This window comes from Lemur catta, chromosome 1 (assembly GCF_020740605.2).
Source record: "Lemur catta isolate mLemCat1 chromosome 1, mLemCat1.pri, whole genome shotgun sequence".
Classification (NCBI taxonomy): Eukaryota; Metazoa; Chordata; class Mammalia; order Primates; family Lemuridae; genus Lemur; species Lemur catta.
This window is the reverse complement of record NC_059128.1, coordinates 236,957,906-237,226,616: the sequence shown is the minus strand read 5'-3', so window position 1 is coordinate 237,226,616 and position 268,711 is coordinate 236,957,906. Positions and strand designations below refer to the sequence as shown.

Below are 268,711 nucleotides of genomic sequence, written 5' to 3'. Positions count from 1 at the left end.
CAAAGTTCCTCTAAAAAGACGCTTCTTTTCATAATATGTAAAGTTAGAAAATATTAATTGACACATGAACTGGTTATACCATTGATAAAGGATTATTCCAAAATGTTTAAATCCTATAATAGATCAAAATTGCATAATTTTTCAACTGGTTTGGATTAAATGTATTAGACTGTATATATTCCATATCCCATTTTTGAACATTCATATATGCAAAAATATACTAAATGCCTATTGTGAGTACTATATTGATGTATTATTTATACCATTTCATTGAACTTCTCTCAATGTCCTAATAGCAGAGGTGCTAGTCCCAGTTTGCAGATGAAGACAAAAGAAATAACTTTGTCTGCAATCACAAATACAGGAAGTGGTTGAGCCAGGACCCACGCTCAAGATGCCAAAGTTCAGACTCTATTCATTATATTGTTTATTATCCCTGTTATAAGAATATACATCTATCCATGCTTGGGGAGACTAACAAAAAGAAAGATTAACATTAAATAAACTGTTTCTCTAGTAACTAATGGCATTCACATTCAAGATAATATGACAATAAATAAAAAATATATGAACACTGCTTTGAAACAATAAATTATTCTATAAATGTTACTTGCTTTTTTATCCTATGTCTAAGTAATCAGATGGAACTAACTTTACTACTTAAAGAGTGCAGTATATTTGGCTTTACTAGCATCATAATTTCACAATAGTAACTAGTTGAGCTAAACATAGAATATGTATTTCTTATGGAAGGTTTTTAATAAAAACTTTTTTAAAAAATTCACTGTATTTTTACATGAAGCCAAAAAATGAGGTAATTTTTTGCCAGCATTCTGTCTTCACTTATTCATCATCCTCATTCTTATCCAATTTCTTTTGTTCCTATAAATTTTGCCTCTCCCATTTTTCCTTATAAAGGCTTTTCACATGCACAAATATTCATTGGAAAAGGAATACCCAGGCACACGACTCAAAAAGCAAATCCAATTTTCAAGTTATTTTTCTTGTCCCTTTGTATTAACTATCTCTGGAAAAAATTTTACATAGTGATGACCAAGCAGCTGAATGAGAGAAAAGATCTTCAATTACATATGTAGATACCTGCACCTGCCCACGAACACACTCATAGATACATCCACATTGTGGGCTATTATACCCTATTTTACTGGAAGGAAGAATATAGGATTTGCTTATCATAAAAGGAATTCTTTGAAGAACTACAAAATATTTCTCAAACAGGAAGCATTTAAGGGGTGGAAATATTCATTATACTTTGATGGTAGGCATTCATAAGTCTAATGAACAATTCTAATAGCACATTAGACCCAAGAGTTGCAAAGAAATTTGTATGGGTAAAGCTAATTGTATAAACTCTATACTACTAAGAAACAAATGAGAACCTAAATATCACAGATGCTCAAAATGAATTATTAGATTCTTTGAGAAACCTTGTATCATCAGAGAGCAGAGGGTGTAGTCCTTAGAAAAAAGTACATTTGATGAAAAATGTACCTTTGGAAGCTCTTAGCAACTCATTTGGACTATTTGGGAGTGAAATAATCAAATAAAATCTCAGCTTTTCCCATAAATATCTTCCTTTTGATTCTACTTTCCCAGGTAGGCCAGAATAAATTGAGCTTCAATTAGCAGTTTAAATTGACGACTTGATTCACATAACATCTGAGAGGTGATTGACTTCCACAGAGATAGCAGTTGAAATTTGGACAGCCCTGTATAATTCTTTGAATTCTCATCAGTAAGTAAGCCACATTTTTAGTTAAATGAGATGTAGCTACTGCTTGAAAATTGATTCACAGCACTCTCCCTGGGATGGCTTATTAATGAAATGGAATGATTCTGTTAAGAAAAGGTTTATATGCATTAGATATAATGCATTTCTTGGATGCTAAACTGTTACTAAAAACCTAGTTCACTCTGAAATTTTGGGTTTCTACACTTTTAGTAATAATAAATAAATTACTTTTTCTTAGCTTCATTAGAACTGTCCACCAAAGGCTTTAAAATAGTCGAGAAACAAATATTAATAGTTATAACCTATTGTCGAATCTGATTCCAAGAGGAAAGACTATTATTTTAAACATTTGTAGGTTCATTGACAGTAGAATCTTCTTATAATTTTTCTTAATTTACAGAGCTTTGTTTTTTGTGTTTAATAGCTGCATGAAAGCTGTTTAAAAGATTATGGGTTTTTGGTCACATTGGTAACAACACTACATAAACACAACAAATTGATCTTCCCCCATACTCCTAACTGCTGAATTTGTTTTCAGAGAAATATGATTAAAAAGTTGCATGTAGTGGCTTTGTTACTCTTCCATTCATTTTGGTTTAATTTTTCTTGAATGTAATAAAATAATGTCATTAGAACATCAAATATCTACTTCATAGTTCTCACCACAGCACTTCACTACATTTTTTATTGGTAGTTTATTAGTGATAATAGCAGTGTATATAATCAGTGTTAAATTCAAAGGGTTGGGCTGATTTAGAAATATTATTGTTTTTACAGAAACATAGATGGAGTGAAATTTACATTGGTACCCTCAGCATCATTGCCCAGGGACTCCTGGCACTGCACCAAATACATCCCAGTGGGGAGGCAGTTTTCATTGGTTCAGCTCATTCTCTTCATTCTCATCCTCTTCTCTTACTATTAGGTATAGGGTATGGATGTGTGTATAGTTTAGGGATAAGAAACCTGCTTCTCAGTTTATCCTTTAAAATAATTTTTCCAGCTTTTGATCCAATGGGGAAATTATGTGGTTGGGAGGAAAGTCAAATGGACTTTACCAAAATAGTTTTCATTCCATTTTAAAAATTAAAGACCAGAATGAAGCAGCCAAGGTTTGGAAACTTAAATGAGTACGGGGAGCTGTTCCGTTCTGATTTGGATCTCCAAATCGGCTTAAATTTCCAGATTTAAATCACATGTATTTATAATAGCAGTTAACTGAGTTTTTGCTAAAGATGCCTTTGTGTGCTGAAACATGCAACTAAATTGTGAGCGCCAGCCCACACAGCCTTTGGTTTTGTCCCTGGCTCGCATTTTCTTTTTAGAAGAATCTACCACAGTACAAGGCCTTTCCCTCCATCCCCCTCTGTGCATGTACTAGAAGATGCCTCCCTATGTTAATGGCTTTAGCAAAAATCATCCTGTCATGTTTCTTTTATGGTTCATGTATTGCATTAGTTGCCCTAATTCCTTACCTTTAACTATATCCATATCCTTTGCCATTTGACTTTGCATTTCCTCCCACCAAAGTGCCAGAGCATAGTTTCCTACCTCTGAACTCTACATTGAGCTATATGATTTGCTTGGGCCAATAAAATCGCGTGGTAATTGTGTTAATTCTGAGTCTAGGCTTCAAGCTGCTTACCATGTTTTATCCTGCCCTCTTGTACTTCTATAATCACGATGAGAAGGTCAAATCGAGGCAATCCTGCTAATGCTAACGCCAAGAGGAGGCTGAGAGCCACGCAGAACAGATCTACATCAGGTAAGGTGCCTTAGCCAAGCCCAGACTAGAGCAGAGCTCTGTGCCAACCCGCAGCCACAGGAGCAATCCCAGCCAACATCACCTGAGGCTAGTTTGCATTAGCTGTTTCTCAATCGGTCCACAGACGCATGGGCTATAATGATAAATGACTGTTGTTTTAAGCCACTAAACTGTTAGATTATTGTTATGCAACAATAACTAACTGGTACACCTTTTCACCAGCAACCGAGTTGCTGATTGAATTATTAGGTCAGGATAATACCAAGAACAGTCATTCCACAAAAATTCAGAGATATTTTGTTAAAGCCACAGTATCAGTAATTTGTGTTTCTGAAATTCTTCCTTCTTCCCTGACCTCTCTGAGACCAACATTCACCACCAATGACCCCAACCCTTTAGCATATAGAGATATGGTATTAATATACTTGGTATCAGCAAATAAGAACCTATTGTAGTAATGCCAGGTAGCTATCTAGAGATCTTTGTTAAGTATATGAATCATATACAAGTCTCTTGGCAGATGGGGCATATGGAGTGTTTTGCCTGGCACAGGCTCCAATTTATCCTTTTTCATTGTTCCAAAAGTTCATCATTCAAGATAGGATCATACAATTGTTCTCTCTGTGTGCCCATATAATTACATGCCAATACTTTCCTCAAATTAGAAAAGGCTAGATATTCTGCTGACACCACATTCCTCACCAAATGTCAGAGTCTCTTAAAAAATATTCTCAGCTCAAAAGGCCTAATTACGTTTTCAGTAATTCATGTCATTGGTCATTAGGACAATCATACAAATCAGCAAGCACTCAGGAGTTCAGGCACTAAATGGGGACATGAATCTAAAAGATCACAGGTAATGGTCCTAAAAGAAATCAAAGAAGTTTTCTCACTGCTTTCATTAACCTTTTCCTTATGTTTTCTCATTTCAGGCACTGGTTCTCTAGACCTATAAAATTGCTTAGGAAGGTTCAGGGAAAGTAGATGGAAATAATATGGATAGCACTATGTAAATGACACACACTTGGTAAGGAGTTATTAAACATACTTACACATGCATACACCCTCACCAAGTTTTTCTGCAAGTTATGCAGATCCTGACTATTCCCCACATCCTGAACGAAGTGAAGGTGACCATGGTGTAAGGACAGAGTGGGGAACTTTGCTTTTTTTTGTCCCTAAATGGAACAGGACATTCTTAAGGGGCAGATGAACTTACTGATTTAATGGAAAGATTTAGAAAAAAATCAGACTTTGATTGGATTTCTAAATGAATAATATGGATCTATAATTTATTAGCAGTGAGACCTTGAGCACAACACCTAAACCTCTGAGCCTCAATGACCTCATCTGTAGGATGGCAGCAATACTAATTATATCAGAACTTATTGTCCCTTAACGGATAAAATGCACACATTAAACAGAAAATGACTGTGGGACCCACTGCTGAGTGCAGATTAGATTACTGCAGAGCAGAGAAACCCAATTCAACGAGAGGGTAGGTTCAAACATACACACAATATGCAAAGAAATTGTTTTTTGGGTTTTTTTTAAATATGAAAATCACAAGCGTTTCCTACATTGGGAAAGCAAACTCTCTTAGAGCTGCTGACATGCTGGTTGTATCTGGTCTAATATAATAGATTAGTTCTTATGCAAATTCTGGAAATTGTCTCCACATATACCAAGTATTTCTCATTTTAGCTGAAGTCAGGTCTGTGCTACTTTCAGTAGCAATAAATGGAAATGTTAAGGTTTGGTATCGGCAAAAAAAAAAATCACAGTACCTCCTACATGGTAGACACTCAATATATCTAAAGTCATCTTACTTTATTCTTGTCTACTGAGGTTAACAACAGTGTGGACATAGGTGATCCAGTAATTCCAGTCTTGATGGAGTGACATTTGGGTGCCACCTCTTCCAGTTCAATCAGTTTAGTTACTTGCTTCCTTTGTATCCTAGTCTATTGAAACTATATGACCTGGTATGCTATGTTGGGGAAAAAATCAATAATTAAACAAAACACCTTTAAATATCCTTGAAGGCATTAGCAAATAAGAATCTTCCTATTTCCCTACTCTGTTCCCTCATCCTTGCTCATGCTTCAAGTCCAGAAGCTCGGAACTACAGACACAAAGCAAGGATCTGGTAGGAATGGAGGAAAAAAGCTGTCATGCCTCACATCTATGTCCAAGACTTGGAGCAAAATGGAAAAAGAAAAGCCTTACAGTGAGGATTGATTGTTGATTAATGTCTTGAACTAGACACTCTTACTGAGTTGAGACTATATTTTGTGATTTTAAGTGACTATAGACCTGTTTATTATCTATGAGTCAGCCAAAAATTTAAGAGTCTTGCCAAGGTTTCCATCCAGGGACAGGGTACTTAAAAATAAGGACCTTTTTTTGCTTGGTTGTCTGGTTCTTTAAACTGAATATCTTTGAGTGGACAATACACCCACCAAAACAATTTCTAATTTTGCCACATTATTAATTTAATACTTAAGCTTAACAAAGGAAAAATGATCACCTGCAAGATGCAGCCATAAGTGACACCAGTGAGACTGTAAAAAAAAAATTTAGGTGATTGTAGATAAGAACTATGTTAGAGGTAATTTCTTTCTTACTTTTCTTCCTACTTTCTACTGTTACACAAGTCTTACACACAAACAAGTAGAGGGTGACACAAATTATCTGATCACCATTACAACTAATGAGATGAGCTTTCTATTGTACCCAATTACAAATTTGATTTTGTAAACAAATCCATCTTCTCTTGTGTCCTGATACGTAACTTAGTAAACAGCCTTATAGAATCCTTGCAATTACTGCCAGTGATAGTGGATTTAAAGTACTTGGGGTCATCCATCTAATTTAATGCATGGTCTGATTAGAAAGTTCATTATAATACAATTCATTCCTTAAAGGATCTTTTCTGAAATTAAAATAACACATGGTTAGGGTATCCTTTCCTTGAACATCGTATGCATCTCAGACAGCTTATAATTAACATCAAGAATAATCATTCCAAATGCAACTTTTAATACCACTGACAAGTGCCCCCCCTTAGAAGCTAGCAATTTTAATCCCTTTATTATTAATTTGATTAATGCAAGCTACTGTATATGGCCATGAAGGAACAGAGGCAAATCAAAGCTAGCACTGATTCATTTAAATTTAAATTGCTGAGAAATTATATGCTCTCTAGTCTGTGATATCAGACAAAGGAAAAAAATATTCCTTGTACAAAATAATAGATTTTTTTCTATATGATGAATCTAGGGAAATACTTTAAGTTCAAAATGATTGTGTGCATTCTGGAATGTTATATATATACTCTCTGTGGATTTAAGAAAGGAAAAATGAAATCTGTAGCACATTTGAATGACAGCAACTTAGTTAACCAAGATCTCATGTGCTAAATGAGAGAGTCATCTGGGCTACAAACAACACCTTAGAGAAATAGAACCAAGATAATTTTATAAAGCTCATTTATGTTTGATTTTCCATGCTATTGCCCTTTTTGCATTTCACTGATCATCATTTTAGGCAGAATTTTTTTCTTGTTCACCTTGAAGAATACATGATATTCTATAGAAGATAGCTCCATATGTATCTTGATTTTAAAGTCTACTGCACACAAACTCAATACACTATTCATGTAATATGTAAATAAAGGATTTGTAGTTCAGAAAAGTACTTTCTGAAGAGTCCAAATTGATAGTAGGGGGAAATATATTTTTATTTCAACTTTTTTGACTTACTTGTGATATTCCAATCATCTAAAATGCCTTTCTTTTTTTCTACAATTATCCAAATGCTTCTCTTTCTTTAAGACTAAAATCAAGGTGCATAAAGGGGTGATCTTTATTTTATTTTCTAATGATGTCTAAGCACCTATATTAGTGTCTCATTCATGATAAACATTCAGTACATTTAAAAAAAAAGAAGGAAGGAAGGGGAGAAGAAAGGGAAAGTTTGTCACAGGACACACAGTAATTAAAGAGAGTACATAAATTCAGGCAGTCTACTAACTACTCTAATGAATTTTCTCCACATGTTTATGATGTTAAATCAAATTTTTTAAACTACATTTCAGCAATTTGAAGACTTGCATTTTTCTTTCTCACATTTTAGCGTTTCTATAATTGAGATACAAGTTATGCCCAATAACCCCTTACTTTGCTTGCCAGCAGTCATGATACAGTTATTTTATTTTATATATATAACACATATATATGTCACATATATATAACATATATATGTCATATATATATATAGAGAGAGAGAGAGCAAGTTTCAATGTATATTGCAAAATTGAAACTTGCAAAATTAAATTTCAGAATGTTGTAGGAAAATCAGGGACATTCTATTAGTATGTAGGATACAAATGTTATGGAGAAGATAGGAAGGGCATACATTACATTGGTTGAGCAAGTTTCAAACGGAATTCAAAGGTAGAATACTTCCGTATCATTGTAAAACTGACCCAAAAGCACAGCACCAATGGACTTTAATTACATTTTGACTATTGATGGGACAAAGGAAACTGTGTGGAAGAACATAGACCTCAATGACTATGAACCAAAAAGCAATATGGAAGAGTCATACTCTGTTAAGAAATTTTAGGAATTCTTAGATAACATCACTTACTAATATTGATTTCATGTATGATAAGAGTAATATATGATTAGAAATGAGTGTCTAAATAATACTATAGGAGTTCTTTCAATAGGTAGGAAATAAAAATTCTAAGTGATAAAACAATGTGATATAGTTTGATTAATAGCCTTTTTCTTTCCTGGTACATGAAATAATTGTGAGTTACACAGTTGATGGCATTTTGAGATGATGAATTATATTGTATGATAAATAAGCCAAGAATGATTCATGTTAGATAGAAAAGTGTAAGCAATGCAGTTGACCCTTGAACAACATGAGTGTTAGGGGTATTTTGATCCCCTATGCAGTTAAAAATCCATGTATAATATTTGACTCCCTCCAAATTTAACTACTAATAGCCCACTGTTATCCAGAAGCCTTAATGATAACATAGACAGTCTACCAACGCATATTTAGTACATTATAATATGTATTATATACTAAATTCCTATAATAAATTAAGGTAGAGAAAAGAAAATGTTATTAAGAAAATTATAAGTGAAATAAAATATATTTACTATTCATTAAGTGAAAGTGGACCATCATAAAGGTCATTATCCTTATTATCTTCACACTGAGTAGGCTGAGGAGGAGGAGGAAGGGGAGAGGTTGGTCTTGCTGTCTCGGGGGTGGCAAAGATGGAAGTAAATCCATTACTGTGTAATACTAGCATAAGTGGACCTGTGCAGTTGAAACTCATGTTGTTCAAGGGTCAACTGCACCCTCTTCAATGAATTTGCTATCCTACAGTCAAGCAAGCAATGGCACTGGACTTTTGAAACCTCTTTGGGTAAGTGTTGAGTGCCCAAGGGTAAATTATTTAACTTTTCTGAGGCTTCAGGTTCTTCATTGTAAAACCATGAAAATAATGCTTCCCACAAAGGATTGTGAGAAGTAAATGAGTACAAGAAACCCAGTTCCTTGTCCCTAGAAAGCATATGTAAGTGGTTGCTATAATTTTTATTTGTTTGTGTTTACACATTCTCAGTCCTTTCAAGGACTTCCAGAATGCAGTCTCAATGCCTATTACTTGTCACAGGAACCTCCTGCTCCTCCTTTGCTCCTGTGGTTTGGTCCCTACATCTAATGCCTGCCACTCACCCCTCCCTCCTCATGTCAAACTTCAAAGTCCCACTCATCTTTCCATATTCAACTGGTTTGTGACCTGTATTCCCTATAAACTTGCAGTCATATTTGGATGCTTGAGGAGATTCAGGTTCAATTATTTATGCAAACATCCTTTAAAGGTAGTAATATATAGTACCTTTGGTATTATGTCAGTAGTCACATTAAGTCAATTATCCCACTTTTATTGATGATTGGATTTGGGGTTCCTAGTGCTGATCCTTTTATCATGAAGATTTCCATCAACCTTTTAACTAATGGTTTAGTAGCCATTGATGATTGCTGCCTAGATCCACTGATAATTTAGTGGTTGAAAAATAACAATTTTCTAATTATATTATTTTTTCTGCATGTATTAGAAAAGATTCTTTTAAAAGGAGAACATGCATACATTAATTACTTGGCTATTCTAAAGTCTCTAAAGGAAAGGCAAAATAGATGTCTGGTTCTTCTGTGAGTTTTTAGGGTAAAGAGATTGGATCTAGTGAGCTCCAAATGGTGACAAAGGAGTATTGTTTTCCTAAGACTCCTGCTGTATATATATGATACATATATTACATATTATATATACATACAGATAGATGCATAGCATACATACATAAATATGTATGTCCTTATTTCCACATGTTCTCATTTTTTACATAAAAAGTAGCATACTATAAATTCTATTCTAACAATATACCCTGGAAATCACTCCACACAAGTATTCAGAGATCAGCCTCATCTGTTTTTGCTGGTACATAATACTGCATTTTGTGATTACACCATAATTGATTAAATCAGTCCCCTATTGATGAATATTTTTGTTTTTTCCATTTTTTTCCATTTTTTTGATATTATGAATAAAGCTTCAATGAAGAGTCTTGTTCATACTTTAGATATTTTAGCAGTGTATGTTTGAGGTATATTCCTAGAAAATGGCTGAGTCAAAGGGTAAATGTGTATGCAATTTGGCTGGATATTACCAAGTATCCCACCACATGTTGGTATCATTTTCTCATTATTGTCAGTGTAGAGAAGGAAAGAGTAATTTTTCCTCTATCTTTTCTGAATTCTTGGTTGGGAAGGACACCTTTAGCAAAAGTCAGATTAACAAGAGAAAAACAAACAGAAGTTTATTAACATGCATAGCTCCTATGTCCATAGAAGATACCTGGGAAAATAAGTATATCTCAAAGAGGCAACTTTTGAATTCAGGCTTAAATATTATAATTTTCTGAAAGAAAGAAAGAGGGAGGAGTGGGGAGGCTGTTTATGGGAAGATGATGAGGAGAAGTACTACAAACAAGGACAAGGTTTGATATGCAGATTTGTTTCTGTGCCTTCCCCATTGGTAGGAGTCTCTAGTGATATAGAATCATTCTTCTCATCCTGATACAGAGAGGAAGATGCCCCTACAAATGGAGATTTCTCTTATGGATGTAAATTTCCCTCTTAAAAGGGTAACTTCTACTTTCTTTTCAGAATATCTCCCGTGTCTTCAGTTTCTTTATACAATCAGCTCAAAATAATCCCTATGCCAAAAAGGTATATTTTGGGGTTGCATATTCTCTCTTATAGCAGCAGTGTATGAGAGTCCTGTTTTCTCACAACCACTGAGGGTGACCAGGCATTTCTTTTTTTTTGCCTGTGTAACAAATAAATCTTAATTCAGTTTTAATGTGAATTCTCTTATTTTGAACAAAATTAAATATCTTTTCCATTTGTTTTTATGTCAGTTTATAACTTTTGCCCATTTTATTTTTGCATTGGCTTTTTTTTTCTTAATTTTAGATATTCTTTATATTTTATGTAGATTAGTCAGAGTTCTCCACAAAAACAGAACCAATATGATACACACATATATATCCTCAATATATATCCTCATATATACATCTTCAATAGGATATATACATATATGTATGTTTATCTGAATAGGATATATACATATATATGAATATGCATATATATGTATCTCTCTGTACATATCTATATGTACATACATGTATTTGAATCTCTCTCCGCATATATATTTGTGTGTGTGTGTGTGTGTATGTGTATAGGCTCATCTAATTGTGGTGGCTTAAGTCTAAAATCTGTAGAGTAGGCCAGTAGGTTGGAAATTCAAGGAAGAGTTGATGTTACAATCTTGAGACTAAAATTTACAGATTGGAAACTCAGGCAGGATTTCTATACTACAGTTTTGAGGTTCAGGAAATCTCAGTCTTGGCTGAGTAGTATTCCATGGTATACATATACCACATTTTGTTAATCCACTCATGAATTGATGGGCATTTAGGTTGATTACACATATTTGCAATTGTGAATTGTGCTGCAATAGATATTTGAGTGCATGTGTCACAGGTGTACAGAGGGAAAGAAATCTCAAAGGAAATCAAGCAGGGTGGATGGGGATGGAGTGGATGGGTGAAAACCTACCTAATGGATACAGTGAACACTATCTGGGCAACAGGTACACTTTTAACCCCAACTCAAGCATTACAAAAGTGATCCATGTAACCAAAAACATTTGTACCTCCATAATACTTTGGAAAAAAAAAAAACAAACCTCAGTCTTTGCCAAGACATTCAACTGATTGGATGAAGCCGGCCAACATTATGGAAGATAATCTGCCGCTTTACTCAGTTTACTGATTTAGAAGTTAATCACATCTAAAAAATACCTTCAAGGCAACTTTGAGACTTCTATTTGACCAAACAATTGGGCACTGAAGCCTAGATAAATTGACCCATAAACTTAACCATTACAAATAATAAGAATGTTTTCTTCAATTTTTCAACTATCTTTTAACGTTGTCTAGCTCATACCTTGTATAAAGTATTCAAATATTTGTTGAGTTAAATTAACATCTATTTACAGATATTAGCCATTTTTAGAGCCTAACATGCCCTATGAGAATTATTAAATCTTAGAGCTTTCTGTATAATTCAATAGAATATTAATATTTGTTTAATATTAATGATTTATTTAATGATTATGTGAAGGTTAATAAAACTACTTTGCATGAATTTTATAATCATGGGACTGAGGTAAATGAATATTTTTTTACATAATCACAGAAACATTGAGTTCCTTTAACAAATATCTGTTACAATGGAACAGAAAATATTCTTTTAATTTTCAAATCAATAAATATGTGGTCTTTCTATGATGGCACAAACATTTGAAAATCTGAGAAATAATTCCCATAAAATATATCAAGTATTTGAATTTTGTCTCCCCAGAATCCCACCCAAGTGTCTTTTTTTCTGGGAATTTTTTTTTCTGGAAATTTTTTTTTCCTTCTCTAACTGTATTGTGCAAATAGTCACCACTATTATCCTGGCCACAGTGATTGGTTCTGATCAAGACACTGTGATCAGTGTCCTTTCCTGGGACTTTCAACTTAGGAAAAGAGAAAACGAGTTTCCGTGTCTCTCTCCTAAGGGGATGTAATCATCTGAACCCATGTTCCCCACCCTGTATAAGTTGGTCAGCAGTATAAAAGTGAATAATGCCACCTAAGGAAGAAAGCAAGCCACTAGATGGAGCAGGCATCCTAGCTGTATTCCAGACCTTGGTTCCACCTGTTCCCAAGATACCTGAACTTTCCACTGTACTTTATTTGTTAAGCTCCTTTTTGGATAAGCTAGGATGCATTCAGTTTCTGTCACTTGCAACCCTGAGAGTCCTAACAAGTCCTGCACACAAGGCTTGCACATTGTTTTGAGGGACTCCTGGGCTTCCTAAAAATGCCCATCTCTGAACTGTCATCCACAGACCTCAAATATGAGCCTCTGTTTGAAGATATCATTAAATTCTGTGACCAGTAGTCTCTATATGCTATTTATCTAAGAAAAAAAATTATCATAAACTTTTACTTGGTAGTTTTTATCCACTTGATCACATCTAATCTTTATAACCACAGTTAGTCAAGTATATATCATCCTTGTTTTATACTTAAAGACACTGAGGCTGGAAGGATTAAATAATATTTTATAAAGTGGTACATCTAAACTAAACCTAGTATTTTAATCTCAAATCTGGAGTTCTTTCTCCTACACTAAAGTTGCGTCTAAGCATTATTGAATCTTTTGGTTCTCTTTAATTATTATTTTAAGTAACAACTCTGAAATTTGCCTCTAAAAGAATAAATATAATTCAACTGTAACAGGAAAGTATTTGCTGTTGGCAATATAAAAATGTAATAATGGAAACACATATAAAATGCAATTTTAAAAGAAAGTTTTAGATTGCTTATTTGCATATCACCTCACTCCAATTTTTTAAAAAATAAGCTGTGATGAATAGCAATAGCCTTCTAAAGTACTCTGAAATCTGAAAACCCTTAGAAGAGCCATAGTAATAAAAGTGTCATTATAAATAATTAGAAATGCCTGACACACGCCTACCTTCAAAGGTTTATATAAAATGACTGACATATAAGCTACCTGGATTAGTCTTCCAGCTTCAGTTTAGTTTCTACAAGAATCTAGTTATCTCAGGGAGAGTGAAACCCACAGAAGAAAACCAGGAGAACAAAGCCTAAGACTGTATGGGAGGGTCAGGTTATTCCTAAACGCAAGCATGTGAATCAATCTTTGCAAGTTTGCATTTCACAAATAACTGAGACAGCAGGGGAAATCATGCTTTGCATTATTCTGAGTAGAACAGCCTGCTATGCACAGTTCTTCCCTAGCCAGGCAGGACAAATGCACAACAGAGCTGACAAGAGCATGCGCAGCTTCCCCAGGCTGCATGCCTCCCCAGTGCATCCCCGGCCCCCTCTCTGGTGAAACAGATTTTTGTTTTGATCAGAAAAGATGCACAAATGACAGTGACAAATCAGAAAATTTTAAAAGAAAGATTGAGTAAATAAATGCAACAGGAGGACTTCCGCTGTGGCTTTATTGTAACTGCTGTCCTAGATTTTGTCCTCTCTGTGGACTGATTGTACAGCATCTACCTTCATTCTGCTTACAAAAGGCTTCTGTGCTCTTTTGTGGCTGGAATACATGCTCTCGCTGTTCTCAGCGGAGTTTCCAGGTTGTTCAGCAGCTCTGTGATTTACAAGGCCCCCTGGGTGCCTTGGATCTGGTTAATTCCCAATTCCTTTACTCCAGGAATGAATATTTTCTATGCTAACAGCATACTTGCCAGCTTAAAATTAGCTCCTCTTGAGTATAATGCATTGTGGTGTGACATCTTCCAGCTAACCATGACTCCGCTGCATCTTTCAAGCTTCTGAGTAGCTGGCGGGCAGAGCAGCCAGGCAGGCAGCCCATCTTCTCCTTCCTTTGTAATCCCTCACTGAGCCTAATCAGGTGCTTTGAGCCCAGTGGGAGCCCAGGAAATATTCTTGATTGTCATGCCACCTGTGCTCTCACAGAAGGTGGGACCAGAATTTGGCCTCCCCTTCCCAGGAAGGCTCCATTCTTCCCATGTCCCACCACTGAGCACTGAGACTTTGGAGTTACACAGCTGGAGAAGTTTCCATAGCCACTTCCTCACCACTTCGTTTCTGAAGCTGTGACAGAGCTACTTGAGGGTAGAGTCTAGTAACGAGAAAAAAATAAAAATCAGATAGCAAAAAGAGGAGGAAACTGGGCAAAATGTTCAGAGTAAGAGTTTTTACAGAAGGTGTATCTAGAAGACAGGCTGAGCAAGTCTGAGTGAGTATAAAAGAGAAATTCTGAGTACTAAAAAGTATTAGCCATCAATTATATGCTAGCCATTTTCATATATATATATATTTTATTTCAGCATATTACGGGGGTACAAATGTTTAAGTTAAATATATTTCCTTTGCCCCACCTAAGTCAGAGCTTCAAGCATGCCCATCCCCCAGACAGTGCACACTGTACCCAATAGGTGTGTATATATCCATCCTCTCCTCCCCTTCCCACCTGCCTGACACCCGATGAATGTTACTACTATATGTGCACCTGAGTATTGATCAGTTAATACCAATCTGATGGTGAGTGCATGTGGTGCTTGTTTTTCCATTCTTGTGATACTTCACTTAGTAGAATGGGCTCCAGCTCTATCCAGGATAATACAAAAGGTGCTAGATATGCTAGGCATTTTCCATTCATGCATTCACTTAAGCCTTAAGCTTCAATCATCCTTTCTTTTTTTTTTTTTCTTTGAGACAGAATCTTGCTCTGTTGCCTGGACTAGAGTGCCATGGCATCAACCTAGCTCACAGCAACCTCAAACTTCTGGGCTCAGGCAATTTTTCCGCCTCAGCCTCCCAAGTAGCAGGGACTACAGGTGGGTGCCACGTCGCCTGGCTAATTTTTTCTGTTTTTAGTAAAGACAGGGTCTCACTCTTGCTCCAGCTGGTCTCGAATTCCTGACCTCAAGGGATCCTCCCACCTTGGCCTCCCAGAGTGCTAGGATTCTGGTGTGAGCCACCATGCTGGGCCAATAATCGTTTACTGGTATGCATTACTATCTCCTTTTCACAACTGAGACAATTGAGGCTTTACTGATTTAGATCCTATGCAGATAGACAATAAGGACCATATCATCCTGTAAAACTCATGCCCCTGCCTCAAGATCACTCTGCCTCTTTGAAGGACTAGTAAAGGACTCACATTAATATTCACTTAAAATCTCATGGACGACACCTGGTGAGAGGTAGAACAGGAAAGAACTGTGGAAAGAAATGAAAAGTTATATGATAGCTTAACTCCAGAGAGTGACTGGAAATTTCCTAGAAGAAATCCTGCAAAGCAAATTTAAGAATGTAATTGGCTTTAAAAATAAACATAAAATGTAGGGCATTTGGAGTGTGCAATTATAATGAATGGGCTTTTCAGAGCCATGTAAGCCTATGAAATGGATGTGATCATGTTTGTCTCCATCCAGGACCATATTTTGAATTGGCTGGCAACATTGGTTCACCCACTGTATTTAGGTTTCCTTACTCCTCTGAAGAAATGGTCAGCTGACTGTGGGCAATAAAGCATCACTATCGGCTAACAGCACATTCCAGAAAACACTTGTGTGGCAGTCAACAGCAGCTGCTGCTTGGAAAGAGATAACAGGTTTCCATCAATCACTCAGAGCAGGAAGTGATGTCTGGGGCTACAGCCCACTTATTCAAGTATGGCATCCTCTTGTGTAGAGAGAAGACTCTCCAGGAGACTTAGGAGGAAATAGCAAAAGGCATTGACATTTGTTAATCACTCACTATTTCCCAGATACTTTATTTAGTCCCTTACAACAGTTCTATGGAGTAAATAGTACTGCCCCATTATACAGCTAAAGAAATGACAATTCAGGGAGGTTAAGTAAGTTAGCCAAACTCTCATAGTTGTCACTGAGTGGCTTTCAAAACCAGAATGATCTGAGTCCAAGATCAGCTCTTTTCATTAGACTATACCTGACTCATTATGCATGGATGTTAATACCTCTGTTAAATATTACCCAGAGCCAGACAGTGGCATTAGTAATAGAAGAGGAGGAGGAGGAGGAAAAGCAGCAGCAGCAGCAGGCATTTTTGTGAGATTTCCATGTGCTTGGCATTTTAAAAAGATTGGCTCATTTAATAATCAAAATAATCAAATGAGTAAAATATTTTTATTGTGATTCAAGACATAAATAACTTTGTCTTTCCTCCCCCTGAGGCAGGAGAGAGAGAGAGAGAGAGAGAGAGAGAGTGTGTGTGTGTGTGTGTGTGTGTTTAGGTGGGAGGGACACAGATGACTGCTTGGGGTGGTGTTGACAGAGATGGAATAGCTCTAATGAGCTCTGGGCTCCATCACTGAAACTAAACAACAGGAGGACATCTTTTGAAGCAAAAATTGGAGTATCGATGAATCGCTGGAGCTTTTCCAACTTGACGTGTCTTATCTGAGGACTTACCCACTCCATTGGGTAGAGCTGTCACATTGGACATTGATAGCCAGTTGGGTCCATCTCATGGTCTTGTTCATATTTTCCTATACCCTGGATTACATCCGTTAGCCGAAGAATCTTATTTGTTAACTATAGGTTATTTCCTCTAGTGTTATCTTAGTCCTATGCATATTCTTTAACATACATATATTCTCCAGGACCATTTTCCAAATAAACAGTACTCATTAAGGACATTTCTGCAAGTTTTTATACTTGTATGGACAAGTAACAAAGCCCAGGGTATTATGTGAGGCCATTAACTAGATTTGGAGAGGAAAGAGTTTCTCATCAATGGAAATTCTAGTCCTCAGTTCCTAGCACAGCTGGGCTCATCCCCCATGGTGGCAGCATTCAACCTGCATATGGTTAGAGCCCTGGCTTGCTTTCTTTCTCCAGGTGTGTCACACTGAGTGGGTACCACTCTCCTGAGGTTGCTGTGTATTTCTCAACTAATTTAGCATTAGATTTGCATGTAGTCATGTCAACTGTTACCGGTTTAAAACTCCCCACACAGGTCGCATACTAAACTTACACTTCTCTCTCAGTTTTGCCCTAATTTTAGCAGCTGTCTTCTGCTCAGAGATGGGAACTTTCCTGAATGAAAAGAGCCAACACCCCTCTGAGACTCATCCAGGAAATCGATTTTTACTTTCGTTCTCAACTTGCCCTCGAAACACAGATGCTGTGCTTAAAAGACTAATTGATCATTTTATTTCAATTGCACAGAAATGATGTTGAAAAAGTGAGCAGACCTTGGGCCATTAGAGCTCAATACTTGGCAGGAAGCCATCTGCTTATCAATTAACATTAGAAACTCAAATCCACACTATTTCCAATTGTCATGGTAATAAAGAAAAATGTACCCCCAAATGGCACAGTATTGACCATCAAATTCATTCTTATGAAACTGTGCCTAATGCAATGTTTACAATATTAGCATTGTCAATTGCAGTAGAAATCTGCTGCTTCTAATAGCTAATAATTTATATGTACTTTCCCTTACCACAAGCTATAAGTCAAATGTGATATTCTTTATATGTAACAGATCTGACTCCCCTTTCTAAACTATTCACTGGTATAGTTTGTGTAATTTAATAACTTTCTTTCCACACTGTTCTTTATATTTTACAAATAAAATGACATTTGGGTCATTAGCAGTCAAGGAAGACTAGAAAATCCAAACTACTTAGAAAAAAAGGCAAAAATCCAGGACTTTTGTAGTTAAATTACAACATCCCTTCTGCATTTAGTTGCTATTTCCAATCAACATTCATTCAATTCCAATTATGTGCCTTGCACTGTGCTTAGCATTATACTTGGATTAAAGAAAATTAAGCCAAGGGACTGGCTGTCAAGGAGAACAGATAGAAACAGATGTGAAACTGAGTATAATAAAAGGCCAACCAGAATAATAAGGCACTTGCAGGATGTTGTCAGAATATGGAAAAAAGGATTGTTTTAGATAAACGATGATGACAGAATCCAGGGAAAAAGTAACAGAGTCTGGTTAAGAATTGAAAAGAATTTTAATTTGCAAAATAGAGGATGTTGGAGTCTCCCAGCTAAGGGAAGAAAATACAACAGGACATAGAAATGCAGTTGGATTCAGGAAATGGGTTGAGGGTTTCTAGGTCTCTAGAACAATTGGCAAGTGGAGATGAGATAGGAGATGTCTAGAGAATAAGGTTTAGCTGATTTTAAATGGTCTTAGGTGCTGTGGTAGATAGCCAAAGTAATCACAAATTCTTCTCATCCCTTTGTGCACAAAACCTCCCTTTTCAAAATAAAATTTACTTTTTTTAAAAGCATTTTAGGGATATAGAAAAATTGTGCAGAAGGAAAAGAGATGTCCCATATACTCCCTGTCCTCCCCCCACGCCCCCATATGCAAGTTTCTCCCATTATTTTGCATAAGTGCCATACATTCGTGATAATTGATGAACCAATATTGACATATCATTATTACCTAAAGTCCATAATTTGCATAGGGTTTACTCTGTGTTGTACATCCTATGTGTTTTCATAAATGTATAATGTTATGTGCCCACCATTACAGTATCATACAAAGCAGTTTCACTGCCCTAAAAATCCTCTGTGCATCACCTATTCATCCCTCCCTCGTTCCCTAAAACCCCTGGCATTCAGTGATCTTTGTTTTATAGTTTTGTCTTTTCAAGAATTTCATATAGTTGAAATCATACATCACGTGAAGCCTTTGTCAGATTGGCTTCTTTCACTTAGCAATATGAATTTAAAAGTCCCCCATATCTTTTCATGGGTTGATAGATAATTTCTTTTTATTGCTGAATAATATTCCTTCCTCTCATTGCACTGTAGTTTGTTTATCCATTCATCTATTGAAGGACATATTGATTGTTTCAAATTTTTGGTAATTATGAATAAAGCTTCTATAAGCATCTATGCACACCCTTTTTAATGTGACTTTTTTGTTCCTCTTAGCCACTTACGATGTCTATTTCTCTACCCCTTGAAGCCAAGCTTGACCATTTGATTAGTTTTGGCTTGTGGGTCACTAGGAAGCATGATGAATGCACATTGGGCCTTGCCTGCTTGCTGCTCTTGGAACTCCGCAACCATTATGTACAGAAAGCTGGGCTAAACTGCCACATGATCAGAGATAAAGCCTACTGTTCCTGGTAGACAGCCAGTGAGGCCACTCTAAGTTATTCAGTCACAAACTGGTCTGTCAGCTAGCTTCAAACATATGAGAGACCAAAAGAGATCACCAAAGCTGGCTTAGACCAGAAGAACCAGCCAGCTGACCCAAGAGTCTCTCAGCTAAATAAATGGTGGTTATTTTAAATCACTAAGTGATGGGGTAGTTTGTTATCCAGTGAAAGCTAACATACCAACAGCATGCTAAATATTAGCTAGTTTGTATTTTATGATAAGAGAAGTTAGATTCTGGAAACAAGAAGTTTAGGAAGCTATTGTCATTAATCTATAGAACAGATAATGAGGATCAAAAATTTTGGATGATCATTAGATAAATGGCATTAAAGATATGTTAGCAAAGAAAACTATAAAGAAGAACATTTATCCATTTCTTAATAGAGATTAAAATAATGCATCATGCTTAAAATTTTTGATTTCCATCTTAATTTCAACCCAAGAATCAATTAGTAGCAGGTTGTTTAATTTACATGACTTTGTATAGATTTGAGTGCTTCTCTTGGAATTTATTTCCAGTTTTATTCCATTGTGGTGTAAGAAGATACATGGTATGATTTTGATTTTTTTGAATCTGTTTAGACATGTTTTGTGGCCTAACATATGATCATCTTGGAGAATGTTCCATGTGTTGGTGAGAAAAATATATTAATATATTCAGTAGTTTTGGGGTAGAATGTTCTGTAAATGTGTGTTAGGCCCATTTGTTCTAGAGTCCCATTTAGATCCAGTGTTTCTTTATTTATTTTTTGCTTCAATGATCTGTCCAGCTCTGTCAGTGGGGTGTTGAAGTCCCCAGCAATTTTTTAATACAACGCTGTTGCTTATCTCTTTGCTTAGATCTTGTAGAATTTGCTTTATGAATCTGGGAGTTCTTGTGTTTGCTGCATATATATTTAGGATTGTTATGTCTTCTTGTTAAATTGCTCCCTTTGTCATTATATAATGACCATCTCTGTCTTTTTTTACCATTGTTGATTTTTAGTCAATTTTACTTGATATGAGAATTAGCTACACCTGTTCTCTTTTGGTTTCCATTTGTGTGGAATATTTTTTTTCATCCCTTCACCTTGAGTCTGTATGAATCCTTATAGATTAGATGAGTTTCTCAGGGACAGCATATAACTGGACTGTATTTTTTCATCCATTCAGCCAGCCTATGACTCTTGAGTGGGACATTGACTGTTCATATTGAGCGATAGAATTGATATATGGGATGCTATTCTGTTCATCACAGTGGGAAGTACCTTATTGCTTTGTTTTACCTCTTACATTATTGTTTTATATGAATTCTGAGCTTTAGCTTTTGGGTGGTTTTACACTGGTAGGTGTCTATTGTGCTTATCTGTGTTGCAGTTGTAAGTATATCCTGCAGGGCCGATCTGGTCTTAACAAATTCCCTCAGTGTTTGCTTGTCTGGAAAAGTCTTTATTTCTCATTCATATATGAAACTTAGGTTTGCAGCACACAAAATTCTAGGCTGGAAGTTGTTCTGTTTAAAAACACTGACGATGGGGCCCTAATCCCTTCTGCCTTGTAAGGTCTCTGCTGAGAAGTCTGTGGTTAGCCTGATGGGTTTTCCTTTGTAAGTTACTTGATGTTTTCACTTCACGGCTCACAGGAGTTTCCCCTTCATGTTGACTTTGGCCATTGTGATGACCATGTGTCTCGGTGATTGCCTCTTTGCAATGAATCTTCCAGGTGTTCGTTGAGCTTCTTGTATCTGGACATCTAAATTTCTAGCAAGACCAGGGAAGTTTCCTCAATTATTCCCCCAGATAGATTTTCCAGGCCTTGTGCTTTTTCTTCTTCACCCTCAGGGATGCCTATGATTCTTATATTTAGCCGTTTTACATAATCCCTTATTTCTTGTAGGCTTTGTTCATTCTTCTTGATTCTTTGTTATTTATTTTTGACTGACTGGGTTAATTTGAAAGAGTTTTTGTCATGCCCTAAAATTCTTTCCTCTTTCCAGTCTAGTCTTAAAGCTTTCTGTTGTGTTTTGTATTTCCTTAAATTAAGTTTTAATTTCCAGAAGTTCTATTGTTTTTATTGTGTCTATCTCTTAGCAAAGTTTTCATTCATCTCCTGAATTGTTTTTCTGGTTTCTTTGAGTTGATTTTCATTTTCTCTTGGATTTCATTGAGCTCCCTTATAATCCATATTTGGATTTCTTTATCTGTCATTTCAATATTTTCATTTTGGTTGGTATCTATTGCTAGAGAGTCAGTGTGCCCCTTTGGGGAGTGTCCTTTAGCTCTGATTTTTCATGCTTCTGGGGGTCTTATGCAGAGTCCTTCTTAGCAGCAGCTGTTGCTTCTTGTTTGGAGATTTTCTTTTGTTTAGATGGGGCTTTTCCCCCCCTCACATTTAAGGGTGTGTCTGTAGCATATTGAATAAGAACCTTTGGCTTTTCCTGTAGGTGCTTTGATGGAGTCTAGGTTCTAGATGGATACCTCAGTTATAAAAATTCTTAGTGTGGAGGTTTTCTCATTTGCTAGTTGTTTGTAGGCTATAGCAATGGCCAGCTATGTGTATGGGCAGATTCCCTGTCTCATGTTGATGAGAGAAGATGGAGGTTTTTGAAATCCTTTCTCTTTCCCCAGCCCTGTGGTCATCTTAACAGTGTGAATTATATCGGGACACCCAGTTTAATCTCTTAGACAGTAGGTGGTGCTTGTGGGTAAGAATCAGCCATGTCCTATGTGATTGGGCCAGTAACTACTATAGACGGCTGAACAAGTTGTGCTTCCAGCCAGTAGGTGGTGCTTGACAGAAAGAGCTAGCTGCAGTGTTGGGTTTTTTTGAGAAATTTGATCAGCTCTAGCCCTTCGGAAGAAGCACTGGAATGCCCTGGGTGGTGGGTGGGGCCTTGGAACTTCCAGGTGAGTCTTTATTCCAGGTGAGTCTTCCCACCACAGCAGAGGCAGGTGGGAGAGTGCCTGGGTAGTGCTGGGTCGGGTGAGCTTGCCTTCAGGCTCCACAAAGGCCAGTAAGTTAGCTGTCTTGGCAGAGGTCAAGTGTTCACTCCCAGGCCACTGAAGGAAGCCACCAGGGAGGGGCCAAAACGGCCCCACCAACCCAGAAAGTCTGCTTGTGGGGGCAGGGCTCTCTGAGATTCACAGTCTTGCTGTCAAGAGTAGGCTTTGCTCTTCTCTCCACTCCTCTGCCCTTTGGTCTCCTTCAGGCATCTGGCCTTAGACAGGAGCTCGAACTAGTTGAGCTAACCAGCAATGGTGCTGTGGAGTGGGGGCATCCCTGTCAAAGATCTTGCCAGACTGAGAGTGCAGCTCTCCTAGGAGAGGAGGAATGCCCCATGAGTGTGCTGCGGCTGGGATCCAGACTGCACTCTCCTCTCAGTTCTGCCCACATGGGCTCCCTTGCCTCCTGAGATTAGTTAACAAATCTTCCTTCTGTGCCCCCAAGCAACATGATCCAGTCCTGGGGGTATGGGATCTGGCCTGCCGGCCTGTCCACAGGTCCCCCAGGTTCAATCCCTGACCATGCCAGGGAGAAGTGTGCTGGCACCAAGTTGCCCAGGGAGTGCTCTAGCAGGTTTCATGTCCCTCCGCTTCAGGGTATGCCCTGCTCTGCTGGAGCAGCCTTAAATTTACAAATTGACAAATATCAATATACTATATTTCATTTTATTCAAGAAGAAACGTAGACCTAAGATAAGAACACTTCCATGGTACTTCTGTAATCATACTGACTGTTTCTTTGAATACCCATAGATTCTTGTAATAGAGGATTTCTGCCTGGCTGGAAATAAATATTTTAAGGGAAGTATAAGGTATTATCTATGAAAGTACAGACACAAGAAACCTTGAAATGTCTATTACACTTTATTCTAGAGGCCAATCTTGGGCCAGAATCAGGACATTGGAGTTTGAAAAGTAGTATAAAGAGGTTTATAACTAGAAACTTGACAGACACTTTGGGCTGGGGCAGACTCATTGGGCACCTTCAGCCACAGGATGAGGGAGACCAAGAAGGCAGGTGGAACATGGTAGCAGGAGAGCATAGTGAAAGATATCAATTGACAATTGGTATTCCAGAAAGGTGGCTTTTGAACTAAGAAAGTCTAGTAAGGACAACTGTGGTATCTTGGCAAGTGGACTGAGCTTGGCTACAGAAAAACTTGTAGACATTTAACAGGCAGATAAACTGAATTGTGTTGGTGATAAGTTAGAACTAGTTAAAGAAAGCTCACCCACTGGGTTACTGGATCAGATCTTGGGTCTGAGAGAATAACTTAATCCCAAATCCCACACTGCCTGAAATACCTTCCTCCATGTATGCACATGGGTCACTCTTGCTTTGATTAAGCAGCCACTCAAATACCAACTATCACAGAGACTTTCTTTGACTATAGATTCTAAAATGCCCCCCGCCCCCCACTGACACTCCCCTTATTCCATACTTTGCTGTATTTTTCCTCATACTTATCATTTCTGGTAATTTTTTATATAACTTGTTTATTTGGTTTGTCACATGATCTCCACAAAAATGCAAGAGCCATAACAACAAGAGCATGATTCCTGGTGCATCCTCAGGGCCCAATATAGTTCTTGCCTTAGGCACTCAATAAATATTTTAAAATTATTGAGCAAACTGTAGGTTGGTAGGTTAATTAATAAGTCAGAGCAGGGCAGGGCATGGAGCTCTGTCCTGCCTCAGTCTGGAGTGGCTCAGAGCCTGGGGTTCCTATAAGCTTGCATGTAGGCAGCACCCACAGATTCATCTATAAAAATACTAAGGTGCATACAATCTGAGTCTGACATGATAGTTGACAGATAATGATAATCAAAATTCTACTTGGCAATTCTGTTGATTCTGTTGATAGTAGGACATATCATGTTAAAAGATGTGTGTGAAGAGGTATACCTCAAAACTGATGAAATGCAGTGTTATCAATTTCACAACAATGCACTTAGTTAATTATTACTGACTTGAGGTTAAATATGGAGAAACAGAATTCAGATTGAAATCAGGTACTCAGCTGTGGCAGAGACTGCCATTTTTCTATGCAATATCCATTTTTCTCTTCTTCCTTAATGACAAATCCCTGAGTTTTACCTGGAGTATATTGTTTCTCAGAATTAAAGACTACATTTTCCAAATGTTCCAGTGACCCTTAGAGTGAGGTGTGGTCATGTGACTAAGTTGTGACCAAAGGAGACATAGGTGGAAATACTGTTGGAAACTTTAACGAACGTTACTTAAAAAGAGCTGCCTCAGTTGGGAAGGGCTCATTTTTAGCAGTATTCTGCCATTCTTTATGTAACCCTCAACTAGGAGGTGATGGCTGGAAACCCTGAAAATCCAGCACCCCTCTTGGAACATAAAATGGTATTGAGAATGGCAGCCATGAACTAGGATGATGAGGCAGAAAGATAGAAGCCCAGTCTCTAATAACTCCATTGTGTCATCATACCAGCTCAAGGCTGCCCACCTCCAGATAAAGGCTTAGGTAAGAGACAACTTCTATTCTGTTTCTGTTGTTGTCATTGTTCTATATGCAGTTGAACCTAATGCTAACTAATGTACTTGGCTTCCAAAATTATAAAAAATAGGTTATTAATAGAAAAAAAAATATTGGGCTTATGTTCAGAGAACATGAGTTCCTGTCACAGGTTTCCCTGACAACAGTTATCACATACATCTGGGAAAATACTTTAATCTTTCTGAGGATCTGTTTTCCCCATTTTAAAATTTGAGAAAATATTACACATTTGTAAAGTCATTCGGAGAATTAAGTGTAAAACTGTGTATGAAAACTGTGTTACATACTTTAGAGTATTGATGGCAATTATAAATTCATGTGGAGGGTCTTCGTAAAAAATAATTGAGTTCCTTGCCTCTGCTGGCCTATTTAAACATTCTGAAGAATTAATCAATCAGTATCTCATCATACAATTTAGTTGATAATTAGGAACCACCTACTATGTGCATATCAGTATTGGATTCTCTGGTACAAAGAAAGAAAAAAATAAAATATGTTACCAGCCACCAATCATATCTAAACTAAATAGAAGGGAGAAACTTTTTACTTTTTAATCAACTATAAGCCAGTCATGAATTACTTCTGCTCCCCTTACAAATAGACTAAATGATGCAAATGACAAAAATTAATTTTGGTTTCTCTCCACCACAAATCAATATCTGGCTAGCTTATCATTTCTTGGAATAATTGACCGGAAGAGACTGATACTCTGCTGATTATTTTCTGACAGTTTTCATGAAGGAAAGTTTCCAAACCACATTTTAGAGTGAATTTGGAAAAATTCCCCTGTTTAATCTTGGGCTTCTCTGTAATGTAGATAAAATATTTTTTTGATAATTTGTAGAAAAAAGAAACTGGAGTTTAAGAAGAGAAAATAAAGGTCATATGGATGGCAGAGTAGAAAGAGCCATTTTTGCAATGAATGCTTACAAAAAATAAAATTAATACACAAAAGGACAAACAGTGCCAAAACCTTAGACCTGCTCCTCTGCATTGTGAGGGGAAGAAAGAGGAGGAGCGGGTTGAGAAGTTACTAACACAGTGTGGTAAATTAGTGATGTTTGTAAGTATTTCTCGCTTTCCATCTTCTGGGCACACAGAATAATGTGCTTTGGAGCCCCTTTGTGGATGGCTGATGAGGTATGAGGATAATCTATACATCACTTTTGAGCCTAAACATTGCTGCCAAATGGCCAGATTTCTTTCCTTCTGCCATTGTGACCACCAGTATTTGAAATAGTGGTTACTTCATCAGACTGGGTTCTGGAGTGTGGTAAAAAGGCACAAAACCCTAGGTGAGCAATAATAGACACATAGAAGGAGCAAGGAATACACTTTAATTTTGTTGTCACTGGGATCTTTATTACTGCAACATAATCTATATTTTCCTGCCTAATCTATACAATATTAAACAGTTCATCATATTCTGCCATGGAGAGGCCCTATGTAGAGGTAGAGCTACAAACCATATCCTGTATAATGGACATATAAAAACATATAACTGGAGGAACGTAAAGATTTACTTCACTAGTTATGTGAAGCTGTGTTAGTTAAAAATATGATAGAAAAAATTACAGTAGTAAAAAATAATAAGTTATTTACTGACTTCTCAGATAAATGGAGTACGCAGAAGTTATAATCTTTGCTGAGCAAATGCTGAGGCTGGGAATGACTGCTAAATTGCTCTGTACCTAGGGAAAAATAAAAATGGAGAAGGATAAGAAGACTTGATGGTAGGAATGGTGGGAAACACCAAATCCAAGAGAGTTGGAAAAGTTGAGTGCTAGAAGGGTTGGAGGGAAAAGATGTGATTGTAGATGAATTAGAAGTTTGGAGATAGAACTGAAATGTCTAATTGAAAATTATATTAAGTACCTTTGTGTAGCATGCCGATGCAAGCTTCACCTCCTTTCTCCTACAAAATCTTCCCTGCATCTTCCAAATCAAATCTTATTCCCACAAAGCCTTAGAAATTACCATACGTTTCATTGAAATGTTGAATCCAGCTTCAAGGTGGATGTAGGGTAAAATTATTAGGTCCCCATGAGACCCCAACACAATTGGTAAACAAACATTCCTTTTCACTATTTATTTCAAGCAATCACATTACTTGGTGCTTCTAGAATCACAATCAGAGTGCAGAAAATGAATCGAGGACTTATAACTAAAAAAGTGGTAAAAGGTATAGTAAAAGAATTTACTGCTACCATTTTTATAATTTTCAAATACATTTTTAGGAAAATTTAGATTGTCTTTTATTTGAAGTCAATAATAGTTCGAAATGCAGGAGTTATCTTGCTTTTAATAAAAACCCAGATAAACACTGATGGTTTTCAAACCAGTGGCAGCTTAAGGGTAGGACATAGACCAAGACGAGAGAGCTCTCAGCTTCCACCATCTCTTCCATTTAATCAGACTGTCTCTGCTTTTATATATTTTTAAATATTAGAATTCCAGAAAATATTTCATATTTTTAGAGAAAATATTTAAATATTCAATTCTTTTGGGAAAGTTTGAATAATTCTGTATGTATTCTCTTCTTTAGCAAAAGTATAGTCAATAATATCCAACCTAATCCAAAATTGCAAATGCTAGTCCACCTGGTCTCTTCTGAAAAATCTCCCTGTAAGTTTTTTTCATACTTTTTTTCCCAATCAGCTCTACCTCACCTGTCATGAAGCTCCCTTTATTGTACCCTGAAGACAACTGCAAATCTGCCACGCTGACCTTATGTGCTTAGAACGTCTGTGGCATTTATCTCCGCTTCTGCATCTGTCTCTATTTTCCACTAATAGTTTTGATTTCACATTTTGTTTTTAGACCTTTATTCCAAGCTTTGTATTCTCCCATGAGTCTCTGAATCCTTCAGCCTTTTTAGTGACCTGTGAATGTGCCAAAGTCAAGCAACATGACTTCAGTTACTCATCTTTAATTATAGAAACAAACGAAAATATTATCAATAAAGCAGAAATTAATGACAAGTCAGGTTATATGTGTGTTTTATGGCCCAAAGTAGAGCTCTGAGAAGGTATTCTGCTGTATTTCAAATAGAAACAATTCTCATTTTTATGACAACTATGCCAAGGAGAAATAGTGATCTGTTTCTAGAAAGGGGCAAGTCTTCCAAATTGTCTAGGAAGTCATTGGTAAAACAAGTTCCTAATTTTTATTCTTAAGTCAATCTATCAAGGGAAACTGTCTCATGGAACCAAAAGTGTGGGATGAGAGAGAGAAAGGGAAAAAGTCTGAAATACTCATGTGGAGGTTTTTTACAGGCCCTATCCAGCATCCGATATCTCACATAAAATTTAAGCACCATTAGATCAGCTGGACGTTAAGCTTCAAGTTATAGAGAGCTTGTAATGCAAACTGGACAGCTGGGGAGGCTTCTCAAGGCCATATTTTAAAGTTGTACAGGTTACTTGTACAGAGAAACACACTCAAATATGATTTATATTATATCCAAAATCAAAGCTGTCCACTATATATTTAACCTTTTTCTGTGGTTGGTAGTATAAGGTCATGCCTTGGAGACAAGCCCCAGAAATCCACATCCAGAAATTCCACCTAACTGACATGCTCTTAAATCTTCTTGGGGTTTATCTCTCATTAACTTGCATGCATTTTGCTTCCCAAGGTATTTTGTTTATTATTCTCACTATGTCCAATAAGCTTGTTGTCTTCTATATAGTGGACAAGTGTAATGTGCTGTGGAAATGTGACATGATCAAAATCCCTGGGGACTTATTTATGACAGAGAACAAGAAAATTAACATAGAGATGAGTAAGATTGTGAAAAAATACTGTTGGCTCTTCTATGTGAAAAAACAATTGATTCTGATAATCTTGGTTTATTGGTTATTTTTAAAAAATCATTTGCCATCTCAATCTCTTCATACTAGTTGCTAAAATGTTTTGTTGATTTGCTCCAGTCAAGTGTTCATATTTGGTAAAGCAGCTACAGTTGAAGTTACTATCTGATCTGTTAAGGTATTCTAGTGCCATTCATTCTCCAAGAACCATCTAACTTTTTTCAATGGTGAAAACAGGGAAGTTGAATGAAGATGTGAAAGGAATATCACCTGTATTAGTATCCTAGGTTTTATGTAACAAAGTTCCACAAACGGGGCTAAAACCAGAAATTTATCATGTTACTGTTCTGGAGACTAGAAGTCCAAAATCAAGCTGTTGGCAGGGCCATGCTTCTTTTGAACTCTGTAGAAGAGAATCTTCCTTGCTTGATTCTAGCTTCCAGGGGAGGCCCTCAGTCCTTGGCTTTCCTTAGCTTGCGGCTGCATCGCTCCAATCTCTACCTGTGTCGCCACATGGCATTCTTCCCTTGTGAGTGCCTGGGTCTTAACACAGAATTCTTCTCTCTGCATTTTGGATTAAGGGCCAACTCTACACCAGTATGACCTCATCTTAATTTAACTAACGACATCTGAATGACCTTACTTCCAAATAAGGTCACATTCTGAGATACTGGCGGTTAGGCCTTCAACACATCCTTTTGGAAGACACAACTTAAACCATAACACCACCCTCTACCTTTTCAGGACTTTGACACTGGTACTAATTTCTGTGATTCCCCCAAAGATTCAATATTGGGAAAAAGGATTGCTTTAGGGGCTTCAAATATGCCCTTTCTATTTTAATAATCTTTACTTCACTGGCCAGAAAGCCAATATTGGGATTCTGCTAGTTATAGTTTGTGTATATACCAACTATGTATTGAGAAACAAAGAGAAATAATCTTAAGGTGTATTTGCGAACTCAGGAGGCCTATTCTGACATGGACCCAGTCTGACCCATCTCACGATGACATTCTGCCTCCCCAGAGCCTGTGCCTGAGTGTTGCCTTTTCCTAGTTAACAGTAACTTTGGAAATAGCTGCAGGACAGTTTGGGAAAACTACAAAGATACTTCAGGTAACATATGTGTGGCTGGGGGACACATTATCTTTTGATTCAATTTTCTGTAGAAAAACGAGTGTGGAATTGCAACAGGTCTGTGAAGCAGGTGAGAAGCAGTGATCATGTAGTAATAGTGATTCACGTTAGCTGTACATAGGCAGACCTATAGTTTGTTTTTCTTTTTGTTTTAATTTTACACAAATCTAGAGAACAACTATCTTCTGGAAATTATTTTAATCTATTCCCAGTGACTTCTAATTATCAAAGTATTTGGATTACCACTCTGGACTTGATTTCTATAATATTATAGAAGAGAGAAAGAAGCAGAATATGAGAGAGACAGAGAGAGAGATTTCAAGGAATTGGCTTCTCTGGTTGGTGACTGTGGCGCTGGCAAGTCTGAAATCTGCAGGGCAGGTCTGCAGGCTGGGAACTCGATCAGGAGCCAACTCTACAGTCCAAAGGTGGAATTTCTTCTTCCTTAGGGACATATTAATTTTCTTTTTAAGGCTTTCAACTGATTGGATGAGGCTCACCCAGATTACCAAGGATAATCTCCTTTACTTAAAGTCAACTAATTGTAGATGTTAACCAGTCTACAAAATACCTCATGGCAACACCAAGATTAGTGTTTAATTAAATAACTGGGTACTAAATTCAAGTCAACTTGACACATACAGTGATCACAGTGCTCTTTCTGGGATCCAACAACTTGATGAAATAGATCAGACCATTTAAATGGCAGCCTTTCCTACCTTAATGCTAGCCTACAAGGAACAACCTCTGCAGAGCTTTATGATAACCTGGTGCTTCCCTCACTTAGCACTTCTCAGTGCTTTGGTGATGAGTGTGTTCTCTGAGTCTCCCCACAGATATAATTGCAGGCTGGATGAGTAAACTACAGGTAATAAATCTATTCCATCACTCTTACCTTCCTAAATCTTTGTATTCCTCTTACCACAATATACTAAGAATGTTTGCATCATCCCCTATAAAACAATCTTGAGACAGAAGCACTCCAAATGCTTGAGCCAGCACACTGAATTACCAATCTCTTAGAAATGTACACATGTTGATAAATTTCACCTAATTTAATATTTTAGTTCTTCTTCCCTAATTTAGGACCTCAGGAATCGATCCCTATACATATTCTTCAGATTGTTGCAAATCAATTAACAAAATCTTAAAAATTTTTATTGTAAAGCTCTATCATTCCATGTAAGACTTTGTTTGTTTTGGAGTCCCTGGAAATGTTAGGCTTGATTCTAAGTCAAGAAGCAATAAGGTTGGAGACAAGGTCACAAGAAAAGTAGGTCTTTGCTCGCAAGATAACTACTTCAAGTGAGGATTTATATGACCAGCAAACAGAGTAGAGTCAGTCTCTTAAGACAGGTAAGAGGGGCTGCTTCTACATGGGAGGATTAACTCAGATTCTTTTGAATCACCGTAAGTGTATTCACTTCAATTGTGAGGACCCAACTCTACCTGAAAAATTGCCCTAAATTATAAAAGATAGCTAGCTGATTTAGCTGATTCATCACCTACATGATCAGACTTTGTCTTTGATTTTGAGCTATATCATCCTGATAAGAGATCATTTTAGGGCAGTCACAAGGACTCCTGGTCCTTGACAATAATTCAAGCTAAAAATTTAAAATTTAAAAAAAAAAATATTTCAGAATATTGAGGGTTACAAACTATTTGGTTATGTAAATTGCTTTTGTACCATGCCCATCCCCCAGATAGTGTGCATTGTACCCATTAGGTGTGATTTTACTCATCCCCTCCTTTCCCCTCCCACCTGCTTGATTTCCAATGAATGTTATTTCCATATATGCACATAAATGTTGATTGATTAGTTCCAATTTAATGGTGACTACATGTGGTGTTTGTTTTTCCATTCTTGTGATACTTCAATTAGAAGAATAGTCTCCAGCTCCATCAAGGTTAATGCAAGAGGTATTAGTTCCCTATTTTTTTTATGGCGAGTAGTACTCCATGGGACACATATACCACATTTTATTAATCCACTCATGGATTGATGGGCACCTGGTGAGTTTGATTTCATCATTTTCTTCCACCTTTCCTCCCTCCATCTCTCTCTGTCTCCTTCCTTCCCTCTCTCCCCTCCTTCTTTGTGTTTCTTTTTTTCTTTTTTCTTTCACTTTATATCTTTGTTTCTCTTTATTTTTTTGTCATTCTCTCCCCTTCCTCCCTCCCTCTCTTCCTTCCTTCCTTTCTTTTTTCTCTTTCTTTCTTTTTATTTTTTTCTTTATTTCTCTCTCTCTCTCCCTCTTTCTTTCCTTCCTTCCTTGTTTTCTTCCTTTCTTTTCTGTTCCTTCCTTCTTTCCTTCCCTCTCCTCCTCCTTCTTCTATATCTAGTGTAATTAGAGCTGCCAGTCAAACTTAGATTTTGTATTCCTCTTTGTCTGTCTAAAGGCCTATTTTTGAAACTTGTTCTAATGAAGCCTAGCCTTTATTATAGGTTGGTGGTATAGCCTTTATTATAGGTTGGTATTATAGGTTTATTATAGTGGGTGGTAATTTAAGTAATTTTTTGTCATTTTATGCCATCTATTTTGTGTATCCCATTTTCCAGTGGTATTGCATCATTACTTCCTTTAATCCAAACCAGGTCAGACGATCCTAGATACTCACTCTTAAGTGTTAATTTCCTGTTCCAAATATCTTAACATGGTTGCAAACAGAAACAACTCTAGTTATATTCAGAAGAAAAAATTTAATACAGATAATTAGGTGGTAAGAAAATCATCATAAGTGCTTAAGGAGAATGCACTAGTCCTAGTATATAGGAATGATTTCCAGATATATACAGGTCAGACTCACAAGAGTCTTTTTTCACTGGAGGCCATTACTAGAGATGAGTTCAAGAACATCTCCTGGGCTTGGATTCAGGCTTTGAAAATCTGGAAATAAGCAGCTGTCATGGAAAACACTTCTTAACACCAGAAGAAAGAGATTGAACATTGGAACATTGCTTCAGGAAAATCTCACTTTTCCACAATTTCTGCTTGTCTTGAAACTGTGAAATCTTAAACTAGTCCATTAAATAAGCAGAATTTAATTAACATAATAATCTAATTTGCAAGGGATCCTTGAAAATAGAGATTTCAGTTTTCCATTCTCACCAACTGGAGGCAGGGGGTGGGGTGGATTGAGGGTTGAGTGAGCCCTTCCACAATTTTTATCAAAAGTAGAAATCAAGCCGGGTGTGGGGGCACATGACTGTGGTCCCAGCTACTCAGCAGGCTAAGGAGGGAGGATCATTTGAGCCCAGGGTTTGGAGGCCATAGTGTGCTATGATCATGCCTGTGAATAGCCATTGCACTCTAGCCTGGCAACATAGCAGGACCTTGTCTCTTAAAAAAAAAAAAAAAAAAAAGACAGAAATCCAAGTGGAGACTTGCCTTAAGAAGAAGTTGTTTTGCTAAGGACCTGTCCTGCTTGCTTTGATGCATACGTGGGAGCTTTATGTTGTTAATGTGCTGCAATTCCTATCATAGGTTACAGGATGCCTGACCCTCATTCTGATATTGATCCTAATTCAATCTGTGCTCAGGAAATACAAGGGCAGTAGACTGAGAAAATGTCTGTTCTGAAGGGCACTGAGGTCATTCTCAGGGGCTGTGCTGGTGTATCTAGCACTCAGAGTTAATTGGCCAAGGCCTACTTATTGCATAAGTAGGAATATTGCCCCTAGACCTTCCACATTAGTCTACCTACACCTCATATATTATACTCTTGCTTACAGGACCCTAGGACACTTATAAGATTTGGGGAACCTCTGAAGTGCAGGGGTGATAAAACAGTTCTCTGTGGGAAACAGCACCCTGATTTGTATTGTGTATTGTTTCTGGAGTTTAAGTTCTCCCTATATGACCGATTTCAAGATATCAATATGATGACATTGGACGTGGGAAGTGACGTGCATAATCGGCTCTTGGGAATCTTCAAGAGTGAATTCCAGCACCTCACTGGACCTCTGGCTTCTTAGTAGGGTGGAGAAACCATTCACTTAGCTACCGCTTTGCCTCACCCTCCAGGCCAACTGAGGCATGGTGGTATACCCACTCAGTGTAGTTCTGAAGGGAGGGGCTTGGAAATCTAAGCAGTGATGCTTGATTCGAGCTACTTAATCCAATCTCTGTGGCCTCTGTCTTAAGAGCAATAAAGAATATGTAAGTCTGGAATTCCCAAACTGGCTGATTGAGTCACAGTTGGAAAGCTGCCAAGTACAAGTCTTATTATCCTTAACCTAGAACTATGATTCTTTCTTTCTTAGAACCTGCATCAGTTTATTATAAATATTCATTAGCATGATTATCTGAATAGTGTCTTCCCATGTCAGATCCATGAAGGTTTGAATCCTATATGTTTTTGTTCATTACTGTGTTCCCAATACCTAGTAATTGCACCCAGACTGATACATAGTGGGAATTTTAAAATAAATATTTATTGAATTAATGAATGAAGAAATAAAATTGCATATCAATTCCTTGACTCACCTATGTGCCCATGACCTGCCCCCAGATGTCCTTCTTTCTCTTTGTGAGCAATATTCAAATATAGATATGCTTTACATTTGCTTTGCTAAATAGACAAATACATGCCTTTTAAATCTTCCTTATAAATCAGGTGCCTTTATATCACTCTACTTTGGATACTATGCAGTCAAATACTAAATGCAAAGAAATATATCCTAGGTCTCAGTAAAGTAATGTTTCTACCTTTTATTTATGATAAAGATCTTAATATTATTCACATTTAAGAACACAGTAAAACTACAGAAGAATGGACAGAAGAATTATACTGGGCTTATTATTAAGATAAATGAGAAGTATTTTGGATAATTCTTCAATTCTGGAAAGAATCAAGGATGCCTCCCACTGAGACACTGAACTTCAGAAGATGAAACCTTTTACCTTAATGACTTTCTGCCCATATTTTTAAATCAATCTGCCAATTTCCTATGTACAACTGAGGTTATTCACTTATTCAAAAATATATTACATAACTACATTCTCGGAAGTCCTCTTTGCCCATCTTTAAATTGCTGTGATGTATGGAGGGCTGTTCATTACTTCAAGGGAGACAGAAAAGAAATCTAGTCAAATGATATCTGAAAATTAATTTCAAAAATATTTAGTGCAAAGAGCCAAAGGTAATAAAGAACACAGGAACAGCTGGTTACAATACCTTTTCTGTTTTCAATTTCTCCAGTTCATCATGATTTAAAGGTTTTAGGTAAAACTTAAAGCACTTCTGGAAAAAAAATTACCCATAGAAATGAAATCCAAGAAACTCAGTTTGTGAGCTCAAATATCTCTTTCGTGTTTATGCCTTCTACCAAAGACAACAGTAATTGATTAATAAAATTTTTGATTATGGAAAAACCATGTCAAAATCAGGTAAAATTTAACAAAAAGGTTGACTTAAAATGGAAGGCCAAGTTAAACTAGGCTGGACGTCCATCAGATGGGAGTATAGGGGAGAATATTTAAATATTAGATGAGGGGTTGAAAGAAATTCTTTATAAAGTTCTTTTTGACTCTAATATCTATCTACATACATGCACACAGACACATACACACAAATATGAATGTCTCAATCAATGGAAACATTGTAGCCACCCAAGTGAACCATAAAGTTACCTGATTGTATATAAATCTTGATGTCAGTTTATAAGCTTCACAGAATTGTGAAATGCCCAAGCTCTCATTTTACATATGAGAAAACTGTGCTTGCTCCTGCCTCGTATCACCACATTGATGGTGTCTCAGAATACTGATGTGATTTGCTCAGGGCTGTAAAACCATATGCAATTACAGTGGAAGAGCTATAGACCAGATCTCCTGATTCTAAGGGAAGAGGTACAATTTTTCTACTAACCTGCCTTTCATGTTAGGTTATGGTCCCCCAAGGGAAGGAGACCGTGTTTATTTTACTTTCCATGCTTTCAGAAAACAAATACACTCAAAATATGTTTTTGCCACCTCTGCCACTGCAGAAAACATTAGTGTTTTTAAATTGTGGAATTAAGAATTTAGAATGAAGCAAACACATATTCCCCTTCCTTGCATTAAGCTGAAAGGTTGTTTCACTGCACAGCAATTTGGAGGAGAGGAGGAGAGCAAAGAAATATAAAGTACCAAGCAGAAATAAGTTCAAAGATAAGAAATCGTTATTTGTGAAAATTTCTGTAGAATTTCCCCTTTGTTTTGGAAACTTCTGAAAGAGCAGCTTAGAAAGTTTACTACTAGATAAAAGATGCTTTTAAATACACTTTTTAAAATACAGTGCACTGAGAATTAAATCGCCAGGCAGCTCCAAACTAAAGGGCAAATGAAACTACAAATTACATTTATAGGACACATTTCATACAGAGGAATCCCAGAGCACTTTATAAATGGATTAGAAAGCACACATCTAGGAATCAGCTCACCCACAACTGAAATACTTCTGCCTCTGGGGCCCGTTCTGGCATCTTTTTAGCAAAAGACAGTTATGCCACCCTCGGACAGAGGCAAAGAGGGCCCAGGCTTAACCGAAAACGACACGTCAGCTCCTGATTCGATGCCATGGTGCTGTGCATTGCAAAGCAGGATCCTGAAATAAAAATTTCTAGGAAATCACATTGGACTAGCCATCCAGGAAATTATAGAACAGTGAATAGAACATGGGCTTTGGAGTCAGACAATCCTGAGGGCAAAACAATTTTGACCATTTATTTGTTGTGTAATCTTGTGCAAGTTATTTAACTGCTCAAAATCTCAATTTCCTTATTTGCATTTGTTTCTGTAGGAAATGAGATGATATAAGATTTGAGCCCACTGCTTGAAAAATATCAAGCGTTTGTTTTCTTCTATTGTTGCTAAGTAATTATCTTTTCTTTTTAAACATTATTGAATAACTAAATATGCTTTCTTATTCATGTGTGTATCTTCCTCACCATTATCATATATGTATCTATATTATATATTGTATAATATAAAAGATTATATATTATTTAATGTATGATATATGTATATCAATATCATACAATTATTTTATTCTTTATGAATGTATAGAATATGATGGAGACATATGTACATTTGGGGGGTCTTCCATTTGTACTCTTGCCCTGCACTCCATCATTGTTAGGAGAAGGTTTGGAAAGTGGATGAAATCTAGCACACACGTAGAGGGAGTAACATTATTCAGGAGCAAGAAGAGCTATTCTGTGGTATCAGGTGGGTAGGCAGAGTCTAAGAGCGCAGATGCTCACAGATGGGTAGACGTGGCAGTGGGAGTCTTAGGAAGGTTTTACTGACTGCTTCAATTTTCTCCTTTCCTCATTGAAGTGAAACCAAAATAATTGGCTAAGAGTGAAGGTGGGGAAGAAGATTTGAGAGGTGTAAGGAGAGACAAAGGGTGCAAAATAGTCGCCTAGGAGACTGTTGTGAGAATAAATGGCCTGGGTAGATATGGCAAGTGTTAAGGGCTCTCTTGAGGTGTGTGGTCATGTTTTTAAAGTGAGACTCATCAGCATGTTTGAAACTTTCTTTTGCCATGTTCAGCTGCATGGCTGTAAGCATGAAGTATGCAGAGAATTTGATTAACCGGTGTTTAAATTTAATTTAATTAGGACATAGTCATGCCAAGAAAATATGATAAGAAAGGGGTGAGGGAATGGAGAGTGTATACAATGAAGGAATGATAATGATTGGCCTAGAATTTAAGATGTGAAAGAAAGGAAAGAGGACATCAAGCATATGGGAGAGAATGCCAAGGTGGTAGGATCCATCGATGGAGGTACTGAGAGAGCTGAGAGACCAGGACTTGGGATACTAAGGGAGGTGAGCTAGAATGATAGTATATGATGGTCAGAGAACTTGAGATTATGGAGGGTTTCTGTGACTAGTGATGACAATGTCTAGGGTGTTACCCTAGAGGTGTATGGCTGAGGTAGAAGACAGGATAAGTGGAGTACAGAGGGTTAAAGTGCTAGAAGCCCACTGTATTGAAAGGATCATATGCTTATATATTAAAATCACTAAGAGTTACAACAGTAATAGAGTGAGAGAGAATTTTATTCATCCAGGACTTAACAGTTTAAAAATGAAGGCAGATGATTAAGGACTGCAACAATACAGGGTCATGGGTAATTTTATCTAATTCCATGAGATTCAGAGCTAGTGGGATCTCAGGGGTTTTCATGATCTCTGTTGAAGTAAATAAAGAGATTTAGGGGAAAAGTAAGAATGAAATAAACCATTATCCTACCACCCAGAGATGATAGTATTTTGGAACACATTTTTGCAGATTTGTAGATATTTATCAATACTGAATAGAAAGAGTGAGAGTCAGAAGCAATAGAGATCTGTGTGTCTGCTGCCCTCTTTATCCCACTAGAAGAATTTAAAGCACTTACGGATGATCTGAGGAAAATGGTTATAGGGTGGTGAGATGGAAGAAAGCACAGTTTACCCTCTCCCTCAAGGAGTCAGTTAAGCATGGAACAACCAGAAAAGTTTAGCCACGTTTTAACTTTAGCCACAAGAAATATAACCCAAAGTCAGTTATAGCCCATGTATTGTGGGAATTTGGGAATAATATACCTAGTTACAGTCACTGAAGATATTTTCCTTGCCTGTGATTATTTATCTTATTCTATGTAATCAGATTTATGAACTTTTATGTGTTGTGGAGAACTTCCATTCCTTTTGCCCCAAATTTTCCCCACAGATATATCCAGGCAAGTATATCACATTGTGAAAACAAACTTGCTGAGGAGCAAATTCATTTTCTCCAGTCCACTCTATCAGCAATAAAGCTGATCTTTTGATCTCCAGCTCATGGGCATTATTTCTCAAATAATTCTGAAAGTGAGAAGGGAAAATAGGAAAGTAATATATTTGTCCATCTATCCCCCACACATATACTTTATGTTTTCTAGCTTTAATGTCCTGTTTCAAAAGGTCTCCCCCACAGCAAGACATTTTTTCTACATTGTATTCTAGCATATTTATGGTTTTATCTTTCATATTTATGTTTCTACCACAGCTCAAATATATTATTATATGAAATTGCAATTTAAATTTTCTTTTTTGGAAATACTGTTAGTTATTTAATAGTCTAGGTTCCCACCCCAATGTGAAATTGTAATGTATATAGCCCAGGTATCAGATAAAGTCATCTGTATTTTGGGGATCAAATGAAATGGTCATGAACCATAAACCTTGAATTCCTTCTATTCTCTGGATATTCTTGGAGAAGTGAATGTTCTCCTAGTAATCTTGGATTTAAATTAATTTATCTAAGCTTTGGTTTGTCTGAGAGAAGATTTGTTTTTTAGTCATTTCTTTCCTTTGGAAGTATAGAGGTTCTAGATTGAGAGTTTATTTCTTTCATCACTTTAAAATGTTATTTCTCTGACAAAATTCAGCACCCTTTTATGATAAGACCCTTAAGAAAATAGGGCTAGATGGAACATACCTCAATATTATAAAAGCCATATATGACAAACCCATATCCAACATCCTACTGAATGAGGAAAAAATGAAAGCATTCCTGATTAGAACTGGACCAGACAGGGTTGCCCACTGTCACCGCTTCTGTTCAATATAGTGCTGGGAGTCCTAGCCAGAGTAATCAGGCAAGAGAAGGAAATCAAGGGTATCCAGATAGAGAAAGAAGAGGTCAAACTATTGTTTTATGCTAATGATATGATCTTATATCTAGAAAACCCCAAATATTCTGCCAAGAGACTCCTGGAATTGATAAATTCAGCAAAGTCTCAGGTTACAAAATCAATGCATACAAATCAGTAGCATTCTTATATATCAGCAGGAGTCAAGCTGAGAATCAAATCAAAGATTCAATATCTCTTACAATAGCAACAAAGAAAATAAAATACCCAGGATTATATTTAACCAAGGAGGTGAAAGAACTCTACAGGGAGAAATATGAAACACTGAGGAGGGAAATCACAGATGTAAACAAATGGAAAAACATTATGTTCATGGAGTGGCAGAATCAATATTGTTAAAATACCTATATGACCCAAAGTGATTTACAGATTCAATGCAACCCCCATTAAAGTACCAATGTCATTTTTTGCAGAACTAGAAAAAATAATTCTATGTTTTGTATGGAACCAGAAAAGATCGCAAATAGCCAAAAAAACCTTAAGCAAAAAGAACTTTACCACACTTGAAGCTATTCTAGAGGGCTATAGTAACTAAAACAACATGGTACTGACACAAGAACAGAGACATAGACCAATAGATCAGAACAGAGAACTCAGATATAAAACCATCATCATATTGCCATCTGATCTTTGACAAAGTAGCCAAAACAGACACTGGGGAAAAGAATCTCTATTCAATACATGGTGCTGGGAAAATTGGATAGCCACGTGTAAAAGACTGAAATAGGATGTGCATCTCTCACAACTCACAAAAATTAATTCATGATGGATAATGGACTTAAACCTAAGGCATGAAACTATAAGAATTCTAAAAGAAGAGATCAGAAAAACTCTTATAGATATCAGCCTAGGCAAGGAATTTATGAAGAAGACCCCGAAAGCAATTACAGCAACAACAAAAATAAATCAATAGAACTTGAATAAATTAAAAAGCTTCTGCACAGCCAAGGAAACAATCAAAAGAGCGAATAGACAACCTACAAAATAGGAGAAAATATTCGCATGCTATTCATCCAATAAAGAGTTTCTAACCAGAATCTACAAAGAACTCAAGCAAATCAGCAAGAAAACATCAGACAACCACATTAAAAAGTAGGCAAAAGACATGAGCAGAGCTTTTCAAAAGAAGATAGAGTAACTGCCAATAAACATGTGAAAAAATGCTCAACATCTCTAATCATCAGGGAAATCCAAATCAAAACCACAATGAGATCACCTAACTCCAGTGAAAATGGCTTTTATCAAAAAATCCCAAAACAACAGATGCTAGTATGGATGCAGAGAGAAAGGAAAACTATTGGTGTAACTGCAAACTAGTACAACCTTTATGTAAAATAGTATGAACATACTTCAAAGAACCTAAAGTAGACCTACCATTTGATTCAGCAATCCCACTACTGCGTATTTACTCAAAGGAAACAAAAAGACATTTTATAAAAAAGACACTTGCACTTGAATGTTTATAGTAGCACAATTCACAGTTGCAAAGATGTGGAAACAACCCAAGTGCCCATCAATACATGAGTGGATTAATAAAATGTGGTATATGTATACCACGGAGTATTATTCAGCCATAAAAAATGGTGAACTAATACAACCTAGATAGAATTGAAGATCATACTTTCTTGTACTGATACTGAAGTATCACAAGAATGGAAGAACAAAAAACATATGTACTCACTACTGAATTGAAACTTATAGATATGTGCATATATGGTAGTAAAATTCAACAGGAGTCAAGCAGTTGGAAGTGGGGAGGAGAGGATAGGTAAATTCATACCTAATGGGTACAGTGCACACTATATGGGTGACAGACACACTTGTAATTTTGACTCAAACTGTACAAAAGCAATTCATGTAACCAAAACATTTGTATCCCTGTAATATTCTGAAATAAAAAAAATACTGAAAGTCTAAAAAAAAATAAAGTGTCATTTCTCTGTATGTAATGTTTCTTTTTGTTGGGGGTGGGAGGGAGAATCCTGCAAAATTTTGTCTTAATATCTGTTTTTCAGAATTGAAAATTGTGTGCCTTGGTTTGATTTCCTAATGTTCATCTTACTTAGGATTTTTTGAACCTTTTAGATCAGTGTCAATCATTTTTATTAAATTTCAAATTTTTCCAAGAGTATTTCATCAAATATTTTTTATGTTCCTCTCTCCTTTCCACCTGCATTTTATATACATATATATGTATGTATGTGTGTGTGTGTGTGTATATGTGTGTGTGTATACATATATACATATATATACACATACATATATATATATATATATATATATATATATATGAACATGATATTAGACTACAGGTCCCTAATGCTTCCTCTTTTTCAGTTTATCCCAGTATGCTTCATGCTTCATTTGGATATATGTTATTGACATATCTTCAGATATTGTGTTTAATTTGCTGTTAAACCAATCTGGTGAAATTTTTATTTTCATTTGGTTTGTTTATATTTTTAATGACTAACATTTCTCTATATAATTTTATTCATGTTTTCCTTTATATATATGGTTATGATAGCTACTATAATACACTTTTCATGCCTGTTTTATTATCTCTGGCATTTCTGTATCTGTTTCTATTAATTCAATTTTCTTCTGGCTATGAGTTAGATTTTCTTCCTTCTGGCATATCTAGTAATTTTGACAGGATGCTGGACATTATGATTACTTGGTTGAAGGTCTGGATTTTATCATCCAATTTTAAAGAGTGCTAGGGTTTCTTTTAACAGGTAATTAAGTTATTTGCAGATCAGTTTGATCCCCTTGAATCCTGCTTTAAAGCTTTGCTTCAGTGGGTCTAGAGTAGCCCACATTCTAGGAATAGTTCATGCAGCTGAGTTTCACTGAATGACCTGGTGACCACTGAGGACGTTCCAGCTGTGCCTAACTGGAACTCAATAATCCCCTACCCACTGTGAACTTTGGGAATCACTCTCCTTATGACTCCCTGGTCATTCTTTATTGTGGTTTGTGGAGTTTTTCTCTATGCATGGTCACATAGTTCTTAGGAAATACTGAAAGAGAGGTCAATACAGATATCTGGGACATATTTTCTGCATATTTCCCTCTTTTTCTGGGAAGATTTCATCTACATTTGTCTTCTTTAACACTGACTGCCAACTCGTCAACTTCATGAGACTACCACATGCATTTAGTTTCCACCTTCCTTTGCCCACAGTCTGGAAAGCATCTGTTGCCTAATGTCTGAAAACAGTAAGTTTTCAAACATAATTTCAACTTTTTTCAAACATTCAGGCCTAGTCTTCTGTATATTTATATCAGGAAGTTAAGTCTTGCTTTTGTGGTCTTCACCACCAGAAGAAGTCCACTGTTCAGAAATTTTCTATCAGTCTTCTTACTCATTTGCATGTGATCTATCATTCTGCTCCATTTGCTTTTAAACTTTTTCTCATGGCCTTTTTGAATTTTGCTATAATGTATGTAAATACGAATTTACTTTTATTTATCCCCCTTTGGCATTTTCATGCTTCTCACGTTTAAGACTTCCTTCGCTTCACCATTTCTGTCATATTCTCACACACTTAGGTTTGAGCACTGGGTTTCCACAAATCTATTTTCTCCATCTGGAATTCTTTTCATCTTATGTTGGGCCTTTTAATTATGTTAATATCTTCTGTGTCTCTTATTTTGTCAATTTCTTTGCATTCTGGTTTACTTTCCTCAAATTTATCTTATTATTTGATCTCTATTTCTAGATATTTTATTTGCTCTCTATTCAAATCTTTTTTATTAATCTTTTTTCACCTTTATGGGATTTCTTTTCTTTGCATCAATAATGATATTATCCATATTTATTTTGTGTTACTTTCAGATTATATTCTATCAATTAAATTCTTGTTTATATTAATATAGTCCTTATGTTTGCTGTACCTCTGAATCTTGATCATACTGTATTTTTTCCTCGTGTGTTTTGCAATTTTTTTATACAAAATGGGGCTTTGTTGTCTGCAGAAAGGACAGATGGTCTGGATTGTGGAATTTAATGGTTCTGTCAGGAATTACAGGGGTATTAATGGTCACAAAGCACTTTTGATGAATTGATTGACTTAAAGGTCCTGGAACTCTAGGGTATTACAATTTCAATATCTAAATAGGCAAGATTTTCATAACTCAGCTCTTCAAACTTTCAAGAGATACTTGTTGTCTGTCTAGAGTATAGGTAGAGACTGGTAAGCTTCCTTTTCAATTCCCTGTATTTATCCACAGGCCTTTTCCTAATCTGCCCTTTCCTGAGTTTTTAGCCCTTGGAGATTCCTAGTTTTACATAGGACTCTTAGGTTTCTACTTTGCATGAGCCCAGGGCCTTATCTACTTTGTCTGCATGAGCTTTAAAAACAAGTCTTTCCATGATTCAAAACAATAACAGCCTCTTGGGCAGCCACAACATAAGTTCACATGTTTATTACATTAGTTTTTGGTTTACTATTTGTTTCTTGCACCTTGAGATTCTCTTTTCTTTCTTGCAAGTTCTGTTATGAATTCAAAATTACTTTTGTTTTATTGTATTCAGGAGCTTTACCCACTTTAGGAGGAGATGTTTGTGTTCCATAGACAATCATATTGTCTGACCAGAAATTCTATATTATTTTTATTATAAAGGAATCAAAATAGAAAATTGCTTCTCTTATAAATCACATATAAATATGAGCTCCACAATGGTCAAGAGAGATTTCCTAACTCTTTGCTCTCTTTAGAATTATCTATTTAATTTCATTTTTGGAGGAATATATTTACTTCACTTTTTGATTAATAAAATATCTCACTGAGGTCGAACAGGCTGAGGTGTTTTGTATTCAGTTTTTGAAGGTCACTGTGCAAATGAAGGAGTAATAATTTAATTCCTGGTATAAAACAGCAGTTTATAAACCTAGCTTTGTATCAGAAATATTTTTAGAGCTTGGTGAAAATAATTTGAGATAGTGATTCAGTAAACCTGGGTTGCTGCCATTAATACTACTTCAAATAACATGTCCTAAAATCCTCATGGCCTACAAAAAACATGTGCCCCACCAAGTACATAATATTGCTATCCAACTTCTAGCTAGCCCTAGAATTTGAAAATAAGGAAAGGGGAAAAACAGAAAAGTCTCGTTTGAACCATAACATTGTTATATTTAGGCTATGTGAACTAGTGTTTTCTTTGCTGTCACCCTGTGTGGTAAAGTGACAGTTGGCCCTAGCTTTTAGAAGGTGCAGAAATTTAAAATTTTTATACTGCTGATAATTGAAATTGAATATCCTGCTTGTTTGTTTTACTCACTTCCACTTATTTTAAATGTATATAGGTTTAAGCTCAATATAGACATGCTGAGCTCTACTTTGTATCTCCTTCAAAAATCTTGTTATTGTGATTCTAAACTGCTACATAGCACTTGAATTTTGATTTACAATTTTCCATTTAATCTTTTTCTCAAGAATATCAAAATTTCTTGGTGTCAAATACCCTAAAATAGATATACTTACCATTCCACCACTGTGTCTAGTATAGGCACTTAATACATGGATAATACATGGATGTTTAATTGATTTCATGGCCTTTATTTGACATGCATTTTCCACTATCCTATATGGAAATATAGGATATCCAATATCCATATATAATTTTCCATTATCCTATATGATTTAGGACACTGAATAGACACTCAATAAATGTGTGCTGAATTAAATGGAAAGGACAGATCTTCCAAAATGACCTTGTCCTATTTTACATTTTCCCCCCTGAAACTTGCCCTACTCTCGCCTCACACCTCTCTAATAGTGGAAAATAAATTGCAGGCTCACATCCCACTTCCAAAGCTCTGGTTTATTTATTGATGCTAATCAAATATGTTAAATCTGCCAAACGCGCCTGTTGACAATAAAATGTGATCCAACAGTGGCTATTTGGTACCATATTTTTTGTCCTTTTAATATCTTTATACTCCTCCAGAGCTTTGTTTTATCTCTGTTTCTTGCTGGAATCCTTGCTCCCTTTCACTCAGTGCAGTTGTCTCCTTGTCTTTTTCTTCCATTTTCTCTGATTTACTTTTTCTTCCATTTTCTCTGATTTACTCCCTTTTGGGGGATTGTCACTGGTTTAGCATCTAGTGATTGATAATAATGTCTTGTTCTCGCACTGTAATTGCTGTGTCAAGACGGCGGGCACAGCAGGCTGCCATAACTTTAACACTGACTAAAGAGCAGATTTGCTGCGTGCTGATTAATTGGAGGGGGTGCCTCAAACGAGGAAGTGACTATCTTTCAAAAAATGCCTCATTTAAAGACAGAATCGCTAACCATACACTAGAATACTCATTCACAGTGGTCAAAGCCATGAATCTTTCAACATATTATTAATTAGTTTTGAGTAATTTCTTCAGAACCTTTCAAGATTATGCTTATTAGTGTTTCTCAAGTTCTTTTAAATCACTGAGTGGCAGTACTTCTGTTTTTCCTTATAGATAAGGAAACTAGGTCACAAAGAGTTCAATTATTAATATCTTTCTTGCCATCACTGGGAAGAATCATCAGTGATGACAGAACTAGAATTGCAGAGGATTTCGCCATTAAACCAATTTCAGACTATATAACTCCACTGTTAGCACACATGCACACACACACACAGTTAATTAACCTAAAAATTAATAAAGAGATAGAGATAATTTGCAATGCTTTGTCTTTAATAATATTAAAGTTTGTCAAAAAAAGTTTCTTAGTGTAGAGTTTTGTTGGGCTAATGCACACATTCCTTTCCATTAAACAGTGAGTCCCTGAGATAGATATTTTTGAGTGAAACAATTGCCTTTGGGGCCCTTAGCAGGGTCTGGGACCGCAACTGGCATCATGTTGTTTTCATAGTTTGAGCGAAGTGTGAACACTCTCTGACACCATCTGAAAGATAGGTAGCCAGATTGTATATTTTAACCTAAGGGAAACTTAACTATGTCTAAATATACATAAAAATTTTTGAACAGGACCAGAATTTTGGATAGTCTATCCAAAATATCAAGATATCCAATGTATCAAGAATATGTCTGTGTGTGACAATGAGCCTAATTGTAGAATGAGATCATGGACTATATGCTTCTGAAGTTATAGGTAAACAATGTTAAAGACCAGAAATTCTTTCTGGGGGCTTTTCTTATTAAGACAACCAAGTATATAGAACTTCCCTCTAAGAACTTGGATGAGATGGAATGATATGTGGATGCAGTATATTAAGGGAAGTTGGGTAAAATGAGCCTGGAAAGAGTGTTGAAAGAGTTAAAAGAGAGTTCTGGTTCCTAATCTTCGTAAACAATGTAATGGATTTAACAATACATCTTTTAAAACATGTGGAGAATATCAGTGAAGCCAGTCATTTAATGTCTTTTAAACTCAACTGTGGATTTTCACAATATCTTAAGGCATATATCAACTGTTCTTTCTAGGTGAAGAAATTTGGGCATGATGTACAATCTGAGGACACTAGAGTTTACCTTAGCTGACAAACACAAAATTAACCACAGCATTGAGCGCTGCTAGATCTATTCTGTGAGTTGGCATTTCCTCCTTAATGTTTTATCAAGTACCCTGGCCATTCTTCTGAGGAAAATGAAGCTTGAATCTCTTTATCAATATCTGAACTGATTTTAATCAACACATTTCTGAATTTTCCAGGTGGAATGAAAGTGTGTGATCTTAAAAGGGAACTAAGTGCTCTTGTTGCCATCTTCAACCCCAAGTGAGTTTAATTTAGGGGTTAATATCACAAAGGATTGACAAGTCACAGGCTGCAGTGGTAATGGTCCTTTAAGACGAGAATAAGAACATTGGTCTTCTCAAGGTGCTGAAGTGATGATGAGAGTCATAAGTGTCCTTACATGCCATTAATGTGAAAAGAAAAGTATATTCAAGCTGAATTTGCAGTGTCCTTACCATGACAAGTTTATAGCATCTCGGAGATGAATAGCACGGCTGCCAAAAGTACTTCTACGCCTATACATTGAGGCTTCACAAATGAAACAGATGTTTTTTTATTTAACCTGTGAGAATATTTGTTCCCCTTCCCTATTTAATAGCTTTTTACTGAATCAAGTAATTAGACCGCTTTTATTGAAAAATGGCAAGCTGCAATATAATTTTTCTTTTCCTCTTTCTAATAAACATGGTAAGTTAATAAAAAATAAGTATGTATACACATTGAAATTAGCTAGCTAGAAAGACCCATAGCCGCTCTGAAATGCAGATTGCTTAACTCATCTACAGCTTAAATTTGCTGATTAACTTTGCAAAATTTGCAATGTGTAGTTCAGCGTCAACTACATGATTCTGTTTACTTCACAGGATAATGCTGACCAATTAACAAGCCATTCTTTAAAAAAAAACCCAACTTGTCAATAAGTAAACATGTACTTATCCTTCTGGCTCATTCCTGCTGCAATATATGAAAATGGTAACAAGTGAAAAGTCATTTATTCATTTCAAATTCCCTTCTTTTGCCCACAGGAGGATTACTTAGATCTTGTCTCATTGTTTTTAGGTCTACTATTAATATCTAATGTGTGGGGTGGGACTAATTAATAGATTATAATTGTACCTCTTGTTAATTGTTGAGCGACACAGGGAAAATTATTTATGTTCTCTGGCTTATAAATTCTATGTGCAAAGGGAAGATATCAAATGTAATGTACTTACTTCACAAGAGTTTTGAGAAATACAACTTTGAAAATGAAATATAAAACTTTCCCAAGCTCAAAGTGCTATATAAATATTTAAGTATGTTAGCACTGATTAAAATGCCCAGTAGAGATACATTAGTCTTGCTTTAGCCCATCTATTCTCTCTTATTTTTGCAAGAAATTCCAGATAAATAGGCATCGTGCGTCACTCTTGATTAAACATTTATATAAATAAGTGCCTCAGTGCTGGTGTTTTTGATTTGTGTCTGAATAGCCTAGGGCCTAGGCACTTGTGGTTAAGTTTAATTTTCTGCAAAGATAGTTTGAATCTTATATTGGAACGGTTCTTTAGGGAAACATACAGTTCCTTTTGATAGTAGTTTCAGGAAAGTCACTGATGTTCTAGGAAAAGTTGCTGCCAGATGGTATATTTCATGCACCCCATATTTACTTCATAAACAAGCTAATAAATGAGGTCTGAATAGTTTACTGATGGGAAAGAAATGCCTACAGAGAAGGCAGAGTTGGGGGTGAGACTGGACCCTGCACTGCTGGGTAACAGAAGGGAGGGTTTCTGCTCAACAGAGCATGGTGAGGCTTTGCCACAGTTTGCAGCTTCAGGACTGAGCTTGCCAGGCAGGAAATATTTCCAGAGAAACAAAATGGATCTGTCCAGCTCACACCGTTTTCCCAGAGAACATCCCTCTGGTGATGGCTATCTGACTTTGAATATTTTTTTAAGATAAGGAAATCACTGAATTCCACTTAAAATGCAATGCTCGTTTTCATTAACTAGTTTACCAAGCACCTTGAAGCTGATGGGCTGCCAACATGGTAGGTGGATGTTTTTTCTCTAATCACTGCCTTTGACTATTGATTCTCTCCTTCTTTGTTTAGTCACCTGCATTCTAATTCCATCTAGCCTGTCCACTGTCTTCCTGTCTCGGCCAGGCCTCAACCTCAGGGATTAGGAGCAGAGAAGGAGCAAGATCTGCTCTTTCCTACTGCTCCTCTTCACTCCTATGTTTCTGCTTCTTCAGGCTTCCGGCAGGGGAAGAAGAATTAAAGAAAAGTGAGCACTATTCTTTTTACTTCACAAGTGTTATAGTAGTGCATCCTTGATTTTTGATTTTGCCTGTTAATTTCCCAAACGTGGACTTTGCCATCAAGCTCATGTGCGTATTCTTTGGGAGACACTCAGCTGAGTTACTGTCTGACACATCAGATATCCACTGGCTTAAATCCTTTGTGCCTGGTCCAGTGTTGTACACTCGAAAGTCTTTTGCAGCTTGGGTTATTGTGTCTGGCAGGTGGCCTTCTTGGGCCCTGTCAAAATGGCTCAAGCTCAGCTGCCTTGACAAGAGTCTGCTTGTTTCATGGGCATATGATGTATCCTTACCCTCCTAGTGGTGGGGATGCTTGTCAGCTAATTCACTGCTCACTCTTCTCTACAGTTCAAGTATTCACAGATGGCAGATCACTAAGTTCACTGCATAGACATCCAATAGAATAAAATACAAGTTCCATAATATATGTGTGACTGGCTTTCTTGGAGCTATCATTACTTAGTTGGGCACAATCCATTATCAGTCTTCGCTCACTTTCCCAGGTCAACCCTCAAATCCATCCTCTTATGCTATGTACTCTTGGGGTTGCAGGACAGGGGTTTCTGCCACCAGCCTTTTAATGAGTCCTATAGACCAAGTCTAGGTGGGTTTTTAGGATGTGAAGGAACTCAGCATCTGTTGTTTCCAGCCTTGGGGTGTTAGCCTCATTCCAGGGGAAAAAAGAAAAGTCCTCTTCAACATCTGTTGCATTTGGAATGAGAGAACTGAAGGGACCCATTCATTATGCCACTTTCCTCTACCCGAAAGATGAAACGATTTTTGTACCTGAACTAGATTTTAAAAACAAAAGAAGGCCGGGCATGGTGGCTCATGCCTGTAATCCTAGCCCTCTGGGAGGCCGAGGTGAGTGGATCGCTCGAGGTCAGGAGTTCGAGACCAGCCTGAGCAAGAGTGAGACCCCGTCTCTACTAAAAAATAGAAAGAGATGATCTGGCCAACTAAAAATATATATAGAAAAAATTAGCCTGGTGGCGCATGCCTGTAGTTCCAGCTACTCGGGAGGCTGAGGCAGTAGGATCGCTTAAGCCGAGGAGTTTGAGGTTGCTGTGAGCTAGGCTGACGCCACGGCACTCACTCCAACCCGGGCAACAGAGCGAGACTCTCTCAAAAAAAAAAGAAAAAAAAAAAAACAAAAAAAACAAAAGAAGTCTTTTCATCTATTAATAAAATAGAGAATTTCTGAATATTTGGTTTAGGTGGTGGTCAACGGGGAAGAAAACAGCTCTCAAGGAACCCAGACTGGCCTTGGCAGTCATACCAACTCATCGTCTTTATCTCTAACTTAATTGCATAGGGCTTTGAGTAGCAAGCACAGGAAGGGTGCATGGTGGCAGCAAAGGTTCTATGCTAAAAACTCAATTCTACAAATGGCTAGTGTGATATGTAGCCCATTACCCTTCAAGGCTTCAAACTTCCTCAGTTTAACCAGAACAGTATGTGCCACTTTTGTCTAAAGACTGCCAGAGCAACCCTTTCCAATGTAAAATAATGGGACAACTCAGACACGCTTCTCTTTGCTGACTACTCCGTGGATTCTGGGAGATGGAGTGTGGCTTATGTTCCCTGGGTTAGGATACATGGTAATGAGAGCTGTCATTTATTAGGCATTTATTAAGTACTTGGTACTGTTCTAAGTTCTTTATCTAAAACCTTTACCATACGTGTGGTTGGTATTCCCATTTTACAGATGAGGCAACTGAAGTGCAGAGGTCAGAACATTTCCTTAAGGCCACACAGCTTGGAAGTGGCAGAGGTGGGAACTGATCCTAGGCAATCTGGCTCCAGAGCCTGCACTCTTAACCACTATTACTTTCCCATAGAAATTTGTGACCAGTAATCTCTTGAATACGTATATTCATCATGACATCTTTATGAAGAATTCTCTGAGCCTCTGAAGTTGATTTTAAAAAGTTTTGAACTTTATCAAAGTAAGTTTTTAAATCTTTTTGCTTTTACTTTGTGAATCTTATTTTTTTGTAATTACTAATTTTTGCTCTTGATCCAGTATATGAAAACTAAGATATTTAATGCAATCACATTTCATATATCGTCTAGGCCACGAGTAAAGAAAATAAGCTCAAAGGAAAGAGATGTATTTTTACACAGGTAGCTAGTGGCAGAGCTGGGATTAGAACTCAAGACTGTTTCCACTATTGGCTACTCAAGACTGCAACTAGAGAAGTGCAACCGGAGAAGTTCTACAGAAGCTACATTTCTGTTCTGCCATGCAATTACTCACTTATTTGAAACATTTTATTCTGCATTATGTGCTGGGCTCTGCATTATGAGGTTGGGATGCAGACATAAATTAGACATGCTTCCTCTACTAAAGAAGTTCAGTCTGGTTGGGACCTCATGTGAAGCAGTTGCAAAGCCACATGGTAAGTGTTGTAATATTGGCACTGTGTGAGACATAAAAGATGGCACAGTCAACTCAATTATAGCATAAGATGGAAAATTCTTTACAGAGGCAATGCTTGAGCTGGATTTTGAAGAATAACTAGGAGTTGGCCAATGTGGAAAAAGGAAAAGGAATACTCAGAAGGACTCGCATGTACAAAGACATGGAGCACATTTGGACAATTACAAGTTCAGCGGGAGCTCAGAAGGGCTGCGGAGGGAGATAGGTGTAAGGAGGTACAGACGGCATCCCTACTGTGGAGCCGTAAAAGGTTTTACACAGAGGAGTAGCATTGGATTTGAATTTCAGAGACATAATTCTGGTTTTCACTAGAGCCATGAAGACCAATTAGGGCTATTTAAAATTTTAGGGGAGTCATAATTCAGACCCCAAAGAGGGTAGTGGCAGTAGGGATGAAAAGGAAGCAGAAAGAGATGATTAAGAATAATTTCCCAAGTTTCCCTCAAAAACCCCCCAAAAAGAGGGACATAAAGAGGTACGAAAATTAGATTTCCTTTCAGCCTATTGCCTGATTGTCAATTGATGTAGCAATTCCTGTTAGGCACACCCTAATTGCCTGGGTTCAGAGGTTGCTATTCCTTCTTCCGGTTACTCTCATCTATGACCTCTCATCAGTGATTCCTAATTATATGGCTCCCAGGATCCCAGAGTAGCTTGCCCAGTCCCCCACCTTCAGAAACCACCATACTCTCTCTAGTCTCTTTCTGTGTTTCCCAGGCCCTCCTACTACTCGCCTTTGCATGAATAACAATGTTTTATCACGTGTGCTCATCCTAGTTGCAAAGCTTTACCTCTTGATTTCTTTCTTAACAAAACCTTGTTCCTCTTTTAGGCTGACAAAACGCTACTTAGCCTTATAACCTCTCAAATTTTCCATAGGAGCTTTCCTTCCACAGTCCTAAAAGAGGCGGGGTTGTTGCGAGGATTAAATGCTTCAATACTACTAAGTTCTTGCACATAGTAAGGGCCCAAGAATTAGTTCTTAAGCACTACCATCTACATGTAATCCCAGTACAATGTCATAACTATACACAACATTTATTGTGTTGGAATTGCTTGCTTCTGTGCAGCTCCCATTTCATTGTATGTGCTTCCAGGGAATAATAATTATTACTGTGTATGGGACTTTGCATGTACTAATTTCACAACATTTTGCTATAATTCTTGATATAAAAGCAATTATTAACATTTTTTATCTCTGTTGTTCTCTCCCCGCTACATACTGACCAGTAACAAATGACTAGAAAAATCAAGAGTTTAAAGAATGGATGATAATGTTGATCCAGAATTATCAGCTATGTAGTGTGTCATCCTGAAGACCTTCAGCCTTTCCCAGATATGGTATTTCTTAATTGGAACCTTACAATAACTTTCAGTTCTAATGGGAACAGCTTATTAGACTATCTTAAAATGATATGGTTTTGGTATTTAATAACTAAATTATCTAGGATGGGTATCTCACACCACTTTATCCAATTCGCTCTTAAATCAAATGTCTTTTTCTTAACATAAAGAAAAATTACTACATAGAAATGCCCTGAAAGAATTTTTTTGTGTTCATTTGAAGAATAAAGTACCAACTCTGCATTTTGTTAACATTCATTTTATAAAATACTTTAAAAGAACAGATAAAATACTTGAGGCTACATAATAACCAGAATTGAAAAAGAATGAATAAAATATAAATTAATTGAACACATAACTATTTTGCCACATTACACAAGTTCAAAAAAGGCATTTAAAAAACAACAAAATAGTAATTTTGGGGAAAAAAACCCTTCACTCTATTGCTATCATTTTCTGGAAAATTTTCCCAGAATCACTAAAATTCCAGGTCAACAGGCAATACTTGTTATTTAAAACATACTGTAATTTGCTTCCAAATCTGTTAGCTGAAAAGAGAAATTAAGATTTTAACCAGGTTAAATAAATTCAGTGCAAATTAAAGCTTCAAGTTGAAAATCTGAGAGGAAAAATAATGTCCAAACTGTAGGAAATGTTTCTGGAACAGAAAAATGAAAAATTCACATTATGAAGAAATCTTTGCCAAGTATTCTTGGTATATGAAATGCTGAGTTAATAAATGGGGCCCTTTGAAGTTGCAATTAGGGCTCTATTATTAAGACTATTTGCATGTGGGCAGGGAGAAATGGATAGGGAAGAGTTGAAGGTCATATTTGTGGAAGGCAGTTCAAGTTAAGCATAAACTCCTTTGATTCAATTCTAGAAAGTTTGGTTAGGATTTGCCAAACATCAAGGGAAAAGGTGATGGAGATAAATTTACTAGAACATCATTGCGGTTAAGTCCTTCTACATCCAGAACATGTTTGGGTAGAGAGAGAAAGGTTAATAATGGCCATGATTTGTTTTAATTTTATGGATTATATATGAAATACTGGCTTAAAAAATAATTATATTACCAAGTCTTGACAAATGAAAGGAATGTCTAACTTTTTGGATCACAGTGAAACAAAGTCTGGATCATTTCCAAACATTAACAGGTAGTCTATTTTTATAATGAAAAAATATTTTGGTTTAATTATTTCCTCAAAAAATTCTTTTTGAGTTTGATTTTCTAGGTAATAGGTAGCAAAGGTTTTTCATGACAGTGTTTGCAAGAAAGTTTCTCTCTTTCCATTCTGTTCTGTAAGAGTTTTTGATTCATTCCTTTTAATAACAAAACTAACGGCTGCTATTGAGTACAAGATACAGAGAAATTGTGGTGAAGACCAGCATGTTTTCACTGCAAAACAGATTTTTTTTCCCCCAAATTTCAGGTCCAAATTTACTGCATCATCGCCAGTCTTTTCTTTTTTAATTATCACTGGAAATTTTCACATATTATTTGAAAACTGAATGAGAATGTACTATGCTTGCTAACATTTCTATTTTTACATCATTCCCTAATCTACGAAGAATGTTATAAAAACATTATCACAATTAAGTGGCGACTTTTGGCTCTTAGACTGCACTTATGATCAGTAAGTCATAAAAAGGCCAAAATGTACAGTGGTATTCCAATGTGACATCTGAAACTGTTAAATCAAGTGAAAAATCATGATGGCACAGGTTGGAGTTCATAAAGCAATGGAAAGTTAGCCAATGGAATTTTTAAAAGTGTAAAAAACTGCATTCACATATCTACTCATGTGAAGAACATCTAAGGCAAATTAGAAATTCCCCTCCAGGAACATGACCAGCTCAGAATCACCTGAAGAAATTCACACAAAAGCACAAACCATCCAAGACCTGTGACTCCTCAAGTACCAACTCATACCATGAAAACCAGGCTGTCAAAAAAGGGCATGTGTCACCGTGCAAAGGAATGCATTAATTTCCCTCCCAGGGTCAACTTGGTTGGCTACAGAAGTCCTGTAGCACATTAATTTCCATCAGATCTACAAGATGTTCAGTCATGTCCTTTTGAATCTTAAAGACAGGCTCACTATCTGATGCAACTTTTTACATGACACTGGGTGTGAAGTTTGAAAAGGACTGGTGGAAACACATGCAGAAACCTGCAATTAGTCCATATGTAGAAAACCTGTGGGTTTGAGCATTTACACAGAGATGGATTTGTCTCAATTCTCTAACTTCTCATTGGGAATATTAAAAAAAAAAAAAAGCAAGTTGCTAAAAAATTCTGAAGCTCTGGTGAAAATCTTCTAGGCTTTGTCCATCAAAGAGACACTTGCCGTCAAAAATGCAGATAAAGAAAAATAAAAGAGTATGTTGGAATTAGCTTGTGAAAGTTTGTGCTTTAAAAACACAGTGCCTAATAGTGCCAAGCACATCACAGATTCTCAATAAATACTTGTAGATTAGAAGTAATAACAGTTTCTGAGGAGCTAACCAGCATTTTGCAAAAAAAGGCAAAACTACATTAATTTCTTTCACCTGATGTTAGGGAGTAGTGTGGGGCAATGAGAGAATCTACAAATTAAATATGAACTTTGATTAGAGAGAGAAAATTACCGAGTACTTTGCAAAAAACATTGCCACAGTAGCATTAGTACTTAACAGTGCATTAAAGATTTAACGTTTCCACCGCAATATGAACTGGTTTGCACAGCTCTTAGGAACTAGAGTGCAATCCCTCAAATAGGAAATGAACTCTAATTCCACTTTGGGAAAGGTATGTGCATAATTTTATCTGAAAATTATTAGTATATTTTAGGGAGATGGCCCTCTTATTCAGTATGCATCAAAGTAATACAGGCATAAATATTAGTGGAAGTCATTATATAACTTCAGGACAGCACTGTCTTGTGCAAGTGTATTTTTCACATCTGCAGTAGTTGCTTTCTAATATTTTAGATTTTTACAGAGTCATGATACCCCTGACATGACAGAGATGAGAATACAGAAGATTAAAGGTCAAAAAACTTACAGGGAAGCTCCTCAATATTATATGAAAACCCCTTATAAAAGGCAGTTTATTGACAAATAAATGCTTTATACATTCAGGTTTTCCCCATCTCTCAATAGTGATAGTTTCCAAAGGAAAAAAATCAGTAGTGCAGAACACATACTTCTTTTGCATTAGTTTGATAAATTGAAAATCAGAACTTTTAAAGCGTCTTGTGAATGGGAGAAATGGAATTGGACCTGGGGACGGGGTGTGGATGGTAGAGATCAAAACGAGTAAGTGACTTAGCCGTTGATGTGGACAGCAAGAGAGCTGGTGGGAAATGTTACAGCAGACCTGACCACGCTACAAAGGGTCCGTCAAGAACACAGTACAGGTATCCAAAAAAAACAAAACTAAACTAAAAACAAAAACAAACTGCAACTTTGCCAACTTGTAAACAAGGAAAAGCACTTCACAGATTCAAAGTTCAAGGGAAGTAAACGTCTTTAAATTATTTTTGTCAGTTCAACCCTGATTTAAAAGTATGGCTAGCAAAAACAAGGAAGCCACAGCCGTTGACATCCTGAGCAAGCAGCAGTCTCCTTCTGAGAAGCTGCACTCCCAAGCCTCCCTTCTCAAGATGCTACATGAGGAGACACCTTCTCTCTTGAATCCATCTCAATTCTCTCGAGTCCACACTCCTGGAATAGGTGTCGACTGCTTCCCATTTGGGTGTTTACCGTTGTCACTGCTATAGATTTAGACGTGGGGAGACAGGAGGAGGGAAGGCAAACTCTCGGAGGATGCTCCGGGCCACTTCGACATTATTCTGGGCTATCTCTAAGGCTCTCTTCACCTCTTCAAAGGCATAACCCTCTCCCATGAGTTTTGCAATTTTTGCATCTACATTTTCCAATGCTGCCTCAGGCCCATGGGGTTTTCTGTGGTGAATTTCTGGTGCAGTCCTGCGGGGTCGTGGTTTAGGGGGTCGGGCTGGTGCTTGTGAACCATCTGTGTAGATTTTTAAAGAGAGATATCATTTAAACAGTGAGATAAAATAAAAGACATTATAACATAATAGTATTACCTCATTTTCCCCATTTTTCCATACTATTGGGGGATAGGTAGTATTATCCTCATTTTGAACATTAGAAAATTAAGATAGATTGTGTTGACCGTGTTGGTAGTTCCACTGAGAAATTATACATTTAATTCCTAACTCTACAATTTTATTCTTTAAGCCACATGAAGTAAAAAAATATACAGACAGAAAAAAAAAAGCCAAACAACTGTCTAAAAAGGGAAGGCTTTCACTTGGCTGAGCAACACAGTTCATCCTCTACTACAGCACAGACTCTGGCTGATTGTCCTCCAGAGAGACAATCTTGGGAATTTTCTGCCAGAGGAAAGTGTCTTTACAAGCTTATAGATATTCATGGCAGAGCATCCCCGACAGATCTATCCCACTCATATAGAGCAGAACTGTGCTAAAAAAAAAAAAAAAAAAAAAATCTGATTTTGCAAGTTAATAATTGGTGCCTTACTAATACTAGGGGGAAAAAAAAGAAAAAGGAAAATACTAATAGTAGATGCTTTGATTCTACTGTTAGTTAAGAGGTTGAACAGAAGTAAACTTGGTGCTTTGCTCAACACTTTATCCAGATTCCAATGTAGAAAGTTTTGCTTGAGAAAAAGCAAACCTAGAAGAAACATTATAGGTGAAGAATTGGTTTCTAGATCACTCCTCTGATGATGACAGTTTATCAGAGTTAAAACAATAACATTGGTGCCTGTGAATAGACAGTAATCTTAAAAGAATAGAAAATTATTTATAAGCTACCAGCTCATGCAGGTCTCCAGGGCATGGGCTGGCTAACTTGACAGGGTACTTTCATCATGCATTTCCACATGACTCTATCTATATATCACTTCATTTCAAAAGCCTAAACCAAAAAAGAAAAAAGATGAAAATAAAAAATATCAACTTTATGTCATGAAACCCATTTATGGATGTAGGACAATCTAGACAACACTATTTATTTAATATCTTTTTTCTAGACCATTGACAAATGCCAAATGATATATTCAAGATCACAGTTAAGTGAATGGTGAAGTGAGGGATAAAAGCCGAATGTCTCATGCCCAGTCCTTTCATTCTGGTCCCCCACTCCTGCCTCACTAGCTTCCCCAATAACTTCAGGAGATATTCCCAGCTGATATTTTCAATAATAATCAAATTTAAATAATAAAAACTTATCTGATTCTGATTCATTATTTCATTTTTCCTTTTTAAAGTATGGTATTTTTCCATGAGAAGATAGTATGTTAAAAACATCATCCCACTCACAATTCTAGAAATATCAATATGACATAAAATAAAAGCTTGTTAAGGATAAAAACATTTGTTTCTACATTAAATAGAATGATAGTCTTATTTTAATTTTTCCCTTCTTATAGGATAATGCCCAATTTTTAAAAATATTATAGTTGTAGACACTGTATATTAAAGGATACTCTTTTTTTTTTTTGAAACAGAGTCTTGCTCTGTTGCCTGGGCTAGAGTGAGTGCCCTGGCGTCAGCCTAGCTCACAGCAACCTCACACTCCTGGGCTTAAGCGATCCTACTGCCTCAGCCTCCCCAGTAGCTGGGACTACAGGCATGTGCCACCATGCCTGACTAATTTTTTGTATATATATTTTTTTAGTTGGCCAGATAATTTCTTTCTATTTTTAGTAGAGACGGGGTCTCACTCTTGCTCAGGCTGGTCTCGAACTCCTGACCTCGAGCGATCCACCCGCCTCGGCCTCCCAGAGTGCTAGGATTACAGGCGTGAGCCACCACGCCCGGCCTTAAAGGATACTCTTATACCAGAATACACAATTTCTGGTTCTTACAAATGTCTGTACTATTTCTTACATCTGTAATTAAACACCTCAAATTATTATCATCTGCTAAATTGCATTTCTTAGTATATCTTTAAGTTCCATTTATTTTTGTATTAAATATTTTCATTATGTCATATAGGGGTAGAAAAATTATACTTTGCATTTAATCATTTTCAATAACTATTAGAAATTCTAGTAAGCTTTCCTTTACTCTAATTACCAAATATACCTAGACTATAATACAAGTCTAAATACCTTGTATTCTATTGGTAATTTTCTAAGAGATTTCTAATATTGTTTTGTTTCTCTCTACAATTTTGAGAAGGACACATGAATATCATGGATGTTTGAAAAGAACAGTTATATATATAAGAAAAGGGTGGATACTATGGCAGCCTCTAATAAACAGTATAATTGGGAATAAGTCTTAAGTTTTCAAACTTTTAGAATAAACATATATAACTTTGATCTTCATAGATAACATTAAAACAGAAGGTACCTACCATCAGAATAAAAATCAAGAACCTATCTACTCTGTAAGGCTGCTATAATTAATGTGGACAAAAATGCAATGGAATCTGTAGATAACTAATTTGATTTAAGAGAAAGCTATTCTTTGCTTGGAAAAAACAAGTAGTGGACATAATTCAGGAAATCTAAGTCAGAAGGAGAAAAATACACACACACACACACACACACACACACACACACACACATAAACACACAGAGATTAAATCAAAACTCTATCTAGTCAGAGTAGTGAAGTTATCTTTGACTCTGGAACAGGTATTTTTGGGGACACAAAAATTTGAAACATCAGCTGGAGAAAATGATTTCAAAAAGCCTCCAGAAAAAAATCATTAGAGTTTGAAGACATTTTTATTAAAGTAAGAAAAAAAATCCTCTTGAAGCAAAGATTTATTTTCTCAATTCACAGATTTTCCTTTTTAAATCCACACTCACATATTCCAATTCATTTAATCCTAGTCCTCATTGCCATAGATCAAAATCTATTTCCCCAAAACAGTGCTGACATCTCTTTAGAATCTCACAAATGCTCAGAAGTTAAATTGTATTATGTATCAAAGCCTACAATTAGAAATAAATTGTAATCTATGTTACAACTTCTCATCACCTGTTATAAATTTCTACTTAATGGTTAAATATTTATTCAATTGAGTATATCTTAATTTCATAGTTGACATTCTAATTTGATAGTGTAGCTACATACCAGGTAACTGATAGCTACAGCAGAGACTTTTGTAAATGTAGATTAGGAATATCACACAGAGACTTGAGGTTGGTCAGATGGATCTCAATTTGGCCATTAAGCTTTTGCGTGATCTTGAGCTAAGCAATTTACTTTACCAATTCTCATTCTCCAAATCTACTTTTGTGTATCTATTTTTACAGGTATTATTTATCCCTCCTTGGGTAGTATGAGAATTAATGTAATGTACAGTATATATACCGAGGAGACCATCAGAAGGAAAAGGACAATTGAATTCACATCTGTAATGATAGCTGCTATACTCAAATGCTATAGAACAGTAATTACCATGAATTAACATAAATGTCAGAGAAGTGTGAAAGAGGTAAAAACACAAAATTTTTTGTGAGGGCCTGATCCTACACAAAGCAGTTAAGCAAAATATTAAAAAGCAAGATCTGTTACAGCCTGAACTAATAGTAGAAACTGTTAAAAAGGGGGAGGAGGGGGTCATTTTCATGCTGACCATTAAAGCAAATTGCTTAAAACCAATCCTTCTTTCTATCCATCTCTTCCTAAAACTCAGAGGCAGCCTTCACTTTCCCTACTTGTTCTTTCTCACAATATCTAAAAGTAGGACACACCAGGTTTTCATTTTCATTCACTTTTTAGCACTTTAGAATATGTACAGTAGTGGAAGGAAGCAATGAAACAGAAAATGAAACTGCCTCATGGTTCTCCAAAAGTTATTATATTGTAGTTTTGGCATGCATTGGAATGACTATAAATTTTATCAACCCTATGGGAATTTCTGTACCTACTAAACGTCTTCCTTAAAAACATTTATTTTGGAAGAAGATGTGCTTATTCTAGTGCTGCTGTCCATGCTGGTCATGGTATTTTTGAAGTCTTATGAGCAATTACAACAGTATCAAAATAAGTGCAAGAACATGTGGAAACCATAAGATTACGGTACATACATATTCTGGAGTACCAACTTTACTCAAAGATGTGAAGATATTAATATTTTCAAATACTGAAATGAATACAGATATACAAAGGAGTCAGATGCAAAGTTTGCATGACTTTTTAAGGTAAAACAGATTTTGAATCAATTTTCTGCACGTCGTCCACGTTTAGCTAACTTGCCAGTCCTTGGGTTATTTATTTAGAGTTAACTCTTCTTTAGGAAGAAAGATTTGAGAAGTCTTGCTTTAGGAGTAAATCTTGATTTAATTTTCATTTTCTAAGCACATAAAAGAACAGCAAGTCCTAGATGGCATCAGAATTAGCCTGATGAAAACATGATTGGAATAATACCTAGAGTGATTACTCTAGGTTATACATTCTAGATGGGGGCAAAAACTGATTATCATGAGATTAAAAATAATAATCTTAGAGGCTAAAACGGTTTGTAGTCCTCCAACGAGCCATAGTACATAGACACATAAAACATATCTGTAGTATTAAGCTTTCCTTGTTGCAGGGAACAGGGAGCAATCAGAAAAAAACAAATGTCCAAAAGGCCCTTTAGACAGAATTTAATTCTTTTAAAAGTGAGACACACTGCTGTATGTCTGCATAATCTATTAATACATATATAGGAGTTGATGGTATTTCCACAGGAAGCCCTTATTATTTCCCTCATCATCTAAGGTTTGGGAGTTTTTGTCCTTATTTTGAAAGATGTATCTAATAAGCAAATACTACTGTATTGATGAATACCTTTTCCCATTTTCTATTTGTTATATATATATATTTTTTTGAGACAGAGTCTCACTCTGTTGCCCCAGGTAGAGTGCCATGGCATCAGCCTAGCTCACAGCAACCTCAAACTCCTGGACTCAAGCAATCCTTCTGCCTCAGTCTCCCAAGTAGCTGGGACTACAGGCATGTACCACCATGCCCAGCTAACTTTTTCTGTATGTTTTTAGTTGTCCAGATAATTTCTATTTCTTCTAGTAGAGACGGGGTCTTGCTCTTGCTCAGGCTGGTCTAGAACTCCTGAGTTCAAACGATCCACCCACTTTGGCCTCCCAGAGTGCTCGGATTACAGGCGTGAGCCACCACGCCCGGCCCTCTATTTGTTATATTAAGTCCTGTTCAACAATAACTATCACACCAAGCTTCTATAATTCTAGACAATAGCAAAAGCATTTAATGTGTTAATTTTCTTCCATATGAACTCAGAGTTTCTGTTAGATTCTAAATACTAAAATAGTGTTTGACAGCACATAAACATGATGGACTATCATACAATAATTTAAAATGACATTTATTAAAAAAATTAATGATGTAAGATACTTATTATACTGTGTTAAATGGAGTTGAGACAGAATTGACACATTTAATATGATCTTAACTATGTGAAAATGTACACAGACGAAACATTAGAAGTATTCAAAATGGCAAGAATGTTCCCTATTGATGATAGGGTTCTATGTGATTTCTTTTTCTGGTTGACTCTAATTCCACTTTATTTTCCAATGTGCATGCACTACTTTCATAAATAGAAAAATCACCACCACCATTACCAACAAAATGGCGTCAGATTCTCTCTGCTAGTTTTATAGGCCCTGAGCTGCTCAAGAATCTAGGACTGAGAACCAAAGTTTGATTTTGCTAATGTGAAAAGTACATGAAGTACATAGTTAGTGGCTTGCCTAAGAATCCCGGTTTTGAAATCTCTAGTATAGTTTTACCATTTTTATTACCTTCTATTCCTTTGTCAATACTACTATTCCTTCACTATTGTCTCGATTTTATCATTGGGCATCTCCAAACACAGTTTAGCAATCACTGTTAGATGCATGTGTGATTTTTTTCTAACTTAATTTTGGCTTGGCTCCTGATAACAACATAAACTTTATTAACAAATAAAAAAATAAAATGTGCAAATGGATTGCTGAGAAAGACAGAATCGATTTAAATCCTATCAGACTGACATTTACTAGGTGTGTCACCTTGGGTAAATACCTAAACTGCTATGTCTTATTTACTTCTATAAATTGACATTAATAGTACCTATTTCAGAGTGGTTGTGAGGAATAAAATTATATCTGTATCAGTATTATATAGTAAAAATACACTGATTTATATTTTTATGTATATTATATTATATAACTACAGAGTTATAAAAGTTCAATATATAGATATAATTAGAAATATATAAAATTTATAATACATAAGATATAAATATTTATGTTTTAAGTGTATAACTATATAAATAATTATACATATGTTATATATACTATATTACTTATATATAAAAAACTATATATATCAATATCTATATCTAAAATACTTAGCACAGCATTCTGCCTATGTTAAGTGATACATTTTTAAGATTGTAATTATATAAAAATAATATTATACATATTATGTGAGACATAATCTCTAATATTATTTAGTAAATCAGTGGTAATTCTTGGGATAGATATCAAAACTCTTAAGACTACTGATTTTTCCAATATAACAGTAACTGAGAATTAGAAGAAAAAATAATATAAATTTAACTAATCAAGGAATAACAGAAATCTCAAACATGTTATCATTGTAACTGTTATTCTATGATAAATTGGCTCAATTAATCCTGAATTCACTTATGCCATAAGATTGAATTACTGCCACTATGAAAATATTACCTACTTATAGAAGGACATGATTTAATATGCTAAATTACAAATAAATAAAAAATCTTCACATACACTGTGTTTATAAATACATCCAGAAAATGGCTTTAAAAGAACTACATTAGTGTTAGATTTATAAGGAAAAAGACTCCAGGTTCTGTGGCTTTAAAACTGAAACTTTATGTAAGAAGCAACATTTCAAGTAGTTGAAGTATGGTAAAACTCAACAACACTATGATTTCCTAAGTTGACACACAAAACAAAATCTTAAAAAATACATAATTTACCATAAAATCCTAACCCAGTGTGAAGTGAAACCATGATTTCCAATTGAGATCTTAATGGACATAACTATAGAACATTTGGTCCTAATATAAAATCCATTCAATATTCCATCAATTTTTCTTTAATCTAGTAAAGGAAAAGTAATATTGGAGTTAATTCCTTTTATAATGAGATCTTCTTTATTTTGCCAGCATATTTGGCAATAAGGCCTTTCACTGGCTGAAACCACATCTAATACAAGGTGTTCTAAAATTTTAGCATTGTTTTCAAGTGTTACCTTAAACTGTCTTCTAAATACTAAGAATATGAAAAGTTCTTCATCAGCATTTCATCAGCACAAACACTATAGGGTTTCTAAGAATGGCATTTAAACTGTAGCACAATATTTCATATAAGAGAAAAGCAAAGTGAAAGATACATAAAAACTCACACACAGCTAGTATAGACATGAGACCCATGTGAATAATATACCCATGTAAAGAAATAAGTGGATTATTACCAAAAATGTTTGCCCCATATACAGGTATATGTGAATTTAACACAGGCTGGTAAAATCCTCTTATTTCCAACTATCTTCATGACATATTTATATGATTAAATATCAATTGTTACATTTACAAAACTTTAAGAAAATTATAAAATATTTTCTTTGGGAGGAATAAAACATTTGGAAGCCTCCTTGTATATACAGAAATATATGTATGCACAGACATCCTTTTCAGAAAAGAGGATAAGGAAGATATTTTCGAATCAATAAAACCACATTTTTGAATTCTTTAGAAATAGTCTTTTCACAGAAAGCTTATCCATAAAATATCACTATCAATTATTCAGATAGCCATAAAAGAAATTGAATTTATAACATGCAGCAATCATACCAGAATCCTCATTCAGTCATTTTAAAAAGCCCTTAATAAAAATAGAAAATAAGAGCTATTGGAATCCTAAAGGCACATAAGCATCAAAGACCTAACCCTGAAGGCAAGCCCAGTCTCTCTGCTGGCATGAAATAAACTAGCGGACAGCCAGATAGCCCTGTGAGCTGCATCTGAACAAACATTTGTTGGAAAAAAGTATCTTATTTTCTGTGGTTTGTGTTTTTAAAGAGAGTTTAGGGAGTAGGTTGAAATATTTGATGTTACAGCTAGCTGAAGCCCTCAGAGTAATAATCAGGCCTATTTTATCACTTAGGCAAAAGCCAGTTCAGGTTTCTGGTAAATGGCTATTTGGGGATATTTCAGCAAGGTTTGTGACTCTAAGTTTTTCCTGACATTTCCAGTGTAAAGCTAATTGGAATTCATACCACTTGAAATCATTCGTGTGAATGATGTTCCTCGGGGCTCTACAACACTCACTTATTATGGAGCAAACAGTAAGGAAGCTATGAAAACAGTATGTTTTGGCCACAATTCTTCCCATTACTTATGTTTCTTTTAATCCAGAATTGGTGGTACCAAATATATTATTTTAAATCAGTCATGGCACTTTTTTCAAAGTTCTATTTTAATGCTATTTCCTTAAAGAATTTGCTTCTTTATGTTATATACAGGTTGTCAGATATTGTCTCTCTCTCTTGATTTTCATGTTTTGTCATCAAATTCTTTGACTGTAACTACAGCATGTATCTAAAACCTTGGAATGACTAGAAGCAAACTAGTAAGAGAACACGGACCAAAATTTGAAAAGGTTAAGACTTTCTGTGCTTTCCTGAGTTATATGCAAGTGTTAAAACTTACAAAACTATAGAACTGTTTAACTTCGGCATCTCCTATGCATGGCATAGAGTACATAAGAACTACCATGTTGAAAAATCTCAAAACAGCTCACTCACTATCTTGATTCAGAAGTTACAAAACACATGACTATTATTATTAATAAGTCTTATGTGTACTGAGGTTTGAGCTTACAAACAAAAAACGAAAACCTTGAAATAAGACAAAAATCCATATACGAAAAACTTTTGTTTACAAATATGAGACAAAAATATTGCTCATAAAATATGTGCATTCAGTTTAACCCAGATATCAGCTATAGTTCCTTCCTCTCTTTCACCTATCTATCCACTCATATACTCATCCATCCATCCAGTCATCTATCACCTATCTATGCATCTAATAAACCTGTGCTGGGCACTGTCCTGGGATACTTGGGATACAGCAGTGCTATGGACTGAATGTTCCTGCCCCACACACAACCCCCAATCCATGTGTTAAAACCTAATCCCCATTGTGATGGTATTTGCAGGTGAGGCCTTTGAGAGATGATTAGGTGTGGAGGCCTCATGAAAGGGTTCATCTATATGCCAGGAAGAAGGCCCTTAGCAGGCACCTTGATCTTGGACTCCTTAGCTTCAAGAACTGTGGAAGAAATAAATGTTTGCTGTTTAGGCCACCATGTCTGTGTTATTTTGCTATAACAGCCTGAATTGATGAAGACCAGCAGTGAACCAAACAATGCTCATCTTCCAAGTGTTAATACTCTACCAGAGGAAACAGACAAATAAGCAACAATCAAGAAAACGAATGAGTAATAAAATTGTAGGTAGTGACAGGTGCTATGAAGAAAAATAAAGCAAAGGAGGATGGGAAGTGACTGCAGAAGATAGGGGGAGCTATTCAGATATAGCCGTCAGCGAAGGCCTTCTGAAGAAACAAAGAAAGATGCAGCATTTCCTTATTAATGGTCATGAGTGTGACTTGTGCTTACTAAAATGGTACATCGTTCTACTTGATGGCTGGCACTGGAGCACTGCAGAGTAGCCCTCAATGAGCTATGAAAATGAATAGTTTGGGGCTAGTATTAACTCTAAAGAGATTTCTGCTGTAATGGAGAAGAGACAATAGCATTTCAATGTACAAAGAGATTTTCCCCATTTCCCAAATTTGATAAGGCAAAATGAAAGAGAATGAATAAATTTGGAATAAAAAATGTGGCTTTACAAACTGATCAAAGATAATATTAAGACTGATTTTTTTCTTTTCCATAAAACAGTATTGTAATGCCTTTCTCTCATAATATAAGCTTTATAAGCAAAATGCAAAGATGATAAAAATAACTTCTTAGGCAGATAGTGCTCATTGAATTATACAATGAATAAGAAGGTGCTCTGAAAAGTTAAAAGCACCATATAACCATAAGGTGTTATTATTACTATTATTAGCCAACTCACCTGAAGATGAAGGAAGCTGATCATAGTCCTGTGATGTTCTGTTGGATTTGACATTTTCACTCGGTAATCTCCTAGCAGGAGGCAAAGGAACTTGGCCACTTGCTGGATCAAAAAAGGGATCTTAAAATAAAAATAATTTTTGAATTAAAAGGATAATCTCTGTCAATTAGCTGAAGAAAAAAAATTCTAGAAACTTTTTATGAAGATTATAGCTTTCAAAAATTAGAAAACTCAATTCAGGATTTATATTAACCAGTTTCCAATCTGTATATTTCCTAATTCATTCATCATTTGCAATATGCTCTTCTCATTTATTTTTAGATTATAATGACTACTGATTTTATTTTATTTTACAGATCACTTATTTAATTGTAAGACTGTTGATGATAAAAATAGCTTCTAAATTTTATTTTCTGTCCCAATCTGTCCTGTACAATGAATGGAAACTGTTCTAAAGTAAAAGGAAAAAAAAATGGGTTTGGATTTTTGGATTTTGCCCATCGGAGTATATTAAATCACTTAATCTCTCTAACCATTAGGCAGATAAAATCTGTAAAACAGACCTGAAATTTGGGATTTGTGAAGATTAAATGAATTTGTGTATGTCATATCTTCTGTACATACAAGATACTTATATTAATAGTTCTATGACAAAAATCACTATTGTTGCCTCATAAATAGTAAATTCAACTGTTAAAAAAGTATGTCATTACTGACATTAATGTTCAAATATACAGGGGAATGTGATTTTTTTTTTTTACCACCTTGACAGTCATTGAGGGGACATCTGAAGTAGTGAAAAATATGAATTGCAGAAACATATTACTTCTAATGATATTTACTAACTGGAACTAAAGGGAGAAAAAGAGATTTTATCAGTATTGTTATATCAAATCACTAAGACCACAAACCCAACTGATTTAAAATTAGTAGTATACAGGTTTAAATTCTGAAGAATTCATTCTTGTAGATGAACCTTACTTCTAAAATCTTTGGTTCACTAATAATTTATGTAGCTATCACTTTCACCTTAGGCTTCTCTGTTTTCCTCTCATACTGCCCTCTATTATTTGTCAGTATCTCTGACGGTAACATCAATTCTTCCAAGGGGAGGGATCTTGTCTTATTCATTGTTTAAATTATATCTCCTAACTCAAATATAGCACCTAGCACACTGTTTGGAAAAGAGCCTGCATTTAAGAAATATTTACTTTTAACTACCAAAAATAGATCTACACAGATTCAGATTGTTCATAATTTCAGAATCAGTGAAACTTGAATTGCTAACATGAAACTTAAATTGCTAACACAAAACACAAATTGTAAATATTAAACGTGGTCTGATTTTCATTGTTTGAACTTCCATGAGTTTGACATTAATAATACATAAGAATTTGATTATATAAGAAGAAAATATAATGCCTAAAAGTTGCCTATTTTTATACTAATTTTTGACTAGATAATATAAGGCAGGATTCAAAACCATTAATTACTTATTTTCCCCGTTTTTGGAGAACAATAATTATCACCAGCTTTGCTGGAGACTTTTTGACTTAGGCAAGTCTACTTAACTTGCTTTCATTAATTTCAAGATTAAAATAACTCTTAGATTTTGGGCTCTCGATATTTGAAGAGTCAATGGTCCAGCCTCATTAATAGTGCTGGAACATTTTTAGGAAGGAATGAAAAGATAAATCATATTCCATGCAACAAATGTTGATCTTTTGGTTTGTTAGAGAAACCAAAGGAAACAAATATGGTAACTTCCAGATAAATTTTGAAATCCCCCCAAGGATTTTGATTTACATATTCAATAAAACTTTAGGTTCCTGTGCACTCTAAATGCTCCCGATATAATATTCAGTGAGAGGAAAGATTGCTTTTTATAATATATACATGTGTTTATTTCTTTTGGGGTAATTTATAGGTTTGTCAGAAACCCTTATACTATTTATAATCATCTATGTATATAAAGCTAAAAAGTAAATTCTGGATACATTTCAGGGCCATAAAATGATAGACTACACAATATTCCACTGTACTATATTGCTCCATTCAACTATTTATTTCACTGGATATACCAACATATTACCATAAATAGCAAAAATACCTAGTTATAGTTCTATTCTGAATCACTATTATATTCTATCTTGCTTCATGCTAAGTTTGCTGTTGGTCAGGTATAGGGTAAACTGGACTCTCTGTAGCAAGTTATAAAGTTGGAGGCATTCATGCTTCAGAGGGAAAGGCATTATGTACAGCACAATTACTATGCAGAACACAATAATTACCAACTGTCTCCTGATAAGGAAATTTTGAAAAGCAATAAAGCTTTTCTAAAATAAATTTTTCAGAAACTAATTAAAGTAAAATTTTATATCCACATTTAGAATTAAAACATATGGATTAAAATTAGCCAATGTATCATTTATACAGTAATAAATGTTTGAGAAATAAATGAATATACACACTGGGATTAATCTGTTCTAAAAAGTAAAGTACTACCTCCTGTGATTTACAGTATGGTAATGTAAAATTGAAAATTTAGTACTTATTTTAGAGGTTGTAAAAAACTAAGGATAAACTGGGAGGAAAGGGTTTGCTAATGAAAAAGGAAGTGAGAAAATATTCACCAATCAAAATAATGGATGAGAATATTTAACAGCATGAATGATGCTCATAGCATAGTAAGTGGAAAAACGTTATAGATGGCATACACTATGTGAAATATGTGAAATAAATTTTACATAAATATGAACTTACATATTTATAGACAAAAAAAGAAAGGACACTTATCAATGGTTATCTTTTGGGGAAGGTGGTATGGAATGCTTTTTTTTCTTCTTTTCCGACTATCTGAAATACTTCCAAATTTTTGCTCAAGTGCATAAAAAGAGACAAATAAAATTAAACAGTTAAAAAAATGGCCCATTCTCTCTGAGGCTGTCCATAAACCACCTGGAAAATTTATCATTTATCCCCTAAATTTTAAAAGAATACTGTCAGTGCAGAATCATTGCTGGAAGGGGTTTGAAGAGCCATGTAGGTAAAACAAAGTTCTTCCCTCTTTGCTGCCCACACTCTTTAACTTATGTTCGTGAAATTTTCAATATATACTGATCTAGTCACTGATTAAAATCCTCCGAATGTTAAAGAAGTCCCTATTCCTTGAGGTAGAACAATCCTTAATACTTTAGGAAACTTCATAGGATGAATGAAATTTTCATTCTTAACTTTTCTCACTGGTTTTACTTCTACCTTCTGACGTAACTTGGAAGAAATATAATCCTTCTTTCACAAATACTGTAGTTGAAGACAACTCTAATATATATTGAAGGTTTCTTTGGGCTACACATCTTCAGTTTCTTTAATCCACTGTAATTTACTTGGGGTGCTATGAATTTCCTTTTCTATACCAGTTGCATTTCTTTGAGAGTACCTGAGCCCAGTGTTTCTGAAACTTGATCATGCATCAAAATCACCAAGAAGGCTTGTGATCACTGAGTCCTACTCCCAGAATTTCTGATTTAGTAATTCCTGAATTTTCATTTTAAAGCAAATCCCCAGGAGATGCTAGAGCTGCTAATCTGGAGATCACAATTTGAGAACTGCTGCTCTTATCTTATCAATTCTTCAACACCTGAACACAGTGGTCTCCATGAGGGCTGAGCACTGTGGAGGACTACACTCCTTCTCTGTGTTGAATTCTGTGAGTAGCAAGCCCCAAATGGCACGAGCTCCCTTGGTAGCCACACACTGATAGTGTTTCTTAAAGGCTGTAGTCACCAACAACCCCTAAAACCATCTCAGTAACTTGTCAATGATCCAGATGTTCTTCATATTTTACTTATGCAATTGCATTTCTGAATCCAAGAGTAAAACTTCCATTCATCTTTAATAAGCTACATTTTGCCAGCTTTCAGAGTTGAATTGTGACTTTAAGATTGGATAAGCACTTCAAAAGAGATTCCAGGTTAGAAAAACAGTGAAAGAAAGGTGGTATAAGGGATGCCAAAAATGCTGTGTATTTTGTGCACTGCACAAAGACACCCAGTTATGGCTACGAGCAGGACTTAAGTACAGCCTTTGCTTTCTTTGCTTTGTTCCTTGAGCACTGGCCCTGGCACCAAGTGATGGGAGGGGTGCCTATTTCAACCCACCAGCACAAAGGAAGTGCTTTTTTGTAATTTGGAAAAGAATCACATATACATTAGCAATAGCTGTGGTTTGGAGACAGGAAAATGTAAAGCTTTTGTTGAAGACTCCAGGTTTTGTTAAGATATGATTGGCCTGTCCAAAATAGATGGCTCATATACAGCTGTAGACATTACTATTTCGCCAAAGGAAATCTTACATGAAAGCCTAAAATAGAAAGCAGATAAAAAGAACAACCAGAGCTGTGCCCTTGGCTTGGCTTCCCTCCCTTGATCCTACAGGAATCCCGAGGCTGCTCTGCAGAAGCACAGAACACTGCCATTTGACAGTCGCTACTACAGACAAGCCAATGGGCTATGAAGCGGAAAAGCTGAATCTGACTCAACTGTGCAGAGCACTGAAAGCTGGAATAAAGAAATGCATTTGATTAGGTATTTAATATAATACCATGAGAGAACATAATCTCTTTTTCTAAGACACCTGTTATTTCTCTTTAATTAGGCATAATGATTTCCTCAAGGAAACCAAATCTCAATAACGCTTAGAAAAGATTTATCATTACACTGGACCAAAATTTCACACACTGAAGAGTGAACACAATAGCAGTAAAATGCTCACAGAGTTTGTTTAAATTTCGCAGTCACCTTTGTTTACCTTTTATGGTTCTAAATATACTGAGTTAAAATTTAGTTTAGCATTTATAGCATGCCCTTTCATAAAGTTCTATTCTTGGGTGAAAAACTGTTGTCCTACATCTTCTATATTTCTCTAGATAGTAAAATGTATTATGCGCTTTGCAAAATGATACTCAAATGCTTATTTATAAGCTAAAAGAAACCTTCATGCTCTATGATATTATTATAATGTGATAATATATACTCTAGGTTAAGGATAAGTGTTGTTGGGCTCTCTGGCAGCAAAGCAAAGGCAATACAAGCAAATCTATAAATGAAATAAAATGGTTTATACTACTCTCATTTTAGCTAATAAAGGAGGAATTTTCATTTTGAAGTAGTAATTGCTTTTGTCAATTAATCTTGAGAGGATTTTTTTAAGGAAGATTTTACATAAAGGGCAATAAACAATATACTTATAAAGAACTAAAACATGTCACAATTAATTCTTTTGAAAAATAGGCAAAAGTATGTATTTGTGCAAAATTTTTTCTTTCAGCTCTTGGAAAGCTTGACTTCATTTTACAAGAACTCACTACATTGAGGTTTCATCTACTGGGGCTTAAGTCATATATATATATATATATATATATATATATATACATACACACACACACACACATATATATGTATAAAAGGTGATGGTAGGTACATTGTAGGAATCTGGCCAGAAACTATATTAATTTCGTGTTGGGAAGTTTAAATAACTAAGATTTGGAGTGATCCATTTTTTAAAAATTGATGTTAATTAAAGTATTAAACAAAGATTTGAACAAATATAAGTGAATAAGTAGCAAAATGCATCAGTGTTTATTTGTAGCTACACGAATAAATGCCTAAGTGGTTATCCATATTTCTGCTTGGATCACAAGGGGTTATGACACTTGTCCTTTGACTGTTAGCATTCAGTGAATTCATGAGCTCCCTGAAGGCAGAAGGCAGCTAACAGAGTGGGAGGGAACAGTGTATGGCTCAATAAATATTTACTGATTAAAAAAAAACCCTGAAAATTATTCTTAAAAAATAAATAAACCACTTTTAGAAAGTAAAGGTGTATATTCCAAGTTATATATAACTTATATATATCTTATCAAATCTCTTCAAACTTTCTAAATTTTCAAACTAAGTGAAAAAAAAACCCAGAACAATGAATGCTAAAGGTGACTAATAATCAACTGAGGGAAATGACAATGATTAAGATTTCCAAGTTTTCACTGAGGCATATAGGTGGCTAAATGACAAATTGATTTCATGATTTATCTCACATAGAAATGTAAGGAAGTTGTTAAAAAAGAAAATCTTTACCCTATATTTTACCAAACCAAGTCCCGGAGGCAAATGTTTCCGAGTACAGTATCACTAACAGGACAGACTGGAACTGTTAGTATCAGCAGATTCAACATAACTGAATTTATTTTCTTTTTCTTTCTTTCTTCTTTTTTTTTTTTTTTGAGACAGAGTCTCACTCTGTTGCCTGAGCTAGAGTGCCGTGGCGTCAGCCTAGCTCACAGCAACCTCAAACTCCTGGGCTCAAGCAATCCTCCTGCCTCAGCCTTCCCACTAGCTGGGACTACAGGCATGTGCCATCATGCCTGGCTAATTTTTTATATACATATTTTTAGTTGTCTAGATAATTTCTTTCTATTTTTAGTAGAGACGGGGTCTCGCTCTTGCTCAGGCTGGTCTCAAACTCCTGAGCTCAAACGATCCGCCCGCCTCGGCCTCCCAGAGTGCTAGGATTACAGGCAAGAGCCACCATGCCAGGCCTATTTTCTTTTTGTTGATTTCTAACTAATGCAACAGATAGTTTATTAAGCCTCTTCATTTTTATTTTTACTCTTCTCTTCAGAAATTTAAAAGGAAATTACCGTAAAAAATTAGTTTACATTAGATTTTCCTTAAAGATCAATAATTTTTCAGTAGACACAGAGGCATTAAAAATAAAAACACCAACAAAACAATAAAATGCAGGTATTTCAGAAAAACTTGTCTGTTCATGTTATAACAATATAACTTACCAAAATCTTATGTTTTGAATAAACTTATGACACTAAGTCATATCTAGTAAAATTTTTAAAACTTATTATTAGGAGAGACTGATCAGGAGAGATTGATTCTAAAACTTGTCCCCATTACTATTAGCCCAATCTCCTAGCTGTTCTGGTTCTCATGGATGCCTTTTGTAACAGAAGGGTGTTATTTGGACTGGCTGATCTCTATAGCATCATTTCTAAATTCTATGATTCCTTATTGCTCTTGCCATCTTTGCAATCCTTTTAGCATTAAACCAGTCAACTGACAAACAAACCTACCAACTTTCACCACCCAGAGGTTGTCCTGCTAGGGATGTAGAGAGCTAATTAATCACTAATGTTTATTGGATACTATGATCTTGGGAAATTTTTGCTTTAAGTGAATAGTTTTCTTTGGCTTTTCCCTCCTACCTGAAGGAAGAAGAAAAAGGTCCTGTCCTGAGGATGGTCGGCTACTGGAGCCAGGAGGTTTTGAATGCTCAATGAGACTATGCCTTGCGGGAGGTGGGGGAGGTGGGAGGGATGGAGGGAGGGCATCAAAAGCATCTTCACCTGCATTTAAAGAAAGGCTGATATCAACAACAGAACTTCATTAATCAAAACACAGTATCAAGCAAAAGTAATGATCAATTTTCTCTTGTTGCTTATAAAGAATTTCACTTGCAGCAGTTTTATCCAGCAGGGTTTATCCAGCAGTTCACCGACTTTGATAATGGGATCTAATTATTTTGTGGGAGTGTTTGCATAGAAATACACACATACATACAAACACACCCAGGCGAACTTTTTGTATCTATCTCCCAGGCCTTTTATAAAAAGAAGCATTACAAGTTATGGAACAGCTTATGGTTCACTTGTAACCTTTACAATATTAGGACACTAGAGGTTTGAATAAAAAATGACTGTCAGTCACACCATCTAAACAGAATTTTCCATGTAACTAAAAGAGTTTCTAGTCTCTAATGAGAAAATCACACCATGTATATACAATTTGATGTCATCAACTAGTTTATTCTATATAGTTAATTCTACTGGATTTTAATTCATTTAAACCAATGTTCCATACATTTGATTTATTATCAAAATATACAGAAAATGCATCTAGAGCAGAGGAAAATGATATTTTTTCTACTTATCTAATACTGCTAAAGAACAGTTAAATATAGACCACCTTTTGTGGTCCCAAAAGCTAAACTTACTTACATTTGTGTATTACCCAGATTTACTAACTGTAGAATATTACAGCATGCTTTTATGTCTACTCATTTGTACCCCGTCACACCTTACTATTCCACTCATATTTTCCTTTACCTTGATTCTTTAAAAAAATGAAATAATATATATTGTATGTATTTGTGTAAGCTATCTCAAACACTGTGAATGAGACAGGGTACATATAAATACCCACACATTCTAATGATAAAAATTCATATGCATTTAAGTTGAATGACAAACATACAAGCATATTAAAAAAATTATTTTACCATTCACTGAGGTTGCTTGCAAAAAATGTGCAGAATATTTTCTCTAATCATTATAAATATTTTTCTAATTTAAAATATGTGAAGATACAGGAGAGAAAACATTGCTATCATTCCATCCTTCAGATATTCTCATATTTATTCAAATTCTTTTTCAGCCCTTAAACATCAGACACCACGCCAGGCACATGCGTGATACAAAGATCAAAATCATAAGGTCCTGACTCAAGATTCCATGAGAGGAGCTAAAAAAGGTTCACAAATAGGTATGAAAAGCAGGTGAAAGGGTTACATTGGTCCCATAAGACAGTTATATGCACTGAAGAGGGAAGAGGAATGTAGACAATTGGCATTCAGAAAAGTGTGGAAGAACAGGAAGTCCTGGGATATCAGAGGGATCAAAAATTTATTCATCAAATACAAGGACGGGGTCTTCCAAGCAGAGTGGATGGTATGAACAAAGAATGAGATGCACAAGAAGATCTAGGGGGAAGTCAAGTTAGAAAGATAGGTTGGAACATTTATCTGCATTGTTCAATAAAGTGGTCACACATCCACATATAGCTGTTTAAATTTATCTTAACAAAAATCCAGTTCCGTACTTACACTTAATCATATACAAACACATAGATCCTTTACATCACCACAAAAAGTTCTACTGGAAAATGCTGATCCAGGTGATGAAGATCTGGGTAATATATCAGGAACTGATATACAGGAATAAGTGGAAGGGAGAGAAAGGCTAGAGGTAAGGAAGTTAGGAGGGTTTTATAATTAACGTAGATGAGAATAGAGGCCTGAACTACAAAGAGAACAGGAGCAAAAGACACTGCAATTGTGTAATTCTAAACACCAGTCAATGATATTTGTGAAAAAATAGAAAGGTTCACTCCATATTTCTGGTGGCCTAATAGCCAACTCAGAAAAGCTTATAAATGGACCTTCATTATACATTATTTTATGTTAGGGTCACTTGTTACAGCAAAGCCTTAAGGTGTATGAAGATTCTAATTGTCTTCTTCTAAAAATAGGGTGAGAAGTTTCCTAACTGTAATTAATGAAATTAATAGTGACACAGCCAATTTCAACAAACATACACACTTACGTGTACCTTTACATGTGTATACACACAAACACACATTAGGATGTTTTTGCATATTATAATTTGAAACAAGCAAATTGAGATTTTTTTGAACATGTTATAGTTGTAAATGGTTAGAATAAAACAGCACTTATACTCGGTTCTCCACATACCAATATATAATTTTCCATAATTTAATTAGCATAAGTGAAACTGGGTCATTTCATGCCAAAAGAAAAGTTCTGATTTATTAAGAATTATTATAGTTCAAGAAAATCTCAATTAACACTTCAAGTCATCACTTCGAAACTATCAGAATACAAGGGCCTATGGGAATGAACAATGCTCTCATGTGTTTAAAGATTGTATTTAGCATGCAGGAGGCAACTTGATAAATCCCGTTCTGATGGCCAGCTATTTACACTATTATTTTCATCATCTAAATGGAGTAATGGTCACATGAACTTGGGAGCCACCATCACCTGGAGAACTCATTCTAATTTCAGGCAAATTCACAAAGCAGTGAGTCTGCATTACATTGAACTCTGAATTCTGATAATTCTGATATTGAGAGAAGAAGCAGGGGTAGTTTGCTTAAAATTTTTTTAAAGGTTTCAACCTAATGGAGGGATGAGAAGATCATAATCAGAGGGCGTCCTGTTGAGTGAAGAACCATGCTTTGGATTGTCCCGACTTGGAGGCCTGGCAGGTGGTAATGGCACTGGATCAGAGGCTGAATCAAAAACATCTCCTAGAGGATAACACAAAACCTTAATGTATTTTCAGTACAACAATGGCATGGAATTTTGCCTTTAAATTCTGACCATTAAGATGTAGATCACAAAGGAGAATATATTCTATACATACCCTTTAAACATATGCCTAATTCAGGAATGTTTGATTTCTTCATCTCTGAAGACGTACCATGTGTTCCATTCAATATACAATGACCATTATCACAAGACCTAAAGCAGAGAACAAAAGACAAAATCATATAAGGATAATTACTTTCCACTTAAAAGTCATTTGGGAAATAAAGGGAACCAGCATCCTTGCTTATTTAATAAAGTTTGAGACTAAATATATTTCATTTCCTTTTACTGGAAAAAGTACCAGAAGTATTATCTGAATACTCTTATCCCTTATTTTAAAAAGCAGAAGTAGGCTGGGCACAGTCACGCCTGTAATCCTAGCACTTTGGGAGGACTACGCAGAAGGATCGCCTGAGGCCAGCCAGTTGCTTGAGACCAGCCTGAGCAAGAGTGAGACCTTGTCTGCACAAAAGGTATAAAAATTATTCAGGAGCGGTGGCATGTGCCTGTAGTCCCAGCTACTTGGGAGGTTGAGGCAGGAGTATCACTTGAGCCCCAGGAGCTCAAGGTTGCAGTGAGCTATGATGAGGCCACTGGGCTTCAGCCTGGGTGAAAGGGTAAGACCCTGCCTCAAAAAAAAAAAAAAAAAAAAAAAGCAGAAATAAATATTCCATGGAAGACAAATAGTCTCTTCCTTTTTTAAACTAAAACCAAGCATTACCAGGGCACAAAAACTGTTGATATCCTAAAAATTTATGTGAAATTAACATATCTCTTTGAAAGAGTTCAATAATACCTGGTCAAGTTTTTGAAATAACGAAGTACGCACCAAGAAAAAACATAAATAACAGTCCCAAAGACTTCATTATTTGTCAATGGCATTTAATATTATATTTTTGTTTCTGTAACTTAAGCTTTCCTTGTAATGAAAATAAACTAGAACTCATAAAAGAAGAAAAATTATTAAACTTTCAGTAATTCCATTAAAATTCTGACAGGAATACTCAAAGACCTAGAGCCTGTGGTACTATTTCGCCACTCCCAAGAACAAAACTCTGGCCCTCTGACACCGTAGAAAAGTGACATTAGCAAAGTCCTTGGGTACACACGTACAGTATTTTAATCTGGGTGTGTGTAAACCCATACTCTCTACTATACACTAGAGAGTATGTTTGAATTGTTGGTATTAATACTTTGGAAGCATAAGATGAAAACAATAAATAAAATTGGGGCATGGGAAGATAGCAGGAAGAGAAGATAAGAAGCATATTTTGCCTTTAGCAAATAGCTGTGTAACAATTAACTAACAAAGAGCTATAGAAAGCAGAGCTTACATTTTACTTTTCTCTGATTTACTCTGAATTCTTAGAGCAAAGTAAAAGTACATAGATAATGGAGGAGAGGTAGATATTTGAATAGATATTGCAAGAGCACTTCATTTGAAATTCATTTCTATTCTCTCTAGAGGCCACTTCTCTTTAAGGGGCCAGAGATGGTTCATTTAAAAATAGTTATCATGCATTGAATCTTCATAATAATGATGGGTTTTTACTGAAACTGAATTGAATTATTCATTTACTGTTTCACTTTTTCCACATATTGACAATTTACTTCTCCTGATGTTCCAAAGTGGGGGAGAAATACATAGGAAAAGGAAGTGTTAAGCTTAAAGAGTACTTTGGAGAGGGCATAAGAAGATACTTCATCCATCAGCTTTCAAGAACAAATTAGATAAAGAATTCACTCCAATTAAGTTTAGGGATTATCAACATTTATTACCTCTCCATAACAGCAGAAAGATGGTAATGATGGTTATAATTCAAATTTATTTTCAGGATTTGGGAGCCCTGCCATCAAAAATCTCATCCATATGATGTAACAATTAAAATTTAACATATTACAATTATACTCCTGACTTATCCAGCAAGGAAAAAAATTAGATTCCCAAAGAGAACAAAAAACCTTTTATTTCAGTTTTTAAAAATTACTACACATTTTTGTAAGAGCCAAAGGAACTGAAAATTGTAACAATTTATATTTAATAGAAGAAATAACTTTTTTCTTTAACAGATAAATAGCCACTAGGTTCTTCTGATATACCAAATTGCTTCCCAGTTATTTCTTTGTCTTACCAATAGTACTATTTCATCAACAAATGTCTTAAATACTAGCAATTAGCAAGAACTGCACTAGTTCTTGCTTTAAAAAATGAAATCCTGGACTACAGACTGTTAATAATCCCGGGCAATAATTCTGTAGAGTGTTGATGGTTTTAACTATGATAACTTATTCAGACTACTGGTTAAAATGAAGATTTGCTTCTCTTTTCCAAGTATTGTATTTTCTATCTCAGTGAGATACTTGAAGAAGCGCATTAAATTTTTAAAAAATTTTTCATCTAAAAAGAACACTCCACTCATAAAATGCATTCAGTTAACTGACTTGACCTTAAAAGGAAATGGTACAGTAAGATGACTGAAGTGCTCCCCAGCTCTCCTATCCCTCAGTTAGTAAATGGAGACCTGTGGACTGGAAGGCCACCAGCAGTAGGTGAGCCCTATTCTGTGCCTAGCACAGTTGTAAGAATGTTACACAAAGGAAACTGGAGCCCAGAAAGTAAGTTTTGAAGCTGAGATTTGATTACTGAGTACTTCATATATGTCAGAGGAAAAAAAAGAAAAGTATCATTCCAGTTTAATATTTCAATTATATACATGCAGAATCATGCTTAAAGCCAAACTAGTATTTTAATACAAACAACCCATTATAACTCACATACCTCAACGGGGCTTTCACTTCAAAGACCAAGGACATCCCCTTTAGGGTGAGAATAAACAAACAGAAAGAAGAAACATCCCACCATTCCTCACATTCTTATTTGATCCAAGGAAAGGCAAAATAGTACTTGATTAAAAAACAGTTAAGGGAAACAACTTCAGGTATTTTTTTTTTCACTTCCTCAAGATCTGAATGGAAGTACAAAGCACATCAACAGGGAAATGAATATAAATTATACTAGTCTATCCATCATGAAAAAAATTCTAAAGGTGGTTGCCATACTACCTTTGTTTCTATGCACTAATTTTTTATATGTGCTTAGGACTGATAAAATACATTAAAATAGCTTATTGAAAATACATAAATTAATCACCAGTATATGTAATGTATAGCAAAATTTTATGAGAGTATATTTTTCTTTAGGGGAGGGCAACAAAATATTCCATTACATTTACTAGCCAACTAATTTAGTCAAATTACATCCTGATTAATGGGAAATCTGCACCTTTTAGTTTTCTCTGAAAGTAATGCAAAAAATGGTATATAGGAAGAGGAGGCTTTGAGCAGGAAACCAAGGATTTCTAAATAAACAGATGTGATTCAACCGCTTAAAAACACATCACAAATGACAATGCTTATGCAGATGTAAGGTGGTAAAAAGCTGCCCATATTCTTACCGACCAGGAGGTTTTACACTATGACAATGAGACGGTTGTGAATTCAGGGAAACAGGATGGGATGAAGGAATCTTGTATTCATCGTCATCTTCCTCTACTGGGTCTCTTGTTTTCTCTGAAAGAGAATTTGCTAACGAACCAGTACACCTAGCAAGGGAAAAAAAATCCAATCTAGTTTTAGCATAATATTCTGACAGGCACATCTGATGTGACATATTCAAGTCAAAGAAACTACCTCGTCACTTATGTTCATTTTTCAATTACAGGGGGACATCAGAGCTGCTTTTATATTAAATACAAATGAAAAGGATTTGTGATCTTTTGTTGAGACTCTTGATTAGATAAAAGAATTTTCATCCTTATAATTTTAAATGGTCCAATAAGAAAAATTAGTAACCTGCCAAATAAAATAAAAAGGTGTTGGAGTTGTAAGACAAAATGCATAAAGTTATTCAAACCAAATCTATTAAAATATTAACATTTTATTTCAATTTAACTTAAATGGGTAAAGTAAAATATTAAAAATATATAGGCAAAAAATAAAATAAAAAAATAAAAAATAAAAATATATATGCAGTAGTTTTATACATATTATATTAATGAAGTCTTTATAAAAGGGTCAAATTTTTGTCTCTTGTGAATATTATTTATAGTTAAAAATATACTTTATTCATTTATTTATTAAACTTTAATTCAATGAAACTTAATTTTCTTATAAAATTGTAATTAAAGTTGTTAGACTTTTTTTCTGACAACTAAGAACCAAAAATGAATGGAATAATTAGAAACAGAAAATGAGAACACTTATTGTTTTTGAAGTAGAGTACATTATTTTTATGGCATAAATTACCTGGCTAAATAAAAGAGAGTTAAAATGAATAAAACCATCACTTGATATCAAACAAAATTAAGCATTTTACTTATCTGTCAGGGTAGATAAACAATAAAATGGACCCCAACAAAGAGGCACACAAAAACCTACTGTTTTTCACAGTTGTTGCTACTGGAATTGAACTCTTGTTGATGCCAATGAAAAATGCCAAAGTAGAAATGCACAAGCCCAATCTGAACAACTTTAGGACAACTAACTAGTTTGGAAGACACTGGAAATACACATGGATCCAAATCTTTTTGTTAGTCATCATGAAATTCATGAGAAACATATTTCATCAAAAAATAAAAAAATCTAAAGTGACTGCAATTTTGAAGCACCTTCTGTAGAGGGAGCAAGAGGCCTTTGGTACATGAAGCCATCAAGTCTGAGCTTTCATTTGGATTTCTTCTTATTAGTTAGAATAGAAACAATTTTAGGGGCTTTGTGCCCATTACAAGATGACATTTTGAAAAACCTAAAGGTTTTCAAGTTTCAACCATATTATCTAAATTTCTAGGAAGTTCAAAGATCAAAGGAAAATTTCTCCTAAGATTTTTCAAAAGTGTATTTTTACCCCTGTTTGAAAAATTTTTCAATACTAATATTTAAATTCTTGTTTATTTGAGTAACCTTTGAATTGACATGACAGTTTATGCGGAGATGAAAGCACAGTGATGCACATAATGAAGGTCTGATGTCACTGCCCAGAGCACAAGCTAGGAACCTTATTAATAATCTAAGGGTTACACCTACTATGATTTATTCTTAAAAGATTTACTTTCCTACTGAAGGCAGGTAAGTATATAAACTGCAAAATGGTTATTTGATGGCATTGGAGCAGGGATTTAAAACACTACTTTTTTATAAATTCTTGCCAACAGTGACATCAATTTAGCTAACTCAAGGACTGGAATGGGTTCTATTACCAAATGAAATGAGAAATAGATGCTGTACATCCTTTCTATGCCCTAATACAGTTTCATTCATAATAAATGTTTTTTCTATGCAACTCAAGCATATACTATATAAAAATAATTTTTGATTAAATATTTAACAACCACATCAATGTCAGGAATGTTCTAAGATCTTCCTGCTATAGGTTATTTCCAAAGATTTACGTTTCCAAAGCAGCACTTCATTATCAGTCAAAAATGGACAGTTTTTGAAATCATACCTGTTGTGGCTAATTTTATATTTTACCTTCAATGACAGAGAATGTAGTATAGATTGTTGGCTTAAATGGGTTTTAGTGACAGATATGGAAGTGAAAAAGTCTTCAAGTGATGCTTTGCATCTAAATATGAAAAAATACTTAGATGTCCTTTATTACCATTTTAATAAAGTTTTAAAGATTCACGTTTTATTTTTGTCTTTTAATATAAACTTCTCAACCAGTATAATATTCTACTTAGATTAAAAATAAGCCAATTTATAATATTCCAGTGTATTTTATCCAATATTACATATTTTTAATGAAAAATCCATCTTATCCAGTTCTGTAAGAAAAAATAAAAGCAGTTTCTATCACAAAAAATAATAAAAGAAGATATAAATATGAGAAGTTATATCTAAAATATCAAAAGACAAATCTAAATTCATGTAAATAATTACACTCTTTTGTAATTATATATGGATTTTTTTTCTCTCTACAAACTCAGTCAAAAAGCAGGTTCAATTTTACTTGATATTAGATAGTGGTAAAATAATTGGATTTAAGAGTATCATTATCTATTCATGTATACATTACTTTTGACAGTGGGAAAAATTTTAACTTATGGAACATGAGACAAGTTTTAGTCATTGATTTAACTTATGGAAATTTTTAGGATATCAGAGGAACGAAGTAGAACAAATAGTACTTAGCTGGTTCACAGTTAAATAAACCTGCCAAGTAAACCATCCTACCACTTACGCCCATTGCTGCATTCCCTTTACATTTTCACCCTACATTCACAGGATGCTCTGCACTGTGGCTGGCATTCCTGAGTTAAGACACTGGTAATGCACAGGGACACAGACTCTCAAAGATGCAAAGCCACCCCTCCCCAACCTGCACATCTTGTTAAATTCACTGTGCATTAAGTTATTTGAGCCTTCAGTGAGAAATACATACATTTTATACATGTGCATGCTTGAAACAAACCAAGAAAATGGTGAATTTTCAGGCCAGCACAGGGGAATATTTTGCAATGCCGTACTCAGTTGACTTTTACATCTTGAAACTGAAGGCTCACAAATGCATTCCTTTAGAGCATTCTATGGTGTGAAAGGCATATATTAAGAAGGCTGACCTTCTGAATATCCCATTGGCTTTAATCCTTATAACTTATACCTCAGACATCACCCTTGCTTTTCCTTCCTTCCTTTGAGCAATTTCTGATGCCTCAATTACGCCACCAACTTTCCCAGGGGGAAAAAAAGCAAAGTAGAAATGTCCATCTTTATTTTCTACATATGAAATTCAGGTGACACTGCCCCACAAATTCAGTAGTTTTCTTTGAACTTCAGTTAATCTTTTCTGTTATGGATACTTCACATATATTCATTCATTGATGCTGTGTTTTGTACAGATTCACCTACATCTCTCTTCTATTTGTCTTATGTTGTAAAATGTTTAAGGGTAGACCTTAAGTCAACCAAAGCCTGGTATGGAATGTGTATAGTTGAGCATTTATAAGCTTTTAGACAACAATAATGAATGGTTATTACAAAAACAAATGGCCAAGTTGGTAAGGCAAACAAATCAATCATTTGTAGGATCCTTTCATAGTCTAGAAAAGCATTTTAAATCTGATATATCATTTTTTTTTGTTTTCTACACATAAGAATCTCTCTTCACTTAATAATGTCTGAAGGCAATGCTATAAAAAATTTTATTAAAATATAATCTTTAGAGCTTGCATGTACATTTTTCCATTTTTTCTGGTGTTATACTATCCCAATCCTAATGGGAAAAAAATGCCTAACTCAAAGAAATCAGAGGCCAGAGAAGAGGTAAAACAAAATATAGCTATATTTGAAATGATTATTGTACAAGTGCCAGAAATAAATCATTTCCCCAAAATAGAATGAGTTTTACGATATGGATGCTAATTTTGAAGGTTGTTTCAAGACATCAAAAAAGTCAGTGTGGTATACTATTAAGCTGTAAGATAAGCTTTAATTATATGTATTATCACTGACTACTTTGTACAGTGGAGAAACCTATTTGAAGTTGTTTTGCACTTGTGTTCTGTCCAGCTGCCACGCACATCACACAGATAACCTCATGGCTTGTTCCTTTACTTCTTTCAGGTTTCTGTTCAATTATTATCCTTTCAGATAATATCCTAATGACCTCATATAAAGTATAAATCTGTCATTACTTATTCCCTTCCATGCTTATTTCTCCTCCTAGCACATACCACTAGCTGACAATGTATAATATAGTTATTTGTTTACTTTCTGTCCTCCCTAAGTAGAGAATAAATTCCAAAGAAGACAAGGATTTTATCTTGTTCACACTGAACCTCCAGTCACTACAGCAACTGAATGAAAACAGGACAGTCAGGTGAAATTTAGATTCCCTAGTCACTGAACCTAAAACCTAAGCACCTTATCTAGTTAGAAAAATGTATAAATAATCAATAGTATCACCTTCAACAACAAAAGACCTTTCTTATAAAAATACAAACCAAGTTCATGGATATTGAAAGCCTAAGTTTTATATGTCGAAAGTACAAAAGGTCCATTTCTAAAAGACAAAGCAAAAGAAAATATTCTTCTAAAAAAAAACATTCCTCAGCATTCCAGAACATTCTTTTACCTGGAAGCAATTACTCCATTATTACTTGTAATAATGCCTCTGTTTATTTGCCAACATACTGTGTGCCAAGTAAAATAAATATTTTCTTAACTGTTTAAAATTTCATTTAGTTTAATTTTGAAAAATCTAATTATTTCAAAGTGAATATAATTTAGTAAATACATAATTTCAACTATAAAGTAAAAATAACCCAGAGGATTATTTTATTCTCCCTCTAAAAAATAATTATCCAACGTTTCAAGCATTTATTAAAATTTTATATTTATAGCTAAGATTCAATGTTAATTAAATAGAAACCATTTGTAATAGAAAAACCATTATTTCAGAAAAATTAAGTATATCTATACAATTACAATTTCAGCTTACTTTTACAACAGTACGTCTTTTAGAAATAAATTCTATACTCTTCTAGATCTCAAGATAATTTGAGATACAATAAAAGTCACATAGCAAGAAAGAAAATACTATCACCAAGTAGCCTCTAAAATCAAGTAAATGGTAATCAGAGTAACAATATCATATTTAACAATTACACTTCAATAAATATTTATAACAACTTAATATAGATTTAAAGGTAAATGCTAGCTTTGACATTTTTATTTAACATTGGGGTTTTCAATATTTGTGAGAACTACAAAAGTTTATGTTAGGTAGCAATTAATAATTTTAAAACATGCATTAAGAGGTGAACATGTAAATGTATACTTGAATGATCAATACCCTTAATTCAATGAGTGACATTTTGCTAAAATCACTGTTCTATGACTCTGCAGAGCCTGGAGTGTATACTCTGTGTACTCTAACTATACACTCATTAATGAGGCCAATGTAGACCAATCACCATCATCATCAACCAGAACAGTAATCCAAATGATTTCAGCAGATGTGATCACCTGACTATAGGTAAACATTCGGGCCACAACATTTCATGCATAATTTAATACCATGAGTGACCTGCAAAAGACATATTGCATAAAACCTAAAAAGTTGAAGCTCAAAAGGATTTTAGAGATCATTTAAGTTGAACTGATAATGTCATTTATCAGATGGAGAAAATGAGGCCCAGAGAAGTTACCTTGTTCAAAATAAGGCAAATATTTAATGTTGGAGTCAGGTTTAGAACCCAGTCTGATTTCATTCTACTGTTCACATCAGAATTCTATGCTGGTTTTCTAATAAACACAGTGCATAAATGATTAACAGAAATGCTTATGATAATATTAAGTGGCAAAGAAGGTCACGAAATTATCTCTACAATATAATCCAAATGATGTAAAACAGTCAACAGGAAAAAAGTCAAAATGTTAAAACTGCACACTGCTGTTTAGGGTATGTGTATGCCTACATTTATGTATTTGTCTTATTTTTTTCTTTCTTTTATATATTTTGCATATTTTCTGCAATGAACAACTGTTACCTATAGAGCCAGAAACAAAAAATAAACTGGAGAGATAAATGTGTCATTCAAAGCTAACACTTGTATTGTTAACTATGGCTAACTTGCAGCATGCAAACTAGAATTTACTGTTGAGCATACATTGTTAAAATATTGCTCTAGTTAAGTAAAACAACCGAACTGTATCTGTGGAGAAAATCAAGAGTAAATGCAGAGAAAGTATAACCACTGGACTAATGTTAGATGCATTTACAAATTGAACTATTAGAAAAATTATCAATAAAATACATTTTACTATGAATTTGTTATTTTTCTTTATTTACAAGAGAAGCAGGTACTTAACGTTAAATACAAATGAAGCAAGCCACAACCTCTACCTCCTTAGCCCACTTGCCAATATGAATTTAATAAACAGAATGCAAAAATTTAATCTCTAATTAGCAAGATTTCATTTACTTCATTTTCTAATGTTCTCTGAATTATCAGAGGTAATTGAGCTTCGACATTTTATTACATACGCATATATTCAGAGTTCATTCAGGGCTAGAATATCATCAAATGTTGTCACTGATTTTGAATCTACTACACAGAATATGAGTAATTGCTTCCAACTCCTACGTCTGCTAAATATCTGGCAGTTCCAAGAAAAGTTCCCACTGGAGAATGTCCAGTTAGCTTGGTCTCCCACTGTCAAGAACAATGTCAGACTTGAACAATGTCAAGTTTCACACCCTTGCTTTTTCTCATGCACTGCCTTTTCCAATCATGTCCATCCTCCATGACTCTGGAAATTTCCATCTCCTCTACGAAATATTCTTGTCTATGGCAAGCCTCTCCTCTAAACTCATTTAAAATTAACAATTCATTATTATAAATTCAGTGCACAGTGTTCTCTAGTGATTTGATATATGTTAATTTTATTTTCTAAAGTAGACTGTACAATTTCTTGGGGGCTGGGATTTAGCTTATCCTTCTTTTTCATTCATATGCATAGTGGGAATTCAGTGATCTGTAGAGAAAGGAATGAAGAAGCTCTAAGACTTTCAATTGGAAATAAGGACCTCAGCAAATAAAATTAAAATCAAACAAGCAACCAAGTATTCTCCATGTGCTTACTATACATCAAATATAGTAAGGTGTTATGGGAGAATAGAGAATTCAGATAAGGATTTGCCCTCAAAACCTTATAATGTTTTTAATTGGGAGAGCAACATTAAAATTAGAAAACAGTATGGCTGAGTATATAATTAAATGTGTAGAAAATAAACTGCAGGAAGAGGAATGCAAATCAGTCTTAATCACTACAACTGAAGAAGTCAGAGATTTCACAAAGAAATAGAGCCTAAGACACAGACCTTTAGGATAAATGGTCTGAAAAAGAGGAGGGAAGAGTATAACACAGGGCAACCATTAGGAATCACTGAAAAATATTTTAGATGGCTAAAATTCTGTTGGATCTTAGCTAGCAGAAGAGTACAGAGTTCATTTAGTTGAAAAAAGGAAATGATGCTTGTTTTTGAGTGGAAAAGTGACCCAGGGAAGGCAGAATTTAAATTCAATGAACTCAGCTACACTGAACAAAACATACTGGAAGAAAGGCAGGCAGCCTGATATCATATAAAGAGTAGGAAAATGCAAATTGGGATACCTGGTTTCATCCTGGTTTAACTTGGGCAGAGATCACTTAACTGTCCAGTGTGCCTCTGTATCCTCATTTTTCAAATGAAACACACAGGTTATCACATTTTTCTAACTTTAAATCCATTGATACTAATTCTGAGAGCACATCAGATGATCAGGTAAAAGACTATTTTGGTTGTCCAGCTCTGAGGCAAAGTTAGGGCAATGGGGAAGTTTAGCTGAATGTGAAAACTCCAAAAGAAGAATCGACAGGACTTAGTGCCTGAATGGATCTGAGAAATGGAAAAAACTGGAGGAACCAAAGATTATTTTATGATGTCAACCTGGATAGTTGGGATAAAATGCAATACTGTTGAGGAAGAAAGGTAAATTGAATGGGAGAGCCCATTGTGCTACTCTACCGCCTTCCTTGAAGGAATACTTAGCTTTCTCTCCCTGTAGTTCTATGTGTAATCTCAAGAGTTTAGATATGTCTCATAGAAGCTGTGGTTACTAGCAAAGAATTAGAAAGGATTCTTATTTCTGGCACTTTATAAATCCAATTAGATTGCTTTTTATTGATGCCTTTCTATTCATCTTGTAAGTTTCTGTACTGAGAACCTCAAAACCAGTTTTTACCATATCGTTCTGCATGGCCAAGTGATCTCCAAATTGAACAAAACTCACTTTATGCTAGGGAGAAGGGTGGTAACTGGAGGAGGAGGAGATAGCCGGGGAGGAACATCATATTCTTCACTTCCAAGGTGACCATTGGAAAAGACCTGAAAATAAATCAAATGTTTAGTTTCCAAGAATTTAGCTTTTGGAGGACCTTAAAACAACAGTAGTGCTTAGAAAACCTACAATTTTGAAGAGAATACATAGGTTCAGTATATTTAAACAAGCGAAATGTCATATAATTTACGTAGGAGTCAGTAGCACCATAGTGATAATGATTCACCATCACCCAAAGTAGTACCAAGTTATAGGGAATAAAAAATGATACAACATGATTCTTAAACATAATTGAGAAGTAATACTATAATTTATATAAATCAGATATAGACAGCTAGATAAAAAGGTAGTAAAATTCATCAACTATGATAATTTTTTATTGAAAACTTAGCATTTTCTATAAGGAAAAAAGCAGCACTGCTGCAATTCTTATTTCAATTCCTTCCAAATGAAAGTCTTCTAAATTCTCTCTCCAGGGTTAACAGAACATTCTTACACTTCCTGATAAAACAGTACACAAGTATAATCAGAAATGCCTTTGTTTTTTCAGAGTTGAAGCTTCAGCACTTATGATAACTAGAGACCTGTTCTGGTTTTCAAAGTACAGGCAAAATTAAACCTAATTTTCAGTTTGTGAGTACCACAAACCACAATTGTTAATTTGCTCCTAAGGTATCAAGGAGAGCCAATGTTCAGTTACTGAGAATTAGAAAATTCTGATTTCCAGGTTTCTCAAACTACAGGAACTGTCAGAACAACTCCTCTTTCCTTCTCCAACCACTTGAAATTAGAACAACTTAGAACGGGAAAAATGAGAGGACAGCTTTCCAAAGACATAGTCACAAGAAAAAGTTAAACATATTTTAAGATCTGTAAGTAATCACTAGATTTTTATCACGGAGCTCTTTTGCAAACTCTTATTAATTCGTATTTAAAAGGTAGAAAGACAGTAGAGCCAAAAGGATGTAATGTAACTTTCATTGATAGATAATTCAGTCAAAGTAATACCAATTACTTTCCCCTCCTCATGTTTCTAAATGGTGTTGAAGATTTAGAACTCAAAACTGAAAGGCCATACCCTTATCAACCTAAAACAAGAAAAGAAACAACTTTAAAGAAAACATTTGAAATATATCAATGTTTGTATTTCAAAACTACAAAATCAAATTTTATAGCATTAAAGTTTCATTCTAAAAATTATGTCCCATACTTTAGCTCCAATTTCTCTTTTCCATGTATCCCCTCTTTAGATTCAATATACTGTAGGTATAACATGACAAAATATACCTTTAAAGGAAATGATTTTATCATAAGCTCTTGACTATGAGCCAAATAACAGAACAAGGCAAAGTTTTTTGAACTTTGCTAGAGAAAAGAATTTTTCTGATAGATATTAATCATTGTAAAGGTCAATGAACCCTTTCACATAAAAAAAATACCTTTTGACTGACAAATACAAGTATCAAACCACAAATGCTCGTTGTGACACTGAGCATTTGAAGTCACTATTTGGAGTTCTTTGCATGCTGCTGGAATAGGCATATAAGACTTCTGCAATCAAATCTTGTTAACGTTTCTGTCACAAATATATTTAAAATTCATTCTGGAAAATGTAATTTGGATTTTATATGCAAAATTTTATTCTTTTAGGGCAAAGCATACAACATAGATAGATACTTAATAAAACTTCAGCACTGATAAAATAAAAGAGATATATGGGAATAATAGTTTCAGTTGTATTGGCTCTAATAAACAATAAATCGACCATAATTTTATAATCAGAACACTGTGAACATATCTGAAAAAGAATATCAACACACTCATTTATTGATATTGAAAATGCTTTCATCTTGCACATTAGGTAAATGAGGGAATGAATATATTAACAGAGCTTACACAACATTTTTATGTACCACCATTAAATTTCATGAAGACAAGTCATGCAGGCAATAATGTCTATCACTAGTAAAAATATAAAGTACAGTTAATAAGGTAACTTATTCTTTAGGAAGGTAATACCTCAGAAAATTAAGTGATTTGTTCCCTAATTTTATGAAAAAATCCATTAATATGCTTTAAAATGCAAATAGCACTTTCTCTAACTGCTTTAGAAACACTGTCATTGATACATAGTAACTAAATGATTTCTCCTGCCACTGAAATGCTTTAGTGTCTTTTCTGAACCGTTCCTTTGGTGCTTGGCATCTAATGATATTTTGCTCATGTTCTGTGTAGTTATGTTCCATGGAGGGGAATTCATGCCACATTGAGCCTCTTTCAGGACAAAAACTCTTCTATTTCCTTATCATTTTATAGCACATTCCTTATGAGGCTTTACAAAAAGTAGGACTTAAATGAATATTGACTGCTGACTGGCTTAGATGACCTTATTAATGGAGGCATTAACCAATGAAATGACTTCCTTTAGGTAAGGAAGGAAGAAACTCATTAGATTACTGACATACTCTTAGCAAACACATGTAATATATGCTTAATGGCTGATCTTCCCACAAACTGTTCTAAAATATGTACTGAGAGTTAATATAATAATAAGCCTCATACCAAACATGGAATTCTGTATAGTTCTTTCTTAACTAACAGAGGTTACACAAGTGTGCAAAAGCAAAGGACCTTAATATGCAGATACTAGGGTGATGTTCATATTTCTTTTCATCTAAGGTGATTGTTTACATTTCTTGATAGTGGTTGGAAGACAAGTTTTAACATTATGTCATTCTGAATTCCATGTTCCCACTTGCACCATTTAATTAGAGCAGAATCATTTTAGCTGCCACTGCATGAGTGCAAGAAATCACAACTTTTTGAGCTAAAAATAAATATTTTATGTTCACTAGAAATCTGAAAAATGTTTGCAAATGGTAGAAAACTAAAGTTCTTCAAATGTATATGCTGACAGTATCAATTGAAGCAGTTCACACTGAAACCTCACTGACTTCTCAACTAACGAATATATTTTTGTCCTCTGCCTTCCTAGCTCACTGTCCCAAATCTATCACAATTCCATTGAAAATGCTACTAACTTAAATCTTCTCAATTCACAATTCTGATCCTATCATTCCTCTGCCAAAACAAAAACAAAAACAAAAAAATTTTAAAAGCTCTATCCTGCCTACCAAATTATAACTTAGTACAGAATTCAAGAAACTCCATAATTGATTTTAACCTACATTGCTAGTCTTATATCACCTGCCTATATGCCCTATACGCCATCCAAAATTGACTACATATCACCATATATATTTTCCCACCCCCATGCTATCTCTTTCTGTCATGCCTACAAAAATAATCTTTTAATGTCTATAGCCAGCGAACCTCTCACATGAAGCTTTCTTTAGTCCTTTTTCTATCCTGCATCTCAGAATTATTTTTTCTTCTTGGAGATCCCACATATTTTCTGGATGCTTTAAATATGCCTTATCTCTTAGTTAATCACATACCTGTCTCATCTTCACTATCCTTTGCTTTATTCATCTTTGTGTTCCCTACAGTGTTTTGAACATCCTACATATTCATATAGCTGAATTAGGTTGAAAGAATAAGAATATATTAGTGGAAGTTTAAATTTGTAGAAGTATAATCTGGGTTGTATAAGGTATCATCTAATCCTAATCTTGAAGTCTGAAATGTTTTCTTATGATTCAGATATTGTCTAAAAACTGGAGGGACCCTTGAAATAACAGAGAAAACAAAATAATGTGAAAATCTTAGCACAATTTTAAAAAAACGTTTTTTTAAATTTTTACAAAACCCTAAGCACAAACTTTTTTCCATCCTACACATGTAACACTCACATATACTACCCCAAAAATATTCATATGTTTTGTCCTTCAACATCAGATTGCAAATGAAACCAGTGTACACTGGTTTTTTGAAAGAAAGCCCTTGAAATGTATAGAAAGTTTAAGGTCATTCATATAAACATGTGGCTCTCCATTAAACGTGCAAAAAGCCACAGTCTCAAGAAGGGGGATCATTTGATGTGTTCATCTAGCAATATCGTCAAAATATTATTATACCCAGGGTCATTTTAGAATGATATCGTTGTAAGTAACATGACTAAAGACAGTTTTTATCACATAACAAATAGTGGTATTCTTAATCTCTCAAGGGGAACAAATATTGACAGCTGGGCACAAAGTGAATATCTGGAAAGAAGTAGATAAATTTCAAGTTTCTAAAAATATATTAAAATATTTTGGTGCAAATATTTTCATCTCAGATAACCAAAACAATAAATATCTAGCCAACAAGATATTTATTAAGAAACAGCTTTATAATGTGGCTAGAATCTGAGAATTTCAGAGAATAGAAGCAGTGCTACAGGAAAGAAATCTTTTACCAATAGAACAAAATAAATATACCTAATAACTCTCAGCTTGTAGTTTGATATTAAAAATAAAGTATCACTTTAGCTAACATTTGATTATGCTAGGATGGGAGGGGAAAGAGAAAAGGGAATAAATGAACCCCACAGAAAATTCTTACACTTCATTTTAACCATGATTTAGAAGATTTTTTTCCCTCAGAGCTCTGTACAATTAGCAAATGAAGTAATTAGAGATTAATTTATTCTCGTTTCCCTTACCTTCTACCTAGTGATGATATGAAGAAGAAAGGCAGACAGTTCTTGTGAATGATGGGAACCGGCACAAGAACAGACCACAAACAATGACTGGAGGAGAGTCCTCACGCATTCGCAGGTGTTTAGATTTATAAATTCCCCTTTTGGCATTCCACATGTACATTTTTATTTAAATTTACAGTATTTATCTAAGTTTCCTTATCTCTAAAACAGGAAGATGATATTTAATTTGAAGCATCACCTCTAAAGAAAACAACTAAACCTAAATGGCAATTACTAGTTGACAAAAGAGTGTATTTAGAGGGACGGATGGGTTTTGTGAAGATAATAAATCAGCCTCCAAATATCTCAATCTCCACACCCTTTGTTCCCATGGTAAGACAATACAAAACTACACACTAGGTATGAAAGGTGAGAATACATTGTTAACATTTACCATTTTCATTAAAAATATTAGTCTTTTTAAGAAAATTAAAATCATCTCCCTTTCCTCTTTCTTCATCCCTTCTTTTTTCTTATCATGTGTGATCTGTTTAAAATGAACACTCTTCTCAAGAGGAAAACATCTCTATTTTAAGAAGAAAATTATGGCCTACCCTTAGCTGAAGGCCAGGTCTGGGGAGATACATAAAAACCTGTCCATTTGTGCTCCTTGTGTATCACGGCCATCCTCTCTCCCTCTAGCTCCTCTTCCTCTGCCTACCACTGCCCATCCCAACCCCAGCACAAATATTTTTTGGCCTCTAACATCAGCTTAAGTATTGTAATAATAGCTACCAATCTATTGAGTGCCCACTGAGTATGCATTAGGAACTATGCTAAATAAAAGGAGAGAGGAGAGGGGAAAAGAGAAGATAATTTTGGTTTAAAAAAATAAGACAACTATTTTAAATGAAAATATCAGGTCTTCCAACTTATTCTGATACTCCATGTCCAGCTTTTACTTTTGGTTTTATTCTCAAAACAAGGGGTATGGGAACTTAGATAGTTGGAGGCTAACTATTCTCCTAGATATCGGCTATTATCATTATTCCATTTTATAAAGTAAAGAAAATAAGTGAGGTTGGGGGTGAAGATGAAGTAAGTTGCTCACATCCACAAAGTCAGTACATTCTAGAGCACGAAGTGAAATCCGGGTCTGATTCCCATACCTGGTTAACAAATGCCAACTGAAGATCACAGAAACTGAGAACTGCAGGATCCTAAGACTCAGTCTTACATCAGTTGTTAGTTACTAAGCCAGCCACTGAAGTCTCCCAACAATGAAATGAGAAGAGGATTTGGGACTTTTCTATTTTAAGTTCTGTGTTTTAGAGCATTTAATGTATTAACTATACATAAATACTTCTGTTTAATACATCCCAGAAGTCAAACAACTAGGTTGAAATTAGAAATCTTAAAAGTCTAAGTTTGGTTGAAATACCAATTCTAGTGTAACATGAAATTAACTTTGAGAACGTAAACACTGTAATATTAATATATACAATATATGAGATTAGACATTAAACATCTTAATGACTATGATTTAGATAAAACTAGACAAGATTAAAATCCAACTTTCAGTAAGAGATAAATGTTGTAATTAACTCAATGTTCTCTTATGTACTGATCTGTATCAAACATGAAAGTTCACATAGAGACATTTAAAGGAATTTTCATAACTGAAATCATTATTAACATTTCAAACCTATACTTAATAAAAAAATCCCATACCTACAACCTAAGAAAATGTGACCCCAATGTTTGAAACTATAATATCCCATAAAAATTAAAAAATTAACAGCCAGTGTTTTTAGAGCTTAGAAGGGTAAGTTTAAATTACTGCTAAAACTACATAACATGTTATCTAAAAGAAGTCTGAAACAAGAGGTCTTCAATGAAATGGCAACAATAATTATTATATTTTGAATATTTTTGAAGTTTATTCAGAAAATAAATTTACCAGACAATTTACATTAGAGCTTGTTCTAACACTTTTCCCAAGACAAGTGTGATCACATATGAAAAAATAATCACTAAAAAGAGAATTGGAAAAAAATTTTTTGCAGAGAAGCTCTCCATTTCAGAGAACATTATAAAATTGCATATACACATGCTTTCTCTTAGGTTTACATTATATTTAGATGATCTTAATGAAACTTTTAGAGATCTTCATATTTATGACAGATGAGACTGAAGGTACCAAGGTGAGTCACGGGCAAGAGTCACGGCAATCTACCACCATCCTTTCCTTTGTTTTGAATGCTGCACTAGAGAGTTCTGACCCTTCGTATTCTGGCTACCCCAGTATATCACTGAGGTTAAATATTGCTCTACAAAGTTTTCATTATCACCATACGTGTGTGAATACGCATGCGCGTGCGCGCACACACACACACACACACACACACACATAGAAGACTTGAGTACATGTCACATTTCTTCCTCATTCTCTAAGATGAACTCACCAATTTTGAATCATTATTTTGAAGAAATAGACTACTCCTCTAAATAACCCTTTAAGATCTATAGAGATGGGATCACTTTAATATGACAGTCTTCAAAGGAGACAAAGCCTCCTTCAGTAGAGGAAAGATGGTAATGATCTAATCTTAGAGCCAAAAACATCATGGAAGCAAATACCAGAAAATATTACAGTACATCTCTGCCAAGCACTACCAAGAGTTCTAAACTCAATGATTTGTGCTGCTGTCTCTTCAGTTCCCTGTACACATAAACTCTTTCCTGAACATATAAATGATAGTGGTAATATCCTTCAAGTTGGTAATCAACAAGTGTGAGATCCCTCAGTTTTACCGGGGAAGAGCTTTCTTTGTAAGAGTGAACTAGGTTTGGTGTTTTCAAGTATGTGAGAAGTTCGTTTTACCTGGCTGCCTAAAGTACACTGTCCTAGGCAACAACAACTAATTCCAACAATTGATTTATGACATGTATAATTATATAATTTTTAATTGGATAGAACTAGGAGAGTTTTTAAAAAATACAGTGCTGATTATATCACCGCCAAGCCAAGTTATTAATAGGAGAAATTTTTGGCAAATGAAATAAGGAAGGGAAATAAATCTCTGGTAAATTGTCTAGTGTCTTTACATTAAAATTAAATCATTACTTAGAACCTTCTTCCTGACTTCTTTCGAGTTCAAGTTTTAATGAGCTTCTGATTATTTATAACTTGGAGATAATTAAAGACCTGTAAGGAGGAGGCAAAACAACAACAAAAAAAAACCAAAACAACAACAACAAAAACTGCCCAATCTTGTGTGCTACCTGCTATCCATCAGAAGAGTTTGCGAGCAGATTCTTTAGCTTCTGCTTTGCATATTTCTTACCTTTGCTCCTTCTAGAGGCAAATCGTGGCGTCTGTGTTTCCGTAGAAGCACTGGATCAGAGCCCATTCTACTGTGCCTTCCATTTACATTCGAACTTGCTGTGATTCCAGGCTTTGGAGAGCCATCCCCTAGGAGTCTACATCCCACCAACTGATTAGTCCCAAACACATCTCGAGGGCACCAGGCTTCAAGAGGCATTGGCTGGTCTCTGGAAGGCACACTTTCCATAGGATGGAAGTGTCGACTCAGTCTATTGTCAGGTGGGATTGGGGGAGGTCTTTCAGGTGGAGGGGGAGGCGGATCTCTTAAGGGAGGAGGTGGTGCTGGAAGTGGTTTATCTTGTTTTCTCACCATGCAAGGAGAAGACTAAAGAAACACAAGAAGAAGAAGAAAAAAAAAAAACCCTAAAAGTTGTACCATGCACTGAAATGACTTCCAGACTAGTATATTATTGCTTCTATGTTCTAAGCCATAATGAAGTTTTATTAGATTCCTATGCCATCTTTTAATAAATTTATTTTTATCACTAGTTTAATGAAATTTTCAAATAGTTAATGAAAAATTCACATAAATACATTAAGATTTTTTGTAGAAATAAATATGTAAATGCCAATGTTACCTTATAGAAACTAAACAGAAAAAAGTACAAAATCAAAATTATATTATGACTTTGACACTAAAATCATGTCAATAATTAATTTATTTGCACATTTCTATCATTTAGGAAACATAGGACAAATCCATCAAAGTTGGTGCAATTGTTTTAGGTTTTTTAGGGAGCAATTTGATTTATAATATTTCTGTAAGATTAAAAGCTTTTTTAAAAATTATTTTTGCTTCTATCACTGCAATACAGAGCAAGTGATATGGGATAAATTTGCTCTGGTTCTCTGTCTTATCAGTTATTACCAGACAGTGAAAAAACACAAATAACAGAGCAGCATTATTTATAAAATTACTTTTCTTTATGAATTCTTAAAATGAAAAAGAATCAGTCTGATTCTTACATGGAAACATAAAGGTATATATATATATATATATATATATATATACACTTCTGAATTGAATGTGTGTCTGTCATAGTTTGGGATTTTTATTTACACAGTTTATCTGATGAATGATTTTAATATTAGAAAATATCAGAAAAAGGAATCTTTTGGGTTTATATAATTCTAAGTAACATTCTACTGAGTCTTCATATGATCTTAAAAGTTAACTATAATGTAGGAAAATCAAATATTACTAAAAATATTGTGCTTCCAGTAAATTTTTAACTATAAAGCATATTACTGAATAAAATTAATTTTTAAATATATTTAATAAAGGGAAATATGTTCTAATTATCAAACTTGGAAAAAAAATTCACACAGACTAAAAGTATAGGCTTGAATTTAAAGAGTTAGAATTATGCCTTTAATATCAAATAGTAATATAATTACTTTGCAAATATTGTAATCCACTGTAATTAATTCCTTCAGGTATAAAAAGTATGTATAATTCCCTCTTCTGAGTCACCTTGAAGCATGGGTGATAATTTATCGCACTTTAAGCCCTTATGCAAATTTACTCCCATCACATTTTTCTTGTCATGGCACTATAAAAATGAGCGTTAAATATTATTTGATAACAGCATGCAAATTATTTTAATGCATATAATGACATTTTAAATCCATTTTTCAGAATAACTATTCTTACTCTATTTACTTTAGCAAATCGGGGAGCTACAGACATATGCTGTCTCTCTACAATAAGTATATAACTTTTATAATAGTAAAGCAAGGAATATGATCTGTGGGCTCACCATGAACACAATGAAAAACCCATTAAAGTTATTCATAAACAATTAAGAGCACAAAAAATATGAGTAATGGAATATCAAAGAACCTGAGCAATCAATAATTGTCACATAGAATTATTATCTGTGTTTCTAATAAAATTGATTTACCTTTGGTGAACCAGTTGGGCTGCCACAGGGAGATCGAACTATGCCTTTCTGAATTAGATCCAGGCGAGGAGGTACTGGTGGCAGGCTTAGATGTGGGATCTGGAGAGCGTCAGGCTGTGGCTTTCTTCTCTGGGCAAGGGGAGAGGATCCTGGTGAAGTGACTGGTGAGTTCTGCCTGTCAGTGCACTAGAACAGAAAGACAGAAAGATGCTGCTGTTTATTCGAGGTATAGAGTGTATGCCTTTCAGCAGTTACAGAAGATATCTGGTTTGAAGAAGGTACCGGCCATTGTACATTTGTTAAAATAAACTTCCTTAGTTTACTTTGATTAATAGATGCAAACAGCTCACACTGTCCCTCAAGGCTATTATTATGAAAAGAACAGATAGATGGGTTTCTCTTACATATTTACAGAAAGAGTCTAGGAAAATAAGAATAGCAAAAGTATAAAGAAAAGCAAATGCAGAGATTCTTCAAGAAACTCATCCATATTTTATGAGAAATTCATAAAAATGCAATGCAATAATACACATTGCTCTTGGTTATCTATATTATAAAACTTTCTTAGAACTTTGTACATTTTAAAACTTAGAAATTGCTTTGTTTCAAACAAAATATGCATACAGTGCATAGCTGATTTTCCTGCAAGTCAATTAAATCAGGTGGGGTTTTAAAAAATAATTGTACACTTAAAATAAACCAGGTTTAAGCCCAAATATTTTTTTCCTTAAGCTTTCACATGGAAAAGAAATCCTCACGGTAAACATTTTTCTTTAAAAACAATTAACTAAATCTTAGAAAGTCTGTACTTCTGCTAAAAGTGATTAAGTTTCTATCCTACCACAAATTTTCTATCTTGTTTGGTAGATAAAATAGCATTGAAAAACCAGTAATAAGTACTTTCATTTGTACCTACATAACCCCTTTATTTTGGAAGTTGTTTTGTGTGTGTGCATGTGTGTGTGTGTGTGTTTTCATATGGCATAATGGGATTGCTATTTCTTATAAAAACCCATATAGCTAATCAAATAGGCTTACTAAAATAAACAGCATTCTGCTCTGAAATAGCAGGCAGTTTCCTTTTCAAGTCTAAGTTACTAGCTCTTTGAAGTTTTAGGTTTAATTTTTATAATCTACTACAATAATCTATCATGCTTTGATATTTATCTGTTTCTGAATGCTAGTATTTATAAAGAGTTTTAAGCTTGTTCTGAAGCCATTTCCCCCAACATTATTCACCTTTATAAGAACAGTTGATGTCATCACCTGACAATTTAATCTGAACTCCAGCAACACTGAGAAAGATTTAGCCAGTCTGCCTTTATCTAACTGAGGATAACAGATTTGTGTTCACATTCCTACTTAGTTACACTGTGTAAGGCCTTTTCTTAATTACCAAAAATTCATACTTCATTCAGGATTTTCTTAGTTTTTACCTAAGAAAAACTAAGTCCTTTCTCTGCTGCAGCATCTCATACAGAGTATTACATTAGTTTCAGTCATTACGTCTCCTTACTTTCCTCTTGGCTCTGACATTTTCTCAGTTACTCATTATTTTTGATGACCTTGACAGTTTTCCAGAGTATGGGTCAGATATTTTATAGATTGTCCCTTTATTGGGATTTGTCTGATGATTTTTTAATGATTAGCCTAGGCTTAAAAGTTTTTGGAGGAGGACCATGGAAATAAAGCATCATTTTGACCATATCCTGTCACGGATTTACATTACTAACATGATCCTCACTGTTGATATTGACCTGAATTGCCTGGCTGAGGTATTTTTTTATTAGGTTTCTTCAACATCAAGTGTCTTCCTTTTCTCTCCTCTTTCCCATATGCACTCTTTGCAAGGAAGTCACTGCCTAGCCCAACTTAAGGAGTGGGAGTTGTGGTCTCCTTTGTAAAGCCTTTTCAAAAATAAATGAGTGGCTAAACAGTAGCTTCTAAACCACACCCAAGATATGCCTAATATTGTCATGATGTTGCTAAACTACAAAGTCTTTGACTCTCTCACTTGATGCCAAATAACTTGAAAGAGTTCAACAATTTAAACATGAATTTATGTGACAATTTTAAGAACCTTTTATTTTTAGTAATTTCATGTTTCTTCATATCTCTTAGCTTATTATAAGTTAAATATTTTTTCAATTGTTACTAACTTGAAGAAGAAAAAGTAGAATCTGTATAGTCATAAACTGATTTTAGTGCAGCCAGTGATTCTTAACAAAATAACAATTCTACCCCAAAATTTGCGGGGCCTCACAGGGTAGTGAATTTAAACATTCTAGAGCAAAACCAATCCAGAAGTCATAATAGACAGATCAGAAAGAATTCCTCATATAAAGCTATCTGCACCACAGAATGGCAGTACTGTACATCAGGAGTTGTCACAGGGCATCTAATTCTCCATCATTCCCATTAGATAAATTACATTCTCTGAGAACTAGCAAAACTGATATCTGCTCAAAATTCTTTGTTGATCTTTTCTTTAAAAAGAAAAATCAAGAAGCAAAGCTTTTCACAGTTTCTAGCCCAAACAATATATATATATTATATATATATATATTATATATATATATATATATATATATATATGCACACACACACACACACAAAGAATGTATAGCACTTCATTTGTTTAGTTACTTGCAGGTACATTTTTCAGGGTTAGTGGCATACGTTACAAACACTGGTCAACAAGACCTATGGTCCTCCAAGTGCTTTTCTTCTGAAAATGTTTTCCTGTTTTCCTCATTACCTGCAACAGGACACAATTCTGACAGAGCCAAAAGCCCATCATCACTGTTAGAACTTGATTTTCACCCTAGACTGGATTAATTACTAACTAATATTTAAGCAGTTACCACATTCCTAGCATGTTTAAATAATGGGGTGAATTTCATTTGAAATGGATGAAGAGCTTGTTAGATATTGAAAGGGTACAGTGAAAATCCTTAGAACAGACATTTTGAACCAACGTGTGTGGTGAAGTAATAACCTTGAACTTTTACATACTTTCAGATAAGCAGCCTCTCTGTAGCCTTGTGAATGTAATAGGAACCAGACCTTGCTGAGCACAGTTCATACCGTGTTCTGAAGGTGATTATGTACTGTCTTCCTGGAGAGTTAATTCATTTTGAAGCATTACAATATCTCTAAGTGGCTTAGTTAGAAGGTTTTGTGGAGGGTACGTGCAGGAACAAACATCATTTCATCTGTATTGATTATACAGACTAAGTTCACCATAAATCACTTATTTCCTTGAATTCTCCTAAAGTATAGTAAAATTTTCACATAAGAATACATAGTTCAACAATGCCTTTTTTTTTTTTTTTTTGAGACAGAGTCTCACTTTGTTGCCCGGGCTAGAGTGAGTGCCATGGCGTCAGCCTAGCTCACAGCAACCTCAAACTCCTGGGTTTAAGTGATCCTACTGCCTCAGCCTCCCAAGTAGCTGGGACTACAGGCAAGCGCCACCATGCCCAGCTAATTTTTTCTATATATATATTTTAGTTGGCCAGATAATTTCTTTCTATTTTTAGTAGAGATGGGGTCTCACTCTTGCTAAGGCTGGTCTCGAACTCCTGACCTCGAGCGATTCACCTGCCTCGGCCTCCCAGAGTGCTAGGATTACAGGCGTGAGCCACCGTGCCCGGCCAACAATGCCTTTTTGACAGCATTAAATCTTTGCTGAAGCTTTTGCTATTTCTATGACCCATTTTGGAATCAGGGTACTGAACCTTTGCATTAACTTCTATTGTTGGTAAAATTCAAACACTAACTATGAAAATTTGCAAACATTTTTAGTAAGTAATTTCTACATAAAAGGTCACTTTCAATTTATTTGAGTAATCACAAATTGTATTTTTCTTTCCTTCCTACTTGAAAGTCTAAGGAGGAAGGAAATCTAGCACAATATTGCACAATCCAGTCCATAATTAAGATTTGGATGAAATATTAAAAATTCATGATATCAAAATTTATCAGTTCATTTTAAAGAAAAGAATAAAAAGTTTGCTTTTTTCCAACTGAAAATAAAAACAGAAACAAAATAGATCAATTGAATGTAGACTGGAATTATTTCTCCTTTAAACTATATTGTCTCTATATGATATTTGCATTTTTATTGCTAATTTAAAGGACTTTGAATTCTAGAGTAACAATTTCTCCCTGCAAAGTTAGTCCTCAGGTAAAAGAAATGCCTCTGAAGCTAGGATCTGGCTAAGAGACGCGGCAACTCATCTTCAGTTTAGTAGTTTATATTATCCCCTAAGTTGACTCCATAATTAGTCATTTCCCTCCAAGCTTCTCCTGGTCTTTTTCTTCCATGGTTCTAATTACCATTCTAAAATCACTTAAGCCAATTATGTTTCTCTACTTCTGATAGGTGATACAGGGAGTTGTTAGTGACAAGCAATAATAACAACAAACAACAAACATGGAACTAATCCAGTGGCTCAGGTTTAAATTCTAAGAGTGTGGACTGTGCTAACTTAATCATCTCCTACTGATTTGCCCAGTATTCCTCTTAATCATTACCACCTCCATCCTGCACATGAATGCAGATTGAATACCTAAGTATAAAACATCTTGGTTAGAAGAACAGAAAAGCATTTATTTAAATTCTGAATAATAAAAGATAACTATTTTGTTGATAGAGATACTCTTGATTAGAAAATATGCTTTTTTTTTTTTTTTTTTTGAGATAGAGTGTTGCTTTGTTGCCCTGGCTAGAGTGACTGCCATGGCGTCAGCCTAGCTCACAGCAACCTCAAACTCCTGGGCTTAAGCGATCCTACTGCCTCAGCCTCCCGAGTAGCTGGGACTACAGGCATGCGCCACCATGCCTGGCTAATTTTTTCTATATATATTTTAGCTGGCCAGATTATTTCTTTCTATTTTTAGTAGAGACGGGGTCTCGCTCTTGCTCAGGCTGGTCTCAAACTCCTGACCTCGAGCGATCCACCCGCCTCAGCCTCCCAGAGTGCTAGGATTACAGGCATGAGCCACTGCGCCCAGCCTTGGAAAATATGAATTTCAAGTGTGGCTAACTATAAAACTAAACTCTAAGGTATAGTTCAGTATTATGAAGAACACTTTTTTTTTAAAATAACCATATAAATAAATGCATAACCTGACTTCAAATACAGATTTCTTCTATTTAAATTTCAACTAAAGCATTAAAGCTATGTAGTCTTGGAAAAATCACCACCTATGGGTATTGTTATCTGCAGATTATAGAATAAGCTTAATCCACCTAATAGGATCATTATGGGTTAATAAAACTAAATAATTTGCATTTCTCTGATGACTAATGATGCTTTATAAAATATTTAGTTTTTATTGTATTTGGATGATACAGTTAGCAAGATGGACTACTTCGTTGTAGAAGGGACAAAATGCAATCTATTACAAAATCTCCAAAGTACCATTCAAAGTTTGCTCATCTTCACTAGCAAAAGAAAATTCCATTAAATATATCTTTAAACAAAACACCCTGTTCTTGTTATTGTTTATTCTATCCTAGACAATTACTCTCACTATCAGGCTTAAACAAGCAATAGTAACAAAATCAAATATCTAACCAAATACTTAAATTAAGTTTTAGAATGCATTCAAAAGGCAAATACAAATACCTCCTGGATTATTTGCTGTTATTAACACTGATCATTAGAAAAACAAATTTAGAACAGAATTTAATTCAAATTTATTTTTTCTTCTTAATATAGAAAGTGTCTTGAAAATAGAAATAAATAATAACAAAAAAAATAGTTTAGGAATCAGAGTAGGTTCATAAAGTGTAGGGATATGCTGTAGTCAAAGTGCCATAACAAATGAGTTTTACTGGTTTGGGCACTTCTCTCCCTGTGTCTTTTCAATTTTCTGTTCATTTCACTTTTTCTTTTTTCATTATATAATTTCACTACAGCAAATTTTGAAATTATGGGAAAATATAAACATATTTTTGAAAAACACATACATAGTTCCTAATCACATATGTAATGTTGAATCTACTCTACATTGGTTACCATTACAACAAAATAATTTTATCTGACATTAAACATTCTTCGCACACATAATATTAAAGGTTGCATTATATGGATGTATCAGCATTTGCATAACCATTCCCTTGAAGTGAATATTTATGCTGTTTTCAAGTTTTCTCTATTATCAAGCAGTATCATAAAGAAATTTTAACCACATATACTTTAATTTTAAGGAAAGAATCATAGAATTTTTTAGCATAAGATAATAGATGAGGACAAAGTTTATGAACATTCTTAAGAATCATTTGCTTTTCAGACAGTAAAACCAATTTATTCTTCCATGAGCCATGGATGATAGTACCATTACACAAAACTCAAAAGCACATTTTTGTTCACTTTGATACTTGATTGGCATCTTACTGGTCCACATCAATGTTTAAATTTGCCCGTCTTTGACAAATAATTAGAAAAAAGATTTCAATATTTGTTGGACACGTGTATTTTCTCTTTGGGTTACTGGCTTTCTATGTTCTTTGGCCCCATATCTATCATATCCTTTTATCTCCTCCTTGTTGGTTTAAATGTGCTCCTTATATACTAGGATAGTGAACCTCTGTCTATCTGTTAGAACTGCTGTCACTATTTTTTTCCCAGTTTAATTTTTGTTTTCTAATTTTTTCATAGTATAGATTTCACTTCTGCTCTTCCAGTTTTCATCTGCTAATGAGTAACTAAGTAAAGGAACACGTCCTTTTTGCCACTATTTAAATGAGTTCCTCTCTTTATCACAGCTTCATGTTTCTCTGTCCAGTCTTAACTTAGGAAAAAGAAATATAAGAAAATTATGGAAAAATTAATACAGTAGAGGAAATAGAATGTGGATACAGAATTATAGAATTAATTGTACAGAATTCACTGTACAATATCCAAAATCATTTACATAAAGGTAACTGCAAAATTGGGAAGATTGGAAACATCAAGTTATAGGATACTGATTAGTATAATTCCACTCCATCTTGATTTTAGGTAATTTTCATATTTTTCTAGTATTATGCTTGCTTCCATAACTTTAGAATGAATTGTATTTTTTTTTTTTGTTTCAACTTCTTTCAAAGTCCAAAGGCTGGCCTGCCTTGATTCCTTCCTGTATTATCATCACACTAGCAAGTTTGTCTAACTAACAATTTTTCTTAAATTCTTGAATACTGGTAGCTGATGAGTACATCTTTTACAAACTGGAATCCTGGCACTCTAGAAATTTAAAGACTACATTAGATTCTTTTATGTCTACATACTCACCAATTTTTCTTTGCTTCTGGAAATGAATAAATATTCTTTATTTCTTTGACAAAATTTACAGAATTCTTTAGCTTTTAGAATGGGATGCTAATGACTACCATAAAGAATAGAGAAATCCACATTGGCAATTTTAACACAAAATCCTTACAGAAAAAGCTCAGAAAGTAAAGTAGTCAAAAGCCCATCTCAGCACTCAGCAATTACCAATAATAATTGGGGACTCGTTCTATTTCAGTCACTCTTCATTGTATCCACACCTTTAAAGAGTGATTTTATAAAAGCTTTAATGAGATCCATTATTATAGAAATGGCAAAACATTTGGTAAAAATCTTCAAGTACAGTCAAGCTATGATAAAAACAGGACAAGATAAAACCTCTCCAATTACTAATAAAATGAAAGTTCTGACCATCCCAGAGATAATCAAAGTCAATTTTATAATACTTCTAACAAGATTTTTACTTAATGGATTTCCACAAGGTAGATACACGTATTATAATAAGGATATGAGGACTCAGAGAGTCAATGTTCTTCCCTAAATGCATGGAAATTAACCAATGAAACTTTTATCACATATAATAACATATTTTAAGTATATTTTACTTGCTATTATCATTCTTTTGGATTTCACTTTCTCATCTTAATTTGTAAACTTTAAAAAAAAAGCATTAAAAATAGTAGCCTAAACAGAATATTATTCAAAAGGTATACGTTAGAGAAATGTTTACACTTACATTCAAACTTGCTAAATATAAACTATTCATATGTAGTTTATAGTTTAAGTATAAATAACTTATGCTATCTATTTTGAAGTACCTCTACCATTGGCTCCTTTCAGATAAAAAACAAAAGGTTATATGAAGAATGTTGCAAAAGGGCAATACAATAACTTCCTCCTTATCCACAGTTGTATTTCCAGAAGCCTCAACCTATAAGAATTTAGAGAGAAACTCAGAAGGAAACAGAAAAGTTCTCTAAGTAGGAGGAGAAAATTCCGTTGCATTTTTTCCTATAGGAACAGAATGTAGGTACCTTGCTACCTTCCTTAAGAATACAGATATTTAATCTGTGTGTAAAATGAAGTTCACTAATTTAAAGGTTGAATTATTGTCTATGTTCCACTACTAACTTCCAGAAATTTTCAGATATTACAAATTAGAAGCAATAAAGAAGAGGGAAATGGTTAGAAACCTACATACCACAAAATATTGACTAGAGTAAGAGTGATTTCTCTTTGAGGTTTGGCAGGGAGGTGCTCAACAAAACTTCCAAAAGGGCATACTCTAAAGTAATACAAACAGTCACACTTGGGAATAACCCCAAGGGCACTGCTCTATTAAAATATTAAACATTGTTAACAGAGCAATACTGCTTCTCCTTGAAGTGCCTCTTATGGAGGGGCGTGATCTCGTGGGCTGTGCTCAGCCTTCATAACCTTATTGTACTTTAAATGTTTATATGAATTTTGCATCGTGATGCAAATATATATGTGATTTTAATTTAAATTTATGGTTCCCCTCTCTTCATGCAACCTATCCTTAAGTCTTCTAGCAAAATATAAGCTCGCAGAAATATGTTGTGTTGACTATAGTGGCTTCTTATGTCCTTTGGTTCACTAAGCTGCAGAACCAATTTTGAGAAGGCAGGAAAGGGTGACATATAATTCAGAAATATTTCCATAAAAATGGCTGAGAAACAAGAACATTCTGGGAATTAAAGGAGTAAGTTTCAGTCACTGAAAAAAATGCCTTCACGTGAAATCTTTATTGATCCCAAAATACCAGGTAAAGGTGGTTTGAACAAGCAATTGCTATTTGGTTACTGTCGTTCTGTGGTTCCCAAGCCCAGGGCCAGTACCAGTGCACGGCCCGCTAGGAGCAGAGCCTGCCTCAGTGTGGCCTGTCAGGGCCTGGGCTACACATCGCAGCCTGAGCTCTGCACACCCGCCCCCCCATCCCCAGCCTTGTCCACGGAAAAACTGTCCTCAATACTGAAAAGGTTGGGGATCACTGCTGTAGTTCTTAACTCTACTTCAGAGAATACTTCATTTCAATTTACTCACACAGAAAATAAGAACATTGTAAGCTTATCTATATTATTTAATCCCCAAAATAGTATTTCCGCTGACATGTTGGTAACTTTGCATTTTCTATGAGTTTCAAACATGAAATATGATTAATAGTAAATTATTTTAATGTAGTCCTGCAATGAAATGACTATATAGAGGTTAATTTATTTAAAAAAATACAAAACTGCTTACTAAACCAATATAGTTTTGGCATCTAATTCTTCCCAAATGGAATGATAGGTAGCAGTATCTAAAAAAAAAAAAAAATCTTCCATAGATATCTTAAAAATACTGATATTTAGGATTATAAATAAGCTGAATAATATACAAGAAAAAATGGATAACCAACAAAAACCACAAAAAGAAAAAATCCAGGATTTGGAAGAAAAATTCACTAAGGAAATTGAAATATTGAAGAAAAACGAAACTGAACTCCTAGAAATGAAGAATTTATTCAGGGAGCTATAAAACACAGTGGAAAGTCTCAAGAACAGGGTAGATCAAACAGAAGAAGAAAGAATCTCAGAGATTGAAGATAACTCTTTCCAATTAAATAAGTCAGTCACAGAGATAGAGCAAAGAAATAAGAAAAAAGATCAGAGTCTACAAGAAATGTGGGATTATGTGAAGAAGCCTAATGTGAGAGTTATCGGCATCCCTGAGGGTGAAGAAGATAATAAGCAAGGGCTGGATAAGCTATTTGAAGACATAATAGAGGAAAATTTCCCAGGCCTTGCTAAAACTCTATATATACAGGTTCAAGAAGCTCAAAGAACCCCTGGGAGATTCATAGCAAATAGGAAAACACCACGCCACGTAGTCATCAGACTAACCAAAATATCCACTAAAGAGACCCTTCTTCGAGCTGTAAGGAGAAAGAAACAAGTAACATACAAAGGGAAGCCCATTAGAATTATGCCAGATTTCTCAACCGAAACTTTACAAGCAAGAAGAAGTTGGGGCCCCATTCTCACTCTTCTGAAACAGAATAATGCCCAGGCTAGAATCTTGTACTCAGCTAAGCTAAGCTTTCTATATGAAGGAGAAGTTAAGACATTCTCAGATAAACAAGGACTCAGATAAACAAGACAAGACCACCCCTCCAAGAAGTACTCAAAAGAGAGTTACACACGGATCAGCACAACAAAGACCCACGAATGTAAAACCACCCAAGAGCTAAAGATCAAATTCCAGCCACCACAATGGCTCAAGAGAGAAAACACAGCAATGAAGTTCTACCCAACAAGATGAACAGAAATCTGTCCCACTTATCAGTTCTCTCAATAAATGTCAATGGCCTGAATTCCCCACTCAAGAGACATAGACTGAGCCAATGGATAAAAAAACACAAACCAAGTATCTGCTGTCTTCAGGAAACTCATCTAACCTGCAAAGATTCATTTAGACTGAAAATGAAAGGATGGAAATCGATATTTCAAGCAAACGGTAGCCAAAAGAAAGCTGGTGTGGCAGTTTTAATTTCCAATAACTTAGTCTTTAAACCAACAAAAGTAATAAAAGACAAAGACGGTTACTACATACTGGTGAAAGGCACAACTCAACAGAAGACATAACCATACTTAATATATATGCACCCAACTTAGGTGCACCCAGATTCATAAAGCAAACCCTACTTGATCTGAACCAAATGATAGACAACAATACTGTAATAGCTGAGACTTTAACACCCCACTGACAGCACAGGACAGATCCTCCAAACAGAAAATAAGCAAAGAAATAGTAGACTTAAATAGAATGCTAGAACAAATGGGCCTGACTGACATCTACAGGACATTCTACCCAAAATCCACTGAATATACATTCTTCTCATCAGCTCACGGGACATTCTCTAAGATTGACCATATCCTAGGACATAAAGCATGTCTTAAAAATTTTAAAAAAATAGAAATCATACCATGCATCTTCTCATATCACAGTGGAATAAAAGTAATAATGAACCCTAACAGAAACTCTCATTCCTACTCAAAGTCATGGAAGCTAAACAACCTTCTCCTGAACAACTATTTTGTAAAGGCAGAAATCAAGTTAGAAATCAAAACATTCTTTGAATTAAATGATAAAGGAGACACAACTTATCAAAATCTATGAGACACAGCTAAAGCAGTCCTGAGAGGAAAATTCATTTCCATAAATGCCTATTTCAAAAAGACAGAAAACTTACAAATAGACAACTTAATGAATAGACTCAAAGAGCTGGAGAAAGAAGAACAGACTGACCCCAAACCCAGCAGAAGGCGAGAAATTATTAAGATCAAATCAGAATTAAATGAAAAGGACAACAAAAATACCATAAGGGAAATTAATAAAACAAAAAGTTGGTTCTTTGAAAAGATAAGCAAAATAGACACACCACTGGCTAGACTAACCAAGAGCAGAAAAGAAAAATCTCTAATAACTTCTATCAGGAACATGAAAGGAGAAATCATGACCAATGCCACAGAGATACATGACATCATCTATGAATTTTACAAAAATCTTTATGCACACAAATTGGAAAATGAGGAGGAAATGGACAAATTTTTAGAAACACACAGCCTTCCCAAGCTCAATCAGGAAGAAATAGAATTCCTGAATAGACCAATATCAAGAACTGAAATTGAAACAGCAATAAAAAACTTTCCCCAAAAGAAAAGCCCTGGTCCAGATGAGTTCACACCCGAATTTTACCACACATACAAAGATGAACTGGTGCCCATCCTACATAAACTATTCTCCAATATCGAGAAGGATGGAATTCTCCCCAACACATTTTACTAAGCCAATATAACATTGATACCAAAACCAGGAAAGGACGCAACAAAAAAAGAAAACTACAGACCAATTTCTCTCATGAACATAGATGCAAAAATTCTCAATAAAATCCTAGCAAATCGTATCCAAGTGCTTATTAAAAAAATAATTCATCACGACCAAGTAGGCTTCATCCCAGAGATGCAGGGGTGGTTCAACATACGAAAATCTATAAACGTAATTCAGCACATAAATAGAAGTAAAAATAAAGACCATATGATCCTCTCAATAGATGCAGAAAAAGCATTTGACAATATTCAACACCCTTTTATGATAAGAACACTTAACAAAAATACTGAGATTTAATTATTAGAAGTACAGGCCAGGCACGGTGGCTCATGCCTGTAATCATAGCACTCTGGGAGGCCGAGGCGGGAGGATTGCTCAAGGACAGGAGTTCAAGACCAGCCCGAGCAAGAGCGAGACCCCGCCTCCACTAAAAATAGACAGAAATTAGCCAAACAACTAAAAATATATATAGAAAATATTAGCCGGGCATGGTGGTGCATGCCTGTAGTCCCAGCTACTTGGGAGGCTGAGGCAGGAGGATCACTTGAGCCCAGGAGTTTGAGGTTGCTGTGAGCTAGGCTGACGCCACGGCACTCTAACCCGGGCAACAGAGCAAAACTTTGCCTCAAAAAAAAAAAAAAAAAAAAAAAAGAAGTACAGCAATATTTCCTGAGTCTTAAATAACACTACATATAAAAAATAATATTGGTAACAACTGACACTTCGCATTTACCATGTGCCAGCTCTGTTCAATGGCTTTATGTGTATTAACTCTTTTAATCTTAACCCTAAGAGGTATGGTTTTACAGACCAGATAACTGAGGCATGGGGAGCAGGGTGTGTTAAATAATGCAGGGCACATGGATACTAAGTAGCAAAACTAGAACATGAGTCTAGGTAGTTTTACTCCAAGGAGGATAGCTCTACTTATGCATCCTATAGTTAAGAACAATATCTCTACTGATCCTTCAGGAAAAAACCTTTCTCTAGGGCCTGCGTGTCAGGCACTATGCAAGACTCTAAGAATGAAAGGAAAAGATGGCCCCTGTCCTTAAGGGGCAGACAGTCTACCAGAGGCGGTGGACCCAAAACTGAATACAAGAGTTCAAGTGTTATGCCAGGACATGTCTGGAGAATGGACACACTTGAGGCTCTGACTCAGGGGGATGGGCGGGACACGGACAATGTATATAACCTGAGCTTTTGTACCCCCATGAAGAGCTGAAATAAAAAAAAAAAAAAAGAGTTCAAGTGTTGCTTCTCCTACTGTACAATTATTTAAACAATTTTTAAGGAATACATAAGAATACCTTCTAAAATCCCTATAATATCATAGAGCTATTGGATGAAGAAGTTGTTTCCTTTGTTAATCACATACTAATAAAACAAATACCCATATTTTACATGAGGAACTTTAAGAAAATGAGTAAACAGAATTCAGTTAAATGGCAAGCAATGAACCTGTGCCTTTAGATTGTTTACTGTCATCTATGAATCTACCTGAGTATCGCATGAGGGGAGAGGTAAGGACTACTGGCACTGTGGTCAGAATAACTTCTTGGGTGAGGCCATCCCAAGGGTTGAAGGATGTTTAGTATCTCTGGCCCTGTCCACACAATGCCAACAGCATCCCCGACCCCTCAGTCATTGTGGAAACCAAAAATGTCCCCATATATTTCTGAATACCCTCAGAAGGCAGAACTGCCCCTAGTTGAGAAGCACATTCTATATTTTGATTGTCTACTTTTATTTTCATATTTCACTTTTCTTTTAATTTTTGTCCTTACTGCTCCAACATGGACTTTAGCCCTGTGGTTGAGATTTAAATAAAAAACATAAAAAAGCAACATCCTCCTAAAAATAACTGCATAAACACTGTGATCTGCATATAAAGTCCTTTCCTTAGGATTAGGAATACTACAGAGCCTTTCTCACACTTATTATTAGGAAAAGCAATTATTAGATGACGTGTTACTTTTTATTTAGCAATGTATATTTTAATTGATTAAGGCAAAATTAGGATAACCTGTAAAAAAGTTAAAAGAAGAACAATTCCCTTTACCTCTAGTCACACCTATTTTTGTTTTAATATGGCCATTCACTAAGATTTTAAATATTGTTTTAAGAAAATATAATGTTTAAGACCAAAGGGATTAATCTAAGTTGATTCACTAGTTCTGTCAACATTTTTATTTGTATGAAAATTTTATTTTGTGTGTAATTTTATATGTTTAGTGATTAATATGTTTAATTGATATAACTGCTAAAATTTGTTAAGACTGCTCTCATACCTTTGGCAAAATGAGGCAAATTTCTGATTAATAACAGATACTATTTTTTTTTTTTTTTTTCAGCTCCAATCTGATTGAAGTCAGAGAGAAGGCTGTGATCTTACCAATCCCACCCTGGACTGCCTCTGATGGCTCACATCAGATCCAATTATCCTGGAAATCTGATAGTGGGAGAACTCAGCCAAAGACACAGATTCAGGTAAAATCTAAAACATATTCTAGTTAAAATCATAAAACATCTTCTATCTAAGAAGGCAACCTACACGATATTAATATATTATAGACTTATACATTCTATTTGCTTCTTTAAAGATTAATATTATTAAATGTACTTAATGATAAAAGAAATAATAAAAATATATTCTGTGTGTTCTGTATATTAATATATATAAACTCCAGCTGTGGGATATTACCATGTTAATAGGAATATATGATCAACTCAGTCCTCTATGCTATGATGGAAGCATTATTCAATTAAAGAACGCAATATGCTTAAGACAGGCAGAAAAAATTTCACAATATAGTCATCAACCCACTCACAAAAGAAAGATGAGATGACTATTTCAAAGGTTAAAAAAAATGGAATCATTCTGCTCTGGACAATAATTGATGGGCATTCTTGGAGCTGAGAGATAGAAATGTTTTAAAAACGAATGAGTGAGTGAAGGCAACAGAATGATTAAAAAATCAGAGAGAAAGAAAATTCAGGTAGAAGAGCTATTGTGTCAAAGTAACTATGAGATATTTGTTTATAACTGCTCCTGTAAGACAAAACTGGATAAAACCTATTAGTTTGATGTTATTTATACATATTTATATGTATATGTGTGTATACACACACACACACACACACATATATAGTCTTCAGATTGGAATGAAGATAAAAAGATGCATAAGATCATGTCATTGCCCTCACGGAACATGTGTACATGTGTGTGCACATGTGCATTGTGCATTTATTAGTTCATTTAGTAAATATTTACTGACTGCATTTAGGTGCTAGGGAACACAAAAATAAATAAGGCATTGTGCCTGCACTTAAGTGTTTTCTTCTAATGAAAACAGTCCTCTGAATAAAACAATTTAGTGTAACTCATGAAATAGAAGTACACATAAAGTATTATAGGAACGTATTGTCATAGCAATATTTTTCCCAATTATTCAGAAAGAATTGATGCTTGTTTCTATACCAAAATTTATATTTTATTGAAAATTAAGTGGCAGAGATTTATGAAATGCTATAAAATTCACAATCTGTTTAATTGACTAGAGGCAGATCAGTGGACATAAAGATATTTAATTGAAATATGATTCAACTTAAAAACAAATAATTACAACTTCCTTAAATTTCTAAAACATCTAACTACCATAGGAAAGTATAATGCTTACTGTATATTAAATGATGCTGCTTACTGTCAAATAAGACACTGAACTATGATTTCTGGGGCAATAATGCCTGAGAGCATCATTCTTCTTCTTGTGGGATAAATGACAGAGATATCAATGTAAAAATCTCTCAGCTCCCTTCACAGAAAGCTCACCAGTGTGCCAGGAAACACAAAACATGCATGGTCTGGGGAGTGGGAGAAAAGATCAGAGAGAACCATCCCAGTAACCTTGGAGCATTCTGCTACCCGGTTTGTGTTAACAGTGTTTCCTTTCAGTTGCCAGGGCCACTACTAAAAAGAGGCTCAGGCCTCAACTTAATTCCATGGAAAGCAGGCTGAGACCACAACTTTTTCCAAACTCTTAGAAGGCAAATACTGTTTTGTTTTGTTTTTTCCCAAGCAGTAAGGTACAAAAAATTCTTGAAAGAATTACATTTAAGGCCAAGCTCTACCCCCTGATATGGATCACTGAAAGAACAAAACCCATTTATTAAAAAAAAATTGAAATGTCTTCCTCACAGCTAGAAAACATTACCACCTAGGTCAAGTGAACTACTTGAGCTGTTGTATGCATATCAAATTCTTTTCTGTCATTCCCTATTATCCATGCATTCAATAAACATCCTTTAAATGCTTACCCCCTGACCTGGGGCTGCAAATTCTTCCTTAAAGGGCCAGATTGTAAATATTTTTGATTTTACAGGACAAGATATGAAATCAAGGAAATTTTGTAGGTAAAATTTAACTATATGCAATTTAAAAAGCAAAATCATCTTTAGTTTGCAGGAAAAAAGGTCATAAATCAATAAAACCAATATTAATAATTTATTTTATTCTCCCAACAACTTGGGGAGGTATCATTCTTCTCACTTTTCAGATGAGGAATTGAGGCTCAGATTAGTCATGTCACTTGGTTGTATTGAAAGGGTTATAGCTGTGATTCAAAGTTATGTCTCCTGCATAGCAATATCTCCAACTACCCATATGAAGCTTTCTCACATGCATGGTGATGATATGATTTCCACTAAGTCAGATTATTGAAAGTATCCTAGAATATTTGTTATAGTATTATTAATTTTAATTAACACTGGTAATAAAATAGTAAACATTTATGATTTCCATGACCTGATGCTGCTCCAATTGATCATACAACACCCAATGGAGAAGCTACTATTATTGTCCTGTTTTACAAAGGAAGAAATTGAAAGATAAAGAGGTTAAATATTTTGGCTAGGATCCCAGTACTACGCTGTAGCAGAACTGGTGCTTTATTCCAGGTTTTCCTAAAGTTAAAAGTAGTTGGTTGTGTGACATGTGGTCTAGTGGTTTCTTGCAAGAGGATTGGCCTGTCTCTATTGACCAATCTCAGCTGCTTAATGGCAAGCATCCTCATCATTTAATACAATTGGTTGCAGTAGGCATCCACTATAATCGACTGACAAGGTTTCATGAAGCTGTAGTGGATAATATCAGCGCTGGACCACCAAACAGACATCGTTAGCTTTTTTTAATGAATATTTGGTTTTAGACTGTGTTTCGGCACTTCATGATTATCCAACCATTATGTCGAAGGCTTGTGATTGTCAGAAAGAATCCATTTTTCATCACACATAGCAATATGGTATAGAAATGGATCACCTTTATGTCATGACACCAAAGAAAAGTAAGCTTCAAGACATTTGGTCTTGTGATACTCTTTTAATTCATGCAGTACCCATCTATGCAGCTTCTTTATTTTGCTGACTTGTTTCAAATGGTCCAGTATTGTTGGAATAGTAATGTTAAGCATTGCCACTAATTCATGCATAAGTTGAGATGGATTAGCTTCCACTACAGCTTTTAGCTCATCATTATCAACCTTGGTCTCAGGTTGCCAACATGGCTCATTTTAAAGATTAAAATCACCAGAATGAAACTTCTCAAACCATCTATGTACTGTGTGTTCATTAGCTACATCCTTCCCAAACACTTCATTGATATTTCAAGCCGTCTGCACTGCAATGCTTCCACGACAGAACACATATTTGAGAATAACATGAATTTTTTACTTATCCACGGTTTCACAGAAATTGCTCTAAAAAAAAAATTGAAGGATAATTGCAAGCCAAAGCATGCATTTGAAAGACTAAGAATGTACCTTCAAAATAAAAATAAAACAGGAAGTGTCAAAGTGAAATGTCAGAGATATCAACTGTCAAACTTAGTACTTAACGAAATCGGGCATTTGATACTTAATAACCTAATAATAACCTTAATAAAATCTAAATGTAGTTGTAGGAATTAAAGGGTGAAATCAAGTATAGTTTCTCAGAGAGACAAATTATGAAATTTATGAAAAACCATGTGGTGAAGATTAACAATCACTCCAGGCAAAAGAAAAATTTGGAAATAGTCATTGGTGACGTTAGTATCTCTTCATATGTAATATTTGTACAGAAAATATCTTAAGGGAATGTCTGGTCAGCATGGAACACTGGAACAAAGAAAATGCAGGAGTTTTCTAAGAGGCAAACTCAGACACAGCCCTGAAAAAGGGATAACTCATAGAAATGCCTCATCTAGTTACCAGTAACAAGTGTTTTGCTACTACAGAGATAGATGCATATGGTGAATACAATATGATGCCACTACACATTATTATCACCCCACCTAAAAGGCAAATAGGTTTCATGTTAACTGACAAATCTAATGAATCATAGTGGATGATCTTTAGGGCTGTGCTGAAAAGGCTGTGTAGGCCAAGTGTGAACTCAGTGGGGAGGAGTGCCATGACTGATTAGCCATGTCCAGCTGAGTCAGGAAGAAGAGTGGCACCATATTTGGAGATCATTCCATACTACTCAATCCCATGTCACTGATTTTGAGATCACAAAGTTTTGGAGTGTAATCTGAATTTCATATATCTTTCTAAACAGAGAATAACCTGATGTCTATAAGTCTAGCCCTCTTGACCACTATATTTCTGGTCTGCAAATTAATCAATTGGCATTCTGGATCATTGATTAGTTTTTTTGCAAAGTCGGTTATATAAACTCCAACTGGGCAGTGGCATCCATTCTCAGTGAACTGATGAGGTCAATTTTCTGAGTCAACAATATTGATGAGCAAACCCCAACTATGGTAAATTCACAAAGATAAATCTTATGTGACCTCTTAGAGTCCAAACATCATGACGGATTTCCTGTTAAGACAGTAATTCTGAGGAAGATGGGCCAAGATAGCTGACCAGAGACATTGGTCACCAGATCATCCCAGAAAGAAGTAAAAGTTTTAGATGAAAAAAACATAGCTCAGATGTAATTCAGAAGGAAAAGTGCCAGAATCTACTGGAGATCCACAGGAAGAGGTTGCAAAGCAGAACAAGAATGAGCAAGATATCAGCAGAGATCAATCCCCAAGAAACTTGGAGTGCCGTGGAAAGGGTAGGTGGGGGTTTTGTTTCTCATTCCCTCACATCTGTGTCAGCAGGCTCCTGAGCTGCTAGAGAACTTCTATATCCTCACAACCCCGAAAGTTACTGTTGCGAGTGAATTGGGAGCTTCCTGAAGACAAAGTGCCAGACAGACAGCCTTCCGGGGTCACTGCCACTCACCACAGACTGAAGCTGAGATGGCAGGTGCCATACTGCATCTTCACCCATGGTGTGCCTTTGTCCTCCCCAGGGTGCTTCAGCCCTTCAGTTTTCATGTCATTGGTCCCCATACAAACATTTCTCAACATCTGCCCAGACTGCAATGGCCACAGGTAAAGTGGTCCCTGGGAGAACTGTGTGATCCCAGAGCTTGGACATTTCAGGTGGGGTGCCTTCTGGGGAGAAGGACAAAGCGCACCAGAGTGCCTCCATTCAGACGTTTCTCCTCGTCCTCTCCTCCCCCACTCACTGCTGCCGAGTGGAAGATCCCACTTGAGTTGGCATGGGTGCCCCAAGGGATGACTGAGCCAAGACTCTCAGGAGTGGCTGCTTCACCTCTGTTGGCACGTCCACTACACTAAGGCTTCCACAGAAAGTGGGGCTTACCCCTTTCCTCTTAAAAGCCTGCAGCAGACCAAGGGTGCTCAGAGTCGGAGCACCCTGCCTGCCAGCCCTCTCTAGTGCTGCTTGCCTGGCTGCCTCACCAGAGCAGGGCATACCTAAAAACTCTTTCAGACATTGCTCAAAGGAAAATACTGCAACAACAAAAACTTTTAAAGTGGGACAATTAAATTAAAAAGCTTCTGCACAGCAAAGTAAATAATCAACAGAGTGATAGACAACCTACAGAATAGGCGACAATCTTCACAAACTAGACATCCAAGAAAGGACAGATGTCCAGAATATACAGGAATTCATACAAATCAAAACCCCATCAAAAAGTGGGCAAAAGACACTAACACAATTTTTTCTAAAGGAGATAGACAAATGGCCAAGAAACATTTGAAAAAAGGCTCAACATCACTAATTATCAGGAAAATAGGAATTATAATTACAATGACATACCACCTTACCCCTATCAGAATGGCCATTATTAAAAAGTCAAATAACAATAGATGCTGACATGAATGCAGAGAGAAAGGAATACTGCACTGTTGTTGGGACTGCAAATTAGTACAACCTCTATGGAAAACAGTATGGGGATTCCTCAAAGAAATAAATGTAGACCTACCATTAGATCTAGCAATCCCACTGCTGGGTATCTACTCAAAGGAAATGAAGTTATTTAATCAAAAAGACACTGCACTCAATGTATATCGCAGCACAATTCACAATAGAAAAGAAGAGGAATCAACCTAAGTGCCCTTCAATTCATGAGTGGATAAAGAAAATGTAGTGTATATATACCATAGAGTACTACTCAGCCATAAAAAGGAATGAAATAATGTCTTTCACAGCAACTTGGATGGAACTGGAGACTATTATCCTAAGTGAAGTATCTCAGGAATGGAAAACCAAATACCACATGTTCTCACTAATAAGTAGGAGCAAACAGATGGGTACTTGTGGGCACAAAGCAATATAAATGACATGAGAAACCAAGAAAGGGAGAGGGCAGGAGGGTGAGTGAGGGATAAAACCTTACCTATGGGGTACAATGAACACTATTCTGGTGATGGACACACCAAAAGCCTTGACATTGGCATTAAACAACATATCCTTGTAACAAAAACACTTGTACCCCCTTAATTAATATTTTGAGATAAAAAACATTAAAAAAAGAAAATAATTCTATCAGATACTTCTACACTTCAACAAAGAATATTTTTATTCAAGTTCAGTTTCACTATTTCCAAATTTAATAGTTCCCTTTCTTAAATTTTTCTCCATAGATTTGCTACTGCCAGCATTAGTTGATGTTTAATTCTACCCAAACACTTTAATCACCTCTCATCATGAATTTAAAGCCAGTGAGAATACCCTGGATAGAGTCTAGTCCTCTTTTAGTCTATGATTTTATCAGCCTGTCAACATTATACTCATGTCCCACATAATGACATTTTGGTGACAGACTGCATATATGATGGTGTTGATGTAAGATTACAAGTGAGCTGAAAAATTCCTATTGCCTAATGACATCACAGCCATTGTAATATTGTAGTGCTAAGCATGATCACATATACGTATTATGCTGGCATAAACAAACTGCACTGCTAGTTGCATAAACATATAGCACATACAATGTTGTATAGTACATACAGTGATGATAAAACATGACTATGTTACTGGCTTATGTATTTACTACAATATACTTTTTATTGTTATTTTAGAGTGTACTCCTTCTACTTATAAAATTAACTATAAAACAGCCTCAGGCAGTCCTTTAGGAGTATTCTAGAAGATGGCATTGCTATTATAGGAGATGACGGCTTCAGGTGTGTTATTGCCTCAAAGACCTTCCAGTGGGACAAGATGTGGAGATGGAAGGAAATGATATTGATGATCTTGACCCTGTGTAGGCCCAGGCTAACGTGTATTTGTGTTTTTTTCCCAAACCAAATATTCCATTTGTGACAGCATTATTTCTTTTCCATGTCCTCACAACACTCTAAGTAAACCCGTGTTTTCTAGCTTTACCTTTCGAACATTTGCCAACCGATTCATCATCAAGGATTCTTCGCGATCATCGTCATCATCCAAATCAAGCATCGGCATGCCAAAGGGGTCAATGATGCTGCAGCACCTAGAGCCTTCATCTCTTGGGTCAAAGGGGTCCACGATTATGGGCTCAGTTCCTTTTATTTCACAACGGCAGAAGGGACAGCCCTGCCCGTCTGACTCCTAAGGAAACACAGAAAATGCAGATTGGTTTTTGTCCTAAACAAACAGTACTGAGAAGTGCCAATGTTCTACAACTATAAAAAGAGGTTTTGGGGTAGGAGGTAGGGGAAGATTTGTCTTGAAGAGGTACCAAGAGTAGAATAGGAAGCCAATAAAATATATAAATGTTCAATATTTCAAATTTCCCAAGAAGAAAAATTTCTTTTAAAAAGTTATTTTTTCTTTTGCCAAACAAAAGGAACCTCTTTATTTTCCTCAGTGCTCACTTATAATTCTAATTTATCAAGTTTTTAGAGTAATGCAGAAAAATGGAAATTGAATCACATTCCTTTTTACAAAAAGACAGCAGTGCTAATTAAACATTCTGTAAAAAGTTCATTTTGGTAAAAATTCATAATAAATAAAGCAGTAGTATCAATGAGAACAATCCATTTCAAAACTCATTTTGGAAAAGTTTCTATGCATATTTAACTATGGCTAAATATTTCCGTTTTAACTGCCTCCATATTTAAAAATCTTGATTTATATGCAATTAGTAGGAAAAAGTAGAGTATATGAATTTATATTCAGAAACCATCATCTGTCCTGAAAGCTTATCATTCTGACACAGCTCATTTGGAATATAATACTCTGTGACATATTAAGTTTTTGCCCCTTATCTTGCTTTCAAACTAGATACTACAAAAAGATTTTTGCAAGTACTTTTGGGCTGGAAATGCATTTGCTGGTAATTATTAGAGGTTTTGTTCTAATTCTCTCAAGTTCATTTCTCAAAACTAATTACAGTAAAAATTCACCATTGGTAGGGAAAGAGCATAAGACTATCTTCTCACCCTGCAGATAACACTGCCTTCTAGAGATAGATGGTACATGACAGCCATCACCCTATTTTTGTTTTTGCACCATTCTCTGGCTTTAGTAGCATGTTATTTTAAAAACAGTCAAAATCACAGCATCATTTTAAGGAAGAAATAGGATGAATTAGCACCATTTTAGAGATGAGACAAGGAATGCAGAACATTTTAAAAAATCATTCAGTACTTAACTCAGGACTGTACTATCCACTGGTTTAATGGGAAATTAGTGATCTACACGCCCCATAGTGGTGCTTGGATCAGTGATGGAATAATTCTCTCACTCTCCTCTCACTAGACAACTATTGAGCATTTACTTTGTGGCAGATTCTTTGATATGTAGTTTATTCTTTCTAAAACTTCACTCAGACTAAAAAATTGAGTATCTCCTTTGCTAAACAAATTGTCAAAAAAAAAAAGAAAAGAAACTTGGAACAGTAAAATTGTTGAACTAAGGTAGTGTAAAGAAACACTACATGTCAATACAGAATCCTCTGATGTTTACTACCACACATGTTCAGGTCTGGGTGGGCTTAAAAACACCTCAAATATTTGCTCTAACATTTCACAGATGATAAAGCTAAGACTTAACTGCTCTCTATTTTCAATAACATCCTCACATTGATAATTTTTAACACAGGAGTAAATATTTAAGAAAAGCTAAATTTCCTATATTTTGATAACAAGAATATTAAATTTAAAAGCATATTCAATATATGTTATCATCCAGGAAAAATCTCCTTCTTATATAAGTCAAAAGGGAATCATATTGTATATCTATAGAATTTTCTTACAGATCTACATAATACAATTTCGAAAAGGTAGTTCTATTATATAAGAGCAAGCTATGAAAGAGCTGATGTTCTGTTTTTAATGCATGAAGTCTGAAAAGCAGTTCTCTGAGCTCTAAGCGGATACTTCATTTACTCGTGCATTTAAAAACCTACAATAGAATATTTCAAATATATACAAAATTAGAAGAAAAAGTATAATTAATTTCTATGCTTCTATCATCAAACTTCAACATCAATTCACACCCAGTTCAGTTTAATCTATACCTTCATTTGCTCTCTCTACCCTTGTAATATATTGAAGCACCTCCTACACATTACATAAATTCATCTGTAAATATTTTAATATGTATAACTGAAAACAGAAAATCTTTTAAAGACCTAACTACAATTATCACAACTAAAAATTATTCTACTCAATTGAAATCATGAAAGTTGTATTATTTTTCAGTACAGTGGCTAGAATGTGTAAGCTACTGTATTAGGCTACAGAGGTTTCTCTTGGAACCTCCATGGTCAGCTTACGTATTGCTTTGGTTAAGAATGACTTCTAGTTCCTATGATCCATTTCCTCATGAGGTGTAACTGAAAAGATTGAGTTTGGAAGGGGGAGGAGGTGAAAAGCAACAATAAGATCTTGATAGTACAAGACTAGGAAACAGTTAATTCAAAACTGAATTTAGATTTTTCTCTATTCCTCGTACCTGAAAATTTAATGTTATATAAATTACTGATATATGTTAGAGTAGCTATTGTAAGAGAAGATATCACAAAAAGGTATTTTCTGTTCAGCTTTATCTGTTGAGAGTTTATATTACTTGCCAGATCAACAAACCAGCTGCAATGAACATTCATTTTGATTTGTAAACACAGATCACACTGAATGTGCCTCTTTAGTGATACTTACTCTAATATGACTTTATCAATCACTCTTTATTTATAAATGGACTGCTGCCATATGCAAATTCAGTTTAACCATAAAGTCTCAAATGCAACTTTGGTTACTCTGCCCTAGTTTATGTCAGATGGTTGAATAAACATGAAGAATGACTTCAACAGACATATAACTCATCAGGATCGTGCCTCAATAATTACAATAACATTTCTTAATGTTACTTAGTGCAAAATCAAAGAATATGTGTCAATCAATAAGAAAGACCAATAAATAACTCCTTTTCTAGTCCCCAACATTTTTACTTTCTGTGAATGTTAAGAGGAAGGCCTCAGGCAGGACTCCATCTCTTCTAATTGACTCAGTAGGTTTCACTTCCTCAAATAAGAAATATCTTCAAAGCAAAGGATACAGAAGTTATCAGTGAATACTACACAGATGAAACTTAATTATGTAAAACATTCATGATACAGTAAAATAATGCAGACTCAAATCTCAACATTAATACAAGTTACATGATATTACATATAACTTTAGGGAAACTCAGAATAAGTAAACATTGACAAAAAATAGAAAAATTTTTCATCTTCATATAACAAGTACCCTATTCCCCACAAAAACCCAATGTAAAAATTTGAATAATCACAGTACTACCTCATCACCGTCTTCATCATCACCATGATTTATTAATCACCTTCTATATTCTGTTCAAATATTATTAAGATGGACATAATAAATCTTAAAATACTTTCTTTTAAATATTTTTAAGATAAGCATTGTATATGTATACATATAAAAAACAATTTATTTGTTTTCAGAATAATTATTACAGACACATTTTGACTTAAGGTCAATCACTCTGTGCCTTCCCACATATACAATATACACTGAAGGCCCCTAGGAATACATAGGACCTCATAAGTCTCACCTGGAATACATTTTATATTTTTACTGTATGTGTAGGTATAATTTTTTATTTATCAGTAATTTATAATTTACATTGCCTTGCTGTATTTCATGTATCTTAGAAGTTAGCACAATTTTTTTAACACGGCAATTATATTTGGAATAATTATAAATAAATAAATAAATAAATAAACCAAGAATAGGTTGGGTCCATATTAAGCATTTCCAGAGCACAGTACCTCCCACAGAATCTCAGTAACTTTTGGTTGAATGAATGAATGATTAAAGGAGGACAGTTAATAATAATTTTTCATGAAATGCCCCAGAGTGGGAAAGATATTTGATTCTGGTGTTTTTTTATGATGGACAAGGGAAAACCAGTGTCCTCTAGTTTGGATTTGGGAGGCCCACAAAAACATGCACAATGAATCAGAAAGGAGCACAGACATTCTGAATTAGGCACAGACATTCTGAATTAGAACACTTAGATTAGACTTCCACGTCCACCAATTATAATTGTGTGACACTGGACAATTCACTGAATCTTATTTACAGAGAATAATGAAATAACATACATTTTAAAGGACAAAGATGTCCCTAAGATTAGGTGAGATAAATTAATTCAAAGTTATTATTTACTATATTATTAATGATAATAATAACTAAAATCCTAGGCACTGTTGTAACACTAATATTAACTCATTTAATCCTATGAGGTAGATACAATTATTGTTCCCATGTTACTAATAAGAAAATTGAGGGTTTACTTATTTTGATGAAGGTCACACAGCTAAATAGTACTAAACAGGAAATCACAACAAGGTGGCCTGTTTCAAGAGCCTAATCATTTCAAACTACACTACCGTATCAGGATCCAGTGGTTCTTCAATCTCAGATTCATAAACTAGGTTCAAATGAAGTTTAACAATTGCTTTTCGTTACTAATTCATAAATGGAAAAAAACTTAAACCATTTTGCTCTAATTACAAGTTTCAAAATTAAAGAAATACTATAATCAGTGAATGTTCTGCTTACTCTAATTGAAAAGTTTTAGCTCTTTAATAAGAAATAAAACTTGTGTGAGTAATTACAGAATTCCTAGGGATATATTTTTACACAGAGCTTTTCTCTTTTAAATATTTGTTGCTTGAATCCAATCTGAAATTTTAATTCATGAATTTCGTGAGTTTATCTGTTTAATGGCATCAACTATAAAACACCTATAAAAAGGTTCATGTCAGAGTCAGATGAAATTTTTCTGAAGTGTTAATATCTGTTCCTGTCCAGGCACATCACAATACAATGAGCATCTTTCTAATTTGGTCAATGGACTCAAGAGTCAATCACTTTGTCTACAAGACTTTATTTTCTCATATCTGTCACCTTCTTTTCATTCCTAGTGCATCCCTCTAGTTCATGACATCACTGCAATATTTCTGGACAACTCTAGCAGCTTCTGCATTACTCCCAACATGAAAGGTAAGTCCCAACATCTTATCCCATTTACACAAAAAGAGACACTATGTAATTAAAGACAAAAGTATCAATTTAAAACATTCTTAAAGGCGAACATTATTTTCTTACTTATAGTACTAAAGTTATTTCACTGAAGCTAGAAATCTGAAGGTTGGTTACCTTTGAAGGAAGATACAATAAAGGATTATTTCTCATGGCCTTTAATGTGATCAGTTGAGCTTGTTGCTCACCTCTCTTACACAACTACACGTTTTTCCCAACAATACTCTCTCTATATGGAACATTTATAAATCTCTTTAATCATGTCATATTAAAATTACAGCTTACTAGTTTTCATCTGTTGACTTCTGTGAATTTAAATCATTTCAAAAAATATGCAGGAAGAATAATCACGGGAAAATTAATTTTACTTTTAATTGACTTAAAGTCCTTGGCAGTAGTTCAAAACATGCTGCATAGCCAACTGACAGAGATATCCATTTTTATTTTGGAAGGAAGATTTCAAAAATATAGTTTAGAGTTTGTGCCATTCAGGAGCTCAGATGCCATTTTCCAGACTGCTAGAAAGAACATAGAATGAAAACAATTCCTTACTTTACATCTCATGTGGTAACACTGCAGCATTAATGCTATATAATGCATCACTACAAAAAGGAAGATATGGAGAAGTTCAAGCTTGAGAAGGTATTTTGTTCCTATCCCATTAACATGTGGAAGTAAAAGACAACTCTCCAAGTTTTATTGCTAAGGGTAGAAGAGAAATGCTGCACTCAGAGTAATACTGCTTCAAAGAATGCTTCTAGAAAGGTGATTATTCATCTTATTTAGTATCCTGGACAAACTTTGCTTGCTTATTTAAAATATTAAATAACACAGATGTTTCAGAAGGAGAAAAAGGCATCTGACACCTCTTTTGAGGCATGACTAATAGATCATTATGACACCAATTAAAGAGTAACCACTTGCAGCCTGTAACAACTAACTGACACTGCTACCCCGAATTTCTTAAGTTTTCTGTTAATTACATAAAATTTAAGTCTCTAATGAATTTCAATTAAACCAAAGTAGGGCATCAAATGTAAGGAAAAATTGGTGAAGAATGACTTGCTAAAAATGCTGAACACATTTTGATTTATGGCCAGGGTTTAATATTTCCTATTAGACTCTGACTGATTTATCATAGTTTCTTGGCAGACATGCAGCCTTTAAAATCATTTTCATATCGGCATGTCCAACCAAAGAAGTAGAGAGTAACAAAAAATGTCTAGCATACATAATTAAATTTGAAGGATAACAGGATACTCATTTCAAGTAACTATTAATATCATGCCCCTCAATAAAACGTTCAGATTTAATTTTAACTTCTCGAGGCTAGGGATTGTGTCTTAGTGTTCTCCTTAGCTCAGAGATTACAGAGTTTGGGACACAATGGCTGTCCAACGAACATTTGCTAAATAAATGTATATATGAACGGATTTAAGATCTTGAAGAATGATATTTGAAATAACCCAGGTTTGCTTTCACCAAAAACCAGTCAGGGGAAGCAAAATAACAAATTCTCTTTGTGCACAAGTAAGCTTGAAAACTTAAGCATACAAAACAAAAACACTGTGTTTAAGTCAGAAAGCACGGACAATAGTTATGTAAAATTTTCGAATAAGGAAAAAGTTAAAAAAGAGATACTCAGAATATATCTCATCATATCTACTAGCTTAGATACAAATGTTTGACAGTATATTACGGAGCTATGAAATGTTTTGTAATTCTGTTCTTTTCATTCACATATTCACTATGAACCAGGTTAAGTCCAGTGACCACCTAAGTAAAGTTACAGATGTGAGGATTTTATATATATAATGTTTTCTGTGTTTTAACTACATTAATTTTGTAAAACATTTATTTCTAGTAAATACCAGAGGCATTTTGAAATAATCTGTTAAATGATCACCAAACACTGCTGTTTATAAAATAACATGAAAATTCCCAAAACACATCTGCTGGTTGGCAGGAAGCACCACAATGTGAAACCTATATGTAAATGTGGAAGTATTTGGGTTATCCAAAAGTAAAAATGTTCAAAATTTGAAACTTCCATTGAGACATAAAGACTATGGAATATTAATTTAGAATTCTCAAATCTTACCCTAAAACAACTTCCTTTAGGGGTAGAGAAAATTTGAACCAGGGATCACTATGCATGTTTCCTGGTTTAAAAGAGCAATAAAGAGAAACTTGGTCTGACTCTGGGTTAGTGCTGGTAGTACTGCAAATAATAAAAGCAAAATAACATGGTTCAAAATTAAGTGGAAAAAATCAGAATGTGAAAAGTTAAGGAAATCACACCATAACTACTGAATGGAACAAATGGATGTAAGGCTTAGAATTCTTAGGACTCATTCTCAGCTACTAAGAATGATAAAAACTCTCTGATACTTGAATAAAAAAATCACAGATATTTCTGAGAAAAACATGGATAGGACTAAGACATTTTAAGGCTTTCAACAGATCTACAATATTGTCTTTTTATTTAATGTAACCTTAGATCTATTCTTTTTCCGTTAAATAGAAGTATTGACTGAATAACTTCCAATGTGTAGATATCATGCTAGCAGGGAGGTATTCTAAAATAGGTAAAGTAATCCATATTCCAGGAGAGAAACAGATAAATATATAAATATTTATAATATTAATATAATGAGGTAAGAGCTTACAGAGACATATACAAAATATTAATATCTGGAGAATATCCATTAATAGTAAACTCCTTTATATGCGGGGAATTCAAAAATAATACTGAAATAAAGCCTTTGCATATTTTTCATTAACTTATATGCAAAATTCTATGGTCAGATTAGGATAATGCATTATTCACTGGTGACATAAATGTGACTTAGTTACATTATTATTTCAATCTTCTGAAGACTTTTGAATTTGTTGTTTTTTACTACTACTTTACTTTGTAAACTGCCACTTTGTTATTACACTTATATGGTTTCTCCTAAAATTTTACCTGAACATTGTTTTGAGTGCTTGACATTTATGTACTTCCTCAATTTCTAAAATTAAAACTGAGAAGTGCTTCAGAGTAAAAAAGAGGAATAGCAAATGTTAATAATTTACAAATATTTTTGAACATATCTTCACATAAGGCTATTAGATCACTATAAACAATCATGAAGAAAATCAAGGAATTGATTAGCAACTAGTAACACAAACTACACCATCTGAAGAATGCATAGTAATATACATAAAAATTATGATATAAGGACAAAGTATTAATGATACAGCAATGACAATGGGGGAAATATTCCTGTGCCTTTTGTCTATAACAAATAGTTCACAAACTTGCAAATAGTTCACAAACTTGATAAATAAAATACAGTAATTCCTCAATTGACATCCTTGGTAGGTTGTTAGAAACTGTGACTTTAAGTGAAACAACATACGATATAATGAAACCAATTTTACCACAGGCTGATTGATTTAAACAAGAGTTAAGTTCCTATGACATGTCATTTCACTTAAAAGTCAGTTTCCAAGAACCTATCCACAACTTTAAGTGAAGAATTACTGTAAACACTACTGGCCCCGAGGTTTGTCTGTCCATCTGTCTGTATGAATGAATGAATGAATAAATAAATAAGCTTTCTTTCAAAAAATATAGAGAAAGTAAATAAAATATTTCTTGTTTTATATTTAGCCATACTTTCTTCATTCACCTGGGCCAAAAAGGTACACAGCTATTTTATATGATGCTTTAAATAATAAATTTTACTAATCAAAGGTTTCTGCCAAACTAACAGGAGTTTCTGATTCTTAACCCACTTAACCTTCAAATACTAATTACAGAATCAAGTTAAAGATGTGAAGTCCTGCAACATGTACACATATGTATGCCCCAAGATTGGAGCACCAAGAAAAACTGATGAAATAGTAGGTCATTAAATATGAAATGTCTGATTTGGGATCACAAGTGTAGTTTATTATATCTCAAAATAGAAGCAGTACAATTAATCAAAGTATGCACCTAAACTATCAACACAGTTTTGCCATCTTAATGGTTACTTGTTTATGCCAGCAGCAAAGAAGCCTGGAGAGACAGTGGCCATGAAACTGCAAAAGGCCTTTTTCCACAACCTGTGGAAAACTGAATATTTTTCCTTGGAAGAAGTGGTCAAAAACCCAGAAGAAGTGGTAGGAAGTTGGTGCAAGATCTGGTGAATGTGTTGGATGACAGAGAGTTTCCAAGTCCAGCCTTTGTAGTTTAAGCAGCAGTGTTTGTGAGACATGTGGTGGAGTGTTGTCTTACCAGAGGATTGGCTTGTCTCTACTGACCAATCTCAGCTGCTTAATCGCAAGCATCCTCATCATTTAATCCAGTTGGTTGCAGCGGACATCTGCTGTAATCGATTGACCAGGTTTCCTGAAGCTGTAGTGGAAAATACCAGCGCTGGACCACCAAACAGATAACATTAGCTTTTTCTCAGGAATATTTGGTTTTCGACTGTTTCCACACTTCATCTTTATCCAACCATTGTGCCGAACACTTGAGACTGTCAAAAAGAATCCATTTTTCCTCACACATAATGATACGGTGTAGAAATAGTTCACCTTTATATCATAACAACAAAGAAAAGCAAGCTTCAAGACCATTCCTCTTCTGACACTCGTTTAATTCCTGCAGAACCCATCTATCCAGCTTCTTTACTTTGCCGATTTGTATCAAATGGTCCAATATTGTTAGAATAGTAACATCAAACCTTGCTGCTCATTCATGTGTAGGTTGAGATGGATTTGCTTCCACTACAGCTTTCAGCTCATCATTATCCACCTTGGTCTCAGTTCACCCACATGGCTCATTTTCAAGGTTAAAATCACCAGAATGGAACTTCTCCAACCATCAAGGTACTGCGTGTTCGTTCATTAGCCACATCCTTCCCAAACACTTCATTGATATTTTGAGCTTTCTGTGCTGCATTGGTTTCATGACAGAACTCATATTAAAAAATAACATAAATTCTTGATTTATCCATGTTTTCACAAAAATTGCTCTAAAAAAAATTTGAAAGATAATCAGAAGCCAAAACGTGTTCGAAAGACTAGGGATGTACCTTCACAATAAAAATAAAACAAGAAGTGTCAAAATCAAATGTCAGAGATATCAACTGTCAAGCTTAATACTTAAGGAAATCAGACATTTCATATATAATAACCTTAATTACTGGCTGTGCATTGAGGCAGAAAATACTAGGAGTTTGCACCAGCCTAAAATTCTGGTTTTCTTTAGAGAGAAATGCAAAGCTTTTAGTTTCTTCTCACCTGTGACAACCACTTTGAAGGCAAGCATCAATCTACATGACAAACACAATTTGGCCCTTTTGTCAGTTTAATGTTTATCCTGAAACACTCAGTGGGTATCAGGGCAATCAGTGGTACATAGTCCCATCCAAGTCAGTGCATCACTGAGTCAACAATATCTCCATAAGACCTCCTACTGATACATTTGAAACATACCTGCAGTCAGTTTTGTCTTCTACCAATATATCTAAATTCATTGAAAGTCATTTTATAAAAGACACTGCTAAGTTTTCAGAACTATTATTGTTAACTTAAATAGCAATCAAGTACCTACATGTGGAGAATGATTTCTTCCAACTCCTCATACTATACAAAAATTCACCAACATCATGAATGGATAAAAGGAAGCAAGGGCAAGAATATCAAGAAAAACCTAAAGTAATATGTAAACCAAATGCATGTTGAAGGAGAGAAGCGTGGGGATTTTGAATATTTTTTCTGAGGTAGCAAAGATGTCTGAGTGCTCAGGAAGACCTTTGAAAATACAAACCAAGTATAATTCATTTCCTAGTTCTTCCTCTTTTTCTTCGTCTATTTTTTTAAATCTCCACAAAGGAAGAAGTAGGCCCTTGTTACAATACCACAGAATGTAAAACTCTTTACATTTTATCACCAAGGAATTTACTCAACAGGCATCAATGCCCCTCTGAGTCTATCTTCCATCAACCCCTAGACCTATCCTTCCTCAGATCATGCAGAGGTGCAGGGTTAGACAGTGAAGATCAAGGACTGGGAGGGCTCAGGAACAGGGCAGGGATGTCAAGTATATATTCAATCGATCTATTTCCAGCTTCGATACGACTGTGTTGAACAGCAGCACTTGCAAAATGGCTAGATCAAAATATTCCATGAATCCTCCAAATATTCAAAACTGGAAATCTGTCCAAAGATCCCATTTAAAATCCTTAACCTTTATTATAGTAAAGAAATATAAGAAAGCCCTGGGGAAGCCAGTATTTCTCTAGGCCTTATTATAAAACATCGAATCAATTTATATTTATTGAATGGCTATATACAGATGGGAGGGCTGTTGGCCGGAGATTCTGCTTCTATAAATTGGAAATTTTAATGCCTGTTTCTGTGGGAACTTTAAGTATTTGAGAGACATTTCCTGTCTGATACTCCTATTTTAGCCCTACAGAGCAACCATAGACATATGTGAGAAAGGAACATCTCCTCAGGAGAAAAGAGTTTTGGCTGAAAAACATCAACTTAAGATTCATCTAGTAATGTACTTGGCTTCAGAATCTGTATAAAAGTATGTTTAGTTGGTCATATCTATAAGTGAACATCCTGAAATCCACAGTACTATAGAAGAACTACTTATAACTAATATCACAAAATTAAGTTACATATGCAAAAGAAAATGTAAAACATAATAAAAAATCAAATTATATAAAGACACTTAAAATAAGTTTTTTTAAAACAACCATTTCAAATAAAGTATTTCATCAGTATTACTTCCTGAATAGCTAAGACAGAAAAAACTAAAAGGAGAAGTAATTATAGGGCATATAAGGAAGACAGCCATGTTGCTAGTTAAACCAAGCTTATACCTGCCATGCTGTAAGGCAAGAGGTGCACATCAAATGTCCACAAGGCTCAATCTTGACATCTTTGTCATTTTCTGCACAAATTTTACAGAGCTGAAAAGTAGAGCCCATTTCACAATATAATTCATATTGTTCCTGAAATTGGAGAAAAAAGACACAATATTAATGTATTTCTAGCACAAACTGTTAATATTGAATTTTCTCAAAAACAACGACTTACGGTAAATACCCTATCAGAATTATGTTATCATTTAAGACATGTCTTAAATTCATAACCATACTTTGTTCTACAAAATCCATTTTAAAAATGTTTGAACTTTCATCAGCTATTTTATAAGCTTTTTAATAATTCAGATTATTTAATGTTCTATTAGTGATCATTTAGGAAGGGACTTGCTTCAATAGTGAAATTAATCAAAAGACAAAACCTATGGCTTTAAGATGGCAATATAAACCATTTTATCATCTTGGTAAATGCTACATGCTCATTTAACTTCACTGTCAAATTAAAAAAATACATGTATATATATAGTTTTGGCTAAACACTAAATTTTATTTCTTTGGTATCCTTAGAAATTCCAGAATGGAGGAAAAGTAACAAACATTTGCCAAGCCTTTTCTGCCCGTCATGCAGTGTGGTCCACACTATTTCCTGTACTCTTTAAGCTTAAGAAGACATACATCGAATTTGAGAAAAAAATGCCTGAGGCTCAATAAGTTTAAATTGTTTTCTTCAAATTCTAAATTAAGTCTCTGACTCAAAAGTGCATACTTTTTTCCTATCTAACACTGTCAAGAAAACTAATTATTTCAGTAGCCAAAAATTGTTTTATTAAACTTCAATTCTCTTGAATTACTAGGGTTTTTAGCTTAGAACATTTGCATAGTAAAATTCTCAGTGATAAAATATTGAAAAGATCTGTGTGACAAGATACAAACAGATTGGTAAATGTAAAGAAAATACTAAAAAAGCATTGAGAGATACAAAGAAATGTTGAAAACAAAACTTGCATAAAGCAACATTTCAGCCTAGTAAGTGCCTACAATGTGTGTGGCCTGAAGTAAGATAAATAAATGACAATATTTAGTTCACAATCTACTAAAGATATCACAACCCTGGTAAAAAATGTATATATACATATACATACATAGATATACATGCATGCACATGTTTAAACACACATACATATATAAATTGTGTCTACAATGATGTATATATGTGTTAGTATACGATTTTTAGGGAAATTAAGGAAAAAGACAAGAGAGAATGGATCAAGATGGAAAAGAAATAACTCTAATGTAATCCAAAATAAGTTACAAATTGTTGATGTCCCTGAAATAATAGATTAGTATTGATTCTGGTTATGACTATTCAAAGAACAAATTTACAATTATAAAAAAATTACAATATGCCAAAATCACAGATGGAAAACTAATGTAACCTAAGGGATAAGAATATTTGTGAGTAACTGAAGGGAATGATGTTAATTCTGAAGATTTATTTTTTTTAAATGGTTTTATAAAGAGGAACTGTCTCTCGTGGGTATCCTTTTACACGTTAGAAAATATAGAAGCACTGCGTAATTTTTTTGAATAGTAAAGATTTATTTACTAATTAATTAATTTATTTATTTATTTTAAGAAACAAGGTCTTGCTCTGTCACCCAGGTTGGAGTGCTGTAATGCGATCACAGATCACGGCAACCTCGAACTCCTGGGCTCAAGTGATCCTCTCACCTCAGCCACCCAAAGTGCTAAGATTATAGGTGTGAGCCACTATGCCTGGCCATATATTAAATTTAAAAAGGTATCCACAAGTTATACATATGTCAACAAGTATGTTTCACATAATTATAAAGGCCGGAGGGACTGAAATGTGGAGAATTACAAATAAAATAAATCGGTATCTACTGTCTTTCAAAAAACCCTATAACTTCTCTCTGGTTTGGTGTTTTCCCTTAGATTTTTATTATTTACTATAAAAAGGAGGACTATATCTAATATATAAAATATTTTAAAATTACACTTATGTCAAATGAAATATTCCAAGATCCCCCTTCATCCTCTCCCTAATTCCTCAATCCTTGTCACTTCCTCAGTTAAATTCTTTTACCAGCTTGGTGTGTTTTTTTTATTTTTATTTTTTAAAAGTATACTCTCATGTTCATATATAGTAATTTCTTATTATTTGTTTACAGAAATTGAACTTATATAATGTAACTTTACAAAATGAAATGTTACATAATTATGCTTCCCATAACTGGAATTTTTTTAAAGTACAATGCAAAAGTTTGCATGTATATAGAGCCACCTCCCCCCAGTTGATGACTTCACGTAACAGCATATGAGTACACTATGGTGTGTTTTACTTGTAATCTACTATTTAACACCTAGGTATTTTGTAAATTTTTCACTTTACAATGAATATCCTGTTCTACAGATCTTTGTGGGCATGTGTGAGTGAGATATATATGTATATGTATGGAATATACATATATGGAATCTAGAACAAAAAGATGTTTTCATTTAGATTCTTATAATTACTAAATATTACCCTCAAGAAAGCCTTTATCAACTTACATTCTCACTCATAATCTATGAGGCTGGGAACAATGGATTTAGAAAAATATAATTATTGTCTTTAATAGGCTTCAATTACCCATTTGACTCTAAAAGCTATAGCATGTAATACTCTAATCGTTTTTTATAGTTTTCTAAATTATGATTCTCTCCTCACATTTATGTATCTACCTACCTATGGATTTATCCATTTATCTCCCTAATATAAGTGCCAATACTATATTGTAAACAAGAATATTAACAGCAGAAATTTTTATGCAAGAATTTTCAAAGGTAATTTCTGTTCAAACATACTTAGAATTCCTTAAGTATCTTTTTTATTACATATCTGTGCATGATTTTAGCTATAAGTAGAGAATCTTATTTATTTTAAAGGTATTACAGATACTTATTAATTATACTTTCCCAGAAATTGTCCTTACCTGTGTAACTTTTATATGATCATGGGGTGTAGGTTCACATAATCCAGTTAAATCAGGATTATAACTCCTCCCATCAGGATAAAGATAACTGAATTTAAACAGAAACTTTATTACCTTAAATATATGTTTTAATTACACTTATGACTATTTAACTGAATTCTTTTATATCTAAACATATATTTTGATGTTTATTTTTATGTAACATATAAATAATATATTGTATCACTGTTCCATAATATTATGCTATCTTAAGACATTTAAAATGTAGAAATCATTTCCATATAAGAAATACATGACTAATATGGACTCGGTGACTAAGCAACCATTTCTGATTAAATACCTTTAATACATGTCTCTTATATAAGTTAAAAACTTATTTTGCTGGTCAACTATATTCTATTTCAAAACACTTTGAATATATACCTATTTGTAATTATTATGTGTTTCATCAAAAGCAGAGGTAGTTAACTGTATCATTTTACAACACAATACCACAGAGACAAAAATACAATTAAAGGCCACAAGTTATTCCAATACTTCTGAGGTGTTCCTGTTTTTACAGTTTCCCACTCTCTTTCTTCTGACTCACCTTCCACTCTCCCAAACACATACACATGTGCACACATGCACACACACACACACACATGCATACACACACATTTAAAAAATTAGAAAACATTACAATTTCATGTTTCATTGACTTCTATAAAGTTATAAACACAGAATGGTCTATAGACTAAGGTTCTATTATCACAGAAAACTGAAATCTGAACTAAGAGTGATAATGCCATGTTGCTGTGTTTTGAGTTTTCACTTGGTACTCAGAAATTCATTAAAAATAAAGTTTATTGTGTTGGTAATACCTATTTTGATTAAAAAATAAGTGATACTGTTACAGCTGGATTTCATCAATTTATTAAATTGTGGATAATTCCCTTTAATATCTTCATATGCTAGATGACTTGAATGAAAAATTAAGAATACAATAGTACTGAATATTTTAAAGGGAAAAACTATTCTGTAAAATAACAAAAAAAGTTTATCCTTAAATGAAGAGTCTACAAGCATGTTAACAAGTGTTAGAATTTGCCCAGGAAAACCAGAAAAATGAACTTAGAGGCCAGGTAATTCTCATATGGTAAGGGACAGATCAGTAAGATGATTTTTTTTTTAATTTAGGAAATGGAGTTAAGTACTTCTGAATATAATACAAACAGAGAGTATCATTAGGGAGGGGTACAAAATTCTACAAATATTAAATGAAGAATGATAAGTAAAAGCTGATAAGTAATTTTTTTTTCATATTCTAAACTGGTTATTTAAAATTAGATAACATTTTGTTCATTCCACCTCAAAAATGTGTAGAAATTCTAGGAAGAATTCAGAAATGAAAGATTACAAAGATGACAATAAAAGAGCCAGAGTAAAGGTTAAAAGGTTCTATTTAACCTATCAGGGGCAATTTGATGATTTCTGTCCCTCAGTAAGACCAGAATATAGCTGATAAGCCCCTTTCAATGGCACTAAAAGAGTGAAGAATCTTGGATCGTTATCAAAATAGACTTCTGTATCATCTATGTCATATAATACTGGATTAACTGTAAGGAAATACAGTGGACTCTGATGTTAGCTAGATCACATAATATTCTATGTTTTCACCAATCTTAAGAAAAACGTTATCTAATTAATATAATAAAACCTATTTTATCCTGTATCATTAAAGTTCAAATTCAACTAGCCAAATCCCTCTGAATATGCTTCTCTGTGTGTGGGGGGGGTAATGTTAACAGTTAATTTGTATAGGAGCTTTGAGGCTTTGCTTAACTAATTACAATATTAAAATATGTTCCTTTTTGATATACTTTTGAAAAAATAGATGGAAGGCATGATAATAATACAAACAAGCTACATCAAAATTATTCCATCAACAGATTTGCCCACTCATACTCTGTACTTATAAATTAAAACTTCAAAGTATGTTTTATTTTAAAAAATAAAAGCCTGCAATCGTGGTGAAGCAAAAGCTACAAACATGAATCTTTGATACACTAAAGGTAAAATATACATAACTAAGAATAGCAAATTATGAAAAATAGAAGAAAAAAGAGAAATATACGTTTGGTGCCATAATTTGCCATACAATTCCTATGTAACGAATTTCTTAAAAGTTCATAGCTTTAAAAAATATGCATTCTTTTTCTTCACAAAAATGCCATCACTTTTTTCTTTTCTTTTCTTTTTTTTTTTTGTAATTACTTTGGAAAAGGTAAAACTTAAATCATTTGTTCTTTGCTAACTCTGGTGGACTTTCTCCTGCTAGGTTTCTATCACAATCAATGCTGCAGCAAGTTGGATCCATACATCTCTAAGTTACTCAGCAAGGCAGAGAGCAAGAAAAGGCAAAGTGATAAATTAACACTGAGAATACAAGGAGAGGATGAAGGGAATGGCACGTGACTAAAATGAATAAGAACCAGATACCTTTACTACAAAGTGGCCTATCAGACTGTCCAAACTTTCTGTATGTGCGGGCGGGCGGGGGGCGGGTAGTCATTATCAGTCAAAAACGCAAAGGAGGAGAACTTATTTACTTTTACATTTTAAAAAAGAACAGCTTGAGGTAAACTGAACTTAGCTATTAATATACAATTCCAGAACATGGAGACATTATTAGTGTAAATAAAAGGTCTATGAAGAGGCAAGGAAGGGAAGGGATGGAAGAAGAAAAAAGAAGGAGGAAAAAAAGAAAATATGGCACTACCAGTGAAAATATAAAAAAGCAATTTGAGAGTTACATGAGACATCAAAAGTCAATTATTTTAAAGAATTTTCTCTTAATACACACACAGTTTTATATCTATTTTAAAACTACTTTTAAGTACCCATCTCTTTTCCTATGAAAGATACAAACTAACATTGAAATTTGAAGTGGGAATGTATTTGCTATAACATATGGTTAGATTCAAATAATTAAGTTACCTTAAGATGGCTATTTAAAGCTATGAACAATAAAAACTAAAGAGCATCTGTTATTTCTGTCTAGAGATACAAAGCAAACGGCCAGATCACCAGCCTCACTATCCATTCTCTCCAGCACAAAGCAATCTCTATTTTTTAGATTTGTGAATCATAACCACCCTGACTCCTGTTTCTCATACTTACAACCCTTCCCTGCTGCCATCAATCAGGGCTTGAAATAAGGGCTTATTATGAGGTATGGTCTGTAGGATATTGCCATCCCCGGTGACATAGCCAATGGCCCACTGTCCCAGTCGAGTGCAACTTAACCGGAAAATATAGCTGCAAAACATAAGAAAATTATGTTAAATTACATTCAAAATATAAGCCAACTACTAGACAATTGTTAGGTTTCATTAAAGCAAAAGAAAAAACAGAACGTTTAGAATTCCTGATAGTTAAACATTCCTGATATTCTTTTAACTTTTTTGTAACACCAGTGTACTTCTCCATTTATTAATTTCTCAGAGAAACTTTGACCATTTCTTTTCATTTAAATATTTCCAGTGATATGAGAAGATAAATGAAGTTATAAACTAGCAAGTGATTTATTACCATCACCATCACATCAGGAGTGTTATGTCTGAAAGTGCTGTTGGCATAAAATGGCTATGAGAAATTATTTTTGGCAAGTAAAAATAAAATAAATAAGCGAAAATTTAAATTTAATTTGTTTACTCAGAAAAACATTGAGACAGTTTCCAGTATGGAATTCAACATATTACTTTGTAATTTAAACATTAAATTAAACATTTTTAGTTGTTAAATAACTTATTTAAAAGTAATACTTTTTCTTTCAAGCATTCCAGCCATTCATCTTTAAATGAAAACTCAAAAAAGAGTTGAACTATATTGATGAGAAAGTAGATAATTTTAAAGATAAACTAGATGGTTGCCATCCAACCATGTCAAATTCAATGCCTTGCAATAGGAAATCAAGATAGTCTAAAAATAAAAAACAAATGAAAGATGAGTCCCTTAAAATTAATCTCTAATGAAAGGAGACACTGACTTGCTTTTAAATTCATCATTATCATTTATTTATTCATTTACTTATTTCACTTTAGATCAGTACACTTCTAAGTGTACTGTACTCAATCATGCTATCATGATATCAATTTCTAGATTTTATAACCCATTAAACAGATTAAAAGTAAGTCAACTTATACAATGACTAATATCATTGGCTATATTTTAGCACCCTAGCTGCTATATGTATGTGGCAGAAATATGTATCTCTTAATATATTTTAGTTATTGATGAACCAAGTACTGTAAAAGTAAATTTATAAGATATAATTTAGCATATATAACGGATATACAATCACTGGACTTAATTAATATGTTTATTTAGTAGTGCATGTGATTTCATCTTTCAAGAAAATTAGTTCTTTAAAGAAAGGAAAAAGGTATGATTTTAAAACATTATTAATTTAATATTAGTAATAGAACCTCTGAAAGGACTTTTCAGGGAAGTCTAAAACATATTTCCCTAGAGACCCTGAAAATGGGATATCAACTTGTTAATTCTTGACATCATTAATCAGAATCAGATAAAATAATTCCACATAGACTTATGGCTGTGATGTTATGACAAGTACCAAAGTAATAGAAAGTCACTATAAATTATAATTCAGAAGTTCATTATTAAACTGTTACATTAACAAATTAATATGATAAAATTCTTTCAAGCTAAGAGTCAAATAGAAATCTTAAAGATCAGTGTGGGCCAGGCGTGGTGGCTCACGCCTGTAATCCTAGCACTCTGGGAGGCCAAGGCAGGTGGATCGCTCGAGGTCAGGAGTTCGAGACCAGCCTGAGCAAGAGTGAGACCCCATCTCTACCAAAAATAGAAAGAAATGATTTGGACAGCTAAAAATCTATATAGAAAAAAAAAATTAGCCGGGCATGGTGGCGCATGTCTGTAGTCCCAGCTACTTGGGAGGCTGAGGCAGTAGGATGGCTTAAGGCCTAGGAGTTTGAGGTTGCTGTGAGCTGGGCTGACGCCACGGCACTCACTATAGCCCGGGCAACACAGTGAGACTCTGTCTCAAAAAAAAAAAAAAAAAAGATCAGTGTGTACTATGGATCTCATCAGAATTTAAAGTATATTAAATTGAAGAAAATAATTACAAATCTGAATTTTTAGTAATTTTAAAAGTAATTCCATATTTATTCATATACTAAGAATCTAGTAAACACTGAAATACATACTTGTGAAATTCCTCAGTTTTTAATTAACATCCTTTTCTGTTGCTCTAAACACTGTTTTAGGATGGTGTTTCTAAGACCGATTATTACAGAGGAGGTTTAATCAATTCACAGAGATAACAGATAGTAATAATAACAATTTGGAAAGAGCTACAATATGGCTTTTCAGCACAATTTCTCCTTCTCATGCTCTTTTTTCCTCTTCCATTTCATTTGCACATTTTTATACCTTTTGCTGCTAGCTACACACCCTCAACTTCTTGTGGTGAATTTTTTAGCTTTATTTTTAGCACTTTTCTCTCTTAAATGACACATACAACATAATCAGATGAATTTTTTTCATGTTGAGAGGGTGGTTTAGGGTTCAAGGTCACTTTTTTTTTTTTTTTTTTTTTTTGAGACAGGATCTAGCTCTGTTGCCCAGGCCAGAGTGCAGTAGAGTCATTATAGCTCACTGCAACCTTAAACTCCTAGGCTCAAGCAATCTTTCTGCTTCAGCCTCCCAAGTAGTTGGGACTATAGGCACACTTCACCATGCCTGGCTATTTTTTCCTATTTTTTGTAGAGATGGGGTCTTGTTATGTTGCTCAGGCTGGTCTCAAACTCCTGGTCTTAAGAGATCTTTTCATGTGGGACTCCCAGTCAAGATTACAGGCATGAGCTACCATGCTCAGCCTCAAGGTTACTCTTTAACACTAAAAGTCCTCCAACGGATATTTCACCTAGATTCTCCAGTATAATTAATTTCATCAGGTAACTAATGTTTTGTTAGTTGGATCCCCAATAAAGCACAACCTAAGGAACCCAAATGTCCTTGTAATAAATCCAACTATTTTCCTTATTATGAAGCCAAAGAAATGGAATAAATTTTCCAAGAGAAAGGACCAGTTAAACACAGATATTCTATAAAGCAAATATTTATCAAAATTATTTGATTTGTTCATTAAATATGGTTTCCTAAATATATTTTAAATAACTGCATCATACTTTACATATAGCATTCAGTTCATCTTTATCCAAAATTTAGTAGAAAAAATTGCTGCACGGCAAGTTAGGAAGGAATGGAAGATACTCTTTCAGAGGGTAGTGTTCTATTTTTTTAAGATATGATTGACATCTAAAAAAGCTAAACATAATGTATATCTCATGATGCATTTCAAGATAACACTGGTAGATCTATGTTAAATGTTCTTAATCAGAGGGCAGTATTTTTTTTTGTAACTAAGAGAACTATTCAAAATGGTGATGAGACCTGGCTTTTAATACCAACACAGTCATTCAAGGTCTCCATGATGTTGAACAAGAAAACAAAAAATGCCTGTTTCTTTACTATTTTTATAGGATTGGACAAAATAATTTCCCAAATAACTTGCCCATTAAATTATTTGACTACATGATTCCAACTACATAACATTTTCCAAATCATAGCCCAGGAGCAAGAAAGATACTATATATGATATTCATCAAGAGAGTAAAATTATGGAAAAATCTGGTCATGAGAGATTCTCGAATGAAACAAAATGATTTGTCTAAACCACTAATCAACATGCAAAGTATCTGACCTGTGTCATGGTTACAATGAGAACTAACTCTTCTTAATTTAAACAGAAGATTTCAACAGGAGATAAACTATTTTCTACACTAACTCCTTTTTATATATCATATAAATTCCTAAAGAAGAAAAAAGGTAGACCTTTTCATTATGGCAGAGAAGAAAGGAAACATCATTGGCTTGTAATTAAGAAAATGTTGTTAAAGGACAAACATCATATGCAGGCACTACAAATCAAATAAAAATGATACTAGAAGAAAAAGGCAGACTTAAAAAACCACCAAATGCATTCCTAAAATGAAATAATCCTATACGAAAATCAGTAAAACTAATGGACATTGGAATAGCATCTCCCACTAAAATGTGAGGACTCTATAGACACGTTTCTAATGTCACTACTACTATACATACCTAGCACACTCCTTGCTATATAGCACAAGTACCATAGCAAAAATGCCTACTATGTACCTAATTCATTTCTAGATGGGACACAGGGGAAAATACACTAACACATGGAAGAGATATTTTCTGGTTGCGGATTTGCCATTAATAAGCTGTGATTTCTTGGTTCAAACCACAGGGGCTGATTAAACAATCAACCTCTCTGAGTCTCACTCAGATTCATCATCTGGGAAATAAAACATAAATTCTGAGGCTGTGAAGAAGCATGAGATATTACGGAAGCCATTTTCGAGGATGTGAAATTGGTTTGGATTGTGATAGTGGGATTATATGTCTTTATATACTTACATATGTTTATATATGTTTATATGTATTTATATATGCTCATATGTATTTACCATAGAGCCCAATTGAATGTCTTTAAAAATATCCTAAAATAATGAACATTAAACTGTTCTATTTATTTTGTCTATAGCACAACATTCAAGTACTCAAATATATACATACAATTTTGTACACAAACACAGGTATCATGAAAACAGAAAGTGGAACACATCCCCTTTTACTTTATGAATACTAGGTTTCAGAGCAAGCACAATGTATCAATTTAAAGGATTCTGTTAGGAAACACCATATTAGTCTACTAGTTTTTCTACCCACACCACTCACCAATACTCCTAGTGGGTCACAGATTTACGTAGGAAAGAACCATAGAAGATTTTTCATCCTCAAATACATCACATGATATTGTGGCTAAAAGAGTCTTACCTTCCGGGTTTGGTGCTGTATTTCTGTAGTCGTGCTTTAACTTCATCATATGTAAGGAATGCCATGTAACCCGGATGCGTCACAGCTAAGAAATTCCAATTCCGTAAAATAGAGCCCCATGGCTAAAAATATAAATATATTAAAAGATATTATCTAGAGAATATCAACTATCGATTACATACCAACTCGTCATTTAATACACTTAATGAAATTCTCTTGGATATTTTTGAAGTTAGTCTGAGCTTATGTGGTTTAGGTCAACCTTTGTTATCTAACAGCAAATGTGCAATAATTTCATCTCTTTTGGAGAAATGTGATTAGGCAGAAAACAGCTTTTTAGGAATAGAATACGGAAAGCAAAAGGAAACTCACATAATCTCTTCCCTGCAGTCTTTTCTCACTACAGCACTTGTGATCACTTTCAAACATAAGTCACATAACTCTTTTGTGCAAAACCTTCTAAGTTTGAATAAAAGCCAAAATTTTCATGCATGGGGTAAAGGGTCTACAGAGTTTTATCTCCATTTCCCTTTTTGTCCCTATCTCCTATAACTCCCACTTCCTGCCTCTTCTCCAGCCACACTGGCCTCTTTGCTTTTGTCTTGAACACAAAAGCCCTCTCTCACCTCAGAGCCTTTGTTTTGATTTCTTCACCTGAATTTTCTTCCCTCAAATATCCGTGTCATTCCTTTCTTCAAATGTCACTTCTTCGACAAGAAGGCCATCTAGGATCATCCTATTTAAAACTGTCACCTCTTGTCACATTCCTCACACCTCTCTGTGTGTCTGTTTTGTTCGCTACTGCTTCATTTTATAGAATAAGAAACCATATTATGGTACTTGAGTGATTTGGCAAAGGTTACACATTAACCAAAAGCTACCTGTGGGCAAGGAGCATGCCTGTCTTGCTCACTGATGGGACACCAGGATCCATGCACAGAGTCAGATACATAGCAATCAGTCAGAACTAATTATTGCTGAACACATCCTCTCAATGGTGACTTGTCTGAAAGGCTACGGTTCCTTCCATGGTAACACACTACTGTACTCACATCTGGCTTATCCTTAAACAGTTACAAAATTAGAAAAGTCTTATGGTATAAAAGTGAGTTATGTAAAAAACCTTTCACAAAAATACATAGTTTGTACCAATGTATCATTCTCTTTTTAATGTGATTACTTGTTCCACCAGTTACCATGGCAAGAAAAAAAGGCAGTCAATGATAGACAACTTTACTTGAGAGTGTGGATGAATCATCTCTGCAATATTTTTAAGGCTAAAGTTACATTTATTCCAAGGAATTGGCAGCATACTCTATCTGATGTGCCAGATTATTAACTTGAATCTTCTACATAAAAGAAAAAAAAGGTATTTTATGTTGCCAAGTTAAAGCTATTGAAATAGTCATCCTAGATATGATTATTTAAGACAGAGAGTTCCTGCTTTGTTTGCTTTGAGGCTTGTTTCTCATTATTGTTAAGCAAGTTTCAAATTTACAAGGCAGAATTCTTCAAGGATTATATCCCTTAAGATGAGGATAACAAGGGAAGGAATGATTTAGTAATAGAGTTTTTTAGCCTTTTTTGACATAACAAGAAAAGTCTTCAGGGTATTTCCCCATCACACTAAAATAAATACCTAATTGGATAAAAAGGAGCTATGGAGACTACTAATATGAGAGAGAAGTTCTGTCTACGGTACTTGAAAAAAGAAATGCATGTTTTTAATTTTCTTCTTAAGGCATGACTACAAATTGCATAAAATAATACTTGGAAAAATATTAGCATATGTTAAAAAAACTGTGAAATAACTGCTATTCTAGACACTGGGTTTTATTTTGTTTTATTCTACTTCCCCATCTACAAAGGACAAGGATGGAAGAAAGATCAAACAAATATTTGGGTCACTTCCATTAAAGTCCATACAAATTAATGGAAGCATTGTTAAAAAAATGCAGAACTTTATAGAGAGCCAATACACAGATCAAAATACAAATTAAAAAAATAGAAAAGAAATTGTAGTTTTGAGTCAACTGTTGCAATATTTAGCAACTATTTCTTAGTACATAATCCAGAAAGCCAACTTCTAATTGCAAAAATATTTATGTAATAGAATGAGTCTGTGTACTGTTTTTCTTGTGAATGCAGCCCACTCGAAACAGTCAGAAACACGTGGTACTTTTGTGTTTTTTTCTTTTTAAAGTATTTAGCCAACTAATGACTTAAAAAAGGCAAAACAAAGTGCTCTGGAGAATAAGAATTATTTTTGAAATTTGTTTTTTAGATAAAGGAACATTTTTTTACACACAAGAACACTAAGTTATTTGGAGATGTTTAAAGCACTACAGAAATTAATGACGTGAATAAGAGACAACTCCCTCCATTCTCCCAAATGCTATTATTTTCTTTTGTTTGTTTGAGACAGAGTCTCACTCTGTCACCCTGCTAGAATGCAGTGGCTTCCTCATATCTCATTGCAACCTCAAACTCCCAGGCTCAAGTGATCCTCCAACCTCAGCCTCCTGAGTAGCTGGGACTACAGGCATGTGCCACCACACCTGGCTAATTTTTTCTATGTTTAGTAGAGACAGAGTCTTGCTCTTGCTCAGGCTGGTCTCGAACTCCTGAGCTCAAATAATCCTCTTGCCTCAGCCTCCCAGAGTGTTAGGATTACAGGCGTGAGCCACTGCACCCGGCTCACCAAATGCTACTATTTTAAAGAAAAGCTGACTTACAACTTAAGTTGGAAGAGGGTCCGTGGCTGGTCTGTCCAGATGCCCTCTATAGTTTGTTGCTGTAACTGATGACTTTCTTTCTCTTTAATTTTCCTCCTTATTCCATTGATGCTATATATTCCACAGTCACTAGGATATTCTCCGAAAACACTCCTTCCTTACCCAGACACCCCTCAAATTTAGTGTCCCATTGCTCAACAACCTCATCTTCTCTAACAGCGGGAAATAGGAGGAAAAGGAGAGCAACAGCCCCAGGTAAAAGAAACAGAAAAACAAAGTCCCTATATTTCCATCAAAGACTTTAGTACCTACTGATCCCAACATCTCCAAATGACTTTAAGAGAAGAGAGAAGGATAAAGGCAGAAGAAAGAAGAGGAAACAATGAAGGTGACCATAACAAGATCCCCCAAATGAATCACCAGCATTTGTTCAAGTTCTGCCTGACTACAAGGATGAAGGCCAAGAGGAAGCAAACTTTCTTCTCTCATTCCTTCTGCAATTCTCAATTTCATCTCCTGGCCTCTGCTGACTCCTTCCTCAAATGCTTATGTTACTTTTTCTACTTTAGTCCCTAAAACTTGAGAGTGCACTTAACCCACTTTCAGACCCCACTCTGTTAAATACCCCACCTCCAAAAATGTAGAGTTAGAAGAATTCATTGCTAATTAACCACCAATATCATGGCTATAGCAGCATATATGTTCATCAGTCACAGAATTAAAAAAACTTACATTTTTCTTATAGAATATATAAACATAAGAATTTAATGAACATAATACATTTAAGAAAACTATCACTCAATTTTTAAGGTTGTATAAAAATAAAAGATGAGCGAAAGTTAAAACATCTACTTCTCTATGCACAGGACCAATTTTATCATGGTTTAAGGCACATGTATGATTACACTCAGAGTATTTTATTTATGAGTACAGAAATCAAAGGAAGTAAAAAAATCTCAGAAATATAAAGGGGTTAGTGACAGTTCTTCAGCTATTTCTATAATCATGTGTTTTGAAGGAGATTAGGCATTCTTTGGTGCAGGTAAGATTTTGGTTATATTATCTAAAACTTCATAGTAGCTCTACTTAAAAAGATCCCTTACTTCTCCCATCCTAGTGATCATAAATAAGATATACAAACCTTAGAGTATTAAGGTTACTTACACTGTTTTAAAGTAAAACAGCTTATGAGAAAATATGTGCACATATTAAGTAGCAGTTTAGATAAGTATTTAACCAATATTAAGTTGCCCTCATACTGTTAATACATAACTCTGGGGCATTCTAGCATTTAATACCCACACTAAAAAGTGATCCAGGCTCACTGCAAAAAAATACTCACTTCCCAGAATGAGGAGTTCGGTTTAATGTATGAAAATTACTTTTACTCTCTTACTTCACAAGGTGAAGAAGCAAAGCTCTTATTATTTAGAATGTCTTTGTATCATGTTAAATAAATAAAGTATTTATTCTGGAACATTATCAGAAAATCTTAAGGAAAGGAGAGGTTCCATTATAACATGACCAGGTTCAGATAACAACTTTTTTTCTAAACTGTATCTCGAAATCTTAGAAAAAACATGAATTGACAACCTGTATTTAACAATGAATAATCATGAAAGTACTGCAAATTTAAAATAAGCAAAAACACATTTTCAGTAGTAATTTATCTAATTTCTTACCTTATAGACAAGGTAGAATTATGATTTTGAAATTATAATAAAAACACATCCTATATGTATTGTTGACAGGAGTTAATCTGTCTTCTATTAACAGGTTTTCTCATAAATTAAAAGTTATTCCATGCAATGTTGTTTTCTTACATGAATCAGTGACCCAGTCCTTGCCTAGCTAGTGCTAAGCAGAATCATAAATCAGAGGAGTAAAATTCACAGAACATGGAAAACATGAAACCAACATCGTATTCTAACATTTGTTGAAAGCATGTTTTCTAGAGAAAAAAAATCTTACTTCAGATTAAAAGAATAAAGAAGTATATCAGAATATAAATAAGACTAGTTTCTGATCAATTTACCTCATTTATTATATAATTTATATTAATAGAATCATAACAATTTTAAGCAGGACACTTTCATTTTTTGACTACTTGAATTGTATCCCACAGATGATAACATTTTAGTGGCAGAGCCAACCTCAAGACACAAATTTCAAGTCTTCATCAGAGTAATTCCATTAAGACATGCAAAAAAATGATAGCATCCATATATACCTGTTTCTGAATAGCTATGTGAAAACAATTATGGAGGATTGATTACAAAAAAAACCCAATAAACAGAATAAAAATGTTTACCCAAAAGTTGTTTACATTAGGGATAATGATGAAAAAAATCTAAATTTCCCAAAAGAAAGCTTTGTTAAATTAATACCGACATACTGTTTTGATGTAATATAATATAGGAAATGAAAATTCAAAATCATTGATGAGGAATATTTATTTACATGGAAAAATGTTCACTGCATATGACTGAATGAGCAAAGCAATTTATCAAAGAGTACAAACCACAGTATACCCCTATACACAACAGTTTGCTATTTCTATGTGTATGATTTCCCTTCTCACCTAAGGAATGCAGAAAGCAAAGGGGAGAAGTTTAGATACAACCCTGGCAAATGCCCATCTGTAAATGTTGCATTCTATCAGTCACTGGGCTGATGTATCAACAAAGTAAAGTGGGCCGGGCGCGGTGGCTCACGCCTGTAATCCTAGCACCCTAGGAGGCCGAGGCGGGCGGATCGTTGGAGCTCAGGAGTTCGAGACCAGCCTGAGCAAGAGCGAGACCCTGTCTCTACTAAAAATAGAAAGAAATATATGGACAGCTAAAAATATATATATATATAAAAAATTAGCCGGGCATGGTGGCACATGCCTGTAGTCCCAGCTACCCAGGAGGCTGAAGCAGTAGGATTGCTTGAGCCCAGGAGTTTGAGGTTGCTGTGAGCTAGGCTGACGCCACGGCACTCATTCTAGCCTGGGCAACAGAGTGAGACTCTGTCTCAAAAAAAAAAAAAAAAAACAAAGTAAAGTGAGAAACTAAATAGGGAGTTTAAAACAAATCTCCTTTGCATGAATTTAAAGCTAACAAGCAGCCACCAGGCTCATAACACCTGATACTCCAAACTAAATCGAGATGGCTCACCCTCAACTTATAGCAATGACCAAAACATACCTGTAAAATTATAGGCTACCAAGAATGAGATTATTTTCCATACGTTTGTGTGTATGTGTGTGAGAGACAGACGGAGGGAGAGAGAGGGAGGGAGGGAGGAGGGAGAGAGAGAGAGAGATAGGGAGAGGGGCATGAGGGGTAGCAAAAGAGAAAGGGAAGGAGAGAACGATGGGAGAGGGAGGTAAGGAAGGAATGGATAGACTAAGCAAGTATAAGCTTACCTGAAATAGCCTGGTAAAAATATCAAATTCAAAAACTGAAATGTAATCATTGCAAGTTAAATCAATTGTTGATTTTAGAGCCATTGCTTCCAGGCCAGAGCTAATTTGATGGACCTCATGAAGGCACTGTCTGAATACTTTCCACGGTACGATAGTTCTGTGCAAGGGAAAAAAAAAAAATGAGTAATTGAATCAAGTGTCATTTAAGAGAACAATTCAATTATAAAATTAATATAATTATATTTGTATTAAAAGACAAATAGTTGAGAATATTGCTCATAATTCAGAACATATGATTGGGTTCTGCTAACTCAATTATTTTGCATTTGCTAAGAATATGACAAAAACCTAAATCAATTTTTCTCTCAAACAGTCCTTGCCTATCAAGACATCTCTAGGAAAACATCTGAAAGAAAGTATTTGGTCAAAGTCCTGTGTGTCATGACCTCTTCATTTGTGTATACAAGGTTATTTAACCATGAATCAAGACTAAATTCTCCTCTATTTTCTTAAAATAGTTACAAGAAGATGGGTCCATATAATAGTAGAAATCTTTTATTCACTGCACGAGAAGGTTAAGGTGGAAAGTCATGAAGACATTTCTGCTACCATCCTGATGTTTTCTGCAGAGGTGAAAAACACATGTTATCTAACCTTTAATATTAATGCGAAAGGAAATTCTAATTTTTTTTAACCAACCACAATAGTTAACTCATGGAAATTTATTATATAAAATCCAACACCTCTTTATTATTTTTATTAAATATAATACAACAAATATTTTAATATGTAATATATTCACATCATTCAAAAACTTAAAAGAGCACAGAATCATACCCAGAGAAAAGTCCTCTCCCAATCTGTCTCCTACCTGATCAGATTCCAACATCCACCCACCTTCTTTTCCACCATGAAAATTAGTAACATCTAGTATGCATTTCTTACTTCACTCTTCCTCTTTTCAGAATGTTAAATGTCTATTCCTGATTAGGTAGAAGAAAGAAACCATCCATACTTTTAAGAATTTGAACTGCAGTTTTTCACAATACAATAGCAAAAGAGCTACATACACCCTTACATTTGTTACCTTATAATATTTGCTGTAAGATAACAAATATTTAAATCTTGGGCTTTTCTTTACCAGTGTCTCTTGAGAAATAAAAGACTAAGGTAGAATAGACTAAATATTGCCTGGCCCCATCCTATACCAATCTTATCAATGAAACATCACTATAAAGGTTCAATTTTGATATTCATTCAATAATTATCTATTAGCCCTGGTTGTCAAACTTTAGCACGCATCCGAATCATCTGAAGGGCTTATTAACACACAGATTGCTGACCCCAACACAAGATATTCTGATTCAGCAGCAATGAGGTGGGGCCTGAGAATTTACAGCTCTAACAAGTTCTTAGGTGCTGCTGAACTACTACTGGTCTGGGGAACACTTTGAGAGTCACTAATCTACTACATCTATTCAATGCTAAAGAAAAGCACTATTGGATAAATAAAGCTATAGAAATAAAAGATATCATCATCTCTGTCTTTGAAGAATATACCAGGTTTGGGGTAGAAGTAAGATCTGTAATGCTAAAGCATCCAGAAGAGGATATATAAAGAAATGCTAGTTGATAGATACACAGTAAGAGCTGGAGGAATTTCAGAGGAGGAGTCTGTTGGAAATGGCATAAATGAAGGTGAGATAGGCTTACAATACTATGCTGTATTTATTTATAAGACAGTTTAGGTTTAATGTGCCATTAAAAGAAGAAAAATGTGAGGCTTAATACTCAAAGGGCTTTTCTATGTATGAAAAAAACAGGAAACCACAGAGAACTGAGGAGAGACACCACATCAGATGCCATTTAGAAGAAACATACGTCAGGCTCTGATTAAGGTTAACAAAATACTGCTGTTTAACAAAAAAGAAAAAAGGGAAAAATTTTAAGAATATTAGAAATCTACTGACTTATACTTAAGTATAAATATTCAATTATGTTCAGCTTCATTATAGTTACCAAGGAAACAGTGCCTAAGAACCACGTTTTTATTTTCCAAACCGAAGTTTCAAATACTCAACATGCATAAAGGACATGAATCATGATACTCAGAGTGAAAAAAATTGTAATCAAAGAACTACTGATTTAAGAACAGTATAGATTTTACTTTTTGTATGGAAAAAATAAGCATTTTTTAATATAAAGTATGAAACACAAAGTGGCTAAATAGAAACCTTCAATATTTATGTTGTATATAAAATATACAAAGTAAAAGAAAAAAAATCAGCGAAATAGACACCTTCCATATCTGTTACCATAAAAAAAATTATCTTAATCCTGTATTTAAAGTAAATCCAGCTCACAACGCTTCTGAGTACCCAGTAATTTCTCTGAGCACATTATACGAAATGGATGAACTTCTACAAATTTTTGTCTTAACATACTACTTCAGAACAATAATTTACAAAAGGATAAGCTATATTCCCACAGTACTTGTGTAAAGGACCTTTATCAGTTTACTTATGATAAACCTAAAGTCCAGACAGGCATTCACTGGAACCTTAATTAAGGGCAGTGACAGGAATTAAGAAGCCCAGGCACTACTCAGTTAGCTTATCACATGGACACATTTGTACAACAGATACCCCTCCCTTCATTACCTCAGTACAACACCCACCATGTGTAGAAGGTGACGGGGAATGGTAGTGAGAAGGGGGCTTAATGAATGAAGAATAGAACAGAGTACAAAGACATCTTTAAAAACAAAATTTAGATTGTTCTAAAACCATTGCAACAGAATTTAAACTTTCTGAAGGGGATTTAAGTGGCTACCACATTCTTTTTTCTGAGGTACGTGGGAGGAAGGGGACTGGGAGAGTATGAATTTTCACACCTTTAATTAACCTTCAGCAACAAGACCAGTGGTTTCTACTACCTCTTCCTTTAGAGGTGAAGTGAGAGAAAACATTAATGGCAAATTGTTTTACAAATATGTAGAAACTTCAGTGCACTGGCAGAGGCCTAGGAAAAAGAAAGAAGAAGAGAAAGAAAAGGAATAGAACATAAAAGAGCCAATAAGCTCCAAGCTCTCACCAATCAAAAACTTTAATTTTAATCTGTTCTATTTGACCTTTGCAATTATAAACTACTTTAATTGCAAGTTGAATTAATTTCATAATACACTGAAAAGCACAAGTAACTAGCAATCTACAAAGCCTGGGATACAAGACCAATGGATAGATATGCACCTGTAATAATAATATAATTTCAGGATCTTTAGCCATTTATTAATGAATTACTACCATTCTGTTACATAGAAATCTATTGATAACTTTTTAAAAGAAGTTATAGTTCTGTTAATATGTCATGAATGATAAGAGCGTAACAAATAAAACTATATTGTAATTCTGTTATTCAATAATGGGTCCTAGTCTGTCTACCAAAAAATAAGAGTAATTATCTTTAAAGATCTTGAAAAACAGAGTATCCTTTCAAAGAAACTACAATCAATCAGATATAGGAAAATAAAACTAAAAAAATATCAGCAGGTTAGCAACTAACAAGTCACTCAATCTTCCAGGCTTGTTTCCTCCTGTGTACATGTGGAGGAGGGTACCAGGTATTTTAATTTGAAAATACCGCCAATTTAAGACAAAAGTAAAAAGAATAGAGGATAGAAAATGTTAGGAGATTGATACCAAAAAAAAGGTGAAATATTTTTATGAAACCACTAGTGCATAAAAGGCTATAGGTTTTATTTTTAACTAATATGAAAAACACAAAACATTCCCATATAACAAAGATGTGAATACCAACAAAGGCTAAAGTATTTGGAAGCAAGAACATTTATATACGTCTGGGGTGAAGGACAATTTACAAAGCACATCTACAAGGCAATGTGGCAACAAGTTTCAGAAGGCTATACATTTTGACCCAGAAAGTCTACTTCTAGAAGTTTAAGGAAATTATTTCCAAGAAATATACAGGAATCAAAGACCCATGCGCACGTCTCTTAAATGCAGTGTTGTTTATAATAGCAGCAACTTAAAAACAAACATATTCGCTAGTAACATTTTTTGTGCAGAACAATATTTGTTGCCATGTAAAATTGTCCATGGCATATTATTAAGTGGGAATAGAATTTTTAAAAATATGTCTTTTATAATGCAATGTTCAAAACTATCTATAAAGTCTGGAGATAGCTTCACAAATTTTAATTGATAATAACTGGATTATGGAAGGAGTACAAGTGATTTTTAAAATTTTTTATTTTCTGGATTTGTTCATGATTTTAACTCTTTTCATATTTTTAATATACTCTAATAGATTAAGGGAATAAAAGATCTTCTAAGACTAAAAAGTATATGATCATAGAAGTTTCAATTAAAAACAAAAACTAAAAGAGTGTATGCCTATGACATAGCTTTATATACAGAAAATACAAAAAAAATTACAGATTAAACTATGAGAAGTAATCAAAGACTTGAACATGGTTGCTGAATATAAGACTGATACACAAAATCAGCTGCATTTCTATACGTAAGCAATACATAACTATAAAATAAAACTTTTAACCATAGGATTTTCACAATGCTGTCTGGAAATACCAAATAAATAGGAATAAAGTTAACAAAAGAGGAAAGCCATAACACACACCGCACACATACACAGTCTATGTCTTTATACAAAAGACAAAAACAAAGGGTTATAACACTTTAATGGACTGGCAAACTAAAGATGTCAATTCTCTCCAAATTGATCTAAAGATTTAATACAACACCATGCAAAAATCCCAGGAGGTATTGTTGTAGTAGAAATTGATGAACTGATTCTAAACTTTACAGGGAAATGTCTAGAGCCAAGAATAAACAAGACAATCTTCAGTAAGAACAATACTGACAAGCTTTCATTCTTTACATTAATTGAGACAGTATGGCACTGGCACATGATAGACAAATAGACAAATGGAACAAAACTTAAACTTTAGAAACAAATGCATCTGGATTATATGTGAGCAGCAGTGAAGAAAAAAATACTGTTTTCAATAAACACTACTGGGTCAAATGGATATACATATTAAAAAATTGTGTCTTGACCCTTACCTCACACCACACCTAAAAATCAATTTTAAATGGATCTTAGACCTAAATATGAAAGGTAAGACAATAAAGGTTTTTAAAAGAAAATAAGAGAATATTACATTATTTTGGAGCTGGCAAAAAATTTAAACAGAAGCCAAACGGTCAAAGCAGAAAGGAAAAATATAAATTAAAAAGCTGTGTTCACGAAAAGATATCATTAACAAACTGAAAAAGAAAACCACATATTGGGAGCAATTATTTATATGTGTATAATCATTAAAAGATTTACATCTATAATATATAAAAACTTCTAAAAACAAATACGAACAAACTTAATAAAAATTGGGCAAACAATTTTCACAAACCCAATAAAAGTAAATCAAAATGCTCAATAAATATACAAATATGTACTCAATTTTATCATCATTAGGAAATGTAAATTAAAAATATAATTAAATCCTACTCAACCCCAAAGAAATGACTTATTAATAAAAAAGATAAATGACTTTATAAAGTGTTGAGGAGGATATGGAGCAACAGAAACCTTTAGGCACTGCTCATGGGTGATCAAACTGGTACAACTTTTTAAAACACTTTGGAGGTCTACTAAAGGTAACACTTTACATAAACTAGGAGCCAAGAATTGCATTCTTACATGTACACCCAACAGAATGTATAGATATGTTTAAAAATGTACAAGAAAAGTCCATAGCAGCACTACTGATAATAATCCAAAAGAGGAAGACTCCAATGCCCATCAACAATAGAATGAATAAGTAAATTGTGGTATAGCTACAGCATGGAACAAAGAGAATGAACAAAGTACTGCCACATGCAAGTACAGAGTTGAATTCCATAAACATAAGAAAGAGTAAAAGAAGTCAGTTTTTTTTTTTAAAGAGCATAATGTGTATAATTTCAACTATGTATGATTCTATGATGCTACATGTCAGAACCACTGTGCGCAGGCAATGACTGTATGGGACTTGCTGGGGGTTTGGGAGGAAGAGTCTTCCAAGATGCAGGTAATACGCTACTTTATTTGGGTAGCATTTACATTAGTGCGTTCACTTTGTAAAAATATGTCACCCCATATTTATGATTTTTGCACTTTTCTCTATGTACATTAAACTTTATATATTAAACTTTAGAAAAATATTATGTTAAAAATCTAAGATTAAAAAAAAAAACAAAGAAATGTGGAAATGGACAAAGTAACTGCCACAATACAAACAAGGAAATCAACATATTTCTTTTGCTGTTTGTTGTTTTTTTTGCGGTAGTGGTGGTAGTGGTGGCAGGCTTGAAATCCATTCTGCTAAGGGATATCTACTGTTATTTTGATCTTAAACAAAAAGAAAATCTGTTCTATCTATAGTAATCCATCTCTATTTTTAATTTTATTTGAATTATTTCAGAAAATTCACCTTGATCAGCAAAAATATGTTCAGTGTCAGTACTTTTAAATTGAGGGCTAGCTTTGTTCATAGGATAATAAGATACTCATAAGATATATGATATGTTTTGATTTTCATTACAGATGTAAAATATTAACACTGTGATTGCTAAGCCCATTGACATTTTGTATATAGATATTCCTTAAATCCAATCTTTTTTTGTAATGACTCAATTTCTTAAATGATATGAAAATAAATTGTTTTCAGACCTTGCTTTTCCATCAATGAGGGAAAAACAATTGTTTTCCAGCAGGCCACAGAAAGAGCATTATCAAAACTACTCTGGTCAAATAGTTGCCTTATAACAAATCATCTTTGATATTATGGTAACCATGGTTACCAAGGATAGTCCTAATTAGATCTAGCCATTCTTTCTCATAAATGAAAATTTCTGATATTCACAGAGAAAGATAAAGATACTGTGTATTTGTGATAAATTTCTTTTTCTTTGTCAAAAGCTCATAACATTTTGTCCTTAGTGTAGATAAGCATCACTTCTGTGTACAGTGGACAAGTATCATTCTCATTTCCATATTCTGAAACTTAAATCTAGAATCATAACATTTTTTATAAGACTGCAGGAACAGTCTTCTTTAGTATTATTTCTCATTTTCTCAATAACTTCAGTCATGTGATACATTTGATGCTTTTTAACTTCTGGTCTCACATTATAACCTTTGGACATACTAAATAATAAACTTACTGTAGCCATGAAATTACTTTGCACATAATTCTACTTGTTTTCTGACTTTGAAAATAAAGTTTATTAGTGAAAAAAACTGGAAAAGGAGCTATAAGCACAATCCATAAAATATGTAATTTTTTAATTTTTCTATTTAGAAGCCACTAACCATACAATAGAAAGATTCTGGTCTTAATGAATATTTGTTCTTTGCTTTCTGAAGCACAACTTTTCTTTAGTATATTTTCTCTGAAAATGTAATACTTGGTAAGTTCATGCAATACAATAGCTCATGGGTCATGGCAAGATGCCTTTGATCTGCTGAGGTCAGATTAAATAAAATTAGAAAATTATATATTCTAAAATTAGAAAGTCCTGCCACAGAGGGGCTTAAGTAAGGCTTTGAAATGATCTTCTCTTTAGCAATAGGAGCTCAGCCTTACAAACAAACAATAAAAGCCAGTAATAAAACAAAATTCCTCATAAATCTCTCAACATAGGTCAATTAAGTTAAGAAGCAATGGGCAAAGACTCCTAGAGGCATAAGATAATTTGCCACAAAAGAAATAACTTTCAACAATACTTCTAAAACTCTGACAGGAGAAACTGTGTATATCCTACTGTGCTTAGATCACCCAAAAATTCCTTTTAATAAGAGAAACTACTGATGATATTTTGAATAATTCCTTTGTTACTGAGGAATAACAAAGCAAAACAAAACTATAGAGGGAAAATAATTATTGTGTTTCCTATTAATAATCAAATTTTAAAATAAGGAGTCTAATTATTAGTAGTCTATTTATGAAAAACAAATCCCTACACATTGACTTTAAAAAGTTTTATTTACTTTGCTATTGAGTCATATTTTCTCTACCAACAGAACATGATCCCAAAGAACTGCAGAGTTTGAGATTCCACCCTACTTGCAAACTAACAAGTTGGCCTATTACAGATTTATGTATAGTGGAAGAGGACACCAGGTTTCTGGGTCAGAGTCAAAGGACTCCGTTACTCACAGCAAGAGCAGTGGCTAGCATAACAGGACTTTCTTATACTTAGTCCCTGAACACTGATTCCCCTAAGAGGATGCAAAGAAGGCTAGGTGACATCAGTATACACTGTGAATTTTATTACTAGAGTACAACCTAGAACCTAGAACTTAAGTAGTCCAAATCTTTCATAATGGGCAATAAATACGCCTGTACAATCAAATGGGTTGAGACCACTGCTCAAATTCATTATCATACGGTAGCAAGAGCGATCCAGCTATCACATGAGTGTGAATATTTCCCTACATAAAACCTATCAATGTTTCCCCACTGTCAGGATTCCAAAGAAAAGTTTTAATAGTGCAACTCTGCATTTGGAAAACAAAAGTTCAAAGGGCCAGAAAAGAACAGAGCTTTCAAAGCAGTGGAGTCTCTACTGTAGGTCATAAATCATTATCCCTTGTTTGGATTACATGTTCACCAAGGAATCTTCTGGGCATAATATGGCTACACATATGATTTATCTATAGTGATGAAAGCATCCTCAACTGCCTGATCATGGCATTAATCACTGTGAATTAATAAAACTATTATTCTGTGTTATAGATCAGTTTGTGAGTTTATTTAATTTGTGTCTACTCTCTAAACATACTCTTGATTCTAATAAAATCAAGTTTCAAGGATGAGAACCAGAACCTAAATTATGGTGATTTAACTGAGGTTAATGTCACTTATTGAGGGGTTCAGAGTAAAGAGAGTAAGCAAAAACAAAACAAGAGTAAGAAAAACATGAATGCATTTATTTAACATATGAAGTTACTGTAAAACTGTCTTTTGAACTACAGCAGACACCATAACAATTCAGGCCCAGTCATGGCATTCCCCACTGAATAGACTGGAAGGCCCCTTGGTAGTATGTGTACAATGTATACAAAATACCAGCTTCTCCCTAGATGCTGAGCACTCCTCTGACCACTCCTATAAATAACTACAGTCATACTTCATTTTATTGCACTTCATTTTATTGCATTTTGCGGATACTGAGTATTTTACAAATTGAAAGTTTGTGACAACCGTGAATTTAACAAGTCTATTGGTGCCATTTTTCCAATAGCACATGCTGATGTCATGTCTCTCAGTCACACTTTGCTCATTCTCACTATATCTCAAATATTCAGTGTTATTATATGTGTTATAGTAATCAGTGATCTTTGATGTTACTATTGAAATTATTTTGGCGCACCACATGGACACATCGTGCCCATGTTAGACAGCAAACTTCATGTATAAATGTTGTGTGTGATCTGACTTCTCCACTAACTGGTCATTTCCCCTTCTCTCCCTCTCCTCGGGGCTCTCTATCCCCAAAATCACAGCGATGATAAATTAATTACGCCAGTTAATAACCCTAGCATACCCTCTAAGTGTTCTAATGAAAGGAAGAATCATATGTCTCTCACTTTAAAAGACAGAAATGATTAAGCTTAGTGAGGAAGGCAGGTCAAAAGCTGAGGCAGGCAGAAAGCTAGGCTTCTTGCAGCAAACAGACTGCCAAGTTGTGAATGCAAAGGAAGAGTTCTTGAAGGAAATGAAAAGTGATACTCTAGTGAACACATGAATGATAAGAAAGTGAAACAGCCTTATTGCTGATACGAAGAAAGTTTTAATGGTATGGATAGAACATCAAACCACTCACAACATTCCTTTAAGTCAAAATCTAATCTAGAGCAAGGCCCTAACTGTCTCCAATCCTGTGAAGGCTGACAGAAGTAAGGAAGCTGCAGGAAAAAAGTATGAGGCTAGCAGAGGTTGGTTCGTGAGGTCTAAAGAAAGAACGCAGTCTCCACAACATATTAATAAAAGTGCAAGGTGATGGAGAAGCTGTAAGTTATCCAGAAGATCTAGCTAAAATAAAGGATGAAGAAGGTGGCTACACTAAACAACAGATTTTCAATGTAGACAAAAGATGTAGCCTTAAAATGACAGATGCCATCCAGCATTTTCATACCTACAGAAGAGAAGTCAATGCCTTGCTTCAAAGCTTCAAAGGACAGGCTGACTTTTGTTTGGGACAAATGAAGCTGGTAACTTTAAGTTGAACCCAGTACTCATTTACCATTCTGAAAATCCTGTGGCCTAAAACTTACGCTAAATCTATGCCTGTGTTGTATAAATGGAAAAACAAAGCCTGAATTACTGAGTATTTTAAACCCACTGTTGAGATCTACTGTTCATAGAAAAAAGATTTCTTTCAAAATAAAGTGCTGCTCACTGGCAATGCCCTTATCACTCAAGAGCATTGATGACAATGTACTAGTAAAATTAACCATTTGTGATATTCCTGAGGCAATTGTCTAATGGTACAGAACTAATTTAAAGCATTTATCATCTTTGTATACCCTGTCTTCCCCAAATTGAATACGTACCACTTATAGGTAGAAAGTTATAATTTGGCATCTTATTTGTTCTTTCTATCTAGGGTCTTGTTACAGTGAGTTGAACTAAATAGGGCTCCAATAAATATGCAAGGTTTTATTTTCCTTACTGACATAAAGATACTCAGATTTTTTTTAAAAGGCAACAATGGGAAGTGGTTAACTAGTAGAACTATTAATTAGCAATTAGTTAAGTCCTATTTTAGTTCTTTCTCCTTTCTTTCTAGAGTATCTGTTGAGCAGTTTCATTTTAAGAGCCCTTAATTTCTACTGTGTATACCCTCTTTTAATTAAATATAGTTAAGCTGTTTTTTCCTTAGCTAATGGGAAAATCGATCTAGTGAACATGTTATCTCACTCACTGGAAAGGTAAATAAATCATTTTCCTTTGTTTCTTATTAAAAGTGAAAGAAAATTACACGAAACCAAAGAAGGTCCATACCACTTTCCCCGGAAATTGAAGGTAAAGGCAATAAATTGAGCTATAAATAGATTATTTTTCTTTATGGTAAGGAAGACAGTTTCTCATCTTCAACCCTATCTTTTATCTACAGATACACATAATATTAAAATTTTTTTTCATCTTTTTTTTGTTTTTGCTTTTAGATTGCTAGGGCATGTGGAAATTCCATCATACAATGGCAAATATTAATTATATTATTTGTGGAAGTAATAATAAATATGCTGATAGCATTTGGAGAAAGAGTAAAAGCTTAAATTGATGAATTATCCTATAACATAGAGAGCTTATAATGTGCCAGACATAGTTTTATGTGCCCTTTTCACTTTCACAATAACCCTAGTCGGTATTATTAGTATTATCCACATTTTATAAGTGAGGAAACAGATGGATAGAGAAACCCAGTAGCTTCCCCAAAGTCACAAAGCTAGTAAAGGTTGCAGTTGGAACCTGCACAGACAACCTGGCTCGAGAATCTGAATACCTAACACTAAACACGCTGTCTCCCAATTGTAATAATCAAGCAAGCAAACTCTGCCTCTTTATCTCTCCATCTCACATGCTCATGCACATTCCTCTGCTTCTCAACACATCTGAATTAAATGTACAATAGTTCCTAAAAGTCTATACATTGTGCTGAGCTACTGCAGAACTAAATAAGCCTGATTCCATGGAGCTTATAATCTAAGGGGAAGTGTGATAACTAGATAAATAATTTTAATATAACGATAAAAATAGTAAATGCAGAAGATAAGCCATAGTTTAAAGGAGTTTAAGAAGAGATCTAGTAATAACAATAGGGCAAATTCTTGAGCAAGATGAACTTTGAGGGATCAGTAAGAATTCTTATGCCAGAGATTATAAAAATCTTTAAGTGGAAGGAGCAATGTGAAGAAAGACATAGAAACCCATAATTGCTGACATGGTCAGAGAACAGCCAAATAAGCCAACTTGACAGAAGAAGAAGAAAAATTACATCACATCTCATACATTCAACCAACAAATACTGTATATAATACATATATACAGTATTCAAAGGACTCATTCAATGATCATTTGAAGAACTGCTTAAATATTATACTGAAAATGGAGTTAGCATAACTAAAAGCATTGAACATAGAGGATGACATATAATAATTCTAATAAATGTATCTGTTTTCACTAATTTTTGGATAAAAAGTCATTGCGGAGCCTTGTAATCAAGCAGGAAAGACCCACATAGTAAACATACATTCTATAATATACATGTGTCTAAAATATAATAGGAAAACAATGAAGTAATTAATATAAACCATGTGGAGGGATGTAAATGAGTGAGAAAAATCCAGAAAAAGGGACTTCAGAACTGGACTTGAAGAAAGCTGTCAAAATTCTGAGACAGAAACAAATAGAGAAGAGAGGTTCTATGGAGTAGAACTGTAGTAAATGATAATTTTAAAAGATCAATTTGCAGATAATTAAGGCATAACAAAATGAGAGCAGAGGATAGACACTATTCATCCATTGATTATTCACATAGTCTGTTAACAACTGTTAGTGCTCCATGTTACAGGAAACATACCAGGCTCAAACAAAAAAACAAAAACAAAAAAACACACAAATAAGTAACACATAGTCTCTGCCTTCAAAGAAACTTTCTAACCTATTGGAAATCTGTCATTGGGAAATGGGGAAATGTCAGCAATTCATTGTAATCTAGGATGACAGATGACAGCCCAGGTACATGGCGGCACAGAGTAGGGATATTCACTTTAGGTTAGGATAGTCAAGGAAACCTTCCAAAGTAGTAACCATGGGTAGGGCATGGGTGACTGGCTATCCAAGCAGTGGGGTATATAGGGAAACAAAGATATAGAGTCGTGGAAAATGAGACACAAGTGTTGAGTGTTCCTCATTACATGAGGAAACATGAGTGTTGAGTAGTTTGTTTCTTTGGAGATAAGCTGAGTATAAAAAATTAAGCTAGAAAAAAACACTTCCTAAAACTTGTCATTTTAATTGGGTTTTATTTAGACTTTAACTCTGAATCCAATCTTATGGAAGAACTTCAAGCAAAAGATTGGAATGATTAGTTCTGCTTTTTTGAGAGGTAACTGGTCTCACTAAGAAGAACAACTGGACAGACTGTTATTAAAGATAGGGAGACCAATCAGAAGGCTATTGCAGTAATCCAGGCAAGAGTTTTTAACTTCAACTTGAAGATGAGAACTTGAACTAAATTAAGTATGGGGAAAAGAGGATGCGTAAGAAGACTCAAGAGTTAGAATCCCTGGTCCTTTCTGAATTATAATTTGTTTGAAAATTTATGTCTAAATCTCCTCAATGTCAAGAAGTACATAGCATAGCCCAGGAAATGCTACCTGACTTGCTGAGAAAAATGACAGCTACTCAGAGTCCAATCACATTAATGTTCTTTTTTTTTTAAAACAGCTAGTAATATACTTTTTGAGCTTCATGCTTAGTTTCTAGATTATAAACTGCTATTCCAGAGTGTGGAGATTTAGTTTGCTATTGGTTTCATTTTGCAGAAAGTACTTAGATACATTTATTCAATTAATGTCATTTTTCTTTGCCTACATATTTCTACTATATCCAGGCCAACAGACTAAAAAAGCAAAAGAAGGATTAAACTGTTAAAATATTAAAATAGTCTGCGTAAAAACTGAACAAATGCAGAATTTCCCAACCAGTTGGCCTGGGTACATGTTGTGTTATGGCTCCCTTTGGGCCTCAAGGGAGACAGAGTCTCTCAGTTGCTGGGCTTGGGCCCTGAGCAGAGAGATGGTCCTGCCACAACTTCAAAAAGGACAGTGCTATGGTTTGAATGGCCCCTCCAAAACTCATGTTGAAATTTAATCGCCACTGTGACTGTAGTAAGACAGTGAGACCTTTAAGAGGTGATCACGTCCCGAAGACTCTGCCCTCATGAATGGATTAATGGTTCTATTTAATGCTGTTTTCAAGTTTAAAGGCACCAACCGGTTAGGTTAAATGCAAGCATTCTCACATGGCCTCGATGTGTAGCAGGATAAATGACAGGCATGCTGCCATAGGAGAACTAAATTTTGGGAAAATACAAACTAGTATTAAAGCATAATGAAAATAAAATAATAGAAGCCTTTGAAAGGATTACACTATATATGTATGTGTTCATTCATTCAGTAAGATACTATGCAACTACGAGGTCAAAACCCATGGAGAATATAGTTTCTCCAATTATCTAATAAAGGAATCATTAATTTGGATGACTATAAAAATATGTATAAATTCCAGAAGTAGCTTGAAATTTGGCTATTATCCACAAAATAAAAATGTTAAAGACAAATTAAGCAACTTTCTCAATTTAGTGAAAACAGGAGACAAAGGCAAAAGGATTTGGTAGGCAGGGAGAGTACTTAATCGGCATTTCAAGAATTCTCCATTTGATGGAGTAGTGATTTCACTCATGTAGCAGCTGAACAGAAATTTCAGTCCCTTGATGTCTGTGGTTATAAATAAAGGAAAATAAAGGTGTCTCAAATGCATAATTCTCTGTGGCTTGAGGTGCCAGCAAAGTAAACTCCTCTCTTAAAAAACATGTGAACAATCTTTCCATTTTTTACTGACCTTATGACAAGTAAACAATTTTATAACCCACCAGAATTTTCAGTTTTCAAAAAGAAATACCACAAACAATTTGTCCTATATTTTTTTAAACTTTCAGAGAAAGTTTATTTTGAAGGTTATCAACTGCTTGCACTAGGCTTACAGTGTTAACACACGAACTGCAACTGCAGGAAACCCCCTCAGTTCTTACATCCTGAACTTACCAAGACCTTCTGCTTTCTACAAATATTTAATGAGTATACTCTTGACTGTTATTCTAATACAGATGAGAATAAACCTTTTTTTAAAAAATTCCACCACATTTGTGAATGAATATAGGAATATTACAAATAGCTAGATTTCTAGGACACAAAATGTCCGTGTTAATGGCAATAATGGTATTTTCTCCTTTAATATCTAGAAATAATTCAGAATCCATTTTAGTATAAAATGTGGGAAATAGGCTTCAATATTTTTAAAGCCAAAAATTATGTATTTAATAAAACGTGCATTACTCTATGTAATTATATCCCAATCTTGGTGGTAGCTCTAGATAAAAATAGCACTTTGTAAACAAGAAAAGAAAAACCAATATTACAGTTCACCATTATCAAAGCACTAAAACGTAAAGTGTATACCGACATTTTATATGTCTAATTTCATCAGTTAAAGGATAAATATAGATCTTTAATACAGGATTAAACAATAATCTATGTGTAAGCAATCAATTTTCCTCCTTACTATTCTGCCAGGGTTTTACCTATATTCTAGATGTTCTGAGGGTGCACTCTCATTAAAAGGGACCCTTAAAAGGTTATTGAGGAAACCACTTGTCTCATGATCCTCAATTCTTAGACATCTTACTAAGACATTCGGTAAAAGTTTTGCAAGTTTTATAGAAGTTATGCTGACTTTAGACATTCAATTCCTATTATCTATTTACTGAGCTCACCAGAATTTGTAGCTGAGTAGAAAGTACCTAATGGAAAACAACTTTATCCAGCTACTCTGTGCTATACTGCAACTTTGTGATAATACTATCCTCTATATCATATTCATGTGTATACTCTATGTGTAATAAAACAAAGAAATGGTAGATCAGGGTTCTAGGGCCTTCTCTTTCCTCAATTTCAAATCTTAACTAAGCTTAGCACACCACCTTCTCTAGGAGGCAGTCCCTGATTACTCCAATCCTGAAGCAACTGTTCTCTAAATTATCAGAGCAATTTATTTATGCCATTTTTAAAGAATCTATTCCCTTCTACTTTTTATTTTGTATATATGTCTTAGGTGTATACTCACAAGAAATTATGAGCTTCTCATACAGAGACACTACCTTATATATTTCTGCTACTTCGAGCAAACTAACTCAATGAATACTCAACAAATAAATAACACTGTATAATCTGATATTATTTTGTAATAATTAAAAATACTATTTCATTATTCAGACACACTTTTGGTGGTGTCACCAAAATCTACTAATCAAAACACTTATCAAAAACACTCAAATACATTTTCAAAATACTCAAGTAAATCAAATGCAACTGGAGCTACGGCTAGGTAACCACTGAAAGATGGATCCAAACTATAAAAATGACTTTTACTTACTTGTCTCCAAAAAACTTTCTCCAGAATTCAGCAGCATCTGCTTTTGTGATACGAAAGTTATCTCCCTGGAATTGACCATTGGGAAAGATTGCTTTGATTTCCGCCAGCATGTGACTGAAGATAAGGGACAGTTTTGTGAGATTTCGTCTGCAGACACAAGGGAAAAAAATGAAGAGAAAAATAAGTAACAATATGCACACAGTTTTAACAGGAATACATATCAAGACAAATAATATTAGGTATGCATCAATATAGGTCTTGGTGGTTAATCATGAACCTCAACTTAATGATGCCCCTAAAAAAAAATGTTCATAAAAATAATGTACATTTAAATTCCCAACAAGCTTTCACTTTATTATTCATTGATACATTCATTTAACATAAGAACAAGATCAATTACATGATATCACTGAGCTTATAGTTTAATAGGACAGATGGACACCTGAAAATACCATAATCAAATATAAATCCTACACACACAAGACAGAGTGACTATTCCTGCCTGGAGGAGTAAGGGAAGATTTGCCATTAGAGGAGAATCTAGGTAGGCAAGTCATTGTTTGACAGCTAAATGACCTGGCGTGGAGAGAAAGGGAGGGAGGAGACGGAAGAAAAAGGTATTCTAGGCAATAGAAATAGCAATGTACAAAAGTTTGTAAGCAAGAAATAGAACTAAGTATTTGTATAATACTTATGTTTGGCATGGCTAGAACAGACTACCATTCAGAACAGAACAGGCAGAAAGGACAGGAGACAGGGTGAGAATGTCTGGTTGGGATATGACATAAAGAGGAATCTGAATCAATGCGCAAAGTTTTTGTCAAATATATTTGCCACTCCTATCTAAAAATCAGATTTTCTAATAATAGGTTCTAGATATGTGCATTATTGTAGAAGCTCCCAGGGCAATTCTAACGTGCTCCTCTCATTAGGAGGTACTGCTATAAGGAATGGGGAGTCAAAATGGTTTCAAAAGGCTATATAAGGGCTTGATGAAATCTCTGCTTTAGGAGGAAACAATTATGGAAGTATGAAAAAAATGGTTAAGAATGGAGATGCAGGTATCACCACTATTCTAATTTCTATGTGAAGTTCTGGGGATTCTGATACTATTTAAAACATGCTTCATACTTCAAAATACTATCTATCAATCACCTATAATCCTTCCTACCATTTCTTAAGTTTGCCGCATTATGTTGTGAATCAGTCTAAAACTGCTAGTGTTGCATAGAAAAGAAGCAATTGAAACACAAAATACTGAAGAATTTTTCAGTTTTAAACTGACTGTGCTTTTTTATATTCCTGTTTACCTAGAATGACCAGAACTCAATAGATATATACTGTATATATTTCCATTTTGAAGCTTCATCTATTACGTTTGTGTCTGTTGGGAGGTGGGGTGGAAGCAACTGCTTTAGGGCTCAAAGAAAATATAGAGGAAAATTGACACAAGGAAAACTATCAAATTTACAACATATAAAATCATACAATGTAGCAACAGGCCTTTGTCATTGAAAGTTGTAGTACTTTGTCCCATATTGACTCATGTATCTATGTTTACTGACTCTCAAATAACAATGAAAAAGCCATGTTTGTTACCAAAGAGATCATGTATTCTGCACCTGTCAATAAAGTCAACAGGCATCATTCTTTCTAAAGTATTTACAAAAGAAACATATAATTTCCCATGCAAGATGAATATAGAATAAATATATTCATGATAAAAAGTGGGAAAAGTAGTAATGAGGAGAAAATATTAAAGTATGAAATATTCTATAATATCAATAACTTTATCTCCACTACAAAGTGAGTCACTTATTTCCGTAACCTATGTTATCCATGATAACATTTATGAAAAATGGAAGTCAGAAGTTAGGTCTTATTTTAATGCTTGATCTGCAACAATAAACAACTTGAAAATTTATTATGGTTATACATAAACATTCTATCATTTTCTTAGATTCAGCCACGCTTTTGTACACCTCAACCTAATCCACGTGTAAAATTTCTGTTAATAAATTGAATCTTTGATATTGACCTAATTTTCTTATCTATGTTAACACTTTCTCATTTAGATGATGGTAGATATGAGATATTCAGTCTTAAAGAATGAAAAGTGAACTGTTAGACCATATCCAAGGAAAGTCTTGTGGCCAATACAAACTACAACTGACTTCTAAGATTTGAGTTTTAAGGAAAACATAAAGCCACTTTAGGAAATCTGTAACAGATTTATTTATATAATTGAGCTAAAGGTTTTATTTTCCACCAAACTTACAATTGATACAGAAGAATAAAGAAAAATCAAGATGGCTATAATTAGGGTAAACCAACTGTTCCTCATTTTGTGAATTGGTTGCACTCCATCCCCTTGTTTCTTTGTTTTTTAATCATATCCCAATGTTTTTCATTTTTACTTGTTAGATCTAAAGGCTGAAGCACAATCCCAATGATTACCCATCTTGGACATTTGATCCTCTGGCTATGTAGACACTAAACTTTAAAACAGAAATAGTAATATATTATAATTTATAGTCTAGAACCTCTAATAACCAATTGTATCTGTATAACTAATCACTTTTTGATCATAAAATGTGTATACAGTTCCATTTTCTTTTTCCTGCAAAGTTGATCACCACATTTTTATTTGATTGTTTGCATAAACTAAAGCAATGAAAAAATTTATTTTGCCTTTAGTCTTGAAAGAAACTCAAATTCATAGTAAGAATATTTGAATGGATCAGTTTCATATTACCTTATTTTTCACATATACCAGAATGTGTGTGTATATATATATATTTTTATATTAACATTTATACACTCACAAACTACATATATGTAAATGAACATTTTGGACACTTATTATTTAAAAGATTGATTTACAGAGGCTGCAATCTACACCAAGGTATGATGGCTAATTCTGCTATTTGACATCATTTAGATATATTACCATACCAAATAGAATTTATTTTTTATGTGATTCTGTGATTTATTTTTGTTTACTATTTTTTCTATGCAGTAGATGCTTTCTTTAATTCTCCATTTTACTATGTACCCTTAGACATCTATTTTTTTAAATAACCTCCAATTTTGGAAAAAAAAATCCAAGAATACAATCATCTCTAACCGTCTAGACATAGGGGAAAGAAGAGCAAAAATCATACATCTTTGTAGATGAAATGGTTTTTCTTTTATGTAACTTTTCCATACTTAGTCAATTTTCCTTATGCTCACCTGATTTCTCATAGTCATAAGACCAAAAATAATGACTGCTTAATAAAGAATTTGATGTTTACTAATTGAGAATATGTTTCTGTCACTAAAATGCAGGCAAACCACACATAAATAAATGTTAGTTTACAAAGAAAAGACTCAATAATCTTATGATTTTAATTAATTTTACGTGGAATTTTTCAACATTGATTCTTTCACTTATAAGAGAAGCTACCTATAACCACGTATCTTCCATTAACTACTATAAGGTGAGCCATTTATAAATCTGTTTTGCATGGAATTTTGTTTAGAACAGTCTCAGAAGAAAAGTATTTTGAAATACCAGGTAATCAAAATTAGATATCAATATTGGGCAAACTACTAAAGATGTTAATATTAGAGGAGTCTTGAATAAGAGAGGAGGTAGGAGTAAAAATAAAGTGGAGGGCATAGAAAAGGAACGCTAGCTACATTTAAAAAGAGAGAGAGAAAGATAGAGAAATGTGAAATGCATCCACAATGTCAAGAATATCAAGTAACAACAAAGTATCTCTTTTATACTGGATGTAGTCATCTATATTATATTTCTTTAAAACAGTATGAATGAATTTCTCCAAAAGTCAAGTTACATTGTTAAACTAGAAAGTGGATTAAACTAGAAGGTGGAGGTCAACTATAGTGAACTAGCATGATGACTCTGATGGAATGATGGAGCTCCACTGTTTGTGAACAAGTCTTAATTGTTTAAAAAGGTACAGCCAACATCATAAGCACACGGGTTTGATGTCAGATAGCACAGTGCTACTAAAGAATTGATGATACATTATGAAACTAAATGACATGAAAAGATTATTATAACACAATATGGTAGGGCAAATGGACCCTAATTATAACCACCTTTTCTTGAATTAAATTCAAAAAATGAATAGAAAAATATCAAGGTTTGATTAGTAGCCTCCACTACATGTGGGAGACACACAAAGAATGTAATCTAATTAGATTTCATGAAGTTCCTGCGTTTTTTCCGTTCAGAAACAGCTGTGTCATAAATCAAGGAGGAAATAAAAAGCTTTAAATGCTGAATTAGTGAAAAACTTTAAATGACATTTTATTTTTCTGTGAGATCCCAAGTCTTTGAGAATGTTCTGCTTTTGGTAGAAGAAATGGTTTATCCAAAAACTATTAATAATCCAATTCTCACACTTAAAAGCTAGAACGTGCTCTTCTTAATCTTTACAAGCTGAAACAAATTCAACATAAAAAGAAAGGCAGTACATAAAAGAATATAAACAGCAGCACTTAAAATGAGAATCACATCCAGTTAAAGAGCAATTTTCACTGTGTTTCTGACGTAGTGCCCTCCAAAATGGGTTTAGAGAGTTACTTCACACTGTTTTTGACCTTGGGACCACTGTGATTCCTCAGTAAGTGAGCAGAATAGGCTGATGTAAGTCTTGCCTTTCATTTTTCCCTCATGGGAATAGAGACTATTATGAGATGGGTTCTGGAAGTCTTAAAGCTAGATTCTTACACGTCCCCTCCTGCCCAAATGCTTTAAAATTTTCAGTATCCCTAAGAGGAGTACAAAGCAGACATTAAAAGTCCAAATAACAATGGAGACTCAGAGTTTACCCAAAGTCATAAAAGAAGTCAGGAGTGTGCCCAGAAACAATCTAACCTGAAACACAGGTGGAAGGACAATTTTTCAAAGTACTCCATTTTACTTCCTGAACACTGAACTGCTCGCTTAAAAATAAATTTAGTAAACTAAGCCAGTCCAAAAAACTGCACTGAAATAGGTAATCAAAGGAAGCCCTTAACATTTCCTTTACCAAAGAATACATCATGCATCACTAGCATGGCTAGGGAGCCAAGCCCAAAATTTTGGCTAGGAGAGATGCACCTTGTGCATACTTTGATCTCTCTATAGTATTCCCATGAACATGTTATCTACAATGTTCAGTTAAAAGCAAGAGGCTATCCCTCAAAATGAGAATGCTATTTACAGGGCAAATATATTTGCCTTCTAAAATAAATAGTATTAAATGACAATTCACAAATGCTTTATTTAAACATAACTCAAGCATAAAATAATATGCCTATCGTGTTCAAATGTAGTATCCCTTGGGAAGTTCCCATGAGATACCCTACTTAATTTTTCAAATATTCTATATTAAAGGGTTTGGACCTTAAGTTTGATAGCACTGGGTTCATATCCTTACTCTGCTGATAAGTCTAGAACAAGTTACTTAACCACTCTAAATCAGTTTCCTCCTCTCTAAAAATTTTAAATAAAAATACTTGTGTCACTGAGTCGTTGAAAGAAGTAAATAAGACATGTAGCTAAGAATCTAACACATTTAATTTTTAAAACCTTCCATAAATAAGTTATTGGTTATTATTAATTCTAATTACCACTTTTGTTTTAAATTATAAATATTTACTATAGTCGTCTTTCTTCTTTTTCCCATATAACACTATCATCCATTAAACTGATGGCAATCTTAATAAGGTAAGAACCATCATTCCTCACCTTATTAAAAATCATCAATCCTCATGGTAGCTTCTCATAATTCCATAAACAGCAAAAAATGAACAAGTGTTTGATATAACCACTCAGTTGTTATTCTGCAAATCTTTACTAAGTACCTACTATATGCCAGGCCTGGTCTAGGCACTGATGACATAAAGATGAAGACAGAATATTACTCTTAATGAATTTAAGGGGCTTAGAGATTTCCAAAGGTAAAGAACAACATAGTGGGGATAAAGCTGAGATAGAAGCAGAACAAAGGTGGCAATCAGAAAGGGAGAGAGGGTGGGAGGGAGATGGAGAAAGAGAAAAAGAGAGACAGGAGTTTAAGAATTCTGGGGTGATGAATTTGGTTCTGACCAAAACGCAGCAGGCCCTACAATGGATAGCCATCATAGAGTGAAGGTGAAATACACCAAGAATTAGACAGCTCCAGGGTTAAACAGGGTCATTCAGTAGGATTTTGAAATCTCTTAAGACTATGACAGCAGTATGCGTGAAGAGAAAGATTATAATAAACCTTATCTCAATATTCAATATAGATTCCCAAATGATTTTTTTAAAGCCAATTATTTTAACTTTGCAGCAATGCAAAAGTAGGATTAAAAACATCTCTTTGATGCTTTCAACAACTGGTTTTATCTGGGAAATTTATTATGAAAACCTACTACATTATGATATGATCACTCATACTTTCATCTGGTTTAAAATCTTAACAATATCTACTTAAATAAAGAAAAGCCTTTTGTCTTAATATTGGACTTCTTTTGATTAAACCTAATCTGTAACAAGTATCCTTTTGTAAAATAAATCTTACAAATATAGACCAGTCTATTTCTCGAGACAGAAAAGAAAAATATTCCTTCTTTCATTCCTTTAAGATAAAATACAATGAAAGTTCTGTAAACTAAATGGAAAGTAACAACCAGAACATAGAAGAACTTTGCTTTGTTTGGTAATGAAACATTAAATATGCAAACTATACTTTTGTGACCTAGGGTTATATGATAAAAGAGTCTCAGGAACAAACAAAACAAACTTGACCTTGAACAGCAGCAACAATTTTTTTTAAATATCTAGATTCACATTTTTGTTATTTGTAATTCCCAGTAGCAATCTGAATGATGTCAATTAGTCATTATTTATTGCTTCTGATCTTCCACCTTAATTTTAAATATACGAATCAAAAATAGATAATTGGTCAGTTTTTTTCCAATTCCTTCCTCAAACCCAGTAGGAAAATTCTTAATCATCTGCTACTTGTTCCATTCCCTACCCCACCACTTTTGTTACTTTTGACATATCAAGGAAAGCTTTTGTTTTGTTTTTACTCAACAGCATACAGTTAGAAATTCTCCTAAAATAGTATTTTCTTAAAGGATTTCTACCATCCATGGAACCAGGGTACCTTTCTACCATTTCTCATACCACTTCTCTACCAAATTTGGGCGAAAAGAAATTTTTACAAAAAGCTACTTTAATAGAGAACTAAACTCTGGAGTTTGACTTTAAATTAGAAAAAAAAAAAAAATCTTTGCTCTGTGAGCCTTCAAACCTATTCTTTTCTCATCCTATCATTTTTTTTCTTTCTTCCTGAATGGTAAAATAGAATACCAGCAAGACAAAGGAAATTAATGCTATATCCCTCATGTGCAGTTTCCAGAAAGTCAAGTAAACAGAACATATTTGTCATACTTTCTGAGGAAGCATAACACAGTTTCCCACCACACTGATTGTTCCCTGACAATTCCTTCCTTCTTTTGGCTCTGGTAATTTCTCTTATTGATACCTCTGTCTCACTTCCACCCTGTTCTCTTGGAATGGGACAAGTAAAAAACAAATGAACCACAAAAGGAAGAAAGAGATAGGCCATCTCTCTTGTGCTCATGTTGTGCAATACTAACAGAAGAAAACTAAAATAATGAGGGGTTAAAATTACTTCCATTCAAATGGTTGATCCAAATATTTAAAAGAAAGTGCAAATTTGCCAAGCAATTCCCATTTATTTTAGACATAATCTGATATAAATAACACACTGTGTTGGGGGCTGTGGTGGTGGGGAATGAAATGAAAGTGTGATATGAAAAAAGCAGGTTAATAAATAGTATGCCCAGTACAACTTTAGTTCTGTTAGAAGGTTAAGTATCACTTTAAATATACTGTATATATAGGAAAAAATACAGGATATACACAAAAAGACATTATCAGTAGTAACCTCTGGGTAGAATTACGATAAATGTTTTTCTCTTTTTTTTATTCTATAAATTGCCCTATTTTCAACAAGAAACAAAAATGTCATTAAAAAGCTATTAATTATATTGATGTTTTTAGGCAAACCTGTAAAGTGCCTATAGGAGAATGAATAGACTTCCAGACCCATGTAATGTCCCCCACCCTGGGAAGGTACCTGGTAACCAGGCTGCCTTGACTTTCAAATGTAAAAAGAATCTCTGGTACACTCAACCCAAACCACCTGCACACTGATTCCCAATTTTCTAAAAAGTATTAGTCCTTCCCTCGTAGCACATTGACAAATGGCACACTAGTTTTCACCCACATCCTTCACCCTAAAAGAGGGCCTCTTAATTATAATTTCATATTTAAAAAATAAAAAGCAGAGAATGCAAAGCTCAAACACTTAAGTCCATGGTCTAAAGATGGCTCAAACAGAATGGGGGTCTGGATCCTTAAATCTAGTTGGTGACTCTATCTTTATCACAGTCTCCTAAAAATCATAATTCAAATTAAATATTCTTAGGACCAAGAAAGCCCATGATAGATACATAGATAAATTTGCACATCACATGCATTCTTTGTCATACATCATAAAAGAAATGTATAGCTACATGTGAGATGATTCAATTAACCACATTTTTTCCATTAATCAGATATATGACATGTATGTATAAGAACAGCTCAACAGAAGGACACTGATTTAGATATTGATGGCCTCACAGAGAAATGCTGTCTTATTAAAGCAGTGAGACTATACTGGGTAGCTTTTTTTCTTTCAAAATAAAACATGAAAAGGTAAAGTATCCTAAAAAAACATGGCTGTAATCATCTACCAGTTCTTAGCAGTACAATTTCCTTGGACCACTATAAAAGTCTTTCTGAATATAACAACAATGAAATATTTTAAAGAGGCCTAAGACTTTCATAAACTGGGAAAAGTTAAACTTATTCTATAGCTGAGTGGTGGTAATAGGATCTTCTTGGATAAGTGATTTCCAAGTTTCTAACAGCAAGGCTTATTAAAGAAATCCTGGGATATAGTGGAAAAAAATATGGTGCTGGTGGCTGGGGTTAGACATAGTTCTGAGTGTCACACTACTCCATGACATGAACAAGAGTGAAATCTTCTCTTATCCAAAGTTTCTTCCTCTATAAAAGGAGGGGGTTGTAGTACCTAAATTATAAAGCCCTGTAACATTCTATGGGGCTATTACCACTTTTATTCTAGTCAGCAAGAGACTAGATAGCTCTGGTACTAAAAAGTCTATACGCTTTAAGAAAAAACTATAAATCCTTTTCACAACTACCAGCTAAAATGAAAATACAACATGCTATATATAACGATTTCAACTTACAGACTTTCCTCAATATGCCTCAATCTTACACTGCAGAAATCCTAAAGTCAGGATGTCAAGAACCCAACATAGAAAATTAAAATTATAGTAAATATGAAAACTTTCACCAATATATTTGGAAGCCTTGATTTTTATTTTCTTCGTTACCATCATAGGCATCTCTGACACTTTTTTTTACTTTTTCCAACAAAGAAAAATCCATAAATAACGCTGACTCTCAAAACAAAGAAGACTACAAAGCAGCAGAAATAACCAAAAAGAGGAAATTTAAAATCTGTGTTTCGTGTTAATGAATAGTAAACACTACAGTATTGAAACCATATGAAAACTGTGAACTGTAGTAAAACAGAATACACCCATTGGGAACTGTACAGTTTAAAACGCTGATTTTATTTATTTGTTCTCAGTAAGGAAGTGTGCTAATACATGTAGTAGGCACAGAATAATATCAGGTCTAAAAATTTTATCTTTCATCTCACCCAACAATCCAGAAATATCCAAATTTGGAAAAATTGATACTTTTACCACATGATAGCATTTCAATAACATGATCCATGTTTACAATCTCAGTCTAATTGCAAATGGAATAATCCCCCACATCAATAAAACCACCCTCAGATATTGGCTTTGGAGTAGAAATATATTTAATCTGCCTACACCACTGAAGATGTACATTACAATGGTTGACAGCTCCAGCTTTAGAGGCAAAACTGGACCTAAACTCAAACTTAAACCACTTAGTAACTAGATGACCCTGGACACCAACTGAATCTCTCTAAGCCTTAGTTTCCTGATCCTTGAAATATGAATTACAGTAGTATTTAGCTCATAGGATTTATATAGGATTAAAGATGACCAATAAATATTTGTCATTCTTCCCAGTGTGAAATGGAGTCTACTTCCCTTCCCTCCCCTTCTACTGAACTAGCCTGTGACTTGCATTATTCAAGAGAATGCTGTAGAAATGACATTGTATCATTTCTACACATTACAAGATCTGCAGTTTCTGCCTCTGCCTCTTTAAAAGGGCTCTTACATTTAGCTGCCATACTGTGAGGAAGCCCAAGCAATCCTGTAGAAAGATTCAAGTGAGTCCCCAGCTACAGGGCAGAACTAAATGTTAGACATGTGAATGAGGCCATTGGCCCTTCCAGCTGAACTAGCACCTCAGCCTACCTCACATAAAGGAGAACCATTTAGTCAATCCACAAAACCTTGACATATGATAATTGCTATTAAATGAAACCACTAAGTTTTGAGGTGGTTTGCCATACAGCAATAGATAATTGACTTAGGAAGCTGATACACAGTAAGCATTTGATAAACGTTCATTATTATTAATATTTAGTGCTACCAACTTATTATCATCATATTCAATACTAGCAGTTGAAAAGACAGGGCCCTCTTCTCTCTGAGAATATAAATAAGTAATCTGTGTATAAAGTATCAAACATTATTTAAAAATTTTATTCCTATCGAACACAGTATTTTTACATAAGAAATTATAATTTTTACATGTGCTATATTTTCTCTGATATGAGAACAAACCAACCAAGAAAGATTTTTAGAAGAAATTTGGATTATCCTATTTGGAAACCAGCCTACCCAGATTTGGATCAGAAGGAATTTAATGCAATTAATTCCCCAAACACATTTACTTAGATAACTACACAATGAACTGAACTGTGAAAATAGCATTAAGCTAATCCACTGATTTCTACTGACAAGACAACAGACTTAATTTCTGCAAATTTTAAGTTCTCAGAGGCAGAGAACCCCCTAATATTATACATAGGTAAAATGTAAGCAAAGACATAAGATGTTTATAGACTTTACAGCAGTATATTTTAATTGAGGTGCCATTTAAATCATGCATTTTCTAAAAACAATTTAACATAACTAGATTTGGCATATGTCTAAATAAGAAATCATCCTGGATGTTGGCTTGTCTAGTTCTATTCAATGGGGTCTCTGTTTAAAAGTCAAGTACTATTAGTAATCCCTGACTTATCAACATTAAAGATACACATTGATATTGTTTGCATAATTCTTTTGGTTTCCAGCTATACCTGAGCCATCATTACAATAATTTTGAGAAAACATTTAAAAATATTACTATTCAGATCATTATATCCGCCTACCTATGTAAATGCTTTTAGTGAAATGGTTGTTCAATAGATGCATTGCTATATCCAAGACTTGTAGGACTTAATTTATATGGTAAGCACCAAAATTAGTTGTTATTCCTCTCTTGGATCATTTAAAACTTAACAGAAATATAAAAATCAAAATATATAAAAATTAAAAAAATATTTTTAATATTTCTGTTAAACATCAGGATGGGAGGATTGTGTAGTAATGTGGAAACATTTAATTTCTTGCTTAATTATTTCCTGCTGAATTAAGTATTTCACAAGGAATTAAATATTAAAAGAAAGGAAAAAAAGGCTACAAATAATCCACAAAGATCCGGCTGTAAAGCAACATCAGTTAATCTTTTCATTTTCCCATGTATCTGACTCACGATATAGCTCACAGCTTCTCTGTCTAAAAGTTTAGCTTGCTTACACAAATGTCAGTTTTCCCTATTTTCAGAATGATTTTATATGCATGGCAATTGTGACCCACATATATGGAGTTCCAATGACTTTACTAAAGTTTGTTCACTCAATGAATATTTTTTGAGGGCCTGCTAAAATCTGCCACTATACTAGGCAATGGAAATATAAGATAAAGACCAGTTCAGTCTCTGCCATCCAGCAGTCTATAGTCTAGCAGGTACATAGATATAAAAACACACAATTATAGGCAGCGTAACACTACAGTTGAGGTACACTGAAGGTGCCTCTGAAATACAGGAGCTAAAGAAAGAAAAGTGCTCAGATCTGGGCCTCTTAGAAAGGGTTAAGAGAAACAGTGCAAAGCAGAAGACCACGCCAGATAAAAGTAATAAGCCTGGTAGAGGAAGGCATGGAGGTGTAGACAGATCTGGCAATACGACAGACTGCAGGGTCAGAAGTGATGTGCATTCAGGAAGACGCTGGCAGGGTGGCAGGAACACGTCACAGATATTACACTGCCACCCCACCCAGGCCCGCCCACGCCACCTGCACAGGCCTCCCATCTACCTGTGCTGCTCACAGGATGCAAAGGTCCACATATGCAACCATGAGCCCACCAGGGAGGACTGCATGGACAGGGGGCTCAAAAGAGAAGAACACTTTTAATAAAATGTACCATGAAGCATCATTTAATAATTAGAAACTCTTAGATCTTTATTCAAATGTAAAAGATATATTGCAGATTTCTCTGTTGTAAGATAATAAACAAATTTTGAGTGCTCCTTCCCTGTGTCCTTGATTACTGCAGTCCCCAGCCCCTAGGGCAGCCCATGGCCTGTTAGGCACCAGGCCACACAGCAGAAGGTGAGCAGCAGGTGAGTGAGCGAAGTTTCATCTCTATTTACAGTCACTCGCCATCACTCGCATCACAGTGTAAGGTCCGCCTCCTGTCAGATCATTGGTGGCATGAGATGCTCAGAGGAGCCCAAACCGTACTGTAAACTGCGCATGCAAGGGATCTAGGGCATGCACTCCACATGAGAATCTAATGCCTGATGATCTAATGTGGAGCTGAGGCGGTGATGCTAGCACTAGGGAGTGGCGGCAAATACAGATTATCATTAGCAGAGAGGATCGACTGTACAATAAAGCCAATGCGCTTAAACCACCTGAAACGGTCCCCCTGCCCACCCCAGTCCATGGCAAAATTATCTTCCATGAAACCATCTGCTGGTGCCAAAAAGGTTGGGGACCGGCTTGATAAAATATAATCTAGATTTAACAACCTGAGAAAACAAGCAAAAGAAAACAATGGTACACAGAGAGGAATGAACCAGAAGCCTATGTCTTAGAAGCAGATGTTCTACTTTGGCAGACTCTCAGCCCCTGGTGTATTACCATTTGAAACAGACTCAGAGATCACATTGCTCATGCACTTATGAAAATATGTCTTTCCACTTCAAAATACCACAGTAATTCCCTCACTTCAGAAATGATTCACCAGATAAATATTTAGTGGAATAAAGGAATGTATCCTTTATTCATGATCTAAAATAGAATACTGAGCTGAATATGGCAAATCCAAAACACACATTATCAACAACCAATCAAATGCCATGCCACCAGCTGACATTCCCTTACGTAATTCCCTGGCTAGGGAGACTCCTCAAACCTTGCCCAATTCTGTGGAAGATATTACAATCTGTTTTTTAAAAATGGACTGTAGCTAAGCATTACATTTTTCCATTAAGTTTTATGGAGCGTGGATATATTTCCTGTGTCAAAATCTGTCACAAAAATCTGTTTTCCAGACATCTGTTTGGTGTCACACACATGTGAATATGCTACCATATGGAGATGTCTGTAAATACCAATGTGTAGCCCAGTATTTGATTTGTGATCAGAATGAATTTCCAGTATGTTGGCTGGTGGGTTTACTTTGGATCCTATTAATATCTATTTTTACTCTCTGTTCTTCCCATAATACAGCTATATGATACATATCACAGGGAAAAATATTTCTTCATTGTTTATAGTACTTTCATGCTGAAGTATTAAAAAGGAAAATCTAAACATGCAGAAATATGAGTGATATTACTTATTTAAGTAAGTTTCTAACAATGATACTAAAAAATTTGGTCCTTAGAGCAGCAGCATAGACATCACCTCAGAGCCAGTTAATAATGCATAATCTCAGGCCCCACCATAGAACTGCTCAATCAGAATATGCAGTTTAATAAGATACCTAGGTGATTCATATCCATGTTTAGTCTAGTTTTAGTTTAGCAGGTACCTCAAAAGATTCTTTATTTTTCATTGCTCTTCCTCTAGGTAAAACTTCATCTAAACCTGCAGATCTAAAGATGTGTGAAAAAGAGTCCACTCCATTATTTCAAACCACGTATCTATCAGTCCCTCTCATGATACTGCCGATTTGCTGGGAGCCTGCTAACGTCACTACTAGGCTGAAATGTCATTGTTTTAGAGTGATTTAGCTTCTCTTTTAGGTCAGAACTCAAAGGCACCTACTTATGGGGCTTTCATTTGTCATTCCTCTTGCTCAATAACTCACCCTTAGTTATTGATAGCCCAGTCTTGGGACAGAGTATACTTTTCATATTTGTAAACATCAACATCAGCCTCATAATACCCCCATCACCACACCCCAGTTCACTCCCACCTTTCTATCGTGGGAGAAAAATTAAATTCTTCTGATGGGTCAACATATTGCCAGAGGTCAGAGAGAGGGCTGCTGTTTCCCTACTTCCCTTCACTACAGTAAATGGAAGACATCACTAGTTCAGTCTTAGTGTGGTTCACCCATGCCTAATGTGAGAAAGAAGCAAATTAGTTCTCCCCTCACTGATCTCCATCAATCACCATTAACCTTTGAGATTCCTAAATGTAAGCAATCCATCCAATATGTCTGGTTCTATCCTTGGATCAGCAAGGAGGGGGAAAAAACAATGCCTGCAAGCAGCGAAATACAAAAATAATCTTCCCCAAATGTACCGCACCACTAAGGTGCTGTCTCCTCTAGAACTGATTTTTCCCACTGCTATATATTCTCTTGTAACTTAATAATTAAAGAGTAATCAAGGCCTCCCGGCATACCCTATGAGCATAAATATCCTCGGATAATGTCAGTCAAGCCCAGCTATCTCATTTTGACATGAGAACCTCTACTCAAAGAGAGAAATACCTTGGTGCAGCCTGTGCTGGGGTGTTGAATGCAACACCACAGGATAGAACAAGGCCAGGGAGTGGTGAAGTTCGAAAGCAGCAGCTGCAGAATCCTAACGGAGATGTTGCTATATTCTAGCACCTAAGAGAAGGAAAGTGAAAGGTAGAGACTCTCGGCAGATCACAGAAGTATAGCCAACACTCCCTGAAAGGCTAGCGTGTCATAAAAATAAATCAAAGGTAAAATTAACCAAGGAGCTCTGAAGAACCGTGATGCAGAGAAGCAAGTCTTTTCAATATAAAAGAACTGATGGAGGAAGGTATTTTATAAATCTCTGGTTTCCAAATGCTTTTATTCAAAAGATGCTGACATTTTTTTTAAAAAATAGGTGAAACAGACATAGGACCCTATTTTTTTCACCAATAATGCCATTAACACAAAACCTTTAATCTACTTGTCATTAAATAACATTTTCACATAATAAGAACAAAGACAGAAATCTCAGGGAAAAAAAGTATTCCTTTAATTGGATAAATTTAACTTCATGAAAGACATACTAAAATGCCTGCTATCACTTCCAGTTCCAGGCTACAGATGGGTACCAAGGAACTCCTGTCAGGAGCAATTCACAGAGTCATGCAGAGTGTAGCAGTTCTACTCTGCAGTACATCCAGTGCCTCTAATCACAGGTGAAGAATTGAGCTAAGTACACAATAGGAACTTTGAAAAAGAAATGAAACAAAAAGTGAACAAGAAGCTTTTCACAAAACTGGATTAAATATGGCTTGCAAATAACTAGTTATTATTCACCTATGAAATAATGAAGTATTAGCTCATTTTTTCCAACTCTGAAACTGACTTCCAAATACAGGTTCTTTATGGAAAAAGGCCATGAGAAAAAAGAATGGACTATTAAAATACACACAGCCAACATCAAAAATAAGATTGGATATAATGGGGTCTTATGTGAACTTGCCTATTATGAAAAGTCAGTCATGCTTACTTAGTGAAAAACCCAAATAAGATTTCTGCATTTCCCAATACTACTGAATTATTATAAAAATGATATCATCAGACATTAACCTAACTGAGTAGTTTTGTTTCCCCAGAGTTAGCAGATATTTACAAAAGCATACTTCTATATCATCCTTTTAGGACTTTTCAAAATAATCACAGAGTTATACAGATGGAAGCCATCTTAGATATCACTTATTAATTTCTATCTTCTCATTTATAGAAATCAAATTGCAAACTCTAAAAGGGTGCAACAGGCCCAGTGTCATAGACCAATTAGGGGCTAGAATTTAGTCTTTGAACTGCAAGGTATCTTGAAAGTATACATACCCTATCATTTTGTTCCCAATATAAATAGGTAAGACTTTCTTGTGGGCTAACCAATTGATATGCCATAACTCATTTTTAAATGACCAAAAAGTTAAGAACAGATATCATATAAATATATGAAAATATATTAAAAATATATACATATTTTCTACTAAAATGAAATACATACATACCGCACAATCCAGCAATCTTAGTCTATATTTCCATCAGAAATGCATGCATATATGCACCAAAACACATGCATGAGAACCTTCATAGCAACATTATTCAAAACAAATATCCCTCAATAGGAGAATAAATAAATTGTGAAAAGTTCACAAAATAGAATACTAAACAGTAATGAAAATGAACACACTGCAATGATACGCAGCAGTGAGAATGAATCTCACAATCATAATGTTGAACAAAAGAAACCAGACGCAAAATGTATGATTTCATTTAAGAAATATTTATTTAGATTATATGTGGGTATATTTCATATTAATGGATGTAAATTCATAATTATGTAGGCAGATATGTGGTGAGTGTGTATGTTCACATTTCTCCCATTTTCTGGGTAAAGAAGGGAGAAAGACTTCTGCTCCCTTCTGAACATTAACTCTTTGAAACATAAGCTTATGACCTCAGGAAACATACCTCCCTACTGCCTACTTTTCTCTCAAAGTTTGTCCCCGAAATGTGAAACTGCTAAAATCCATAAACTGAGGCTAACATCAGAAAGAAAACTGGCTCATCACTTTTTTCCAACCTGCATTATGGATAAGGTAATACTATTTTTTTTTAAATTCAACTTCCTCCCATTGAAAAATCTAACTACCAACTTCAAATAATAAACTCTGGATTTCAATAAAAATTCAGTTTCCAATAAAATGCTTGCAAATTTCTAATATAGGTATATAAAACAATGTAGGTAAAATTAGACCTGACTTAAGTTTGCAACTTAATTCAAATTTGGAATTTGATTCAGACATCAGGATAATTTGATTTTCTTGGGCATGAATGTCTCTTCCATGGGCACTCTCTAATTCTGCACATTAAAGCAGAAAGAGGACTAATGGAAACTGGAAGCTCTATTCTTTTCATTAATGTATTCAAGCTCAAGAGCAAGGCAGTTTCCCCTGGTTATACCCATCACAGTGGTAAAAGCACTGCAAGGGCTAATTACTGAGCTGTGCTCAGGAACCATCTGAGGAGCAGATCCAGACCACTTCATTTTTCAAATTTTTAGTTGAAATACATTATCAGAAGCAGGCACACAGTTTTTGAAAGAGACAAACTAACATACAGAATGATCTCAGCAAATTATAAAATATATCTATTCCTCAACAATGCCACTTTAAAATTGTTAGATTGAACAAAGAGATGTAAAGACCTAGTTAAATTTTTTTTAAAAAACTGGAGTTTTTAAAAAACACAGGTATGCCACAGGACTGTTTGAAATTCGACCATGTGAATTTATTATCTAATCAAAAATTTAAATACATTAAAATTTTAAAATAAAATAAATGCCATCAGTAGATGAATTAAAGGTTTCTGGTTTTCTGTTTTGTCTCTAAGACAGAAACACATGAGATCCAGCAATAACTTATCTTTTTAAGTTTTCATTAAAGAATTATTACATCTAACCCTATCTAGAGATTTGAAATGTTGGCATGTTACATTATAACCACTCAGAGAGATACAAGGCGTTAGGCACAGCCTTATCTCCCGTTACAAATCATTAACACAAACATCTGACCCTACAGACCACAATAAAAATAGAAATGTTATCAGAGATCAAACTGTTTGGGGGTAAGACCAGCTGAATAGAGATTTAAGTCTGTTTTCTTTCCCCCCATCTGCAGTCAGAACCAGATGTTAAAGATTCAGATTAGGCGTGAGGGAAGGAGACTTCCTCTTTTAAAACCCAAGAACTACCCTTTTTTTTCCCCCTTACTGCTTATTTTGAGTGGCATGAGTTTATGCAAACACACAAGATTTCAATGAAAAGCTGCAGCCTACATGTCAAAATCTAACTGCCTGCCCTATATGTGTGTGCTAGAGGGGCTCAAGCATTCCGGGATGCATTTACGTTGCTGCTGCTGCTGTTGTTCTGGATGATAGGGTATCACAGAGAAAGCCAGGAGTTGATTAGGTTGGACTCTTCAGGACAGTAAAGGGTCTTGTTCCTTTTAAGAGAAATATCAATACTGGTAAAAGGAGATCTCAAGATCTCAAGGGTGATAATTAGTTGCTAATCTTTCAAGATCTAACAAACTGTCTAGATGGAAAAATGAAACATATAAAATGAGTAATAAAGATAGAAATGGAGAAAAGAACACATGATAAATAGGAAAGAACAAAAAAAGAAGTCCCTGCAATTGAGAAAATGAGGAAAAAAGGAAAAACACTAAGAGCGTATTCACAAAAAAAAAAAAAAAACAAATTAAACAAAACAAAGGGCAGGAAAAAACAAACAAGGATATTTAGGTAGAAGTTATATAAGAGAACATTTGAGCATGGAAAAGCTGCCTTTAAGCTGTCTTCACATTTTTATTAACTACATGAATAGGAATAATTAGTACCATTTGTTAAATAGATGCAGCAATAGTTTCATCATGAAGTTCTTTTTAGTACCTTTTATATTAATATACAGACTAGTCCAACAACAATTAATAGAACCTGCATAACAAGACACATAGCAAACAATAAAAAGGCATTTCAGTATTTGATTCAGAAATAACACTTGTGCTAGGTTATCTCTGGGTGATAAGATTATATAGAAATGATTTTTTTTATTTTTTGTTTGTACTTACATATTTCTAAAATGTCTACAATGAGGATATATTCATGCTAAAACTCAAAAAAGAATAAAATATATTTTTAAACATTCAGTTTTCAAGTCCAAGGTAGACATATCATGAAAGAATATTCTCTTAGTTCCTGGGGTTTTATTATGTACCTTTAATTGGTGTCTACACCAGTCACCTCTACCCCAGCCCCCAACACACACACACACACACACACACACACACACACACACACACACACACACTCTTAACTTGGAATCAGATGTATATGAACTTAAGGCTATTTTTTCAGCTCATAATCTACTTCAAGGAAGACTCCCACACCAAGACTCCCAAATAAATATACATATATTTTTAAAAGAACAGAAATATGCTATATTGAAGCATCTCAAAATCTGAACCTGTTACTTACTGTATCATTTGTATTATAGATCCACAAATTTTTTTAAAAAAATGATATCCCCAAAGACCTTATTTCTGCAGAAAGCTGGGATGGAACAGTTCTCCACGATAAAAACCACAGGTGCTGACAAATAATTAGAAAGGTATTTTTCATAAAATGTCCTTTTCCTCAAAGGATATCTATCTTGTACCCTTAGGCCATTAATATTCTGTGAGGAATAAACATGTTGTAATCCATCATTAAATATTTACGAAATAAATTACAAAATAGCTACAAATTCCTCCTAGGCCTGTATGCATGTACCTTTGCTTCTTCCATCAAGAGGCGGGGTCTACTGTTCCACCCCTTGAATCAAGGCCTGGTCATGTAACTTGCTTAGGGCATTGAGCCCTGAGGAAGTACAACAGAAGCAGAGGTTGTAAAACTCCCGTGCATTGGTGGGTTCCCTCTCCTGCCGCCAGGAAATCTTATGCAATAATGTGAACAGGCCCAGGCTGTCCTCCTTGAGGATGAAAGACACATGGAGAAAAGAGAGACACAGAGAGAGAAGCTCCAGCCCTTCAGTTGAGGCCCCAGACTCAGAGTGAGGCCATCCTAGGCCATTCAACCACAGCTTAGCAGTTCAAAGCACAGAAACCACCCAGCCAACCCAAAGAGTCATTTTAAGCAACTAGGTTCACTGTCCACCAAAAGCAAGCTGATTGATACAAAGTGCCAAACACTGCAATAATATCTGTAAAAGCACCTAGCACAGTACCTGGCATCTATGATTGATTACTTTATGCACGTTGGTGTCTTTTCCGTCATGTCAGGTTCTGTTAGAGAATGCAAAAACATGTGGCAATTTTCACATTACAACTGTGAGCATCAGAAAATCTGGAAGCGTTTTTTAAAACCTGATAACTTGGCTCCACCTCCAGTTTCTCATTCAGTAATTCAGGGGCGGCGCCTGAGAATTTGCCTTTCCAACAAGTTCCCAGTAGATGTTGCTGCTGCTGACCATGATTCTGCTGATTCTGATGATCTGCAGATCACATTTTGCAAACAATTGCCCTAAGAGTTTACAGTCTATTTCATTCATTCGACAAATACTTCTTAAAGGCACCCTATCTCCACGAAGATGCTAGGCTGAAGAGTACAGAAAGTTAATAAGTATAATAAGTAAGGCAAGGTACTGGTGTTAAGGGACGAGAGGGGAAACGGGTTTGGGGAAGTAACGACATGTGGGCAGAAGGATAACAATTACTTTACACCCCCTTCTTCTGCCCTAACAGTACCAAATACACATTTGTTTCCCAAATATATGAGACTATATAGTTCACATATAATATTTTCTCAATACTTCCCCTTTTCTGACATGCTGAAAATTATATTCCTAAAGCACTGCTTTAATTTCTACTTTTGCTATTAATGTTACTGATAAAGTTCGCTTTGTAATATACACTATAGTTGTAACTCCAACGAGAAGCCCATGCAACCTTTCCTAGAGAATGACCCCTGTCCCCTTGTTATAAACACAAACAGTCATATAATTCCTGCTATAGAAATAGTGACATAGAGTTAACCCGGCCTAACAAAATTTCAGTTGGGTTATTTCTTAGCCTGATTTAATACAAAATTTCAGTTGGTTTATTTCTTAGCTTGATTTACTTCCAGAAATTGTGGGCAAGTTACAGGATACATGAATGTTTTCAAATTCTGGCTCCTAATTTCTCTTATCCCATAACTAAGGTAATGACTGAATCTCAGTGATGACCTTTCATATTTCCAATGTTAGAGAAAATATTTGTTATTTTCTGGACTAAGCAGCCAAGGACATAATTTTATGTGCACTTCTGACATACCAAAACCCACACTGTCACAAAAATATGTGAAATGTTCACTTGTAAAAACATTTGACAATAAGTCTGAAGATCAGAATTCTGCTTCTAGTTCTGTGGATCTGGGACAAGTCACTTAATCTCTTTGGTTTGGGTCTCAGATTCCTCATCTGGAAAAAAGAAGTAGGTGATCAGTGTTTCTCAAATTTTGCCTGCATGTTACAATCACCTGGCCATTTTATAAAATCTCCATGTGCAGGCAATATCCCAGAGCAATTAAAAAAAATCTCTGGGGATAGGACACAGCTATCCAAGTTGTTTAAGCTCCTCAAGTGATTCCAATGGGTAGCCAAAGTTGAAAACCACTAAGTAGGAAGATGCCTTCTAGCTGCCTTCTAACATGCAATGAATCCCAAGGATGGTTTCACATCAGAATCACCTGAGGAGCTTGCAGAGCCTGCCAGGGCTCAGCCTAGCCCCAGCCAATTAGAGCCTCAGAGGGATCAAAGTATGGTGTTGCTTTAAAAGCTACCAGATGATTCTGATGTATCACCATGATTGAGAATCACTGTCAAGACTCACATGTTTGACAGAAAAACCAACTTTAGAATTCCTTAAATAGCAAGCTTTTTTCTGGCTACAATCAGTTTGTTGACAATAATCTAGAATTGCATAAAAATTTGTAAGAAAACAAAATATATATAAAACCACCAACCCCAATCCTGTGAGTCAACAATATTCCAAGGACACCTACAGATGAGTCTGGAATATGTCCCTGCCGCGATCTGACTTACTGAGAAAATACAATTGTAGTATACTATCATAGGGGGAAAAAGAACAAAGTGTAAAGACATATAATTTGGGTTTTAGCAAACTACGGCACAAATCAAATTTAGTTAATACACATAAAAACAAACAAATCATGAAAGACAGTCCAATGCATACTTTGTCAAAAAAAAAGTTTGACTCATTTCATTCATACAATTATTGAAAAGAGGGAAAGAGAGAGAATACTACCTCAGCATTTTTTTTTTTTTTTAATTCCTGGGAAGAGATTTAAAATACATTTCTTGAATATCTGACTGATGAACTTTCCCAAGATTTTTTTAATCACTCATGACTTGGGCAGGCTGAAAGCCAAATTTTAGAGATGATTTACCCTCACTTTGGGGCTGAAACATTGGCTTATTAATAAAAATAACCTTTAAAGCACTCAGGAAAATAGGATGAAAAGCAGCACCAGCCATTATTAACAGATAAATGGTCTATAACTTTAATAGCTTGTAAAACCTAGGTATAGGAGACTAAAATGATACTTAATCACTGTGTTAAATACCCTACTTATAAAAGCGGTAAAAGATAGCATTTTTAATGAGAAAGCACATATTTTTAATATATTAATGTATTACATATTATTTAAAATATGTTTAGCTACTTAAAGCATAATGAACTCAAAGGTTAAAATGAGTAATCCTCTAACAAATGGCTAGTCAAATTAGTCATTTAGACTTTTAAGTAAGCATTAAGATAGGTCTCAACAATTTTAATTTTCACTTTACAAAGAACTTTGATGTGCTTAACCACATCACTGCACTCATTTACATGAAATGGTCTTCTTCCTTCACTCCGTGTGGTACAGTGAACAGCTAAGGGACTTCCTAAAACAGGGGGAGCCTTGCCCACTGCCCATTTTGAAGACTCCTTTGCAATTTGTCCCTCGTTTTGCCACAGGCAAGGAACAACTCTAAGATAACCTACTGCTAACAACAACAAAAAGGTGTGCTAAAACTCCTTGGGGTAAGAATTAAGGATAATAAGATTTACTCAAAAACATACTTCAGAAACAGTAACAAGCTCAGGACATCTCTGTCAAGATGACATTCTGAGCTGTAACCTCCGAAAAGTCCTGAAAGATCCAAGGGATGCAAGGGGAAGATGAGGATGCTGCCTGGATTCTAAGAAGGACTAGGAACAGCCTCCTTCACGTATGGAATTGAAAGTATGTATTTTTAAACCAGAAATGATAAAAAAGAAATCAATTAGCCAAAAGTAATTAGGTGAATCACCTTAATAATTTTTAAGATAATCTTGTAAGTAAGCCCCTAATGTGGCATAAATCTGCAATATGTCAGGAACACTCACGCCGACACCATACTACAAGTCAGACCCTTACTCTTCTTCATTATTTGACCCCTGCCTCTAACCTCATTCCTTACTGCAACTTTTCACACATAGGATTTGCAGCTACCTAAACAGGTGACACTGTTTCAGGCATTAGTGCCCCTTCATACATCTAGTCCTCTCCAGGGGGAACAGTTCCCAGTTTGCTTCTCAGTCTCACTAGTTGCTCCTTGGCCTCAGACAAAATTGTTCATGTGCTTATGTACATTTTTCTGATAAAAAGAATTCACAGGTCTCTACTAGATTCTTAAAGGGGTCTGTGAGCCAAAAGAGGTTAGAACTAGTGCTCTCCAGAGTTGCCACCTAAAAACATAAGTGAAAGTTGCATGAGTGCCAAAGATCAAATTAATGTCCCAGACACTAATGCTCACGGCAATGCAGGTTCCACAGGGTTTCCAAGGGACTCACAGCCAACCAAAATATGACAAAAATGCTCAAATCTTAAAATTTGAACATTAAAATCTTAAAACACCTACCCATAAAAATTTACTTGCCCCTATGTTTAGGGAGCAAAGCTTATAAGAAGAGAAGTAGAATATGTACAACTGGCCCCTCTAGACACACCCTCAATCAGTACCTCTGGATGCAACTATTATTGAAGGAGCTCAGACATTTCATAGTCATCAGTGGATTCTACTATTAAAGTAGTATTCCCTAAAATATTTAGAAATTTATATTTTCATTTAATAATGGAAAAAATTTTATAAAGTTAGCAAGGGGATTAACATATGAATGAGGTTAATATAGTCTTAGAATTTATATATGTATGTACATATGTATATATTTTGATAGGGTTCCATTTCATCAGTGTAGTGTAACTATTCTAAGAGTAGGATAATTCCTTGGCTTAGATACTGAGGCAGATACCATTTAAACCTATAATGTTGACAAAAATTAAATTAGAGAAATCAGTGAAGTCTTTACACCAGCCAATACTAACAAGCACTCCATTATAAATCGCTCTCATGCATAGTCATTTTATGTACAAATTTTGGTTACTAAAAAATACTTACTGAGCAAGCAATTCCAGGTAATTTTCTAGTCGTGATTATTGTAATGTATAATTTTTAGTTGTGATAATTACCCAAGAGATGCAGAATACACAATTTGTAGAATAATTATGGAACCTCTATTTATTTCTTTAGGCTCAGTATTTGAGAAGAGAACCTGTGTATTTATGAGCTCTGTCATTTATTTTCAAGCCCATACTGATTTATCTTTCACATTCTCCACCATAACTGCTATTTGCTATTAAATACAGTTTCTTTCAAGGTGTCAAGGTTGCCATAAAGACATTCAGAGTTAACTTTCATGGAGTGAACCACTTTATCTAGATTCAAAGTTCAGTAAAAAAGAGGCTGCCTCAAAGCACTCTGTTCATGCCTTCCACCTTCCTCAAACTGAAACAAAAGGCAGAGCATGGGGTCAGTTGTGGCTCATTTGTGCCCTCCCTTGTGCCCCAGAATTCTTTGAAGTGACAGTTTTAATTATTTGTTCTATTATTCCAACTGGTGGAGGGCGGTGGCAGTCCATTTTTAGTAGAAAATCAAATTAAGATAATTTGGAAGTTGATTAATATAACAAAGTTAATAAAGTATATATTCTTCAAGTATATGGAATTATTCTTTAAGTTATTCCTCTTTAAGATAATGGAATGAACTTAAATTTGTTATATCCCTTGAAGAGGTCACTTACCTTTTCACTATAATTTTTATTGTTACATTTTTCCCTCAAATATATGTGGCTTAAAAATATTTAAAACTAGGAACTGTTAATGAAAATAGCCAGACATCCAATTGCAGGCATGCTCTTTAGGGTAATGCTGAGAGTATGCTTCTTCTACTCACCCAAGAGCCTTCTCTTAGGCTACAACTTTATTCCATGAAATTAGTTCTCACATGGCACTCACTCTGATTGCACACTTGAAGTGCTTAACTTCAACATTTTTAATATAAAAGTTATAGATGACTTTAAAAAATTGACTTCCTAAACCTGAACTGCCCAAAAGGTGGTCACTAGGCACATGTGCTACTCAGCACTTCAAATATAGTTAGATTAAACTGACATGTGCTGTAAGTGCAAATACACATTGAATTTTAAATACTTAGTACAAAAAAATGTAAAATATTTCACTAAGAATTTTATAATTATTATGTGTTAAAATTATAATATTTTAGATATTTTAGGTTAAATAACATATTATCAATATTAATTTCATTTGCTTCTTTTTATTTTAATATAGCTACTAGGTAATTTAAAATTACATGTGCTTATATTATACTTCTCATGGACAGTGTAGTCCTTTGAACTCATCAGCTCCTCCCTTCTGTTTTATCTATTGCTTCCTTTCTATTTCTCTTTAGTTATTTCCTCTTTAATGATCCCTGAATCCACTTAGATATTCCCTTACAGAAAAATTGCCTTCCTTTTATCTTTACTCTGTAGTGAGAGAGCATCCAATTTCTAAAACCTTTCCACACCAACCATCAGAAAAAATAAATAAATAGGCAACACTGTATTTATCAGCTCCTCTTCCTCACTGAACATTAACTTCCATATCTACCACCGCACTAATTACTGTTCCAGAGGTCAACCTCACCACCTCTCATCCAAACAATAGCCATGGCCACATATTTGTTCCCCTGCCTCTAATCTATCACCTCTTATACATTTTCCATACTCTTCCAGATTATCTTTCTGAAGCACAGGTCAGATCACTTCATTTACCTCCTGAAATAAATGCCAATGGTATCTTAATTTTAAAGAGTTCGCATTTCTGAGCACGACATTCATTCTCTCTACCCTGAACTGAAAATTCCAGCCACATTTCCTCCTCAAAACATACGACCCAACTTCTCATACAACTATATGTTATTCCCTTGACTGCCAGTTACATTAAAAAACCCCTATCTTTACACATGCTATTGCTTCATACTGCAATACCCTTCTCTCACACGGGTGTTTATCAAAATCCCACTCATTTCGCAGTGAAGCTACCTCTAGTTTCCAAAATTGGAATTAATCACTCTACTCTCTGAAACCCCATATCACTTTACTAATATCAATAGTATGGCAGTAATTTTTTTCTTCTCTTGAATTATATTCACATACCTGTCTCTGCTGCATGATTCTTAAGAAAAAAGACTAAAACAAAGAAAGAGAGGGAAGGTAAAAAAGGAAAAAACAGAAAAACAAATGACTCTTAAGTAAAGAAACCGGGTCACATGAACCACTATGTTCCCACAGTACCTATTCCCACGGTCTGCATACAGCAGGTACTCAACAGGGGAAACGTTTGCTAAATAAAGAACAAGATGAAAGAAATTGCCTCTGGGTGTAAAAACTCAGAAATTCAAAGATATTTTTAATTCTCACTTTAAAATGGCATTACATATAACGTGTTATGTTAAATCAATGAATAAAATTCTATTATATATACATTCAGGTAAACAGCTTATGTCTGGAAAGTTCTCAACAAACATAACCATATTCATACCACCCAAATGAAATTTCAGGACAACAAACAGTCCTCAGTGAGACACTGCCTATATTCTCAAATGTTCACAAAACTCCACTTCTGCTTTGGGAAAAGCACTTCCCATATTGTGCTTTCCTCTAAACGCTACAGTAATCAACACAGAAAGGACTTCTGTGACCAAATGTGGGGTTTTTCCACATACACACCAAGCTACAGGCACCAGTTGGGTGTCCTGTAATTGTATTCCAACACTGTCTACCTGAAGATAGTATCAGATCCCACAGGGTGAGGGCTCAGTCCCCAAGACACCCCACCCCCAGACACCAGTCGCAAGTCAGGGCCTCTGGAGCTTCTGATGAAGCAGCTTCAAACTGGGGTTCTCATGACACCCTCCCTCTTTTGGTTCAATTAATTTGCTGAAACAGCTCACAGAACTCAGGAAAACACTTACTTATGTTTATTGGTTTATTATAATGGATATTACAAAGGATACAGATGCACAGGAGGAGGTATGAGGTAGAGCCACGGGAGTTTCTATGCCCTCCAGACTCCCTGGGTGCACCACCCTCCAGGAACCTCCTCATGTTCAACTATCCAGAAGCTCTCTGAACCCAGTCCTCCTGGGTTTTCATGGAGGCTTCATTACATAGGCATGATCAACAACCAAGTAGTAATGCGACTGGACAAAAAGCACATGATCGAAACCCAGCAAGGCCTATCTGTCCAGATTCTTCCTGGCCTCACTGTGTAGCATTCCTTCCTTCCATCTGCTCTGGAATGAGGGTCTTTTGACCCTCAATCAGATTAGAGTCCCACATTGGGCAGGTGAAAGGAGGACAGGAGAAAGAGAGAGATTCTATCTCCTGAGGCCAGCTCCTGAGACCTAAAGTGCCCCAACATTATAACAAGGACTATGGGAGCTATGAAACTCCATAGAAACCGTGAATGAAAACCAATACACGTAACACCACAACTTCAAAACAAATGTAGAAGTGGTTACTTTACTTATATGGTTTAGTGAACTGACATTAATACTTCTCCAAAAAGAGAAAAACCAACACAGAGATAGTAAACATGAGATCCCTATCTATTATTACAGCAAGTAGATATTCTTTCTAAAGTTCACAAAGACATGCTGAGTCTTAACTCCTCACTAAGCTTTGCCAAATAGCTGGCTGAAAAGCAACTCAAAGAACACAGATATGCCACAGGAAGCAGCATGTGATACACCAGGTTACTTTTTTTTTTTTTTTTTTTGAGACAGAGTGTCGCTCTGTTGCCCAGGCTAGAGTGAGTGCCGTGGCGTCAGCCTAGCTCACAGCAACCTCAAACTCCTGGGCTTAAGCGATCCTACTGCCTCAGCCTCCCGAGTAGCTGGGACTACAGGCATGAGCCACCATGCCCGGCTAATTTTTTCTATATATATTTTAGTTGGCCAGATAATTTCTTTCTATTTTTAGTAGAGACGGGGTCTCGCTCTTGCTCAGGCTGGTCTCGAACTCCTGACCTCCAGCGATCGACCCGCCTCGGCCTCCCAGAGTGCTAGGATTATAGGCGTGAGCCACCGCGCCCAGCCTACTTTTATTTTTAAGTGTCAGATCAATGCGCAGAAATTTCTAAAACAAGAGATGCGGGGGGAAAATATACAAAAGCTGTTAAAATATTGGTCAATAATATGGAATGCCTAGAAAAGGGAATTTTAATTTACTAGAATTAAATGAGGCTGATTTGTGTACAACATTCATTGTTCCTTCCAAAACTTCAAAAAAAAATTTTTTAAGCAACTCATTTTCATTACAAACCTAAAATTGGAACCATATGAATTGCTAGGCTACCGTTACTTAGCTGTTCAGGAACAAGATTCTTTTAGGCTGACTCACTAACTATAGCAATGAGTTAGTTTTGACTAACACCAAACTAAATATTTAAGTCAATTAGTACCTAGAATAGTGCATCATACATACATCCAATAGAATACCATTTTTGTATAAATTTTAACTTTTATACTAAGTAAATTTCTATTGATACAACCAAATATCACTGGAATTTTACCAGATAAAATTCTGAAGGAAGATTACTTATTTTCCTAAAGATTCTTCTTTTCCTCAAAAAATTATGAGGTAGAGATATTTTCTATTATCAGCAATTCAATTATTATACTGACTAGCAATATAATCTTGAAAAGAATTCTGAGAATTTGACATGGCCACCAAGCATTTTTAATAGTTCAATACATAATTTTATTTGTGAAGTAAATCCTATGTTCAGAGAAACACAAGAGAAAAATACAATTTCATCATAGAAGGGTAAAATTTTATTTATATATATACACAGATATATATACATGTGTGTTATACATATATATATATTGCACAAAGCATAATAAGAATGTACCCCCCCAAAAAAAACCCTTATTTACTTTAAAGAAAAAACCAAAACAGGGATCCTTCTCAGGATTATGCTGGGAGTTAGTGCAAAAATTATTCAGAATTACTGCTTTTGAGGTAGAATCTAATACATCAATATAGAATACAGAGCTGGAAAGAACCTTAGAGATGATGTGGCATAACTGCATGAATTACTGGATAAATAAAGAGGCCCAGGAGACTTGCTTGATATGATACAACTAGTTGGAAATAGAACTGAGACGACAATTGAGATCTCCAGATGCCTCAATCAGTACTCAATCACTATACTATCACTGTGCAAGTAAAAAATATGTCACTGCTCTATGTAATAAAATTAGAAAACAAGCCACTAAGAAGGAACCCTATGTTTACACAACTTTTCCTAAAAGGTATTATTGATCCTTTGGCTGTTTGGCCAGCTTAGATATTTCAGCTTCAGTACTAACATCTTTCTTTAACTTAGCCTTATAAAACCAAGAGGAAAAGTACCTTCCACATAAATTTTTAAAGAAAAATATTGTTAATTTTCTGACCTACTACAAAGTTATTCTATTTTTCATGTATATTGGTGTTTTTGTTAAACTATCTAAAAACCTTAGAAAGAAAACTACATTTAAGCATCCTTTGTGTAACACTAAAACTATAAAAGACCTTTGAGCTAAATCACTAATTTTATGCTCCTCTCACCAACCGCATGTCATACCCAATAGCTTTCCCACATACTTTAGTTATTTGTTTCTCTAAGGACCCATATGTGTATTTGATTTGCAGTCTTTATTTTAGAGATAAGTTGTCCAAGTATTTATTCACCTGAGATCCCATTAGAACAAATTCTATGTCTTTATAATATAAACATTATGCCGGTTTCAATGCCATTGTGCTGTATTTATCCAACTATAATAAATTCTTAAATTTCTTGAAGGCAGAAGTCATGATTTCTATTTCTTTTGTTTTGTTCCACATGCTTTCTACATAGTAAATATATAATACCTGTTCATAGTCAAATATAACGAATATATTATTTAAATCTCACTCTTCGAGCCACCAACAATAATATATATTCAGGTTAAAGCACATTAAATAAGAGAATAGCATTAGTAGATGCCAATATTTCAGAAAAAAATGTTCATTTGGTTGCTTTACTTTATCTAAACTAGTAACTATTGATGCAAATCCATTTCTGTGACAATTAAAAAAAATAATTTCAGGGCAAATGCAAAGAGCACCGAAAGTAAATTAAGAAAAATTCCAAATATTAAGTTATATAATAACTAACATAACTGTAACTTTTACATTATAAGATCAGAATCAATGCTGTGAGCTGCTTAAATGAAAAAATAACCCATGTACATTCAGTCATTCATTCATCACATATTTATTGAGTTTAGCTAGCTGCCAATGCACACTTATATTAACAGGCAATAGTGATACAGCAGTGAATATACGGAAAGATACCTGGATAAACTAATAAATGGAGAGATAAATGAAAACAGACAAATACATACATAAAACAAATCTTCAAAACATAACTTTGGTTTCATTATACTCTGTTAAAATAAAATCAAAAGTAGTTAAAAATGAATTAGGTATACAGACATGTATTTGATCTATGAGGAGCGCAGGAAACAAATATACCCCATATTTGAGTTTAACCATAGATTATTAATACAGTTCAACAGAACATGAATGAAATTTCTCTCTTGAAAATTGTGTCAACAGTCATTTGACTTCTCAAGAAGCCAAAAACCTAACAGAGGGTTAGCAGGAGGCCATACAACCAGCTAAGTAGGATGCTCCTGTCACAGAGCCACTGAGAGCCTATAATAGCACCTTCAGACTTTTTCTTATTTCTTTAAACAGACATATAGTCTGTCAAGAACAACAAGCAAAAAAAATAACCTCACCACCATCTTGCTTTTTTTAATCCTAATGCGTGTAATAAAAGATCTGCATTATGCTCATTTTTGTATGTGGTCATTGAAGTCATAAACTCAAAGACTGGGAGAGAGAATTGTGTATAAATCCCAGGCTGGCCCAGCAAACTGCCAAACACTGTTCTTATTGTTTTCCTTTGCAAATCCTGGTTGGTTATCTGCTTACTCAAACAGCTGAGGGCTCAAGTGGTGCAAAGGTCACATCCACTGTTTAACGGTATGTAGAAAAACAAAACAATGGTAAACTACACATGTGGTTTTAATGTCCCATTATCATGTTTCTGAAGTGAAGGGAGTCAGCGAGAAATGAAGACGGAACATTTAGAAACAGGGAATCAGCACTCCCTAATGATTAAGCATAAGCTAGCCTACCAAAAATAGGAAGCCTAAAATTCCTAAAGAAACATATCTGTAGACATTAGACGAAAAAAGAAAGAAACTTTAAAATTTTCTACTGACTTCAAGAAGAAACACAAGCTAATGCTTTCACCAAGTACAGAAAGCATACACCCAGAGACCTGCTCTAAACTCTTCTTAGGAGTTCTACAAATTAAGTTGAACTGGTTCTGCTTTGGATTTATGCCCCCTTAAAATCAATTGGTCTGGAAACAGTCCCAATTCAAAGAGCTTTTCTATTGGGAAATGTTCTGCCCTCATTTTATTCAATGAAATTAATTACATTTCCAATTGTATTCACTATAGCATGCTCTATTACTAAAATAAAAGTTTCTTAGCCTGAAATCTTAAAAAAATACTTTCCTTGTAAAAATATTAAAACATTCAATTAAAACATCTGGAGTTATTTTTTGTGAATTATGCTTATTTAAAGCAGTTTAATATTTATTTTTATTCTGGATTACTAAGAATCACACATTTAAAAAGCTATATTCCACAGCCTACCAACTAGTATAACTTAGTGAAATTACAAAAACAAATTAGAAGCTATTGCACAGTTAAAATGTGAAGCAGTTAGGAGAAAAACAGCCAATCCTCCTAACTTTATTTCTAAAACTCCATAATTAAAAATCAGAGGAAGCCTACACACTACACTGGTCATGTCATATGCTAGAAAACTTCACTAACTCAATCAACTATATATTCCATAGTTTGAAAAAATAATTTACAGTTTTAAAGCATTTTTCTCTATGATCATAAAATGTAGGAAGGATTAAATAGAATTATTTGCAACACAGGAAAAAGTCCGATCTTTTAAGTCAGATTCTAATACCAACTCAAACTCTATATTAATTTCTCTGTACTTCTTGTTCAGAGTAAAGGCCTGATACTTCCAGGAAATACTAACTAAAGTTGCCAGCTGATCAATTTTATACCCTAAGTACTTTATAGGTATAAGCTTAAAACACTACTAACGCACTAAGTATACATATTCTATAACATGTATAGTTCAGAAACCACATGTTTAATATCCATTAAGTCTCCACTTTTATTACTACTTTTTATTATCAAAGCAATTAGATACTAGAAGAAAAGCATTAGCAGATATGTATGTGATTAAAAATATTTCTTTTTTATTCTAATCCAAGTGACTAAAGAATAGTTTCAGGAAACCTTAATTAGGCCTTTCCCTGAATAATACAGGACTCCTGCTGGGCAAAAACAAAAGTAGGGCTTTAATTCTCATTTTTGACATAGATCCAAGTTGATAAAACTAAATTTTTGAGTCACTATAAACATAGTTGGCTAAGAGGCATAGTTAATATCTTTCAATACAGGAAGATTAGTCTAACTTTGGCACTAACGTTAATGAACAATCCCTGATACTTGTAGAATTCTTTGATAGAACTCATGGCTGGTAGGCAGATAACAAAATGCAGTTTAAAAATCAAATTTTTCACCTCATGGCCATGGTGAACTTGAACAGGTCACTAAAGCAAGTCTATTAACTTCTATTTTCTCATCTTAAAAACGACTGGCCCATATACACACTCTCTCAAATCGGTGCATGCATTAACTCTGCGGTCCCCAAGCCCCAGCTGCAGACCAGTAATGGTCCGTGGCCTGTTAGGAACTGGGCCACACAGCAGGACGTGAGCAGCTGTCAAGGGAGCCAAGTTTCCTCTCTATTTGCAGTTGCACCCCGTTGCTCACTGGCAGCATCACCACATGAGCTCTGCCTCTGGTCAGATCAGCAGGGGCATTAGATTCTCATAGGAGTGGGAACCCTACTGTAAACTGAACATGCGAGGGATCTAGATTGCACGCTTATTATGAGAATCTAAGGACTAATGATCTGAGGTGGACCTGAGGCAGTGATGCTAGTGCAGGGGAGAGGCTGCAGATACAGATTATCATTAGTAGAGAGGTTTGACTGCACAATAAATGTAATGCACTTGAATCATCCAGAAACCATTCCCCCCACCTCCAGTCCATGGAAAAATTGTCTTCCATGAAACCAGTCCTTGGTGCCAAAAAGGTTGGGAACCATTGCATTAACTGGAGAAATCTGAATGAGCCCTGTAGATGGTGCCAATGTTAATTTCCTGCTATTGATATTGTGCTATAGACATTAACACTGAGGGAGTAAAGTAACGTTAACACTGAGGGAGTAAAGTTTCAAAATAAAAAGTTTAAAAAAAAAAGATATTTCCCTAGATAACTCCCAGCATTCCATCAAGCTCTGAAATTCTACAACCTTGTAAAAATGACTACCTTTTTTTTAAATACTTGGTTTCCCTCCCTTTCTTCCAACTTCCTTCGTAAACTTGTTTATTGGGTTTTTTTGTTTGCTCGTTTTTGTTTTTGTTTTGAGACAGTGTCTCTAGAGTGCACTGACATCATCCTAGCTCACTGCAACCTCATCCTGCCTCAGCCTCCTGAGTAGCTGGGACTACAGGCACCCACCACCACACCCAACTGATTTTTCTACTTTTTGTAGAGACAAGGTCTCCTTATTGCTTAGACTGGTTTTGAACTCCTGGCCTCAAGTGATCCTTCAACTTTAGTCTCCCAGAGTACTAGGATTACAGGTGTGAGCCACCGAGCCTGGCCTGTTTGTTGTTTTAATTTACCCTTCAAAGACTTAAACCTACCAGTAATATCCACATCACTGCTTTGCTGCCTGTGGCAAATAGTGTAAAAGAGGACAAATAGGTGAATGTAGACACTGACAAATACGACTGGCTAGTTACAAATATTAAGACACTACACTCCAGATCTCAGCAAAGATAGTTTCTTAAACCCATCCACTCATCCAACAAATATTTACTGAGCACCTATTACGTCTCAATGACTATGCTAGTCCCTGTGGGCACAGCAGTGAATAAAAACAGATCTAGACACATCACAGTCATCACAAAATTTACAGATCAGTAAAGGAAAGGCATGAATCAAACTATCACGTAAACAAAAGTAACACTGCAACTATGCCAAGGGGTATGCAAAGGAACTAACTTGACCTAGCGAAGTCTGGAAGGTCTTTCCTGAGGAAGGCGACATCTGAAGAACGAACTGGAGTTACTGATACAGACAGAAAGAAATGATAGCTTCAGGTAGAAATGAGTATGGGCAAAAGTTATGTTTTAAAAGTGAGCAGAGCAATTACAAAGAACTGGAAAAAAGGGTGGCTGTGTATACAGCAAAGAAACAAGGGAAACTCGGTGCAAGAGGAAGGTAGAATGGTAAAACAAGGGCCAGATACAGGAGGACTTTATGAATGACATTTAAGATATGAGACCTATCAAAGATGTGGGATGCTTATTTGTTTTTTCCATTTGTTTTTTCCATTTTTCTTTATTTTTTCCATTTCTATATAAATTTTATATAGAATAACTACTAAGCTTCTTTTTGATTACTGTTTTAAGTAAAACCAGTATCTTAATGACAGAGTCCTAATTTCTTAACTCAACTTAGTCATCTTCAACTGACAGCCTATCAATTTTATCTACAAAATGTAAACAAAATCATCAGTGTTATTAATGGCAAAGTGCATTTGAAAGGATAAAGCAGAGAATAAAGTAGTGTATTAACTGAAAAAGTATATTTCAAATATTATAAAAGCTAACCCGCCAAAATCATGTTTTTAGATGGGTAAAAACCCAGATAACTCAGCAAACCCAAGAAAGAAACAATGACATGTTATTCTCTCTGGAAGGAAGAAGAGTGATAAAATGATTAAGGAAAAATTCTAGAGAATATTTCACCTTATGATAACACATTCTAAATGATAAGGTGAACATAAAAGAGAAGGAAGTCAAATTAACTAGATCAAACTAAACCTCCAACATGGGCATCACAGAGCTTATCTCTGTTGGCTTCTTTCATAGAGAAAAATATTTTGATAATGACAGATATGAGAATAAAAGAAAACTCACTTTACACCCAACAGTTATTGATTATTTTAAATTATTACTAAATACAAAGTGGGTGCCCCTTAATCACTTTATTTACAACATAATTTTTATGTACAGGTGTTTTGTGTAAAGTTACAAAAAAGCCATCACTTCTCCTTCTAAATATTACCATTTTTGACTAAGAAAGTAAGTCTAAATTGCAATTACAAATTAGTCTTTCAATTGTCTATTATACCTCAATAAAGCAGGAAAGAAAAAGAAAAAAATTAGTCTTTCAAAGTTTGTAAGGTTATGCCCCCAAGGACCAAAACCAACGCTGCATTAATAATATATCACACAAATGTTAGAGAATACATAACTTTGTGGAGAAAGACTCATATATGAGGAATAAGTAGGCTGCTATACATATGGAACCAATATTACAAGATTATTGGTAGTCCTACACCAAAAAACTTCAATAACAAGAACATCAAGTGTGGTATTGGTCAACTAATCTTAGCTGTGACTGTTTCCTTGTCTGCCCCACCTCTGACACATCTGCTTTTCCCCTCCTCACCAATGGCAGCATTTCAATGAAGAAAATCTGCCTTATACACTGCTTACAAAGCTTAATAGACTCACTCAAGAAAAAGGTCATAATACAAGAAAAGTTGATGGTATTGTAACCACCTCCTGTAGTTTAATTTCAAATGTAGTTCAGTGAAACAATTTTGATTGTTTGTTTGATTCTCTCTAGTGAAAATGAAAAGAATCATCTATTTTTTGTGTTCAAACATTCATGAGAAATCAAGGAGGAGGACCCAAAATCTGAATAGGATTTTGGACAGAATTAAATTCTCCCAAAACTAAAGCTCTGATGTGCTTTATGTTTATATGTGCATCAAAGATAATAAGAAAAATACAATGTGACAGAAGAAAATAAGATAGAGTCTATATATGAATATTTGTCAATATACCTAAATCAATTAATGAGCATTACTGAGGCTAAGTATTGATTTCATTTTATTTTTTTTAAGCAAATAGTATATTTAACTGAAATTCTGTAACGGATATGATCTAACTTATTTGTCATGAGGGTAAACAGATTTGATGCTACAATTAAAATCTTTTAATCAATTAAGTATCTTCCACCATTAACTACATTGGAGGAGAATATTATAAGAGTATCACATATACTGAAAAAACAACTAAATAGATTCATGGAAACAAATGAATATGGCACCAAGTTTTGCTGACTCTTCAAAATCACTCTTGTGCCCATTCCTTCTCTTCCATTCTCACTGCCACTATCTTAAGTTTGGGCTTTAATTGTTTCTTATTTATATTATTATAATAGCTTCTTTAGGAGTGTCCCCATTACCAATTTCATCAAACTCCAATTCATCCTGGACAGTGATGTCAAATCTTCATAAACACACCTCTGGTACTATCACTTTTCTTCATTTATTCCTCATGTGCTAATGAATATGAGAAAATTCTACAGTCTAAGATTCAGATACCTTTAAGATCTCACTCACCTCCAGAGATAAATTTTCTACCCCCACCACCACCACAGCACAGCTTATATCTTCTGCCCCTGTGTCTTGCATAGTACAGCCCCCTCCCTGTCCCATCCTCATCTCACTAACATCCCAACTGTTTCTGAAGATGGATTCAAATGCTAGCTCGTCCCCTGTGATCAGCCCAATCTGGCATAGGAAATATCTTCCTCTTTGGGAGTTCTTTGTTTATACTTCTATGAAAGCACTTCCCAGCACACTTATATGCAAAATCACACTGTCTTTTGTATACCTACATTATTTCCCTAATTTGAAAACTCCTTCAGTGCAAACTGAGCTATAAATCTAGGGGGAGTACTTTATGCATCTGTAGGTATGTACATCTTTATTGCATGGATGATAAAAATATCTTTGTTTCCTTAGAGTGGTGTAGTAAAAGGAGAGATAAAAGCATCCATCCTGTTCAAAGGATACGCATGCAAAAAACATGGGAAGAAAGGCTGTTAATGACTTTATATTGTAATGGAATATCAATGCCAACTTTTATCAGTTCCAATGAAACTTACAAAGATTACATGGTGTTATCTGATTTAATCTTGCTTTCTACTTTGCAAAACTATAAAATTAATGTAAATTAATAAATTGACTACCTTTATTAATTAAAAAAAATAAGCAAGTTGGTTGCCCCCAAATCACTTGAAACAAATCTGCCAACTTATTTTTTTCTAAACCATTTAGACAACTACTAAGCAAGTTTGCCTAATCTCCATACTTAGCACTTAAGTATCTCTTTCTTCAAATGCTTGATTTTGCTATGTTAAGCTCTTGGGTATGCCTAAAATCACAGGTGCATTAATGGAACTCTCACAAATACTTTTCATTAATCTCTAAGATAAAAAGTACATTTTTACATAATAAAAGCACTCCAGAAAGTTATCAACAAAAAAGAGAAGCAAAATACAGTACCTTTTAGAAGTAACTACAGGATCAAATGGTACATAAACAGAATTCTACTTTGTGTGTTTTTGTATATGGCGTGGGAGGGGTAGTTCACCTAACCAATCATCAAATTTTGCTCAGCACCAAAATTTGGGCCCAGCATTACTGTAGTGGGTGCCAAAAAATATATAGTCTCTGCCAAAGGAACCTACATTTCAACTGAAATAGTAAATCTCCCACAATTCTAAGTAATGTAAAAATAAAGTATACTCTGACATACATGGGTATCCATGCTCTTAAGAGCTAAAACAAGTTCAGAAAAAGGAAAATTCAGCAAGGCCTAAAGCCTATGGAAGACCTGGGATCGGAGCTGGGTGGATAGGATGAATAATTCCAGATGAGTGGGATGAGAAATCATGACCAAAAGCATAGAGACAAGAATTAGCATGACACGGTTTTAGGATAATGAACAAATGAAAATGAGACCTAGACAAGTCTGGAGTAGTAAGAAATGAGATGGGATATGTAAAGTAAACCAGATTACAAAGAAGATAATCTTCTCCAATGAACGAAAATGCCTACAGTGGAATTAAAGCATTAAAGAAGACTTGTCTGGCTTTAGCACAATGGAGGAACAAGATGCTGTGAGGCCAGCCATTAACAGTAATCTTGCCATGAGTGAGAGAAGACTGAAATAACAGCTGCAAGAATACAGGACAAGGAAGAGCAGCAAAGATTATTTTTAAGGGAGAGAAGACTCCACAGAACTCAGGGCTAACTGTAGAGGGTAAAAAGAAGAAAAGAATGAGTAGCCACGAATGACTTGAAGCTTGAGAACATTAACAGAAGCCAGCAGGCTTGGAGAACACTGGCATGTAGGAAGAAGAGAACTCAACAAGAGGAATGCAGATGGAGTAGTTTAGAAGAAAAGAACCAAGACAGAGATGTTACTGGAAACCAGAGAGGTAAATATTCTAAAAAAGCAGTGAGAGGTGCAGCAGAGTCCAAGTGGTTGAGCTGAACAATAAGGCCAAAGAAACCTTTAGTAGACCAAGTTATCAATATGGTAACATACCAAAGCCCAAATCTAAGAAATAATGGAACACCTTAAGAAAAATTAAAGAGTTCTGTATAACACTAGTTTGGCAAAAAAGGCAAGCACTAAAGTGACTACTGCAAGTTTTCAGTTTGATCTGAGAAAGATGCTGGTATTTAATAAGCATTTTGGGTGTTTGGGGTATTATATACATATATATAAAGCAAGGTACACTATCACAACCAGAAATATCTTATTTGTATTATTAAGTTTCATATCTTTCAATTTATAATTTTAAATTATTATGCTGAAACTTGTTTCCTCAGACAAAATAAATTTGCAAAAATAAATATTTTTTTAAGATTTAATTATATTATCTCTTATTTAAAATTCTGGTCTCCAGAAATGCATGTGCTTTCCTTTAAATATGTCACAATAATACTATAGTGACTATTTCAAATACATAATAATATTAAAGTATTTTTTCACTAGTTCTGATGAAATCAGAACTAGTGAAAACTTATCCTAAAGAAACTTTCGGCAATAATTATTCCAAAGGATTTAAACTAATTAGTAATAATAACATGTATTTACAGGCCTCATCTTGTAAAATGGAATTCTAGACTTAGAAATAAAAACCCTCCATTCCATGATACTTCCATTTACTAAATAACCTATTAGTTTTAATGGCTCATCATTGTCAACAATCAACATTTATTGAGATTATACTTCTACCACTTGTAAGAAGTTGTGAGACATAAAATCTCCAGGTATTTATAATGCAGTTAGGGCAACTGGAAAGATATTAAAAAGGTAATGAAATGAGTTCATGTTAATAGTATTCCCTATGGAAAATACTAGAGCAATTGAAAAATAAAGCACAATGATTACATAGCTTTTCCACATCAATAAAAATGCCGAGAAACTCCACTGACATTTTTGAAATTAAGGCAACAAGTTTTAAACTCAAAATAAACTTACCATCCAACAAAATCATGATTTTTATCACTTTCGATAATATATCATAAATGCAACTGTATATTATCACTGAATTTAATACAAATAAATAATTCTAAACATAAGAGAAGCGGTAAGAATTCTTCAACCAATAAATTAAGATACAAAAAGCCTACAGAAGTTTAGAATAACAGATGATTGTGAAGGTTAGTTTTATTCAATTTTTTTTTTTTTTTTTTTTTTTTTGAGACAGAGTGTCTGTTGCCTGGGCTAGAGTGCTGTGGCATCACCCTAGCTCACAGCACACTCAAACTCCTGGACTCAGGCGATCCTCCTGCCTCAGCCTCCCTAGTAGCTGGGACTACAGGCATGTGCCACCATGCCCAGCTAATTTTTTTCTATATATTTTTAGTTGTCCAAATCATTTCTTTCTATTTTTAGTAGAGACGGGGTCTCACTCTTGCTCAGGCTGGTCTTGAACTCCTGAGCTCAAACAATCCACCACCTCGGCCTCCCAGAGTGCTAGGATTACAGCTGTGAGCCACCGTGCCCGGCCTATTCAAATTATCATTAACAGAATATACAGCTATTTTAACCTACCCTACCACTACAAAGCTTTTAGTATTTTATGAAGTATAGGGTATAGAAAAATTAAAGTCTAGAGATTTAGGATTTAGAAAGGTGAGCCATTTGCCCTGTGCTATTAACTTATAAAAAATTACTCAGAGAAAATAGCTGACAATGAGCAAAACTATAGTGGAAAAATTTTATTTCAATTCAACTCTCTCTGACTTAACTTCACAACTGTACCTGTCAATCTGCAAAACAGAAATCCTTGTACTTACGTGTAGTTATACAATAACTCTATTATTATGCTTCAAGCATATTTGGCAAAATGTTATATATAACTTCACTTGAATCTAGCTTCATGTATCAGCTAAATATAATCAACCATTATGAAAACCACTTGAAAAGTAAACACAAATATTTAAATTGGAGTATAAAATTTCTTTGAAAGTCAAATTAATAGATTCATCAAAATACATAATGAAGTGAAGGCAGTATGTGTGTGTATGTGTGTATATAAATGATTCAATTTCTGGTCCAAAGTGATCAACAGTATTTTATTGTTGCTGTTTTGTTTCTTTTATGTTTGTTTCTTTGATCCTAAAAAGTTTCAACTCACATTTCTAGAAATGTATCATCAGAATTTGCACAAGACGATAGAGAACAAAATTATTTTTAATTTTTATTTTTAATTATTATGGTTATGTAATACTTACATATAAAATTCTTTAAGTGGATACATTTACTTTTAGTTGTATTTACATTTAGAGTGTGAAACCATTCTAAAATTTCATTGATATACCTTTTCCATTATTACACAAAAAAACGTATTTCTAAAATGAAAATGTTTCACCTGTATACGAAATCCCACTTATCTCAAGTGTGTTAGAATTCAAAAAGAAGAAGCCAGCACAAAGTTAAAAGTAGTAGAAGCAAGAGTGGGGGCAAGGGGGTAACATTTAATTAGAATAAAAGAAAATATGTGAAATGTATATATGAACAGGACAGCCAAGGAATTAAAGCTCATGCTCATCAATAAGCATCTCTACTTTGCCACTCACCCCCTTCTTTGTTCTTATGGTGACTAAAGAAATCAAATCATTTGTTTTAAACATCTCTCCATAACTAAGTTCTATGAATTTCACATGCACACCAAATAAAAATGTAAAACCTCAAAGATTATAGAAAGAAATTCTTTGGGATAATTTTTTAAGATTTTTATACCATAAAATCAGGAAAATACATCACAAAAACTAGACTCTGCCCCACAACAAGGAAATGAATAGAACTGATAGCCTGACCTTCATTTCACTTAAAAAGTCCGAGAAAGTTTTCTACCCAACACTAAATCTTATTCCTTCTATTTAACTGTATTTTTGTATCCATTAACCATCTCTTTATCCCCACCCCAACCCTGCTATGCTTCCCATTTTCTAGTAACCATCCTTGTACTCTCTATACTCCATGACTTCAATTTTTTTAACTCCCACATATACATTGTATGCAAAATTTCACATGTAACCCATAAATATGTACAACTATTATGTATTCATAATAATTAAAAATAAAGAGTCTTTTCTAGCCTTGCTACTTCTTGATCTATGTTGTTCTTTACTAAGAAAAGTGAAAATTTTATAAAAACTAAAAATTCAACATTTTTTATGGAGATTCATAAGATCTGCTTTAAAGAAAATATTTTACCTATGTCCCTGAAGGTAGAACATGAATGAAGTGATGGTTGTAAGGTACCACAGGAGACCATGATCCCCAGCACTTGTATTTTTTATACAAATGCCAAAGAAGAAGAAAACATTGCATTGTTTCTATTCTATGAATTTTACAAGATGAAGAAAACTGAAGTGGGTACTTGTTCTATCACTTATACACAAACACAAAATACTTACAACCACACAAAAATAATTTAGATTTCCAACTAACATTATTCTATAATCCTAGTCCCTTAAAGGTCAGAAACATATGACCTGCTATTCAAACAGTGACACATCTTCCTAAAAGATCCATAAATTTTTAAATGCTAAACAGTTCCAAGGTTTACACATTCACCTTCCTAAAAGTCAAGTGCCAGAACAAATGACCTAATCAGTAAGCTCTGCCTCGTCCTAAAATAGGCAGTATCCCATCACAAAAACCAGTCTATTGACACCATGTTAACATTTCACAATAAGGTTACAAATTCACACAAACATTATTACCGCAAAAAAAAAAAAAAAAAAAAAACTTTGCAGGGCAAGTAGGAAAAAAACCTGACTACAAAGGTCAAGGCATTTTCAGAAGTGCCAATGCCAAGTGTGCATTTGTACTCACCTCCTTTATCGTACAAGAAAATACTACATTCATCCAACCTGTGACCCTGGCTTTCTAAAGATTCCCAGATATTGAAATGTTTATAAACCAAACACAGAACTTGTGCCCATTGATTTCCCCCCGTTCCTCCTCATCTAATTTTTCAGTAGTTCCTCATATCTTTACCCAACTGCTTCTTCTCTCCTATCTCAGAGGAAGAAACAGAGCTTCTCATATCCAAGGTCATGGTTTCATCCTTTCTCACTTCTTCTCATAGCCCAAATAGAAACAAACTGATGTGAAACCCTGTCTCTGTATTTCCCTGTTTGCCTCAGTGTTACACACTAAATATACCTTTCTGCACCTTGTTTAATTTTCTTTATGCTTGTTCCACAGCACCACATATAGATATGGTTTATTACATTTATAAATGGAAATGTTTTATTGTATAGATATACGATTTGTTTAACCAATTCTCTGTCACTTACCACTACAAATTATATTCTTATTTATAATTATATTGTAGTCATCTGCAATTATATATGAATATATATGGTATGCTTGTACACACACAGTCACAGTGTTTAACTTATTTATGAACAAATTACACTTTTGAATGGGATAACATGCCTAAGTATCTCTAAATGCAAGAGGCACAGGAAAGCTGCTCAAGAAAAGCTGGCTGAATGGGAAAGAGAAAGTGCCTTAAGCATTCTCAGGCCTTCTAGTCCTCTAACACCTCTAATAGCTCAGGTCCTATTCTTAAGGATGAGCACCCCACTCGCAAAGATTCTATGTCTTTCCAAAGCTGGTCAATTCTAGAACTAACTGGTACTCTCTATTTTGGGCACTGTGAATTGGATCTCCTCCCTTTGAAAGTGAACTAAAATAATGCTCTCCCTCAGTTACATTTGCTGGGAGGTTAGTATCTGTTCAGGCACACTCGGAGCCAAACTAAACAAACAAATTGAATCAAAATAGAGTGAAAGGATAACACGAGGACCTTTTTAGATATGGATGGGAAAATACGCCTCGCATGAAAATTGTCTTCAGTCTCCTCTGTTATTCTTAGTACCCAAGCAATTCTATCCACTTTTTTTCTGGTTCTCCGTCCATCGTGTAGTTCTTAAAAAGCAACATTTGTTTAATCAACATATAATATTATTTGCATTTCACCCAGTAGCACTGTCTACAGTACTGAATAGCGGCCCTTATGTACACCAGTATTTTCTATTTATAACTTCACGGCTCCTTAAATCAAAGAAAACATAGTAGTTGCCCCCCCACACTGAAGTAGAGAAAGCACTGGAACCTTGCCCCTCTCATCATACTACCCGCCTTGCTGACATGCTATCTCTGCCTGCGCTGCTTCTGTTCCTGTTTATGGCTTAGAAAAAGTACTTGTTTATAGAATCCGTTCAATGTCCTATTCATCCCCAGCAGTTAAGTGTGTTGAAATTAAAAGGCTGCGCTTGAATTTGATAAGTGAAATGATAGAGGACAGAAGGTCTAAACAGCTTTATCTTAGGCTCCTATAAAAGGCCCTACAACTCAAACATCGCCTCTGACATTCTTCCTGCTTCTGCTGAAAATAGATGGCAAGTTTGAACTTCACTCCAACAGCTGTTTCTGGCTAGGATCAGCGCCACTGACAGACAAAACCACACAGAACGGGGCGGCCCTGAAACAGAAGGCTCCCTGGCCTGATCTCATCTCCACTTCTCTTGGAGACCCTCCACTCACAGGACTCAGGCAAAGGGCTAAGAGAGCTCCCTCTTCAGACTGAACCACTAGGATTTGCCTTTCTCTTGGCAGTCTGCCCTCTTCCTTCAGGGCCAAAGAAGTTCAGCATAGACATTTTAAGACACACAAAGTATTTTTACATTGTGAGAGAATCTTGAGTTCAAAGCAATCAGTTTACGAAATGCACAGGAGATTTCACATTACTTGATTAGTTTAATGTACTTCCAAATCAACCACTGTATTCCAAATCTCCCCTGATTCGGTCACCTGCACCTTTTGATAACAGGCTCTTGCCTTCCTACTGGGTTACTCTTCCTTGTCAAGCAAGGTCTGAGCCATGCACCTCAGCAATTTTGACATGAGGATGCTTTTCTCTCTGGCCCAAAAGCACCCTCTTTATTTCAAGTTGCAACTAATTTCTTGTGCTGAGCTCTAACTGGCCAGGATCTCCTGAACTCTGCACCCAGAAATTCTCCTCTACTCAAAGTAAAAAGCACCTATAAGACGCTCCCTTGAGCTTCCATTCTTATAATTTCTCTATTGCTCTCTTCCCTCAACATGCTCTCAAAACTCAGCTCTACTACTAATTCTAAAGAGCTGACTCTGGATCTCCCCATTGTGTTCTACTTTCTTCTTCAAAAAAAAAAAAAAATCCAAATAAGCTTACATTTCTGCCTACATTGTCATCTTTCCTGCTTTACCTTTTGAACTCACAGGTTCTCTAAAACTCATCTGCTTTCGTAACTCTTCTCCCCATTATCAGTCCTCCTGAGAATCAGACAGTTAATTGGGAATCCAAAACTTAAGCCTAAACTTAAGGTGTTTTCTTCCTGTAGCCTCAGCATTCCCCTAACTCCAGATTTACAGGTTATCAAATCCATCAGAGCTCACTAGGTAGCCCTGCTCACTCTTTAAGGATTGGTATGGAGTGGGGCACGATGAGAAAGGCAGGTTACTGAAGTCTTTCTTCACAATTTCCGGCATGAGGGGCCTTGCAAAGCATACTATTTATGAAAACTGTTACCATGGACTCATATTCAAATGTCAAACACCTTCCCTGCTTATGCTTGTAAAATGGACCACAACCTGTTTTTTTGCCAACTGAGCAAGGCCACTTCAGTTAACGAACATGTACCTGGGACCTAAACCAAATGCCACCTCTGTCTGTCACATAAGAGGACTGACTATCACAAACACAGCCTTGGCTCTGGAAACCTGTGATGCAGACTCAGCCTATCTTTAGTGAATTCCACTCTTCCCACTCTGGGCCCCTTTCTTCTTTGTGCCCTTCCCTGTTCCCATCACAAAGAACACTCCAATTCACAACTGTCTTATGCAACAACTTCCTAAAATAGGATTTTAATACCAACTGTGGGATTCCAGGAGTTGGAAACGATAACATGGAGGAAGAAGCAAACAGCACAGCCTCATGCAGTGACCCTGAGGAGGCAGCAAGGGCGTCCAGGGCAGAGGGGTCTCCTACATCCTCCCACTTCACGGCAGCTGCTGGGAGGGAGATTTCGCCATTCTGCCGTCTCTCATTTAGATTTAGACCTACAAAAAGAAACATATCCCCACTCCTTGCAAAGTGTTAGGAAATGACAGAGCCATGCACACAATCCTACAGTGTGACCAGAACAGAACATTACTAAATAGGCATCTTTTCTTCTCTATTCTCTTAGCCTACATCACCCTTCTTTATAAAAACTTATCACTAGCTGAAATTACACCATTTCTGTATATGCTAATTTCACTGTAATATACCTCCTCCACTAGAATACACACTCCATGAGGACTGGGCTGCATCTGGGTTGCTCACCACTAAATCCTTTATGCCTCCAACAAGGCTGGCACATTGACAGTGCTCAAAAGATGATGGTGGAAGGAAGGAACCAATCTAGTCACAGTCATCTCCCTCTTTCACAGTTTACAGCTAACATCATATCAGATATTGTGCAAAGAATCAAACCCAGGGTGGGAAAACAGTTCCTTAAACCAATCCTTCACTCCAAATTCCCATCTTCTTGTCTCCTCTAACCCTGAGACAGGGAGAGAAAGGAGGAGCTGGGATGGAAAGAGGAAGAAAGAGAAGAGGAGAAGGAGGAAAAGGAAGGGAGGAAAATAAAGCAAAATATAAAGATTGTTTAGTTTTTCTGATATTTCATGTCCACTCTCTAAGCCATATGGAAAAAGAATCAAGCTCAGTAACTCATAATTATCCTGTGTGACTAGAATAGTGCCAGGATAGAGTAGGTGCTCTAGGTGCTCAACAAATGAATAAACAGATGAAGGAACCAATGAATAAATAGATGAATTAACAAAAATCTGAGAGCAGGGAAAATTAATAGCAGATCTTACTGCCATGTATCTCTTGCCTCAGCTTTTAGAGTAAAAATAACTTCTCATTAAATTGTTTTAAATGCTTTGTCACTGGTTGAAATTTTTATCTGCTCTTGACTTACTCTTCATGATGAAAAGATGTAAAGGCATTAATATAAAAAGGCATGATGTCACTATCATCACAGGCTGATGTTAAGCATTCATTTTCCAGTATAATAAACAATGCACTACATCACCAAGTAGATCCAAATCTTTCCACACATATTTCATTTCAAATCTGAATAGTATCTTTGAGAGTATTTTAATAACATACAAATTCCCAAAAATTAAATAAAATCAATTTAGTAAGATTTAATTCTTGAGAAGACTGCTTTAATTAAGTACATAAACAACAAACCCAAATGCTTTTGAAATTTAAAGTCAAGCACATTTGGGTTTCTAAATGGCTCCAGCATGATAAGCCCCCAGTTTTGTTTATGGAGACTCAAGTTCATTGTACAACTCATTTAGAGCTACAGACAGTAGACACTTCAACAGAAATCCATTATCTCCTTGACCAGAGAAATGAACACACTCACATTTACTACATACATAAAATGCTCTCTATTAAGTCATTCATAAAGTAATAAAACCTTGTAGCAATGCAGTATAAAACAGGATCTCCATTAAAAAGAGATAAAATATTAAATAAAACATGCTAACCTGGAAACACGATATCTTTTCAGTATAAAGTCCAACAAATTTCCTTCTCCAGTCTTTACCATCACATAAACTGCATTAAAATAAGCTTTCACCTGCATTTTAGATGGTGTCACTTCACTGCTTAAGTACCTACAAGGGTTCCTCACAGCTTTTATAAGATCAAATCTTTATTCTTTAACCCTCCCTTATTTTGCCTTCAACTTCATCTACCCTATCGTCTTTTCTCATTCTCGCAAAAAAATCTTCGGACTATGGAGATTTGTACTGATATCTACAAGGATATGTCTGCTAGTGGAGGCAGAAGATTGTGAAAGCCTTGACAGGAAAGGTTTTTGAAAATAAACAAAAGAGCTATGGTACACATGTGATTCCAGTGCAACCAGGGAACTCCAATATTGCTCCTAGAACCAGCAGATGGGGGCTGTGGTATTTGAGGGTTTTCTATATTGATATGGACGGAAATGTTCCCTCGACTTTTCCATTCACATATTTCACATATTAAATGAATTTTAAAATGTAACTGAAGATTACATGTGTTCACTTCCTAGGTTTTTTTTTTTTTAATGCAAGATGCTTGGTATTTTTATGCACTTACAGTTATGCATACAGAATGTAATGGAATTTGGCACAGCCACAAATACAGAGCTTAGAAAGGACACCAAGAGGACATTTATTGTTCCTGTAATATAATACGGCTCTTCTTTCAACATTTCCCCACCTAGAGCTTCACCCGTAGTTTACAGTGATTCTGGCAATGGCACAGTATAGCAACATAATGAGACATAACTGCATAACTTGGGACCAAACCCTGTCGTTCAGTGACGCTACATCCCATCCCCAGAGTGATGATGTAAGTTGCCTTTTGGACTGAAAATGACAAACCAAACAATGCCTTCTGAAAATTTCTCATTCATCATTATGAAACTTTTTTTTTTTCCTAGTACTCATCTCTCACACAGAAGTTGGTTCTCATAACATTCATAATTTCTGGTAAGTGGCATTACTTAGTCTAAAAGCTTGCAAAGCACAGGGCATTTTTCCATCCATTAGAAGCCCATAAACTCCCCCAAGCAAGTAAATGAATTTCACCAGTGAGTGTGTTCAGGAATAACACCAGGTACCTGGTCTCTGCTGGGGTCCATGAGCTCAGGTGAACTAGACAAGCAGGCCTGCACCAGCATCTGCCCAGACAACAGCCAAATGCAGAAGGGCAAGGGAAAGACACAAGGAAAGAAGATAGAGAAAGGGAGGTAGAGTAGGGCAGACATAAAAATTTAAAACACAGGAAATCTGGACTAACCTGTTTAACCTTCCAGGGGTCATAAAATTCAACAGAGCTAGAGATAGTCACAAAACGGTTTAATATCGAATAACTGTAATATAAATCACAACAATATAAGGAACCTTATATAAAGGAACCTTATTAGCATAAATTCTGCATTTGCTTTTAGCTAAGCAAGGTGTAGTTAATATAGATTTATTTCACATGACAATGCCTTCACATATTACTATGCAACTTTGAAACTTAGCCACAAAAAAATGCAGAAATGATGAATACTGTCAGCATGGTGATGGATTTTAGTACATAGTTTTAGCTGAGTATGACAGAAACACAGAATCATACTAGCTGACATTGATGTTTAGTTTCTTCTCACTTAAAATATAACAGCTCCAGTCTACGAGATAGTCAAAGATTCAGGCTCCTTCTCCCGTGAAGTTCTGCTATCCCTATGCCATCACCTCCTCCACATGGCTCAACATGACTCATAACCCTCCTTACATTCTAGCCAGTAGGGAGCGGGGAAAAGGGGAGGAGGAGGGTATGTGGCCTTCCTTTAAGGGCATGATCTAGAAGCTGCATAGCTCACTTCCATTCTCATTCAATTCATCAAAACTTACTCACTGAGCCACATCAGCTCCATGTGAGCCCAGGAAATACTGTCTTTACTATGGGTGGACAAAAATGGAGAAATACATTATAAAAGGAAAGAGGCAAAATAAATTTTGGAGGCAATTAACAATTTTTAATACAGATGTCAGAGGAAACTACAAAATGATTTTCATTAGATAGTAAATGATGCTTCACTGAATGGATTAAGCCAAATGAGAAGTTAGATTTTTAAATTTTGTCTTTCTTCAAAGGAAAACATATTCAGATAGATGCCAAGATAACTTAAAGGTAGGATCATATGAAATACCAACAGTTTTAATAACTAACAACAAAATGAATATTTTTCCCATTTTAGTTCTACACACTTTTGAGTATAGAACAGAAAATAAATAAACATGCACCAAGAAGTTTAAATGATATTATTCTTGATCCTGAGGCAAAATACTCTCTACCTTTGAGTCATAAACTTATAAATGAGACAGATGATTCTATATCAAATATAAATTGAAGTATTTTTACAAAAAGACCTTCTTTTTTTAACACAACCTACTTGATTTTAAAAAGAATCAGCAGGTCTAAGGTAGCTTAACTCTAACTCCAGAAAGGTCAAAGGAAGTCTTCTACAACTTTCTCTAGGGACATTTCAAAATATCACCTACATCAACAGCAATGAGACAGTTCAAGAAGGTGAGAAAACACTTTGACCACAATGGAACAGAAGCTTCTAGGGAACTTCTATGCCCCATTTCTATACCAGAAAATTTAACATATACAACTTGTGACAACTCTTAAGTTATCATCTTTCTGAATATAAAAAACAATTTCAGTAACAATAGATTTTATTTTATCTTCTTTCCCCTAGGGAGTGACTGCTGAAGAAACACTGTAATATCCTGTAATGTAATGAAAAATAGTATCTGAAAGTGCCATTTTTATATAGTTCCTAAACTATATCTACTTTAGGAAATACAGGTTACTTTTCTAATCTGGTTTTGTAGCTTATCACAAAATAAGCACTTAGTATTGAACACACAGGTGAAATAAATGTAATGAACATTGTTTGTCTTTCCATAAAGATGTTTTGTCATAGTGAAGGCAGAAGATCAACTCCCACACACAAAACTGCAGCTATCAGCACTATATGGAAGATCTCCTTCTGAAAACAAATTTTTCTACTCTTTTCTATTCCACTTCCATGGGAACAAGACCATATAACAATAATTTCTGGCTGTATGTCACTTCATAAGTCTTCCAATTATCTTTAGGATGGCATATATTTCTAAAAAGAAAAGCCTCTCAATGTTAATTAGCATTCCCTTTAATTTTAAAATGTCATACCGCTTAGTCTAGAATATCATAAAGTTCTAAAAAGAAAATTATGCATTATTATAATTTTGGAAACATTTCTTCATATTTCTAGTTGATCATCCAACTGCTTAAGAAACTCCTGCTATTGAAAGCTATTACAAGTAATGCCAATTAATTTATTTCAGAAAATTTAACAAAAAACAGCCTGAATAACAGTATTTGAAGTGCTATCTTCAAATACTGTTTTAAAGGGTTATCTTATTTTGTATGTAATTAGCACACCTATAAATCCAAAGACGTCAACAATCAGGTAGACTTTACTTGCTTCCCTTTCCACTGGGACACTTACTCTGGGAAATTCTAATGGCTTACATGTTAAGAAACAAATAAGAGAGCAAAGATGAGAGCAAAATGTACAGTTTCACTGCACTTCCTATCTCACCCTACCCCCAGGCCCGGCTCCAATAATGCATTGCTGTCAAAGTCAAAACAACTTGCAAGGCTGCCCATAGTATCATTACCTTATAAATCTTCATGAATCATGATGAAAAAAAACATTCTAAATAAAGCCATTGAATACGTGTCCAAAATTGCCTAATAAGGTTGTCCACTGTTTATATGACAGACATTTAGATTCCTGCACTTCATTACCTACAGGAAGCAATATTTCCTACCAAAGACTTTTCCTCTGCTGCATGTAATACTTTCCCCTGACTCAGCACTACAAGGATCTGAATGTTTTTCTTCTGTTACGGGAAGTGTTGGTAACCCTGATAAAGGACCAATCTTATGAAGCACCATATAATAAGAAAGATCAATCAGATTTAGCAATGAGAGATAGGAGACAAATGAAAACTAGATTTTTTTGTTTGTCTGAAAAGGCCATCTCTGTCTCTAAAAATTTGTTTCAAATAAATAAATAAATATTCTGCAATCTAAGGTTAAGGGTAAAGTTATAAAATAGTAAAATATTTGATTATAGAATTTTAGAGACAAAACTATTACAGAGTCTCAAAGACAGACAGACACCATGATGTAATTGAAAGCTCATCTCGTGAGGAATCTAATGTGAAGCAGAAGTCTACTACCACTGCAGTTAGGGCACAATGACCAAAAATCACCAAATTTAAAAGTCAAACTCTGTTCTTAAAAGTTGGTCAATTCATTCATTCAAGTGTTAATTGAATGCCCACTGTACATATGACATGTGGTCTAGTTCAAAGCTAAAATACGTGAAGCACCAAAATAATGAATCAGGAGCACCAAACTTCAAGATGACTAGAACTTAATGGATGAGACACAGCCCACACATATAATATCCAACATATAAAAGTCTGTCATTTAAATATGAAATTGTATAGTACACTGTCCGAGCAACTTCCTTTCTTGTTTTATTTTCTTCTGATATATATTCTCCACCCCACCCCCCAAGACCATAAACATAACCACACTCATGGTTGAAAAGTCAGAAAGGCAGAAAAGAAACAGTGTAAAAGGGAAACCAAAATTCCCCCAATTCCTACCCTGCCAAGCTATGCAACAACACAGAACCCAAGACAACATGTTTTCACATACTTTTGAGCTAGTACTTCTCATTCCTTTAAAATGTCTTCCATGACATCCTTTCTCTGCCTACAACTAACTCCTACCTGAGCTCAAGCATTGCTCAAATACATTTCCCAACTGAAAGTCTTCCCAGACCCCCAAGTGGCTCAAGTGCTCCTTTGTGAGTCTTGTGGACCCTGAGCCCCCCTCAACTAGATATGGACATCTGAAAGATTAAGACAGAACTCTGTTTCTACTCTACCAACTATTAATACAATATTTTGACAAATAGGTCAAAAGAGGAAGAACTCTAAGAATAAGAACTTCAATTCTACCTTTAAAGATGGGTAATATAAATGGCAAAAGGGAGAAACCATCAGGAAATATTCAAAACACTAACTGTGATGATCTATTTGATAGAATGGTCAAAGGAGACCCATCTAACGAGTGATATTTATACTTAGATCTTTATCCTTCCCCTAAAAATGTGAAGAACCAACCAAAGGAAAAACTGGTCAGGAAGGGGAAGCAATTTGAAGAGATAACAAGGTGGAAATTATATTGGCACAAAAAGAGTAACATGGTATTTTTTAAAAATTATCTCAGTTAAGGGAATCAAATAAACAAAGAAACACAGTGGGATACTATAGTATAAGATATTGAATAATGGAGCGAGAATAGAAGAAATGATTTAGAATAGTAGGTTCAGGCCAGAGAGCTAGTCAAAGTAGTTTCAGATTGAAATAGCTGGAAATAAGGAACCATTAAAGAATTGTTATAAAAATAAACTGGCATAATAAAGCAATAGACAGTAATCCTTTCAAAAAGCCATAAGGTAATATCTGAATATTATTTACCTGTTTAATGAAAAGACATGTGGACCATAAAAAGATACTCGTATACAATATGTTCATAATATATTCATCAACTTAGAATTGCAACCAAGAAACTACACAATAGCACAAAATCCTTTGTTACAAGGATTTTGAAATTTTACTTTAATTTGCATTCAAAAGAAAATACAACATGGATCAGGATATAAAACAAAAATTGCTTCTCAGTAAAACTTTTAAATATGCTAATTTTGAGCAGTATTGTACGACAAATAATTAAATATGTGGAAAGTGGTTTTACTTGTAATTCTGGAGTTTCAGTTTTCTGCAAAAACAGATTCTAGACACTGGTTCTAATTATGGATCAGCAGGCAAAAGAATGATGCATGTGGCTGCAAGGCCCTTTTCATCCTTTCTAAAATGTCACATAAAAATATAATCCCCAGCTGAGTAAAAGAAGTACCTCTGAACCACACCAGATTAACAAACCCAATTTAATTAAATTTCTCCAGTTTAATTACTATTAAATTTCTCCTTCTACTGCCAGAAAGAAAAAAAACTGAAAACAAAACAAAACAAAACAAAACAAAAACCAATAATACCTGCTGTCCACATACAGATTTAATAATGCCAGCCACATTCCACGATGCTCCTTAAATAGGATATAGCTTGAGATGAATGTATATCCATGCCTCATTCCTTCAGTATGTACTGAGCACCTACTATGTGTAGGAACTAACGAAGGCACAGTGGCAAAAATGGTCAAGAAAAAAAAAGAAATACAAATTGTGACAGGTTCTGGAAAGAGCAGAACGAGTATCAAGAGAGAAAATAATGTTTTGAAGCATTTTGAACGATAGGTCAAGGAGGCTTCTCTGAGGAACTGACATTTAATGTATGATCTGAAGGAGGAACAAGAGTTAGGTAGGTGAAAAAAATTTCAGGCACATGAAGCTACAGCTGTATCGGTGCTAAAGGCCTAAAAAACTGAAAAATGATGAGTGGCTGGAGCAGGAAGATCTGAGGGAAAGTGCCTTGAGATGCAGCTAGAAAGACAAATGATGGAGAAATAAGAATGATAAAAGCTTCATATGAATAAATAATGATATTTGTCTTATTACTTCTCTCGGTTATAACCATCACAGTTTCCATTCATTTCAAGCATATGATCTTGAACAAGGAGGAAGGATTTGGAGGTTGGCAAATAACACAACACATTCTGTAGCAAATAGCTAAAACTCATTCTGCATGATGGTTGTGGAGAACATTCCAGAATCCTGCCTAAGGCAGAATAGTGAAAGCAGACCAAATATCTTTCTCTGAGACAGGCTTATTGATTTCCATGACCAGTTAAAACTAAAGATAAATTAAAGACTTTGATGTAAGATAAAAACTGGTGACTTTTACTTTTTACAACTCGTTTACCTTTCAATGTGATACTCAGTAGGGTACTGTCTCTTTCTGCCTGCAATCAGTTTCATTTTCTGAATAGGAAATGCTGTTAGTATTTATTTTCAGTATTTAGGGGTATTATAAGTATAAATAAGTTTAATTCTGATTTGAAAAGAAGACTCATATTCCTAGGTATTTTCCTTAGAATTCAAGTATTATTATTATCCGTATAAATTTCAAAGATTTAATATGCTTCTTTTAAATAATTTAATAATTGAAAGCTTTATTGAAATCTTGGAACAGCATAAATTTTAAATGAAAATTTTAAACTTTACATAACAGTTTCCTCTGGGACATTTAAACAATTACTAAAGACCAGTATCCTAAAGGAATTAGAATATGATAATTAAGTAAAACTTTTAATTAAAATTTTAAAAAACTGAAAGTAACTATTTTTCCAGACCTTAAGGTTGCCAAATCCAGAATTACCTTGCCTTCTCAAAATAACCTCTAAATAGCTCCTTTCTGTTTTACTATTAATATATTGTTTTAAATACAAAAAAGATCATTAACTCAACATCCTTAAAAAAAAAAAATGTATCAATCAAAACTTCCCAGAGGGTGTGCGGACAGAGGTGCAGGGAGGCTGGAAATGGGAGATGTTGGTCAAAGGATACAAAATTTCAGTTGGACAGGAGAAACAAGTTCAAGTAAATTTAAGAGATCTATTGCACAACATGGTGACTGTGGTTAATAAAAATATATTAGGTATTTGAAAATTGCTAAGAGTGTAGATTTTAAGTATTTTCACCATTAAAAAATTGATAAGTATGTGAGGTAATAAATTTGTTAATTAGCTTATTTCAGCCATCCACAATGTATGCATTCATGAAAACATACATCATGTTGTATATCATAAATATGTACATTTTTGTCAATTTAAAAATAAAGAAATAAAGCACTGCAAAAAGTAAACAATCTAAAACAAAAACTTCCCCATTGTACATAAAAATGAGCTCAAGTATTCAAAAACAAATTATGAAGGACTAAGTTAAACTCTGAAAATAAAAGTACAGATTACATACGGAAGAGCTAACCTAAATAAGAACATCAGAATTCTGCACTTCTTTTACCTATTGACTTCATTTGGAGAAATAGCTCTTAAAACTCCTAATCTACAGGGCTTCTAAGAATCCAAGAAACTACTTCTAATGTAGTTGTACACAGTAGGTGGTATTGTTTCAATTAAACAATGGTAACTACTACTTAAACCAACAAAAGAGGTGAAAGCGGCACAAATAATGATTGCTATTTTCTCTAAGTTTGTGTCAATTTAAGAAAATTGGTTTTCAATTGTAACTTTACTACCACCATATCACAAGATACTCTATATTCTTCAGAAATGCTGCAATTTTTGAAGGGAAAAAAATCATCCATGGGACCTTTCATTGGAAGCTTTTTTGTTCATCTATTAAACTATGAATGCATGCTACCCCAGAGCTGATGAAGTGTACAAATTATGTAACATTTTCCAGCTGAAGGACAATCTACTTTTCACATAGCACTTAATCACCTCTATATACTATTAGCACCAGCCATTTCTCAAGGATCTTTATTTTTAATAGTGAGAAAAAAATGGTTTTCTAAGTTCTTCAAGATTATCTCTGCTGGTGAAAAGAAATATGCAATTTTACAAAGAGTAATCTGAGAAGGCTTAAGATAGGAGTATATTTTCCTATGCCATGAACAGTTTTAAAAACTAGCTTCAATTTGAAAAAAATAATTTTGAAGTCACATTTCACAGAAATCCTTTTGTGAAAATTGAAGAATTGAATGTTGAATCATGTATAAAACTATAATCTCATAGTGAAGAAAATGTCCAATGAAGCAGTGGGAAATTAGAAATGATCACCATAAAGAAAAATGAAAAAGTTTAGTAGGAAGGAAAGGAGGGTAAGACATCAGGAAAAATTTTTAAAACTTTTAGAAATTAACCAACTTGATTCTCGACCCCAACAAGAAATTTAAAATAGTATGATTTAAAATTAAATTAAAAAATAATTTTAAACTAAAGCACACTGAGACCCAGTGAACAGTGGTCCCCAATCTTTTTGGACACCAAGGACTAGTTTCATGGAAGAAAATTTTTCCACAGACCAGGGCTTGGGGGATGGTTTCAGGATGATTCAAACACATTATTACATTTATTATACACTTTGTATTATTATTACATTGTAATATATAATGAAATAATTTTACAACTCACTATAATGCAGAATCTAATGACAGGAGGCAGAGCTCAGGTGGTGATGGGAGCGGTAGGGAGGGGGAATGGCTGTAAAAACAGATGAAACTTTGCTGGCTTACTTGGCTTGCTGGGCCAAGGGCTCACCTCCTGCTGTGCAGTCCTTCCCAACAGACCACTGACCAGTACTGATCTGCAGCCCCAGGGGTGGGGACCACAATAGTAAAATCTTTACACTCTTAAACACATAACCTACTAGCTCCAGATCAACTAAGTACAGTGGATTGTTAATATGTTAAAATACTTGGTGTACATTCTGCTTCTGCCTAAGCTTCAATAACTTGCAGTGAATTGGAAACTTCCTAAAATAACGTCTAATTAAAATTGTTTACAATAGTCTGAGGATGTAGTATTACTCTCACCTTGTTTACTTGCTGTCTCTCTCTTAAATGTCAAGTACTAAACATGCTAAAAGAATTCTAGTTATTTAGGCTTTCCAGTTATTTCAATCCCACATAAATGACAGTTTACAATAAAAGCACACAAAGAAGAATTAAACTTGCTGCTGGAATGATGCCACACATACCTTAGAGGAAGTAAATAAAGAATAGTTACATAACGGAAAGTTATCTGGGACATAAGACATCTACACTGATCTTTCAATGTAACAGTCATCTCAGGTAATGAGAGGTAAACACTGTTTGCTTTTTATGTCTCATCTATAAAGCTTTACTTCCCAATCTTAATGTCTAGATAAAGGTGTAGGAAGACCACCAGGTTGCCCAACTCCCAGCAGGTCATTTCTCTTAGGAAACAGCAAAAAGGTCCAAACAGATCTGCCTAGGACACCTTATTTTTACTAATGGTTTCTGAAATCAAAAGACCCTCTCAACCAAGTCCAGAAGCCCCTTTCTCTTTTCCACATACCTACCAAAGACCTCCTCATCCCAGATCAAAAGAAGCTAGCATGGTTATCTATCTCTAGAACTACCTCCCGTGAAATGAAATATGGATTTCTGAGTATCCCCAATCTCACGGTAACAAATAAGATTAAATTTGATTGTGTAATTAGAACTATCTGGATGAAATGAAAAGGATATCTGAAGGAAGTTCCCAAATTAATTTGGGGAAATAACATGAACACATCATAGAGGCAATATGAAACAAGAAAGAGTATATATCTTGAGGGCTAGGTTTTGACCTCCAGAATTACATAAAGAGAAAAACTCTTTGGCAAATATCTAAGGTCAAGTTTCAGTACCAAAAATATGGCCTGCGAAACAGGGCAAATGTGACTGTTTCTTACAGGGAGGGATCACAGCCAACCAAAATGGTAAAGTTGAGATTACTGACATCCCACACTAGTTAAGTTACAAAAACACACAAAACCACCCCCACCTTGGTCTAGTGAGTCAAAACAAACTGCTGACAAATCCTAACAGCTATGTGAGGGGGCGCAATGATAATACACAGTGAGAACACACATGCCTCTGTTTTCCTTTCAAGTCTAAGTCTGCACAGTTAATGTAAGAAAACAGCAATCTCTTTCTTTAAAAGCCCTGTCTATATATTCAAAGTGCCTCAGATGTCCCTCAGAGCTGACATGTTCATGACAAAACAAAGCAAAGAAAGCATCATTTACAACAAGAATACCAGATCCAATACTCTGACCTTTACTTTAAAAGGAAAAAAAAAAAAGAAATAGCAGTTAAGCTAATGTATAAGTATGAAATAACCTTAGCTAAAATTTGAAAACTAATTTCCACGTTTGGAAGTCTTTATTTGTATCAAGGAACTCCATCAACAAGAACACAGATGATTTCCACAACAAGACTTTTTTAAATTTGTGCACATGTATTTATGCACCCCCTTATGAGTCCTGGATGATACAACAACCATCCGTTGCACAGCAAGCTCTAAAGAGGATGAAGTACTTCTGTCAATAACACATACCAAACGAAACTGGACTATTCATGTCGAAAGCGTAGATTTTGGGAGGATTCCCCAGTTGCTGAAAAGTCCTGTGTATTCAGAGTCATAAATACAACAGAACACAGAAACAAAAAGTCTTTGAAGAAACGTTAAAATAAGGAACTGAAAACATTCATAGGAGCTCAGAAACAGAACTAATAAGTCATAGGAAAACTGTAAAATATGCTCATTACTATGAGTAGTTTGTGGGAGCAGGCAGAATGGCAAAGCTGTGGGTTTTTTAGGGATTTATCTGACAGATACTGAGGGTAGCTACAAGGACGCTCCATTAAAGAAGTACTTCCAAACTGCAGTAATTTCATGAACTTTGTTCAAGAATGTTATTACATTAAAAACATTTTGTATACACACAGAATAAAGAGTTGCCTTAATATAATTGCTCTATAATAATAATAGTATTACTACGCTTATGAGCATTTTTTCCTTCTAAAATCTCCGGCACTCATCGCCAAATCTGAAGAAGGTGATATTCAGAGTTTACCTAGAAATTCTAAAAGCTACCCTTTAGACACTTTGCTAAACACTTTTCAATGTAACATCTTGCTTTTTCCTTCTCTCAAGGCCCTAGTAGCTCATAATCTAGGAATAAATCAGGATTTCCAAATAATCCTACAGTAATCCTAGAGAAATAATCACACATTATCATGAGTGCTTGCCAAGATGAAGCACTGTTCTGGATACCGTGGGAGATACATAAGGGAAGTGATTTTTGTTTTAAAAAAATTTACAATGAAACATTTAAAATGACATGTCTTATCACCAGTTTAAAAAGTGAACAGTGTTTGACAATTTTTGCTAACTGCCACATGAAAAGCCTTGATAAAAGCCATAGACAGAGGAAAAAGGGGCATTGTGGCTAGAATGATCAGAAAATGCTGAACCACAAATGGGCATGGGGGCAGAGTGGAAGCTTTAGCTATACCAGTAATAGGAAAGAGGATCTTCATAAACAGGAAATAGGAAAGTGAGAGGAAAAGAGCAGGACAAAAAGCTGGCATGCAAAGGTAAATTCCAAGAACAGTGATTAGGCTAATCTGAAAAGAATATTAAAAGAGAATTTCAATCTATTTTTTCCAACAAAACTCCTTTAAAGACCTTAGAGAAACTTCTTTAAGTGACTTATGACTGGGAGTGGATTCCTACAATGGAGATAAAGGGAGCTTAGTAAAATGAAAGGAGTTCTGAACAGACCCAGGATTCTATTCCCACCCATGCCATCTCAATGGTCCTAGCTAACTTTATACATAAGAGGAGATAATTTGGCTCATCAGGAGTCTAAAAGTAGATATCAGAAATTGCTAGGGCATTATTTAACAATATACATGCACAGATCCCAACTGGTAAATTCAGTAGGTATTACATAAAGTCTGGGAATCTGTATTTAATAATCACTGCAGAGGATTAGCATACATCTGCTCCATGGAATATACTGGAACGCCACTAGATTAAATGCCTGTCAGACATCAGTGGTACATCTTGTGTTTAAAAAAAATGTAAAAAAAAAAAAAAAGAGTTGAGTGAGGTGGCTCACACCTGTTAATCTCAGCTACTTAGGAGGCTGAGGTGGAAGGATGGCTTGAGGCCAGTAGTTGGAGACTAGCCTGAGTAACATAGCAAGACCTTGTTTCTGGAAAACAAAAAAAAAAAAATTTTAAGAATTAGCCAGTCGTGGTAGCAAATGACTGTAGTTCCAGCAACTCAGGAAGGGAAAGGAGGAGGAATCCTTGAGCCTAGGAGTTCGAGGCTGCAGTGAACCATGATCACGCCACTGCACTTCAGCCTGGGGAACAGAGCAAGACCCTCTATTTAAAAAAAAAAAAAAAAAAAAAAAACAAACCTAAAAAAAGATTTATTATATTTTAAAATTATTATATATATATCAGACTACTAACACGAGACAGGAAACGTTAGTCTAATACCTTTAGCTATCAATCCTTGACTATATAATATTAACATTTTATTTCCTTTAGAAGATCACAATGGTCAATAATTCATAAAGTATCACTGGCAAATATAGAGGAGAGAAGAAAACAGCAAAAAGAAGAGAATACTTAAGATTAAAAATGCCAAGTTTCTAAGTCTGCTGTGGAAGATTATATCAGCAATGCAAGAATCGGCAAACTTTTTCAGTAAATGCCCAAACAGTAAATATTCTCAGCTTTGCAAACCATATAGTTTCTGTGGAACTATCTACCCCTGCCATTGTAGCTATAGACAATAAGTTAATGGCTCTGTGCCACTGAAAATTTACTTTCAGAAAGAAGCACAGGCTAGATTTGCCCCACAGGATACAGTTTACCAAGTGCAGATACAGTCAGGATAAATTACCAACTTTAAGACTTCAGTTGCTTTATAAAAATATAATTTTTCCATATGCATTTGTAAGGAGAACAAACTAAAATAAGAATGATACAGGAAAAAAACACACAAAATTTGGTAAGGAGAACTTGTTTATTTAGGACTTGCATCCATGCAAACCTATTTTAATCAGATAAATGAGACCTGGCTGACCAGTATGGAAATCTCTAGTCAAAGTTTTCGGAAATTTCTGGAAAAAGAAAAAACTCGACAGCTCCATATTTTGCTATGATCATAGAAAATCAGTATGTGAAAAACCTTTGCAACAAAAATTCAAGTGTTTTCAGCATCTGTAAAATAAGCTAATGTTTTATTTTCATTAACTATTTCAGAAAAAAAATTCAAGTAACCTTTCTTATTTTCATAAAAGAAAAAAGAAAAAACTTTGCTCATCTAGACAAATTAAAAGCTTAAAAAGTCACAAGCCACATTTCTCTCTCTCTCTCTCTCACACACACACACACACACACACACACACACAGAAATCTACAGGAAAAGGTACGTATGATAAATAAAGCTTTAAATAAATAGTCCTCCTGAATTGAGCTAATGAATACACAAGTTGCCTTGCAAAAAAAAAAAAAAAAAAAAGACCAGAAAGAAAAAAAAAGTTGCACTGACTGACCAGATGACATACAATATTAATTCTGGCTTAATGAAGAGGAGAAAACAGCTCATTTTCATAACCATAAAATGTGCTAATTGTTCAAATGAGTCCTCCTGAAACAAAGTTGAAAAAGGCCTTACAATGCTGATACCCTTCACATGCCAACAGCTGCAGGCTCAGACTAGCCAAGTGATAATGAGACATCATTTGGAAATACATCACAGACAACTGTATACACCCTCTGTCAAGTCATGTAACCTCCAATCAATTTAGCTTATCCACATAGAAAATGGAATTGGACTACCTGGCACTCACCTCTGGGGTGCAGACACTGATAACAAAGATAAATAATATCATCCTTATAACACATAATTTCAATCTTCCTTACCTACTAAAACCAATTATTTGGGTCTAAACCTAACATTACAGTAGTCAAATTTTAAAAGAGAATGAGGTATTACTCAATGAAAAAGGAAGAAATCTTTTTCATTATCTTCTTGTTTAAAGGATAACAAGCTTGAGATGAATCAGTCCAGTCTTGGTATATTTGTTCCTTCTAAGTATTTATTTTTTCTAGGATGCCAACAAGAATTTAAAAAGTTTACACTAAAAAGTTTACATTATTTTTCTGTATATCATATTATTTCATATATATGTGAGATTTCTAATATATATTAGATATATCACAGACATACATAATTTATTATATATATTAGAATGGCAGAACCCAAGATTTTGAGTTTATTAACAATCCAAAATAGTGTCATAATAACCTTACTCTTACGTAGCTTTCAAAATCCAGAACTTAAGGACACAATTATGGTTTCTAAGGAAGAACTGAGCATACATGTGTTGGAAGAAAATCTTCTGCGGGGTCTCTCATATTTTTTCATGTCTTGTGACTGACCATATACTGACTGCCTTAGTTTGGGACTATCCTTTCAGGAACATCTGTATAGCAAACAGCCTTAGATGATAGAGACAGTGTCTCCCTCTGGAAAAAAAGTGGTTTATTGTCCAGTGCAATAAGATAATGTCTCCTTCCAGGGCAAAGGTCGGGTAGGTTTACTGGTAGGCAAGAGGTTCTTCTGTAACAAAAGCCACTACAGGTGCAGGAGTCTCCTGGCCTTTATACAGCCCTCTAGGAACTGGGGATGGCGACCTGGCACAAGCAACGCTACCCTGACTGATGCTATTACTGCTCTGACTAATAAACAGTCCTTTTTTTCCTGACTGAAGATTGTCCTCTCTTCTAACATATATGAAAGTGTGGTGAATCAGCTTCAAACTCTTCACAGTTCTTGACAATATACTTTTAAAGAAATAAGTCTTAAAGCCAAGTTACACCACAAGACATAAATAAATTGTATCTGTGGATATCTGGCCATCTCTTTTAATAGTTACCATAGACTAACCAAACACCCTTTCACACTCTCTTTTCTCCTTTGCCTTCCTTTTACTATAGAGGCCAAAATTTAAATTTTTCAATATACCAGCCACTTTTGTAATCAGGGGTGACCCAGTGACCTAATAAGGCCTAAGAGAAATCTGCTCAAGGAACTAAGTGGGTGGAAAGGCCCTGGGTCAGCTTTTTGATCCAAGAAAAAAAAGAGGACAGATACCTGTGGTGCTGCCCTTCCCCTTTCCTCTGTCTTACAGCATTAAACAATACGGCACTGCAACGAGACTTCCACAACTGTGAAGGGAACAGAATGAGGACAAAACCCAACATACTAAGGAAGTGGATTACAAAGCCAAAAAGAGACCGGGTCTCTGCCAGCATTTTTGAAAAATATATATCTATATATATGCAAACTACTGTTAGGTAGGTATTGTTACTTTTAGCCAAATATATTCCCGACTGATACAACTTATATATTCAATTTGTGTTGATTAAACACTTTTAAATTTTTAATTGTCCAAAAATTAGATTAGTACTTTTGCCAAGAGTTGGTAAACTATTGCTCACAGGCCAAATTTAGTCTGGCACATGTTTTTATAAATAAAGTTTTATCAGAACACAGAAGTTTTATCTACATCTACTTTCCTACTACAGAGACAGAGTTGACCAGTTGCCAGAGACCATCTGGCAAAATCTAAAATATTTATTAATACTATCTGGCTCTGTACAGTTTGCCAACCCCTGGTTTAAATCATTCAACATGCCACTTTCAGAAACAATCATTTACTATTTTTAAACTAAAATCCTTAAATTGATTTCCCAAAATTTGATTTGAAATGATACTTATTATAATACTTTATATTTTAATATTAAAGACAGAATGTGAATGTGGTATAGCCTTCTGTATGCTACCAACATGGAAAACACTTCCCACATCTTTTTATTTGCAACAGAGAAAACCTTGTAAACAGATTTAATGATGATGATGTAAGTCATGTTTAAATATTTCCTTAATCCTCCAGAGTTTATCACAAAAATGAAAGAATAAAACAGGGATTCTTAAGGGATAATCAAGGCTACTGATATTATAAATTTGAGTTAAATATACATATTTATATTATTAATGATTTCTAAAGGGAGATGGTATTTTATACATTAAAATCAGTAAGAATGTCATATTATAACAAGGCATTTATAAATTCATCTTTGTCAACATATATGAAAATTTCTTATTGGTGAATATAGAATTCACTGTTTTTCAATATATGCATAACAATTAATAAATTCACCATACATTTTATTACACACCTGAGAAAAAATTACAAAAATTATTTGAGCTGCAGACCTTTCCAAAAAGTAATTTAAAGTTATTTTGTTTGGTTTTATATTCTCCTGAGCCAAGTTTTTTCACACTTTCAGTTGCAACTTTCTTCTCCTCCTTTCATATAAATGTACACGGCCAAATTTGGTGACTGCTATAGATTGAATTGTGTCCCTTTAAAAGATATGTTGAAGTCCTATCTAACCTCAACCCTACCTGTGAATGTGACTTTATTTGGAAATAGTGTCTTTGCAGATATAATGAAGTTAAGATGGGGTCATTAAGGCAGGCCCTGTTCCAAAATCACTAGTGTCCTTACAAGAGGGAAATCTGGACACAAACGCACACACACAAAGGAGAACATCATGTGATGACAGAGGCAGAAACTGAAATTATGCTGCCACAAGCCAAGGAATGCCTGAGGCTACCAAAAACTGAAAGAGACAGAGAAGCATCCTACCCTAAAGGGTTCAGAAGGAGCAGGGCTCTCTCTTGTTGAAGCCATCCAATTTGTGGTACTTTGTTATATGTCAGACCAACGAAACTAATACAGTCACACATTTGTGATTACATGTGAAAGTAGTACATTTTAATTACATGATCAGATGTTCAAAGTAATATATTTCAATAACATATAAATCATCATTCAGTTTAATCTGTTTCTCAGTGGTTCTACCAAACAAGATAGCCCTGTCCCTCTTTATTATTTTAATCTATAAAGGGCACTTTTCCTAATGACCTCATATGTGTGTCCTGCTATAATTAGCACATGTATAAACAATTGATATGTAAATATAGGCTCAAACAAGAACTCAGGCTCAATGAGTTTTAAAGAGACAAAAGATTAATATTAAAAACATTTGGAAAACTGAATACTTACAAAGTATTTTATTTCAAAACAGTCAGACATGAGTACTATTTTACACCCTACCCAATTAGCGCTGAATGTTAATCTGTTTGGATTCCTGGAAACTTCACTTCTTTGTTAAATCACTGAAAAATAAGACTCTTCTTGGGCTAGATTTCCAAGCACTCCTCAGGCTATAGGATTATCGCTTCAGCTTGTCTGTTTTATAAACAGACTTTAATTTAGTTTTGTAAGAAACTGCCAAAGGAGCTTTCTCTAACTAAATAACAAATCTGCCACTTGAAAGACATCATTCATCAACCTTACTTTGTGGGAGTATTATTATTATGAAACTAAAAACAGGCATTCTTTCTTGACTGCTTTTGGATTTTAATTATTAAATTTTAATGTCACCAGATATTTACTGAAAGGAAAACATCAACTTTAATAAGTTACCTAAGACTGAAAAACATAAAAGGTATTCAACCATAAAGCCAAGTTCACTTGAATCTTGTGAATTTGCTTACTGTCTTATAAAACACAATGGTTATCATTCTCAGAAATTTATAAACATTTAATAAACTCTAATCTGTGGGGAAATTCCCCAATTTTAAAATCCAAATATCATGTGCATACAGTATATAATCTGACATGGAAGAAATTAAAGTAAGTTACAATAAATTTTAATTACTAATAAACCAGAAGTTAGGGACTAAATGGTATTAGCATAGGGTTTTTAAGAAGTACATAAGTAAAATAAGTAGCAAATAAATGAATTACATGTCAACATTTTATTAAAATTTAAGAAACTAATAGTGGAATTCATTTTCAATTACATCTGAATAATTTTGTTTTCTTTTGTATTTTGAAAACACATAGAAAACGAAATTACTGGGAGAAAAACCCCTTTTACTTTTCACTTAAACAAAAAATTAACAAGAAAATTATATTGTATCTAGTTAGCTAAGCAGCAGGGAGCAGTTGGCCAAATACACAGGGCCATAAAGTCCTTAACAGTCAAAGATTCTGCAAGCTCTCACCTGCCCACTCTAACAGACTCCCTTTGTTTAACTTCGAGAACATTTGTCTAAATAACTTTTTTGTGGCCTCTACTTTCATGGTGTGTTAAAGAAATGAGTCCCTTCATTCCCAAACTCTAGAAAAATCTGTTCACATTTCTCAGATCTTTGAAATATACATATAAACATTCTTATCAATACTAAACTTTTTATTCATTTATGATAACAATCTCAGGAATATTTTCAAATTTTTTAAAGAAAATTCCCTTTCCTACCTGGAAAACATGTTTCCACATAAGAAGACTGACTACTATTATTTGTCTTCTGGATACAAGTTAAAAATGATTATTTTGAAATATCAAAAATTAATGCTTTAATTCTTTTAGTTTTCCTTGTAAGAGGAAAAATGCCTAGCTAGAATACAAATATAGAAAAAATTTAAAGAGGAACTATGCTTATATCAAAATATTTGTGTTCAAAAGAAATTAGTAGCCTATTTTGATTTATTTGGAAATCATATTTTCTACATGCAATTTATCCCTTGTCCTCATGAAACTCAAAATAATTGCAATCTTCACCATCAGTAAACAAAAAAGCAGGAAGATTAATTTTTAAAATGTAAAATTATTTTCTAAATGAATAGAAACCATTCCCTTTCGTGCATCATTAAATAGATATTTCATAGAATGGAAGATATTCAATACAGTAAAATTTACTTATAAAAGAAAGACAAAACCTCCCTAAGATTAATTCTCTTGCAAATGATTATTATAATAACAAAACAATATTTTTACTAGAAACTACTACTGAATTTGAAAAATTACTTAATAGACTGAGGTAGCAACAGTAGTATTTAGTCTAAAACAATGGTATCTTTATTTTATAATTTTGAACATCTGAGGTGAAAACATTATGAATAGCCAGAAAATAATTTGAAAACTGAAAAATGTAGATTGGAGTCAGGAAGCCAACCAAAGTTACAAAGAACACTGGGAGGAGAAATGGCATCAGACCATAAGATTTTTTGACTTCACATCTCTGTACTAAGTTAAACAGCACTCTTTCTTCATTTTCTTCTCACAATATACAAAGCTGTCTATGAGAAAATGTGGCATTTAATGTAGCACTATAAGCAAGGCCATTAACCTGTGAGATCCAGTAATTACTTCTTTTAAAGCCCAAATTGTTCATACAGGTCAATCTTTTTACATGGTGAACTGAAAACCCATGAGGAATTTTAAAACTACTTCAATGACCATATAATTAACATGTATTTGTACTTATACAAATTTAAGCATTTAAATTAATACTACATTATTCTTTTCCCAAAGCAATGATGTCACACAGTAACATATGAGGAAAGCAAGGTTTGTTTTTAGTTTTGTATTCTGTTGTTGCTCTTGTTATTGTTGTATCTATTGTTTTTTATTCAACTTTTAACCATGTTTCTTTATCATATCAGTTCCAAAATGTTTTTGGTACACTATTTTATAAATTACAACATAGGTATAAACAGCAAGCAGAGTGACTTGTAGTCCTTTAAGAACAAAGGCAAGTTATTAAGACAGTAGATTATATATTTTTCTTTATTCAGCCAAATAGTCAATGGAGAAAAAGATTTTTGCCTGATGCTTCTGAAGAATTTTAAAAAAAAGGCTCACCTCTTCAAAGATAAATTTTACTATGTCAATATACTTTTATACTAAATCTTAATCTGTATGAATATTTTCATATAAAACATGTAGTGAACACTCTCCACACCACACAAACACACACTACACACACACACACACACACACACACACAGACTATTTTGTCAAGAAACTGATTTGTTTTCTACAACGCTGGTATATAAGAAATGTTCCAGGGGCTCTGAAATGACTTTAATAAGACAACATCTATGTTTTCCGCTCTGGCATGAATTTTTTTAAAGCTTTTATTTTCTTCACAGTTTATCAAAGGCAGAGCTATTTTTTCCACCTCGGTTGACTTTTGGTTTTGTTTCAGAGGTTGTCTAGCAGAGTGTGGGAGGGGAAAATGGGTTGTAGCACCCTGGCAGCTCACTCAACCAGTTCTAAAATAGGGAAAATCTAAAAGTCCTTAGGCCATCATCTCTGGGTGTCTAAAAAGCATAGCATCCAATACAAGGCCTTGAAGGGCAGCTGATTATGCATACTTTTCAGCTGAAAGAATAAAGTTAACTGTTAAAAGGTTCAATTGATGAAACTGCCAGTCAAATCACAGAAAAGTGTCTCTTGTAAATCATACATTTGTCAGCAATAACTACCTTCCCATCCATTTTGACTTTTGCCACTAAAATTTTAAGCAGTATGATATAAAGTTTCTCCTTTTCTCTGTGCTTCAAACTATAGACTTCTCCACATGTTCCCTACTTCCTCTCCCCACATACACACACACATGCAAACTATGCTTGCCAGAAATCACTGAATTACTCTTCCCAGAAATGCCAGCTCAGAATGGTTTAGAAACCCAGCTGGAGAGGTACCAACTCAGTGCGAGGTTCAACTGTTTGTAGAAAAAAAAGAAAAAAACTTGGGAAAAGTGATACAAGAGAGGAGGTTTCCTGTAACAGTCAGCGGAGGCATGCAGCCTGCTCATGCCTTTCCTCACCAGAAATCATTACTCTGCCCACTCTGAAGGCAAGAGGCTTTCACTATGCCCTAAATATCCATTTCAGTAGCAAATACATTTATCTAACTATAATTTCTCCCTCTTTTCTCTACACAGAACCTAGTTCACTAGAAAATATATTGAGTGCCAGTCATTTATTTAATTTATTTTTCTGTTTATTATTATATTTATTACATTTATGTAAAATTGCATTAAAAATTCTGGCTACTTATTCTTTAGCAATCAATTAAAATAGAGCCAGTTCAGAAATTATGCCCAATTTTATTTTCCCATTTACCCTTATATTAATATTTAAAATGAATCCTCAGAGAAGTTTATTGTTGACACAACAGAGATGCAGGAACATTAAAATAAACATTTTGGGCTGGGGGAGGTGGCTCACGCCTGTAATCCTAGCACTCTGGGAGGCCCAGGAGGGAGGATTGCTTGAGCTCAGCAGTTCGAGACCAGCCTGAGCAAGAGCGAGACCCCGTCTCTACTAAAAATAGAAAGAAATTAGTGAAACAACTAAAAATAGAAAAAATTAGCTGGGCATGGTGGCGCATGCCTGTAGTCCCAGCTACTAGGGAGGCTGAGGCAGGAGGATCGCTTAAGCCCAGGAGTTTGAGGTTGCTGTGAGCTAGGCTGATGCCACAGCACTCTGGCCTGTGCAACAGAGTGAGACTCTGTCTCAAAAAAAAGAAAAACATTTTGATTCATGTATTCATCCAGCACCATTTTCTTCAATAAAGTACACAATCACTTCGGGAATACTGATTTAGTCGATGATCTCCAAATTACTGTTACTATTATTACTGGCCTTCATTTTTAGTTTAGTAATGCTAATGTCCCTAGTGAACTATTTATAGAATAAAAGATTGTCCCAAGAATTTATAATATTCCCAATAACCAATGTGTTATACATGCTAGGTAGAGTCATTTTACTACACAGTATACTCTATTGTCCAGCTACCATGAGAACATGCCACGAAAATTCTTTGATGTTCTGTAGAGCAAAATGTCTCAGAGTCTCACGTACAATAGCACACTTTAGATTCAGTTTGCATTTGGAATCCTAAAGGAACCTAGAAGTGAATGTGTACAAATATATCACTGGCAGAAAAAACATAATTCAAAATTCTGTGTCCTTGTTATGCTAAACCAAGACTGGTGTATTATTATGAATTATGATTACATATTTATCACATCTAAGTTTTGCATAAACACAGCTGGCCACAGAACACCATCAACAAGGATGACAGGAAAATCCAATTAGAGATATGCTATACCAGCACAGAAACTATTAATAATAAATTTTGTCTTAGGATTGAATTTAGGACAGTGAACAAAATTCACTTGGACACTTAAAACACAGACAAGAATACACAAAATTTACAGAGTGTCCTCATCATGATCAGTCAGCAGTATGAAATCTATCATCATCTATGGAAATTTATACACAATCAACCAAAACTTTAAAGTTCTCCATGAAATGCTTCCACATAAGAATGCAAGAATATCAAAATGAACAAATAAGATGGTAATTATAAGACATCTACTAAGTTGAAAAATGTTTCAAGTTTCCACAAAAGATGTAAAAGTGGATTATAAGTTTACCATATCATATATTATTACATCCAATTAAAACACTACATCCACTCAATTTCCTAGACCAAAGAATTACACATCTCATCAATGTCCTAAAACCTAAAAAGTAAAATTTAATGGATAACTCAGATGGATCAGGAAGGATTTCATGACTACTAAAATTTGAATAAGAATTATAAAGATATTTATAAAACAACTTATTTTTATCAAGTCAATGGCAGAAATACAAAGTGGGAAATAAAATTTTAACATAGACATCTGGCTTCCCAAAACACTACCCATTCTTGAAAAGTCTGCAAGAATAAGCAATTACTATGCTATTTCTCTACCTTACTTCAGGTACCATGTAGCAATTCAAATTCTCCTTGATAGTCCTGAAGAGTCTTAGAACTTTAAAGCTAAAGGGCAACTGGAAGATTCACCACCCTCAAGATGTGTAAACTGTGGTCCAAGCATATTAAGTGATGAGCCTTATTAATTGATGGTTAGACTTTTATGAGAAGAGTAGGGTTCATCACTAATTTACAGAGCAAATTACACATGCATAAACATTTATGCCATGTTACATTTGGCAGACAGTTTGTCTGTTTAAATTTGACTGTTTTATGTGCTCTTGTATTTGCTTAGCCAGTATTTACAGACAACTTTAGAGTCCACATACCTAGATAACTAAATTTTCTACTATACAACGTTATGCTATATTACACTAAATGAGGCTAGTTTCTCTGACCTGAAAGAGGTTTTCCTATATGTAAGAAAACTAAAATCCAGGGAGATTAAGTGTCTTCAACTAAAATTAAACCAATATGTTAAGATATTATATATTTTAATTAATATTGGTTTTCCAATTTGAAAATCTAAATAGACTATCACTATCAGTTTGTATTCTAGATATATTTAAAATAGTCCCAGAAATAGAAAATTCTATCATTTTCCTTATTTGGTTTAAGACAGCTCATGAAAATTAACACAAAAATAGCTAAACAACAAATTCTAACAAGGAGTCCCTAAATAAAGACTCTGACTATAAAATGAGGATTTGGTTGATGTCACTTCCATCTTTGTCACCCCAGTCCAATTTCACACTTACATCAAAATACAGAGGTTGCAGCTATATCTCCCACCCACATCTATCACACGCACAGATTCAATCAAACTGTATCTTAAAGACACTGTCTCCAATACCAAATGGTAGCATGGATGTGGAGCCCCAGTAACTCTCATTCATTGCTGGTGGGAATGCAAAATGGGACAGGTACTTTGGAATACAGCCTAGGAGGTTCTTACAAAGCTAAACATACGCATTCTGTACAATTGGTAGGTATTTACTCAAAAGAGTTGAAAGCTTAAGTCCACACAAAAACCTGCATACAAATATTTGTAACAACTGTATACATAATAGCCAAAACTTGGAAGCAACCAAGATGTTCTTCAATACATGAGATGAAAATCGAACTATAGATATCATAAAGTAGCATAAAGAAATGAGTTATCAAGCTACGAAAAGACATGGAGGAACCATAAATGCACATTGTTAAGTAAAAGATCCAGTCTGAGAAGCTACACATTGCACGAGCCCAACTATACGATATTGCAAGGAAGGCAAAACTGTAGAGACAGAGGTTCAGGAGTTCAGAGTGCAGGGGGTGATGAATAAATGGAGAAGAAGGCATTTTTAGAGTACTGAAACTATTCTATTTGATACTGTAATGGTAGATAAATGACATGATGCATTTATGAACCACAGAACAGTACAACACAAAGCCTGAACCCAAGTTTCTTTAATAATACTGTATCAATATTGGTTCATCAGCTGTAAGAAATGTACCACACTAATGCAAGCTGTGAACAGGACAAACTGTGAGGGGGAGGGGATTTATGGGAACTCTGTACTTTCTGAATAATTTTTCTGTAAACTAAAACTGCTCTAAAAATAAAATCTACCAAAAAAGAATACTGTCTCATAAACTAGCTATTATCATAAATAAATTTAGGTAAAACTATTAAGTAATGTTAAAAACAAATACAGTTATGCAACATAATGACATTTCAGTGACCAACAGACAGTACATAGATGGTGGTCCCATAAGATTATAATGGAGCTGAAAAATTCCTATAGCCTAGTGATGTTGCAGCCCTTAAAATGCATTACTCATGAATTTGTGGTGATTCCTGTGTAAACAAATCTACTGTGCTACCAACCATATAAAAGCACAGCACATACAATTATGGACAGTACATAATACTTGATAATGATAATAAATGACTATGTTACTGGTTTATGCATTTACTATATTATATAGTACGTATATACTATACTTTTTATTGTTATTTTAGAGTACTCCTTCTACTTACTTAAAAAAAAAAAAAATGTAACTTTAAAACAGCCTCCAGCAGGTCCTTCAGGAAGTATTTGTTATCAGAAGATGATAGCTCCATGCCTGTTATTTCCCCTGAAGACCTTCCAATGGGACAAGATGTTGAGGTAGAAGACCATTGTACTGATGATACTCATTCTGTTTAGCTTAGGCTAATGTGTGTGTTTCTGTCTTAATTTTAAACAAAAAAGTTTAAAAGGTAAAAACAAAAAATTAAAAATAGAAAACAGCTTGAAGGATAATGATATGAAGAAAGAAAATATTTTTGTTCAGCGGTACAATGTGTATTTCAAGCTAAGTATTATTACAAAACAGTAAAAAAAGTAATAAAAGTTTATGAAGTGACCACAAGCTAAGGTTAATTTATTATTGCAGAAAGAAAAATTTTTTTATAAATTTAGTGTAGCCTAAGTGTACAGTGTTTATAAAGTCTACAGTAGTGTACAGTAATGGCCTAGGCCTCCACATTCACTTACCACTCACTCACTGACTCACCCAGAGCAACTTCCAGTCCTGCAAGCTCCATTCATGTTAAGTATCCTGTACAAGGTATACCATTTTTTATCTTTATACCATATTTTTACTGTACCTTTTCTATGTTTAGATAGACAAATACCATTGTGTTCAATTGCCTACAGTATTCAGTATAGTAACAAGCTGTACAGGTTTGTAACCTAGGAGCAACAGGCTAGACCATATAGCGTAGGTGCATAGTAGGCTATACCACCTAGGTTTGTGTAGGTATACTTTATGATGTTCCCACAGTGATGATATCACCTAAAGAGACATTTCTCAGAGTGTATCCTCATTGTTCAACAACACAGTATTGTATACAAAGTGAATGGCATTTTCCCCAAAACAATTATACAGTAACATTTACGTTAACTGTGAGGCAAAAAGCAACATAAATGGCCTTAACACTAAGAAAAGAGATCTGAAACAGTCTTACCTGTCCTGTGACTGTTCTTCATACATCCTCTCCTTGCCTTCTTTAAAGAGTCTTATTGCCCGTTTTGACTTTTTCATTAGACTATCAATGTAGATTTTAAAATATTCATTCTCACTGAGTTGAGCAAGTTTCTGGTTGTCATCATATTTACTCAATATAAGTCGCAAATGCTGATATGTATCAGGTAAAATATCAAGTATGTATGGTGGGCTATTTTTCAACTGAAGTTTGGGATTTTGGCACAATCTTACCTAAAAAAGACAATAATAAAGTATTTTTATATAAACCATAATATTTTCTGTCACTTGAAAATGAGAAATTTATAAAACTATCTCCTGTTTCTTCATTTTCCATAACATAAATTATGATATTAAATTATTATCTCCAATTTACTAAGAACTGGCAAATACATTTGTCTTAAAACAATTAAATCTTTTTCTTTGTTCCTCCCATTCAGTCTTTTCATATCCTTTCACCCCTTTAAGTTTTAATTTTTCTACAATATCCCATTGTGCATAGCTTAACAGAACTACAGTATACTGCTCACTGTATACCACTGATAGTCTTTTTTTTTAATAAAAATGAGGAAATGAGCCTTTTCTGTTAGCAACCAATGTCTACCATTTAAACATTATTTTGCTACATTGAACTTCTAGCTAAAGCTCTCTCATAGATTTTAATTAATGTTTTGGTGTACTGTTCCTGAACCCTGAGGAGAATAAAAAAAAGAGGTGTAATTTTAATAACCAAGTTATTAAGTAGTAAATGGGTGTCAGGTCCGAACGGGTTTTTTCCACCTCCCATACTGTCTACCACACCTATAAATACGTGGTATATAACGGTTCAGTCATTCCATCAGGTGCCACCCAACTACTAGGGCATTCAAGGCTCCCCACATAACTAAAGATATCCTCTGCCAGCAAGAAAAGGTCGTATTTTCAACTACTGTATTCACTTCTACATGTTAATGAGATTTAGCCTAGAGTAATTAAGCCTATTGTGTTCTCACCTTTCCAAATAGGGTATAATGAACCCTCCAAATAAATAATTTTTAAAATAAATCATTGGTAATTGCACAAGAGCATACATAACATAATGGTGCAACACTCTTACAAAAGGCTAAATGTAAACATAAAGGCAGATTTCCCAAGAAGCTTTAGAAGCATAAGCTTCTGGGTCCCCTGGATACATGGGCCTCTTATAAGGCTATAGTTACATTTTTTTTTGGTAAAATTTTCAAGAGCAATGTATTTTAAACAAAATTGGTTAAAATTTCTGTCTTTTCTGTCTTTTCCAGTATGCCTTCCCTTCCCTGTCACTTCCGTAAATAGCTTAATTATTGTCAACAGTCCCAGTAAAAGTGAAATAAGCCAGGCACAGAAATATACTGCATAAATTCACGTATGCACAGGATCTACAAAAAAAAAAAAAACAACAATCACATAAACAGAAATAGGGAGAAGAATGGTAGTTACCAGGGCAGGGAGGGGAAGGAAATGGAGAGAAGTAGGTCAAAGTGTACAAATTTGCAGTTATGTAGGATTGTAAGTCTAGAGCTCTAATATACAGCATGAAGACTATAGTTAAATATACTGCACCGTATACTGAAAATATGATAAGAGAATGGATTTTAAGTACTCTTACCACAGCAAAAAGGTAATTATGGGAGGTGACAGATATGTTCATTTGTTTGACTGTAGTAATCATTTCACTATGTATGTGTATATATCAAAATATCATGTTGTATACCTTAAATATATACAATAATTGTTTTTTAATTTTAAGACAAGTTTTAAAAAGAATGGTTTCAGGAATACTTCAAGTGCCGATAATACTAACTAGCCTACCATAGGATCAGTAAGGTCTAATTCAAATCTGATAATTGTCTGATGGTACCCGAGACTGGAAGTATATGTGGGCAATGAAAGAGAATCAAAGTGTGAGATTGTACAGAGCCGAAAAGTAGTCTAATAAATGGATGAACTGGTTGATACATAATTTTTTACACAAATAGTTTGATTATATTATTTCCCTTATTTTTACAATTGGACCCAACATGTACCAAGTATTCAAATTAATAACCCAAAGGTATAGGGTTAATTAAAATGAAAGAATATTATTTTCATCTCCAAGAAATTTCTTGGAAAGGGAAGATAGCATCTCATTTATTAAATAATACCAAATATTTACAAAAATATAGTTAAAAGGGCTGATAAAGCTTTTTTAATCCCTTTTTTATGTTTGTAATACATTGATATAATCAGAAAAGCTCATTCAGCCTTAAAGATTAAGTCCCAAATATGTCAATGATTTAATAAATCCTGGCTGAAATAGGATATGTTTTTTCAATACATTAAATCAAAAGCTACTACCCCAAGTATGCATAAATTTCAAGAATATTGGCCACCAACATCATACAGCAGGTACAGTTTAATTTCAGCAACGTAAAACTTGGTACATGTCACAGATTGGTAAATTATTAACTTGTAGTCAGGGGACCAGGAAGCTTCAAATTCATTTCTTCCACTGGTGAATTTTTTAACTGATAAATAAAAAAAAATTCTCTCATGTACTTTTTTCAGACATTCCAAATAACTGTTCTTTCACAGATAATTTTAAGTTTTACAAATATTTCATTCACTATTCTCTACCTGACCTTTGCCTAATTTGCTTTATTCAAAATTGTAATTTCATGTGAAAATTTATTGCTTTATCAGGTGAAATTGTTTAACTAACTATAATACTATATATCAGGTACTGAGCTTAGTGCCAGGAAATTACAGATGACTAGAACATACTTCCTGACTCAAGGAGCCTGGCAGAAGAGACCTAGTTCTCTATAATTAGCTTAGGAACAATGTAATTCTTCCTCTAAGGGATCTTAGCAAAGATCCCGTCTAATCCATTCATTTTCAGGTTAAAAAAAACCAAGAACTACAAAGATTAAAGCACTATTTAAAAAATCATTAATCCAACACAAGAGCCTGAATCTTCTGAATCTCCGGGTGATCTTCTTTCTAACTATATCACAATTTAATTAGAATTAGGCATATAATTAATGATCCATGCTAAACTCATTTACATTTTTATATTATTTCATTTGCAAATTTACATGAACTTTAGGACCCATTTGTTAATTCGACAAACATCATATGTCAGACATTGTTTCAGGCCCTAGAGAAGACAGAAAGTAATAAATCACAGACCTGCCCTCAAGGAGTTGTCTCCTGGGAAAGATTGGTGGCTTAAGAAAGAATTATAGGAGAATTTAGTGCCATGATAGAGGAAAGCTCAAAGTGCTACAGGAGCAAAGCAGCTCACTCACATCCACATAAGAATGTCAATAAAAGCATACCTAAAACTGCCAAAAGGAATATTCTAGGGCAGGCAAAAGGTTGTGCAAAGGCTTAAAAGGCACCAGAGAATAAAGCACGTTAAGAGTAAATGCAGTTATTCTAAAAGGTGAGAGCACAGGAAACCTGTGAGTGAGTGGTACAGGAGATCTGAAATAGGCTGAAGTCAGTTCATTAAGGCTCTGTAGGCTACACTGTTTTCTAAATTTGCACCTGGGAAAGCGCAACATACAATACTGAACTACCATAAGCCGCTGAGTGTGCAGTTCATCAGTTGGATTACTATTAAACCCTGTGATTTATGACAGTTCCCACTGAAAATGAATAACCCTACATCAGAACTATGACTTCTAAGCAGGTCAAATTCAATTCCATTCAATAAATATTTATTGAGTGCCTGCTATGTGCAAGGAACTGCAAAAGCCAGGGAAAGAAAAATTGCTTTTCTAAAAGCAGTATATTAAGGAGAAAATCAAACTCACCACAAGGTTCAAGTTCAGAATCACATGCCTTACACCTCTTATAGAAATATCTAAATCGCTCCCTAGAATGAAAGTTGGTGCCAACACAGAAGGGCTTTCACAAAGAACAAATCTGTAGTCACATTATACAATGATTAACTTTATAGGGCACCGACTGGTACATAAAAGAATTGGTTCATTAGCAATATTAGTCTTTTTTTTTTGAAGGAAAAGGCAAAGCATATATTACTGGAATTAGGCTGAAATTCCATTATGTCATTGACTTAAAGGATTTGGAAATCATGGAGACCAACTCTCTCATTTGGACATGACAATACTAAAACACAGAAACAGAATCTAGCTAATGTTACTGCTCAGAACCCTGATACCTGGACTTAAGAATCAGGCATTCTTTCCGTGCTAACACACAACTGACTCTTGTATTTGTTTAAATGTACTAAAGATTTTTAAGGAGATGCTGTCTGGACATGCAGTGTGCACTGTTTCACAAAAATAAAAATATATAATTAATATATACACTATATATAAATACATAAAAATGTAGTTATAGACATTAATATACATTCAGCCCTATCACAGCAAAGGTACAAAAATAAAAACAGGATGTATTGCTACTATATGAATTCTCAAAGTCATTAATTCTACTTGGAACACTCTCGCATTAAAGAGTTTTCCGACTGTACCTTAATTAAAATTTCTAGCCAAAAGGTAATAAAGAGGTCAGCTAACATATTCCTTGCAAACAAAGTTCAAACCACCCCCTGAAACATATGAAGGAAATTCTACTGGAGCAAATGAAAATTTCAACAGTAAGGAACTGTGCCTATACTGTAACAGACTTCATTATAAAACACACCTCACTTCATGAAGCATTCAGTTATAATGAATCAAGTCATGTACTCACAAGTGAAATATCTCATTTTCTAAAGATAGTATAGAAACCCCTGTCCTCCTCCTGTAAATGTTAGAAGAGGTTTCTTAGTGCAGTTACATAGAAGTACATGTTATTATAATAAAAAGCACGTAAGAGTTCTTTGGGGTCTTTCCATTTTAATTCAGCAAATCATCATTAAATATATAAAGGTATAAAAAGGTATAAAGTATAAAATGTAAAAAGTATAAAAATACAACCCTCCTTCCACATAGAATACTAATTGGGTAAAACAAAGCACATAAAATTGGTCATGAGTCTATATATTAGTTATAGTAGGATTTGGAGAAAACTACCAGTTCCTTTACGGTTTTCAATGAAGGCATCTGTTAGAATGATATAAGAAACACCATTAAAGGAATCCAGGCATGATACTGTGCACTTGTAGTCCCAGCTCCTCAGAAAGCTGAGGCAGGAGGACTGATTCACTCTAGGAGTTTGAATACAGCCTGGGCAACATAGCAAGACCCCATTTCAAAAGACTGAACAAAAAGAAGCATCATTAAAGAATCAACTAGTTGTAATTAAGATATCAATTGTGTATTTATCTGTTCACTACCTTTATACTAAATGAGAATAGAATTTTCTTAAAAGTGGAAAACATATCTGTCTTCCTCACGGGTCTATCTCCATTACCTAATACAGAACCTTCCATATAACATATGTGAAAAAAATATTTGATAGCAGGAAGGAGGAATAGGAAGAGAAGACCAAAATAAGAAGGAACCTCTCAGAAATACATATTACAAATAGGATATGTATATTATCTTGAATAAACCTGCCTAAAAATGAGTATGAAGTTTGGAGAATAATTTGATATTAGTAATATCAAGTGTGGGAGAGGGGAAACACCCTTTTGATATACTTTCTATGGAAATAGGAAGCATCATAGTATTCCATGGAGCTTGACTATCTTCATACTATAAACATACGCATTAGAATCAAGCAAACCTAGGATCTGGCCCTGCCACCTAGTAGCTTTACAACTTTAGGTAGATTTCTTCTTCTGGAAACCTCTCAGGGTATTATAATTCTTAGAAAAGGAAATATAAAGTGCTCTGCACACTGCCTAGCCCATAGTCTGTACTCACTTCTTTTTTTAGTATTTCTTCTCCTTCCATATTTTATATTTTATCACAAGGGAAAATCTCTGCAGGTTTTACAAAAAGACATTAGAATTAGACCATGGGCACTCAACACTTTGTTAGACATCATGACTTTTCAAAGTTCTTTTAGCTCATAAAGTTATCCATGCTACCTAAAATCCTTTAAAAAAAGTCTGGAATGTTCTGTTCAAGACAGCAGGAAATAAGGCTAAGCCCAGGTCAGTACTCTCGTCAGCTGACACAAAATTCTTTAGTTTCTTCAAAACCAAGAGATTCTCAGGAAAAGATGTAGGGCTAAAACACCCAATTTTTTAACAGAACACTAATAACTACTTTTTTATTGCTATTAAAAAATAGTGTGAGTGATCATAACAATTATTTAATATTGATGTTAAAAAGCTATAAAATTTAGTTGGATATTTTTAAAATGCTTCTTTCATTACCAGGAAAAATTTAGCAATCTACAAATACATTTTTAAAAAAACAAACCTTAAATATATGCGCAAGCACAGCAGATAAAAATAACACCGTGGCATCATTTAAGTTACAGCATGTGTTTAAGATGATCTTAATATTAAAGATGAGAACTGATTTCCATTTTGGTTTTTTACTTATTTACTCACTTAATTGCTAGAAGACTAGTTAAAATATATATTGTTTATAGTATAAAATTTTAAAACACAGCTTAATATTATATAAATATTATGCCTTAAATCACTTCCTGACAACCAAACATAAAATTTACAAATTCCCTCAAAATTTCTCATTTATTTCTCATTTCCCTCTTCTCTAAGTGGAAGATATATTATCCACCAAAGTTAACCCTTCTATTGTGTTTGTTCCTAGTCTTTCACTCCCACAATGTAAGCTAATGCCACTTTCTCAATTATTTCTTCTTCTTTTACATCTTAAATCATTCCCTACCCACACCCATTCCCATCAATCTCTGAACTCCTATTGCACACAGACACACATACACAGGTATTTAAATTCTGTTCAAACCCTCATGCTATCAGAATTTTCTTTCTTTTCATTAGTTGTCACAGTTTTAGAACAATTTTTAAATAATCCACCTACTTATTTTAATTTAGCCCCACCCTGTAAGTGAAACTACTCTGTAAAGGTCAACAAAGGCTCTAACCATGCAATTCAATGACTTCTTAAACTTTCACCCTATATGGTTTTCTCCACTTGAACTTGAAACTAGTTTTATTAGAACTTCAAAATGCCTTCTTCTTGAAGGTGTTTGTACTTAGGAAATCACTGTACCTTAATTATTTTTCTACTTTTTTCACAACTGTTCTTTGTAGGATTCTCTTTCCTTCTCTGTCATCTAATTACAACCCTCACACCACAAAAATATTGATTTTCCCTTTCTCTGACTTTCTTCCTTTTACTCTGTACTGGAAATCTACTGCAGTCCTATAGCTTGAAATGCTGCCTTTATGAACATACCTACCAAATATTTGTCTCTCATTTCAACTTGTCTTTTGAACTGCACACTCAATTTTCTGACTTCAAAATGGATTTCACTCTGGCATGTCAAATTTAGCATGGTCAAAGAACCAACCCCCACACTTCCTCTTTTCCCTCCTATGTTTCTTATCTCATTAAGGGCATCACTGCCTTCAGAGTCAACTAGGCTGAAAACCTCAAGAGTCACTTTCACTTCACCTTCTCTTTTATCCTATAACTCTGAAGGGTCACCAAGACCTGTAGATTTTACCTCCAAAATGCCTCCCACATCTGAACCAACACTTCTTGTACCTACTGCCAATTCTCTAGGCCAACTCTATTATTTTTTTGCCCCGATTGTTTTAATATCTCTTGATCATTATTCTTGTTTTTAGTTTTTTTTTTCCTCTTAATCAAACCTTCGTAGAGTCAAGAGAGTATTCTATCAAAACATAGCCTTGACTTTTCCTCTTCCTGCTTAAGAGCCTTCAATGTTTATCTGCCTACCAAATAAAGTCCAAATTCCTTGACAGAGCAGTTAAATCCTCTATTATGTTCCTCTAACTGACCTTCTCTCACTTAACAAGTTCCTACCATTCCTTCAGCCTACTCACTGGAGTACAAACCATCGTCAAAGAACACCTGAATAGTACCTCCTCTATGCTTACTTCTACGCTAATTTTTCACCCCCTAGTAACATTCACCTCCTCCACATACTATGTTCACAGAACTTTATTTACACCATCATACAGCAGTTATTACATTCTATTGTGCAGCATAGTTATTTATAAATGTCTGTCTTTCCATAGTTGGAATTTGATAAATGAATTATGAAATCAACAGACTACATATAAACAACTTTTGAAAGAAAGACGTGGATTCAAAATCTGAATGGTAAAAATTTTGTAAAATTTAAAAGATTACTAACTGATTAAACCTTCTGTTCTATGTACAGCTTATCTCACAGGGCTAAAACCAAGGTAACTCTTGGTTTAAAACTTTTACTTTATCAGGGCTTTTCCTGTATTCGCAAGTAGCAAACTTGGGAGTTACTTCATTTATCTTAGCACAAATTCAAAATCTAACTCACTACCAAACAAAATTGTGGAGACATTTAATGTGTTATCATCCTCCATCCAAGTCTACTAGGGCCCATGATTCTGCTAAGATAGAACAACTTTAATAGTGAAAAGGAAATATGTGAAGAAGAAGAATTCACATAACTGATATTCCCTGTTTCAAGGATCTAGGAAGGTGAAAGTTTCAAAACCAACAAACATAAAAAATAGGCATCCAAAACCTAAGTTTTACTTCATACGGAATATTTTTCAGAGGTATGAGGCATTCAACATAGAAAAGAATATTTACTTTTTTAAAAAAATATCTCAATATAATCCAAGCATCTTTGATTGACAAACTTGAAAATACATTATAGTCACAATTAAATTAAAGAGATTGATAATAAATTATATTTCAAGCTTGACAAATGTATTAAATGTACAGAGGATAAAAGGCACAAAAAGGTTGTTTGGCATCATCACTTTCCAAATGCTTTTAAAATTCTTTCAGTAATGTAACTGCAAATAAATGACAAGGACAGCAAGACAAAAACATAGGCAGGTACTCAACTTCCTTTGCTCTTTAGCATCAATTAATTATTTTCTAATTTCCTGAGCATCCATGTATGCTCAGTACATTTGGCATCTATTAGATGGAAAATTGTTTCTCTATTTTCCATCACCTGGCTAAGACTCTTGTGAAAACCACACTCAGGAACCTCACATTAATAAATTATCATTCCAACCATACTGATTACCAATCATTTCCTTACCCTCACCTCAGCAATTCCAAGAAGAGCACAATAATGGTGTTCCTAAAAGGCAATGGCCAGCAGAATCCAGACAGAAAACTGTCTGAAGAGTGGCCAGAAAAACAAGGTGAATATTCTCTACTCTACTCCCATTGTAATTTGTATAGGTCTGTAACAGCCCTTTCCATACTACATCGCAATTATCCATTTATATGCTTGGCTCTGATGCTATTCTCTGAGTTCCTTGACAGGTTGAAGGCAGGACCATGTTTTGTCTAGCTTTGCAATCCCAGTAATAAGTGCTTAGTAGGAACATAGTAGACCCTCAATAAACGTTCATTAAATGTTTAAGAAACTCTGTCTCCTTAATAGCTTTGGAACCCAAATTTCATTTTGGGTGTATTTGAGCCTAGATGTGTATTCATGAGTAATAGTTCTGTCACTATATCAAATAGGCATCCAATCAGCTATTGACCTACACTGAAACACAGAGCTAAGGCTAGAAAATCTGTCTAAATAGGAAGCTCTTGGATATGCTACTATTCTTCTTCTTAATACATATACCCTGCTAACTCTGTTCTACTGATGTTCTATTATAAAACACTCTACATCTTATGAGGAACACAACTGGCCAATTACTTTCTCATATTCTCAGTGACCTCGGAGAGAATGCCTGCCCTTTGAAAACAGAACGATTAGTTGAAACTGGAATCTCAGTTGACCATTTTAAATTCTAAAGGCCAAGAAATGGTGAAACTACACACTTACTAGATATTTCCTCTACAGACAAAGACTGTTTCATTATCCCCTACAAAATAAGTTATTTTACTTCGTAGGTAGCTGAGACACAGTAAACTTGAAAAACTTGCGTTCATATTTATACTTCCGCTCTTATGAAGAGGCTTCATAAGGAAAAAATACCAACTATACACTTAACCCTGCCTTTTATATAACTACCAATTAGACTTGAAAGTTGCTATTTTCTGTTATTCACAAGCTAAAGTCATTCTATTAAAGTTATTTTAAAAACAGTTAGGTAATGAGTCAAGAGATTAACTTTGGAACTAATAATAAAGTTCCTGATGTAATCATCAGGACAATGTTGACATTATGAGCAACTTCCTTCACCACTGACAAATAAGAAAAGACAAACAAAAGTGAAGGATGCTTCTGCACTACATACTTAAATAAAATATATGGCCAATTAGTAATTATCAATGCTTTTATATTATATTATTGTGTGATAGAGTAAAAATAAATACACTGAATTCTTGTATAATATTTTATGTGATTTCTCTCCACAAAGCCCATGGATACCTCCACAAATGAACACAACCATTTTCATCTAAGACGAACAAAGAAGACAAGCAGGGAAAGCCATAGCAATGCACCTTTGCCAATACCCACACCCACATCCCACTAAGTAGAGACTTTGGATAACAGATTTCCAAGTGAATCAAGTTTCTCAATTGGAGAGGCTAACCCAAACCCACAAAAGGGTTAATAAAATAAACAATAGTAGATACTTAATTATGAAATAACCATCTACTTTACCATAACTCATGGTGAAGTAATTAAAAGTGGATAAAACTTATGTTAACAATCAGTTATAGACCAAAATTATGCACACCAGTTTTTAATATTTCAAAAATAATGACTGTATGGTAACTACAGCTTACCACTTCCTTATATAAATCTTTTTGATCTGATGTTCTAACACTCACAAATGTACAACTTTTGACCACTCCAAGAAGGGGGCTGAGGAGGAGCAGCTCCCTTATAGAATCTGATCCATTTGTTGCCCACTTATATAACAGATAGAGAAAAACCTTGAATTTCTTCTCTTACCCCCAACTAATGATTTACGCAATGGGAGTGACTTTCAAATGCATCTTCTTTAGAAAAGCAAAGAGAACTAGTATTGTACTTGCCAACTATATGCTATTTTTCCAATTGCATATTCCTTACTCTTAAGTATCCAATGCTAAAATCAAAACCTGACCCCAAGCAGCAAGTTGCAATGTTCTGACACTATGACATCATTCTGTCTGGAGCACTTTAATATAACAATTTGAATAAATTGGCAGAAGCTTAAATAGGTCACACTGAAGACCAAAACTAAGGATATTTATCTGGCAAAAATGTTCTGGCTCTCATTTAGCAACACCAGCAATAGAATGACAAGCCCATCATTCATCTATCTACGTGTAATTTCCATAAGGATACATGATGATAAAGTAAATCTTGTCACCTTCCTATATTACTAAAACTACTGATGGCGGCTTTTTGTAGCCAGTATTTGGACACAGTAACAAACCAAAGCAAAGGGGAATGCTACCACATGACTTCATGGAGGCTTTGGCACATCCCTACAAAGGAATATTTCTTTAAACCTCCATTTCTGCAGTTATAACAATAAAAAGAGTCCTGCCTCAACTAAACTTATAATTAGCCCCAGATATCTAAGAAATATCGCCATAAGGTGCTACAAACATTTACCAAAATAAACATTTTGATGAGTGCTACTGCTTCAAAAGCAAAAATCAGTAATTTCTGCAAAGCAGCAAACTACATCTTAATCAAATTTATTTCATAAGCCTACTTAGTAAGATAGGATACTGACAGCTGTAGTTTTCTGAGTATTACATAAAATATTCCAGTTGACTTTTTAACTGGACTTTTTTGGATACTGACATCCATCTTGATTTCTTCTTGAAAAATTACAGTTCATCTGAAACCAACATGATAAAACCACAGAGGTTTCTGATACACTCAGTCCCACCACCCCCAACATATATTTTCCTTTCACAATAAACAACGTGCAATCAAAAGGTTTCCTGTTTCAAAATGGAATAGTAGATGAAAGAAACTGTAACTCTACCATTAATAACAAAAAAGTTTCTTAATGAACATGAATTCTCAAAGATGAAAATGGAAACTCTCTCAACTCACTGCTTCCTCACTTAAGGACTAATCTGGTTCTTTCCCCAGTAAATATTTTCAGTATCATACACATCTGGTTGTCATGAGTGGTCCATTAGAAACTTTTCTTAAATAACTTGTTTGTACTTTTTTGTTATCTAAAAGCAACACAACCTCGTATAAGACAGAACAAATACTTTCAAACATACTATGGCCATACACCAACAAAAAGCAGCCAATGGTAAAAACTTTGCATACTGAGTCATACAGAGGAACTCTGAACCTTGAAGAGTAAGAAGGGCACAAGGTAAAAAAAAAAAAAAAAAAAAGTCTTTGCTCTGAATCCAACTTTTCAAAACACAGAGTGGTAGAAAAGTGATCGAAACAAATTAAAAGATTGTTGCCATAACAATTATCATTAATTAATATTATAAATAAATCTGGAGAAACCACATCCAAGGTGAAAAGAGCTACATACATGCACAGTCAGAACTTACCACTTTGTCCATAAGTTTCCAAGTTTTCTCCACAGTCCTGCGATCTGCTGCAGCTTGCTTGGGGGGTCCAACTGCATCCTGAATTGCATCAATAATACCCAAAATACGACCTTTTCGGGGGTTTCCTCCTCGACCACCAGGGTTTCTGCCATTCATAGAGTTTGCCATCTGGAATCTTAGTTCTTTGAAAGGCAGATTAAAAAAAAAAAGTTGGTTATGAAAATATTTACTCACAAGAAAACTGAACAAGTTAACTTGCAACCACGACATTCTCCTCCATCAATGTGAACAAAACCAAGGGTCCCAGATTCAACTTTTCAATAAGCCTGTGAATTTACACTCTCAATCTTTACACACAGTAGGTTTGGGAGCAATGACCCTAGATTTGTTTTTAGAATACTGAGAGTTAAAGATGCATCCTCCTCATGTTTCAAGTAGCTAAGGCTGAACTAATACCCAACTCACAACACCAACAAAAAAAACTTCAATAGGTTTCCTCCAAGAACACATCAAATGTTCTGCCCTTCTGCCTAAATCCCACTTCAAAATACTAGAATTGAAGCACCTAGAATACATACATTTTGAGAGCCAGGCTCAAAAACCTCATTTCACTCTGTTAGCTTTCTCCAAGTTATATAAACGTAAAGCTCATTCTACACAAGCATAAGGGACAGGTCTGTTGTCAACAAAGGCGTAGGACTTGGATTTTTCCCACTAAAACCACCTAGTACGGAGACACAAACACGCAGTTCTTTAAACCAACGCGGTGAGTAGTTATTCCCCAGAGCCAAATGAAACAGCAAACAAATAGCCCATTTTAAAAGACAGGGTTAGAAACTGACAAGAGCGGGCACAGAAAGGAGAAGAGAGTTCACTTCTTTCACTCTCTGCGTCTAGTCTCACCCAAAGCTTTGTTTCAGGACGTCTGTGCCTCCTGCCTGCTCAGGCCCCTGCCACTCGCGGACCTCAGCTGGGGAGGAAGGCGAACAGAGAGGGGACGAAGTATCCCCGCGCTTCTCCAGCGCCCGCAGCCCCGTCTGCCTCGGGCGCAGGGGGATCGGCGCCCGGGGGGACGCACCGCCCCACCGTCTGCAATCCCAGCCGCCCGTCTCCCTGCACTCCTTCCTCCTCCTCCCCCCAGCCCGCCCGGGTTCCGGTCTTTAAATGCCCCACTTCAAACTGGACGGCGGCAGCAACAGCCGCTGAAAGCCGGGGTTCTCCCCTCGCCCTCCGTGCTCCGCGCCTGGCTGCCCCCGGGCCGCAGAGCCGGGAAGAAGTGCCGAGCCTCCCCGGCGACCCCTGCCCCGCTTGCCTCTCGGCGCCGCAGCTGTCCGGAGACCCGCGTGAGCGCGGGTCCGACTCTACCCGCACGCAGCCGAGGGTGTGTGGGCAGCCAGGGCGGGGAGTGTGTAAGCGCTGTGCTAGCACGGTCCCGAAGGAGGAGCGACCCGGAGCGCAGGCCACCGAGACGTGGAGACGCAACAATTACCGTCAGGACAAATCCACACCCTCTCTCCCCTCCCGCCCGACTCTCGGGGAGGCCGCGGGACGCCGCAGCAGCACTCGCTGGACACCCCACCCCAGCAACATACACAGAGACCCAGGCACGGGGCGGAACCGGGGGCGGGGCCACGCGCCGCTGGGCCAATCCCGCGCACCCGCACACTGCCCGACAGCGGGCGGAGCCAATGGGCGGGAGGCGCCCGGCCTCCCCGCGCTACTACCCTGTCCACGTCCTCCACAGTACACAATGGCCCCAAAGGAAGGCCCGCTCGGCGCACGTCCGAATGGAAAGGGACTCAGAAAGAAATGAAAGGCCTGGACTCGCCCGGGAACGAAAGTGGAAAAGCGAAAGGAAATGGAAGAAGGGATGCAAAGCACTGGGGAGCTGACCAATAAGGGGTGGCAGGTGGGCGTGAGCGTCGGGAGCGGGAGCCAAAGCCGACTGGGGCTACAAGGCGGGACTTCCTGCTTCGCTCACCTCCCTGGTCTTTTGTCTCATAGCAACAGAGTAGTGGCTGGGAGGGTGTTGCTTCTCTACTCTGGGTGGATCCAACGCTGAAGAAATTCATCTCCCTAGGGCTGCCAAACTCTTCTACGCACGACAGCAGCCAAACAGGTCTAAGACATTGCTTCTGGATGGCTATCGAAAAAGCAACAGCCACCAAGCTTCTAAGATGAAGAATAAACCTCACAGAGTAGGCTAATGGTAACACCTGATTGCCAACTAAAACTTCCTAAATTTCTGAGTGTTTCTCTTTTGCTATTAGTTTAGAGGCACTGCAGATCAAACATCAGGCTGATGAAAAAGCATATAGTTGACAATTCTGGCTCAATAGTTTCTGCTAATCATGCCAAGGCAATAAAAGTGCCAGATAATAGGAATTGCTAATATATGCCTTGCACCTTTTTATGTGGTACAAGTTTCTGCATAAATGACTGAGAAGGAAACAGCTTTTGTATTTTGCTTGAGTCACCTTTACTCTTCATAGATTTCTCTCCGTCTTAAAAACAACCTTACTGTATTCTGCCATTCTCTGTCAGTATTTTTAATCTCTTTCTGTGGCTCCATTCTTTTATGCCCTTAGAAAGGCCTACATCTGGCTAGTCTTAAAAGGAAAAAGCTACTGTGCTGGGACCCTTCTTTCAACAAGATCATAGATTAAGCAAATGCCTTCCATGTCTTTCTATTACTTCAGTCCTACCACTCATGCTACTAACAATTGCTCTGGATTTTCATGCTTTGGAACTTTCTTTCCTCTACAGTTGATGATGTTGAATACAGTTTAAACTTGGACTTCTCAGACATCATGATAGTTTGCATCATTTTAAAAATGTATGTTTCTAATATTTCTCTAACCAGTTACTCTGATAAAATGTTTTTGAGTGGTTCTAACCACTTTCTAGAAAATAAGCATTTTAGTACTGTGATTATTACTGTGAGGGCTTCTGAGTTGTTATAAACATGCTTTACAGCCCTAAATTTAGATAGATAAGATTTTCATTTGATGAAAATAGACAAAATGTGTTCTTTGCAACTAGTCAGGTGATAAAATGTGGTTCAGGAAGTAATTTTGTTTCCTTATCATTATTTCTATGCAAATAATTAAAGAGTGGTTCTTTGTTGTCACATTGTGTTTATCTGCATAAGCACTGGCTTCTCCATATCTCCTCTACCCATCCATATTTCTTTTACTCATAATCATAATAGTTACATTTACTAGGGAGAGACTGCAAAAGAGAAAAACTAACTGGGTCACCTTTAAAATAAATCCAAAAAGAATCAGAACTATGTATAGAAGGTTTTCCAGCATGTAGCAAAACAGTGTCTTAAGGGAACATTATAAGTGAATATATTACTCATTCATATTTGCATAAGCACAGAATAAATAAAATACATGTTACAGCATGTGCCATTCCTTTTATACTGTGTTTTGCAACTGAAAGAGATGACTTAATGAGAAAATGGCACTGACTATGGTATGAGCATGTTAATACGAATTACAAGTTTTGTGGTATATGGTTATACATGTATGTATACGTATGTGAGATACAGTAGTCCCCCCTTATCCACAGTCTTGCTTTCCTTGTTTCCATTTATCCATGGTCAACCCTGAATCGAAAATAGGTGAGTACAGTACAGGATATTTTGAGAGAGAGGAGAGATCACGTTCACATAATTTATATTACAGTATATTATAATTTTTCCATTTTATTAGTTATTTTTGTTAATCTCTTACAGTGCCTGATATTAAATTAACTTTAATTAAACTTGAACTATAAATTAAACTTTATCATAGGTATTAATGTATAGGAAAAAACATAGTGTATACTGAGTTTGGTACTATCTGTGGTTTCAGACATCCACTGGAGGTTTGTAATGTATCCCCTATGGATAAATGGGGAGGACTCTGTTTGTGTGTGTGTGTGTGTGTGTGTGTGTATGTGTGTGTGTTTATGTATATGTATGTATATTTTATCAAGAAACTATAGCTTCATTCTCAACTAGCTATGTTATCAAAGCAACCTAGAGGCCATGTCAAGTTTTGGTGGAGCAAGGATCCAAACTGAGCTCAAACTAGGATTCAGGGTTTGGTTATGTCTGACAAACTGATAGAGCAGTAGCCCTCCCTGCCAATTATTAAAATGAGTTAAAGTGCATGGGAAAATAAAGACCTGCTGGGATAAAACTTCATTCCCTGGGTGTCTCCAGTGGAGACACAAGAGAAAGAGCACAATAGAAGATGCCCGACGCAGGGCTATGAATAAGAGCACAAAGAAATGTTTTTATAAGAGACTTTGTGATACTCAGAATGTAAGCAGTAGTACTTCAAGCTGACAGAGTTGGCTAGAGAAATAATCTCCTCATTTCTATAGAACAAGTCAGTCTCCAGCATGGTGCTATTTAAAGTGAATGCAGCATCATTTGGCAGTGTGGGGATTTATAACCTAGAGGGAATATTCATATGGCCTCCTTATGGAAGAGTAGTGTTCTGGAAGGTCCTGATAGGAGAGAGAATGGTGGGACTCCTACCTTTAGATTTTGCAAGCACCAGAGCTGCCAGTAGGTGAATAATCTGAGCAGATTAGCTAACTGACCATACACATATATGAGACCCTTCCCCTAGATCTCCCAGAAAAGAGTGGGAGACTTTGTGACAAGAGCATTCAAGAAATTTTGTAGAGGCAGCTATGAACCCTTATAATTTGAGCCTTAATATTTGACGTTAATATGTGTACCAACAGCCTGGCGCCATCTGGGAAAATTCAGGTTATATTCCTGTCTTTAAATACAGAAAAAATTTTTAAAAGACAGTTCTTTGGGAAAAAATATTTAGATTTGTCATATGGCTCAATTTTTCTTCTTTTTTACTTTCTCCATATTCTGAAGTGAACCCTGTGATGTTGGACATGAGTTGACTAAATAACAAAGGCCTCTCATGACTTATTTGACCCACAGTAGCTCAAAAATATTTGTTGAATGAATGAATTGACTGTTTAACAATCTTACATAGGAAATTTAACACTGTTCCTTCCTCTGCACAATGGAGAATTCACTTGATTCATAATTCCAAGCAACATTTTATTTTTCCTACCACATGAACGTATAATGCCCATAGTAACATAAAAGTAGAATACCACAACCTAAAATGCTGATCTCCCAGAGAGAACATGGACACAAATTCACAGGTTAGAAAGAAATAAGGGCAATATTAACTAGCCATGTGTGAGCTTAACAAGTCGTTCCTTGTTAAGAGAAATAGATTCCCAGCCACCCTTAGCAACAGATAGTAATAGTTGGCAGTGAGGAATGCTGATCCATAGGCTCATTGGATATAACCAGACTTCAAGTCCTACTTTTGGCTCCACTAGAATTCTTGCTTAATAACAACAATAACAGAAATAACAATGACTTAAATAAGATAGAACCCCCTTTTCTCTCACACATAGAAAAAGTCTGAAGGTAGGAGTTACAGGTAAATACGGTGGCTCCACAATTTTCTCAAGCACTCAAGTTCCTTTATTTCTTATGTACAATCCAAACAACTTGCTTCCCACCCTCCAGGTCAACTCATGTCCCATGATGGCTATTGGCACTCCAGCCATTATCTCTGATTTTTAGGCTAAAAGCTAAGAGAAAAGATAGAAGGGCAAATGGAACTTCCACCTGAGTGGGTTTCCTTTAAGCAATCTTCAGAGAACTCCCACAAATATTTCTCTTAAACAGCTCAAGACCAGAACTTAGTCCCACAGCCAAATTTAGCTACAAAATCTGGAAGGCAATATGCTTTTTATTATGGGCAGCAATATAACCAACTAAAAAATCTGGTTTGTTTCTAAAGAGAAAAGGGTGAACAGATGTAGCAAGAAACTGGTAAATCCTACCACAATTATCATATCCTAAGAATTAAATTTATGATTAATAATTCACTTCTTGAAGCAAAAGCTAGAGATCCCATTGCAAGTTGTCTGAGATAGTGAATATTTGAAATATTCAGTTGAAATCCAGAGTATAAATGTGCATATATATATACACACACACATATGTAGTCTTAACATCATTCCCTTAACCATGTTTATTGAAAGTTATAATCATTTCCTTAGTGAGCAGAAACTAGCATCTGCTATTACTAGACACATATATCATATCCTTTATTGTTTATTGTATGTAAGTATTTATAGTAAATTATATACAGTTTCATTACAGCACATATGCTCAGTAATCCTGAACAATCAGCATCACAGATTCAAGAATGGGCAAAATTAGGTAAACAACTTATCTAATAGATTTCCACCCTAAAGTTTATTTCAAATTAAACAGTAACATTTCTGAAAAATAAATGAAAACTTCAGAAATCATTTCTTTGTGATTTTATTTCCCAGACAGTTGATTCCAAATTAGTTCTTTTCCAGAAAATGATTTCTTTGGTATTTGTTCTTTGTAATAAAGAGGGTTTATACCAAAGTGTTAAATCTAGCTACTTGGAAAACTTGGAGCAAACCTGCTACTTTGTCCCAGTTTCATATCCCCATCACACTTTTCATATTTCATAGTGCATTTTTCATGTTTCCCTACCAAGTCTTGATTCAGAAAATTATGGACAAGTTTCTTTTCCCTCAAGATTTTGTGTGAAAAATATAAAATTTGAAAGAATTTATCATAATTTTTCTATACTCCCCATGCATTTTGGGTTATACTAAACTAATAGAACACACAATTTTTATTTTTCAATTAAAAATATAAATTCAGAAATTTTAAAGCTGAAGAGGATCTTGTCACTGATCACATCACTCATTTTGCCAGATCTGGAAATTGACAAATTTATCCAGGGTTATTGGACTCTAAAAGATATACGTAATAATCCCAAATTAACCAGAGATTAATTTGTAATATAAATAGATGTAATTGTGTGAGAAATTAACTGTTACTCAGACTGATGTAAACAGAGACCAGTTATATATTTATCTTTCTACTCAAGAAGCCAAATTAAGGGCACAAAGATCCCCAGTGAATGTATTGTATAAAGCAGAAGAAGAAAATTACCTCCAAAAGTAACTCTATCAATGCCAGTAGAGATCTAATATTTTCTAAATCTACAGAAAGTTTTCCCTATTGATTTTCAAGTTCCCATTCTCAATGTACAATATGATTCTTCTCTATTTTAAATCTCTTGATTGTTTTAAGAGACAAAATTTATTAGCCATTTGTATTTTTAAACAGCTATGATTTCTAACTGCCTTTCATTCATTTGTTTAATAAGCCCTTTTTGAGCATCTAAAATATACTAAGTATTATGCTGGACACCAGAAAATACAAAGATGATTAAGTACTGTTCATTATTCCCAAACAGAAACCAGGACGTAAAGAGATCATTGTAAACTCAAGTGGTAAAAGTGGTGATTTCCATAGCCAGAGATCATTATGAGAAACAGAGGAAAGACGCCCAGCCCAGTTTAAAGTGATTACTAAATCAAGACATATAAGATACACAGGATTAACTGTCAATCATAAGAGTTGTTCTAGTCAAAGGAGAGCTCATGAGCAAAGGCATAAAAGAAATAAAACATCCATGTATGAACAGAGAATAAACAATTCCATTTTGTGGTAAGTAGAGAATGGCAAACAAGAGGCAAAAGGAGGCAACTGATGTGTAAGTTAAAATAAGGCTTCATGTGCTCGATTAAAGAACTTGGATTGGGTCCTTTTTCATGGGAAGACATTGAAGAATTTTAAGCCTGGGGGCTGGGGTGGGGGGGATTATATAGAAACAGAAGAGACAAGGGAGAAGACATTGTAACATTAATATTTGAGAATGTTCACCCTGATGGTCAGATTGATAATGGATTGGAGAGGAATAACACTGTAGGCAGAGTAGCCAATTAGGAGGTATGTATTAAGTGATGATGATGATCTGAGATGGGGCAGTGATAATAGAGGTAAAAAAAAAATGACATTTGAAAACTACTGAGAAAAGTTGTTTCTAATCCTTTCTGCATATTAGAATAACAGGGCCCTACTCCCAAAGATTCTGTTTTAATTGATCTAAGGTATTTTTAAAGCTCTCCAGGTGATACTAGTTAGCCCCTGAGGCTGAGAGCCACTGATTAGTTAATTTAGTAGTCACTGATAATTACAGGAATATGAGACATGCAAAAGACAGAGGAGTCAAGAATGACTACCAATATGGCTAGTTTTAATTGCTGAGTAAAAGCCTCAACAACTGGCATAGAGAATATCACAGAACAATCTATTTTGGGGAAGGGGACAATGAATTTAATTTTGAAAATAGAAAATGTAAGGCATCTATGGGAACACAGAAGTACACTTTAGATGATTAGACATAAATAATCATAGGTTTTAGCAACATTGACAATTGAGTAATATCTGGGAGTTATTAAACCGTAAAGATCTCCCTTCCCTGTGAACACTGAGTTGAGAGTTGAACCCTAAGGACCAACATTCAGAGAAAAGCAGAGGAAAAAGGATCATAAAAAGACAGAGGGCAAAATAGAGAATTAACAAAAGAAACCAGTTGAGTGTGATATACTGGAAAATAAGGAAGTTTCCAGTATCAGTATTTCCATGGAACAAGCAGCAGTTTCAAATGAAAGAGAGGGGTCCAGTTTTTAAAAAGCTTCTGCACAGCCAAGGAAACTATCACGAGAGCAAACAGACAACCTACAGAATGGGAGAAAATATTCACATGTTACATACCCAATAAAGGGCTGATAACTAAAATCTATACAGAACTCAGGAAAATCAGCAAGAAAAAACTCAACCCTATCAAAAAGTGGGCAAAGGACATGAACAGAAACTTTTCAAAAGAAGATAGACTTATGGCCAAGAAACATATGAAAAATGCTCAACATCTCTACTCATCAGGGAAATGCAAATCAAAACCACAATGAGATATCACTTATCTCCAGTGAGAATAGTCTTTATCAAAAAGTTCCAAAATAATAAATGTTCACGTGGATGCGGAGAGATAGAAGCACTCATACACTACTGGTGGGACTGCAAACTAGTACAACCTCTGTGGAAAGCAATATGGAGATACTTCAATGAGCTACAGGTAGATCTACCATTTGATCCAGCAATCTCATCACTGGACATCTATCCAAAGGAACAAAAGACATTCCATATAAAAAAAGACATCTACATTAGAATGTTTATAGCAGCACAATTCACAATTGCAAAGATGTGGAATCAATCCAAGTGCCCATCAATACATGAATGGATTAATAAAATATGGTATATGTATACCATGGAGTACTATTCAGCCACAAAAAACAATGATGATCTAGCACCTCTTGTATTATCCTGGATAGAGCTGGAGCCCATTCTACTAAGTGAAGTTTACAAAGAATGGAAAAACAAGCACCACATGTACTCATAATCAAATTTGTATTAACCAATCAATACTTAAGTGCACATATAGTAATAACATTCATCGGGGGTCAGGCAGATGGGGGAGAGGGAATGGACCTAATGGGGGATGGGCACCAGCTGGGGGATGGACATGCTTGAAGCTCTGACTTGGGTGAGGCAAAGGCAATATATGTAACCTAAACATTTGTACTCCCATAATATAGTGAAATTAAAAAAATTTTTTAAAATGATTACAAAACATCTATAGGAGTTAATAACTGGGAGATCATCTGTGACCTTAGTGGGAACAATGTCAACTGAAAAGTGGGTTGAGAAGAATGGGTCAAGTGAAAAATGACAATGTAGAGTTCAGTCTTTTAAGGTATCTGTATAAATATGGAGAAGAGAATTTAGACAGTACCTATAGCACAAACGCAGGTCAGGTAGGGATGGGGGAAGGCAAAATCTTGGAATGAGAGAAATTTAAGCATGAGTGTATATGTTGAGAGAGAATTTAGAAAGAAAGAGATTAAAGGGCATCTCATCCTATGAGAATGGAAAAAAGGAAATCTCTGTGAGTAAAGAAAGGGCAATACATGCACATACAGTCATGTGCCACATACTGACATTTTGGTTAATGACAGACAGTGTTACTATAATAACATAAAATCATAAATACCATATATATATATATTTTTTTACTGTACCTTTTCTATGTTTAGAGACACAAACCTGACCAAGCCCATCTGACCATACATGCTTTGCTTAACCAAGTTTGAGTTTCTATGACTTGCCTCTCTACGCTCTTTAATGTCAGAGCTCACCCAGACTGTACACATTTTACTGAGATTGTGTTACCTCATTTTAGGCAGCTCCTGTTCTCTCTCTCCCCCTCCCCTATACTCCAACTGACTGTTGAAAAATTATGACAAATTTTCTCACAATGATAGGTATATGAGCTTGACATATTAGCTTTCCTCAAATACAATAGTTAACATTTTACTCAAGAATAGCAGGATGTCTTCGTTGAGTAATATTTTATGCCAGTGTCAGGCTTGGGTAGGATTGATAATTTTGATTATGTGCACCCCCACCCAACCAAACACCTCTCTAACAGGAAGTCACTTAGTCCACTTATATACTTTTTATTTTTTGTCATGTCTTGTTTTTGTGTTTTGCCTGTTGACTAGGTGAAAATGTCTATTTCCAATATTAAAAAGGAAGGTCCTGTATCAAAACCTCACATATATCCTAGAAAGATGTACAACTATATGTACCCCTAATAATTAAAAATAAAATAAGGCTTCATGTTGCTATTCAATCTTCAGTATTGAGGAGGAAACAGATATACTTTTAAAATATAATTTCATGGCTGGGTGAAGTGGCTCATACCTGTAATCCTAGCGCACAAGGTGGGAGGAACATTTGAGGCCAGGAGTTCAAGACCAGCCTGAGCAAGAGCGAGACCCCATCTCTACAAAAAAATAGGAAAATATTAGCCAGGCATGGTGGCATTCACCTGTAGTCCCAGCTACTCCAGAGGCTGAGGCAGGAAAATCCCTTGAGCCTAGGAGTTCGAGGTTGCAGAGAGCTATGATGACGCCACTATACTCTATCCCAGCCAATAGAGCGACACTCTATCTCAAAAAGAAAATGTATATACACACATACACACACACACACACACACACACACACACACACACACATACACACACACACATACATATAATTTCATGACCAGCAGGCAAGGACAAGAGGCAGGAGCTTTGTACAGATTTTATTTTCTACAGAATGAGGAGTATTCATGTGAATAATATTAATGCTTACCTATGAAACATAGATCAAAATCTTTCTTTCCAGCTGAGATGTATCTGAATGTGAAGAAAAATGAATTTGAAAATAAAAGGCAGCACTTTTGAAGACAGCCTTTCAGAAAGGACTAGGGTGATGAAACAATTGATTTCCTACTCTTCTCCTTTCCCTACATCTGCTCTCTAAATGACCTATTTTCAATTTTCATCTTACTCGTACAGGTCACAAGAAGATTGCTGAGAAGGCCATCAAAATCATGAATATTGATTTTTTTAAATATACATAAAAGGATAAATGAGTAGATTGTGTTGAATGTCAACAGGAGAGAGAGAGACAGAGAGAGAGAGAGAGATCTAACTACCATCTGCTGAAGTTAGTCAATTTCCTAAAGGAACATGAGAAAAAATGTTTATAAAAATTCTTGAGGAAAATAACGACTTCAATTCTTCCTAGTTGCTAAATGTCTTGACAGCCTTTTTTTTTTTCAGTTACAAATAAATCTGCCAAAAAGAAAAAGAAAAGCAAAACTGTTCAGTACCATATAAGTCTCTTGTCTTTTTCTCATGTTCTTCCTTACTTGGTTTTTAAAGCATGAAACAATTCTGTTGCTTCAATGTATATAAAGAATAGCCAGAGTGTTTGCTCTGGGTCAGGTGTAAGGTAATTCTTGCATGAAATTAGCTATTCCTTAGCAGAGCTAAAAAATAAACTGAGTTGCTACCTTGGCTTATTAAGCTTCCAAGCAAGCTTCTTTTCTAAATTCCTTTTGGATAGCTTGTCCTCTGCTTCTTCAGCCTTAAAGCATCTAACGGAAGGATTTCCTCCCACCTATGAATACTGAAAGAGAATTGCCACATGTTTTTGAAGGGTCTAAAGTTGTAGGAAATAAATTTTGTTGTGGAATTGTGATTATATATGTGCAATTAAACCAGATTATTGGTAAAAACTAAACACAGCTATGTTACGTATTTGGAGCTTCTCTCATACACACTGCAAAGTGAGTGCTACTCGTCCATTTCAACACGTACAAACACAAATATATAATTGCAGTACCCCCTAAAAGGTAAGAACAAAATGAGTATTTAACTTTAGCAAGAGAGAGTAAGCTAGACCTTCAAGAATATTGAGGGAAGAAAATTCAAGTTCGGAGATGGGCATTAAAAGTTGGGGTAAAAAGTAAGTTATGGGAAGTTGTGAATTTTGTAATTGGGAGTTTGTACCAAATCTGTAGTCAAAGGCAATTTTAAAGATTACCAAAGAGGGGAAATGTAAAATAAAATCAGTATTTGAGGGACACGTTATTAATATGGAAGAATACCTAAGGAAATATGGAAATGAAGACACTAGTAACAAAGGCTCTCATTACGAAGCTGTAGACCTGATTTAGGTTTGAGCAGTTTAGGGTCTGGAATAATGTGGTAGCTCTGTCAGTAAAAAGAAATTAAAAGAATGGACGTCAGACACACTTTTTTAAAGAAGAAGAATCGTGACTTTGATTCTAATTGAATATGGTTTAAAAAGGAAGTAAAAAATAACATTTATCTACATATGTGTATATACATATGTGTGTGTGTGTATATATATATATATCTTTGATAAAAATAGGAAGGTAAAGAGAAAAACAGAATTGAGGTTATAATGAGTTCATTTTTATACACCTAGGTTTGAGACCATATTACATCATAAAGAAGTCTTTCTCATAGAGTCACTGCCTTCGTCTATATCACAATATTTAACAATATCTGGTTACATAATCATCACTTTGATAGATGGGGAACTAGGATAGAGAATCCCTGGGTTCAATTCCAAATACAATCCCAGTTTGTGATACCACAGCCTTTGCTTAAACATACTAGGAGAATATTCCATTCTCATTTGGGTACTTCTGATTATGAGAAAAAAGCTGTTTCTTAAAAAAAGGCAAAATCTGTGTACTCAGATATACTTCAGTGACCTCAGTTCTGCACCTTTCAGCCATAAGGAAAAATGCAATCTTCCTTTTGGCAGAAAACTCTTCATAGTGTGTATGTGTATAAATCGCTCTGTAACCCAGGCTAGAGTGCAGTGACATCATCAGAGCTCACAGCAACTTCAAACTCCTGGGCGGAAGCAACTCTCCTGTCTCAGCCTCCTGAGTAGCTTGGACTACAGGCATGCACTACCACACCCAGCTAATTTTTCTATTTTTAGTAGAGACAGAGTCTCGCTCTTGCTCAGGTTGGTCTCAAACTCCTGGCCTCAAGCTATCCTCCTGCCTCAGCCTCCCTGAATGCTAGGATTACAGACATGAGCCACTGCACCTAGCCTCTTCATAGTATATTAATATGACAAGATATAGTTTACTGTACCTTCTATTCTTTAGGATAAATTATTGATATGATAACTTATAGTTCACTGTACCTTCTACTATAGAATAAATTAGTTTCTTAAACTAGTCTTCAAGTTATTTGCTTTCTGTCTCTTCACCTTTTGGTGTTTCTTCTCTGGCAGCACTTCAAGTTGCTCTCTTAAAATATGATGATCAGATATGAATACTCTTGCAGATACAGTCTTATTACAGAGCATATTTGGACTTAGTCGTTTTACCAAGTTTATTAAGGCAGACGTCTATGCCACCAATGTGGTATATGGCTCATTTATTTAAGTTCAAGTGTATTTCATCTAAAATGCTACAGAGTTAATTTTTTTTACCCATCTTGTTGATTGCTTAAATGAAGTTATTAATTGTGATTTTATCATCACTCATCAGTTAAAACAAGCACACTCACACACACACACACACACACACACACACACACACACACACACACCCTAGTGACGTATAGCAGCAGTCCACAACCTTTCTGGTACCAGGGACCAGTTTCATGGAAGACAATTTTTCCTCGGACGGGAGTTGGGGATCGTTTATTTATTGCGCACTTATATTGTAATATGTAATAAAATAATTATACAACTCACCATAATGAAGAATCTAATGCCGCCACTGATCTGACAGGAGGCAGAGCTCAGGCAGGGATGCCAGTGATGGGGAGTGGTTATAAATACAGATGAAGCTTTGCTTGCTCAACCTCCACTCACCTCTGCTGTGCAGCCTGGTTGTAACAAGCCACGGGCCCAACTGGTCCCAGTCTGTGACTCGAGGATTGGGGACCACAGATGTATAGGACCACTTAGCATAGTAGCAGATCCAAATCTAAGAAAGTTTGTCAAGTCTACCTTAAAAGATCTCTTCACTAGGATCAAAGGAGGAGTCTTCAAATCCACTTTAGATAATTTCTCCTACTGATTAAATTTGACATTTATATAACACAAGCCATCAGATGACATTTAGCTAATGCCCGAAATGGGTAAGCCAATTAAGAATCGCTAAATATTTTTCTTGAGGTGTCATCAAAAGTTAAGCTTTAATAAGGAATAGAAATTCAAGAGAAGTTTTACAACATATACAACACATAATTGAAGAGACATGCTGAATCAGGATTTCAGAGAATATTCTTATGATTGTATATTTTATGTTTGTATTCTTTCATACATAGCAGCTTTTAATATATAATTCTTAACTTGATAAGGAAGCTTACTGCTATGAAACCAAAAATGTTTACTTGAAGTCTGAAATGGACTAAACTGGATGGAATTTATTCCAAAGAGGCCTCGGTGATGCTTATATCATAAAAACCCACATAGAAATAGAAGAGGAGTTAAGTATAGTCATTAAAGCACA

The 268,711-nt window shown here is 34.8% G+C and overlaps 1 protein-coding gene across 4 annotated transcripts; it reads right to left on the bottom strand.

Annotated features, from left to right (window-relative positions):
* Positions 1 to 56,634: 56,634 nt before the first annotated feature.
* On the bottom strand, positions 56,635 to 255,410 carry CBLB (Cbl proto-oncogene B). Of its 4 annotated transcripts, none has more exons than XM_045540363.1 (19): positions 255,119 to 255,410; positions 253,807 to 253,988; positions 241,251 to 241,501; positions 167,090 to 167,236; positions 150,790 to 150,946; positions 144,646 to 144,767; positions 139,858 to 139,995; positions 136,696 to 136,783; positions 133,697 to 133,828; positions 121,660 to 121,863; positions 99,759 to 99,944; positions 97,814 to 98,179; positions 89,834 to 89,928; positions 81,452 to 81,598; positions 78,052 to 78,149; positions 77,804 to 77,935; positions 75,034 to 75,174; positions 67,761 to 67,880; positions 56,635 to 57,589 (listed from the first exon to the last, which is right to left on the bottom strand). In XM_045540363.1, the coding sequence occupies exons 2-19, from the start codon at positions 253,972 to 253,974 to the stop codon at positions 57,330 to 57,332; spliced, it is 2,952 nt and encodes a 983-aa protein (XP_045396319.1). In that variant the 5' UTR covers positions 253,975 to 253,988; positions 255,119 to 255,410; the 3' UTR covers positions 56,635 to 57,329. The 4 variants fall into 4 exon arrangements, with proteins under 4 accessions (XP_045396319.1, XP_045396321.1, XP_045396320.1 ...); XM_045540365.1 differs by having other exon boundaries at positions 255,296 to 255,402; XM_045540364.1 differs by lacking the exon at positions 255,119 to 255,410 and adding an exon at positions 254,710 to 254,929.
* Between the last annotated feature and the right edge of the window lie 13,301 nt (positions 255,411 to 268,711).

Excerpts from the sequence above, each read along its gene's own strand:
- CBLB (XM_045540363.1), bottom strand. The coding sequence starts at position 253,974 with ATGGCAAACTCTATGAATGGCAGAAACCCTGGTGGTCGAGGAGGAAAC. Across the intron at positions 89,929-97,813 it reads TGCCTCTAGAAGGAGCAAAG|GTCTTTTCCAATGGTCACCT; the intron begins GTAAGAAATATG and ends ATTTATTTTCAG. Across the intron at positions 78,150-81,451 it reads AGTGTAAAACCTCCTGGTCG|GTCTTGTGATAATGGTCATT; the intron begins GTAAGAATATGG and ends TCTCTGCTTTAG.